At 39.3% G+C, this 288,358-nt stretch overlaps 6 protein-coding genes across 11 annotated transcripts; all 6 read right to left on the bottom strand.

The window, feature by feature from the left end:
• Positions 1 to 71,463: 71,463 nt before the first annotated feature.
• uacab (uveal autoantigen with coiled-coil domains and ankyrin repeats b) lies at positions 71,464 to 120,658 on the bottom strand. The gene is made up of 19 exons (XM_056373884.1): positions 120,460 to 120,658; positions 95,483 to 95,613; positions 90,334 to 90,422; positions 87,942 to 88,006; positions 86,484 to 86,541; positions 85,994 to 86,064; positions 85,522 to 85,628; positions 84,801 to 84,982; positions 83,913 to 83,950; positions 83,327 to 83,383; positions 82,507 to 82,614; positions 81,491 to 81,523; positions 80,469 to 80,561; positions 79,891 to 79,921; positions 79,735 to 79,784; positions 76,767 to 79,481; positions 76,303 to 76,455; positions 75,118 to 75,183; positions 71,464 to 74,145 (listed from the first exon to the last, which is right to left on the bottom strand). The coding sequence occupies exons 1-19, from the start codon at positions 120,505 to 120,507 to the stop codon at positions 74,074 to 74,076; spliced, it is 4,167 nt and encodes a 1,388-aa protein (XP_056229859.1). The 5' UTR covers positions 120,508 to 120,658; the 3' UTR covers positions 71,464 to 74,073.
• A 2,854-nt stretch (positions 120,659 to 123,512) lies between these two features.
• Positions 123,513 to 132,036, bottom strand: LOC130173381 (mortality factor 4-like protein 1). 3 transcript variants are annotated; one of them, XM_056382615.1, is made up of 12 exons: positions 131,854 to 132,036; positions 131,495 to 131,541; positions 131,326 to 131,393; positions 131,042 to 131,128; positions 130,709 to 130,789; positions 130,251 to 130,276; positions 129,817 to 129,905; positions 128,058 to 128,159; positions 127,522 to 127,610; positions 126,389 to 126,561; positions 125,258 to 125,358; positions 123,513 to 124,091 (listed from the first exon to the last, which is right to left on the bottom strand). In XM_056382615.1, exons 1-12 carry the CDS (start codon positions 131,891 to 131,893, stop codon positions 124,050 to 124,052), a joined length of 945 nt encoding a protein of 314 aa, XP_056238590.1. In that variant the 5' UTR covers positions 131,894 to 132,036; the 3' UTR covers positions 123,513 to 124,049. The 3 variants fall into 3 exon arrangements, with proteins under 3 accessions (XP_056238590.1, XP_056238580.1, XP_056238600.1); XM_056382605.1 differs by having other exon boundaries at positions 125,258 to 125,342; positions 131,854 to 132,033; XM_056382625.1 differs by having other exon boundaries at positions 125,258 to 125,342; positions 131,326 to 131,418; positions 131,854 to 131,992.
• Positions 132,037 to 135,379: 3,343 nt separating this feature from the next.
• rxfp3.3a1 (relaxin family peptide receptor 3.3a1) lies at positions 135,380 to 138,522 on the bottom strand. The gene has a single exon (XM_056375531.1). The coding sequence runs from the start codon at positions 137,989 to 137,991 to the stop codon at positions 137,005 to 137,007; it is 987 nt and encodes a 328-aa protein (XP_056231506.1). The 5' UTR covers positions 137,992 to 138,522; the 3' UTR covers positions 135,380 to 137,004.
• An 87-nt stretch (positions 138,523 to 138,609) lies between these two features.
• On the bottom strand, positions 138,610 to 193,935 carry LOC130169710 (E3 SUMO-protein ligase PIAS1-like). Its single transcript, XM_056376662.1, has 13 exons — positions 193,912 to 193,935; positions 165,953 to 166,448; positions 151,545 to 151,629; positions 151,299 to 151,437; positions 151,060 to 151,194; positions 150,239 to 150,344; positions 149,294 to 149,367; positions 148,841 to 149,001; positions 147,265 to 147,401; positions 146,701 to 146,932; positions 145,947 to 146,086; positions 145,282 to 145,322; positions 138,610 to 143,447 (listed from the first exon to the last, which is right to left on the bottom strand). The coding sequence occupies exons 1-13, from the start codon at positions 193,933 to 193,935 to the stop codon at positions 143,082 to 143,084; spliced, it is 2,136 nt and encodes a 711-aa protein (XP_056232637.1). The 3' UTR covers positions 138,610 to 143,081.
• A 6,517-nt stretch (positions 193,936 to 200,452) lies between these two features.
• On the bottom strand, positions 200,453 to 209,795 carry skor1a (SKI family transcriptional corepressor 1a). 4 transcript variants are annotated; one of them, XM_056391244.1, is made up of 9 exons: positions 209,601 to 209,795; positions 206,765 to 208,532; positions 206,070 to 206,145; positions 205,896 to 205,967; positions 205,667 to 205,729; positions 204,585 to 204,659; positions 204,368 to 204,442; positions 203,678 to 203,743; positions 200,453 to 201,730 (listed from the first exon to the last, which is right to left on the bottom strand). In XM_056391244.1, the coding sequence occupies exons 2-9, from the start codon at positions 208,520 to 208,522 to the stop codon at positions 201,633 to 201,635; spliced, it is 2,283 nt and encodes a 760-aa protein (XP_056247219.1). In that variant the 5' UTR covers positions 208,523 to 208,532; positions 209,601 to 209,795; the 3' UTR covers positions 200,453 to 201,632. The 4 variants fall into 4 exon arrangements, with proteins under 4 accessions (XP_056247219.1, XP_056247302.1, XP_056247392.1 ...); XM_056391327.1 differs by having other exon boundaries at positions 200,453 to 201,727; XM_056391417.1 differs by lacking the exon at positions 203,678 to 203,743.
• A 14,116-nt stretch (positions 209,796 to 223,911) lies between these two features.
• map2k5 (mitogen-activated protein kinase kinase 5) lies at positions 223,912 to 276,366 on the bottom strand. The gene is made up of 22 exons (XM_056378855.1): positions 275,913 to 276,366; positions 275,515 to 275,563; positions 274,445 to 274,512; positions 270,212 to 270,281; positions 269,362 to 269,402; positions 267,829 to 267,896; positions 267,650 to 267,698; positions 266,084 to 266,148; positions 258,336 to 258,375; positions 258,140 to 258,208; positions 257,589 to 257,670; positions 256,351 to 256,412; positions 254,105 to 254,153; positions 253,917 to 253,990; positions 252,765 to 252,815; positions 252,591 to 252,662; positions 250,992 to 251,021; positions 246,197 to 246,223; positions 245,821 to 245,853; positions 238,775 to 238,836; positions 237,576 to 237,621; positions 223,912 to 224,643 (listed from the first exon to the last, which is right to left on the bottom strand). The coding sequence occupies exons 1-22, from the start codon at positions 276,042 to 276,044 to the stop codon at positions 224,533 to 224,535; spliced, it is 1,350 nt and encodes a 449-aa protein (XP_056234830.1). The 5' UTR covers positions 276,045 to 276,366; the 3' UTR covers positions 223,912 to 224,532.
• Between the last annotated feature and the right edge of the window lie 11,992 nt (positions 276,367 to 288,358).

Below are 288,358 nucleotides of genomic sequence, written 5' to 3'. Positions count from 1 at the left end.
AAGCTGTTATAAGCTAATGAGAAAAGGGTGCAAAGTGCAGACTCCTCCTTGAAATTATTCCGGTAGGTCTGTCTTTGAAGCGTAAATGATTTTAGTGCAGCAGAAGCAACAGCAGCAGCAGCAGAAGTAGGAGAAGAAGGAGGAGGAGGAGGAGGAGGAGGAGGAGGAGGAGAGCTCTGGGTTTAGAAAAGCTGCTACTTGTGGCTTTTGGGTTTGCGGGCTTTTGTATAAGATATAACGGTTCAGTTTCCCTGTCAGCATATTTAGGCCATGTAAGCCACTCCTGGGGTTGTGAGACAACAGACATGAGAACAAAAAAAAATTGGGCCTTAAAAATAGTCACATGGTGTTCTGCTTTGCATTTTACTGAAGTTGCATGAATAAGACAAGGTTGATAAGATTTTAACTTGTCAGTTCAAGTGAGATGAGCAGCAAACAGTTATGGCACATTATTCAAGATATTCATTATGCAAAAAAAAAACAGAAACATGGGGTTACAAATATGCATGCATTTAAAAGCCAAAAGTGTTAAGATATGAGATTATAACCTAGCCAGAAATGTATCCAGTTAAAGCTATAATTATGGCAATACGTTGAATCATATCACCCTTTGACTTCTGTATTAATAAACACCAAGGAAGTGTTGGTTTAAAAAGCAATGCTCAACAAATGTATTAAAGTTCCTCTCTAGACATATTTTAAACTATGTAAAAAAATACTCTGCTATGATTAATATTTTGTTGGTTTCTTGGTTTTCCCACATAAGAAGTAAAAAAAAAAAAGGGAAAACTGGGGCTGGAAGCACATCTACACTTTTACTTCCTCATTGAGAAATTCTGGATTAGGCTTTCCGCCCCACCCACCACCGCTGCCTGCGCGAGGTTGACAGGTGAAAGAGCATCAAGAGTATCAAGATGGTTAGCAGGGGAAACATCAAAGAGACTCGGCCACATGTTTGAGTCTCAGTCAGACCCAGACTCAGATTAGGAATCTGTTGTGACAAAATTGGCAACGAGCAGATGTATCACAATGGTTGGAGTAGTTAGCATCTTTTATTTGTTCACGTTGATTGTCAGCTTGTAACTGGCAGTGGCTGACGCAGTGTTAGTTGTGTTAATGCAAACTCTCGCTCTTTGTATTGACAAGGTTTCGGGTTTATTTTGCCCGCCCACCATCCCCGCAAATTGGTGGGATTGGTTCCTTAGGTTATATGACGTATAAAACCCTGGCTGACTAAATCTGTTTTTATGCGACTGTCACTGAATCACTGCAGTTCCTAGATGGAAATACTGAGTCATGGTGTCGCGTGCTTATCTAAAAAACACTGTAGTCATATACAGAGACAGTACCACAGCACTTAAATTTAAAAAGAAAAAAATCCAGATCAGATGAATGAGTTCATGCTGTTCAGTCTGTTCGCAGTGCCTCTGTTGACTCAGGTGAGTGACAAGCAAATAGTTCAGCCTGGATCCAAATGTCTGAGTCACGAGAAATGACAGCTCAGTCTTATTATCAGGCTGCTAACAGGTGACTTCTTATTTGTTGTCATAGTAATGTTACAGTTACAAAGGTAAAAGGCAGCAAGCACCCTTTATTAATAGTTTAATGTTTACTCATTAGATGGTTTGTTGTCATGATTATCCATTCAGCATTGCTCATTAGTACCCTCCATTTTGCATTTGTAAGAAGAACAACAATCTGTCAGTATACCTAGCAGTTTACTTACAGGAACATATACTATACATTAAATAACTGACCTGACATCAGTCTGTGACCTGGTTTTGAACTAAACAACTGCATAGCAGGATGGCGTGAGCTTAAACTTTGAGCAGACTTGCTAACGAGCCCATTCTACACAGTGGACATACTGTAGAGCTCTTATCTCCTCCAGGAAGTCAACAACCACCAGTATAACCTCATTTCCTGGGGCGCCCCATAACCAGAACTTTTAACAACTTTATGAGGGTTACAAGGCTCTTCAATGTGTTTCAAGTGTACTTACAAACTGGGATATTTTGTCCATAAAAACCTACAGCAGGACCAACTTTTGCATGGGTGAATGAGGAAGGTCAGTACGGATGCAATGATAAACAATGCAATGATGAAATGTTGTGTTTGTGGTCATCAACGGCGTGATCAACAGCTCCCCTGAAAGTACCTTGAATCTGCATTTAGAAACACCTCCTGAGCAGTGCTTAAATGGAGTTCAAGGAACTCGTACTCAAAGCAAGGGAGCAACAGTGGATATACCAGTAGAGGCCATGACAATGCCTACATGTTACATTTGGTTAAATTGTCATAAATACATTATATCGTCATATAGATAGGCATTCACCAAGCGTAGCATTATTTGGCACAGGAAAGTACAGTATGGGTAAATTAGTACACATTTTGTGTTTGATGAAGCAAGTACATGTGGACAAATAGCACAAACCATAGTGTGTTGGGACAATGTGTAACATGTGGTTTCACATTAACTTAATTGCTGTCCCTATGACTGGTACCAAACTGGAGCCGTCGGTCATTAGTTCCGCTCAGTTCAGCTCAGCTCTTGTGACTGGCGTACCACATATCTTTAACAATGCAGTGCTTTCACACTCAACCCACTCCAAATTGGCCAACTGAGAGAATTACACTGCAGAGCACAGCACAAGAAAGGCACTCACCACTTTAAGTCACATATGACAACTCACTCTGAAGATGAAAACAGCTCTTCTGTGGTCGTTTCATAGAAGACTCCTCCCCAGTGGATGGACATTAAAAGATTTGACTCATATTGGGATTACACACTTTATTATAAATACTATAAATACTCGTCCTTGTCTATGAATTGAGACATTACTACATGTAATAAGAAGTTATTATTTAATGAATGTTGACATAAAATCTGTGTCTCGTGATTCTTTTGGTACATGATCTCTTCTGACTATTCTGGTTACTTCACACTGTATTGGTACTCGGGTCACATCCTGTTCTCAACATGTACAACTTGCAGTCACGGGAGATTAAGTTGCTTTGCACATAAATGTTGCAAAACAAGGACTATTTGCAAAACAGTAGACAATAAGTTGACAGAAGTACAAAGTGTGGCCCAGAATCATATTCCCACTGATTAGAAATGCACTAGCAGTAGACGACATACTGTATACAGCCCCCAGTAAGGACTAAAATTGCCAGCAAAATCCGCAAATTAAAATGTAAAGCTGGTCTAAGCACCACCTTGATGAAATCCCATATCAAGCCGAGCAGGGAGTCAATGTGCACTGGAGGGAATGAGAGTGAAGCCAAGCCAACAGGGAGTTCTGCCTCCTATCTCGTCCCTGTTCCCCTCTTTTTCTCCACTATCATTACCTTGCCTGTCACTCCCCATGCAATTTCCTCCCATTTCTCTCCCTCATCTTCTTTTTTCTCCCTCCCTTTTAACTGGCTATCTTTTTAACCTTTCCCCACTCACTAACTGTTTCCCTCTTTCCTCCCCTTTTTCCCCCCTCTTTACCTCTCCTGCTCCCCTAGTTTGTCTTTCTCCCCCCATTCTCTCCCCCTCCCTTCTTCCCTCAGGTTGTTTCCTCCTCTCTCTCTCTATCTGTAGGTGCCACATCTGGCAGCTTTCAGCTCCAAACTAGGCCTGCCTGGCTGGGAGAGAGAGAGTGAGATAATCGGGCTAATCCCTTCGTCCTCCCAGAGGCTATCACGCTACTCTATAACCCCCTAATCCCTCTAATTCCCTCACACTCTGCAGTCAGCCTCGCTGTCAGACACATCGGGATCCTTATCGCCAGGCAAGAGCTGCAGGCACTCCGTTTGTGTATGTGCTGTCGTTCGTGTGTGTGTGTGTGTGTGTGTGTGTGTTTTGTGTGTGTGTTTTGTGTGTGTGTGTGCGTGTGTGTATGTGTCTCAGTTGCTTCCTTTTAATCAGTGAGGGATGTCTGTGGCCTTGCAGTCAGACTGACCTGACCCAGACTTTAAAGAAACTTTGCCAAATGGATAAACAAACCATCTCCATGCAAAATGAGCAATACACCCAGAAGATAAACACTCCTGCTCTCTCTTTGTGCTTTTGATGCTTCCAATTAAAGTGCTGTATCACAATGTTAAACCCACCCTCCGCCCACTCTCCATCCCCTCCTCTTCCATCTCCTCTCTCTCTCTTGTCTTTCTTAGCGAGGGCTAGTGCAAGTGTGAAGGAGCGTAGTAACAAAGAGCCAAATATCTGAAAGCACACCATGATCAATAAAAACACATTTTACACGCAGATTTGATGGAGGTGGAAGGAGGATTTTGGAAGGCGATAACAGCTCCAAAACTGCATCTCAGATTGCCAACAGTTGATCGCATCATCACAGATATATTGATCGATGTGGCAAAGGAGCCAGGGCAAAAGGGGAGGTAGCACTTCATCTGAGCAGAGTTGGGATAAGTCAACTCTTGTTATCTGGTGTGAGGAAGAAGCTGAACAGGCGGGACAACCACAAGACGCTCCAGTCGTGTTTGTCATCTGCATCACTGACTGTGCCCTTTGAACTCTGGGAAAAGTAGTCCCACAAGTAAGGGCTGCAGGGTGGGCGAGGGGTTAGCAGGTTATTTTCTCCTGGATGCTCTCACCAGGGGCCTGTAGGTGTGTGTGTGTGCGTGTTATTGATCGGTGCTCCAGTTTAACAGCATGTTGTTTATCATGCTTGCTGCTCTGTGGGCGCCAGCGGATTGCATTATTGGAATTTGGCCATGTGTCTATGAATATCTATCTTTCTGTCTGCCTGTCTATCCATTACGTCTGTGCAATATGTCAAAATATGTTATCACTGTAATTTTTTTTCATACTATTTGATATTGATATATATTGATATAAATTAAGCTACTATTCCTGTTGAGCCCAAAGACTCCCTTAAGCCTAAAATTCCCTTTTACTAGATTCAGAACCTAAAAAAGGACCAAAAATTGTATAAGCTGCAACAGAAAATGTATCCTGAGTGCTTTGGTGCTTGATGGGATGGGAACATGGAAATGTTTGGCATTTTTACTTAAAATAATTATTTTTAACAATTAATTGATTAGAGCTGCAGATTATTTTTCATTCAATCGATTAATGGGTTCATTGACTGATCATTTCAACTGGGGCTTTGACAGCTCCAGTTTCAACTCTAACAGTACTGCTGAACCACCAATGTCTTATTATCTTGTCTATCCACAAAATCTCAGTATGTTTAAGATTTGTTGTGTTTGAAGAACTTTCTGTTTCTCTGCTGAAATGAAAAGGCAAAAATGAGTCCCAAAACTGAGAAGTTATTTTGCATTTTAGCATTTCCAGTTTGCTTTTCCCAAAGTCTTTGGGTTTTTTTGAATGAGTTCTTGGTTAGATGTCTGAAATAAGGTCTGCAGTTAACACAAGCTCAAGACACTTTCACATATGAATCTACAACATGAAATACATCAGTAAATACCCCAGTCATGATTACTTTAAGCTTTTATGTTGCTAAGAAGTGGTTAAATGAGACTACAAAGGTTGTCGGGGACGTTAAATGTTATCACGCTGAACGTGAAACACGATCTACTCACCGCTCCGTTGTTACAGCCTTACAGTCTTTATAGTTATATATAAATTATTTATACTTATACACTATTACTAAGCTCGTAAGAAGGACAGCTTTCCTAGAAGAAGTAGGCGCTAAATCAAACCACCAGCTGGAAGTTTAGCTGTGGTGCTTTTGAAGTCATGCGACTGTGGTGTAGTTCGTTTATAGCCTAACATTAGCTTTTTATTCCTGGCAATTGTATAGGCTTCAAAAATCATAAAAGTGGTGTTCATTTGTGAAGATTATTGTGCTGAAAAAAAAAGTAGATCCATGAACTTTTGTTTGTCGCAGATATTCATTTCTGCCGTAATCCAAGAGCCCATGTAAAAATCCCATTGTCTTTTTGTCGAGGGAAGCAGAGTGATGCTAACATCCAGGCTGGCCTACAAAAATACAACATACTATAGAGTGCTGCAGGAATGACGTGTGTTCAGCTAACTCAGTCAACCCTTCGATGCCCATTTTGGGTTTTCCACACCCAAAAGACTGCCATATCATTACTAAGGAATAGCTTTGTTTCATTGATGTGATTGGTTGTTAGTCTGTCCTCAAGCGATGCAATGTACTGACTGGAAATGTTTCTATCGTGATCAGTGATTATATCACCCAGCCCTACTATCTATTCTGTCTATCTTTTTATCGATCGATGTGCGTATGCATTTATCCATCTATCCATTCATCTATCAATTCACCCATCTATCGTCCTCTAGTCATAAAAAGGATGAGAATATGAATAGCTCACAAGTTGTATCCCTGCCTCTTACATCCTCCTTTTTATTCAGTGTCACCAGTGAAATGTGGCATCTGATGACACTTCCACCCACTCCCTGATGACTCTGTGGGGCTGTGGCAGTGATGAGTGCTGGCATTGTGGCTAATGCTAGAGATTGAGCAGAGCTCCTGCAAGAGAGACAGCTCATCAAGCTGGGGAGCCAGCCAAGTGGAGTGTGACAAATCTCCATTTACCATCGGCGCACGGGGGCAAGGGTAAAATTAGAAACTCCGCCGCTTCTAACTCCCTGCTGCTAATTCCATTTCGTGCAAATTAATAAGTGTTTTTGTCCTCCTCCCCTCGCTCCACCCCCGCCCCTCGTTCTCTCACACTCTCACTCCCTCCCTCATCTGCTCTCCTTGACGAATTGCATTATCTCAACGGAAAAAAAAGAAGCTCATACACTAGTAATGAGACATTGTTAGGCAAATCCCAAGTCAGTTCCAGCATTGTTTATGGAATAAATGCCTGATTATCAGCTTGGGAAGTGTGTCTGTGTGTATGAGAGAGAAAAAACTGCACTGCTGTTGGCTGCAGGGCAAGATACAACTTGTTTTATGCTGCTGTTGTTCTTTTGTCATCATCATTACCATTTCCTATTTGACAAGAAAACACTCCTGATAATTTGGCAATTCATTATGAGAAATGACCCATTGTGAACTCAAGCAAGGCGTGGAATGCAGCAGTATGTTAATGGTCCTCTGTGAAGTGTTGTCTTGTAAATGGATGTATTTTCCTGTGAAATTTATACTACTTTCCATATTTTGTTCACTGAGAATAAAATTCTTTGATGGTGATAGTTTCTTAAATATGGCAACCTGGAGATTAGTTTAAAAAAGTAAAATCGACATTAATTATTTTCAACTGTCTGATTCATTATTAGATGAGAAAATGACTTAACTGAAGCTCCCTCCACCATTTTCTGTCTGTTGTCAGTCGTGGTTCAGATAAACAATAGAGACAAAATGAAACGGGGACACTCAAGTTCTGTTCCAGGAGTAAGAAAACCTTGACATGGCATCCTGCAGACCTAATGGTAAAGACGCATACTATACCATATGTTGCATGTCATACCGCCCTCTTACTCCTCTTACTGTTTCCTGTCTGTAACTATACTGTCACTATGTAAAACAGTGACAGTGTGTGGAGACAAAATGCAAATATAAAACATTTCAATTTGTCTGGTCTACACAGTCATGGTAATGACCATAGCAACATGACAGAGAAGGTTGGTCTATTGAAGTGATTGGCCGTGGTTTGTTCAGACATGACTGTAATTAGATCAGGACAGATATGAACTATATAAACTTTATCAGGGTTATCAGGGGTGGCAGCAAAGTTAGGATGACACTTTCTCTTGTCTAACTTCTTCTGTAATCATGTGTCATCACTTTAAACATTGATAAAGTCGATGATGCAGCACAGCTATTGACATTAAACTGTATTTATAATGATTTCCAGACAATGAAATAATGATTTGGTCAGCTGGGTTGACTGTCCCACTCCTTACCAGACGTTGGCTGTGATGCAGTTTTGTTGTTTGCAGAGTGAAAAGGGGGCAAAGAAGATGAGATTTAGCTGTTGTTCTGTTGTCCAGGCATTTCACTGCGGACAGAGTTCTCTACAAAAACGACCGGAAATTGTTAATGTGCATTGCAAATTGTTTTCACGTATCCAGTGAGTCCACTGGAGCTTTAGTTTCATTGATGCTAACAACTTCATTATTTATTGAGATCATGAGAGTTTCAGCTTCTAATAGCAGATGCTGTTGATCCAGATGCTCATTAATTTTAGTATAAGGACACTAAATCACTGTGTTTCACAATTTCAGAAAGACCCTTGAAAGAAATGCTCAATGACAGATTGCATTGATTTACAGCAGCAAGTAGGACTGCAGCTAGCCAAGAGCTGACATCAGGACTTTGGCTCTCTATATAATGTTACAGCACAAATAACTGTTACAGCATCAACCAAGAAGTGCACAACACACTACTAGTCTGAATGACCTTCAACCTGCAATGAAATGAAGCAAAAGTGATAGTTTTTTCTACTCCCCTTTTTTTACATACAAGCTTGTCAATATCACACTAATACTGACTGCTCAACACAGAAAGTAAAGATTTAGGATTAAGCAGTAAAACCTTCAGAAATCGGTAATGATCCCCTATCACAGCCTGAACACCCACTCATATCCTGACAGTGCCCAGAGATTTACAGTAGTGCCTGAACCCATCTCCCTAATAGGCGGGCGATTAGCTGGCTGCAGTGGAAGGGAAACATACTGGATCAATAGAGCACCAGAGAGAATCAATGGGCTGCTCCATAGTAGGTCTCTTTGGTTGCTGCCTCCCACCAGGCTCCTTTATAGCTTTGTTAGTCTACCATCAACTATTATCATGAAACATGTATTTCTGTTCTGACACAGTGATATGTTATTGTTATGTTGGGTTGCTAATGAATTTGAATCAGCCGGCCATGAATCTGGTTGTGTGTGTCTCCCTGCACTGTTTTATACATCAAGTTAAGAAAAGGTTAGTCCTGATTAAATGTAAATAGGCAGGGAGGAAGACTTAGAGCACTGTTGCTTAACTGAAACTGACTGCTGACACCGAAAAAGGGGGAAATGGAGTTAAAAATGGAAATGATCTGAATATGCAGTTTGATTTAATGTTTTTCCACTAGCCTGCCACTGGTCTGTATAATAGGATAATGTCATGGTGTGCGGCTCTAGAAATGTTGAAATAAGCACACCATTTCTATTAGAGTGTTCCCATTTTGGTATTGTCAAAATGAAATGTGTCATAAAGTTCAACTGTTGCTACTGATATCAATAATTCCCTCAACATTTCACACTTAATTCATTAAATACTATTTGTTATTCCTGACCTTTTGCAGGCTTATTCAATGATGTGTCACAGACAGTTTCTACAGCATGCTACCATAGGCCCTACTTTGAAAACAAAAATCTACAATAACTTACTCATTTGACATTTCACAGTGGGATAAGATTTTATTGATTTTAAGAAACCACTACGCAACGGTAGGAGGTAGAAAAGATGAGACATGCATGAGAGGTCACTGCACCGTCACCACAAAACAAGCACACTATGATTTCCATTGATAAGCAGCACAGCGGCGCTTCCTGTGAAAAGACACTCAAGCATCTATCTGAGAACAATTGCCTTCATATTGCTTGCATAGAGAAGGGCGTATATCTTTTCATTCAGCTCATACAGTTCCGTTCTGAAGTTGCTCAGAGTAGTGTGACAAATTATAATAACTGCATAAGAAGCTGTTAATTCTGAGCTGATCATTGGGGAGATGTTATAATGACATTTCTAGCCACAAACTACAGAAATTACTCACACAGATTTATAATAACGTAGATGACTCACAGAGCACCAAGACAGACCCAAATACTGCATCAGTCACTACAGGAAAAGGTAGATTTTTTTTATGTCAGGTCTTTCTGACAAAAACAAAATGTTCCCTGGAAAAAAATATACATATACGCTCGCATACCCTGATCATTCCTGATAATGAATATGCTACAGATGCAACACTGCATGTAATATGACATATTTTTAATTTGACACATCTATTCCAGGTTGATAATGTGCAAGTCATATTAAATGATTAAACTTAAATGATTGTTTAAAGCTGCACTGACAGCCAAGAGTGGAGTGATGAAAGCAAATGAAGGGAGAGAGAGATGGGAATGACGTATTATTTTCATTAACAATTAAATTTTATTTATTTTTCTAAGATGGATCGTTTAGCCAATGAAATGTCATAAAATAGTTTGGTTTTTTTTTTTTTTAAAATCATCTCATTTTCAGTCGAGTTCAGTATGGCATCAGTCCAAAACACAAAGATGTGTACACCAATGAGATAAAACATTGTGACCACTCAATAGATGAAACTAATAATTTTGATTATCTCATAAAAACGGGTGAGCGACTTTGAAAAGGGGCAAACTGTTATGGTAAGACGGCTGAGTTGGCACTTCTGACACAGCAAGGCGAGTCGGGGATGTTTTGTCGGCAGGCAAAAATTTGGGAAGTGAGGTAATGGTCAATTTTGCTTGAAAAACATATAAGTGATAATAAAAAAGTTTTGCTTGTCTGTACCCATGTGCACTACTCAAAATTAACTTACAACTCAGTGTCACTCGTTTTTTCTTTGTAAATGAATTTGTTGTAGTTGAACCTTGTTGCTTGTCATTTCCCTGGGCTGAAAAAAACATTATGGGATTCAAATTTAAGCCAGGTTCCAAAACAGGTGTCAGTGGACAGCAGAGCCGATCACCTGACTAGAGAGATATCTGTCTGCAGGTGCCTTAATAATTCAATAGGAGTTTTATTCGCAATCACAATGTCAGTGCTCGCTGAGCCGTTTGTAGACTATCCCTCAGGCCTCAATAGTTATTAAAGACAGAAATTATATATTCATAACATAGGATATTGCTGCTTGTTTATTTATAGCTTGCTTCCATTTTCAGTGGTATTTTGTCAGTCGACTTCCAAGCTATCTACCTTGCTTTGCCATGGGCAATGTATACCTCTCCCTCCCCAACACCCCCCCCCACCCCCCCCCCCCCCAAAAAAGGGGAAAAAACCTTAGGAATGGCTAAATTGAAAGTGCGTTTTTTCCATTATTTTCAGGTTCAACCACAGCCAAGCTATTTCCTTGTTTGCTTGTGCCCAGACTTTGCAATGAGGATGTCTCTTTCTTTCACGGCCTTACACAGGCGCGTGTGGGGTTCAGCTGCTGTCAAGGGACTGCAGAGGATGCTGGAGAGAGCACAGGTCTAACATTGTTCGTTGTAGTCAGGGGCTCCCAAGGACAAGATGATATTATCACTCTCAGAGAGATGCATGTGCGTGCGTGCGTGTGTGTGTGTGTGTATGTGTGTGTGTGTGTGTTCATCTTTTATTTTATGTTTCCTATTATGCTTTTTAAATGAAAATATGTAAAATATTTTCTTTGAAGCAGCAAAAAAATTGGCAAACAATACATGAAAAATGAATACAAATAAAGAAAAACAATCATGTGGTTTCCAAAAACTTGTCCAATTTTGTTTCAATTGGTGATAAAATTTACAATGCATCTTGCTACTTCATCCTTTGATGTGCCTTTGTTTACCCCAGTGCAACACAGGCATCCTGCTGGACACACAGTCAGTCTATCATCCCAAAATGTTGGCACAAATGAGCTGTGGCAATAAGCTTTATGCAAGCCATCAACCAGAATCCCCAAAGAGCCAAAAAGCGACTTTCACACATTTAACAGAACCCCCCACATGAGAGATATTCTATCCCATTTCCCTTTCCAAAAAGCTGTTGTCACAGCACATTTGCTCCCACTTAGCACTCAACATTCACATAGAGACAGTGAAATCCTTGTTGTTGAGAGTGATTAGCAGGAATGGAAAGGAAAAACACATTTCCTAAAAAGTGGCTGCCTTCCAAAAGACATTTGTCTTCATTTGTCAAAGGTGAGCCACTCTGTTCTGCTGTGCAGAGTACTTTGACTTCGAAAGCAGCAAGTTGGCTCAGTATTGACGAGTCAATCAGCAAAGGTCAGCGGGTTTAGGGGAAGTGGGACACCTGAGCGCGACTTAATCTCCTTCGTCCTTTAAGTGAAGGATTTTGGATGAATAAGCAGGTGCTGCAAAGCCATTACCCACCCACCTCCCTGGGTTTGTCATCAGCCAAGAGCAGAAGGGCTTGGAGAAATGCCAACTGCCTCTCCGAACACACACACTTACATTTGCAGGAGAGCCAGAAGTTGGCACCTGCCATTTTGACTCTCTGATAGGCATCTAATGTAGCTTCCCTCTGTTCCTTTACCTCTCCTCTCCTACTCAATCCCTCTCCTCAGAGACATAAACAAATCAAAGTAATGGGTGTACAGCTGTAGCCTGTGTCCTCTGCTGGATAACTGACATAACTGCCCCCTCTCTCCTGCTTAATGGAGACAATGTGCACATCTGACATCCATGTAAGTGCACCAATTCCTTAAGTGACATGACAGTGTTTATGACTCCACAGGCCTCTAGAGTGTTGGAAGTTTTTTAATTTGTAGTCAAATGAACAGTAGTTTACAGATGACTGCATTGTGTCCAGTAACATCAATGAGATGTATAAATTTATGAGGCCAGGAAAAAGGCTTGCATGTTTTAAAGAGGCTTAAAAGTAAGGCAGTAAGACACTCCACATGGTAGAGAATTGTGGACTTTATGAATTGGTATAATCAATTACAGAGACGTTGAATGTGAAATCATAGAACTGGCCAAGCTTCAAAAACATCCAAAACGGGGAAAGTGGAGGAAGAAAAAAGAATGACGAGTGTTTGTTTAAGTGAAAATGTTCCAAGTGAAACACGACAGCAGGAGGGATCTCATCAAGTGTCTCCATCATGGCCACCAGTGGCAAAAAGTTAATAAAAAACATGGGCTCAGCTCTGTATGACTGACGCTGCTCACTTGAACTGCTAGACAAACAGGATCCACACACACATCTTCTTGGCTGTCAGACATATGGAGGTCAGGGGAGCCAGGGTCAAAATGACTCTGGAGAGGGTTTGTTTTCCACTTGTCAGTCTAACCTTGGTGATGTCATTGGATATTTCAGAATAAACCTACACTTTAACTATGAAAAGTCCCAAGAAAAATAGAAGGGAAAACATCAGGACAATGAAGCATTTCATAATCCTGGCAATTAACCTTTAAAAATATTTTCTTTTTCCTGAGTTTGTTTTAATGCCCTATAACACCCCCAATCTTCAAGTTTCCTAATAGCTACATTGCATGGAAGTTATCATCCTCTTTAGAAAGCCACCCACTTTCCACTATATAGCTCAACTTCAAACTTGATGTACAGACATTTCTTGGTGTAACAAGACTAAGAGCATGCCAGAGGCTCTGTGAAGCTGTACTTAAACAGATCGGGTAATGGTAATGTTACCATGTTCACCTTCTCACTTAAGCATGTTAGCTTGCCAACATTTGCTAATTCTCTAATTAGCACAAATCCAAAATCTTTACAGATAAGGCTGATGGTAATATCTTTAGTTTTGCAGGTAATTGACCAGAAAGTATTGGAGAAATTTCAATTTTTACCTCATGAATGCGCTAGGTAAAAAAGTCAAGAGAACACCAACATCTCACAAGTCCTTCTAAAGGCAACATGAATGTCTGAGCCTGTATTCATGGTAATTCAGCTCTGGTTCAGATTTCTTAAACTGGATAAACAGCGGAGTGATATCTGTTGCAAAAAATGCAGGCACACTGTGCCAATGAAGATGGGAAACACCACAAAAAACCAAAGTTTGCTCTCCCAAACTGCTAGCACTAGCACTAGCATGCAAGTTTGCAAACAAGCCTCTTGTGGTGACGTTAGTTCAACCCCAGCATCAGTCGCTCCAATCTGTCATTACCCAATTTGATAAGGGCTCAAAAAGAAAGTGGGGACAGAGCAAGTGTGATTTTATAATCCACAGAGAAAGACAGGATGCCATTTAGAACGGTAGAAAAAAATGGTTTCAAAAGCTAATGAAAGTGGTCGACTCTGAATATTAAGTCGCAGGATGGAAACACTTTTCAAAACAGGTCTGTCTCAGTATTATGCAGAACGCAGGAGAAGAGCAGCTTTACACACTTTGCCATCACTGCTGACATGTCGTCTAGCTGCACAGCGGAGCCTTATATGAGCCTCATAAGCATAAATGTTACATCATGTTGTTGGGTTGTGTATAACCATAACAGACCTTGTGATTTATGCAGGATTCAATCCTAAACTGAATATACTGCTTGAAATTCAAATTAAAAGGTACCCTCTGAACAAACAATGTTTAAATTCTGTGGTATGGTATTAAATGTATATATTGATAATTATCAAGGTAGTTCAATATGAAAAAAAAAATCGCAATGATATTTTTGGCCATCAGTCCTACTGTGAATATTCCTTTGGTGCAATTACTTTTGTTGTGCATTAGTAATGCATTTACAAACAGGCTTTGTACCTGTGGAACAAAAGTAATCTCTATGGCGGTTCTTTTATCCCAGTGACAAAATCAAACACATTAAGACTTCCAAGTTTTTGCAGGTGCTATCTTTTTCTACTTCTTATTTCTTGAGAACTGTAAAAAATAAAAAAAAATTGACTAGAACACAGCAATAGACCTCCTGACACTTAATACCTGAAAGCACACAAAACGCTCCCATTAGCTTCCTACGGCACAAGCGCTCATCGGATAAGAGAAAGAAAATGCTGAGTGAATTAGCAATGTTGCCAAAGCAATATCTATAATTAGGACACAGTGCCAATGGAGAATGAACCCTGAGCTTGGCTCCTTCCCGCAAGCAATTAAGATTGAGGCAGACAAATCACTGTGTCAGAGGTTTGATTGAAGACGGGCCCAAATGCACAGCTGACGATGTTATGGCTTTCAAGCTGAGCACGTTTTACTGCGCTGACAAAATAGTTGTCAGCCACTTTTGTTTGTTTTACTGATTTAGTCGTTCACTTAGCATACTCCAATGTCAGAAGTTTGTGATTAGGAGGCAAATTTATCTGTGCTGTCTTAAGCAAACATCAACATGAGCCAGGAAATTAGGTGTAGAAAATGGATGTTAAAAAGAGATATTCTCTACAAGTTACAGCTTTCTTTCTATAAACTGTGCTTCTGGTCAATTCAACTGTCCTTTCTATATACATCATATATGTGTGTGTGTGTGTGTGTGTGTATATATATATGTGTATATATATATATACACACACACACACACACACACACATATACATATACATATGTGTGTGTGTATATATATATATATATATATATATACACACACATATACACACACATATATATATATATATATATATATACATATATACATACATACATATATATATATACATACACACACATACACACACACACACACACATACATACATACATACATATAGTGTTGTAACAGAGGAACTGATGCTTTTTCATTTTAAGTTGATAATAGCAAAGGAGTTTGTGATGTATAAAGGAAGATTTTTGTCAGATTTTGAGATGCCTAAAGAAGGGTGTTATATTAAAGTGTCAATGCCATCAGCAGTTCAAGCCAAGACTATAAGACGGTGTTTTCACTTGGCTGATTAGACCTTTTCTCAGGACACTGTGTTCATGTGCAGATTGACTCTCCTCCTAGCTTTGTTGCATCTGGTACAGCAGCACAAGTGACACCTTCGCTGTATTTGTAGAACTTTTTCATAGCAGACAGTTTGACTTGTAGCAGGAAAAGCAAACTAATAATAACACAAATGATTGTTGCAGTCCATTTAGGCACCCTACTTCTTCAGTCCTGCTATCTGGCAACTTCACCCTGCTCAAATCAAATGGCTTACCCTGGGACTGAAATGGAGAGAGGCAACCACTAGTGCTATCAGTTACACCTGTGCTTTACCTGTTATCACAACAATATATCTGCCATGAAAACAGCACAATGCATTCAAGCACAATGAATTCAGTGAACCAGCATAACTCCACCCAACTTCAACCTGATACAACTGAAAATACCTGCAGAGAGCAGGGCCTTTAAATGAGTGTGCGCTACAGCTGCAACGAATTGTCGATTAATCAATCAGCAGCTATTTTTACAATGAAATAATAGTTTGGAGTCATTTTTTAAACAAAGATGCCAACTATTTGCAAGTTCCAGCCTCTCAAATATGAATATTTTAAATATTATTTTATTGTACACGATAGTAAGTGAATATTTTTGGATTTGGGACTGTTGGTGACAAAACAAGGGGCTATAAGGCATTTCTTTGATAAAAAAGTGATTAATTCATAATGAAAATAATTGTTGCAGCCCTAGTTTGTACCATGGGTACAGATCTAAACCAGTGTTCCACAAGTTAAAATACCTTTTTACCTACATTATAGTTTGACTGTCTATTAATCTTTAGCAGGTTCTATTCACAGATATATGAGAAGTAAAAGTCTAAGTAACAATAGAAAGATGATAATGGGTTTACTTAACCTAAAGTCATAGGTTGAACTACAGACTCATCTTATTTTAAACCACCTATTCACACACAATTGAACTTCAGTGTCCTTCTCCTTCCTTGCAAATACACACTGGATAAGATCAAACAGGACTTAATATATCGCTAGCATTCAGTCTGTTTGCTGGACACAAACCATGTTGAGCACAGCACTTACTGTAATCAAGCACCAAATCCTTTGCAACATCATTTAAAGAACAGAATTACAAACTTCCTCAATTACATTTAGATCTGCTCAGTGAAACAGTAATCATACTTGAGTTTTTTGTTTTTTTTGTTTTGTTTTTTAGAATAACTGCACAGATGAATAGGCAGTTGCTTGAATAAATAAATGAATAATGCACAAGTTAAAAAGCACACACAGACAAATACATACAGCATGTGCTCGCACAGGCGAAGATACACGTCTAAGGATCAGCTCAGTGGGAGACTGTATGTGTGCATATGTGCGTGTTAATATTATATGCATAGCTAGTGACATTAAATTTAATAAGGAATTTACATTTCAAATAGAGGGCACATCTTCAGTAAAATGTGTTGATCTACAAACTGCAATTTCCTCTGCGTTAAACATGTAAGAAAATGTAAACCTCAGTGCAGATTTCCACTGAAAGGAATAAACTGTAAGAATCTTCAGGCGCACTGCCTAATTGGTCCCTCTATGATATTTTCTTACAGATCCCTTGAAGATTTGTTGATATTAATATTTTATGAGCAAGATTTTGCAGACTCTGGCCAACTTTTGGAAATTAATGAGCTGAGATGAGGTTCCACAAGATCCCCTGCCAGCATTCGTAGCTAATCTACTGCAGTATTTATCACTAGTATGGCCTTTATATTGTGTGTGTGTGTGTGTGTGTGTGTGTGTGTGTGTGTGTGTGTGTGTGTGTGTGTGTGTGTGTGGTTTGGGTTGGATGAGCATGACCTCAGATTTCCTGTGTGTCTATTTTCATTATTTTTCAAGTTTTTTTTTCCAAGCAGCCCTTGAATAAACTCACTCAGATGTTCTCTTAACTGCACTTTGCAGAGGGAGGAAAAGATTTAAACTCAGATAGTTTTACAAGATCAATGAAAGGCAAGTTCACGCTCCCCTGGTGACAGAAATAGGGGATTAATATTATGTATGCACAGCCTGTCCTCTCCTAAAACTCTTATGGTGGAAAAGAACAGCTTCACTGGCTTGAAGAGGGAAATAGGCAGCCGTATGGACGCGAGAGACTAGAAACCAGTTTAATCTTTACAGAGTAGATCCCTCAAATCATGAAACATTAAAAGAGAAAGGCCTTGTCTTATATTCGTATTTTTTATTGTCAGAAGTAGATTCTTTCTCTGTGTATCCACTAAAACATTAATATGACTTTGGAAGGCTGATTTTGTCTGAAGTGAGTGTGCCAAGATTTTCCACAACCTCAGTGTAAAATCCCACCCAAAATAGACAAGTGTCTTCTATTATTATTATTATTATTATATTCAGGCTCCATGGTGATTTAGTTTTCCTCAATCCAAGGCACCCTTCTAGTAGTTTTCACCACTTTGCAGTGATCAATAGCAGTTTAGAGTTTAAGGCATTGTTATTTTTTTCTGTAAAGATTTTCTTCAGACACACAATGTGAGGCAAGCCACTGTTCCAGGTTATTCACCATCTGCATGGCTATTTCAGATTTCTTTGATCAATAATTTGCAAGAATCAAAAGGTGAAGGTGTGCCAGCACACTGAGCTGTCGTCAGACATGTGGGGAGCTCAACTCAAGGCACCTCTGGAAACAATAAAGCCATTCAGAGCTGCTTTTAAAATTACCAACATCATGAGGCAATTATCAGTTTCCTGGCGACCTCAAATGAAACACATGTCATCCAGAGAGGGCTTATGACTGTAGATAAACATCTTCAGTTAGATTACATTCAGTGATTCTTTCCTGACAATCTAAGGGGGTTTTATTTTCTGCCACAGACATGATGTGTCAACTTTATGCAAACAAGCTGCATTAAAAACCCTACAGAGCAACCGATATAAAATCTAAACATTTGTTTTTAATTTAGCCCGACTTTCCAGCAATGTAGAAAGTACTGAATGGTGACACAGAGCAGCAACCTCTTGGGCTGAAAAATAAAGCCAACACAGAAGTGACAAAAACTGCAGTTCCTCGAATGGCCACTTGAGGCTGGCTCCAAAAGTGAGTCAATCCCCATAGAATGCCATTGTTAAAATGCTCAACTTTACAGCAGAAATAAACATGTTGGCAGCCTGGTACAAAACTGTCTTTCTTCTGCATAATTAAGGGGCGTGGCCACTTTGAGTGACAGGCAGATGAGCGTATGCTTGCCACAAACCGGCAGATACCTTGGTGTCTTGGCGCCATACACATCCCACCACTTTGGGACTAGCCGGGACTTAGATGGAGTCAAGCACTGCCAAGATGGTGACTGCAGAACAGCTTACTCTAAGCTTCAAAACTGCTCTTCAGATACCTGTGGGTGATGTCACATAGGCTACATCTATCTTTATATACAGTCTATGGGTGACACAGAGTTTTGTAAGTTAAAACACAATGTATGGAGCACTGTGTTGTTCTGCTTCTCTAAAGCTCTTAACCCCTTCTACATTTTTCAAGGTCAACTGTCACAGGTGCCAGAAGCTCCCTCGGCCACTACTTTTACAGCTGTAATGTGAAGGGGGGAGTCAAAATGACAATGATGCAATAAGAAAGGCCTCATTTACATTTGGTATTAAAGGAAAAATATGTTTTATTATAGCTGGAGTTCGTAGCTTTGGCAATTGGTTTGGTTATGATAGCAGTGTACTCTCCAAAGTAATTAAAAGTAAATCCACTGAAATCCATTAGTTCAGACGATCAATCAGGTTATAAACAAACTCTCAGGTTAGTCAAATTTCGAGAAACCAAAGTCAAATGAATTACAACCCAAACTGTCTGTTGTGAACATCCATTACAGTTTACAGCCCAATTTCCTGGTTCAACATTGATCTACTGTACTTTTCCAATTGTGCACACTCACAGTCTTCCTGTGCAATGACAAATCAATAGCCACAATTGCACACTCACACTTTTAGTTTTACTTCAGAATAACGAGGATGCTGATCAGGCTAAACTGTTGGCTTGTCTTATCGTATGACCACCCTTGTTTGTTGTCCCATTGAACCCATTTTAAGCTGTTACTTTGCTGGGTACAGTGTTATCATAAATGATAAAAGGTCATTTGTTATCAAGATAACAGACAAGTCAATCATGATCCCACAGTTACACCTGGTATTTCTTGTAGTCTGCCGTCTTCCCACATCAGTATTGCGACTCGTTTGTCAGCGGAAGAGTAAAGTTGCAAATTTCTCTTTTATCAAGAAAATCAGCATGTAGGTGATATTACTAAGTGACGTTCAAAGGTTACAAAGTCCAGAGGTAACTGTACAATGTGTACTTTTCCTTTACTGCACAAGGTTCACAGTTACATATGGTTCACATAGTTTTAGTCAGGCTGGAAGTTGCTGATCCAGATTCAATAACTAGCTGCATGGGGTCAAATGTCTCTTAACTAGGCCTACATTACATTACATTCACTAATTTGGCAGACGCTTTCATCCAAAGCAACTTACAAGTGAGGGACATCACTAAAGTTTCAACTAAACTCTTCTGCTTTTTTTCAATAACAACGCTTACAAAAGTTTCTTTGTTTTTATATTATGTGACCAACTCAAGAATGTTGTTATGGTAAATAACAAAACATATTTTGGAAAAATATATTCAAATGTTTCAGTAATGATTACAAGTGATCATCGAGGTAAAAGGGAGAAATGTGGGAGATGGAGGAGAGAAATCTGCATTCGAAATGGAGGAAAGCCAGGAGGGAAAAAATAGCAACTCAGGGGGCAAAGAAAGCATAAACACAGGAAATTATTCATAGACTGAAAGTTGTGTTATTCGCAGGCTTGGCACAAACACTGAACGAACACAACTGAACAAGCGCGCATACAGAACACACTTGCTCAGCTTTGTGAAGCATGTTTGGGAGACACATCTCTGGAGTGCGGTGCAGTCTTCCACTCTGCTCAATATTGCATGAGCCTCCACTAAAGTTGAACCTTGCCTTTTGTTTTAGTTAAGCAGCAAAATAAATAGAGCATAGCCTCGGCATCATAGGGACAATTAAATAAACAGCAGCACAGGGTTTTAAGAGACGTTGTCGTGCTAATCACTCGCTGCACTGAGAGCAGTGTGCTGTGGTACAATTAAATCACAGCCATTTATTAAACTGTAAACTAAAGCCGGGAAAAAAAGAGATGGGGATTAGGGGTATATTTTCTTTCTAAATGTGTAACATGGGCACTGAGCATGCTTCACTGTAAAATTGCAAAGAGATTGTGTAGGTGTGTGTGTGTGTGTGTGTGTGTGTGTGTGTGTGTGATGGGGTGCTTCTAAAGCTCAAGCCTTTAAAACAGTACAAGGGATATTTGAAATAATAACTGATGCAAAACAGCGGATTTGAAAAGGGATTTATTCGGTTCTGCATCACAACCGGTGAGTCAGCCTTTATTCCATAAACCAAAGCTTATCTGTCTGTTAGGATGGGTATGATAATACTGTACCGAAGAATAGACAAGCATTGGAGAGAGGGTGAATTCACACATACATTTATGTGGGTGTGTCACTTTTGCACGTTATTCTGCAGGCATACACACACACTGCATGTAGCAAACTAGGAGCTAAAACGATAAAATACAACACATATTATCATTTGTGATATGTTTAAAGCTAGATGACCTCTTTTGAATGGAGCACAATGTAAACAGCGCTTCCAAATTACATTATACAGCAGAGAAAATGGATGAAAGAGACCACCAGCCATTAGCTACTAGCCGACTCATTTGGCAATCAGCTATGTACTGTAATGTGATGGAATACCATGGTGTTAAATGTTGAAAGGGTTGCATGGTTACAGGATGTGGGATGAAAAAATCCACATGCCTTAAAAAGCAGCTCCTTTTAGATCAACATATGTTTGTAAAATGATCAAGGAGGAATTTAATAAATTGCAGTTACAAGTCACAATAGTAGTTTTTCCAGCGGATAATATTAAAAAAAAAGCAATGGAGAAAATGTGACTCCTAATATATAAATGTGACTGGATTCCCACGTAAATAAAATTTTAAGAAAAAAAAAAATCTCAACCATGTTACATGTAGCAGCTCATGCTAATGTGAAGCAGGTATAATCTTTGGTAAGAAAAACACAAATTATTGGTGACAGATTTATTAAGAGGTGAAGTTGAGTTCTCGCTCTGTTTGTATACAGAAAACAATACTGTGTTGATCTGCATTAATATTCCTGGTCTTTAGAAAGAGTCCTCAATTAAAGTGATGTCAGGGAACGTGTCCTTGGTTTATTACTCAAGTGACAACACTCCATGACAATTAGCCATCTATTCACTCAGATATATATCGTTTCCATTATTTGATTGTATTTGCTTCAAAACAGATGCAACAAGTACATAATTATGGCTGTAATTAAGCTGCAAAAAAAAACACAAGCCCTGCCACATGAGCACCTTTGAAACAATGAGTGCTCGATTCATTAGCATCTGCTGTAAGCTTATTAATCATCTAACAGGCAATTAGCAAGCTGTTACCATTGGCGGCTCGTATGTAAATATATTCCTGGGTTAATTTCTTCCTCAGATAATAAAGGAAACATTATGAAAATGAGCTCTGCCACTATGTAAATGATCTATGCCGTTAATTGCAATGCACTGTTTCAACTTGGATCAGCAAATGGCAGTGTGATGGGCTGGCACTGAGGTTATATGCCAGGCTGCCGGGGGAATGAAACTGGTAGGCATCACACTGCAGCCTGCATGACAATTTATGGGGTGTTCAAATGCCTTCCACCAGCCCTTCTGTCAAATAGATAATAAACCTTGGCTTGCAGAGGTGGGCCCAGAGGGACTGGCTATGTGTGACAGAGTGGGGGAGTAAAGGCAATATATATTATAAAAAATAAAAAAAAAAGGCTGTGTATGTTTCTAGTCCTCATACGAACTGAACGGTCCACTCTACATACTCACTACACCAGTGTACATTACATCAAAGATAGTTACTGGGAAAATGACAAAAACAGCTAAAAAATACCAAACCATGGTAACTCAACCAAATATGCCCTATTTTCCATTAGCAAATTAGTCTTCACTGCACATGTGCACATGTCCCAAGCCATGGCCACGCTAACAGGATATCAAGCCATGCTGAGAGGATTTTCTGGCAATCTACTGCTGAATTCACAGCACAACAGCACTAATGACACTCGGGCCCGACATCCATCATGGCAATGTTCATAAAGCCTGTGCCAACATGTAGCTTCCCTTCGGCCCTTGGTGCTAATCAATGCAGTGCAGGCGCGGAGAAGCCATTACAGCTCTGAATACATGATGAGGCTCACAGCTAATGCTCCTCTCCACACCGGGGGGAGGTTGGAGGACGAGAGGCAATATAATTGAGGCCAGGAGGCAGATTGTGATCTATTGACATTAAGCTAGTGCTCTTAATCTGACAGTCGTTCCCTCAGAGATGTTGACAGACAGCTGGGTGGGCAGCCAGAGCCTTTTACATGGATGCACGCCACATAGTCACGACTGTAATATTCATGCCACCCCCACCCTGGTGTCAGTGGTCTTTTATGTACAACATGAATGCATCAGGAGACAGTTATATGTGCATCTAAAACACAAAGGACAAACTGATGAGCACCGTGCTGAAGCTTTTGGTGAGTATTAAGTAAAGCTCCAACATTTTTTACAACGTTTTATTTTATTCATATTTTTAGGCCTTCAATGATAGCCAGCAGGAGAAAGGGAACAACATGCAACAACAGTCCCTTACAGGGGTATTTCAAGGTAATTACATTCAGTCCATAATTACCCAGACAGCATTTGGTGTTTCATTTGGAAGGGGTTATTCAGTTATTAAACTGCAAGCTATTCTAATAACTGATCAACTGTTTAAGTCATTTCATAAATTTCAAAAATTAATTGATGAAGACTCTCAAATGTGATTATTTGCTAGTTTTAAGTAAGTATCTTTGAGGTTCTGCAACTATATCAGACAGATATTGATTCCAGCTGTCATTTGAGTCGCTTTTCAAGCAAAAACGCCAATGCAACAAGGTTCCAGCTTCTCAAATGTCAATATTTGAAGCCTATCTTTCTCTTATACAATATTTATCCATACATGTTTGTGTTTTGATCTGTTGGATACACAAATAAGACATCTGAACACCTCACCTGTGGCTCTCAACAAATTAATTGAGAAAATAATCAATATGATAACGAAAGTAGCCTGACATGAATAAAGACTGCTACGCTGTAATGAAATGGCTGTATCATACTCAAAACGCACACTGACTACTGATCAGTGGTACTTTGAGTGTGGATGCACGGACACACATACACGCACGCACGCACGCACACACCCCCCCCCCCCCCCCACACACACACACACACACACACACACACACACACACACACACACACACAACTACTGTGTGCCAACAGTGTGAAATTCTTTCATTCCTAAATTTCACACACTCTGCTCTGTGAACGAAAAAAAACACACATATACTCTCTCACACAAACTGCTCTTCCGTCTGTGGTGTGCAGCCAATTAGATTACGTCGGTGAGTCACATGCTAAATGGCTTCACCACTTAAGTGTTCCCAAACGGCAGCCATTTTTTCCACTGTCTTGAGTGCACCAGGCTGTGATGTGTGGCCCAATCAGCAACAGAGCCCTTGTATATTTAAATATGCGTGACTGCAGGGCATGTTATTCTCCCCACATGTTCCCTGGTCTGCCAGTAGAGCGTACTGATTTATTGACGCTCAGTGACATGGGGAGGAGATAGCAGATAGCGTAGTGGGAATCCAATGCACCACAAATGATGTGAAAAGCAGCCCAGCGTCTGAAATCATTTGCAGTTGCACTCCCAAGGCCCCAGTGATTTAAAGAGACATACTTCAGAGGGGCCACGGTGCCTGGCAGGGAAATGTAGTCACATCACATTAGAACCAAAGGCATGCAAATAAATGCTGGGCCAGTGGAATCAATCCAGACACATCACTGTTTCAAGGTTTCATTTCAAGTCCAAGATACTTCATAGTGGACTATTGAGTTTCATTTTGCACAGCCCTCACGCCTACATTGCAGCGTGTTTGAATATCATTTAATGGCACAAGTACCTTGAACTGTCAAGCTGAACCAGTCCACAGGAAAAATTCCCGCGGATCTAAAAACAGGCTCATTTGTGACAGCCACATTGACGGAAACTTCGACCACTCCTTTTAAAACCCTCTACTGTGCAATCAATGTGGAGTCTGAGTAATGCCAGGCCCATTAGAACCAACCAAATTGCTCCGGGAGGCAGAGAAAGAGTGTCATCTATTGTGGGAAATGATTGCTTAATATAGCAGCAGGGGCTTGAAGGAGTGCTTACCAGAGCACAATCCACTAAAATCAATAGCAACAGTCAGGCTATATTGTTTCAAACGAGGAAAAAGTGCGGCTACGATAAAAAGCACTCAATATTGGTGTCTGGGCTGGTGAGACGCTGAGTCAGGAGTCAGGAGTAAGTAATGCAGTGCTGGAGGGAAGGATAGAGGGAGTGAGGGAGGAAAGGAGGGGAGGGATGAAGGGATAAAGGGGTGAGAAACAAGCTTCATCCATCCTCATGGTCAGTAAACTTTCAGGTTACAGATACATTTCATCAATCCCAGCAATCCCATCACATTTGTATTATGAAATTACTGAGCTCATGTTTTAAATTACTTTTGTATATCTTCAGTTTAGATGAGCAGGTTGACATGAAATACTGTATCATTAGAGGAATAGTTTTTCTCTCGATGACAGGAATAGAGTATTACATGATCAATTTCTTTCCCTCCTGTACCCAGCACTTGTTTAGTCCCACAAAGAATCTAAACAGGTTCAAACAAGTCTTCATATTTACATGACAATAGGTTGTTTTCAGTGCTTTTCTCCACAACCCATGTGACTGTTTGATAGCTTTATCAAATCTGAATCCTTTTAATTCCCTTATTAATTTTTTTCTAAATAGTTTGTTTGGTGGGGAATGAACACATGTGTCAGTTTAAAAATATGTAGCCTACTGTTTTTGTTTCACTCAGCCCAACAAAACAAACTTCAACTGTTTTTGATAATAATTTAGCTTCTTCTAATCATGTTGAGAACACAATTGGTCATTTTAAATGTGGTTTAAGAACCAATTACCAGAAAAGGACGACACTGATACTAATAGAAATAAGGGTAAATTAACAAACAAACCTAAACCATGGATATTCTGCTGTGTTGAATGGTTGGAGGGCTTTCACCACGTTTTATCGCTGCTCTGTGACATTCATTAACCTTGTCCTCACCTTTTGCTATATTTGCCCCTCATTGGGGCCGGGTCTGTGCTACAGCTGCAGACGCTAAAGTAAAAAACAATATTAATTATTATTATTATTATTAATAATAATAATAATAATAACAATAATAATAATAATATTAATTGTACTTCATGATCCAGTGAATATCAACTAAATATGCACAACGCACTTTACCTGAAGGCAAAGTCGTTGCTGCTCTGCTTCAGGTCACACAATCTGAAGAGTCACAGAATATTGCGTAACACTGATGGTAGGCTGAGGCCGAGCACCGGTTCTTCTCAAGTTACCAAAAAGAACACAAGACAAATATTTAAAGGGGCTATTTGTAAGTTTTCTCTGCTGGGAAACATGGCTTCTTGCCGGGTGGTGATTGTCGGTTGACAAGAGCTTGACAATAAACCTACGTTAGGCTATGTAGCAATAGCAAAAATTACAAATAGCTCCTTTAAACAAAGTACATGTAGTCCCCCCTTTTTTGTGAGTACCTTTACACAAATATTGCATTTTCCAGTTGTTGTGTTGCCTTTGGAACATTAAGCTACACAATATTCATTGTTCACAACAGTGTCACTGAGTTATCACACATCTGTTACATCATCCGTCTTTTCTTTGTTTTCCCAAAACCTGTAACGTCAGAGAGAGAGTCAAAAGACACTAAACAGAAGCTGTAAATGAAAGATTTGATGAGTGATTCAATGGCTGTGGAGCTGAACAAACCCATTTATTTTACAAACTTAGAACCGGATCCAAAATGGAACCGGCCATTGGAACCCATCCCTCGTCACTTCTGTGGTTAAAAAATGTTAAAACCTGCATCAACAGATTTTTTTTCCAGCCACTTGTGGGCAGCACAACAAATTGTAAATACTGAGATATCACCTCATAAAGTTGTTATGGCAAACTAAGAGGTCCTTCACCCGCTATTAAAAGAGAACTATTATTGCTAACATGGCCTCAAGTGGTTGCTTGTAAGAAAAACTTAAACATAGATCGTTTACAGTCTATACAGCTGTTTTTCTGTTGAAGATCTGTTGCTCCAGAGGGATTATAGCCAGGACTTTTATTTAGTCGAACTTATCTATGTATTATTCAAATTTTTCTTCAGGTATGTTCCCATCTGACTCTCTCTCCCATTTCTTTTAGATATTCTGTATAGACATGTTTCTTAAGAAAACTTCAGTAAATTTCCCGGGTAAAAAAGAAATAGCATTCTACCCACAAACCGCAGCTTCATTGTGATTCCACCATCCTGGATTCAGTCAGCCTGGTTTGTGTGTTTTGACTGAAGGAGAATGTCTCTTTGAGCTCCAGCCTCGAGTCCAGCTCACCTCATCAGTATGTATGTGCCCTCTTCATCCCCCCCCACAACAACAGAGGCAGCAGGATGAAAAAGCGAATGGGATCCCTTAATAAAACAGGGCTGGATGGAGCCTTCTGAAGCCACATTCCCTTCATTCTGGACCTGATATTTGTTGAGCACAGACAGCAGACTCTTCAAAGGCAGGGAACATTCCTGCAGGCCTCCTCAGATCTGAGACTGGGCTGCCCTCACTGCACCCACCACACACACACGCATGCACACACACACACACACACACACACACTTTCTATTCCTAACTTCTGCTGACCAGTCAGAGCAGATCAGGAGAAAGCTCATTATAGTAAAATGGTTGTGTGTCTTTGTTTATCAATAAGTTAATCATGACGACAGTGGCCACCATCTGCGCTTTTGTTAGTAACACATCATTAAACTGTATGTTCCTGGTTTATTCAGGCGTGCAGAGTAAAGATCAGGTTTATTGTTGCTCGTCACAGTATTAAAGTTATGATAGTTATCTGCAAGCAGAAAACAGACTCCCTCTGGACACTCGTGGAGACACAATCTGCATTACAGAAGACTGAATACAAAAGTGATGTCACTTTGTTTTCGAGCTGTTGATGAAACAATTAGTTGAAAATAACTTGTTTTGATAATCCATTGTAATAATTTTTCAAGCAAAAATGGCAACAACAACAAAAAATACATTGTTTACAATTTTTTAGGCAAGGTTCATGATCAGATACAGTATGTAAGTAAAACAAAAAATACATGAGTATATCATGAATCAGTCAAAGTTCATGTTGAAAGCGATTTCACATCATTCCAAATTATGACGTAGTACAGAAGTTTTTCTACAGTAATGGAATAGGTAAAGTCTTGGAAGGCAGCTCATACAGGGATCTAGACTGTTGTTGATTGCTTACTAAGAGTCACTGTTGGAACAGACTGTATTACTGCACCCTCTGATGCATAACAAGGACAATAGAGTACTGCATGTAGTAGGATTGTATATTGCTATCACAGTGGCAAGAAAAAGTTGGTCAGCGGTTCATACAATGACCTAAAACATTCCTGCAGGATATGTCAGATCTACCTGAGAAGAACAGAACAAACAATAGGCTTCAAATGATGGAGGAGCAGCCACAGTCTCCAGACATAAACCCCACTGAGATTGTCTGGGATGAACTGTGAAAGCAAAAGCAACTTGCAAGTTCAACACCTTTGTGGGAACTTCTGCAACAGTAGTCGGACAAACTTTCCGAATAATATTAGGTTTCCATTAATAACACTGTGTGTGTTTAGCTGTTGGATGAGTCAAACATTTAGATTACATTTTATTCCAAAGAAAGATTTTATTTAAAAAATGCTCAATTGTTTATTTCTTCTATGCTTTAATTTTAGAGGGCATTGAGACATGAACATGTGTAAATTCAAATAAAAATTAGAAAAATTGAGGCATTGTAAAACTTTTGATAGTGTACATATGAATTGTAAGTAAACTCAAACTATATCTTTGAGTGAACTCTGAGTGTGATGGGGCAAAGTTGAATATTGAGAGTCAGAGGAGCTGGAGGACAACCACAGACTAGACTAGCAACAAATACACTAAAAAACAAGGTGACCTATAAGTCAATACAGTTTGCACCAGGAAACCTGGTTTTAAGGAGAGATTTTCCTTACAGCTGGGGATGGCAGCCTGTGTCTCCCAAAGGCATAAAGTGACATCAGCTTCGCAATGACTTACTCATCCCACACATTCAAGAATGTGATCTTAGTAATTTTCCACTTTTTTTTTTAATCACTGCATACACTTAGAAGTCAAATTAGCACTGAATAATTAAAATTAAACACGATACGTCAGCTCTAAAGCAACAGTGACAGATATACATTCATTCTATGAGGAAAAAAATATGAGGCAGGGCCTGAAGGTTGATGACTACGTGCTGCTGGCTGTAAGCAGATTAGCAGTAGTTCTACCGGCACATGGAGATGGCACTAACAACATATGAGCCCTGTTGCTTTGTTTACCTCAGGGCACAGCTTTCCTAGAGGCTACTAAATTAGCATTAGCCAGCACAGCAATATGCAATTAAGCCCAGTCTGCTCCATGTCAAAGGCAGATCAACACCATGCAAAGTCATGCTAATTGGCTTAGCACTAAGCCTGTCTGAAGTGTGCTCGGTAGTGGCACTGGCTTATGACTGATACACAATACTGGCCTCATCAATGGGATGCCCAGACAGGCAAACCTTCACGTTGGTCCTACATCACTGATTCATTCAGAACCTTCTCTACAGTTGATTATTGAGATTTCTCATTGTGGGTGCATGACTGTGGTGCATTCACTGCTGGTTCAGAATCACATGTGAAAAAATCTGTGAGAGGGAAGTGAATGAGAAACGCCGTTCTCTCACTGAACAACTGCCAATGTATCTTTAAGCAAGGCCCAAAACCTCCGATCAAACTGGTGTATCTACCAACAGTGAGCACTGACAGAAAACAGGTAATAGTGAGAGGTGCACTGCAGCAATATGAAGCAGAAATGAAATGATCAGCCACTCAGTAATTTCATTTTGTTGGCATACATTCCAGCAAACCACTGGAGATAATGCAGCATGAAATAAACACAGCGCATTGTTCAAATTCAAGCAGCTTACGGGGCATTTCTCACCTTTTTTTTCCCTCATCCTGTTAAAATATGTCAGGACTCTCAAGGACATGAATTTGGATCTGCTTCTGTATGACTGCCTCTCTGCAGTCTCTTCACCTGCCAAATTTGGATATTACATTCAGTATTTTTCAGGGACAGCAATAAATCTGAATTTATTTGAGAGGGATGATGCGTACAGGTGTGAATATGGAGAGAAGAAAGTCTTGCTTGATCTCCTCTTGTCTGCCAACAGGCTGACAGCGTCTCCCTTTCCAGGAACATATTAGCATTCCTGCAGCGCACACCAATCCAAATACTCCTTGTTGGGTCAGAGAAATCAAAGCAGTGCACATCTGAAGAATAACAGAGAGGGGACGCATAGATTAGTGCCCACGGGTTGTATCGCTAATTAAAGAATAAGAGGGAAAATGGTGCTTGGCTGCTCTCCGAGGATATGCTGCTGTGAAGTGATTGGCTTCAGGTAATCAATAAGCTCCCTGGGTTGGAGAAACTGCAGGATGGGACCTCACTTTTGAATTCTGAATAAAAACAAATTTGCCTTCCAGTGAAGGAATCGAATTACTAATCTTAGTTCTGTTTTTTTCTTTTTGGTTGAAATGGAAAAAACATGCATGAAATCTTAAACGATAAGAGAAATTGAACCATGTGTTTCCAAAAACAATGATGGGGATTCTTCTTTATGCTCACAGTCATGGAGAATCCTTGTCCATCAGTGATAAGTAAGGATTTGCACCTACTTTTAAGGATGCATATATCTATCCTTCTGGCAAAATCCGTGTTTAAATTTTTTTGCAAATTCAAATTATTACCTATCAATGGATTCCACTGTACACTTGCACCCAAAAACGAATGAAACTAATCTCAAAGCAAAAGATAAGTGATGGGCAGCAGCAGAAATCACACACAAAGCTAAATTCATCACCACAAATACAGACCATTCTCCATTTAAAGAATTTGATAACCTGCTCTCCAGTCAGATACAAATTTGGTGGAAAGAGGAAAATTTGGTGCTACAGGTTCAAGTTTTTATTTGTCCCGTGTGCAATAAGCTCTCTTAATTCTAATACACCAAAAACTGCCTCTTGGTCCCCGCACAGCAAAGCACTTTATCTTATCCCTATTCTTATTGTTGCTGCTTTTCTTGGTTTTATCACATGGACATTTCTGTATTGTGTGCATAGTACTGGCTCTTTTCATGTCAGTTGTCTTTATTGTGTCTTAATTGGGTTTATGTTTTATGTTTTATGCTTTTGTCTCCTGCGGGACAATAAAAGTGTGCTGATGTTCTTATTAATTTTAATATCATTAAGTAACAAAAGCTTTATCACAGCTTCTTAGTTTTGTATTACAATGATCTGAATAAATAAGCCAATTTATTACTTTGTGAACATGAAAGCTGACAAACCCACAGACAATTGTCATCCAACTCCAACTCAAGGAGTTGGTAGAGACCAAAAACAGAACTAAAAGGAGATCAAAACTGGACTTATATTTGCCATGTGGGCACGGACACAACTCTAAATTAATGCTAATGTTGCTCTGTAACTGCTGAGTGTATAAATAGGCAACCATCTGCTATATCAATTTTATAAAGAGATAAAATGTAAATGTTGTGTTTTCAGTTTGTTCTACCGCCTCCAAGTGACCAGAGATTTGTACTGTAAAAACAAATCTAAATATTCAGTATGAAAGTTAAGTAAGGTCGCATTTTACTTTATTTACTATCTCCAGCAGGCTGTGTAGTTCACCAAAACAAACTAATTATAATGGCTATGCTCCTCAAAATTAAGTACCACAAACACAACAGTTCTATCATTTGATGTATTTCCTCCAACTTTTCATCAACCTAAAAAGCCAACAGGCAGACAGTCTAATAACTGTGAAATGGAAGTAGACAGTTGTGGCAGCCAAACCTGCGGATGATGGCAGGATTGTTTTGTTTACAGGCCACCTACTGCAACATTCCCATGTAAGAAATGTCTGAATCCTGTCTGCAGGCATAACAAAGCCCTTCAGACACACAAGCCGGTGCCGAGGTAATACGACTGGAGCAGAAAAAGGACTCCTCATAACCTCTCTCCTTTCCTATTTATCCCACAAACCCCTGCTGTGATCAGTGAACCTGTCCTCAGGGATGCCTGCAACAACAGAGCAGGTAATTCTCCCTCACCCCCTCCTGAGTCCATCATGTCCACAGTGCAAAACAAGCCAGTGTCCCAGCAGAATTGACCCTGATTTAAACCCAACACTTCAACCTTTACTATCCTCTGAAGAAACGCATTGTTTATTACCTAACGTGAACTGATGGCTCTGCATGAGGGAGGAAACGCTATGCAAGGCTAGACAGGAGACGAGAGTAAAAGGATTAGAGCATAGGCAAGGATCGAATACAGCCTTATTTACAACTGACAATGTTTCGGTGGAGAAGCCACCCTTAATTTGCTGCTTAATAACTGACTTCCACCACCATGTTCAAATCCCCCTGAGAGGCTTTTGTGGTTTGTTCGCAAGATGTCTCCGCTGCCTGCACTGCAAATTAGCCTTTCAGAAAGGCGCCTCACCTTCCGGCCACAGCTTGCAACACACAAGGATTTACCCTGTGCCTTTCTACTTCTATCTGCCACTAATAACCTTCAACTAACCTTTAAACCACTGTGAATAATTTAAATCCTATTTTCATATCAATGGAGGAGTCAAGCCAGGCAATTATCTTTTATCTGTGTACTTTGCTGTCGGAGCAAAGCATAATAAAGTCTTCCCAGGAGAGAGAGAGAAAGAGAGCGAGAGAGAGAGAAAGAGAAAGAGAGAGACAGACAGAGAGAGAGAGAGAGAGACGGACAGAGAGAGAGAGAGCGAGACAGAGAAGGCATAGATAGTGTGGAAAAGCCATAGGCCATAAGGGCTTAGTGAAGGAGGAAAGAAAGTTGATGAGAGAGAAAGACAGCAAGAGAAAAACACAAAGAACAGAAATAGAAAGGATGGATGCTTGTGATGCTATCTGGAAGACTCTAATGAAAAGAATGAATAATTCACTAATGAGCAGCAGATCTGTCATGGAAAGAAACACTGCTTACATCTGCACTGGTTTCAGAGAGGGGGTTGCGGTGGGTGCCGCATGTGTGGTTTGGTGGCTGGTGGGAGACAGTAAAGATAAACATGACAAATTGGCAGTTCAATTAGGACTTTTGGAGCAGTTTTCTTGGTGCGTAGCCGATGGCTCCATTTAGTGACACGCTGCTGTCCAGGCCAAAGCCAGACTGTGTTAAAAGCTCATTTGTGTGACAGTGATTTAGAGCCACGTAGTAGATGGGTGCATCCCCGGAAAAAAAAAAAAAATGGAAAGGGAGCAAGGAAAAAAATTGTGAAGAAGAAATTCCCCCTGGTACTCATTAAAATTCAGCAGTACAGCAACACCCCCCTCGCTTTGCTCTTCTTTCCCCTCCCTCTCTCTTCTTCTCTTCCCTCCGTCTGTTCCAACAGCCTTCGTCTCGCCTTGTTGCCTCCCTGCATGCCTCCCTGGACTGTCCATGATCATTTTGATGAATTCATAAAACTTGCTGCATTCTTGATTGAGATGGAACAGTGGAGAAAACAAGAGTCACGGGCAGAAGAAAAGCAATATCCACAACCAGAGGGGGGGATAACAAGATGCAGAGATAACAAGAGAAAGAGGGGAGAGGCTGAGGGTAACAGCTATAGGCTTTGCAATATTAATCTATGGTGCAGAGATGAAAAGAACAGGTGAGCACTGCAAGTGAAAGCAGGATTTCCTTTAGCTGCGAGTGAAAGCAGGGCACGATTTTGAAAGGGCTTCCATCTTTGAACCTAGACCAAACTTTTTCTTGACTTCCATGTGCCTGCTTTGGGAAAATCTCTGAAGAGCAGGCCAGAGCCAGAGCTCATAACACCCAGGATCAGATCACACAAGGGTCTTCTTTCAGCTGTTCACTGAAGCCACATGGTGAAAAGATTTAATATCAAACAGCCTAGTATCATTTGAAGTTATTCACTGTGTTTACATGCTCGGTAACAATTTGATTATAACCAGATTAAAGCAGTATTCCTTTTATAAAACAACCGACTGAGTTACCCTGGGCAATTTAAGATATAATTTTAAACATAACACAAATAATGATAATTTCCGTGAGCAAGAAGAGATGTAGTCAAATGTCTTGTTTTATTCGACCAATAGTCCATAACCCAAACCTTAACCCAGACTTTACTAACTTACTATCTAAATTCACTATATGTGAGAAATAAAAACATCAAATCATCAAACATGAAAATGTGGAACCAGCAAATGTATGGCTTTTTTTCTTCTTTTCTTTTTAAATCGTTGATTAGTTTAGTTATGTGACTAATCAATGAATCCCCCAATCACCTAAAACTTACAGTTATAGTAAATATATGTAGATACAGTATACAGTATATATGAATAAATGAACTGTGAACTGAACCTATAATGGTTGGTAAATTCTTGCCATGGTAACGAATCACACCCGACATCTGTCATAACTGTAGGAAATTATTGTAATTTGCATCTCATCATTTCTCTCCTAAAATATCAGCAAAGTTTCCTGCAGCGTGTCATGTAGGAGCTGCACCAACTCTCCTAAAACAAAAACCATCTACTTAAATAAGAACATGTTATTATACTTTTATGAATTGTAATGTTAAACCTCAAAGAAAATTAGTAACCGCATATCTAATGAGCTTGTGATTGTTTTAACTGTCATCTAGTAATTACAACGATAATGAGACGAGATGTGTCGCAATCATTCTAATGCAGCTCAGGTGACAGTGATTTTTCAAGCACATTATACATTGGCTTTTAGGAAACTACTGATATTAGTATGCCATAATCTCAGAAAATAAAAAGTTGTGAAAAGTCGAGGAAAACAGCTCAATCAGTCACAGTCAGGTGGGGATGTGTCAGGTCAGACTGTGTTTTTGCTTCAATAAATGTGGTCAGACATTATTTGAAGGAGGATATAAAGTACTTTTTTTCCCAACAGCATTTGGATTGACATTGTGATGGATCCACCCACAGGCAGCCAAGTGGGGGAGGTGTCAGTTGTTCCTGGCAGTTTAGCCATGTTCTGTTTATTCCTACTCTCATTTAATGACATTTACATGTTTCGCGTGAGCACACATCTCGATAGACTTTCGAACCACTCATTAAACGAATAAAAATTGTAATTACTGGATAAATCTGGTTTGTATAAACCACATAAACACTTTAATCATTCTATTACATTAAGCTTGTTGTTTACAATAACCTATATATAAACATACTGAGTGACAGAAATGCTCAGAGCCATATCTGATTTGTCCAGCTCATTTACTCTCTGCTACATCAAGCAGCTGCCATGAGCCCACAGCAATGGCAAGCAGTTGCTGTCAAGCTTATTTTGCAAGAGAATTTGTGCGTGCACAGTACAAGTGAGCTCTATCCCATCCATCTGTTTGCATCGTCTCTGATTGTAGGTGCAGAATCAGTTCATGTGTGTTACATGCTACACTGTGTGATATAACTGCTTATGTATTCACAGGTCCTGTAGAGTGATCCTACAGGAGATGTAGTCTTCTACGGCTGACAGCATTTAACTGCAAAGCTTAACTGTGGCTCCCTGTGTAACATAAATGAGAATTACAGTGAGCCAGAGGTAAGATAAGGCATTTGACCCCAGCCATTAAGCAAGTGTATGCCAGCTTGATTTGATAGGACCAGACACTGACTAAGGGATAAAAACAATAAGTAGATCCACAATATTAAATGTTGAGCACTGTTACAACAAGTCTATGACCCAATAAACAGAGTAACACAAATGTTGAGAACATGAGCTCTCTGCTTTCATAGCAAACAGTTAGAATTTAAATTCCCTGGGATTAGTCAGAGATTAAAAACTATTAATCCAAATACAAGAAGTTACATCAACAGGGTTTCCGACCAAATTTAAACCAAATTTTAAGAAATTGTGCAGAAGTGCGAACTGATAATTATTTCCACCTACTACCATTAATTATGCAAAGGAGGTGGTTCGTCAACTTTTCCCAATATACAATATGAAGCATTCAATCTATAACACTGAATTTAAAATGGTCAAGGAAGCAAGATGAGAAACAGCATTCTCACATTTTGCTAAAGCAGCAGTGACTTAGTTTACACAGAAAATAACTTCTTCATTAGTAGTGGCACATGCAGTAGGATTGTTTATTTAACTTTGTAGATCTCTAGACTAAGTAGACGTAGCAGGATGAAAAGATTCCACACTTGGTTGAAAATTCACATTATAAATACACAGTAGTCGAGAAGCACAATTTAAAAAAAAAAGAAATTATTAACTTATACATTATGTTTACAAACTGCAGAAAGACAAAAGCATCATCCATCAGTGTCTCATGCACATATGAAGTAATTTTTATTACATAAATGAAAAGTATATTCTCTAACGGATACACAGTGGATTGCACTGGTCATCTGGTTTTATTGATGTGATCTTATGTATTTTATAAGGTCACTGATGTGTACACATTGCTTAGAGCTTCACTTAATCATTCTGTCACTTGCAAATCAACTGCAACACAAACATGTTGATATATGGCAGTCTGAGATTTTACAGATTTCCAGAGGCCAGATTAATTACCTATAGGTCAAGCATCCATTAAACCCCATCTCTTTTTTTTTGCCCCTTTAACACCACCACCCTCACTCATACAAACATATAAACAGAGCAGAAAACACATACTCTCCATTTCCCCCTGGTCGTTTCTCAGCCATTGAATTACACACACTGACTAATTGACCAACAGCCTGGTGTAGAATCTATCCCCAGAGAGAAAGCAGTGAGAAGGAGAGAGGAGGCTGGTTAAGCACAATCACAATGGGAGCAAAAAAAAAAAAATCCTAAATAAGCTGAGAAATTCTCTCCATATTTCCACTTGCAAATAGCTTGTCTTCTAAAACATACTGTATATGTTTCTTTAGAGCAGCACAATTAGACACATACACTAAAAAGTATAAATATCATTAAGACATATTCAGAGCTAATTAATTTAGAGGATGTAGCATCCTCATGTGGGGAAGGAAATGGGAAATACAGAAATAATAGAGGCGGAGAATGTTGCATTCAATTTTCTTTTTGTTAATTTGCAGACTTCCCGCTGGGAGAGGTAAAATAACCCCCAGCCAGACTTTTTTCTTTTGCTGTTAATAATAATAGAGTTGCTTTTTCAAGCTAGGCAAATACAGAGTCTGATTTACATAGCTTAGACTGTGCATCACTGCAGAAAAAGGGCCAAAATGTCCTTAAAAGCTGCAGCAGCTTCGGTATGTTTTTGTTTTGGTTTTGCTGCCTCTTTTTTTTTCCACTTTAATGTGCTAATACCTTGTCAGAGGCAGCTCTCTGGGTTTTGGCACAGGCACATACACACAATTTCTCATTATTCCTTTATCAGCACCACCTTTTCACTACTCCTCTCTCAGTGCCATTCTTACCTCTCTCTCACCCACAGTCCCCCTCGTCTCCCCCCATGTCTCCCAGGGGAGAGATGCCCAGGCTTCTCTCATGACAGATCTGGTCCCTGCAGATTTAAACTGCACATCCTCCATGCCTCTCTTCAAGGTGACAGACTGTTGTATGCCGCGCTTTACCCCAAAGCTCGCCCCAATATCTTACTCATATTTTCTTTAGCACAAAGCACACACATTTTACACAGATCAAACACCATCTTGTCCCTATAAACTTTATCAAAGAGTAGCTGGGAACAAATACGGAGAAAAACATCTTGATGAGCTGCCACAGGGAACTACAGAAATTACCATGTAAACATGCAGATGCAGGGGTGTACTCTATTTGTATTGTCAGAGATGAACAGATTTTTTTTTTGAGAAAATAGGGATATATAAGGTTAATTTTGGATTGATTTCAAAAGTAGTCGGGGATATAAGCATTTAATAGGCTAGATGTGAAAACAGTGTTTATTCAAGTCTCATCTACAGCCACACTAGCAGCTCTGACACAGATGTGCTTTAGGTTAACATTAGCATGCTAACATGCTCACCATGACAATGCTAACATGCTGATCATGTTAGTTTAGTGTGTGCATTCTAAGTGTTGTAAAAGCTACAGCTGAGGTTGACGGAAATGACATTAGGATTAATTAAGTATTTTGTCATAAACCAAGATATTAAACAAATCAAGTCTGGCCTAATGATGGCACTGTACGAAAAGTACAAGGATCACCGACGTTATTATAAATCCTCTGAAGGGGAACATGATCCATAATCCAATAGTTAATGAGATATTTCACTCAAAATTTAAACGTAAATGTGTCATGGTAGCGCTAGAAGAAAAGTCAGGGTTTCAACAAAGTCATTCAGTAACATCCTCTTAGGAAAATGAATGACATAATTGAGATATATATCAATCAGTCAGGACCAAACTGGTGGACAGACGGACAACTGGCCAGCGCACCACATTAGTTTTTTTACCCACTGTTCTGTTAAGATAAAATACTGTATTTTGTAAAGAGTATTTTGAGCGATTGTGGTAAATTTGTTCTGTATATTTTGGATCTATGGTGACTTAAAAGTCATGTGGCTGATCAATGGACTGTATGAATGCAAACCAGAAACACCTTGGGTAAGAAAAAAAACATTTGGTGAATAATGCTCAGAGCAAGACGTTAGAACAATAACAAAGACCAAAATATGAAAGAGGAAAGAGCGGAAAGGAGTTGCCTGATGTCCATCATTTCCACTTGCATGCATGTAAAAGTACACACCTCCAGCAGAATGTCAGAAGAAAAAAGGTCCAATTCACCTGCAAATCAGACACATTTATGTGCTAAATGAGGCGTTCTGACAACAGCACGTTCAGACAGCAGCGCTACCAACCTTCAGGTTTCAAAGGGTTTCAACAAGACACCTAAAAGTATCCGAGATGACCACTCTTCCTCTCATCAATCGCATCCAATAAAGGTGAAACAGGAAAGGCTCAGGATTAGACTTTTTTTCCTGCCTTTTACTCCATTTTCACTTCAAGCTAGTCAGGGCGAGTTAGCATCTCACCCCGATGTGTTCATAATTCAAATGGCTGAGCTGTCTGTTGTGGTGATGTGCCATGCATTATTCAGCACAATGCTTTCCTCTCGCAAACAGACAAATAGAGCACTATTATGGCGGCACTAAGGCACACAGCAAACAATCAAAAAGGCAGACATTAATTGCTTAATTAAGAGAGAAAACAAATGGAAGTTATCAATGAGGAAGCAGTCATTTTATATTGGCAGCTGCACATAATTTGAAACTGCCTCAGGTTATCTTACAGGGTCAACAGGTGCGTGTCAAGGTTTAACAAATGATCACAGGTTTCTGCTGTGTATCGATATATATGACATTATAAATTATTTCTGACAGTTTTGCCTTAAAATATCAAAAAAGTGCAAGAAATTTGTGATCTCACATATTGAAAATAAACAGTAGTTGCTGCACTATCAATTAATCTGACAATTATTTTCTAAATATTTCGAGGAGTCATGTGGTTCTGGGTTCTGAGTCCCATTTTATGACAAACACCCCTATGTGGAGGCTGCTGTATTAACATATAATGAATGATAACGCAGTAAAACTCAGCTGTAGTAATACAAAATAGGTCTTCAAAGAAGATGTTATAAATGTTGGCAGATACTGTACAATACCAAACACTTAAAATGTCCTTATAGCTCCATTATGTGTGAGTGTTGTATGTAGTAAATGTTTATATGCTAATAAATGCAAAATAAGGGATCCTTAAAGTTAAGTATAACCAAAATCTCCAATGTGTTTGCTTCCTTGCTGTAACACTGATTTTACTGTTGAAAGGCAAAGAAGCAGAAAATATTGTGATATCTGTGGCAAATGTTTGATTTTTGAGGGGAAAAAATGAAATTAAACATTGTTACCTTTACTTGTAAACATGGCTATTGGGAATCCCAAAGATGATGAATGAGAACAAATAAATAATTTGCTATGGTCATTCTAGTCTGATTAGATAAATATCTTACACAGCACTGGGTTATTTTAGTGTTAACTCAATTCATTGATTAAATCGGACTTACTGCTTAGAGGTCCAGCACAGATCAAATAATGTAATGGCCTAGGTGTATGTATAGACCTTTTGTTTGATGATCTGGATCAATACTGTCGATGCAATCATGGGTAAGGAGTGTGAGGTGTGGTAGCTGGACGTGGCCTCTGCTCCAAGTTGATTAAAGGCTGACTATAATCCCAGAAAGACTCTGAGAGTCTCAGTGGACAAACACAAGAGAATAACTACTAATCACTACTTCTATCAGCTGCCCACTGCACAGTGATCAATCAAGTAACCATCAAAGTGTGTTGGTAGGAGATACTATTCACCTCTCAGTAAACAGGATACTTTTTCAGTCAAACCCGTCTCCTAAGAATTATGTTTATATATTAATTACATTGTTTTTAGGTCTGGGTATTGCCACTGATTTCCCAAATAAATAAAGGTTCTGATTTAAAGAGATTTCCGATTCGATATCGATTTAGTTACAATATCAATTTTGCTTCAATATGAATGAGATTCTCAGAAAACTAATGCCGTAAATTTCATCTCTTATCTGGTGCATTATTGAAAATTTTAATGTTTACATTAAGGATGGACCCAAAGCAGTTACATGAATGCACTTTTTATTTAACTCGACCAACAGACATACATGTCAAGAAATAATAGGTAGGCAAGTAATGTGCACTGCTAACGTACCAGGTGCACCATCTACAGTGTGAACCAACAGGTACACATACTGTAGCTTCTTCTTGCACATCTTATATATGGCTATTACAGCTTCATACATGCACAGGAAAAGGCCATAGATTGTAAAAGGCACATATTAAAAGGGATTTGTTATCGGATAATTCGAATGAAGATCAAGGTGGCAAATGTAATCACTATATAGATTTTGTTTCAGTTTTTTTTTTATTTTATTGAATGAAGGCTACATTTAAGAACTGTCTCAAAGTCACAAGGAAGTGTCAGGCGTGGATGGCAGGTGTACAAAATGCAGGACGCCGGAGACCAGGCTTTGCATCCATAGTCCTGCCTGTGGTCAAGTTTAGACAATGAAAGCACTTTAGTCAAGGTTAGGGAAAGATTGCGATTTTGGTTAAATGTAAACAAACTTGTTGTGTCTCAAGTCACCAAGGATTTTTTCTATATTGAACCAGAACACGATCTTTCCCTTAAGGCTAACTACGTTCTGTGAGTCTTAACATAACCATAAAACAGTTAAATAATGCTGTAGCCACTACAAGTGAATACTGTCAGTGAATACATAAATTAACATTTCCTCATTACGTTAATAGAAAACGTAATCTGCTCATAATTATGTTTCCTTCAAAACGTATTTGTTGTTGCATATTACTTGTATATAAAAATAATTTCTAGGAGACGAGGTTGTTTTCAGTGGAAGTATAATCTAATTCCCAAACTGTTGATCAGCCACAAGCTGTCAAAGTCTCCCACTGTTCAAAGCAGCCCCTGAAATGACAACACATTACCTTAAAACTCACACAGCGTAAACCAAAGCAGTTGAACAAGAGCTTCCAGCCTGATAAACTGGTAGCATGTCAGTTCATACCTAGTGGTGTGTGTGAAAGCCAGTCGAAGGGAGGGGATGTTGTTCCACCTAACACAACTTCTCCGCCTCCCTGACAAAGCACTAATTTGTGGGAGCAGTTGTTCCTTTGTTTCTCAGAGGAACAGAGCCACCAGGTGGCCGCTGAACCTGTCTGCTGATGTCTCGTCACACAAAACATAACACAGCATGGACACATTAGAGCATCTGCAGAAAACACATACACACACCTATCCATGCACTTAATGCTTCTGCCATCACAGAAACGTTGTTGGACATACAAGCATGAGCAAAAAAAGAATAAACACACGCACACACACCTGCCACACATGAGGTGCAAAAAGCAAAAAGGAGGAGACACTTGTTCTAAAAAGACACTGATTTATATTCCAAAGTGCTCGTGTCAGATCCCGCCATGTAAAAAGGGTTCTATTACTAATAAATGAACATACGATAAAAAAGAAAATATTCCCTTCAAATCTGCCCGTGTTACGTGAATCTTTTATGCAAATGGAATTTCAAATGAGGTGGAGCTATCTTCAGAGACCTTGACTGTTTTTCCACAGCCCTCTATTAAAATTTATGCTACCGCTGATTTATAAATTTTATTAATAGCCCGCTGCTGAGGAAAGAGAAGCGAAAGTGATGAAACAGCTTCACTTCTGTCTTTCTTCTCCACGGCCCCTCTTTCCAGTTGATGGTCCAGCAGGTCCCTTGTCACTCACTCTCTCACTCTTTCATGCTCCCTCCCTCCCTGTGTTCCTCACGCTCACTCTCTCTTACTCCTCTGTGGTGTCTCACTGATTTTATAATTGGGCTCTGCTCATTGTTATTCAAAACCCTGTAGAACCAATTAGTGACAGACCTCCCGACCTTCAGTTGCTATGTAATGGTGGTAACTAAAGACACTAAGTAAGGCAGCTGAGAGCAAAGGTCTGAATTTTCTTTAGTTCCTGATTAATAATTCTGTCAACCCTATCACATGCAGGCATTAAACAGAATTGCAAGTTTAAGGCCTCCTTCTTTTTTTAGAGCTTTCTTTTCTCTATTTTAGTGCCTTTTATTAATCTTTAAAGATAACCTGGATGCTCCCTCCCTGCTCTCTTGTCAGATAAATGTCGAGATAAAAGGATAATGAGACTTTGCAGGGAACCTGGTGCAGTCAGGGAGGGGTGGAAAGTGACCTCTGCCAACAAGTGGACAGTCAGAAACCGATCTAATTTCCAGCGAGAATGCCGAGGATACAAGGTTTTTATTATTGCTGCCGTTGTGAAGAAGCTCCACTTTCCACCACATCCCAGTATTTCATCACTGATGTTGACTTTTATTAAAACCTATAACATCATGCAGTTCTTGGCAGCAACAGATCTTTCCGCTTTTATTATGCAGCTGCATGACCAGGAAAATGTGACGAGATTCAGAGTCACAGACTGCTGAAAGACCAGGGATTATGATACAACGTTGTGACAAAAAATACATCTGAAGCTGTCAAATTTTATATTATTACAGCAAATGCTAAAAAAATGCCACTTGCTTTAGCAGTTATCAAGTGTAACTTTTACCGTCAAATTAATAATTTCACATGTAGAAAATGTCCTCAAATCAATCAAATCATGCTAATAAATGATTCTAGTTATAGGAAGTGAATTGGGTTTGTAAAGCTGGCTAGTTAGAGAGGAGCACACTGGGGACGGGTACCAGATGTACGTGAGGTTTTAGTGTAAAGGTACCATGAAATTGCTAAATTCATTAAATCATACTGTAAATTTACTGTGTTGCTCTTCCTGAGATTTCTTTGACTTTTTTCCCCCGTTAAAAGGTTCTTTTTGGAAGAGGGCTTTTTTCTTATCCAATTTGAGGATCTAAGGACAGAGAATGCTGTATGCTGCACAGACCGTAAGGCCCCTGAAGCAATTTTGTGATATTGGGCTGTATAAATAAAATTGACTTGACTTGACTTTAAAGTGCTGTTTGACAATTATGTTGGCCAGTTTGGGCCTCTAAGTGTTCACCTGCTGCTTTGTAATAAAGTACAAAATAAATGGTGGACATACTTCAAGTTTGGGTTGTTAAAGCTGCAGCAATCAATACTTTTAAATTAAAAATAGATTAAATGACTGTGCACAGTGTGAAAGATGTCTTAACCCACAGACAACTATCACGTGACTCTGCAGTTCCTTTTTTATTTTTTTTTCCGCCCAGCAACTTCTTCAGTCCCACGGCTCTCGTTGCGTCATCTCCAGCCAGAGCAGGTAGCTGTCTTCAACAGGAATTCTCTTAGAAACATAATGTACACTGCCTGCGCTGTGCCAAACATGAGATTAACAAAGTTAGCGACTAGCAGGTGAACAGAGTGGAGCACAGAGCGGCAAAAGAACCTGATATTTCCCTCAAGAGTTTGTGAGAAGCAAAATAGAGCTAAAAGGAGAGTGAATATGGGACTTATATTCACCACATGACCAGAAACACGACTCCAAAAAAAAAAGCTGTTGTGTTTACAACTTGTTGCACTGCCACCAAGAGGCAGAAAAAATCAATTAAGGCAAATTTAATAAGATTAAACCTGTACTTCAGCATACTCTTGGCAAGGACACGAGGTATGACAGAACTGGGGTCTGCCATTACTTAGTTACAATCTTTGTACGTGTTGACAATACAAACTGTGTTATGGCTGAGCTGCTATGTATCTACCCGTTTTACAAAAACTTCATGTCTTAAGCTTAGATTAAATCTCCTCTGCTAAAATAAACTTTTAATTCTTCTAAGTTTTTACTTCCACACTTTCTAAACAGATAAGAAAGTGTTTTAGAGTTAGGCTTTGCTGACAAAGTTCCCTGATTCTTATCTCTGTGAGGAACTTCCTCAAGTCAAATCCACTAAACTGTTATTAATGTCTGATATTGTACATTAGCAGAAAAAGAAAGCAGGGGCATTAAAGAGGAGGAAATAAGAAAGACAGAGAGGGAGAACAAAAAAATTCAACTTCACCTGAACACGTGTGGGAAGTTGTCCCTTGACATCCACAGGGAAATGTCTCCATCAGCCCAGCCTAAACAAAGACAACCTGCCACAGTCTATACATGTCTGGCTGGGCCGTGGTCATGCTCCCAACAAACAGAAGATGAACTTTCTGCGACCTTGTCAACATTGAGTCACAGACAGGAAGAGAAGAGAAGTCTTTGTTTACCTACAACAGTAAATACTGACAAATGTCATCAGACAGTCCACAGTCACGACAGATAACTCAGATATAACATTTGGCTTAGTCAGATGTCACCCAGTAACACTTAGGCATCACCTGACAGCACCCGGCATCATAAGGAAACATCTAACATGCAGAAAGAAAGCCCCAGGAAATTCCTATAAATATATCAGCAGATAGACCGACAAACACACAGATGTAATGTTGACTTATTGATGGACATGCAGACAGATAGAGGCAGACAGACTCAGAAGTATTACACAGAAAGAAGGTGTACACAGGCCCCTTCTTTTTCCTTTTTTTTTTTCAAATTTAAAAGATTCTTGAGATCAGCCTATAATCTTACATGTCAGTTTTGAATTTATGCTTGTCAGGAATGAAAAACATATTTACAAATATGGGCCATGTGCCCTCATTTTACAACAGCCACATTAACACCACACAATGATTCATCCTGTAGAAAAACCGTTATTGCCCAGCATGGCTCCAGTTTTGCAAACCTGTACCTGCCCCACACCTGAAAAGTTAATCAGCAGAATCAACCTGTTGGTATATGACTTACGACCTGAACTGACCTAGAGTCAGATATGCTCCACACTGGCTGGTGCACAGTACAGGAAAAGCCTGTAGTAGCGTAAATGCACAGCTGACACGGCATAAAAATCTTCATTAATTATTTATATCATCTGACAGAGCACCAAGATTTAATGACGACTGATCTCGCCCTGATCTTTTCCTCACACCAGAGAGCTGATCTACAAGATTAAAAGTTAATACTGTCACATCATTTGCAGGAGAGTTTATTTCTAAATTTAATGGCTGTTTTAAGAACTTTTTCCATTGGATAAATACAGACCTATATTTCACATTTGGAGTGCAGAACCACAGAGTTTTAGCCTAGTTTGAAGGACTATAACCAGCGTCTGTATGCATGCCAGGAGCAGTGGCATCAGTACAGGCTTTCATTAGCAGCTGCTGCTCATCACTTTTCAGCATTTCTACAAATGAACTTCACATTATCAACAAAATTACAAAATTGAATATAATCAGCTTAATGCTTCAGAGACCTCAAAATTCAGTTTTTGACATTTTCAGAGGGTCCTGGGTGTTAATTAGGGGTTTCGAGGTGGATACAGAAACACAAACAGGGATAAGTGAGTGCATCTTTGGAGAAATGCATATGCTGTCAGGAGCAGAGGGTATCCAAAAGTAGTGGCCTAATCAGTCTGAGATACCTGTCAAACTCATGCAAGTCCTAATTGACACCTCATATTAAATTCTGATTGACAGCCAAACATGTTGCTGACCAGATCGGTTTGAGAACCTGAATTTTACCGACCTGCGCACAGTAAACTGCAGGAGTAATTGGACTCCAAGCCAGATGGAAAATAAATGCTTTTATCGCAATTGGCATAATGTGTGGTGATTGACATCGAAAAGCAGCGACTGCCATTTCAATAATCTTACTTTAATAAGAATTTATGAGGGCGGTTTGCCTGATTTTCCCCTCTACGGTTGTGTGTGTGTGTGTGTGTGTGTGTGTGTGTGTGTGTGTGTGTGTGTGTGTGTGTGTGTGTGTGTGTGTGTGTGTGTGTATGCATGCTTCAGAGAGGAAGACTGTGTGGGTGCACATTTGTATATATGCATGATTGAGATACCGCACAGTGTGAAAAAGCTGATGGAGGAGTGGGTGCAGGAAAGACAGACAGCAAAACAACATCAAATATCTTATTTTCACTCGTGGGCTGCCAGAGGGAGGAAAAAACTAATGAAAAGCAGAAAGGCCTATTTTCAGTGCTCCTGTGTACAGACACCAACCGCTCGTGCAAGAGGAACTAATGACACAGATGAGAAAACAGGCCTCTAGTTAGTCCCATTAGCTTCACAAATAATGAACTTTGAGACCTTTCACACAGCAGCCTAAAATCCCTTTAGCTCAGGGTGCTAAGGGCCATTTTGCTGTGCATAATGCTAATCCATTAAGGGTCTACAGTTACCCCTAATCAGTACTGGTCTCCTCTCTTGTGTAATAAATACTGGATTATTTAAAACTGATGCTTCCTCTTAGCAAACCAATCCAACCACAAATTCAAGTGGATTATTCGACTTGACACATGAACGTGTGCATGCATGAGTGCAAACACAAACACAAACACAAAGATGCTCCCACACATGTGCTCACTTCTCCTGCATAATATCAAGCCTGGAACTAATGAGTGCCAGATCAACGCCACTAGCCGAGGCATGAGTCAGACACGACTCTTCTTCATAGCTCCAGTATGAAAGGACGCATTGATAATTGGCGGAGGATATTATCTGAACAGTCTAACAACAATGGAGACAACGTCTCCATCTAGAGACCAAAATATATGTCAAGGCATCCATATTTGAGATGCTGAAAATTCTCTCTCGGCAACCAATGTCTGCAGCAGCTCATGCCTGTCGCATTCCTAAATTGTTTACTTATATCTTTGCTGATATCAAACAGCCCCATCTCCTCTGGCCCTGCTTTTATTGTAACCCCATCTGTCACAGAGAGATAGACATCAACAATTCCCCTTTTATATATTGCAAAAATGCAGCTGGATCCCTCATATGGCAGCCTTGTTTACTCTCTTGTAACATCAGCCTTGTTTCACCGTCTTCTTTTATTTAAATCTGAGTGCTTGTGAAGATAGGGGAGGACGGATGAACAATTTTTTGGCAGGATATTAAATGAAGCTTCCTGCTTTTTATTGGGATGCTGGTGGGATCACAGGACATTGCCGAGGATGTGTGGCTTGAGGGAAAAAGAAGTAAACCCTGGTGGCTTCTTCAGATGGTTTTTGTCTCAGTAATACCTGTTAACTGTATGTAAACACAAGGGCTGTTGTCTTTTAACTAAAGTAATTCATTCAAATTTATTTAAATGCAGCCCACATAGCCTGTCCTAAAACACCTTCTAGAATTAACATAGTTTTGTTCATTTGCTGAGCCTCCTCTGCCTGTAAGGAGTTGCATTTTACAAGGTTGACAAACAGGCTTGCCTTTATCCACAAGTTTTCCATCTATGGCGTCACACTCACTACTTGTCAGATGGTTTTGGCGTCAGCTCCTCAAACATTTTGATTTGCTACTTTTCTGTGAACAATTATTCGGGCGCTTATCCATATCGCCTGCTTAGCTTTTGAATGAGCGCAGACCAACAGTAGAACATTTGACGGGGAGGAGGCATGTAACTGAACACAAAGTAGTATTTCTTTTTCAAGGGGAAAGTTCATGAATGCAAATTTGGGCAAAGTATTAACCAACATGAGTGAGATTAAGTAGCTGAGAGGTTCTAAATGTCGGTTTTGATACTTTTTCAGTTAATTGTCCAGCCCTAGTACACATGTAGACATAGAATTAGTTAACATTAATACACATGCAGAGAGAAAACTTGCAGTACCTACAGCCTCAGGGAAGTGGCTCAGATAGGACTAATCTTGTCTGCTGAGAGGCAGGCTGACAAACCAGCTCATTAAAAGTTACCTTCAGTGTCTTAAAAAGAGTTATTTTTCTATCACTCGTACTACACATTGTAACACCAGAATTGCCAGGTAGCATTCTGTATTCAGCCACTGTTAAAAAAAAAAAAAAAAAAAAAAAAAAAAAAAAAGAAAAGAAAAAGGCTTCAGATCCATCAGAGTAGAGAAAATGTTTTTGGAGAGTAGTGTCACCGTGACCTTCACTTTGACACTGCTATCATCTTGGTGTGGTGTGGTGTGGTGTGGTGTGGAGACACCAATGACTCAAAGTTTTTGTAGGGAAATGGTGCTGTCGCAATGAAGCTTGGTTCTGTGGCCTAGAATGGTAGTGCAATGACACAGCAGCAGGCGAGGGGGAAAAAGGGAAAAAGAGGGAAACTGAGGCTGCACAGAGACTTCTGGTAATTCAGCTTAAGAGAAAGAGAAATTTTGTGTTAAGAACAGAGAGAGTGGGGGAGAGATGATGGATCTAAACCATTCTGATGAGAGGGAAAAGCTGAAGGAGACAAAAGGAGAAATGAGAAAGAGGAAGTACAAAGATGAGAAAAAAAGTAAGTGTGAAATGCAAGATGAAGTAGTCATGTTGGGTATTGGTTTAAGCATCATGTGGTTGTGGTGAGTGCACACAGGCATCCGTCCAGCGGAGTGGAGAAGCAGGTTGTGAAAGACAAACATGCTGACCCAAACCCATGATGTTCTGCAAAAGTTAAAAGCGGTTTCATGTTCACACAATAAAACACACACAAACGAGGTGAAAATTCAAGTTGACTAACTCAGGCATTTCATGTTCCTCTTTTTTTCCCCCACGCAAAAGATACAATGTGTACTGTAGTCTTTACACATATTCTATAGTCGAATAGTTTTAAAATATGTATTTCTTTCAAACTCTACTCAGCTACAAAAGATTTAACTTCACAGGAGCTTGGAGTTTTTGATGTTGCATAGTTGTTAGTGAGCACATGTTATACCACGAAGCCCAAATGCACCAATATTGTTAAATTGACAGACAAGACAACCTATTGTCCTGGGGTTTTCCTCCAAACCCCTTAAACCACTACACAGATGGCAATCCAAAAAATAGTTTTCCTCACAAGAGAGAAGGCAATGTAGCACAGTGAAACTGGCCAACTCAATGACGCAACAACTCGACAGGAATATTAAACCCTCCAAACGACACCAAACATAATTACTTTCACACTGGTGGGGTGTGATGTTTGCATCAGTTAATCTTATTAACTTATTTCCTTTTCTCAACACCAGCACAAGAAGTCTACAGCGCGACCGCCACCCCCACCCCATGACCGCCTCTGCAGCCCACCATAAATCCTTAACGACAAACTCTATAAACTTCTCTGGGCTTGAATATTTATGGATGCCTGTGGTTCCCCAGAGTGCCGTTTTCTGTCTGGGGCTCAACACATGACAGAAACTTCTCTGGAGCAACTCTGGCCTGTTACAGCTCTCATGGTAAAAAGAGCTTGTGAATACAGACGTGGTGGTCTACTCGGTTTGGGCCATAAACAAAATGGCCCCCTGTGGTATAAGAGGAGAAACATATCAGAGTTTATACAAATCCCTAACATGAGCATAAACCAACCTCTCCAGCTGCCTGGAGCTCAGACTCCCATGGCTCATGCTACTCAAGCTACATCCACACTAATACCTTTTCATATTAAAACAGCAAAAAAGATCTCCATTTCAGACAACCGTTGTAGCTCAGTTTCAGAAATAATCTCCGTTCATACCAACACAATTGAATTCACATATATTACCATTTACGTACAGTGGGCATGTGCATGCTGGTGTAAACAGGAAGCAAATAAACACTAAAGTCTTTTAATCAGACGGAGTTGATTGGTAGTAAAAATCACTTGAGACTGTATTTTCTCATGATCAGATCTTATTCTGAAATGTAAACGCTGCTCAGCATTACATGTAATGTGTTTCTAATTGTATAAATACTGTTCGGTTTGAACCTCTTTGCAATACATGACCTTAAAGTTTAATAAACAAAGGAAAAGCTTGAATGGTGAAATTTTAAGTTGCACATACTGTTGCCAATACTTAATGCTAACTTTGTTGCTGCAACATCAGCCATGATGAAAGAAGTAACTCTACCTCTTGTTGTTGAGGCTGTTGTTGTTCATGTCTCGAGTCTTTGCAGTCAATGACTGCCTGAAGTCTTTGTACCACAGACATCACCTTGTATCTCTCCTGCAGCCACCTTTAGCTCTTGATTGTTGTGGGGTCTCTCTGACTTTGGTCTGGTCATCAGAAGGTGGAATGCGGATCACTCTGATTGAAATCAGGCGACTGGCTCGGCCACTTGAGGATATTCCACCTCTTCACACTGAAAACTCTTTGGTTGATTTGTCAGTATGTTTCGGATCATTGTCCTGCTGAATGATAAAATATTCTCCAATTAAGTTTTGATACATTTGGCAGAATCTGAGCACAGAATGCTCCCGTAGACATCTGCATTCAGCCTATTGCTTCTATCTGCAGTGAAATCATCAATAAACACCAATGTGCCAGTTCCATTGCCAGCCATATCTGCCCAAGCCATAACAGCACCACTGCCATGTTTGACAGATGAGGTGGTGGCTTTGGGTCATGAACAGTTCTTCTTTTCTCCACAATCTTCTCTTCCCATAAATTTGATAGAGGCGGATTCAAACATTGTTCCAGAACTCTAGGTTCATTTTGTATGTTTTTATTCTGAGGTTTTCCCTCTGAGGTCGTGGTCATAAAGTCTTCTCTTGATCGCTGATGAGGAAACATGTCCGCCTACATCCTGGAGAGCATTCTTGACTTGCTCTACAGTCCCAAAGGGGTTGTTCTTCATGATGCAAATGATTTTCTGTTCATCCACAAGACTTGTGCTCCTCAGTCTCCCAGGTTTATGCCATTTTCTACTTTTACTTTGCAACTGCTTTTTTAGAATGATTCCTGCAAACCAAAAACCTTTGATATCTCTGTGATATATTTTTTCTTTTTTTAGGATCATTATTGCCTTCTTCACCTGCATGGTCACCTTTTCCTCCTCATACTGACAGACAACTCCACCTCAATCTAAAGGGCAACTCTCAGTCAACTCTGAGCCACATGGGAGCCGTTTTGTACATGAAGCTACATGAAGCTGCCGAAGAAACATTGAGTAGCCAAGTGACCCATTACTTTGGCACCCTTGTAATTTGGGCACTCAAATATGATGATTTTGCTTGACTTCATGCGTACAGTATATGTTCAATTACTTTTGAACCCCTAAATGTTGGGCATTATGTGTTAGAAGGGCTATATCTCCCACACAGTTAATTCACTATTGATGTAAACCCTCAAATTAATGCTGAGACTTGGCACTTTAGTATCCATATTGAACGTGCTGAAGCTCAGAGCCGAAAGAACAAAAATGTGTAACTGTCCAAATACTCATGGTCTGAACTGTATGAACAGTGCAATTACATTTTGCACATGGGGAATTCCTGACTTCTGACTTTAAATATTATACATGCAATATACATAATGCAAAGCAGCATTTTTGGTCAATTTTGGGTGTTAACATTTGTTCTATTTTGAAAAGTTTCCCATGGATTTAAAATTAAAAGGTAAACCATTGTATGAATTGGAGTGTACCAGACAATAGTCATGTTTGAATCCCTAAAGTCCTAAAGAGACCAAAGTTTGCAGTGAGGTTATTAGAAAATACTTTGTTATTCAGAACTGTTGTAGCCTCCAGAATCTGTTTATAGGCAATAAATTACTGCTACATTGCTACAGAATATTCCTTCATAATTTGGAGGATGTGCTCAGAAAAAAACAACTACTCCATGTCTCATATTTTAACCTGTTTTTTCCAGTCATTTTTTTCCATCTGTAAATTACTTTTGGGTCACGTCAGGGGTCAGGGCCTCCCAGGCTTTACTTGGCATGCAAATTCACTCCAGACACAAGCACAGAGACAGAGAGAGAGATTTAACACTATATGTCATAAAGACAGTTGCAAACAAGCAAGATAGGATGTTTTATTAGTATTGGCGCAAATAATTTTCATAATTTCTCATTTGTTTTTCTAATAAAATCGCTTAGATACTTGGTCTATAAAATATCAAAAATAGAGAACCACAACTGTGTCCAAGCTGACATCTTCAAATGTCTTGTTTTGTCCAACCAACAGTAAATCCCCCTTTGGCCTGTTGGTTGGAAAAAACATTTGGTCTGTGGAAATATATGGGGCATTTTTTCACAATTTTCTGACCTTTTATGGACAAAACAATAAATCAACTAATGGAGAAAATAATCAACCGACTTTGTGTTGTTTTTGTGGCTTTAATTGTTCCACTTTAATTTACGTAACCGGACACAAGAAAAGTTTCTTTCCACAAGCCATCACTCTGGCAAACACTTAAATCGATCATACAGGAACAATAACCTCTTTTCCTGTATGATGATAACATCAAACATTGCACACTGTAATATAGCACACAATGTACATATACTCATCCTCTGCCCGCATGTTTATCTATTATTTAGTTTTGCACTACTTTCATTGCTCTTTTGTACTGTCTGACACATCCAACAATCTTGTCTTGTATGTATACTTGGCCAATAAAGCAGATTATGAGATTCTGATAGTTTGTGGATGGACAGAAAAATGGGTAAAAATGAAAAAGATTGGGGTGATGATAACCTTGAGAACTGTTTCATAAATATAATCCAGGACTATTTCTTTTATACCATTGTTCATGTACTTTTCAGGAATTACTACTCACTACTACAATAACCACTACCTGTAGTAATGTTCTTGGGGGGCCTCAGGGGATAATTGTTAGCACAGGAAGCAGAAACCTTGCCTCACCTCCTGAGACTCTGACACAAGACAGACCCTACACAGAACTTTTATTGTGCTCAGTCCTTTGTTTGCTGAGGTGTTAACATGTAAGGTGGAGGTAGCGGAGCCTGTGCTACTGTCCAAGTTCTGCTGTTAAAAACCTCTGACCTTGGTGAAAAAGCTGAATAGTTTTAATGAGTCTCTTAGCACTCCTTCTCAGCAGTAATGTTTCGCTTTTGCTGATAAATTTCATTCTTTTCTACTAACAGTAATTTCCCTCCCCCCCTCTGATTCATAAGTAATATGTCTTTAAGGGGAAAACACTATTCATGGAGGTCTGCCAATACCCCGCTGAGGAAAAATAACTTACAAGTAATTTCCCCATGGAGTTGGTGGATGTATTAAGCCAATCTGACTGGGCTGGATGTTAATGTTTGTTAGATTTTGAAAGGAGGGTGGAGGATGCAGGTGGTGGGATTGCATATGTATGTGTGGGGTTGTTAATGATTACAATAACAATCAACCAGATGCCGACAATACTTAGCATTCTCTCCCAATACAATGCTGTTTTTTCCCCCAATTACATGATTAGGTGTTAAGTGACTGAGCTAAACTGGATCTATTTAAATTTTTTTCCTACTTACCATTCAAAATTTAGTGATAAGCAGAGAAGAGTTCATCAACAGGCCATGTGTCAGTGTTGGCGGGCAATTATGAAGACCTGCTTCACTAAGCATGTGATGTCCACTGATGAATCATACACAGCAAGCAACGACCTGCTATATTTGAACTCTGGCCCACAGTGACATTACCTTTTAATACTAACACCAAAGTTCACAGAGTGTGAAAGCTTTGATTGGCCATTATAATCTCCTATGGCAGAGTTTTCCAGGTTTTGAGTGACAGCACTGACGAGCACAGAAGGAAATAATTTCAAGAGTGAGTGGTATAATGTTATTGCAAACTTAGAAAAACATCTCACTGAAATATATACAGTAAATTTCAGTCAGCCAACTCACATCATATGTGAATTCAGAATATGTAGGGTTGATGTTGGATGTCTAGGCTCTGACCTCGCCGCTCACCGCAAGCAAACGCCACGCTCAGCACAGCAGAGTTTGGGAGGTGAAAATTACAACTTCCCCCCAAAAAAAGACACATTAGATCCAGAGCCCAGTGTGAACCATTAAGTGGAATCCACTGTGTGTTGCAAACAAAGGTGTCACAAAAAGTGAAGGAAACTGCCCTTTCCAATGCCCAAACCATGATCTCTGGATGCAAACCCCCGTCTCTGGTGTGACAGACATGCAGTTAGCTTGCCCGCCATCCACCCCAAATTCATAAATGTTGCACCTCATTCATTAAAAAAACACTGCCTCTGAATTTATTCCAGCCAGTTATTACATCGCCACCACAACATTATTTGGGAAATAGTTTAGTAGTATAGGAACATAATTGCTTTACCTCATGGACAAAGGCGTCTGTCAATATATGTAATGTCTTTTCCAGTGCTGTGAAAAACTTGTAGGCACTTCAGATATTTAGATTCTTATCCATCACACAATAACATCAGGGAGGAATAAAATTCATTCAAGCATGACAACAAGCCCAAACATAAAGAACTATCAACAGTGATGAGAAGAACAAGAGGCAAGTACCTTGAAAAACTATGTGCAAATATACCGAAGAGAAGTGTGGTCACACCAAATATTTCTGTTCACTCCACCTGATAAATAAACACTAATCGTGCTTTATTTTTGAAAGTGTCCTCACTTTACTTTTAGTGCTGTATATCTCCTTAACATTTAACATTTACTGCATATGTTAAATGTTAAGGACATATACAGTACATATTGCAAAGCTTAATACCTACTCAGTTAAAGCACAGCTCCATGGAAAAATATGAAAATATGACATGTATCAAATACATGACTTACACTCCTCACTTATCTGTGGTATATAAAAATAGTCTACAGTGTTCCACATCATCTTACAAAGCTAATTAACATAGTCATTAGACAGAGCAGATTAAAGGTGAAAATAAAAATCCAACAAGCACCAACTGGAAATCAGTGACAAATCGCATACAAGCCCAGTTTGTGACTCTACTACCAAGAAGTTGCACAATCGGAGAAAGTCATCATCATCAAATCATGATGCCGAATTTAGCTTTAAGTTCGGTAGTTAAGTGGGAATTCATGTTTTCCCGACCAGACTAATTGTACATCAAAAACCACTATGGGTGAAACAATACTGAAACTGAGACAAACTGTAATACAAATATCCACAAGCTCCTGTTGTGATATCTGAGGACAGAACCTCAGTTACCCCCCCCCCCAAAAAAAACAAAACCAAAATAAAACCATGGATTTGGAGATTCATTATGCACCCAAAAATCACTCTAACTAGATGTCACATTTGTGAAAACAAAAAGAAGGGCAATTTCCATTTGTCCTCCAGCTAGACCACATTAGACCAGGTCTAGATCAAAAACCACTAGCATATATCTAGACCTTTCAAATACAGACTAATTAACAGGGAGAGTGCGAATCCTGTTTAATCTAGTTTGGAAGTTGTGAAACCTTAACTGCACTTGTGAAAACACACAAAAAGTAATTTCACTACTTTTTTCTTATCCAGATCACATTGGACCAGGTCTTGATCAAAAACCCCTAGACCTAGACTTGGGAAGAAAAATTGTGAAATCGACAATTTTTGTGGGCTATTGTCATCAATACAATTAAAGTTTCACAATTCTTAAACTGTGTCTTAAACAGGGTTTGCACTCACACTTATGCAGATTTGACAAGTTTGTGTAAAGTGGTATTTATGTACATCTGGTCTGGTATGGTCTGAAAAAACATTTTCACAGGTTGTGAAAAATATTGGGGAAAATATCGCTCAATATTGTCATTTTAAGTTTTCCTAACCTTATTTCAAGTCTGTAAATACACAGATAAAACGGACCTACCGGTATTTGAAGGTGAAGACCGTCGTCCTTCATGGTGGCAATGTGCTCAGGACCCTTATCTGGATGTCGACGTCTTGACTTCTGTTCACCTGAGCTCCCCATCAACCGTCACAGGTGGATGTTTCAGGTGCTGCTTCCACCATCTTCACCGTTTATCAGTGCTAGCTAAATCCGGGGAAGCTAGCTAACCTCCCCGGCTGCTTTCTGTGAGGCCTTGGTGCGACTGTCTTCTCTTCAGTTTTCTGACACAGTCCTGAATATTAGCTAACATGTGGCCGGTTGATAATTACCGTTTTTTCTAATTCAAGGATGCAAACTTACTTCCCTTACATTCAAAAGACTTGACGGAAGTAATTATCTTCGACGTGTTTACAGAGTTGACTGACAAAACGTTGCCCAATCAGAGGCGAGGTCCCGCCCACTCCTCGTAAAAGTAGCCATATTTAAAAAGAAAAGGTTTTGGCCGGGTAAACTGTTTCACATGTTTGATTGGAGAAATCAAGCTGTGGTGGTTTGGGTCCAGGGCAGACTGTTGGATTAGAGTTGATAAATTAGACACTTCGGCTGCTGACCGATGTGCTGATCAAAGGCTAGTTTGCAGGACTGGACGTGCATGGTGAGCATCTCCATGCATGGTGACATAGCAATTGTCTACAGTGGTTGTGTGTGTCCATGCGTGTGTGTGCGCACAAAAAAAAATATGCACACCGGGGCCAATCACAATTACGTTCTGCTACAGGCCTGGCTCAATCAATATCCCGCCCAATTAAAAAGAAAAAGATGCCCAGTTAGGTGGAAAACCGCCTGGTGCGATACTCCTATTCACCACAGAAGATAATTTACATGGAGGAATAATTGCAGTCCAGTGTGGTGCTGTTTCACCTATTTAAAGGGAACTCCATAAACATGGGTTTGAGGTGGCTGTGACAAGGGAAATGAAGAAACTGTTATGTGTCATATAAAATAATGAAATCTTTATTAAAATAACAAAATTAGCTTGACAGGGGAAGTGTGGCTTCCTAGAGAAAAATGCCACTGCAGCTGAACTCAAATGTTATAGACCAAGATGGAGAGAGACAGAGAGATTGAGTTTGATGATGATTAATTTTAGAATTAAATAGGGAAATCATTAACATGCATGAGGGATCATAGCAATAAACAGCATACACAGGATAATATACATGCGCATGCACTAAGCAAAGGGAATAGCAGATGCATTAAAAGAGGAAAGAATTGAAAAATCAAGATCATGCACTTTTGTTTTGCACGACTATATATATATATATATATATATATATATATATATATATATATATATATATATATATATATATGATATAGATATATGGATATATAGATTGAATTGATCAGCTTTCATGATAAATGTGATAAATATGTGTACATGAGGCCAACTCCAATGACTGGCTGAAATATAAACTGTCATTTGATTTTACTGCAAAAAAGTTTTTGTATATCTTTCCTTTTGTTATTGCAATTTATTCTGGTGCCTCTGCTCTCGCCCTGCTAGAACTGATACAGTAAGAAGGAAGATCTAATGCATGTGTGGTAATGCCAATAATGTAATACACATAAATATTTATGCAGCATTAATAAAAAAGATTCCTTGACAGTCCTAAAGTCAATAACTGTTTTAAACTTCATTCATTCCTTCAAAAACATGAATAAATAAAAAATACACACACACATCCGTACTTTTAGTAATGACTAAGACTTATGTAAGCTGCTGCAGGGCCAGACAACATGCAGTTCAGAACCGATAGATAAAATAGATAAAATCGCCACTACAAGTTGTCAAATCCATATATATTTACTATATAATATCATAAAGCTTTGTTCACAGCTTATATCTGAAGGTTTTATTAACTCTACTTTCCAAAAAACCCAAACATGCACCAGTTGCCTATTACACATCAAATAAATAGACAGCAAATAAAGGAGCTCTTTTGAAATACAGCTCAGTCACAATCAACTATTTTCACCACGAAGGTACTGAGGAGATCAAACATTGTGGGAGTTTATTAGCATCCAGAGTATCTCTGCTAACAACCAATGGATAAATAATTTATAGCTTTTACCCAGCTGCTGTCTCGCAAAGAACAAGAATGCAAAACAAGTTGGCTGGTCTCTGCAAGGCTTGGGAACAGAGAGCTTTTTACACACTACAAGAGAAAGAAATCTAATTTGTAAGAGCACAGAGGCAATTTTAAGCATGGTGAGGGAAAGACTGTGCATCATCTTGTAAAATCATGGCCATTTCAGGAACTTCCACGGGCAGCGTCCTCTCACAGACAGTGTTTACTTCCATCTTGGTCAACATATGGATGCTCTAATCCACAAGGCACTGTGCTGAGTATCTTTCACAATCATTTGAGCAGATGTTGTGGGACAGGAAGCTGAGGCATTGTGGACTGACTTGATGAACACGATTCCTTCTTTTGCCAAGACTGATGCAGTTTTGTGCTGGTGAATCATCAGCAACCAAAAGCCTAAAACGATTAGTATGCAACACAAAATTCTGCAAATATTTAATTCCGAACAACCATGTGGAGATAAGGTGTATCTTAACTTAAGGAACAGTCGCTGGTAAATTCTTCAGGATTTTATGCATGATCTAAAGTTTTCTTCAGAGTACAATATTGTCACAGATGGAAATGGTCACTTTCTAATTTCTTACTGTTATTTTACATTAAAATTACTCAAATAACTTTTGACACTTGGGGGCAGTGGAAACAAGTTGCTAACACAACAGTGATCACTTTTTGATTGATTAACTTGCTCACAAACTATTGCTGGATTTCACACCAGATACGGAGCATCATTTTCAGTCATGTCTTGTTTCTTTCCACCTGTTTAATTTTATAACATTATATTAAGTATTATATTAAGTCCAGTATTCACTCTTATTTTTGGTTCTGGTTTGGTCTCCACCAACTCCCGAGTCAAACACTTAAACGCTCCACTATGTTGAGGTTTATCAGAGCTTTTTTACAGTTTGGAAAGGGTTAAGAGCAGTAAAGCTGAACCAAAATAGTAAAGTTGTGGCCCAGAAAACCATAATATTCAGGTGAAAATGCTGAGATGCTTCATGATGCTGACGGGACTATGAGTGGCCCCTTTCATTTAACGCTGTGTGATGCATTGTTAATATAAAAAATATTGATTATTCAATTCAATTTTCAATTCAATTTTATTTGTGTAGCTCCAAATCATTAACTCAAGGCATTTTACAGGGTAAATTATAGCTGCTTGAATAAGAATGGAAAAAGTCAAATGTGTAAAGTGCATGGTTTAAATGGTACAAAAGTAGAAGTAAAAGCCAGACAATTAAAACTACAAGAAAAAGCAGCACTGGTCACAAGACTCAGTCCAGTAACTGCAGAGGTTTTGCAGTAATTAGCTGTGTTCCTGTTCTGCATAGAAGACTTTAGACACAGAGGTATAACTTTAACAGTTAAGAGTTTTAATACAAATGAGGGATTAAAGAGGCTGAGAGACAATGGAGGTGAAAAAAAGGAGAGCTAATCTAATTAAGATCTCAATCACTCAATTAGTCTTGAGCAGGAGAAACAAATGGCAAATAAATTCTTTCATCATAACAACTGGTTTAATTGCTCCAAGACGGAGCACTGACATCTGGCATGTCTCCTCCAGACTGCCGAGTGAGTATGTGTGTGAGCGTGTATATGAAATGCACAAACACTCACAGAGCAAGAGAGAATTTGGTACAACAACATGAAGGGATTGGGAGGGCGGGAGTTCACCGATGAGTGTGCTTTCACTGAGCCCTGACTGCGTTTATGAGCGTGAAACTGCCGGAGTGCAAAGGAGCAGCAGCCTGTTTTATCCATCCGCACTTCACCCACATGGTCAGTGGAGAGTGGCTGAATTAAGGGGATCGGGGGCCGTTTTTCTTATGAGAGCGTGGTGTTCAGACAGAGAATGAGGTCACCCACTCTTACGGAGAGAGGAGACGTGGTTTAGGTCGACATACAAACACGCAGCCTGATCATCGATAGACTGTCTGAGAGAGTTTGCAAAGCACAAAAACCACGGTGGTGGCCTGAGGTGCCGTGCCAAAACAAAGACAAACTGAGAGGGAACATGCACTTCTCTCCCCTCAGCCTCGGTTTCTCTTTCTCTTGTTATGAGTCTGTCTAACCACTTCCTCATGCTGCTGGCAGAGAGGTCAGGGTTCAGTCAGGTCCTCTGACAGCCAGAACAGGCTGCAATAACAAGGGTGGTGGAAACGAGAAGTCTCTTTTCACTTACTCTGCTCAGCTACTACCTTTTTTCTTCTACACACGACCCTATTCCTCTCCTTCCTGTATCCAGAAATCATATTTTATTTTTGAGTGAATGTGTCTCAGCTGCAGCCTTGTTGTTTACAGCCTCCATGCAAGGCAGTATCATCCCCATCGTCTCGACTGAAAAAGCGTCCAAACAGTTGTTCTCTGGAAGTATTTTGAAATGCCCCAACCAGTCACAGATTTTGAAACAGCATTCATGCAAGATGCAGGATATGATGCACTATAATGGGGAAATGCATGAAAAACATAATTAATAAATTGTGGGAAAAAAAAGGGTTGAGCAACTACAGCAGAACCCATGGATGGTGGTTCCCTGCTCTTTACATATCCCACATCAAAACACTGTCTTCTCTCTGAGAGACAGGGGGCCGTTAGTGAAGTCAATTCACTCATGTTGTTGCATTAAGAAGGGATCTCTCGCCTAAATCCAGCACTCGACAGATGGGGATATGCTGTCCTCTGCTGGCTGGGACTGATGCTGCAGTTATAACAGAGTACTCACTGAAAGTTTTTATAACCACATGTACATAAACTCACCAAAATATAACACAAAGCCTGCATATGTAGAGAAAACTGAATTTGCAGTTGCAACATTTAGTTTTAATGATGCTGATTGGTTCTTGCATCTGTAAGTGTTAAGTTATATCCTGTGGGTATGATTTAAAATTAACGGGCTAATTTTACTCGAGTACAAAACTGTCCTTATACTTAAAACATTTTTATAGTGTCAATTTCTGTTGTTTTCACCATCAACATAATTTCCGACAAATAAATACATCTTCTTATAACAAATCTCTCCATGAAATAATACTGAAAGTGTTAGATATGTATAATATATTTTTGCACGTACAGTATATTGCACCAGTTTTGAGTAGTTCAACAAACTGTTGAACCAGGAGCTTTTTCTTAAACAGTGTTAAACATATTTTCACACTATCAGATGTATCCAGACTTGTAATCCTTACATATATACATTTTTTTATGGTTGCACTATATATTATACTTGAGAAGTCAATTTTACACTTTTGCTCCATAATTCAACCCAACATGATTAGTATTACCCAGAATTTTGGATTTATAGAGAAGATTTAAAATATTAATAATAATAATATGTATATTTTTATGCATTAAATATTTATAAGACCTTTGTTTAGCACTTTAAAAAAGCCTGTGGCACATTTATGAGTCCTTTGGTAGTTGGTGTAATGTTTGTACACCAGTTGGTTTTAACAGACAATAGTCCTCGAGCTAGAAAATGTGTTAAGACACCTTGCAGGAACTGCAGTTTGCCATGTTTTTGCACCATGTTGTTTGTTCATCCTTCTCTCTGAACATGAACTGGTTGCAGGGTTGAACCATACTTTCTATGTTGACCCACATAGTATTCTCTTGAGTGTAATCAGAAAAGATTTACTCCACTACTTCAGTGTTGTTTCCCTGAGTGCATGCAAATTACCACTAAAACAGGTCAAAGATACACATACACAGCCATACGCCCACAAGTACATAACAATTACTCCCACATGACTGTGTCATGCTGCAAATACACTGGTATCCAGGGCATTAGAGTCACATCACCAGCATGTTGTATCTTAAGGAGTAATGATGTATTGCACAAAGAGGAATACTAGAACACCAGGCTTTGTTCACCTCCCAGAAACGTTTTATCTTGAAGACGTCTCAAGTTCCTTTGTGTCTGTCAATCGCTAATGTAAACTATAGCTCACCATAGTTACCAATCATACAAAACAACATTCTCATCTTTTTTAAATAATACTTCTTACAAATACCTCACTTATAAGAAATATAAATGACCATAAATACAAATCATATAATATTACAATCATCTTTTAAAATGTGTTGGATGGTGGTTTTGGATCTTGACCTACTTTAGAGACTGTAAGTCTGGATATCTCATCCTCTGCAGTCACGATGTTTTGATCATACTTTCTGTCCGTCTCTTGCAAGTCCGACAACTTTATGGAAGTGCAATACAAAACCACTGGAGATGATGGATAAAGTTTTTCATCTGAACCCATCACTGGATAAAAAAGTAAAATATCAATTTTTCAAACTAATTTCCCAAATATTCAAATATTTATGTTTAACTGATTTCTAAATTTATCTGACTTCTACTTGAATACATCTATCTTTTGACTAAATTTCCTCAGAGTACAAATGCAATTCAATGGATAGAAATGGCTTCAAGTTTTGTTCGTCACTTAAAAGATAGCTAAAAATGCAGAATGAATATGACAATATCTTCACCAACTTGGCAAAAAATACCATCTCTATTGCAATGCATTTAGATAAAATGAAAAAAGGAAGAAATTACTGCTTAAGCTTCCATAACACAACAGATTTAGTGGAATATAAGTAATTACTAGTGTGTGTGAATGATTTCATTCCCATCTGAAATAGTGGAATTTAGTAGTAGAATGTAGTGACAGACAAATTAAAGGTGTCTGACAGTAACAAGAAAAACAACAAAAAGCAGATGCAGTATGGTGAAGAGAGGCTGCTGAGATTGGATGCTGGAAGTTGTTTTCATTGCTGAAGTGCCAGATGTTTACATTTGATCTTCCAGCAAACAGCAGCTCACAATCCCTGAGGGAGCATGTTGGTATTAATAGGTTGAAATGGTGTGTATGATTTATATAAGTCAGCTAAGTGGGTCAGAGACGTGGTTCCAGGGACGCTCTGGTGGGTCAGCAGGCAGACTTGGAGGTGTATTTGCACTTTTCTGGCGAGAGTGTCCATCGAATGGCTTTGACCTTGTGGATTGGCTTCAATATTTGTTGTGTGGATGACTTATAAATATTTCCCTTTGGTCTCCCCAAGGGCAAGATATCTTGCCAAGGGAAAGCTCTCTCTGAAGTGAGGCCATGAAAGTCACGTCTGTGAGATGCCTGCATACTTACACACACACCTCACACACACAATCGACTGTGAAACTCTCTCTCACACACACACACAACACACACACACACACACACAACACACACACACACACACACACACACACACACACACACACACACACACACACACACACACACACACACACACACACACACAACACACACACACACACACACACACACACACACACACACACACACACACACACACACACACACACACACACACACCTCTCTACAGTTCGTCAAAGCCAAATAAGCCCTGATCAGGTTAACAGGAGCACTTCCCACAAGATTACAAACTGGAATATACTGGAAACCTCAAATCACTCTGAATTTGAATCAAAGACACAAAGAGGCAGTCATAAACCGACCTGGCTGGGATCACAGAAATGCAAATTTTCAATATCCAATTTGAAGACAACACTCTGTATTTACACCCTCTTCATGTCCCTAATGAGGAAAAAAGGGCAGCAATTAAATAAGGATACTGCTCAGTGGGGGTAGACGTTATGAGGGTGAAGTGACGACCTGTGTCTTTTTCTCCCTGAACATCAAAAGGTCAGAGTCAGTGATTAAAAGAGGATGCCATTCACAGTGTGGAAACATCACCAAATCCAATTAGGATGTCATCATTTATTTATTTTTGAAGTTTTTCTTCTTTTCCAGGTTAGTCTAAACAGGAAAGTAGAAAAGCTGTTGGATTGGTGGAATTTTTCAATCAAGCCAAGAATAGTTCATTCACCTAGGACATATTTGGTTAACTAGGCAAATAATCTACAATGAGACTTTTAAACAAGCTTGTAAACAAAGACAATGATGCCGATGCACATTATAAAAATATATTTGACTCTTAATCTTGTCTGTGATGGTCTGTTCCTGCCACTTTGAGAAATCCATCAACATTAACTTGACTTCTAAATTGTTTGATCAAAGTATATGTCAACTAGGAAGCACAATTCAAATGTAATGGCACTCTGCAAAGTAAACTGTTTTCAGTGTCTGTCAGCAGACCTTTGAGGAAGTAGCTCGTTCAAAGTTTTAAGAAACTATGACCCATCCAGCGGTGGAGAATGCACTCGGATCGTAAGTACTGTAGCTGTAACAAAGTGTAGTAGTAAAGTAATCCATTACAAGTAAAAGTATTCCAGTATTATCAACAACATGTACTTCAAGTATAAAAAGTAAAAATACGCATGAGGCAGAATGGCTTCTTCAAAGGCGGAAAAACTGCAGCCAAATCGATTTTTTTTTTACCACCTGGCAATGCTTAACTTGTCACTAATAATGAACTGTGATGGCTCTACAAAGCATTAATGAATAACTTCATTAATATAAAGCCATTAGTTACGAAGAATGTTGAAAGTGCACTTAGTGGAAAGGGTTACATATAATTATAATGTTTTTGACCCTGAGTGAATTTTAACTATTTTTATACATTAAAAAGTAGCATCGAAATACATTAATTAAAGTACAAGTTTCTTAAATTTGAACAAAAGTAAATGTATTTAGTGACATTACAACTTGATCAAACAACATCTTGGCTAAAAATAATTCCTTAATTTTTACTTTTTCCTCAGATAATCCAAACGTTTATTTGGAAAAATTTACCTTTACGAGTTCTTGATCCCGGGATGTGCCGTCTGAAGATTGCCAAATGTGGAAGAAAGGAAAAAATGAATACAGATGTCTTTATTTTACAGCCTGTTTACATCTTGTGAACTCCAGACCAAGGAAACCCGTTTCCTTTTATGTGTCTAATTAGATGGTGTGTGACAATATAGCCTTGTATAACTCTTTTAGCTCTCAACCACCAACCGCTCTATCCAATAAAGTTGATTTGAAGTCAGACTGAGTTAATATCTACGAACCAACATGACAATAACTCAGCAACTGAAACCACGGCTTAGACTAGAGAGAGATTTTGTGTGTTTGACCTTTCGACCTCCTTGCTACTGAAGTCCCTGCTCTGTTGAGGAAATGAACCCCCTGAACCAACCACTACATCATCATCAACCCAAAGCAGTTAATTCATGTTGGGCAAGAGGCAGCAAATGAGGTGAAGACTTGAACAATTTAAGTTAGTCTCAGTATGATCTCTACTAAATCGATCAAAATGAATCAGTGACTGCTGTTTGGTCATCTTTCTAATCCAGTGATACAAGGGCAAATAGTTTGTTGTTATGGTATTTCTTCAAGTGACCATAAACAATTTTTTTATAAAAACAATGTACCAAATGTGTGACAGCTTTACGGATCTTTAAAGCAAGTTTCAGCTCAGTGTTTAGCGGCCTGGTTTGTAAATGTACAGTTTTGGTTCAGAAAACAGTATTAAAAGACAGAGCTCAAAGTCTGTGATTTAGCTTGGTTTGGGTGGGACTTCTGTTTGCCGGGGGAACAAGAAACATGACTCCAAGTGAACGATAATGTTGCTGTGTAACTGCCGGATGTGTATCTAAGCAAGTTGGTAGCAAGGTCTCCATATCAACGTAAAGGATGATGTTAATGCAGTGTTTGCAGCTTTACAGGGGCTATTTGTAAGTTTTCTCTGCCACCAAATATAGTGTCTTTTGTGGGAGTGGGTGGTGGTGATTGTCGCTTGACATGAGCTTTAGCCAACATTAGTTTCACAAGACAAGAGGTAATAACACGCCCTCTGAGCAGTCCAACATTTTCAGGGCAGATTGGATTACTACCTGCTAACTTCAGTATGGGAAAAGAGATGATAGAGACAAGAGTTAACTGGCGTTGCTTTCCACCGATGGAGACGGCTCTTGGTGAGTAAAAGAATGAATTCTGATGCAATGTTGTTGTTCCATTAAGCACCTAGCCCTGGTGTTATGTGACATGGCACTCATTACACCCACTGTGCTCTTTTTGCTAAAATGGTCAAGTACTAGTTTGACACTTAAAAATATGATTGATTTCTTCGCCAAAATTAGATGGTAGTCTGTGTATTTTTTAACTTTGGACAGAGCCAGGCTAGCTGTGTCACCCTGTTTCCACAATCCGTATGCTAGGCTAAGTTAATCACCTCCTTGGTCCAGCTCTGTGTAACACACAGACATGGTATCAATTTTATCAACTCTAAAGCTCACTAAATAACATGTTGTATCTCATTTATTTGATTCATACACTAACAGACAAGTGATTTTACAGTGAGTTACCGCTGCAGTAGAGCCTGGGCTTCCTACTGGTTCCAGTGAAAAGGGTAGCGTTGCAGAAAGTCAAAGCCTAAATATCCACAACACTCAATTTGCGATCTGTATCTTAAATCTGAGTTATATGTAACAGTTATCCTATTTACATGTAATAGGTCTTCACTGTAGCGCTGAGGCACTCTTTGCGTCAGCGGTCTGTTTCGGCTGAGCTGGCTACCCAACCAGCATGCCTACCCAAGATACCACAACTGAAAATGGAGCGGCTCCCAAACGCCAACATCAAATCAGTGTCAGTCCGCCAGAGTCACAGCTTTTCATCCAGTCCTCATCATGGAATCAAACACAGCCTTTTCCAACCGCGCTAACAAGCTCAAGCTAACACCCTCAGGCCTAACCCAAAGTCTTAAAGATGATTGAAGCAACCAGAGGTGGCCTCTGCCATGTTTCCAAGCACCAAGCAACCCCAAAGCCTTATCCTATTAAACCACATACACTGTCTCATATGTTGCGCCACGAACAGACATGCAAAACTGGGGCGATTTTCCGTTAGAGAGCGAGAGATTATTGTAAAAGAAGTGGTGGGAAGAATGACAGTCAGACGGCAGAGGGAGAGATGTGGCGGTTTGGGACCATCTGTTTCTTGCTAAGTCAATGAAGGGAGGAAGAAAAGCTGAGCAGATACACTAAGCATTAGTGGTTAACCAACTACTAATGAGGGAAAAAGAAAAACATTGAACTCAGATGAAACCGTTTAGCATACAGTGGTGTACAATGTCCTTACTGGGTTTCGGGGAAAGATGGCCAACACTTACGTAAGCCACATGTGTAATAACCAAGGAGATAAAAAAGAAGCGGAGGCGTGTGTGTTTTAACCCATCCTCAGAGTGTAGAGTGTGTTTTAACGTATGTTTCCCATACATGTACTTCTACGTCTGATATGGTCAATGTCCGGGGCACTCGGCTCTGGTGTAGTCTTGGCATGTAAAGCTTGACCTTCCGCCAGGGTTTCAGGCTACAGGGTTTTCATTCCTCTGATCGCCTCTCTTTCCTCATCTACCCCCACCACCTTCCCCCTCAGAGCTCTGGAATAAATCCTGGGAAATGAGAGGGCCCCCTGCCCCCTTGCTGCTACTCATTCCCAGGTGTGCAAATCCCAGGTCAACCCAGGATCAGACAGTTACACTGCCAGAGTGTTAGAAAGAAGAATAATAAATGACAGCAGATAAAGAGTACAGGGGGATGTGAGGTGAGGAGCAGGAGAAAGGTGAGAAGTGGAGAAAGATAAAGAAACAAGATGAAATAAAAGACAGAGATGGAGAACAGGCAGTCAGACAAGGGAGCTGGTTTTGGGAATGTGAGCCATGCTGAAACCATTCAACTCAAATCAGCACCATGTGTCCTCCAGAGCCTTATTATCCCATAAATGAACTTTATTGAGGCAACAAAGTGCTTTGGAGCTCTGCAAAAACATTAAAGGGGCCTTGCCTGTCTCGGCCTGGAGCCAAGAGTAGTCCAGTTCCTCAAGGGACTAATGAAAAAAGAGGGGCCCCTGGCCTCGTGTTTGCTGCCCTCAGTGTAGCCTCACAAGCTGGCTGGCCGGTACTGCCTGAGTAATGGCCTATTAGTGACAGAGAAATAGTTAGCAATTACACCAGGGAGACAAATATGGCACAGACCTCTTGACTGACCTGACCTGTGGAATTAACCAGGAAGGAAGGATGAGAGACAAAAGGTAAAACAGCAGGAAGGAAGGAAGGAGTGGGGAGAGAGAGGAAAAGAAAATAGATGATACGACTGCAAGACTGGATGACCAGGCAAAGTGGGCAACTACTCCAGGGGCCCAAAATGCCCCAGTTTCACTGTGTCCTGTTTTGGTCATTTTGATTACTTCCAAATTTTTTGCCTCTCATTTATCACACTCAAACACTGATGGCAGCAATCTAACCTAATCTAAGGTGCAGGTCTGCAATTTGTGGGGGGGTTAAGTGTTTTGTCCAATGACACTTCGACATGTGGACAAGAGGAGCCGGGGAAACGAACCACCACCTCTGTGGCTAGTCGTCCTACCTTGACCTGCTGAGCCACAGTGACCCCTGTGGGTCCTGCATTACAACAAAATCTCATGGACCTGTCTTGTACAGGGGCCTTGTTCTCATAAAGTGCAGTTTGTGATGTAAATTACCACAAATTATCTGATATACAGAAACTCTGCGCCAGGTAGTTTTCCAGTGGAAGAGTACTGGTTAATTTCTCCTATAGTGTGCTGTGAACACTGTACTTGAAGTACCAACTCTACTGATTTTACACATCAAAGTCTGTTTACAGGTCTAAGGGAATCTGACTACATGTGTGGGGAAAAAGTTGAAGTCTTGAAGTCTTTTGTGGCTCCAGAGGGAGCTGCACAAAATCTGATAAATGCCCTCAAGTGGTGTGACTTGAGCATCAGTCAGGTCTGAAGACTAAAACTTTGAAAATGAAATAAATCTGGGGTGTGGAGTTAGAAAGAACTGAGCTTAAGTTACCTCTGTAGCCCTGCTCCTCATCTCTGCTCAAGGCTTGTGGTTCCAGGTTATATTAGCCGCTACTAGCATAACACACCTATCCTCTGAAGTGGTCGAGGTGCCAGGTTTTGACAAAGAAGAAGAATGCGTGGGATAAAAAAAAAAAAAAAAAACAATAAAATGGAATAAAAACATAACTCTGTTTCTGCTGCATTGATTGTGATTCTTTTTTTGGTCCATTGAGAGTCCAACAATGTTAAAGGAGTGGAGTGCTCAAGCACTTTTAATGGGAACTTGAAGACGTCAGGGGCCCAGCAGTTAATTTTAGGTCCAGGGGCCCCCAAACAGCTTAATGTTTTCATGCAGGACAGGAAGAATGGAGATAAAAAAAAAACACAGGTGATGAAAGTGAGGGCAGAGAAGAAAAGAGGTTGAGAAAACAATTTCACATGTGGGGTAGTCACAACAAAAAGTTATAACAATTACTGTAAGGCATGACGAGAGGCCTCCGAGTCTCTGTGTGGCTAACAAAGCACAGCAGCTCCTCCAGGGAACGAGTGTTGGGAAGAGAGAAGAGCAGCTGCAGAGGTGGAAGACTGCTGCGTGAGATAACAAACGTTCGTGACAGCTCAGAGGACTGGAAGCAAAGATGTGGGCGTGTATCTGATGTGTATATAACCACCCGCCTGCTTCCTCAGCCAGTTTACCACTCATGAGGCATGCGGTGGATGGCCGGGGCTTATTCCAACATAAATAACGTCTCTGATCCTTCTTGGGATGACGAATTTTATAAAGATGGGATTCTTCGCGGCCGGGGAGGGGGTTACAATGGTTAACCGAATGGCCGCAAGTGGATGTATGGAACCGATTAGGACCCTGGAAATGAGATTAAAGAGAGATCTACCAACAGATTGAATTGTATTTGCCATAATTGCTGAGAACAGCTTATTCAGTGCAGACCGCAAAAAAGAGAATCATAAAACCAAGGACGGAGGAGGAGTGTAGAGGAGGGAGGGCTGCCACTTGAAACCAGCAAGCTTTTCTCAAAGAAATCAAACCCAGGACAAGTCTTGTATCAATTAGAGGGTGTGTGCATGATGTGTGTTTGTGTGTGTGTGAACAGAGGATGGGATAACGGCTGGATTAGCTCTTAATCATAAACTGAGTTCTGCTTGAAGGTTGTATTAATGATTTTTTTTTTGTAGTATTAGTAATCTTGATTATTTTCAAAAGTAAAGCCCAATTCACCCACACTGTACTTTTTAAAAAGGAAAATTCCCCTGTGCTCAGTGACTGTGCATGCCATGAATTTATCTGAAATGAGACAACTGAAAGAGCCCTGACCTCTGTTCTCAGCATCCTGTTGAAAAGAGCTTTAATGAAAAATAAATCTGGTGAAGAGAAAAAGAGCAACAGACAAATCAATAGAGGCACGGGTTCAAAGATAAAAGTGAACGCTGTGTGCCAAAGAGCTACTCGCTCTCATTCCTGGGTTGATTGTACTTAAAGTGAAACCACATGAACTGAGCTGTTCTCACAAGGGAGGTAAGAATGTGTGGAACTAAGAGCGCACATATACTGTACAACTTACAGCTCCTGAAAACTTGGTGTTTCTCTGTAATGTTGAATATTTGTGACTAAAGGTTGTATTTGTGATTTTGTGGGCGTCATTTGATCACATTTGATTGACCGTCGTCTGACAACATCAGAGAAATACCCCACGACTGCTATCCAATAAATCCTTAAGGGCCTGGTTGATGCAAAGATGTTTGTGACAAAACCCACACCTCTACAAAACCACAAATACAGAAATCTCTCATGTAAAATAACCTAAACTTTTCAGACTTTGGCTGAAGTGTGTGTTTAACAACATTGCTCACAGTAAAAAGCTGATTGAGAAAATACGTTTTCAGGCCCCTTTGGTTTGACAAGTCTATAACCGTACCAGCAGCTCTGTGTGTGTACGCACAGTGGTGCTTTGAGCTAAATGCTAATGTCAGCATGCTAACATACTCTGAAGCAGATATATATGTACCACGAGCTCAGGCTGATGGGAATGACATTAGTTTTGTAGGTATTTGGTCATAATTTCAGTCATTTACGTAATATTATTTTTTATGAAACTAAAACTCATTGCCTGTGTTTTCTGTCTCCTGGATTTACATTTACTGGATCACCTCCTCTCATTAGACTGTATAATAGAAATTTGCAATGTCAACTCCACTTGCTTCCTTGATAATATGAATATATAGATATTGATATGATTTTCAGATATAAACTTTCCATTATAATTATAATGGGAAGTTTGACCAGATGTTGGTACTATATGAAATGTCAAAGGATCACTAAAGTCATCTTGGGATGCCTATCCATCAAAGAAATATCTCACAGTGTAAGTGAAAACTTTGATCGGCTGATGGCACTAAAGCAAAAAGGTCATCAAAGGCAGCAGGATTCATCCTCTGGGAGCCATGAATGTGTGTACAAAAAAAAAAGACAACTAAAAATAACAAGGTTCTTCACTGCGGTGATGACAAAATACTCTCAACAAAAATGTAGTTTTCTATGTTAGGCACTTTTTATTTATTTTGTATTATTGATTCACAAACACAAATATTATTGCCAAAGAAAACAACCAATTTAAACAGATTGGTATCAGTATATGTATTTAGAGATTTTTTGGATTCAATTTATAATCTATGTTAACAGAAGAGGGAACATAGTAAGAAATACCTAAAGAATTAGTGTTAATTCCTAACATCTGCATAATAAAATGCAAGAGGTGTGGTTTTCATTAACTATCTGTTGGTGTAAACAGAGTTTTTGGCCAAAGTATAAAAACAGAGCAAGAAATTCTACTTGGTGAAGTGTGTTAGTTGAAAGGTAAAGACAGGAGTGCTTCAAATAACTACTTGTTAAGAGGGTTGTCTATCCACATAAGGAGAGATTCGTTCTATTCCTATCAAGTGGCATCCTACAGTAAATGTTACCCTGAACGTGTTCTGTGCCGTTCTACTTCCAGACCTGCTGAATATCACAATTGTCACACAGTAGTACAGTAATTAAAGTAGTACAAAGCTATGAAAAATATATCAGTGTAAAGGCACAAGAGACTCGCTCAACCATCACAACACCACTACACTACACCATTAAGAGTCACAAAGAGCTGCTCAGGGGTACGCAACCTTTGCTCCAGGAGAGCTGCAAAGTCCACTGCTGCATACATTAGATTTTTTATAAAGTCAACCTTTAGCTGCTGTCTTTAAAAAGGAGTTTGGTTTAAATGTGGTAATAGAAAGCAACAGATATGAGTAGTAAACCTCTGTCAGTTTAGTTTTACATTCAGATTTAATATTCTGTTTCATTTCATTTCATATTTATAATCAATTTCCCTAATGTTGAGTACAAGCTTCCTAAAACAACAACTGCCTACCCCTGGGCCACACTGATTATTACAATTTCTATCAACTTGGCCTGCCAAGTCTCACCACTAGAGGACACTCTGGTTTCAACAAAAGGACGACGTGCCACTGCAAACTGTAGGACACAGCAAGAGATCTCCACTCCACACCTCCATGACTCAAATCCAGCATAACCAATGCACAGACTAATGTAGCCAGACTGCGTGAGAGACATAACTGACAGCTCTCCCAAATCTACCACAAACTGCCTCCCATCTACCAGAATGGCAAGCAGCTTTTAGATTTGGATGAACTTCAGGTCTTTGGTATTTGGCTTATACTGAAAACATGTTAGTTTGGACCTCCGGAGGACGTTAACTGTGCCGTAAAATGAGTTTGACTCAAACCTGTCAAGAAAGTAGCTGAACTGCTACAACTGACATGAACAAGGTTAAAGGATAGGTTCACATTTTTTTGCTGTAATCATTGCTCCTGTCTATACCAGCTTTGGAGAGATTCCTTCTTAGTGCTAAACCAATGTAAGAGATGGAAAATCAACAGTCAAAAATTTATTCCAAGGTTAAAATATGCTAATAAGAGGCTTCAGCAAATCTGAGTTAGTTTAAGGGTCTTCCAAAGTGAAGTTATTTCAGAAGAGAATTTTCAAATGAGCCTTTTTCACAATGAAAACTGACAAAAACTAAACTAACCTCCTTTAGAGCACATCAGAATATCAATGTTTTATTCCTCTGATTGAAAGTTTTTTTTTCTTTATTATTTACTTGCTGGTTTACATCCCTTCAAAAAGGACAAGAACTGATTGCAAGGTGATGTTACACTCAACTAAAAAAAGATGAAGGACCCTACACATGTCCTCTACGACTACTTTAAGCCAATGCCAGCAGAAATGTGTTCATAGACAAACATGATAAAATAAACAGAAGTTTGCTTTTTATTCCAGAAGCCACTGTGTATAGATTGATTAATCCACTTAAATGTTTGACATATACTTGACATGTATCTTTTTGATGTTAGATGTGATTCATCCGTATGTATTTCAACTCTTTCTAACATTTCTCTGACCTCCTCACTGCCAGTATAAACAGGAGGAATGATTACAACATACAGTAACTCATCCAAAGTACACACTGCACAGGCATGCGTACCGCATTAAGGTCGACTTGAGAAGAATGTGAACCTATCCCTTACAATTCAAGAAAAAAAAAAAAAAAGTTGTTAAATACAAAAACACTGTATGAGAGCTGACTGTCAGGTGGGAATGTGAAAAGTGGTCTTTTGTGTTCATGTCCATTTAACATTTCAGCTGTGCATTTCCAGTCATCTATGAAAGGGACCCACATTTCAAATAAGTTCCAAATTACTGAAGATAATGGGTTAATTCATCATTTTTAAGAGATTTGACAGAAAAAACATTTTCACACACTGAAAACCGTTTCTGCATAACCGTTTCTAGCAATTTAAATAAACTGAGTTTTCATTGGCTGTGTTTCTACTGAAGTTGAAGTTTCACATTTGTACCAAGCAAACCTACAGTTATTCACCTGTAACCACAACAAAGTACGGCCATGCTACAACATAATGGATTTCAGAACAGCCTGCTTGGAGAAATATTTGCCAAAAGACAAACACACAAACACACACTGAGCACCCACAGGGGCCACAGCAAGGACACTTTGCAGCAAGGGGTTTGTGAAAATGGTGAATCCGAGTCAGCAGGTAGCATTGTGTTTTGTTGGAGGAAGCTTTAACACACAAACTCCTGTCTCATGCGGATGATCTGTAGCAAGGCGGCTTGGACGTCTTCATCCATGTGGCCCTAACAGACAAACAATCAGGAATGGGCTTCTGTTAATCAATTCATCATATTTATCACTACACACAACAGATCATTATGCGCTTCAGCTCCGGGCAGCTACTTTGCACTTACACCATCATGTTTTTAAATAATTTGGGCTGAAGTTTTATTTTGTTTTTTTTCCCCTGTTTCCTGTTTTGAAATAATCAGCAGACTTTCACAAAAGATTTTACAACACACTTCACTGCAGTGACAAAATATGATTTGCCCCTTGTTATGGACAGTGACTAAGTGCTGAAAGTCGTTTTAGCTGATCTCGACAAAAGCGCAACCATGATGTGATAAAACAGGCGTGATTTCATAAACATCTTTTTCTTGGTGTCTATACATCATACGGTTGCAAGATGTTCGCAATGGTTTGACCATTTATTATTTTAATGTGCACTGCCAGTGCGCCACACAACCCGTCAGCGATCTGTTTTGCCTCTCAGAAATGTTGACTGCGAGCCAACTACAGGCGTGCTGCAGCTGCTGTGACAGACCCAGTATGTGTTGGAGCAGTTTTCAGCTCCTGTTTGCACCTCACCACCAAGTTGGACTTGTCGTATTTCTATCAGTTGCTTTCTATTGACAGGTTTTTTAGAACAAGTTGTTGTTGGGAATGGCCACAGACCGACACAGTACAGTACATGATTTCAAATGCATTCAAATGCTGAATGATAAATACCACATACAGCTGGATTCAACAAAATCTATAATTTTGACTCAAGTCTGCTTTTATGAAATAAGGGCTTTGGCTTCTATGGAATCAAATGTGTTTTAATGAAATCATTCATCTCTTTGAGCACTTTTCTTTCATGGACCATATTATTACAATCAACTCCATTCATGGGAATGAGACAAACTCCCTCAGTAGTCAATGGGCAGTTTAAGAGTTACAGAAAGAAATCAAGCATCTATAACTTCAATAGGGATTAATGAGAGGAAACTTACCTGCGCTGCACTGAGAAGATGAGTTCGATAAATCGAAACCACCTCCCTGTGTTGCCTCTCAGCATCCTTATTGGGCAGATGGGAAGGAGAAAGACATGAAGACGACACGGTTATTGCCAAGATGTCTTCACCAGCTTGTAAATACTGCTGCGGTTCAGTCACTGATTTATAGTTCCACATTATTATAAATCTTCTTGCTATACCTCATTGTTACAATGAGAACTTCACCTAATTTCTTCCTTAATTTAATCATAGGTTACATGAAAGGAGCAGAGGGTTTTTATACATGAGTTAGTGTACTGTGACTGATGTGAGGAGATTGAGGATTGTGAGGTTAAAGTGTTGCTGCATTAACCCATTAATCATGTATCATCATGCAAAACATAAAAATGAAAAACTTATTATTGGTTCTCCAGTCAGTCACCAGCAGAAGACAGTTACTGTGCAGTAAATCTAACTAAATATAAAGCAGAATATGCTGGGTGCCAGGAGCCCCCCCCCCCCCCCCCCGGCTATATATCCCTGCCTCTGCTGAATTATTTTTATCCACAGTGGGGATATCTAAGTAAAGCACTGCAACGTGAGAACAGTCTATAGTGCAAACAACAATAAAATGAAAAATGGATTTTCACTGTCTGCACTCGTGTGACTGCAGCCTATTTATTTTCATGTTGACAGCACATTGTGTTATTGCATTTATAAATGTTTTGGCATGCCTGGCCGAGTGGCGCTATCCATGGTACTGAAAGAGGGATTTAATTCTGAAATGTTAAATTAGCATTTAACCTTTTGTTTTGCTGTGTATGTTCACATCTCCCATGTGTCTGCACGAGGAAAGGACAAAGGAAGAGTAACAATACTGCGCTAGCTACTTCATGAATTAAATTTTTTACAATTGGATTAAAATATTCCTGCAAATGCAGTGGTTAAGTTCAAGGTCTGAAATTGCTTTATTAAAGTTCATAATTATTATATAAATATTACTTTAACAGCTGCAAAAATAGCCTGCAGCCTTCATGGTCTATATAAGCCCACTGTGCTTTGTGATTTATTTCATGAATGAAAACGTTTCAACCGCCCCCCTTCCCCCTGATTTTTTCACACACTGCACCCTGAGAATATGCATGTGTTTATATCATTTTCTGAAATACATATTTTAATCAAATGTGATGTGTGTCCACTCACAGCCAGCTGTTGCTGTAGGTTCTTGATCTGGGCTTGGAGAGTGTCAATGTGCTGTGTCTGTCTCTTATTGGGTGCGTTGCTGGTGTATGCCAGCTGGGAGAGACCATTCAGTGCCTGCTTCAACCGCTCAACGTCTGTCAGCAACTCTGTGATCTGACAAACACACAAAGACACACAGAAATATTAATGTTATTGTAGATACATTTTTCATTAATTGAGAATGAAAGAAGAAGAATTTCATCCATAAAAATAGAAACGAATGTCTGAAAATTTTGATTTTCTTTCTAAACAATCCAGGCTTTGTTTCCTTACAGGAGAGACACAAACACTTCTCAATGGTGGATCATCACATTTTGAATCTATAGTAGTTACATTTAGCTATAGTCAGTGTAGCTAGTTTAAATAATAAAGCCATGACTTTGCACTTTTAATAACAGGATTATAATTTATAAATTTTTTCCCACCTTCTTGTCTTTGGCTTCAGTCTGCTGAGCTGATGTCTGGATCCTCCTCTGAAGATCACAGATGGTACTGAGCGACTCGTCGTATCTCTCTTTCAGGTCTCTAATTTCTCTTTCAATGGCATGTCCCTTTTCCTGAACAGCCTCCATCTCTGTCCTGGCATTGCTCTCACCCTCCCTTGCTTGTGTAGCCTCCTGACGGGCCTCTCCACACTCTTCTGCTAAGCTCAGTAGCTTGTTGTTCAGGTTGGCAGCCACCTCCTCCAGCTGTTGCTTCTCCTTCTTCAGCTGGTTCATTTGGTTTTCCTTATCGCGAACCTCCTCAAGAGCCTGTGTGGCTTGAAGTAGCTCAGATTGCAGGGCAGACACATCTTCAGCCCTCTGGGCGTTGTTCTCCTCCTCTTCTCTGAGAGCCAATTGAAGCTTAGTGACTTCGGCCTCTAGGGCTTCCTTTGCCTTGATGTGTTGTTGCAGCAGAGAAGCCTGATCCCCTTGGTGTTCCTGCAGTTCTTTCTGTAAGGCACAAACCCTCTGGGCCTCCTCCTGCTGGGCCTCTCTTGCTTTCTTGCAATCGGCCTGGGCTTGCTGCATGGCATCATGGAGGGCTTTAAGCTCCGTGTCATATGTTGCTATTCGAGTCAACTCTGATTTCAGACGCTCCTGGAGATTTTGGATCTGAGTGTTGCAAAGGCCATTCTGGTCTTCAAGATCAGCTTTCTGAAGTGTAACCTCCTCGTGCTGCTGCTCTAAACTGACCAACTTCTGAGTCAATCCCTCAAATCTACCCATGAACTCTTCCTCACCTTCCTTGTGTTTTTCACTGGTAACTAAAGCGGTCTCTAGTCTTTGTTGAACAGATTCAACCTCAAGTTTTAGTTTCTCTTTCTCCTGTTTGTCGCTCTCCCAAGCAGACCTTTCTTTGTTATACTTCTCCTCCATTTCCAACAGCTTGACTGTCAACTCCTCCACCTGGGCACTGTAAGAGTGTTCTTTCTCCTCAGCCGCCGTCAGTGGGATAAACTTGGACTGAATAGCCTCCTGTATGGTATCAAGTTCTTTCCTCTGCTCTTCTAATTCTTGAGTAAGCTTTACCGATTCCTCCTGGGCCAACACATGCATTGCTGACACTTCTTTTGCTCTATTCTCTGCCTCAACCACAGTAGCATTCAGTGTGTCTGTGATAGCTTTGTGGTCTTTTATGCTTATATAGTATTTCTTCATCTCCAACAGAACTTTTTCCAATTCTTCTTTCAACTTATCATTTCCTTCTTTCACATTCTTCAATTCTTCCCCACTTTCTTTTTCCTTGGTCTCCAACTTCAACATCTCTGCTTTAACACTCTCTAAGGTGGAACTTAACTCCATCTTCACTTGCTCATGCTGTTGTCTGGGAACATACTCTCCCTCCAAGCTCTGTTTCAGAGTTTGGCTCTGTGTGGTCAGCTGTACACACTCTTTATCTCTGTCTTCACATCTCTTCTGCAACACTTCAAGTTTCTTCATCAGATCGGCATTGTGACAGGTCAGAGCGTCTGTTTCACTCCGGTGTCTGTCGCTGGCACTTTGGAGACTCTTAATATTCTCCTGCAGCGTGACCCTCTCGGTTTGAAGCTGCTGGACTTGTCCCTCTGCTTTGCCGTAACGTTCACTGGCCTCCACCAGTTTATCCTCCAGTTCCTCCAAAGCTGTTACCATGTTCCCCCGAGCTTCCTCATGGTCCTTCATGGGTATGAAGTCATTCTCAATCCTGCTGTTGAGCTCATCCAGTTGGTCTCGTAGTATATCTCTTTCCTCCTCGCTCTCCTCAACCTCATGAATTAGAGCCTGGCTTTTGGCAGTCACATCCACCAGCCTCTTTTTCAGTGAGGCGTTCTGCTCTTCGAGAGCAGCCCGTATCCTCTGTTGCTCCTCAGCAGACTTCGCCCCTGAGCCTCCCTGGGATGACGGACTGTCCAGCTTTCTGTGCAGCTCTGCCACCTCCTCCAGCACACGATCGTAGTCTTCCCTCAGCTCAGCGATCTGTCGCTCCTTCTCATCAACTGCATTGGTCAGCAGGTTTTTCATGTTGTCAAATTTCTCAGATGGTACCACATTGCCATGTTTAGTTTGGGTCTCCTTCAGTTGGGTTTCCATTTCCAAAAGGGTTTCTGCAAGTTCATCTCGTTCTGCAGTCACAGCTCCCACCTCTTGGGTGAGCCTATCTGCCTCGGCTGCTAGCTGGTTTTCACTGGATTTGTACTCCTCTAAGGCCTTCTCGCTCTGTTTGAGGCGGTTACGAACACGACACACTTCAGCTGAAGCACCTTCATACTTGGCCTTGACGTCCAGGAGCTGGGCACGCAGTTCTTCTGTTGCCTGGCCTCCTAAGTGTTCCTTAACAGCGACTACATGGGCTTGCAGCTGTTTGACTTTACACTCTGAGTCCAGCATCCTTTTCTGGACATCTCCCAAGGCATCTTCGAGCTCCTGAACCTGCTGGTCAGCCTGTTTCTGGATGATGTCTCGGCTTTGAATCAGTTCTTGGCACTCTCGGTTTTTACGGTTCAGGGCAGATTGAAGCCGTGCCGTCTCTTCCTCTGCTGCCTGTTGTCTTCTCTTGACTGCCTCAAGTTCATTTCGAAGTGCATCTAGTTCACTAGAGAGGTCCCAGCCAACAGCTCCCGCACTCTTCTCTAAAGGTCTGGACAAGGAACGCGACATGGCAGGATTCTGGACCATCTGCAGACAAAGAGAAAAAACATATTGGTACCAATACACACCAAATAGAGAAGAGGTGTTGATTGCTTGAATGAATGAATGTACATTCACAAAATTAATTACAGACTGATTAGTTCTTAGAGATGATGGAACAAATAAGCTGAAAGAAAGAACAACTTCAGGATCTGAATACTGTACAGCTTCAATGTAAACTTATGACACTGTATTATAGACAGTTGCAAGTCACTTGTAACTTCCACACATAAAAATTTACCTGATCAGAATCTAGGCTGTGAGGTTGTTTGACCAAAATGTTTTCTTTGCCTGAAAGACAACAGTGTACAAACACAACATTCAAACCAAGTCACATTTTGCTGGTGAAATTTGAAATAATGGCATTAAATGGTTGAAGAAATGGTGGGAAGCCAACCTTTGATAACAGACTGCCCACAGTAGTCCCCCTGTGAAGATGTAGAATACATACATACTCATTACAAACGGCTGAACTGGGACGGTTTAGACTTGTAAAAAACTTACTATAATGTTCACTACATTTATTATGCATTTTCTGAAAACAGATACATGCCACTTCATTAGATATATGTAGCTAAAACTAATGCAGTTCAATACAACGATTTACAAGAAATTCTACTTTCATGAGGGTTGTAATGTTCAGCTTTTTGTAGTGATGTTGAAATGTACTACATTATGCATGGAGGTTTTTCTGTTATTCTGCCTTTGTGGCGGACAAAATAAGAGGAACGCCTGTCAGTATAGTGCTTTACACTTCAACAGCAACACAAATTACATCCTCAAAAATTACTATGAAGTTGAATCAACACCTTTTTGAAACAGTTTCAGCATAAACTCAACATTTTAAACTTCAGAAATATAGGATTTATTGCATAATTATTTTATCAGACAGATCAGTTTTAGCTATACTAACATAGAACTTTACTTCAGACTTTCAGAGTTAAGTAGAAATCAGATAGATATAAAGTCACTGACCAAAGTGCTCCGGAGCTGGACCTTGACAGTCTCCAGCCCTCGAGCCCCTTCCTCTCTCTCCTTGGCACTGAGTATCACCTTCAACTGCTCCTTCTGATCCAGTAAAAAGAAAAGTAAAGGGATGAGTGAGTCAAGCAGGAGTACCTAGACAAGTTAAAATATCTGATAAATAAATGACAAATGATACACAAATACACACACACACACATACATATATATATATATATATATATATATATATATATATATATATATATTTAATTTGTCAGAAGGATTACAAACACCTTAATTGAACTGATACTATTAAGAAATACATTTAACTCTTATACAAACCAATATTTTAACATCTCAGTGAAATCATATATTAGACATAGTGTGAACTGTTTTTTTTTTTTTTTTTTTAAAACTTTATATACCCGTTATATATACCAGTTATTCAGCACTCTTCAGCACAGAATTACCGGCTTATGGTCGTACGCCTCTGCCAACCAGTCATATTTTAGTGTACATCCCTGTCTGTCCAGACTCAGAACATATGAAGGAATTTAATACAGAGGAATTATGTGTATTTTATCACAAATAGATGGATGTTTGTACCAAATTTGGCAAAATTCCCCCAAGGCGTTCCTGAGATCTCTGGCCACGGCTGTCGCCGGTGTAGAGGCATATAAAGATGTAACAATTTCAAAGAGACTTAGTGACGTTGTTTATAATAAAGTTGTCCTCCAAAGTGCTGCACATATAGCTAGCAGCAAATTGCAGCTAATGTCAAAGCTTTTAAGGCAGCAGAAAAGGGGATGTGGGAAGATTTTCACTAACCAGAGGACCCATATGGTCTGTAGGACAGTATATCTTTATGAGACAGAACAGCATCCGTGTTCAAGATCCATAACCATTTGGACAAAGACTGATCCATTCAAGATGACTGCTGCCCTGATGTGGCTTTACTTGGGTTGATATAAAAATCACAAATTGATTATAGTATAAGATACTTACAAACTAATTTAAGGAAGAAAACATACCTCTTTCTGAGTGTCTTCCACAGCCATTTTTTCCTGCAGATCAAAGAAAGAAATATATATGCACTCAGTTCAGGGATTAATAATTGACAATACGCCATTAAACTTAATTTTAGAGAATTTCCTTGCTCTCCTGTGTATGAAAATCATTCTGGCAGCTACTATTGAGGAGTTTATTGTGCTCACTGAATGTCATTCATTCATTCAACCTTAAGAATCATTGAGGGCATGCCCTCATTTTCAATGATGTTGAGTTTACACTTAAAACAGAATAAACACACACAAACTATAACCATACAATTAACAAGAAAACAAGAGAAGAGTAGTAGCAGGAGTAGTAGTAATAATTAATAGAGACCAGTGTCTGTCCCATCTTACTGTTAGAAATACCACCCAACCTTTTCATGTGTATATATATATATATATATATATATATATATATATAAAATACAAGTTGCAGTGATGGGTAAAATAACTGTCATTAGTAATGAATCTCAGGGCGGAGTGATAAACCGAATCGAGGGGTTTGAGTGCATAGGCAGAGATAACATCACCATATTCAAGGACAGACAAGAAGACAGCCTTAATTACCCGCTTCCTGCTGAGTGTAGGAAAATTTGCTCAGTTTCTTTACAAATATCAAATTTTTTTTGTCGTAGCTTGTAATTAATTTAATTCAATTTTACATAAGCAATCAATTTTAAAAGCCTGCTCTGAAAGAAAAACCTGTGGTTAGAAAATTGTTACACTTTTCCTAAATCAAGCATTACCTTCATTATCTTGGCAGAACCTGGCACTATGGTATTAATCTAAGAGAGCATGACTCATCTCAGCTCTTATTATTATATTCCTTTATATTTGACACCCAAACATCACCCACAGAAAACCTTACGCAATGAAAAAAAACAAAACAAAACAAAAAACAAGCCAGTAGAACAGGAGAAGCGTGCTAGGACGGTTTTACTGTACTGTATTGTTTTGTCGAGCTCAGTAGCTCCTGGTCTGGATGTATTGTTTACCTGCGTGAGCTGTTGCTGTAGCATGTTGACTTTATCTAACAGGGTTCTCTGCTCCTGGTGGTACTTCTTGAGACTTTCCTGCAGGGCCTCGTTCTGCCTCTCCAGGTCCTGGAACACATCCACACAGAAAAGGTTAAAAGCTTACAAACATAATCATTCAATAACTCTTTTCTGTTTTTTGGCCATTTGGGGGCAGCTAAACAAGCTGTAAACACTGCACTGACATATCATCATCTCTGAAGCCGATGCAGCAAACCTATTAGCAAACAATTATGTATTTATACATCCAGCAGTTATGGAGAAACAATGACTTTTTTTTTTAGTTGCGCTTCTGTGTCTTATGTGCTCTCCATCAACTTCTAACTCTAACTAATGCAACTGTGTCTGTCTGCTGTTTGCTTCAGAGCAGGTAGTATAGTACAGTGTACAGCTACTGAAAACAGCCGTCTTGTGTGTTTGATAATGACACTATGAGAGTTGTGAGACTGAACCAAAACAGTAGATTTATGGACCAGGCAGCCAAACAATGAGCTGAAACTTGCTTTAAAACTCTTTAAAGCTGAGTGGATTGGTATATTTGGGTCTTTTGTAGATTCATCATCATGTTGGGTTTTTTTTTTTCCAGGTATAGCCTCAAAATCCAACGACTGATACGAAAAAAAACTAATGAGTCAGCACTGCTTCATGGTTTGATTCCTTGATTGGTCTTAAATTTGGATGCAGTGAATTCAAGCAAACACTTTAAAATTGTATGTATGAGTAAAGCAGAGTCAGTGTGTCTTTGTGTGAAATTTGGAGGCTGAAATTAAACAGCACTTACATGTATGATCTGATCCCTTCTGTTAGCCTCAGTTGCCTCTGATCTCTCCACAGAATGCTGAAGATGAGACAGGATCTTTTTTACAACTGTGTTTTCAGGTTATAACGTCAACATGGGCTTGGAAAGCATACGGAATAACTCTCACTTATAATCACTAGATGGCAGTCATGTACAACTGAGCAGCAGTAAGTACCTTATAGGTTCTGAAATATGAAAAGGTTGGACAACACAACACCAAGTCAAATAAAAAATGCAAAACAGCGAGAAAAAAATGCTAATTATTCAGGGTGTTTTTACAGCACAGCCTTCAAAGAGTTTTTGCATTTGAATGATGGGCAGATAGGTATTATTAATGTCAACAATGGCATTTACGTATAAGAAACCTTGATCTTTGTAATCTTTAACAAAAGGGATTGTGGAAACAAAATGGCTACACAAATGTAATTTCATTACTATTCCCATCATGCCACATATATACATTAAAGTCCTTTAAAATATAAAGGGCAGTGTGGAGAACAGCTTCTCCTCACTATAGGTGAGGTTTAATGGATGATGTGGCCCAGTAAACAGAATGCTGCAGGATTACCTGTCGCTTCCACTGTTCCATCTTGGCAGCCTCTTTATCTGCAACAAAACCAGAAAAAAGCAAATTCAGATCTCACTTTTCCTTCCATATGTTATCAAGATTTGACAAAAATGGCTGGTTTTACAGAGCAGTGCCCCTTGAAAACATGTTGAAGGAAAGGAATGCACAAAAGAAACACAGAAACAAATGAATATATATCAGAGAAATATGCAATCAAGAAGTAATTGGGAAAGTCAAGACTATGGCTAAAGATATTATGAGATATTAAAACTGAGAAGTATTGAAAAAGACTTACAGAAATAAAGATTAGAAAATAAAAAATCCATGCAAAATGGGGCCAGAATTTACATTCTGCAATGATAATAATTCTCGGTTCCACAGTAAGTCTAAAACAGTGTAAAATATGTTAATAACCCAATGGAATGAAAAGAAAACAGCAGCAGGGCATTGGGGAATTAGCAATTTTGCCTGCATGTATTATGGTTTTGACAAAATACACGTGTAACCAAATGTGCCATACTTTGCTGCTGCATATCAGCGACTCATTTAATTATTACTTGTTTATTTAATTGTTACTAAATAATCTTGTAGCTTAAACAGAGCAGGCAAAAGTCGACAAAACTTGTTGCCCTTCATTTGAATCACATTTCACCTTGTAAAATGGTATTTATTTGATCTTTACAAAATAAATGGGGAGATTCTCAGCTTTAAGTGGATTTTTTTCACACTACTTCCTGTGCATCATTTGGCAATCATCAGCACTACCCACTACAGTCACATGTCAGGGAGCAGTTTAAATTTCAGACGCTATCGTTCCTTCTGTATTCGTCTGATCAGTCACTGATTCTTTGTTTCACCTTCTGTTGCTGGCGATGTTTTGCCACCTACCTCTGGTGGCTTTGTCGAGGTAACTTTTGACCATCGCAACAAGCTCCGGGTTCTTGCTGAGGCGAGCGTAGTGAAATGCATCATGACCCAAGCCGTCGATAGCTTTCACATCAGCGCCACTTTTCAGCAACACCTCCACTGCATCCTTACAGCCGTACTCGCAGCCCAGAATCAGCGCTGTCCTTGGGTGGTCAATGAAGACAAGAATATACACAAACTACATCATTGATATGATTGATGTGAAGCACTCAATTCACAACATTGAAAAAACAACTATTCACCATTAATTTTGTTTAACTATTGCCGAATAATCCCTAACAATCAGAAACAGAAAATAACATACTTTACAGGACTTAAATAAGGATTCAATATTTTCTATTTCACATCATATATGCAAGTGTACTGTACAAATGTACAATGGCATCTTGTTTCTGTTGTAATTTTCAAAGTCTCCCTTTTCAAAATGAGTTTGTTTTCTTTCATTTTCTGCTCTTACTTATTTCATCATCTGCTTAACCCAGGTTTGTTCTGAAAGGTAAATGGCCTTTCAGAAATACTTTTTCCTACAAGTGTCTGAGATATCTTATAGCGTTCTCTGTAATTTGATGTTAATATCAGAAAGGCTGTCGCTACAAGGAAATCAAAAGAAATGCATGAGAAATTAAAAATGATATTTGCCAACCCTAACAAAGACGAACACATGAGGGGTGACGTCTCTTACTTGTTTTGCTTGTCCCGCATGGTGATATCAGCCCCCCGCTCCAACAGCAGCTGACAGATGCGTGAATGACACATTTGGGTTGCAAGCACCAGAGGTGTCCTGCCATCCTGGAGAAAAAACAAAGACATACAAATAAATACACACATGTGTACAAAATCACACTATTATAAACAGAATACAGTCCTATACAGGCCAATCCAAAGAGTCAATTTGTCGCTCACCTCAAAGCAAAAAGAAAAAAGAAAAAACCCAGAATGTACAGAGCGCTCATTCAAGCGGACCAAGTTAAGATTTAGTGAAGAACATTTTGTGTTGCTCTAACTGACCTTACATGCAGGTAACAACCTTTAAGGAGCAAGCAGATTGATATGCTGTTCTACAATGACAACTTAACACCAGGAAAATGAAAACATATCTTAGAAGAGACCATTACAACACACTGTGTGAAATCAAGTGCAATATTAATTCTCACAAAATCACTGGCATTCACAGAAGCCCCGCTGTCACAGAGAAGTTTCACGCTGGATGAGCAGCCTGCCATGACTGAGGAGAAAAAGAGTGGAAACAGCTGCAATCATTTCATCCCATTTAACACTGAGAAACACACTTACATCAACTTAGCTTAGTGTACCTGGGTTTGTTTGTTTGTAAGTGCAGTAAAGCTAAACAACTGCTGTGTTTAAACCAAAAACAGCACCTTTTTCATTATCATAGCTAGAATTATTATTATTATTAGTATTGATAAGTAATATTATTATTACTAGAGTAGAGTTGAGTAAAGTCCTTATGAAGGTAAAATAAAGTAGAGTTAGGACTACAGTAAAGTCACTCGTAGAGTAGTGGAGTGGAGTAGAGTCAGTGCTACAGTAGAGTAGAAACAGCACTGAAGTAGAGTCAGGAGTCAGAACTGGAATAGAGTCCGTCAGTACTACAGTAGAGTCAGTGGCAGAGTAGCGTCTCACCAGCATCATGTAGAGCTGTTCTTCCTTGAAGGTCCACATTTCCAACTGGACAGTTGTGCTGTAAAATAACGTAAACACAGGTTGGCACAAAAGAAACAAATTATTCTACTGGCGTTGAAATATCAATTCTTATAAACATCGAATCCAATCTAGAACAATGATTTATCACCAGCATTGCCAACCTTCAGTAATCTTGTAAACAACGATTATGAAAATAATTAGAAAAATATTCAGCAGTGGCTGATTTGTGAAACAATATTGAGTATAGTTGAGTATTTGACATGAGCCTGCATTTTCAGTTGTGCAAAGCTAAAAGAACTAAAAAGAACATGAATTAACAGACAGGTCAAGCTGTTGATGGGGAGCAGTTGTCTTATTTTACAAGGACACTAAAATTATTCCAACAGAGGAAATACCACTGGTTGTCTTAAAATCTACTCGTAAAAAGAGATAATTCTTTTATAAATAATAATTTAATGATGTTTCATTGTTGCAGCTGTAGGAGAAAAAGTCTTAAAATCATTTATTTCCACTTGTTGGCAGTGAAACCTGAGAGGCAAGAGCAGGCAGGTCATATTAGGCTAAGTGGTGCTGTGCTGATATGCTTGTGACACATCTACATAGTCTTTCAGCTGGTTGGACACCAATGACTGTACCTCTGTGTTGTTGAGGGCCTGCTATGAAAGCCTTGAAGACTTAATGCTAACAGGGGCCTGATGTTGCTGGGTAAGCTTGGCAGTGAGCTCAGGCCCCCCACTATAATAACCCAACTCTCTCTAGCAACAAGGGCCAAAAATTAGCTGAACGCTCAAATGACAAAGCTTAGGGGGGGTGGAGGCAGTAGAGCGGCAATGGGAGCTGACGGGAGAGCATGGAGGGGGGGATACCCTATACCTTGAGGGTTTGGGCTGATGGAGGGAGGTAGTGGAGGTGGTGGGGGTGGTGGGTGTTGGCGTCCAGCTGCTATGTCTGGTGTGATGACGGCACCAAGAATGGACGGCAGGTTTGCAGGAGGGAAGGCTTGTCAACACCACTGACAACCGCCTGCCAACAGCCTCGGCCTCCGTAAGATCACTGCCATGTGAGAGACGGGGGCAGGGGGAAGGGCTACAACGCTATGAGAGCACAATATTGCAGAGGTAGCCCCCTCATTGTAAACACATAAATCCTCAAGTGGAGCACGGTGACTCAACAGGGCCTACTGTTGACCGATACAGAGTAGGCTATAATTATTTAAAGGAGCTGAAAGGGAAACTGACTGGCCAGTGACTGAGAAGCTGCTCCGTGGATCAACACACAGCAGAGTGTGTAGATACACAACACACCAACATGAGCAACAGAAAACTGAATGAAAAAAAAAGCCCCTAAAATGCTAAGAACAGCCTAATATGAGTTATCTTGTAATGTGTCACGTTTTCTCACAACAGTGAATATCAATGAAGGACAGCTGCTCTTTACCTGCAAGAGTTTCTGCACACACAGAGAATGTCCATTTCTTGAAGCCAGATGAAGAGCATTTTTACCTGAAAACAATGGATAAGAAAATTAATATAGTGTTTGCATCCATGTGTTTTTTATTTACCATTATTTACCACTACACTGAACGTATGACTGTATCTCTTAAAGTGGAGGTATTTCTTATAATTTTTGCTTGTTTACAGGAAAACGCCACAGAGTGCCAGAGTAATCATGACAATCAAAGACCACAAGTTTAGATCCTAATTAGTTTTGAGTCAATCGGGAGTGAATTAGTGTGGCAAAGCTTGATATAATTATTCTGTGTTATCTGAATAGATCACATGTACAGAATGTGATTTCATAAATTATCATGGATCACCATGGAAAGTTATTTCATAATACTGGCAATACTATAGTAGTGGTTGCTTTTCATTTACTGTTAAAAAGCAGCTCGCTTCACAAATCATTTGACCAATATTGGATTATGCTGACGTTATAGGTCAGTGTGCATCCAAAACTAATCTTCCTCCTCTCAATATAGTTGATAATGGACAATGCAGATTTGTTCTTGCCCTTTGAGTCTCTCAACCTTTCAGTCACTCATTTATTGACTTTAAGTCCACTATGAGGGAAGCACATTCAAATCTAAACTGCTCTATTCTTCTATCAGAAGAATAAACCTACAAAAAAAAGGATATAAAAATAAACAGGCTTTTTTCAGGGATTAAGAGGTTAATTTACAGCTTTCCTGTAGCAATGGAGTTAAATGAAGCCTTCAAAGTTAATACGAAAAATTTCTACAGTTGCCCAAACTTTAGTTTGTTATTTACAAACCCTCTGTCTGTACAAAGGCAGGGTTGGAACAAACTGTGTTACTACACCTTCCTTTGCAATATTAGCATAAGTGGAGAGGAAAAACTCCCTTTTAACAGGAAGAATCCTCCAACAGAACCAGACTCGGGGTGTATATAGCAGTATATGCTGTTGTATTCAAGCATCAGACTGGTTATTATGAGTGATTCTTATAGGTGTAATAATGTTATTGATAATAACAGTAGCACCAACTAATAATAATAACGATATTAATAACAAAATTGATGAGTTTTCATACAATAGCTTTGCTTACTATAGCTTTTTCAGTCAAATTAGTTAGGAAGCAACTTCATTACTGAAACAAGCGTGAGTGTAATTTGTTGCTTCCATCTTAAATTGTTTCTGAAAGTAGGGATTGATCAATCAATCTGTTTTGCTCACCATTCAGCCTAATTCTACATTCTAATTTATGCTGTCATAATGAAGAAAATGAGCACATTTGCTGCTGAGCAGCACTCTGTGAAGTACAGTAATATAAACAGACCACTAATAAAACCAATTTTCTGACTAACACATCCTCATCTCTTTCCTTGTGCTCTTGTGCAACGTGCTCTGACACAAAGGTCCTTAACCTGCTTTAACTGATAATGTGAACATGTGGAAATGACTGTATGCAAGACCAAGATACGTAGTGAGGTTTATTTTTTATCATAGCAAAAGCAATACACAAACTCCATGTCTAAATGAAATACTGACAAAAGAAATTGTGCTTATCTGATTGTTTACCAATTAAACTGTTCACTGTTAATCTTTTATGGTCTTGTTGAATTGTATTATGTTACACTGCAAGATGTTTTTAGTATGAAGTCTACCGTCACTGAAATAACACATAAAACAGTATATAAATACAGCTCCAAGGGCCGTACAATATCAACTTCCCACCTTAAATCTTAAGAGTAGAAGAATAGAGGAATTTTCCCAAACTAATGTTAAAGAAGCAAATGCTAACTAAGTTTAGGAATCCTATCTTATCTTACTTCAGTATATCCTATCTCAGGCTTGGAAATCCCAGATACTCAATCCAACTTTAATGTCTGTTGCCTAGCAAATGATGCTATTCTTCTCATCTGATCTCATAGATGTATTTTTGTGATCCCTTAGATTTCTCATTGAAACATACAAAAAACGGAGCAAAAAAATAAGTTAGAGAAAAACGAGTTAGAAGTGTTGTTCTCTTTACGAAAACGCTAAGATAAAAGAAAGAGAGAGTGGGCTAAGACAGCCTGTATCTTCTAAACCACAACACATGAATAAGTTCCGCCTGTTGGTATTTCGTTGGTTGTAATGGTTATCTTAAAGTTAGGAGTGTTTATTGAAGATTTTGGGAAATCATGAAGCTTGCGTAAGACACTTTTCCTATCTTAACTAAGAATTGGAACATTAACTTGGGAACTATTCATCTGCACCAGCTTTCTGATAACCCTAATTACCATGGTTACCAAATAGTAAAGGACCTGCAAGTTTGGAGGTTTCTTGTTATATGGCCCCAGGTTATTGCTTTGATCCAGCCTGAACTCACCTGTAGCGTCAGTTGCAGTGATATCAACATTGTGTCCTAGGATGAGATTGAGACAGTCTAGGTGTCCTCGTGTTGCAGCCAAATGAAACCTGGAAAAGAAGATGACAGATGGAGAAAATTAAAGAAATATGGACCAGGGAGATGGCAAAGAGTAGTCAGCAGAGTAGTGAAGGGCAAGTGAAAAAGTGATAGGGTGTAAAGAGAAGGGGGTGAGGGTGAAACTGGAGGACAAGAGGAAGACTGCAAATGGACCCCTGGCTCCTTGCTATCAGCAAGATCAGCATTCTCAAAGTACATAACAAGAAACCTCAGGGCATGCAATGACTCCGAGGCAACCAAGAGGTATACACATGGCATTTTCCTGCTGTTTCAGCTTCCTACGGTATCCTACTGTTTTACATGTGAGCACTATCAAATGATAAAAATAATTGATAGACTACCTGCAAAGAAAGTGCACAAATGAAAAAATGCACAAATTTGTCCGTGAGGGCACCACCTTTGGGACTGTTCAAACTGAGGGATAATTATGTTAACACCGATAACAGTTAAGAATATTCTTAGTATTATACATTGACAATATTCATGAGAGCTTTTCCTCTGTGTTCACTGTCTAGTTTGTATAATGTGGTAAAACTAAGTGGCCTGCATGGGAACAAACAATATTTGCTAATGATCCCTTCATTGATCTAAATATGTTTTATTCATGAGTTTTAAAGTTCATTCTTGGACTTGGAAACAGTAGTTAAAACTTTCAAACTCACCTTTAAGCCAACATGGATGTAGAAATCCTTAAAATAAAATTTCCATAACAATTAGGGAAACTCCATCTGCTAATGATGACCGTGTGATTTGATTAAAAACCCCAGAACAGCTACTAAATTAACCTTGAAATGTGTTTGTTTTGTCAAATTTGTATTCATGTTTAATTGCCACACAGTCTGCATATTCCCTTGTTAATTGCTGGCTCAATTAAGCAGTTTCCCCCTGCACGTGTTTGCCAACAAGTCTTTAATCGTCACTTTTGAATGGAAACATTCCTGTTCCTCTTCTCTGATTTAACCCGCAGCAGTACTGCCGCCACCAGCCATGAGGGTCTGTAAAGCACTTGTGTGTAAACCTATCTCAGTCTGTCGCCCATCAGGCCACATGAACCTGTTTATACACTAACCCTGAGGTATCTGCCAAGGAGACGGCTAGGCTGTCACCTCAACACTGGTGCGGGTATTAAAAGCCGTGTTGATGGCCAGGAGATGCTGGTTCTCTGGGGAGCAGAGGAGGGTCCTGACCTCTCAAGGCAAACAGCAGACAGGAAGTAGACAACAGCTATTCAAGTTAGGGGGACATTAGTGATGAGAATTGTCAACTTCATGAGCCACAGCACTCAGAAAACTGAGGGAATGCTTCTGAAAGGAGCCAAAAATACAGCGTGAGAAAGATACTTTCCCAAAGTGGTCTCAGACATTTTTACCCCAATGTCTATAACTTTGATGAATAAGGAATGACAAATGTTTTGTACTAAAATCATGTGTTTGCAATCACATTATGAGTATATACAACAGATCAAACCGTTATTAACTGTGGTCGACACATTAAGACTGACAAAAACTGAGAATCCAACAAAAAGCTAAAATGTCTGACACTGCCAAAGATACAAAGATCACAAAGAATTAACTCTGTGACATAAACTGCTTACCCGTGAATTTGGGGAGACTAATGCTTCTGGTTTTAAGAGAGCACATTTAGCTATGTCATTTCATCTTCACACCTGCTCCTTGGGCAGCTTTCAGGTTGACAGTCCACAGGATATGGTTGCTATTTTCAGAAGAGTGGCCGGAGACTATATGCTGGTAGCTGAACCATACATATACCATGCAGCCAGTTTTGCAATGACAGACTGTGAAGGTTGCTGTACCTAAACACAGTCATACTCATCATTTACTGTTCCCCTGCAGGGCAGACCAACCAGAACCAGTTAACTATAAAATCAACACATCACCTTAACTGGATATTTATGGAAAGTGGTCATGCTTTTGCCAAGTCTGCCCAAAACAAAAGTGAACCACAATCGCAACTCAGCAAATCTGCTTATAGTGCAGTGGGCCACACACAGACCAACATGTGTCTATGGCATTCTGGCCTCTGCAAACGCCAGCAAAGGAATGTTGAATGGCGATCCCTTGTAATCATGGACCTCTGTGGGGAAACTAATTACAAACTGTGGCCCTGATATATAATTTGGGGTGCCCTGGATTAACCTCACTGTGTTCAGATAATGAATTCAGCTCCAACTGTTCTATCGTGGCTTCCAACTGAGTAAACAGTTTACATCTCCACTGTGGCATTAGCTGGCTCCCAGTGAGATAAGCCCACCCATCACACCTGCTCATTCTGTGCAGTTGAGATAGCTAACTGACAAGGGCTTAGCAGCGAAAGAAGTCAACATGACAGCACTCCACTCGAGACAGTCACTCACTTGGCCCTGCAGTCTGGAACTGGCAATGACCAAAGATACTGCGTGCCTATTGTTTGTCAGGATTAGCAGCAATGAATTTTGTGATCAAGTGTCTTAAGAATAACAATGGCAAGCTGTGAGTTTCACAGTCTGATCTGTGCCATGTTCAGACTGATCTTTAGACAGATTGAAAACAGACTGAGGATATGAGCCTTTATCTTTATGGACTTGTATGTCTTGAACATGTATTTCCTAAATACTAGACAATCCTTGATATTAACATTATTATCGTAAAAAATGTAGCTGACAGACTTAAATCTTACCCGAGTAGTAATCCATCCCAGTCGACACGATGATTAAACTTATCATTATCAAAGTGGTGGTATATTGGTGCATTTCTGTGCTAATGGGAAACTCTGACATCAGAGAATTTCAACTTAACACACTAATGCATTCACATACTGTAGAAAAACATCAAAGACAAAAACCAAACAGGGACTTGAATGAAAAGGATTATTGGGGATTAATATGCTTTCCATAACGCTGCCACATACATTTTTGTGCTCTAGGGGTCAAAAGAGGTTCAAAACAAGACACACACACACACACACATACACACACACACACACACACAACACACACACACACACACACACACACACACACACACACACACACACACACAATACTTCACATTCAGTATGTGGACAATCCTGTTTCTGACCACCTGACAAATTTATGTCCATTATTCACTCTCCTATTAGCTGCGTTTTGTTTGATAGCAGCTCCAAGAAACTCCAACTCAAGACAAATATGGTTCTTGAAATTGCTAAATGTTTAGCTTTCTTCACCAACTAGTTGTTGACCTTTGTTTGCTGTTTGGGGCTGACGTAGGAGACAGTGGATTAATCAAAGCCTATTTTCTGTAAACAGCATGGAAATCAATGAGGTGCGGGTTCACTGTGAGTGACAACTTTCATGATACACATATAATCAATGTTGTGGCATCTCACTGAACAGAAATAATTAAGGAAGAATGTATACATTTTTCAATTTGTAGGTAGCTATAGATAAAATGATGCTTGTAGTGTAGCACACAGCTAAAACATTTATTATGAATAAAAACTGAAATTGTTCTTTCAGGTTGAGATATAACCCAATTAAATCTAAAGAACATGCTTTAGTCAGGATGACAGGCAGCATGAATAGTTATCAGTGTTAAAACAAGGAAGAATTTGACTCTGCAGCAGCCACAGTATTTTGACTGTTGAGCTTTTAGAGACTCACATTATCATATACACCCATTAGCCACAACATTAAAACCTGTTACCGGTTGGTGTCTAAAATCATTGGTCTTTGCAATGTTGCCACAAGAGAATTTCACACACTGCTGAAAATACTCAGCATGTTTGCTTCTGGGATCTGGTGCTCCATAGTTATATGCTTTAACAAAGCTTTTTTCAAAATAAACCTGCAGCACAGGCCAGACACCAGTGACTTCTTCATATATCTGGAATTAAGCTGAGGGCGCCTGGACTCCCAAAATGCTGGTGCTAGAATCTGTTTAAATTTAGGAAGAAAACAAAGTACCTGCTTTTTTAAACAGCTCAATGCATTGATTTCAAGGCCAGGCCATTAGTATTATTCATTATATTATATCATTAATAGGACCAAAATAAAGGACTCTATGAGATATCTGAAATATAGGTGGTCTTGGGTGGTCAAGATGCAACATCCACAAACTCCTTGTACATGTTTCAGTAAGGTTGAGCCCCCCCCCCCCCCACACACACACACACACACACACACACACACACCTTTAATGTCTTCTATTCTATCCTTCTGTTCACCCTCTTCTTCTAATGAAACCCTATGAAAGGTGTAAATCCATAAATCCAGCTCTTTGCAAAGCAAAAAAAAAAAACAACAACAAACAAAAACAAACCCTAATCCTGAGGTCCCCACTGAAAAATCCTACCCTATAAGATATGGTCCTTCAAGATGTCAACTGATCCTGATAATGGTCTGCAGCTGGGCCTAAATGTATTACTTGGTTTTGCAAGCACCACAGTGGATCTGATCTGAATTTGCAGGGAGTCATTTCCTGTGAGGACTATATAAACAGCCTTTGGCCTATGTGGTCAAGCCTTCAGTGGCCACAAACATTCTTTACACCAACTCCCACTCTGACCTCCAGTCAGATGGACACTAAAAAGGGAAATTTCGGGATATAAAAATGGACACATAATAATATGCAACTGCAATGCCTTTCATATGCAGTACAGATGGATGAAGGTTTCATGTAGAAATGTGCAACAGGGTCACCATAGCCATGGGAAATTTAGAGAGGGCAGGGTTGCCTTTTGGACCTAGAGACTTGGCACTGATGTTATAAAAGGAGGTGAGAGGTAAAACTATTTTGAGTAACAGTGACCTAATTGTGAAGGAATTCATATCTACATATGCTTTCTCTGAGAAAAAGGGTCAGGAATGTGTGGTGGGGAGGCCACTATAATGTTTGCTATTTGTGATGCGCAGCATTTTCAGATTTGCAAATATTCAAAAATGCAGGATAGATGGTATCAGCTCTTCACATCTCTTTGACCAAGTATGTCAACATACTGAACATGAATGTGTGTTTGTCTGTATATAGGTGTGTGTGTGTGTTTGTGTCTGTGCGCGCATGTGTTTACTCACGCAGAGCGTCCTTCCACATCGAGCTTGGTGGGGATGATGCCCTTCTTGCCGAGAACAGCAGCCACCTTGTCCACCTCGCCACGTTCCACCGCCTTCATCAGCCGGTCATCATACTTGTTCCAGTCTGTGTTCTGACAGTGACAATAAACTATCAGACATACAGTATGTTTGACAGTGTTTCCCAAACCAAATAGTTAAACAATGAACATTACAGAGCAATACCTATCTTTTTTTTTTTTTAGCCAACTACTTAATGCAACAGTGACAAGCCCAAAGTCCATTTCTGACACAAAAACAACAACAGGCATAAGGCAATGCAAGTTTTCTTTTTGTAGTTTCACTAAATCCCCCATGGGTGATGGCTACAAAGCATGGGAACAGAGTAACTCTATAGGCTTCTGGGCAGCAAATTTACAAGAGGAGTTAAAAACTGAAATTAAATAATAAAAACCTAAGCCAAAAATCTATTAATGAGTCACCAAACTGATCCACCAATTCACAGCAGAGATAATTGCCTCATCTGCCTCAAGAAGAATTTCTTCACCGCATTATCACTTTGTTAAAGTACACCTTTCAGGTAGTTCAATTTGTGTTGAAAGCATAAGAACAGAAGAAACAGTCATGAAGAAAAAAGCTTTTGGTGAAAAACTGACAATGAATACCTACAAAGTGCATAGAGGTGCATTTCAGCCAGCGGCTCATCTTGGGTGAGTGGAGCTGGTCCTTGCACCGTGCTACTGAAAAGGTTGCCACGGTTCCGGTTTTACAAAAGCACAAATTGAGAAAAACAAAGTGTATAAAAAAATCCTCTCAGTTTCTCTGTGCACTCAACCAGTGAGTGCAACAAAAAGGGATGAGAAGACAAAATGATGACAGTCTATACTGCAGTGGAGGTCCTCTTATGAAAGGCTCAGCCTCTGGAGTTTCCCTCATTTGAAGCGAAGAAGTTCAGTTGGCAGGATTTTCTAAGCATTCCTGTGTTGCTCATAGGCTCTGCCTGTAAGTTCATCACTGCACAGCAGTTTGGTTGATGGTTAAAGGGAGGAGAAGGAGGAATAAGAGAGGAGGAAGGAATGGAGGTGGAGAAGCAGAAGGGCCAGCCCTGCCAGCCCTGGGACCTGCCCTGGCCGGCAACTGCAACTCCTCCTCTGGGTAAAAGTCAGCTCAGCCTGGCTACCTCTCACCTCCCCCAAGTGTCTTCCCCTCTATTCTCGCCTTTATCCTCAAACCTTCTGTTTAACTCAGTCTTCTTTTGTTTTGATAATCTTCTTCTCTGGACTGTTTTCAATCTGCAAAAGCTGCACGCTGCTTGCTTATCAAGTAGTAACTGAAGAGCCTCTTTCTTTGCCTCCTCTCTCCGCTGTCAGTGGTCTCCAGCGTCTTCACCCCACCAAATGGCAAGGTCAGTCAGGCTCAGTGGGGTAAATATGTGAGCTCTCCCAGGTTTAAAATATCACCCCCTCCCTGGTAAACAGCGGTGGTGCAGACAGCCCTGTAGACTGGTTACCTCTTTATTTTTTGACCCCCCAACCTTTCTGTAGTGACTGATAGGAAGACAGGGGCTAAGAATACATTCTGCACATGCCTGCACCATGAGTAATGACGATAGTGTCCATCACCACTGCCAGCATGAAACACGGCCAGCCAAAAAGACCTTGCTTACATTGCCACCCCCCACCATGCTCCCTGCTTGCCTCCATCTGAAAATATTAATGTCAGAGGGGGATTATGGTTTGCACATTTGAAGTGATCTTGGCACTGACCCTCACGGGACACTACTGGGGCAAAAGCTGCTGTTAACTCATCCATCTAAAGAGAGTGGTGTGGCTCCAAAGCCCCCCTGATCCTGGCTGCACAGTGGCAAGGTTAGATGTCAGCCTTTTTACAACCAGCTGTCTGAGACTGTAGCCCCACAACTACAACTACACACTGACTCTTCACTGACACTAATGCCCACATAGTAAACAACACAAAAAAATGTTCACTTTCATTGGGTAAAACATCACAGAAAAACAGGTACAGAGACAGCACTGCAAGATGACAGGGACTCGGTTAATTTACACACTGCATCAGCTCCTTGTGGGCTTGTGTTACTGTCCGCTGCCAGACTGGCGTTAACAGAGCGGCACTGATATCCATAAACATGCAAAGAGACCTCCTCCACATGACATGTCATATGAAGAGGTAGGTGTCAACTTACGAAAGCTGCTCACCCTAGCATGGAGACAAAGGCGCCAAAATGGCACCTAGCCATGCAGCATACTGTACATCGGTCACGTAAATATCTCACATGGGTGTGCTGGTGTGTGTGCGTGTATTTGTTTGGGAATCTGTTTATGTACTAGTTAATAATAGGGCTGTTAGCAAGCTAAAGCTGCCACTGCAGTAGTCACTCACTTTCAAGGAGAGCTGGTTGATACTGACAAAATCAAATATCATAATAGTGATATTAAGTATTTGTGCCCTCATAAAATATGGGTGATATGGTCACTGAGAAGACCATTTCTTATTAATTTATTTTCTACTCAGAGCACTCAAATGATCAAAACATGACTCACTTGACTGTCGTACAGCCTTTCAGACTGGGAAAGAGGATGATGATAACACATGATGATATCTTGTTTCATATCATGACATCAACATGATGTCAATGTATCTCCCTGCTTTCACATGCTCGAACAAGACCCTGTCAAAAATAATTACAAAAACATTCAAGCAGATGAATATGTGTTAAATGTATTTTAAATGACTGATCTAAACAATATTTAATTTGAGGTCTGTGTAGGACTAAAACATCCTGGGAAATACATTTTAGTTTCTTTTGAAAACTTTCACCAAATATTTACAGCTTTTACTTTTTGTAGTTTTTGCTATTTAGAAAAAGATCAAAGTTTTTGTTCCATGTCATGTTTTTTTAAAACCAATATATCCTGCTAGTTGGATGCAAAAATCTACATTGTGATTTATAGTAGGGCTGCTCGATTACGGCAAAAATCATAATCACGATAATTTTGTTCAATATTGGGATCATTATTATTCAACACAATTTCTCATTGACTTTGGAAAAAAGATTAAAAAAAAAATAAAAAAAAGATTTCAAAACAAAAAGCGTTGTGTCTATGTAGTTATTCCCGTTATACACGATATAAGTTAAAGAAATCTGAGCAAGGAGTTGAGAATGTGCAATAGAACTTTTATGTTGCAATAACAAATATAAAATCTATCTTCCTAATTTCTTCAGCACCAAGAGCAGAACCAGTAACGTCAGATGGTTTTTGTGAAACAGAATGTGGCACTACAATCGTTTTCACTCGACTGTCTTGTTTTTATAATTGTTGGAGGCCAAAATTGTAATCGAAAATTAAATTTGATTAATTGCCCAGAGCTACTTTGTAGTATATCTTTATTTAATTGTGCCCTGAACAAATCGCGCACTGTGCTTGGTCACTTGTGAATCTGAATCCCAACAGGATCAGTGGAAAAGTAGGAATCCCTAACATACTTTACAGAAAGACTGCAAGTCTGCAGCTGAGCAAAACACTCACATCTGCATTATAACATGGTCACCATGACAACGTTACGTACTGATGTAAGAACAGCTGAGGCTGACAGGAATGTCATTGATTTTGTAAGTATTCTATCATAAAAGTATTGATTATGATGCCCAAGTTATTGGAATTCATCCTGAATGGGACATGAATGGTTGTATGTACTTTCATGGCAATCCATTCAATATTTGGAAGATAATTCAAAACAACGCAACTTGTAATGCAAAACATTTTTGTGTTCAGGAAAATCCAATAAACAAATTTAGGAAAAAAAAGAAGATAATTCATTGAAAATAAAAAAATGTCAACGTCATCATTCTAGTCAGAATTCATCTGACTATTCATTCAAAAATTTATATCTAGACCAAATTTTTAAATTGTTATGTTTCAGGCTCCACCAAAGTATTGGACCTTCTGACTGACCTTGGCATCCCTAAAGCCACATCTCTAGTGTGGCTACCGATGGGGGAGGAGCCACTCAATGCTGAGAAGTAAAAACATATTTGTAAAATGCTCATTTTGTGCACAAATGAAACCATTAAGATGTAAAAGGAACACAACCTTCCTTGGACTAGCAGCTTCTCCTAATTAGATTGCACTCTCTGCAACGCGATTATTTACATTCTGATGCAACTGAGACAAAAACATTACCTCAAGTTTCTATTTTAACACAATGACCTTTGGCACAAAACATCAGCTGACATTGAATGAGCCAGGTTAGGCCTCTACCTGTCCACACAGATTATTCTGGGTGTCCGGTAATACGTAAGTTACAGACTCTTGTCAGCTTCACTTCAGGTTTTCCATCGCTTTTCTACAGGCTGTAACTCTTTCCAACACCTTAGTTTCCTGCCCCTCTAAGCCCCTGGCCAGACTAATGGGTCTCCAATGTCCTCACAGATGAAATCATCAGCAGAAAATATCTAACTGGTCATCTGATAACAGACTGAAGCCAAGACCAAAACATTAAGCTATACACCAACATGTTAAGTGATAGTCGTGTCTAATGCCAAACTCCAGTTACTGATGTGGTTTAATAAGATGATGGCTACGATCATAGGAGACATCTGTGCAGAGGCATTTTGTCATGATATGTAAACCAATGACATTTGGTGGGAGAAGTAGGGATGCGGAAGTACTGACCTTCTGCAGTACTTATTGTTTTTTTTATCAGTGCTTTATATGTGGGATGGAAAGCTGAAAAGGACACTTTCACATTCAAGATGTCTGAAGGACTGGTTCAGATTCAGTGTTATTAGTTCAAAAAGAATTGGTTAGTTCTTTTTTATTTTTACTTTTTTCAAATTTATATTTCTGAATCCTAATACTAGCCTCAGGAAAAATTTGAGAGAATTGATTTTTGCACAGAACCAGGACTGGGGATTTTTTACATTGAAGTAGTAATTGAAGTAGATTTTCATTTTATGGCCAGTATGGACCAGAGGGATGATACAGAAACCAATAACTCTTAGATTGCGCATATGAGTATAAGATTTAATATTAAAACAGGCTTGAAAAATATGAAACCATCATTTAATTCTAGAGATGACAAAACACATTGTTCAGTTTGGATTCTCAGACCTACAAATGACAAAGCATGCTATTACTATCTAATTTAAGATTTGTCCTGCCATTTTTATTCTCATACTTTCCTATACAACATCAAGTACAGAATGAGGTTGAGCATTTTCCTAGTATGTGTAGTAATCTGTTAATGTCTGAACACAGCACATCAGGTGCTCACAGTGTGATATAGTGATAGAGGCAGTAAAAATATTACTTCCTGTTTAACAAGACACAACTAAGAGTGTGCAGTGACGCTCATTGAGGCCGCACTTGGGTATAGTAGTGCTTTAAGCTAAATTCACCATTCTTAAAAAGATTTACCATATCCACCAGCTTTGTTCTGTGTGGTATCATGCTAAAATTAGCTAAAAAAAAAAGAACTAAATACAAAGTACATCTGAAGCTGATGGGAAAGTAATTGGTTTTGCAGGTCATAAACCGAAGTATTGGATAAATAAAAAATGCAACCTGATTGTCGAGCTAGATGAAAAGTGAAGGTATCACATAAGTTATGAATGTGAATGAATGTCAATTCAATATCTGTTGAGACATTTAACTAAAAACCCAACTTCATGGTGGCATGAGAGGTAAAGTCGGTAGTATTCATCCTCTGAGCATAATGAATGTCTGTACAAAATCTCATGGTAATCCATTCAGTAGTTGTTGAGATACTTTAGTTTGGATCAATGTGGTGGACGAACTGACAGAACGTCACTGCTGCTGCTAGCATAGCTACTTAGAATAATCATAACATTTATGCAAAAAGACTATGTCAAATACACTAGTGTTCTCAACAAGTAGTGGTACTGTGTTACTATAGGTCAAGCAGGATCAACATAAAAACAAAAAAAATATCTGCTTCAGTTAAAAACAAACTAAGAGAGACTAAGATGATGGCTATGCAAGGGCACCATTTAACTGATTAGTCACTATGATACAAACAGCAACAGTAAACCTAATCACTTTTGTAACACACACTACAATGCTCGTCTTTACAACACAATTTATAAAATTCTGCTTTTACAGCTTCTTGCACAAATTATGCTTAGCCTAATTCACAATTTACCAAAATAACTATGTTTACTTATGACGTTGGTTTATTTGATAACTGGTATGAGGTAATACGACACACAAACCAGTTAAAAAAAACTACAGGTGTGAAAATGTCATCAGAGATCAGATGTTATGATGACCTATATCACTTTAACACAAAGCACAAAATCTTTACTTCTAGTTTATGAAGAGGCCTAAACTTGACACCAATCATCTGTATTATATTTTTATCTTTTATCCTCAGAGATACCTGTTTGTGACATTAAAATAGCTGCATGCTATGTGAATAGCTCAGTGACAAGTTGATTTACTGGTGCAATATACCCTTGCAGTGCCTGGCAGTGAAAAGCCAAAACTCTAGCTGCATCAGAGTTAATGAGAACCTAAAAGTAGTTACCAGAAACTGTGGCACAGAAATCTCTAGAAATTATGTGAGTCGCAGCTGTTACCCAAGAAGGAGAATTAAATAATGCAGGAACAAACCGTGTTGGTCAGAATGGTTATCCATTAAGAAACAAGTCAACGTGAAAGAAATGGGGGCTGAGTGATTGCCTATAATATCAAATATTTTATTTTTTGAGGTGTGGATGGCAGCCATTATTAATTTTTTGCCAGGAAGAAGTTGTTGATAAATACATGGAACTCCTTATTCTACTGCTGCATTCTTACAATTAGGAGGGTTTTCGAGAGACTGCAGTAGCAGTTTTACACCCATACCCACCCCAATATGCACTCCCCTCTAATGTGTGACCATAGACCTGTGTATGAAGTGGTGAACTGTGCAACTGTCTGGGTATGTAGACTGTAAGTGAAACCCCTCAGGACAAAAAGGGTGTAGGAGGGGAGAAAGAGAGAGAATGTGTGAGATGAACAAATGTGTAAAAGAACAAGTGGAGAGGTGAGAAAGTGAAAGACAGAGCGTGCTTGCAGTCAATCTGTCGTTATGGGACAGGTCGATGCCCAAGAATGAAAGTCTGTCTACAAACAGGCCAAGCCCCCCCCCCACTGATGGTTCAGGCCAGGTGTCCAGAGGAAAGAGGCACTCTGTTTTTGGTATGTACATGAGGCACTGGCTGCATATCTGGGTAGCTGCTAAACACAGGACTACTCTTGCTGGGCAGAGTGTGGATTAGATGAGGAAAGACAGACAGACAGACCTGCCCTCTGGTGGTAAACAGAAAAATGTCTATTTGTAACATGGGAACCAGAGGAAACGATGACCAATGGTCGTTTTCAGCATTGATACTTTCCATGCAGGAGAATCCCTGGTCTCGTTGCATTATCTATACTTTAGTAGTCTTACTTTATGCTGTCTAGAGGGCTTCAAGGTTTTCAGGGGGGCCATGGTGGCTCAACTGGCATAGCCCGAACCACTTAGGCTCAGTCCTTACCGCAGTGGCTATGGGTTCGAGTCTGACCCATGGCCCTTTGCTGCGTGTCATCCCTTCTCTCTCCCCAACTTTCCTGTCACTCTCTCACTGTCCGTATCCGAATAAAGGCAAAAACTGCAACAAAAAATAACTTATAGAAAATATTTAAAAAAGGAAATCAGGTTTCTCTAGCTTTACATGTCCGACCAGCAACAATTATTGAGTAAATACTTGCAAGTGTTGCATACTCATTGGAGAGACATAATTTCTCTATGGCACTGTAGTAACTTAATTATCAATTTTAATTTCATTAAAATTGCCCCCTGGGGACAAAATATAGTTTCTTGAATTGAATGTACCATTATGTGATTAGCGACGAGTGCCTATAAAAAGCATTAGAGTCTGGGTCTTTTTCATGTTTTACTCTTCTTACAACAATAAATCTCAGTAAATGTGCATTATTTCCTTTATGAGCGACCTCTCTCTTTCAAAAGTTCCAGTTTGATTTTCTACTTCATCATAGAACAGAAACAGAGCTTCTAAAAATATGAGCACATTCTGTTATTATGGCCTCATTGCACAGTTTACCTGCAGTGTTCAGAATTGACTTTAAAATATTACTGCTCGTTTTTGAATCACTGAACGGCTTTGCACACCTTACATCATTCACCTTCTCACCCCTTACACTCCTGTTTATATTCTCAGATCTGTAAACCAAGCTGTCAGGGCTCCTCAACTGTGGAATAACCTTGCCTACTTCAGTGTCCTCTTTTAAGGCTCATCTAAAAACTGATTTTTCTGAAATGACTTAATAAGTTTCTCTTTTGTTTTATGCTTATAATTTATTTATTAAGATTTTTCAGGGTCTCGCATTTTTGTTTCTATTTCTTGGTTGCATTCAACCTATTTGATATATGTAACAGCACTGTGTATTTTCTGTTTTTATCTCTATGACACACTATGTACACTTCTTTTTCAAAAGTTCTACATAAATAAAGTTTATTATTATTATTATTATTATTATTATTTTTATTATTATTGTTATTGTTATGATTATTGATTGGGCTTCTATGACCATGACTAATGACAGCAAATCTCTACAAGAATGCATATTCTATACTATGGCACACCTAAATTAGTGCAATTGTTTCAGAAGGAGTACACAAGAACATTTCTAAGGCACTGAATATCACTCAGAGCACAGTGAGGTTGATTTCTAAGAAAATGGTAAAAAAAAATGCAGTGTATATCTGCCTAGAGCAGCCTGCCCTTAAAAACGGATAAAAAACTGATAACATAGGTCAGTGCTGATAGCTGGGCTAAGCCTGAGCCTGTTGAAAACACAATAAAATGTGTTAAAGTGGATTACAAGGAGTTTCCAGTTGACCCTCTCAAGATATCCTCACTTGTGCTGCCCATTGATCCAAAAGAGAGACTAGTCAGTCCAGCAGCTGGGTCACACCATTTTAGATGAGTTATGACCCAGAGGGCAAAGCTTGCCCTTGCTATTTTCTTCTACTTCCGACACCCGCTGCCAGGGCAGGATATCAGTCTTCCAGTTGCCAAAACACTTTGACCTTTGCCCCTGCCAACTCCCCAGTAAACACTCTCCACAGGATGATGAAAAACAGGAATATAGTTTCTGAAAGTTCTAGAAAGACTATGATGTCATTTATGAAACATATGTCAAACCAGTCCACTACAGTCATTGATATCTGCAAAAACTAATGTCTATTGTTGAATCTTTCTGACTGCAATTCTTCCTTTCTTTACTGCCTTTGTCCCACATGGATTTGCAGGATCATAATGTATCCCTAATGTGTTTATCAGACCTTTAAAGGTTATTTGGGAATTGTGTGAAATTGCTAAAAAGAATAGTTTTATCTCAAAAGAGAAAAAAAACAATGTGTCTTCAAAGGGGGCTCAAAGGGAAACACTGCAATTATTCTATAAGCACGGTTAGTAAGTGCACGCGTATTTCTGAAGACAGAATCATTAAGTTAAAAATTATTAGAAGGAATTCATTGAGAGGACATGAAAATACAACTCACAAGAAGAATTTCAGAACATTAACATTAGCATCCATTTAAATGATGAGAGCCTGTAATCTATTGCTCTATGTAGTGGAAACAAGTAGAGCCGATTTATCGGTCGATATTGGCCTATCACAGATATGTCGGTATGGGCGCATATATTCTTCGATATGTGCTGTTATGAATACTTTTATTAAGAAACAATAATACGAGAGGACACTGATGGAAAGAAAAAGTCAGTAAGATGCTTCTTAAATTAAGAAACCAAAATAAACTCTGTCCTTCCATGTTTAGCCATGTCGTTGCACGGCTCTGGAGATGTCGGTCTTTGTAAGGACTAAAATATCTCAACATCTACTTGATGATTTGGCACAAAATTTGGATCCCAGACGATGAAAACTAATGACTTTGGTGACCACTGACCTTTCCTCTAGGGCCGTCATAAGGTTGACATTTTTGTTTTTAGTAGAATATCTATTGGATACTGGTTTGTTTGTTTGATAACTAGTGTCCAGAGAATGAAGGGTGGCAACTCTGGTGATTCACTGACTTTTCCTCTAGTGCCATCATCAGGTCAAAGTGCAGCCACAACTGCACTTTGTGTTTAGTGATAGTTAGCAAATGTAAGCAAGCTAACACAAAGAACTAAGATGGTGAACATCACAAAAATTAGACCCGTTACTGTGAGCATGTTAACAGCATTTACCTCAAAGCACTGCTACTACTGAATGCGCATTCAAGCTGCGTTTTTTTTTTTTATTCAAACAAAAAACGACTGAATATTTCACATAATCTTTCACATGTACTAATAACAGAAATGCTGGTACCATTTAGAAGAAATAAATCAATTTCAAAACAATTTTGAGCAAAAGATCTTGGAATTATTATTATGAAAGCTCCAGTTCTGTAACTTTTGTGTGAAGTTGAAATATAACTTTCCAGTCAGTGGCTTAGCTGCCACATTTTAATAGCCATTACTGAAATAACAATGTCCTCCAGCAGGACAATTAAAAACAAGCAGGGTTATGGTTTTGTCTGTGGATGACTGCTGGTATGGCTGATATTATTTCAGCTGGTCTGATGATGTGGAGATAAAAGAAAAAGGGTAGACAAAGAGCTGTGGGGCTATGAAATAATTTCCAATCACAAGGAACTATTTAAGTCTCAAATGCAAAAACATCACAGTAAATTAACAAGGTACTGATTTTCTTATCACATTTTAGGAAATACACCATTAACAAAGAAAGAAATAATGAAAAAATAATGTAATACGTGCTAGAGGAGGGGAAGCAAAGGCACAGACAGAAAAACTGTTGTTTCTGCCGACTGAGGTTATACATGTGACAGTGAAACTTGAATGAAATGTGGCTCGGGGGAAGAATGAAGGCTGTTGTTTCAGTCTCACCTCAGGAAAATGACGAGGCAATATTAGGGAAAACACCACGGGAGTGTTTTGTCTTTCATGCCCATATTTGGTTAAGTGAGGAACTCTTGGGGCATGCTGCTACTTGGGCACAAATACTGGTGATGATGCTTACTTGGCCAGAACTTACAAGTCATCACACACACAGGCAGGGCAAGGAATGCCACTGGGGGGTTGGTCAAATGGACTAGACTTCATAAAAACATGCTATTTTTTTTGTCTTATGGAATGTATTAAAGAATGTTTGCTCAATTTTTATTTGCTCTGTGGTAACAAAGCACTTTAGTCAGAGGTTATACAATTTCCATAGCCACTATAATAAAGTTTGCAACCAGTTGTGCAACACACTGAAATATCAACATTCAATATATAAATATAAAATAAATAATAATTAAATATAAATCACCTCTGATGAGCAAATTAAAACTATATGAAGAAATAAATGTATGTAATGTAAACAGAAAAAAGGAATTTAAGTGTAGAAAATGACATTTGAGCTGCTCTAGACATTTTAGGAAAGCAATCCAATTTCTTAAAACATTTGACTCCCATGGTGTAAGATAGAGTGCTGATAACTAGAGCAGGTAGTAACTTGCCCCCTCAAATGCTGCACCTATTCTTAAAAGCCTTGTTGGAGGAAAAAAGGTCCGGGCCAGAGACTAAGTCTAGACCTCTTCACCGACACTTAACTTTCTACAAAACTATACTATTACTGGAGTCAAAAAGATTCAAAAAGAAGTCACTGGAGATGATCAGAGTCCAATGCAACAGAATTTACTCTTTCACAAAAATAAAAGTGAGATCAGATCCGGATCCGAACTGAAGACAGAGAGCCTGTGCACAATCATATATAGTTCTTTCTTAGGTGGGTTCTCCAGCTATTTTCTAAAGTGAACCTATCACCGCCTTGGGAGCAATGATGTCCAGCCCCTGTGCCAAGGCGTGTAGTAGGACCAGGCATCCAAGAGCCCCCCCACCACCCTAAACCTAAGGCCCTCGTCTATCCTCAATCTGGGCCTCGCTACGGCTGCTACTCCAACACCATTGCTCCCAGGGCCTTCAGACCATTTCTTTTTAAAACTTTATTCCCTCCGGATTCCATTCTGTAACAATCTTACTTCAGTAAAAGCTGGTTCACATACAAATCTAACCTCAGTTGTGAGTATAGCTATTCCATTGGATTATATAAGTTTAACATTCAGTATATTTATAATGCATAGTATATTTTAGTTAAAATTTACTACAACAGCCTCCTTCCACATCTCAAAATGCCTTCAACATACAGTTTGCAGACCTTTAGAAAAAACAGCAGGCTGACAGTCACATCTCCCACTTTCTAATCAGCAACAAGAACACAGTCAACCCACACACTACACAAAGCCAAGGCAGCCATGATGAGACACCTACTTCCATATACAGTATTTGCAATACAACATTCATAAATGAAAACAAAAGATGGCTTAATGAAAACTAGGGGTGTAATTCTGAATGTATTTTTTAGTCTGGCATGAGGAAGCACAAAATGCACACAGGAGTAGGGTTCATCTTTTGCACAACACTTTGACACAAGCAAACACTTTTTTAGTCGACAATGCTGAGTAATGAGTAACCCACTATCCAGTAGCCAGTATTTTGCTTTCCTTTTATTATACTTGTATTGTGCAGGTCTATGCATGAGATAAACCAAAAGTCACTCTCCCACCTCCAACTACTTGTGCAATGCAGCAGCTACGATTCATCCCATCATCCCATCATTCCAATCCTTTCTTCTCTTCATTGGCTTTTTACTGATCACTTTGAATGTAACAGAAATGTTAACCCCACATGAGCTAGCTTGCAGCCTTAGATCCTTGGGTGTGGCTGTTCTGGCCGTTCCAAAGTTGAGGTTTAAATTTAAAAGGTGCCCCTCAGCTTTGGAATGACCTGCTGGAGGAGATAGGGCTGGCAGAATAAGTGACTTCTTTTAAAACACATCTTTATAGACTTGCTTTAATGTGATGTCATCTTTTTATTGTTTTTATTGTATCTACTCTCTACTGAAGTATATGGTATGTCTTTTGTCTTTAACTTCGTCCTCATTTCTGTCCTGCTCTTGTCTGACCTTACTGTCCAGGTTTCTGTTGTTAAATTGTTGTTATATTGCCTCGTGAGCGTTGACTGTTATTGCTTTTGCTTTGTTGGCAAAGCACTTTGTAGTGCAATATAAATGAAGTTATTATCATTATGATTAACTTGTATTTTGCAAATGGGAACTCAGTAGAGAGAAATGTGGGTTATACAACTCTAAAAAACTCACAGCACAAATTTTCAAGCAATGTCATCATAAAGTCTTAAAATAATAAAAAGACTGAGAAACGCCAAATAACATTTGTTTGGTAATAACCTTTAGCCTGCTGACTACACCAAAATCAGCAGTGGTGCTGAAAACAAGGCGCTAATTGGCTCCACCACTTTCTTTCTCACCAAGTCTTTTTTGTACACAGAAGGGCACCGTGACTTTTGCAAAAACTATGAAAATTGTCCTGGTTCACTTTTCTGGTAAAGAAGAGACACTTGTCTAATCTGCAGAAAGACAGACACATACAAACCCACACAGAGCACAGCTTGATGAGGCTTAGTCTGAGCCATTTCACAGCAGTTTGTCCCTCATCAGCAGAATCTTTGTGCTCCTGTTGCTCAGCATGCCTGACATATGTGTGTGAGTGTGCGAGAGTGTGTGCCAGCTGCAGCCCACCCAAAGTAAGTCAAAGTAAGCTCAGCCCCCCCTCACATGCCAACCTCCCCCAACACTGGTAATCTCTCGATCACTAACCCAACACACAGTTCACATTACACATTGTCCGGCCAAACGCACGACTCCCCTAACTCACACATGACAAACGAACACGATACAAACAAAAAGACTTATGCACATTGCCACGACACACACTTATGCACCCTGTTGGTTATTAAACAGAGTGAGCAGTGTTACCCGTCTGTGCTGGAGCAGCATGGGAACACAGACGGGTAACACTGCTGAGATGACCTCATGGCTGCCCCCATGGAGCCAGACGATAATCCTAAAAACACAGACCGTCACGCTACCACCTACTATACAGCCAACACAACATCCAGCCTAAAACAAACTTCTGCTGATCCTGTCTGATGGTTTGCCTCCTACAGTGAATAAAAATAAATTGTCTATGTGAACAAATCTGTAAAAACTACTGTTTAAGCAATAAATAAATAAATAAATAAATAAATACTGCAGATAAAATAAACAAAAATGCAAATGAGAATGGAAATCTTGGTTGATCATTTGGTCAAAGAAAAATATTGAAAATATCGACACGTACTGGACAGGCTGCCATGAAATCTGATATAGGTGTTCATGATATCCTAATGACTTTGCAGACTCACCATCTGGCAAATTCCCACTTGTTCTAAAGACTGCCAGAAAATAATCAGTAACTATTTTCATTATCAAATAATTGCTTTAGTCATTTTTTAATTCTTAATGTGTTCGTTTTGATATTTTTTGTTTCATATATTAGAAAACGTGAATATCTTTATCTTCCTAATTGCAGAGCATACCATTTACTATTTGAGCAGTTACAGGACAGTAGTTTGGTTTCCATTTACCTCAAGTGTTTTGTTTATTAGTTTACTTAAGTTGACAGCTGTCATTTCTGTCATACAATTCAAAAGCTCATCTGAAGTCAAAGATTAAACCTTTATTTCTACAGATGCACAGATACGCAGAGATAGAAATTATGGCAATTATTCTGTTGTGTCACTTAAGAAATGAACTTTTTAGCGTCTGTGCCGTGAGGTAAGAAACAATCCTCTATCTGTACAGTTCCCTGTTTGGATGAATGGTTAAATGTTTTGAATGAGATCCCTTGTATTTGTGTGACAGCAGTCTTTGCTCCATTGTACAGCATGAACATCTTCCTGACAGAGCAGCAAATAGACCAGTAATTTAGTCTGACAGTTGCTTGTCAGAGGAGATGTGAACAGCCTCGTAGTCTGACCTAGGTTTAACTCAAATGAAACATTCAGTCCATACCAACTCAAACCCCAAAAAACAAACAAAACGCATACTTTGAAAATGAGGGAGGAGAGGAGGAAGGAAAAGAGGATTTTTCAAATCCCAAACATTCTCACCCCCACCAGCAGAGGGGTAAGAACGCCTGCTGGGTGTCTCCAAGTTGAAGCCAAAAACCTGCTGGAGTAGGTTTCTACTTGATAACGTTCAGTAGGTACTCATGGCCTTAAAGGCTGCTCAGCAGCTTGAGAACAATCCCTCTGGGGGTTCAGGCGGCTTCAAAACATACAAGTTCCCACACCAGGCTTATGTTTATTATTATAAATCAACAAACTTCTCATCTTTCTGTAACATAGCAGTTTTGAAAACGGTGATTCTGCTTATGCAGATATTTAGTTTAGATGCCATTTCTCTGATTATGTGAAAGGAATCTTAGATGTAGCACAAAGCAATCACTTCTATTGTTGCCACTGGCAAAGTAACAATATCCATGTTTAGAAAGTAATTCTAAATTTAAAAACATCGCACACAACAACTGGATCTACTTGCTGATACCATATACTGGATATCCTTTACTTTACTTACTACTGAACTTGCAGCTTAACAGGATTTAAAGTATAGTAAAACTGCAACCCAGTCATGTACACTCCTCGATTTGAATACACAGCACTAGACCATTACACAACTCTCCAAAGAGCTGCAGTGGTGCACAAGTTTGAAAAGCCTCAGTGTGATAGCAGGCAGGTGGGAAATGAAACTAAATCATTTGTTTTCATAATGGTTTGTGGTAGTTGGCTGTCCGTTACGTTTGATTTCAGATTTGGCTAGGTCTCCCGGCATCCTGGTTTGGATTCTTGGTACAAACAACTGAAGAAACAAAGCCAAAATTGTATTCATTACCAGCAGCTCCTGGCTGGCAAAGAAAAAATATGCAGATTCTGGAGCGATATGGGGCGGCATGGTGGGGCAGTGGTTAGCACTGTTGCATCACAGCAAAAATATTCTGGGTTCGAACTCCGGGCCTTGCAACATGCTGCTGGAAATATTTTGTCATGTTAGAAGCACTCCATCTCTCTTGCATGAAATGTTTTCATCATGAAAACTGTAAGCTCTATGTTTGTAGCTTTCTTAAATACATAGTTTAAACTCTGTTTTATTAATATTGCAAGTGTAGCTACAAAGGACACATTAAAACAGACTTTTCAACTTGCTGTATTAGAACATCCACTTGGTTGATGGGTTTGATTTAAGGTTTGTGGCTTGTTAGGGTTTATAAGATGAGAGCAGGCTAATAGTTGTGATAGTAGTATGCATCTACAGGCAAAATAAATAACATCGCCACTCATTCTGTAAGTGTGCAAAGCAAATAAGATTATTAAATAATGTAAAACCAAGCATTGCACATGGAAGCACAGTAAGTCTAAATGTCACCTCATAAAGAATCGGTCAGTCAAATACAAAAGCATGTTTTCTAATGAATTCCCAGCTTTATAAAATTGGAATCAGGATCAATTAAGAGACAGTTTTTGACAGAGAAAGCTTTTGGTGGCATCTAAAAGAAGGTAACTTTGAACAAAACACAAATTTCTCTTTGACAACATGACATTAATGTCATTATTCTTCTACGCTGAGAGAACAAATTTTTGTTAAACTCCTATAGAGTATTTCATCAACTTCATAATCTTATCTCTAAATACAGAGGCACAACTAAAACAGCAGATAGTGATCATGGCCAAAGGCTTGGGGCTCATGCTCTCTTCTCCCTTCACCCATCCCGACCCTCCTTTTGTTAAAAAACAACCTTGAAATCAGAGTCGATTCAACTTCCCAACAATACATTCCAACTGCATCTGGCTCCCCTATCCTCCTATGCCATCATCAACATCACCCAGCCCTGCTCTCTATTTTGTAAAATAACACCACTATGATGGGAGGGAGGCTCTCACATTTTATCCTTAAGGCGCATGCCTATTAGGGGAGACAACAGAAGAAAGACTGGGTGTGATCAGGAGGACAAAGAAGCAGAAAAATATGCAGCCAAACGGTAAACTCCCCTCAAAAATGAAAGGAAACTACAAACCCAAAATCTTTAGTGCTAAAAACATTCCAGTGAAGGACAAAACAGCCTTTAGAGAGGTGATAATGCACCATGTGGAGGTAGAAATAATGACACAAGCCTGACACAAATAGACTGATATTAATGTGAGGCCTAATGACCCCTGAGCAGAAGCAAAATAAACTGTAATTTCTGATACAGAATCCTGTTGTCATTGAGGCTGTGAGTCACATGTATTGCTAATAGCTGTAATATAATAAGCCAAAAACCTGCTGGAGTAGGCTTCTACTTGATAATGTTCAGTAGGTACTCATGGCCTTAAAGGCTGCTCAGCAGCTTGAGAACAATCCCTCTGGGGGTTCAGGCGGCTTCAAAACATACAAGTTCCCACATCAGGCTTATGTTTATTATTATAAACTTCATAATCTTATCTCTAAATACAGAGGCACAACTGAAACAGCAGATAGTAATCATGGCCAAAGGCTTGGGGCCATCATGCTCTCTTCTCCCTTCACCCATCCCGACCCTCCTTTCCTCCTTTTGTTATAGTAAGTAATATAATAAGCAGGTGAAAGCAAGGCTGGCTGTACTGGTGAGGCAGCAAATACCTGAATAAATGCTTTATCCTTGATTGACCCCTTTCATTACGCTACGCTGTACCTCTGCGTAAGGGCTGCGTCTCATTAGTTGAGTGTTCAAACCGCCACTGCTGAATGCCTTCCAAACCAAACAACTTGCGTTAATAATCAGCCTTTGTGTTGGTGTTCAATATGGTAACATGGTATATGGATATGGATTGTCACTTTGATTTGAATTAGGTGTCAGTTTGATTTTGTCAAAAACAAACATGGAGCTACAGCAATTTCTTGAATAAAGCATCGCTCAGCACCATGAAATATACAGGTGGCACAACCTGAGCACTAATTTACCAACGGTAGTGTGGACATGGACACTTTACAGATGCAGGTAGAAGAAGTCAACCCGTGGAAAGTAATATCCAAAACTCTTGGGAGAAGCTACTTCTTGAAGGCAGTACACTATGCACAATATGTCTTATTGTATTATTGTGTGTTATTAGTAACATTAGTTTTATGGTTGTGAATCTAATTAGGGCTGCAACTGATGATGGTTTTCATCGTTAATTAATCTGCCAGTTATTGTTTTTGATTAATCAATAAATTCTTCTTATTCTAGTCTTTAAAATGCCAGAAAACGATCAGAAATGTCCTTAATCTTCAAATGTTTGTTTTGTAGGCTCAGCACTACAAAACCCAAAGATATTTAGTCTCTAAAATGAGGGAAGGAATGAAGTGACAAAGCTCGACAAGAGTGACAAACTCCATTGTAGTTTGTGATGATAAAGTTCATGATTTTCGAGCATTTAACCTATAGATAAGGTCGACCACTAAATACAAATATGCAATTCAATACAACAAACACACACTACAATACAGAAGCCATCCGATGTGCCACAGGGATTGCTGCACAGATGAAAGATGAAACAATACCGGCAACGCTGTTGCAGGTGGTAAAAACAGATGGTAGACAGATTTATACAGTCTCACAGTATATATTGTCAGATTTCACCCCTATTTGCCAATATGACAAACAAATATCACTACGTGTTATGGGAAAAAGGACTTACTCTTTGGGGTTTTTCTAAACAGACAAAGCTCTATTTACAATCATGGTTTCGCACAACACACTACAGACAAATGTGTTGACTGCATTTAGTGTCTCAAAGTCTTTGCAAAGGCTTGAAGGCTTCTTAACTGCCTTACGGGCGCATTGCAATGTTTCTTTGCACGTTACTGCCAACAACTGTCAATCAGCAGTTGGAACAGCAGGAAACTGGCGGGAAGGTGTATAACGCATGGCCTGTGCAGGGTTGGGCAAGTTGCTTGAAAACTGTATTCAATTACTCACACATTACTCAATGGATTGGCTCCAGCGCCCCCGGCGCTCCTCAAAGGATAAGTGGTACAGCTAATGGATGGATGGATGGAAAATACTAATTGAAAAAGTTATAACATTACCTTACTAATTATGAGCAGCTGAAGTAAGGAAATGCATTACTTTCCTTTCCCAGCTGTCAACTCTATCCAAGATGCTTTTAAACAACTTTAAATCCCCCACATCCAGATGTCATATCCTTTGTGTTCAACACGTAGACACAGAAAACAAGCAGGCAGCAGGCAGCCATACAGTCTAGTGGGATTTACCGACCATCCAGCAGATTGCTTATCCTGGGTGACTGCACACAGCTCTCCAGATGTCTCAGTCTCCGAAGCTGTTTCACATCCTCCATATCTAAAAACAGACTCCTGAATGTACTTGTACCTGTAGCTAACATTTGCCACAGCAGCCTGCCAAGACCAAACAAAGTTTAAAAAGGACAATCTGGAATTACCTGGAATCCACCCCACACATCAACCATAACCCAGACCAGTCTGCCCACTGAGCACAGACCAAACCCTGCATGAAACTTTCACTAAGACCACAAACAAGCCGAGCCCCAAATGTCAAGTCAAGTAAATTTTATTTATGTAGCTCAATATCACAAATCACAAAGTTGCCTCAAGGGGCTTAAAAATCTGTCCAACAATCAACTTTCAACACTCTCTGCCCTTTGAGCCTCTAAATCAGACAAGAACAGATAGTAGTGGTGTGTTGCTTACAACACTTTGCAGCATATGAGAAGAGAGTATCACAGCTAAGCAGACAATGCTTAAGAGTGTGTTATCCTGAACATCCACTGAGCACAGCTGTGTTATGGCCTGGCAGCATTACATGTGTCAGAGACAGTCACAGCTTATCTATAATGTGTCAATGTCCAACAGAAGCATGAGCACCGCTCTTTTCATACATACAGCCACACTATGTTTATATTTTTGGTTTTCTTTATCTTATTCAAGTAGGCCACTATCTTGCAATGTTGAGAAATCCTTTCAAACGTTTATGGAGCCTCAAACACTCAAAGAATGCATCACGTGTTCCTTGACTATGGCCTAACTTCATGTACATCAGTGTTATATAACTAAAAAAATGGCCACCACCACAATATACACAAACACAAAAAATCAATACACCACAAGGAACCCATACATAACATTTAATGACAGATTGGCCTGTTCATGTTCCAGTGAGCATAATGTAATCAAAGGCTCTTGGGAGTTGGATCTTGAGAATGACAAAAGAACTGTGAAATGTCCTTACTGACAGTTTTCCTTTTCTCACTGTGGTCTTACAAGGACATGGATGAATCTGCCACAGAAATACCTAATTTCACGTAGGCTGCAAAATCAATGATGACAGATACACGTTAGACACGTAAGACTTTTTTCTCCGTCATCTCCCTCGTTGAGACAATATGAACCAGCTCATCTGTGCAACAGCAGTTTTAGCGTCAGCCCAGTTCCACAACTGACAGTACAGAAGTTTAACAAGCAGTGATTAGGGCTGAACAATTCATTGAAATAATATCAAAATTGAAATATGGTCAAGTGCAATATCCAATTCGCACAATGTCGAAATAATCAATATGTACAATATGATTTTCCAGCCCTACCAGTGACTGTGTGTCACAGCTGAGACTAATCTCAGAATTAATCAGGAAATCCAGTCTTTCTCTCTGCTCCTCTCTATGTAGATACATTTCTGAATATCTTCCCATTTTTGCTGAGGCTGAAACATTTAAAATATGTTTACTTTGGAAATGGAAATGACACTTTCTTTCACTTTATTTTCTATTTGTTTTTATGTTGATAAGAATGAACTTGTCATAATCCAATTTTATTTTCAGCAATAGAATGATTAGGTTATTTTAATTTACTGCCAAAATCTGTGACAAAAATGATCAAAAACTAAGAATGATTTGTGCATTTTACAGCTAAGGAAGAATGAATAAATAATCTTCTGCTGTCACATTAGCAGCTACAATGATTAATCGATCGACAGAAAAATTAATTGGCAACTATTTCTATGTTTGATTGATCACTGTGAGTCATTTTAAGAGAATTGCAAACATTCTCCGGTGGCAGCTTCTCTAATGTGAGATATTGCTGCCATTCTCCATTTTATTTCATTATAAACTGACTATCTTTGGAGCGTTGGTCGGACAAAACAAGACATCCGAAGATGGACATTTGAAGTGATTGATTGATTGATCAAGAAAATAATAATTGGGTTACATGATGATTAAAACAATCATTAGTTGCAGCCCTAGACATACTTTTTTTCTCCGTCAAACCTAAAAATATCATGACTCCCTGTCTTTTTTGCAGTGCGAGATTATGGCAATTATACATGACAATACTTGTCAAGAGAAGCCTTGTAATTAATCACACAACAGAAAAGGTCTCCTACACTAAAGAGCAAAGGAAACTGGAGCCTTGCCTGGTACAAACCTGCAGACCTCATCCTGCCTTGAATCTACAGCTGGTATTAAAGGAATGTGTTGGCATTTTGAATCCTGGTCAATAACTTGAGCTTTGCTTTCCAGCTACTTTAAGTGGTTGGCACCATAGTTAGAATTCCTTGGCTGAAACCAGTTCTTGTAAATACTTGATAGGCATAACTTGCTTGGAGAATAATGAGATATTACAACAAAACTAAAGCAAGCATACCTTGAAAACAACAACAACAGTCTGAAGTGGAAGTTTATGGCCCTTTTGTTGAAAAACACACTAAAAGCAGATTCCAGAACAGTTGTAATTTACACTGTGCGAGGAGTGGAAGAAGATACTGTTTCCTCAACTGATTTGTCTTTTCTGGCCCGAATTCAGTCACTCTTTGTTATTCACACACTAAAAGCAAGTTCCCTTTGAATTTCCCCTTGCCTCTCCCACTCTGAGAATGTTGAAGTGCTTTTCTTAATTATTAGTCACCACACTAGGAAAGAGTGAGTGAGTTCACCTCCCGAGCATTGTGTAGCAATGAGGGAAGCATGCACCTAAAACATTAAATTAAATTAAGGCTTGATGCTGTCCATCTAATGCCTTGTTGACAGATATGATTTATTTATGTTTTATGAACTTCAAAGGTTTCAGGATTAAAGTGGCTCTGGCAGTGATGGTCTGATATGATATGATATGAATGATAACTATGCTTTTACCTTTGGCAGCACACAAATCAGAACAAAGGTTCAGTATGTCTTTAAATACATTTTCAGGGAGCTTATACTTATAGTGATGTCTGTAAGGGTATTGCTATCTCTCAATTTTTGCTTTGCACAGAGGAATGCAGTGGACAGTTTCTGAAATAATCACTCAGACCTGTGTAAATGTCAGGCCTGTTTCCTCAAAACAGCTTACCCGGAGCTTTTCGAGAGGTGTTTTTAAACAAATGGTACAGAAAATGCTGCAGGCCAAAACAAGCTTTTCTGACTGAATTTTAAATGGCTGCCTCTGTCTGAAAGAGTGAGACAGTTATCAGTGTGGATATAATACAATTTCACTCCTGAAAGGCTTTTTTCCCCCCCTTCTGTAAAAAGGGCCAGATAGTTTAACACACAGAGCTCCTCTGGCTTTGTGTCTTTCTCATGGCAACTCCTAGGAGCTGAACACAGAGTGCATTGCCAAACACCCACTGCATGTTGAACTGTGAAGAATTGTAATGACTGTCTATCAAGAAAAGTTCACAGGTCACAGCTGGATTCTGAAGAATTAATACCACACTACAGCCTCAGATGATGATAAAGTTAGCTGAAAAGCATAGAACTAATAGATATTCTATGCACAACTAATTATGCAGTGTTATTCATTGTGTTCATTCTTGACTGTATCACATGCAGACTCAACCCGAGAAGAGAATCGCTGCAACATTCCTGGAAGGACTTGCGGTGTATCCATGGTGCTATGGAGCCTCGGTGGCTAATTGCAACAAATTCTGCGTAAACAGGAGGTTTCACTGTAATATTTTTACATAAGCCTTCTGTATTTTGCTTTAGAATTACCACATTTCTTTTTGATAAGGATAGACACTCAGTTATCAGTTTATGAGGTACACCTAGCTAAAACTATTGACCCTGCAGTAAATCTGACTTTCATGGTAGGTTATAATGTCCAGTTATTGTTAAAAGAGAGGTGTTGAGGTGTTTGTGGTCATTTTTGAAGCTGCAGTTTGGGGAAGAGCTGAAATGATTACTTTAATCTGATGATTAGTGGAGCAGCAGAAACTCAATCAGCAAATGAGAGAATTTGCTGGTTTTCTTTGTAATATATGATCATAAACCTCAGGTTTTGCACTGATGGTCGGATAAAACAACAAATATGAAGAAACCATCTTGAGGCTACTGTTGTGTTTTATTAAGAAATGTTTCTCATATTTTATCAACCCATACTGATATAAATGGGGTTGACATAATATTAGAAACACTTCTCAGTATAACACAGCACAATTCAACAGCCTCAAAAGTGATCAGAAAGTTGATTAAACAACTTTCAGTTTCACAGTTTCACCATTAACAGAACATTTTAAAGTTCATTCATTGCAAAACTGTTGTATGAAGACTGTTTTAAGTTTTTGCTAGGTGTACCTAATAAACTGGTTATTGAGTGTATTTGGACTAAGCCATCCTACATGCAGAGAGAAGTATTTGGAGCCTTTACTGATGTAAAAGTACTAATACCACACTAAAAATACTTAATTAAAAGTATAAATCCTTAATTAAAAGTATGATAATATAATAATACTTAAACTATTAAAAGCAAAAGTACTCATTAAGAAGAAGAAGTCCCCTGTGGGTGTTATTCTACTATATGTTATAGCCTATAATTTCATTATCGCTCATGGATGTATGCATAAACTGCATTTTACCACTGTATTTGGTTGAGGTCATTCTTGTTTGCAAGAATATATAACATAGTGAGAAATGCTGTCACAGTTACCAGGAGTCTAAAGTGACACTTTCATTGTCCAATTGCCTCAGAACATAAATTGTGTAGATAAAAAGAAAGATAGGAAACAAATCACATTTCAAAATATGAAACCATTACATGATTGGTATTTTTGCATGAAAAGGGGCTAGTTTCCAATTAATTTTCTGTCATTCAACTAATTAGTTTACCAATTAATTATTGCAGCTCTACTTGTATATACTGTTCGGTAGTTTCCCTTTCAGCAAAGCATTATACATTCTGAGCACTTCATATGTTTGATACGCAAAAATCTTAAATTTGCAATGTGACTAATTACTAAAGCTGTAGTGCAGTGAAGTACAATAGTTCCCTCTCAAATGTAGGGGAGTAAAAGTATAAAATAGCAAAAAATGGAAATACTTAGAATAAGTAAGTCAAATTGGTACTTCAGCAAATGTACTTAGTTACATGCCATCGCTGCCTGTAGGAGACAGAACATCTCATATCTGTTGGTGTCAAACTTTGAAACTGAAGCAGCTTTTAAGTGTCGTGAGGTTATTCCCAGAGTCTTGGCAGGACACAAAAGAAACCTCGATCGAAAAAGCCCCACAGCGTTTTCAGAGACCATGAGTGCCCCTCGCTGATAACCACCGAAACAAACTGCACTGATTTGCGGAGCTGTGTTCCCCCGCCGCGCTTTGTGAATAACAACAACACAGTCAGCTGCTACAGATTTAGGCCAGGTCATAAAACCTGAATAGTGAAAGAAAACTGCCAGGCCACATCCACCAGAGGTGCAGGTGCCTAAACTTGCTGGCGGTGTATTTTCCAACAAGACCGGAGCCACCGTGGGAACATGCCCGCGGTTAATGTGGTTGTTGAGGACGGGGGGGGTCAGGTTACAAACAATAACCCCCCCGCGGTGTTAAAACACAACGTCTGGCATTAGCAACGTTTGTCAATTCACAGCTAATTCAACGGTAGGAGACGGAGATATTAGCAAAACTAAGCGCATACAGGAGAAAACAACAGTATTCAACTTACTGTGATGGTAACTTCGTGTTTTTTCAATCGATACTTTAGGCTCTTCATCTTGTAACGTGATGGTTCCTGATGTCAAAGGTTTCCTTAGGTGAATACGTTTATAAATAGTGCAAAAAACTTTCCAGAAAGTTCAAACGAAGAAACTTTCATCTGTCCCCTTTTCCTCACGGAGCGAGTTTCACCTGACGTCTAACCGCAAACTCTGATCGCGGTTTGATTGACAACCTATTGAGCCAATCAAGCTCGAATATGCGCGCTGTGCTTTTCCTATAATCCAATTAGGAACGCTGGGGGCGGGACTTCCTAGTAAAGCGTCGTAGAGCAAAGTTTGAGACATCCTGGGACAGAGCAGGAAAACCTGGCATGACGTCAGTCTTACCTGAAGACTGAAACACCTGGAAAAAGTGAATGTAAATCTACAACCTGGAGAAAGAACACCCACTACCTGTTATTTACAGTAAATATTTCAATACGAACTATTTATCCACCTTACATGGAATTAACACCTGTAATGAAATTATCTTGATATCTACCTAAATTGCCACTAAATTCCACTACATTTTTTCAGCTTAATAATATAAAATATAATCAACAAAAATGTATGACGTATAATTGTAGGTAAAGATAAAACTTTTTTGATCCCTGAGATATCCAGCAGTATATCAAGTAGGTAAAATCATTAATGCATCAATGGTAATAATCCAACAATATACGTTATTCTAAAATGGGTCATTCTGAATAACGAGCACTTAAACTTTTGGTAAGTAAAAGATCTGAGTACTTATTCTACCACTGTTTAACAGGGACATTCAAAGGAGCAAACCAAATCCTAATAGGTCAGAGTTTAAAGTTTCTAATCGACTCAGTATTATACTGACTTTCTGTTCAACACAAAAACATTAAGTCAAGGTATGTAATACCATGCTAGGAAAAAATATTCTGCTACTGGTAATATCCTGACCTACATGGGAAACCCACGCTGTACCTTGTTCTTATTTTACTAATATTTGTTTTATGCTTTGAGTCCTTCTGCAATGTTAATATAAATATATGAGTTAAACTTTTCACCAATAGGGCGTACAATGGCAAAAACTTCAAATACAAATCAACAGGAAAGTAGCTTAAAACAGGTGGATGTCGTTTTTTTTGGGGGGGGGAAGCTGCCCTCTTGTGGTCTGATGAACTTTCTCCTCACATAACACCATTAGTGGAAAGTTACTTAATTATATATACCTAATTTTAAAGGTACCTTTACTTTACTTGATTATTTTCATTCTCTGCCACTTTATACTTCTACTTCACTACATTTCAGAAGGAAACATTTTTACTCTACTACACACAACCTTTAACAGTTACATCATTAAAGTTACATACACAATAATGGACCAATAATTATAAGCCAATAATATAATCTATATTATTCTGAAATGGTTCATACTCCATATATTTTGACTTTTGGTGTATGTTTTGATGCCAATACTTTTGTACTAGTAACAGAGTATTTCTATATTGCTACTTTAACTTCAATTAAAACCACTGCATAAAGCAAACTGTTAATCACTCAAAAATTACATAAGTACATAAACTGACATAATGGATACAATAAACGTGTTGAATTTAACATGGGTTGGAATATAAGTTTACTATAGTAAACTATAGTAAGTTTGTATACAAACTCACTATTGACTGACTGTTAGTTAACAGACATTTAACTTGATTAAATCACTATCAAATGTCTGGGTCTATCAATAAACTGGATATTGTTTTTGTTTCTGACCCTCAGTCTCCTACTGTCTTCTATTGTGTGACACTGTTTATTTTGAGGAAATATTTAACCAAATGGTACTGGCCGTTAAATGTGTCTCTGTCTTTGTCTATGACTCCATGGCAACAGTGTTACTATGGAGTTACCATGGAGTTACCATGGAGCTGCCACTGCTGCTCGGTCCGTCCAGGCTGGAGGCTCGAACACACACTGACATTGTGACACTAATGGGACTGTAATTCAGAGAGCACACATTTGAGACATAAATAATCTAATAATTTAAGTTTATATCTTGTCTGAGTTAATGTCATTACATTCACATGGACTTTTTACATGTGGAGCTTTTTACTGCTCTACTCATTATTTTAGATCACAAATTTACATACGAAACATGTGATCATCTTATGTAAAACATAAACAGTAGGCCTAGTTAAAAGTAGCACCTTGACCAGCAACAGTAAATTTTACTTACACACGAAAGCACCACTAGTTATCCAATAATATAATGTATAATAATATAACATTAACACATGCTGATTTAAGTACATTCTACCCATACCTGTACTTTTACTTCAGTAATTTATCAAATGTATTAAATTATGAATCCAAGGCCTGTCATTGTAATGAAATAACATCAGTGTGGTATTATTACTTTTACTTATGTAAAGGATCTGGAAGCCTGAATCATGCCAGTTGATATTGTGCTTTAGTGTTACATATTCTTATACACATTTTCAAATGACTGCTGAATGACTGGTCTGGAGAATGTCACTGGAGAATTTAAGAGAATCTCTATGTTAGGATATGGATTTCATAATTATAAACATTCATACATATATTAATATATGTTATTTGTAGCCTGCTACTTTATACTAACTATACTAGATGCCAGTAATGCCTGCATTGGGCTCAGGAGTGCCCTGTGACTTTTTGCTCTTGCTTAATAAAGGGTTAAAGACATGGTTGTGGGCATGTTGTATCATTTGCATATTAATCTGGCGAACTGTCTTGATTACTGCTCCTTCACGTGGCACTTGCACAATTTTTTATTTTTCATGAACTGAACACGTGCATGAAAGATGGATGTTTTTGCTCACTGTCTTTTCAGATAAATATTAAATCATATTCTACGGGGTAAGTCTTTGATGTCTTATGTGTTCAATGAGAATAGGTGAGTAACAAAATGCAAATTGCGAATTTTGCAATTGCAAAATGTATCTTGAAAGAACAGTGATGACACTAAATAATTTAGAAGATACCACCAAGAGACCACAGTAAACAATGTAGAGACCGTGTATAAACTTTTTTTTTTTTTTTTTTTTACAAATTGATACAAATACACAAGATACAGATACAAAAACATTAACTGCTGAGTGCTGACCATGTGGTCCAGCATTAAATTGCACCTCATGTGGCAGAAGGAACACTAATAAATACAGACATGCAACAGTAACAAATATCTATCAGATGGAATGCACAAAAACACCAAAGAGCTGCTTGTGGAAACAGTCACTGTTCAACAGAAACTTTTTTTCTTCTGTCTTTTCAAAGAAGTGAGAGAAAAAAGGCAAAGGGAGAGAAAAGTGAGCTACAAAAGGTTTCCTCAAATTTTTGACTACTCAACTCTGCCAAGCTCCTGAGACCACTGTGGTAGAAGCGCATCAGTTCAAGTGAAAAATCTCATCGAAGTCTGCACTCAGAAGGGTAGTAATGGTTATTTTACATGTGGGCTGGGAGAGGGGGATGACGTGCCTTGATAGGAGCACGGTGTACTGAGAGCTCTTACACAGCCTTGCGGTGATACTCTGGGGGTGCAACCTCGTAGTCACTGGCACTGAAGAGGGTGGATGAATTTTTTACCAGGTACCTAGAAGACATGTAAAATTGTTTGTCAGTGTGAAGCCAGACAGAAATGGTTACTGATTTTTATACTAGGATAAGATAGCAGAGGCTGTCTGCCTGCCTCTCCCCCAGAGGAGATTCGCACAGCATCAGACTTTCAAAGAGTGGGAGATTATCACTCAGCCCTCAATCATCTCAAATCAGCATCCCAACATGAGTCTCATCCAGTTGGGTTTTAAATATGTTTTTTCTGAATAAACATTAGATGTGAGAAGAAATTCAGAAACAGTTTGCAGGACTCACACAAAATAATCCACTGGGGAGTGGACAGTTGGAAAACAGACAGATAAAGCCGGTTTAAAACAATATATTTTTTTTTAAATATGGAATAACCAACCTGTAGAAAATGAGGGAAATGACTATAGTGAGGCTAGGTAAAGGAGGGGCAATGTTTTTATATGGTATATTGAGGCCCAAGGCTACTTAAATAAATGTACAACTTTTAAAAGAAATTAATTTTTTCATCAAGAGAAATGTGGTTATGGTGTCTAACTCAGTAGAAGAATGTATTAAAAAAAAAAAAAGGAATAAATCATTTATCGTGTTTTTCAATGTATTTCATCAGTAGCGTGTCCACAGATGTTTTAACCAGACAGCCTTCACCAGTATTTTGCAAACAATGAATAAAGCTACAGAAAAATGTCTGTGACAGGATTAGTCACAGCTTTTGTAGTCCGATAATCAGGCCAAACTCTTTTCTACATGTGGTGTTTCTGGTTCATTAACAGTATAAAATAGCAGTGTAATTCCTGAGGAAAAGAAATGTGTGTGTGTGTGTGTGTGTGTGCTCTTTGAAGATTTACAAGCCTGTCTGCACCAATATGAATGTGGATGTAGCGTGACATTTGAGAATAAACCATTGTTTACACTCTATTGTATTGCTGCTAAATGTAAGCTGCTGCTAATTTTTTATTTTTTATTTATTTTATTGTTTAATAGCACACCAGACTTCACCCAGAGTAATGCTGTTTTTGACTTTTTAATTTTGGTTAATTGTTTTCAATACTGTTTTGAACTCAGGAAGTACCATTGTAATTTCATTGTGTGGTTGTCTTACACAGCAGAACAATGACAATAAAGTTGAATGTGTCTTATGGAGTCTGTGGTTGTGTGGTGGGAGTTAAACCTTACTTGAGGAAATCTTGGAGGTAACTGAGCAGCAAAGCCAGACTCTTCTCGTCCAGTGGAGTGTAGGCCAGCATGGCTCCAATACGAACTGTTGGGGGAACAATCTATGTGAGGAACAATGCAGAAGGAGACTGTAGGCTGCAGGAGATTCAGAACTGAATTTCTGTAATACTGTGTAAATGTACAAAGTGTGTGAGACAATTTATTTGGAAACACAAATTATAGTAAATAACATGTCATATGCATATCTATCTATCCATCTATTTATCTATCTATCTATTTATCTATCTATCTATCTATCTGACTTCAAAATAATCTTTAACATGCATTATGTTGCAGATAGTAAGCATCTCAGACAAGCATCATTCTCACATAACTGTCCTATCACTACTGGGAGATACCGGAAATTAGCTATACAATATTTCATTATATGACACCGTAAAATGTTTCTGCTCAAATAATAACCACTCTTTCTTTTGTCCTATTGCTGCGTTATGCTTGAGAATTGTTAAGACTCTTATGTATTTACGAAGTCAGACGTGTTCATTAAGATCATTAGTCAAATAAGATGAGTTGTCTTAGCGTGTGATATTCAATTTCACCTCAGCAACTATCAATAACCTGAATGATAATGTTAGAGAAATGTATCATAGTAAATGATACAACAACTAGCTGACCTGATTATTACTATGAGGTTTATTTATGCATGGAAAAGAGCAAATAGCTGTGCACATGTATTATTTATGCTGGCTACTGTGGAGTGTAGCCATAAAACTAAGTTAGTTTCATTATCAATAATCTTCCAATTATTTTCTTAAGCTTATTTAACAATGGGCAAAATGGTGGACATTCTGTACCTCCAGGCTTCTGTGCTTCAAGCCTCTAGAAAGTGGTTCAACTTAGAGGGGGGCTTGAAGTACAGAGCCTCTTGTAAAAGTTATTTCAGTGAATGTTTGGAACATTTGGTATTGTACCTGTATTAGAAGAATTGTTTAAGAATCAATTTAATGTGACTCTTAAAAGAATTTTCTAAGAATCACACTGAATTGTTTGAAAGCACAAACAATCCATTCAGTCACTCCGGTCACACCTGTGTCTCCTGTGCCTGTTGCAGTATATATATATGTTCCCTACCAAATAGGCGCAGCAAGTGCGGGGCTCCATAAACTTGAGACATCGGCATGTCTGGGTGTTCAGCCAGGACCTCAGCATACTGCGGCCTCTCGAACTTGTAAAGCAGCTGCGTACCCAGCATGACGTTGAAGTACTCCCGAATCCCTGCCACCACTTCGTTTACTGCATACTCCCTAAGTGAACGAAGACGAGAAAAGTCACGTATTACTCTGGAGAAAGCTTTCATCACTAGAAACATGCAGCTTTTAAGAGCCATTGATCGTCAAGATTTGAAAACTGGCTTGAGATGGAAATCAAGTAAAGATAACATCATGTTTGGGTTTATTTATGTCAAAGTTACATTTTCATTTCAGGAGGTTTTAAAGATAAAGAATTTCATTGTACTGTGTGTCTGTTTCCTGTACATATGATAATAAAGTTTGAACTGAATTGTTGCACTGTGATAAAGATTAAACAGTTGAAATCAGCCAGTCTGGTGTGTTCACCTGCTAGGAAAGAAATTTGGATATTTTAGACTGTGGTGCTGAAAAGCAATGATCATAGATATACTAACAAAATATATTCATTTAATTTCTTTTTTTCCCCATAAAACCACACAAAATGAGTCCTGCTAACCTCCAAGAAAGAAAATTGCTTATCTGATTCGTAGACGAGCACATCTCGCAAACACTTTCAGATCTGGTTGTTTTCGACTGCACAAAAACACAACTCAGATTAAACTAAGTATGCTTTTCATTGCATGCCTATCCAATCTCAGCAAGTTGATTTTCATTATCTACTGAAATGAATAAAATCAAATGGTATTCAAGACGACACATCTGCAAAAATGTGGCATGCCACCAGAAAATGCCCAGCAGTAGAGTGTATATGATTTTCAGTGTAGAGTAAGATGTGGAAAATACATTAGTTGTGGTAGGTTAGATCTCAAATTATAGCTGAAGAAATGGTACGCAAGTGTCATCATGCTGGGTAAACTGCACAGTTTTGTGTTTAAACTGCTTGTAATTCATGCCACAAAGCGGAGATGAATGCATGAACATACTGTGACAGTTGGGCACAGTGAGATGGACGCTGAGCAGATTATCACAGGATATCATTGTTTCACATCAGCTGAAGGAAGTGTTTATTCTTACTTATTGTCCGAGTTTCCTTTTGATTTCTTATAGTTTGCATAGTCCTCCAGGACAGTCTCTATATTCTTCTTAGCAGGCAGGTGAAACAACTGCAAGCAACAGAAAATTCTTGTTTTTAGCCAAACCTTTTCATTTATAAAACATCACTGTTTCCTTTTCAAGCTTAATTGTCCACTTCAATATGGTATGATTTCAAAGTACATTGTACCATATGCAGGCAACTTTCAGGAGCATAACAAATTAGTTTCTAAAGAAATATGAGATAAGGAATAAATCTGCATTTCAAGGAGATTTAAGTATTTCCTGACAAGAGTTGAGAATCAATATTGGTTCTGACACAGTGATTCACTCCTGGTTCACTCCATGACCATTACGTATAAAAACTGTTGTCAATTAGGTATTTCTAAAAGCAGGACATCCATATGAACTCTAAAGATTTGTACAGTTTCTTTACTGTCATGAGGTGACCTTAGCTGATGTAAAAATACAGCCAACATATGGACTTGTTATGGTTTGTGTGTGCTATTATTTTTCACCTGTTTCTGTCGGGTGATGAGGTCCCAGTCGTCTACCAGCCAGGGCTTCAGCTCCTCGGGGATCTTCACCTTCACCTCCACACGGTTGGTGAACATCTCCTCCTGAACAAACAAACAAACACACACACACACACACACACACACACACACACACACAAATAACTATAGTTTCTTTTTTTCTTTTTCCCTGTTTAGGAGCAGCAATGTCTGTCCGTCACACAAACACACAAGTACAGTACAAACAGTATGACTGCAAAGCTTTGCTCCCACAACCATGGTACCTGTATAGTATAACAGGAAAAATGAGAAGTGCAGAGAACAAAGACTAGTACAGGTGCTTTACCTCACTGTTCAAGGTTAAAATTCCCTGTTCCAGTTTCTATTGCTATTTATCAAATGCCAGTAAATGTAAACACTTTAATTATATTGACATTTTCTCTTTTCTCATATATTTTCTCTTATATATTTACACTTCTTTTAATACAACTGAATTATATCAAGATACTAGTATCAGAAATGCCTCCGATTCTGCCTAAAATACTGTATCGGGTATCGCCAAGTATACAAGTGCACCGATCTGATACTACGTAATTTATTGGAAAACTTTGTAATCTCACACCCAGATTTCCTGGAAATTAATTCTTCTTCGCTGCTCTAAAACAGTAGGATACACAGGAAGTTGTGCTGTGTGGCAACTGGTGTACAGTGAAGTTTGTGAAGAAGAATTGATTTCCAGTAAATAGTGTTATCGTAAAAAAAAAAAAATCCAATAGTAAAATGTCAGCAATTTGGCAATATGTTAAATTGGAAAGTGCCACCAGAAAGAAAGGCAACATGTACGGTATTGCAAGGCTTTCATTTCATGGGGGGGCACTTGTGTTAGGACATCCAGTGTAGGAATTGTTATTTATTCCTACATGCATGCAAGTCAGATTCTATGGCATTCATGCATTTGTTCATGTTTTACAAAGGGTTTAACCTGATCCATACCATACAACACCTAGAGCAATCATATCACATCCATACAGGATTAGTACTATACTAAAAAAGTTTTCGACACATCAGATTGGTACTTGGTATTGGCCAGTAAACAAGTTTGGCTATCAGAATTGGTATTGGTAAAAATGGTATTGTAATATCTCTATACATTAAGTGCTGCTATCTTTTGTAGACACCCTGGGTTGTATCATTTCTTCTACTTCTGGCTGCATGGTGCCAACATTTTATGCTGTTTCTAGCTTTCTGAGACAAACAAAGTCATTCTTCTCCCCTAGGCAACAATATGAGCACACAGGAAGAAGTGGTGAAAGAGCAATCAACAGTCACCTTCTGTGGCTCACAAGGGACTGGTGTCACATTCATACATGAATAACTGACTACTCATCAAACTTTATGAGCCAGACAAAATGAGAGAGTACATGGACGAACAGCCCATCATTTTAAATTTCACAGTCATTTGGAACCTTCAAGGGCATTTTTATCCTGACATCTCAATATTTCCCCACTCTTCTCACTCCTCAGGAAGTTTAGTCTGCAGTTGTATGAAAGGATCTCTTGAGTCAAATAATCAGTTGTGATTTCAATATCTAACGCTACAGAAGCACAGTTGTTAAATGGCTACTTAAAACAAAGTCATTACATTCCTTCCAGCTTTAGAAAGCCACAAACTGCTATGCTATGAAATGTTTAAGCTATATAATTAGGTAGGTAAGTTTCCATGTGTGGGTCCACAGGGTTACCCGTTACTGATAGTACATACACTCTCCACAGTGGGATCGACCCGAGCCCTCTTCTTCCGTGGTCCCTGTGGCGTTTCCCCACTGCTGGTACCCTCACCCGGCCCTGGGGCTAAACATGACACACATTACAGTTTATAAATCATGTAGAAATTAAGGTTAGTGGGTTTAATAAAAAAGTCTGTCAGATCATTCCAGCAGTTTGTCAAAGTAAAGAGTGTCTTCTTTTACTGAATAGATCCATTATGAAAAATTTTGCATATGATAGGAAATATTGTGCCGTTCGATTTTATTATCAAACAGTGCCTGAATGTCCAGAATGGCAAGAACAAACATTGCTGTGTAATTGTAGTGACTAAACAAACTGTCTTTTGAGCAAATGTGTGATTTTGGGTTGCACAAACAAAATGTGACTAAAATTTACTTTTAACATTTCATGTAGAAACATTTTACTTACTCTTCTGTTTTGCCTTTTTCACTTTCCTAAGAGCCAAAAAAAAGACATTGTGAGTGATATTACAATACTTAACATTTGCACAGTGACTACATTCAGTACATATAGATGGGTGACAAATTAAAGTGAAAACCTGAATAAATGAGTGGAGAAACATAATTAATGCAGATGCTTCATGGTAGAATTAAGTAATTAACATTCAATCCAATCATGCTCTGTGGCATATATAAAAATGAATGATTTCATGGCATATTCAGATGACAAGAGGAAAAGATCTAAGTGACTTTGAAAGAGGTTTCATCGTTGGGACACAGATGACCGGAGCTTCAATCACTGAGATTGCTCGGCTGGCTAATGTTTCAATAGGAACTGTGACTAAAGTGACATCTGCATTTTAATCTATGGGAGACATCAGTGTTTATAATATGTTGAATTATTAGGTGGGAAAGTTGGACACTTACAGATCAACATTTTTCTGCTGCACAGCAGCAATCTTCTTGCTTGGTGCTAAACCCCTCATCTTTCCCTCAACATAATGGTCCCTGTGGAGGAAAAAATTAGTGAAGATCATTACATAAAAAACTTAACTGGCATTTGTCCACATACTGTGCTGTCAAGAGTGATGTGTTTCAACTAATAGAGCAAACAATAATACATTTATAGTCAACATTTAATTGACAAAGTACAAATTACATTGTTTTTAAAAGAAATTCTAGCTATCAGGGATTAATTTTACCTGGTAACAGAGGTCTCATCATCATCTCTACCCTCTGTGTACAACAAGGCAAACTTACTGATTAGCCTTTTGAAGCTCTTTTTGTTTTGCAAGGTTGCTGTCCACATATTTGAGAACTCTGCTTTCAGGAACCCATTCATCCCAGCTGCAAAAGAAACACACCTCAAAACCTTGAAACTCCATCACAATGAAAATAATCGTAGTTTTTTCACTCACTCACACACGCACGCGCGTACATATACACACACACATACACACACACACACACACACAATGAGCAGGGTATCTGGGGGGAGCACAAAAGGACAGAAAATCAAATTGTATCCAAACCAAGCTGCTCACTTTTTGTTCCATCCGCTGTAATGAATGAAGTATTTAATCTGCTTATCCTTTATGCTGATCTTTACACACTGTAAAACAAGAAAACACACAGGCCTGCGTCAATCGTTGGCTGACGTTTGTTTTACAGTTAATATTTCACTCAAAACACGCATGCAGCACTGAAACACACCTTTGCCTCATACAGCAATGGCCCATGAAAGCACAGGACTCTTTCACCTGCGAGGAGGGAAAAACAAAAGTGAGGGCTTGGATGAAAAACACACCACGATACAATGCATAGCATAAATGACAGGCTAGCTAACCGTTAGCCTAGCGTTAACGTCTGATTTACACATTTAGCTTTACTTTAAGGTGCTACGCCTTTACATGTGTCAGTTTTGGGTGTGTTTAAATTAATGTTCCATGTTTATGTGCAGTTATAAAGGCTCTGCCCCCTCCCTGGAGACCACTATTATCAAGCTACAGCAGCAGCAACAACAACAACAAACCCGCCCCCTTCCAGGGATTCAACCGTTTTTCTGTACCGACCTTCTTGAAATTTAGGTTTAGGGTCCTGTTTTGGCGCCATTCACAGACTCAACTGGTCGGATGTCTGAATGATCAAATTCGTGCATTGCCAGAGCCCATTTCTTCCAGGCACAAACACCTCCGACATCGGAGCCAAAGCGAAGGAGAAGCAGAGACTGGCCTGCCTGCTGCTGCTGGGTCACCTGACCACGAAGCCTCCGAGGTGTGCTGCATTCAGGGGTTCCTCCTAAAACTCGTAAAAACAAACACTTCTTTTGTTTTATATATATATATATATATATATATATATATATATATATATATATATATATACACAAAAGAATTGTTTGTACAAAAGAAGTGTTTGTGTGTTTGTTTGTTTATATATTGAGAACTCTGCTTTCAGGAACGGCCAAACTGCAGTGCTCCAAATGGCTTGATAGGTAAATTCATTTGAATGCACGGCCCTCTTGGCTGTGGTATGAGAAACCTTTCCATACATGAATCATGACACTTGACCTGTTTTAGGAAAGAAAAAAGTGGGTTCATTATGTTGTGGGTCAGTGTAAGATTACATCATTCGAAAGGTTTCCAAAATTCTCAATAGCCTTTCAGTTTAGTAAACTTAGCTGTGTTGTTGAGCCGCAGACTGAAAAAAGATGACATTTTTGTGGCTTCTCTACACCATGGTTTCTCAGCCTTGTCTGGCCTGAGACCATGTTTTTTAGGTCAGCAATTTCTCATGAACTCTGAACTTATTGAGTTGTCACATTGTCATGTGAATTGGATCTCAGCATACATTTGTGTTGTGTTTTTAATAGCACTGACAGATCTGATTGATCAGTTTTTCACATGTAGTGTCACACCAATGATTGAGAGTCTCTGCACTGCAGAATGACAGGCGCTAATGTCATTTTCTCTTTTTTGCTCCATGTTTTGCCATCATGAGGAAAATTAAGTAGAGACTAACAGGAATGACATGGAATACGAAGATGTGACGTCAGAACGAGGACCACTGTTTCAACTAGGAGATATAGTGCTTGTTGGAAGACACAGAAAACGCTACTGAGTCCTTACCAGCTGCAACTGCCCAATAAGGTCCCCAGAGGAACAGACAGACTACCGCATCATAATGAATTACCCATCAAAGACCAATAAACATCTTTTCAACATCTCAAATAATGTTTATCTGTTGCTGGGGAGGCAAAGTCAAGTTAAAATGGAAAATTTTTGGAACTATGCTGTAACGATTATTGATGAGGGCAGAAGGCAAAGAATCATTACAGCCTACAATATCAAGAAAAATATCTTCAAGGCATTTATTGAACTGGTTCCACTTTCAGATAAAATCATATGAGAAACCCATGACCCTTTGTTGATGACTTGCTAACATTTTGCTCATAAATACCTGTTTTACTGCATCACATCTCAATAAATAACTTTTTTCAGCCTTCTTTTTTTTTTTACATTAAATAAACTATAGACTTTATTCATTGTAGCAATTGGAACTAATTGAATAATGACTGAATTGAATAATATCATCAGAGCAGTACACAACCAAGAGATAGACAAGATTGAAACATTTTAAAAATCAAAGTGTCTCCTGAGTAAGGTCAATGAGGCAGTCAGAGAAAACTTCAGTGTTAGTGAGTTCTAGTAAGTTGAACACATTTCACAATTAATACCGCCTAATACAGTGCAGATACATTGTATTTTCTTTCCCTTCCTGTTTATTCAGATCCTCTGAGTCTGAAACAGGTGAATAATATCATGTAAATGTTGTCAGTGAGTCACCTTATGAGTGTCGCTGTATATTCTTTATTTGATCGTTTCACTCTGATGTCAATAGGATGCAATCAGTTTTGTGCCTTTGTATATCTTGTCCTTGGTCATGTTGGCCATTTACCCAGCAGAGCCAAAACATTGCCTTTTTTAGTCTTTTTCTGGGTTTTGTGATGATACTCTTCCTTTTTTCTGTTCCTCAGAAAAACTTATTGTCTGCATGACGACAAAAGCATTGCTGGAAAATAAATTAGTACATCATGTACTGCGGTTAAGTACAATTTCAGTGTGCTTGTACTTTACTTGCATATTTCCATTTTCTGTCACTTTATGCTTTATGCTCCACAACATTTCAGAGGGAAATATTCCACAATTTACTCAACTAGCTATGTATCTGGTTGGGTGAGCCATAGTTACGTTTCAGATTAATACATTATATTAAAAAACATAGGATAATCTAAAATAGAATATATTGCTAAAGATTAAACCAGCGGTTTAATGGTGTCTGGATGGAATAGGATTTTCAGTAATGCTTTATATCAAGGCCAGGTAATAGATTAATTAGATATACAGTATATTCAGGAATTTCAATAATATTTAACTTTTAGATAAAGGATAGATAGTTACTTATTATGTAACGGTTAAATAGCAGCAAATTTTTATCTCATAAATATCAAATAAAGATACTGTTGTAAATTAAAAAAGGAACAAACTGAAAATATTTTAACGCTGCTAGCATGACCAGGGAAACAAGTGCAGTCACATTCCTTTTTTTTATTATAGCAATAACAGTGCAAAATGGCAATAAACACTGAAAACATGCCATGCAAGATCAGTTCTATTTATGGAGTAACTGGTGGGAATGACCGGGGTTGATTAGAGGACTGTTTTTACAGTAATGGTCTGAGTCCTTATTTTCTTGCAAGTTTTTTTCTCCTAGTTTTCCACCTTCATTTTCTCGAGAACAGAGTGAACACAATTTCAGTGTTCTGAGAGGAGGCCTGATTGGTGCTTTTAACAACTGCGTTTCCTCCAAAATGTCAACAGGAACTGACCTTTACAAGGTCTACACAGCATCATCCTCATGATTAAAGTAGCAGCAGAGATCAGAGGCACTAAGGCATTTTTTCTTTCTTTTTTCAAATCCTGGTGTAAAATTAAACTATAAGACTTCATACACAGCTTCTGGACAATATCCAGCATCCTATTGACGTCCTCTGGTAAATAGACAACATCACACTGGTGCTTCTCTTGCCTTATAATCCCAACTTTATTACCTCGAGGTGTTGAGACTTACCTAAGATACACATTGTCCAGTCCTGCTGCCATTGGTGGAAGAAGGACCAAGTACTGGCACACCAATACAACAACCTTAAAATACTCAATTACAAGTGAAAAAGTTATGTGCTAATAGAAGTAACAATATACTATATATTATCAACAAAATGGAGACTTCAATATGTGTTAATGTATCAGAACTACATGTACTCTTTCTCCTGAAACTTTCTGACCCTTCTGACTGACATATTGTTATATATGACATTTTAGATTGTTTATTGAGTTTGTATTTGCTTATTATTATTGATGCATCAATGTGTCAGCAGAATTTTTACTGTTGTAGTTGGTCCAGGTGGAGCTAGATACAATCAGGGCCCTTCTCTAAAGGATCACAAGATGTTTAATGGGAAAAGAAAGAAGAACTACGAACCAGATAAAGGTAAAAAGAAACACACACACATTCATACAATTGTATGAATTATCCATTTCTTGTGTGAAATATGACCACAACAACATTTATTCACAGGAGAGTCTCTTTTTTTTTGTGTCAGTTCAAGTGTCCTGAATAAGTCCAGAACAAAAACCGGATATTTACAGTTCCAAACGGCATGTTTAGTTTGGAAGGGGCATCTTTGGGAAAATAAGACTTTGGGCTGTTTTCAGTTAACACATTTAAACCTCTTTGTCTTACCATTTCAAAAGTGATGAGTTATTTTGTTCTGTTTTGTATTTTATTTCATTTTATTGGATTTCTTTAATGGATCTGATCCACATAATTCAGACAACAAAATCTTTACAACACACTTGACTAATAAATAATAATAAAATAACAAATACATACATAAAAATCCACGTCAATACATCTGAATACAACAAAAACAGTTTGATAGTTCCTTTAAATACTAATGTAAATAAAACAGGAATCGTTCATCTCGTATTCTGTTCAGTTCAACATTTTACATTCGCGTCCGCTTAATTCAATCCGCAGCAGCAGCCAGCGTCCATCCTGCCAGACAGAAATAGAGCCTAGTTTGTGATATGAATGTGCACATATGACACCCAGCTGTGAGTTCACGTGCGCTGCAGCTCGCAAACCTATTCAGTAAGGCCTTTGTGCACGTGAGGCTCATGCCGTGCTCGGGCTTGCAACCGGTTCTTTTTCTGATGAGTGATCGTGGAGAGTTTTTGGTGTTGAGCTAAAAATCCATCATGAAGTCTATTTCATCCGCCCGCTTTGCATGACTGAGCCTGTGAGCTGCAGTTCTCAGCTTCTGAATGAACAGTGAAACCTGCAGGACGCAAACACCTCTGTAGTGTGTTCACTGTTATCAAGACCAGCCCCCTGTAACTCGTTGACACCTTCTAATCAAATCTGTTTCATCACCATCAGTTATGGTTTACAAGCAAAACTGACCTGTGTGAAAGCGTGAGTACATTTGTTATTGTCACACACAGTGCATACAGTTTTTTTTTTGGCGTATTTACAACAATCATATTTCATATATTTGTTCTACTGTTTTGGGCACGCTAACGTATTTAGGTTTTTCGCCCCTTTGCCTCCGCAGGTGATGAGGTGATGTTTATAGCCATGATTGTGTTATGAACACGCACGGTTACATTATTCACTAAGACATTCCTAATGGATGCAGAAAACGCTCAGCCACGTTTCACCTGCTGAATTATACCAGCACACTAAGACATGTGATTGTCATGCGCAATTACGCACGCAGTCACTTTGACTGTGGACTACTAGAGATACATCACTCCTACTGGGTATTTAACAAGCATTGCCACAGTGATCATACGTGTAATATTCTTACACAAAATGAGCAACTTATGTGCATAAAGCCCTGAAGCAGCTTCAATTGTTTCTCTGTAGAAATTAGACACATTACGCAAGCCCGTGAAGACAAGAAGCGCCAATGAAAGGAACAGTCTCAATGAACAGAATCTAGCAAATAGTCTCGAAATGACTTTGTTAGTCCTGATTGTACTTTCTGACCGGTCTCCTCTCTCGTTCGCGTTCTATGTCGTGCGCTCCCGGTGCGTCTTGGTTACTGTTGTCCGACACATTTCGCGCTGTGTCCAATCATTCAAACCGCTCCAAAAACTCTATCCTCTGTGAATCAGACCTCTCAGTTTGTTCCTGAACTCCTTCCTCATGAGGCAGTAAATAATCGGATTCAGGCAGCTGTTGGTGTGCGCCAGACAGACGGTCAGTGGGAACACATATGTGTGGACGATGTAATACGCTCTGTCCCAGTTTGCAAAGTTGAGCTTGACCAGCACACTCCAAAAGGTGATGGCATGGTTTGGCATCCAGCACAGGAAGAAGGACAACACGACGATGGTGACAGATTTTGTGACTTGGGATCTCCGTTTGGGGTTGCTCGTTTTCATACTCCGATTGCGGATGAAACGCAGCAGCATGATGTAGCTGATGGACACGATGGACATAGGCAAAACAAAACCTACAAGAATTTTTTGTATGTGATAAACTGCTAACCAGTACTGTCCACCTGGGAACCTCAGCAAACACAGTTTTTCCCCAGTTACGTTGCTAACAGTTGAGAAGATAGACGTCGGCGCAGTGGCCAGAGTCGCCAGTGTCCAAATAATTGCGCAGATCCATTTGGCTGAACATGACTCCCGCGCGGTTCTGTTCTTCAGGGCAGAGGCGAGTGACCAGTAGCGGGTCACACTCATGGCAGTGAGGAAAAACACGCTTGCATACATGTTCATCACGGTGATGGAGAGGATGATTTTGCACATGGCGTCTCCAAACGGCCAACTGAAGTCCAGCGCGGTGTCCACGGCCCAGAAGGGAAGGGTGAGAACAAACTGCAGATCCGTCACTGCCAAGTTGAGAACGAACAAGTTCACTCTGGACTTCTTCCTCTCTTTCTTCACCCTGATGAAGAAGAGGACCAGGAGGTTGCCCACGAGACCCGCAGCGCAGACCACCGAGTAGACGAGGCAGATGAGGAATCTCAGAACCGGGCTCCCGTCAGCTGTAACGTCGATGTCCTCCAGGTTGCTGAAGCGGTCCATCTCTGTCAGCGACCTGTTTAGACACACGCTTGCGTTTTCTTCATTCATAATGTCAGCAGCTCATATACACTTCAGGATAATCTAGACTCCAGACTGTAGTTCACATTAAATTTAGACACAGACATTTAGATGCAGCTGGATCTGGGATTGCCACATTAGTGTTAAGTACATGATGCCATCCCAAGTCCTCTATCTGTATCCACCCCACCCTCCTGTCCTGTCATCTCCCCCTCCTCTATCCCCCCCAAGACGCATAAACATCCAACATCACTTCTCCGACAGTATGAAAGGAATGCTTCAACCCCCGCCCTTCATTCACTCAGTCCGGGGGTGGGGTTGAGGTGTTGATTGTTGAACATTAGATTTGATGCGTCCATCAGTCTTGTGCGTAACGGCGGCTCCTCGAAGCGTGAGGCCTCCCCATCACTTTTAAATCCAAGAATAAACATCTAATCCATAACTTAAGATGTTCGCGTTAAGTGAAGCTGGCGTCGCAGCCAGGGAAGCACCGGTTGCAGTTGACAAAGCGTGCGTAATTGGTTTTTGTACCATAACAGCAAGGGAAAAGTTGATCACAGCGACTCTCTGCTGCCACCTGGTGTTCAGTTCTAAGTGTAACAGGCTGGTAAAATGTATCAGAGAGAGACCCACACCAACACAGAGAAATAACAGAATGCATTTTATTACATCTAAACTTTTCTACATAAACAGGTAACATTCAATAAGTAAACAATTTCTTCCAATGCAGGTAATAAATATTTTTTTTTTTTACTTGGTATATTTGTACAAACTGACGAGGGTCTACTGTACACTGTCTTCTCCTTTCCCTCCTTGAAAAGCCTTTTTATGATTTTTCTCGGATTGGAGCTGTGAAACAGAACCTGTGAATGTTTTAAGGCAGTGAGTGCAGATGTCGACTCGAGTCTGACTTTGAGATTATTTCAGTTGTGTGAGACTCTTTATTGGCCACAGTCCTTTTTTTTTTTAATAATAATAATACAGCTTTCATTTTCTAAAAAATATATAAATTAATTTATTCTCTCGCTCTGAATTGACACACAACAAGCATACGAACGGACATCAAACACCCATGTTTGGATCTGAACTTTCAGTTTTCACGTTTCCATACAGACATAATATACACATTGTTGACTTTTCCCTTTTATCTAAGGTGAGACGTCATGCCAACCTAAGAGTTGAGCTGCTTTTCAAGGTTGCCTGTGGAGCTCTTGATAACACCATTAAGAGTAACTACTGATAAAAGTGGCCTTTTTCCATTCACTTCACTCTGTGCAGACGCTGGTTTTGTCCCAGTATCCTCACACAGAATTCAAACCAGCAAATACATAAGATGCTGCAAAAAATGCTGTATACATACTACACACTTGTTTACACCTGTGTGTGACTGAAGTTGGAGAAGGACCGAAACGGCAACAGCCCTGTGCTTATCCATCCCTGCATGCAACCTGACCTTTTCTCACAAAAAAGGCCCATTTGTTAAAAGAAACGAAACCCAGCTTCATGATGACTGCTTCTACCTGAAACTAACAACTGGGAACCACAGGAGGGAGCTGTGGACACTTAATGAAACAATTTGTAGAGGGCAGAGCATCTGACTTTTTGGTAATCCCACATGGACCCCAGTAGAGCGCTTCAACGGAAACACATTCAGAACGGTCTGTTCTCTCATTCCAGGTGCGTAACTGTAATCTGCTGCAGTGAGGACGTCTAAATAAATTAACTGTGGCCACTTCATCAAGTATCCAAATACTGGATTAATATTTAAACTAACATGATGGAAACTAAAGGATCAATGTCTTCATCAGTATAGCAAGTCGTGGTAACAGTTCATAATAAAGGCACAAACACACATCTTCATGTCATTAGTTAAGACTGAATAAATTATCATTTCATGAATGTTAACTCAAAGTTACGTCATACATATTTCATTTGCCACCAAATTAGATGGAATCTGTAACCTTGCATTTTTAGCTAATCATCATCATCATCATCATCATCATCATAGTCAGGTACAAGCATCTACGTTGCTGTGTGACCCAGTTGTCCTTGCTTACACATTTACAACCTAGCAAGTGATTATTTTATAGTTCTGTTGTTGTTGTTGAAAGAAGCTGAATGTAGTAAGGAAGAGAGAGGTGTTTACATCGTGATGAACTGAGTCGTGCTAGCAGGTCACAGTCAATGGGATTCATCCCCAGGGGACCATGAATGTCTGTACAAAATTTCATGGCAATCCAACTTTTAACTAGAGGTTTACTCTGTTGATGTTAATGTTTGCATCCGACTACCAGTTTGATAAAAAACTGCTTTTTCCATGTAACTGGATTCCAGATAATTTAGTGGCATTTAAATTAATGTTTGAAGTGCGACTTAATCATTAATTTATGATCCATTACGAGTTTAGTAATCACATAAACAGTGACTCCATCACGCCTTAATGGTGAGCTGCAGGAATTCATAATATATCCTGAGTTAATTAATACATTATATCATCAGGAGTCATGCATGTATTAATTAAGCATGTGTTTTGTGCCCTTATTATAAAGTGCTTCTCGAGTCAGCCCCAAAGAAAATACAATAAGATATTTCCATGACGAATAACTAAACAATATCTTTTTGATATTGCACGGCTGGCAAAGAATAATAAAATGGATATTAAATAAACTCATAAAACAGCTGACTCACTCTCTCACCCATGGAAAGCAAACAATTTGTAAAAATATAATATATAGAAATAAGAATAAAAAATAAATAAAATACTGCACAACACAGGAAATACACAAGACTTGTTCCGGCAAATGAGTCATTGAGTCAGAGCAGGGGTTTGATTCCCGTGAGAAGAACAGGGAATAAAAGTTAAAAATGCCAAAAGCGAGGGAAGGATGGAGGGAGAGCTGGGGGTCATTTTAGGTCGTCTAGAGTCTCCCAGTTAGTTGCTGAGGGACAGGACAGGGGATGTTAGGTGATGGGGGTTGCTGTCTGAGGGGGTTATGTTTTTGTGGTGGGGATAATTATGCTTTAAAATGAGCTGCCTAACTCAGACATCCGGAGGTGAGAGATTGAGGAGAGACTGATAAGAGGGGACTCTGGGAAAGTTTCAAGGACACACAGGCTGGAGGAGAGGAGGGGTGGGGCTGACGGGACTGGAGGTGTGCCAAATCTACTGCACGTCACTGCTAATGTGACCAGACTTCATTGGATCTCCACAGCTTCTGTTCTGTTTAGTAACTGTAATAGAAGCAAAGAACAAAAGTGAGTCCGCTCTTAAAATTGTACAATACATTCATGAGCAAACCCTGCATTTTCAGCTGAATGGCAACAACATCGAGGTATCCTGAAACCTTCGCCTCACTTTAACACTTCCACATCTTACACTGACCATCTCTTAGGGTTTGTAAGTTCCAGACAGGTTGTGTATTTTTAAACCAGCTGGCTCTGCGCCCAGTCTAAGTTGGCATGCTCGGATCACCCCCTTCCACTGTGGCACTAAATAGCCTGCTTACACTATTCTATGCTTTTCCACAAGCGCTTTTCCCAAATGTAACTCCCTACACAGTTAAAAATATCAGTCGCAGGTCAAATCTTCACAAACTGCTTAGACAGAGATGGGGCAGAGGTTGTGGCTGACCATTTAAGACATTCTTTCGAGTCTAAAAACTCAAAACCCAAACACGCTGTGAAGCATGAACACAAACAGGCACTAGTTTAAACTCGGTCACTCGCCCCAGTGGAGCTGTGGCACATGTCACAGACGCCTGTCTCTTTAAAAGGCCTGACGCTGCCATAACAGTTTGACCTCCATCGTAATTACTTTCAGTTAAGCAAAAAAAAAAAAAAAAAAAGATGAAACTGAGAAGACAAGAGACAAAAGGACACAGCTGACTGAAAACACTGTGGCAACAGGCTTATGCAACTGCACTCTGATTATTGTGATCATTTTCATAGGTACCGTACTTTTTTTTTTTTTTGGCATTGTGCAAAAAAATGAAAAAAAAAAATAAAAGAAAATAAAAGAAACTCTTCTAGCTCAAAACCCTAAACTGGCAAGAATAAATATTCTAAAAGTCTCCATTTCTAAATGCTCTATGCTGCCAGAGTCTTTGTAGGGAGCTTGAAATCAAGGAGTGAAAAATTAAAAACCAGAAATGGCTAATTTCCGCTTACACACTCCCAACAGCATTAACCTGAAGGTCAAAGGGAATGCATATATATATATATATATATATATATATATATATATATATATATATATATATATATGTATATATATATATATTTTTTTTTATAATTGTTTAAATATCATACATAACTTAAAAGCATAATAAAATTATTAGTACATGAATAAACTGTAAATTCAGCATCTGAAAAGTTCTTGTCATTGGATAGAGAAATAATACACCATAAATTTAAAAATGAGCTCGAGCAGGAGAGAAAGAGAAAGGGGACAGAGAATTGAAGTTTATATCGGAGAAATGCAAATGGAAAATTTAAAGAAGATAGAGCTAAAAGAGAGGAAAAAAAGAAAACCTTGTGGCAACAAGCATATGTATAAGCTTTTTTGAAAAAAAAAAAAGAAACAAAAAAAACAAAAAACCTCAGTCCTCCACTTTAAAACAGCGATAGAAGCAGCTCACTAGACTGAAACTGTCCCGATTTAACATACAAAAGTAAAAGAGGAAAATATATTTTGTTCTCTGTACACGGTGCCACTCCTTGTTTTTGTAAAAAAGAGCCATCCTCCTTCGTGTTTTTGCTCAGGTAGCGTCTTTGCTGTTTGTGCCAGGTTGCTACCACTACAGCAGTAACGTGGGTTCACATGCTGGACAGGTTTCTGATCCGAAGTCAGTATACCAGCACAACGCCCACAGCTGACCCCTTTAAGTGATGACTTAGTACTGCTCTCAGGTCAGCCTAGTGAAGGGAACCCTCAGGCCTGTTACCCACTCATTATATTAGTGCTCTTCTTGAGTCTTGTCATTACGACTCCACAAACGTTCAATGACTCGGCTCCAGTTTAGTTTCTGGATCAAAAATTTACCCTGCAGTCAAATAGTTTGCAATCGGGCTCGTTACTGGATCGCAGCTGAACCCACAGTGAAGTCTTGACTCTTCTTGAGTCAGTCCAATGATATAACATCCGGTATCCCGCCGTAAATAGCTGCCACTGCTGCTTCAGTGCTGCTCCGGCTGGCCACCACTCCGGGGTGTGTGTGTGAGGAGTGTGAGCCCGAGTGTGAAGACGAGTGTGTGGAGTGAGTGTCACGGAGGCTGCTGGACGACACCAGGCTGCTGCTGCTGCCCGAGCTGCTCGCCCCGTTGGTCGGCGCAGTCAGCGACGTAGCCGACGAGGCTCCCGACTGGTCGAGGAAGAGCTGGGAGGCGGAGGACGAGGTGGTGCTGTACGGCAGGAAGCGGTTGAGAAGCAGCTCGTGGTCGTCCGAGGCTGAAGCGGCGGCCGCAGCTGCCATCACCATGTTGTAATGCTGAACCGTGGGGGACACATGACAAAGGAGGAAGTGTTAGTGGCATGGGAGTTGTATTTCAGTCGTGTTGAGAAACTCCTGAAATCAAGCGGGTGCCAGTTTTTAGGCCTAGAGGCTTTACACTGTGAGATTTTGGGTTGTATGAGATGTCAGTTGACAACATTGATCTAAGATGATACTGTGAGGGATGTTCACCGACGGCTGATTCAGAGTTTTGGTGACCAAAGACAGTAATTTAGGGCCAAATTCTCACAATGTGACTGCTGCTACAACCCATGTCTGCAAACCAACCAATCAGAGTACAACATGAAATGATGCAGAATTCACTGGGTAATTTTGTGATTGCAGTTTTGGAATATTATTATTAGTATTAGTATTGTACTTTGTTACAGTAACACATTTGTCAGTGTTTTTCAAACAGATTTTTAATGTTGAATTTGTTCTTCCTGTTCCTGTGTATTGATGAATATTTTATTTCACATTCATTCACACGGACAGGTCATCTGTCAAGCCATCACTGTGGAGATAATGAGTCGTGAAAGTGATGTCATCCATGGCAACAGGGACAACCCCACCCGTTTCTTATCTCACTTCCTCAGTGAAAGTTCTTCTCAGCAGCTTTGTGAACAGGTCGAAAGAGGAAACTCTGAGCTGAGAACATTTTGTGCAATTTAGCATCAAAGATAAGATACTTTGTGAATGTGGCTCCGGTTTTCCAAACACAAGAATGAAGACTGGACATGAGAAGCTCAGCAGCAGCAGCTCAGGCTATTAATTCCTGACTGTACCCAATGAATGAAAACATCAAACATGCAAGCAGAGGACAATTTTAACATTTCGAGATAATGTATTCATATTACAAAAAACATATACTTAATAACCTCCAGTGATATTACTTTTGCTTTTATTTGTCTGGGTTTTGAGATATCCACATCTGAATTCTCCCTCTGCTCTTTAGAGCTGCTCTGCTTGTGGCATTAAAAAACATGACATTTAAAAAATTAAACAGCAGCTTCTTTCCAGAGGCACTGCGACTGTAAAACAACAGAAAATGCTGCCTCCTGTCTTCATCAGGGCTCTTTCTATAGGAGAAAGTAATTCCAACGATAGCTGTTCACTGTGAAGTCTGTGGACGAACCAGAGTAACAGGGGTTTCGATTCTAGACACGTAGTTGCTGTTGATTTGTTCTCTGTAATTTTTCAGTACCGTGGGAACAGTGAGCGCGAATGAAATCCCCTTCACCCTCACTGTATTCAGGTGGCAGCAGAAATCTCAGAGGCAGATACCTCAAAAACCAACAATATGAACAGCTGGATATTGCACCACTCAAGCGAGAAAATGTTTTCTTTTCTTCTGTAATTTGGGAGAACCAACCCTTTAAAAAATAAGAGCAGAGTGAAAGATGAAGATATCAGAAATCAAGAGGCGTCTGCATTCATATTTGACTCCCTCAGTGAATTCAACCCACCAGTAACTGTGGGGGGACAACTGTCATTTGTCAAATGTCTCGCTCTCGTGTTTCCTTAAATAGCCCGTACAGACTACAGCCTGTGCCTCATAGATGCTGAAACAAGTACACTGTGTACTGTGTAACATTTTATACGGGTAATTCCACCAAATACCTGGATTTTTTTTTTATCTTAGGTGTTTTGACTTGGTATTTTCCATTCCCTATTCCATCACTATTCTGTTTGCTGCACAGAGGAAGTTTTTTTTAATGCTTTATGCTACGCTGTGTGGCTTTTCCCAGCTCCTGTGTTATTTTAAAACTAGCGGTGAAAACAAAAGGTAAATTCAGCATCTCCACATAACACGATGCGCTGTCGTACGTACCTGATGATTGTCGCCTTGAAGAAAAGAGAAGAAGTTCAACTCTGAAAATCAAGTACAGGAAGTGGTAACAATTCAATGACAATGAATACCAATAATTCAATTTAAGACATTACACAGATTCTACTTTAAATTAAAAATTACAAAATCTATCCGGATGTGAGAGATGCCAATGTGCAGAAGCAACATTAAGCCACAGCTTTGCGAAGTGTCCTAAACTTCACCCCTTCCTGTCTGCTATTATTGATATTGTCCCACAATCCATTACTTCTAATCTAGAACCAGACACTACTTAACATCAACAGCGAGTCTTACTTCATCTCAGAAACTCCTCCCTTCCTACCCCCTCATTAACTAGCGAGTGGGATTTGGGTGTGTTAAATTGATGGGGAAGGATTATCTAGACTCCTTGCTGCCTTTCTTCCTCTTTCCTTGTTCCTTTTCTTTTCCATCCTTGTTTATTTTGTTATTTTTTTGTCATTAATGTAAAGATGAATGTGCTTGGTAAAGGATGAATTCAGAAGTAAATACATTACATATAATACAGTTGTAAATACATGTATTATGTATTTGAATGCAATGTTACTTCTAATTTGTTGTTTGGAGCAATGAACTCACTCCAGTGAATACTCCCAAATCATCTTGAGTCTGCACGTGTTTGTTATTACCTGACAGGTCGTTGGGGGTGTGGTAGTAGGGTCTATAGTCTTGGATAAGTGGGGGGACAGGAGGGATGTAGCTGGTGTCCATCGCTGGCATGCTGGGAGTACGGCTCACTGGAGAGGCCTGGTGGTGCAGGTTCAACACTCTGAGGGCAGATACAGAGGAGCAGGAGGTAAAGAGGCCACTTTTATTTCATGTCAAATTTATCGGGTAAGTGTCAGGAAGTTCTGTGTCCTGCACTGAGATCGAAACGCAAACCTCTGGACATTAACAGTCAGGACTCATTCAAGTCAAATGAAGCAGCAGCAGTTTCTACACAGATGCACATACTGAATTTCAATTTGACCAAAAATACAGCTGTTAAAGTTTCAAATCCTGAATAAGGTATGTTTCTTTAGCTCAAAGTTTGAGGGGTGAGAGGTCAAGAGTTAAATTTTTACAGTTTACATACATGTGAAATTACAACTGGGCAAACATTAATCCTCTCAATGAAAACGAACAGTTTTAGTGTTGTTGTTTTGGAAAGTCGCTCACTTTGAGATCTATCAATTTCAAATAAAGGAGTTAAGTCACACATGTTTCTCAGTCAGCACTCTTGGCTGCCTTCTGTGAGCACTGTTGATGTGGAATAATAAAAGATACTTGTATGTGTTCGAGTGCAAAACTCATGAATCATTCAACATCCAGATGCAAGCAGCTAAAATGAGCCTCATTTCCACATTTAATGAAACCCAAACAGTCTCGGGTTATGTGTCTGACCCTTTGTTGATGATGGGCGGCGAGGTCGGGGACATAGATGGACATGCCCTTTTGGGCGGAGGAGGCAGCGGCGCCGGCTGCGGAGGCGGGGAATCCTGCCCTTCGTCGTCTGAGGAGCTGTCCAGTGTCAAGTCGATCACCTCCACTTTCTTGCTGTTGCTGCTGTCGCCGCCGCCGTGGCTGGACGATGACGAGCTCCGCTGGTCTGAGCCTGCAGACGTTCGACATGAACCTCGAGAGCAGCAATGACAGACCAGTTTGCGCTTGTACGAATTTATTTTAGAAACACATCTCCCCTGCTCTCATATGAGATACAGTATGTTTGTTACTATGGAGACATGCAGTTTACTCAAAGGAATTATGACTGATGCCTCACCAAATTAAATCTGACAATGCATAAACAAATAAGGAGGGGATGTAAATACACCCTCCCTCTCTTCTAACCATGTCTCTTTAATCCTAATTTAATCCCTTCCAGCCTCTTGGCACTGCCTTAATGTAAAAGCAACCTCTCTGTTTCTTAACCGCACCCTGTCCCCTTTCATCCCTTATGCCTCGTCTTACCATCCAGCCCGTTGTTATAAGAAGCAGAGGACACCTCCTGCACTTCTTTCTTAGACCTCATGGGGGCCCAGGTGCCATCTTCCTTAAACTGGATCTCATCACAGTCCATGCAGCTGTTGAGGATCTCCACAAAAAGCCTGAGAACAAACAAACACACACACACACACACACACACACACACACACACACACACACACACACACACACACACACACACACACACATCATACACAAACCCATCCACAATGTACACAAACACACACACAAATTGGTATTTTTTTAAACGAAGGCTGAGCGAAGTGGAAAAGAGGCTACAATTTAAATTCTGAAAAACATGAAACCCACTCTAAACAGGGTAACATCAATGCTGTGCTGTAGTGGTGTCTCTGCATGAAACACTTGATGGACCACTCCACTGAAACATCAGTCTTTTGATATCAAATTTTCTCCCACTGCAGACTTCAAATGTGGCTGAGTGAGTGATGTGAGTCTTTGAAACATACTGAAAACATGTTGCAAGAGTGGTCTGAAAAGTTTTTACCAACCTTTTTGATGCATTTTCTACGTGACCCAGAGTTTCTGTTGTGAATGCAATACAAACCTTTCAGAACCAGATTTTTCTTTAAATGTCTACACATATTGAAATTTTAACAAGTCGTCTAAGTGTTTCTGTGGAGCTCTATATTTTTGAGATTGTACATGTGGTACATTGGTTATAGACAGGTGCAGCTATTTCCTCTCAAAACACAGAATATGAACTCTGTGGGGACAGGCATGAGGAAATGTGCAAGCAGCAATCATTATAAATAACCATTGTAAAGATTATCTTAATCAGTGTTAAAAGTGAAAGACAGAAGTCAGTTTAGATCAGCGAGTATAAGAGCTGACAAAAATAAATAAATAAATAAATAAAAAATAAAATAAAATAAAATAAAATCATTACTCAAGGTTCACTTACTGCACTGAGACTGCACACAACTAAGCCCAAAAGACAAATCTGAAAGCTCCAGCAAAAAGCTAGAGAGACGACCCTGAGCTGAGATTAGTTTCCTTAAATTACTTTTTCCAAGGTCAAGAATAAACTTACATGGCCAACTGCTAATTTCACTGATTGGAGGACTTGGTTTCTCAATCAGTTTAAAGGAATAGTTCAACATTTTGGGAAGTAAACTACTTTGCTTTTTCAGCGTTGGATGAGAAGATTGAAATCACTCCCATGTCTGTGAATATAAAGCTACAGCCAGCAGTTGGTTATCTTAGCTTAGCTTAGCATAAAGCCTGGGTGGGAGGGAAACAGTTTGCCTGTCCAAAGGTAAGAAAATCCACTTAACAGCCCCTCTAAAGCTCACTGATGAATGCATTATATCCCATTTGTTTGATTGGTACAAAAACCTAGATGTAAAAATGACATGTTATGGTTTTATAGAGGGTTATCTGCGTAGATTATCTGCTAACTATGTGCAGTGACTTCCTGGAGTAATGTTGTCACAGTGACTGTCAACAACAAAGTGAAAAAGAATATTTCCCAAATGTCAAACTACTCCTTTAACCGGAAGCTGGGGGCTGGGTGACTTACCCGTCGATGATGAGGTGTTCATAGGGGGCCTTCTTGTCACAGACAGGACACACCCAGGTGGGTTTCTTCTCATTCATCTGGATGTAGAGTGTGGCATCAAAGCACTGCAGGTGTGAGCATGTCAGTGCCCGGCATGGGATCATCAGCCGCATCTTCCCCAGCTGCACACACAAGTAGTCAGGGCATGAAGATGACGCACACAGCAGCGATGGAGAGCATGCAGGATGCATAAATGGCATAAACATGCCAAACCCACATGGAAAAGATACATGATACGGGTTGAGAAGATGATTTGACTTGAGGATCATGCATTCAACTAGGAGTTACGTGCATGAAGGCATGTTGAGTCACATACAGATGTGGAAAAAAGGAAAACAATGGACGGACATGTTTGGGCATGACTGAATCTCTAAACAGTGCCTTAAATTCATGAAGAGCAGGGAGCATGTTTACCGGGCAGAGCAGCGACACTCGAAGGCTGGTCGTGGCTATTTCACTGTCTGGGTCTGCTGTTAGCTTCTCTTTGACTGCAGAACAGAGGCAGAACACACAGACGTCTTAGAAACGTGCTTAGTTTATCATTTCAGACTGTAACTCCTTTACTACTTGTTTCAGACCAAGGTCAAAAATAAAGCTCCTCATGCTGAATCCCCTCCGCACCTGAATCCTGACATCACTTCCCATGCGGTATAAAACATGTATAGATAGATATATAAAATGTCATTCATATTACAGTGCTCCCTCAACAGAAATGGGAAGCAATTTGGCAATCTGACTGGATGAAAAGCTTATCAAGATAGACTCCTTAGCTCAGAACACAGTCTCATACATTGGAAGTATTATTGATTTCTACCAAAGATAAAAAGTTATGGTGCAAGAAACACATTTCACTACCAGCTTCTTTTGCTCAAACAGACACGATGTTACGAGCATTCGATATGGAGTTATCAAAAAAAAAAAAAAAAAGAAGTAAAACTTACACTCCAGCTAATATCTGAACTGATTCTAAGACCATTGACACACAAGCAGGTTGTTTTTATATTGCTGGGATGCAACAATTTGACTTTTTCTCCCAATACCAATTCCAATAACTCAGGGCATCTACTGATATTGATTCAGGATCTTTAAGACATGTATACATCACAGTGTGAAAGTCACTGGGGTCATGGGGTCAACGTTATATACTGAAGTTTTTTTTTTTTTCATATACAAAAGTGTTGCATTTAGTCTTGTTGTCTATTGGAAAAGTTAATAGAAAATCTGAAAGTTATAGTGGAACAACTGAATTTTGTAATGAAACTGTATTGAATGTCAATCAGTTTGAGTATTGGCCCTGATACTGATCTAAAAACCTCGGATAAGTACATCTGGAAAAAAGAAAAGGTTGACGGTCCTTACTGAGTGCCCTGGAGTGGTCTGGGTTCCTGATGCCTTTTGCCCGTAGTCTCTGTAACAACACTGTAGACGACTGCTGCTTCACCAAGTACACTGCCATGGAGTAACTCTGTGGACAATTCATACAATAATGTAATAATGTGCAAACTGACACACTAAATCGCACATTGAGACATTTTTGCTCGCCAGTGTCTGAGTTCTGGGCGAGTTACAGAGACTGTCCTTGAACAGTATTACTCAAGGTAACTTTCTAATGTAAAGTCAGTCCTCTGAGCCCTGAGACAAACGTATGTATGTGTAAGGAAGAAAAGAGGGAAATAAAACTTGTGCATTGTAAACTGACATTTGAGGCCAGTATGAACTTCAGCTGTGAGACTTTTCCTTTACTGCCCTCTACTGCCTGTCTGCAGATGGTGGGTCAAGCTCCTCAATATAAGTCAGTATATGAGAGAACAGACTAGTTTCAGTTAAATTAACTGATTTATTTGATCTAAAATGTTTCATCAAAGGCTGATTTAATCAATAAGCGTGCACTCATCCTCGACTCACCCTGCATTTGGACCACACAAGGTCATAGGGGTGATTAATTGATATATTAATAACTTGTGAAATTAGTACATTTGGTTGGATCGAAGAAGATTAAAAAATATGCTCAATTAAAGACACTAGAGTGACCGAAGTAATGTTAGACATTGAACATAGAGAAAAGCGAGCAACTCTTCATATTTGAAGCAAATATTTACATATTTATACTACTATACAATTTATAAAGTATTAAAACTGTCGCCATTCATTTAGAAGTTACATGAGGCTTTGGTTCTTACCCTCCCAATCTCAGCGGTCCACGACACCACAATGGTATTGGGGACAGTGGTGGACAATCTGACCAGTGAAGTAATGTTGATGGGCCGGCTGGGCCGCTTGGGCTCTACACCGTTTTTGGTTGGAGGAAGATAACCCTGGGTAACAGAAAAGAGTATTAGAAACATTACGATTCTCATCAGGGTTTAAAGCTCTCACGTGCAGTGTCACTCGATTATGTGGTTAATTCATTGCTCCTCACCGGCAGGTTACACGGCTTCCCGTTGACTTTCACACACAGATTGGGTGGGAAATGGTCTTCCTGAGGACAGCTCGTCTCCGACAGGCAAAACCGCAACTGAACTTGAACAGAGAAGTCACATTTGGTCCCCGAGATGTCCCTTTGAGGACGGACACAAGTTTGTTACAACAAATCTGCAGGAACCATGTACATTCATGAATTATTCATTAAGCCATTCAGCATCCTGCGTTGAGAGGGCGGCCTTACATTGAGCTGCTGATCTGCTGGACTTGCTGTGGTGTTAATGCAAAGGCAAAACACGTCTCCTGAAACCGCTGGCTGTTGTCTGAAGCTACAGAGGGAGAGAGAGAGAGAGAGGGAGAGAGAGAGATAGATAGATAGAGAGGAAGAGAGACAGAGAAAGAAAGGGGATGGAGATTTTTAAGAAACTTTAAATACCTGAGAAAATGACATATAAAAACAAGAAGGAATTATGTTTTTCTTTCCAACTGGCCAGTTATAAAAAACAAAACAGTGATCCGCAGTCATTAATATCAGGAAAACCAAGCCTCTGCAAATAAACACTGTTTCAATGCACAGATAAGCATGAAAAATGCAGAGAGTGACGCAGTGTGTGCACAGCAGCGTATAAGTGGGTGTTTCTTGCAGCTTGTGTGCATAAAATTTTCAAAAGCTCAAGAACACCTGGACGTCAAAACCACACCACCCCACACAGAGGTGAAGACGAAGAAGAAATGTGGAAATGTGTGTGTGTGTGTGTGTCTGTGTGTGCGTGCGCTCTATTTATAGGCCAACCCACAGGTGCTGGAAATAACTGGTGCAACTAACCCAGCCCCCATTAAAGAGACAGCAGGTTCACAAAGGCAAAGAAAGTTTGTGTGTGTATGTAGCAGAAGGTTAGCACGAAACAAGGAGCTATGAGGGCTCAAATCTGTTTTGCATCTGTATTTAAGGAACACTTGAACATTTTGGGAAATATGCTTCTCAACGTTCTTTTCATTTGCTGGATGAAAAGATCCAGACCACTCTCGAGTCAGTGCGTTCAGCATGAAGCTAGAGGTGGGGGGCGATCGACTTAGCATAACATAAAAACTGAACTAAAGGGCTCTCTAACTCACTTATTAACGTATTAAATCTTGTTGGTTTCATCCATATTCCAACAGAACCCAAATCTGTCATTATAGTACAAGTTATGTGCTGGAAAATAAAATCGTAGCAATGTTAATAATGAACCTCTAAATTATGTCTAAACAGTACTGTATACTATTTATGACTCTCCACCAAGATCCATCATGTAAGAAGACAATGTTCTGTTGTGTAGGTAAGTATAATGAAAACAAAGCTGATAGTGTAATAATCTTTCATTTAATAGTGTTTTGAAATGTATAATGTGTGTGTGGGTGGTCTTTTGAAAGTCGGTGGAGTGTTACAGAAAAAACAAACCATGTCGACAGGTTAATCTGTTAAGGCCAAAACCGGTTTAACATATAATGCACATAAATGCAAACACACTTGGCCACACCACATTCATTCATGCCACATCATTTTATTGTCAAATTTGCAACTAATCATAGGCTTAGCTTTCAGGAGCGGTGATGTGTCTGACAAACAAACAGGGCCGACTAACGTCCGTCTCTGCAGGAAACTGTTTTGTTTCGAAGGTGAAACCAGCTAAAATCTTCTCCACTGAGCAAAAGCTTTCAGCCTTCACCACAAGATTGCTTCTTACACTGGTGAGTAAGCATTACAGAGTATAGCTGCTGTTGAAACAGTGTAGTATTTTATAGCCTTTGTAACATTTTGTGTCTGAGTAGAAATCTTTTGGCCTGAAGGCTGTGTAAATGAGAGGGGGAGATGAGTCAAAGAATTACCTGTTATGAATCATGATTGTTGCTGTTCGTAAGTGACAGCTGTGCATGCATGATGGTGCAGATAACACACACACACACTAACTAACACACACACTAACACCACACACACTAACTAACACACACACACATACACATACACACACACACACACACACACACACACACACACACACACACACACACACACACACACACACACACACACACACACACACACACACACACACACACACACTGCATCAAGTACATAGAGGTAATTTCTTTCCATGTAAGGTGTTGAGGGGGACAAAGTCTACAGTTCCTGTGGATAATTATTGGACCAATCATTTTCCTCCTCTCATCAGCCTTTCAAACAGCCATTCATTTTCCCAGTAATGACCCATTTCACCACCCACATGGTATATAATTTGTATGGCTTGTATTTATCATATGTTTCTGTCCCTGCATCTTTTGAGTGGCAGCGTGTGTACTGCAGAACAAAATCATGAGCATCGAGTGTGCTTTCGAACAACAGTCTTCCTCCTCTCCGGGCACTCTGGCTATAAATAGAAAGTGCTCTCTCTTTCTCTCTCTCTCTCTCACTCTGTCCTCGCTTGCTCTCTCTCTTTCTCTCTCTATAACTCTGTCCTTGCTTGTCCCCCCCCCCCCCTCTAACTCACTCTCTCTCTGTGGCAGTGGATTTGTTTCTGGTGTTTCAATGTGTGTGGTGAGGAGAGATATGAGAAGGGCTGAAATGAGCTTTGATTGATGTCTTCCTCTCTCTCTCTCTCTCTCTCCATCTCTCTCACACTCACATAAACACATACTCGCACGTACATGCACACCCTAACTTACTTTTACCCTAATGCACATGCAAACTCCCAAAGTCGTATCTTTGTGATAATAAAACTAAGGCTTGACATGAGTCTATTTCCGTAGCAGAAGTCTAGAGTATTGAAAACTGTCAAGTGCTGAACCCTGGAGTTAAACGCTCAGATTCAGGGTCTGATTTAAATCATAATGTTGTCAAATGTATACTGTATTTTATTTAGACAAAGTTATAATGAGGCTGCTTATAATTAAAAAAAAACCCCATATATGAATAGTTCCCTTTCACTTAGCAGAGAATTAGATGAGGAGGTCAAAAACATTCTCGTAATTTGTCGGTTAAATATGAAGCTCCAGCCAGCAGATGGTTAGCATGAGGAGTGGAAACAGGGGGAGACAGCTAGGCTGGCTCTGTCGTACGGTAACAAAATCTGTCTGCCAGCTTCTCTAAAGCTCATTAATTAACATGTTAGATCTAATTTGTTAAATCCACACAAAAACCAAAGTGTAAAAAAAGACAAGTAGTGATTTTACAGGAGGGTAATGAGCCAGACTTTTTTGGGGAAGTTGGTTCCCCTTTTATTGTATTTATGCTAAACAAAGCTAACTGGCTGCTGGTTCCAGCGTCATATTGAGCGGTGAGAAAGCTTAAATATAGAGGTATTGTAACGTATCCTACAGTATGAAGTATGAGCCTTCAGCGCCTGACATCGAGAAATATCCGAAAACAGTAATAAGTGTTAGACCACCACACGCCCCAGAACAGTGTCAGTGCTCCTTGGTACAGATTCCACAAGTGTCTGAACTCTGCTGGAGAAACGGACACTGTTCTTCTGACAGATATTCCCTCATTTGGTGTTTCACGACGGTAGTGGAGAGTGCCATCTATCACACTGGTCCAAAATATCCCATAGGTGTTTAACTTGAGATCTGGTGACTTTGAAGGCCAAAGCATATGATTCACATTATTTTCATACTCATCAAACCATTCAGTGACCCCTCGTGTCCTATGGACAGAGGCATTGTCACCCTCTTTCTCTACTAATTTTTCAGTTTTTTTTTCCTTTAATTTACTGATGGAAATAATTTTTTGTGAGATTTAGGATTTAAGCTGGTGCTACATTATGGGACTAGAGCTTTTCGAGCCGTGTGCTGTATGTCACTGGATGAATATTGGTGTGATTGCCGGACCATACAGTGGTTGTGTAATCATTTTCTGAGGTAAAGGAATGACTCTGACAGACCTACAAGTTTGTCGAATGTGATATTGTAAATTAGTCGGCAAATACTGACAAGATTATGGTGATTTTGGACTTTTTCACTGTATATGTACAGTCTGTACTATATGTGTGTGCTCAGAAACAACGACTATGTAACGTACCCTTCCATATACATTTATATATATATATATATATATATATATATATATATATATATATATATATATATATATATATATATATATATACACACACACACACCTATGTATCCTTATATAAATCTAAACACTCACATATAGAACATCGGTCTCATTTACTTTACAATCCATTCACTGACAAAATATCACAAAATATACTGTTGGTATTGTATTGGTGCCAAAACATTTTTGTATTTTATTTCATTTATAAAAAAATTCTAAACCATACCCAAACAGACAAAAATAGAAATACTGTCACACAGGAAAAACACATGGGCGAACAGAGAACTGGTAACAGAGACAGATAGTAAATCATCATTTCAACCAATCAGCAAATCTATCATCTGCTAAATTTGGGTAACTAATATAGAGGAGTGCAGGCTAAAGGTTGGGTAAGCAAAAACAGGTTTGAAATATCAAGTATCTTATTTTGATGATCATTGTTTAAGTCTTTTCTCTTCAATTTTAAAAGTGTTGCACAAATATTTTTGCTTTTTATTTGAGTCATTATAAAGCATAAGGTTTACTACACAACATACAGAATAATTACAATAAATGAAGTCTCTACTTCAGTGAAAGAAGACTCAAAATTAATGACACTGTGAGCAGGATTGTAATTACTATTATTAAGCACATTTCTGCCACTGCATGTAATCGTATTTCTGCTTAGTGGTGCTTATTAGAGTATGAACATTAATAAATCACTGGGACATTAATTTTGAGGCACAAGCCTAATTACAACAAAGAAATAAGAGCGTCTATCAGCACAAATCTCCAACCGAGCATCAAGGAAGTACTAAGAGTTTGTTCTGACTTAACTTCAGTGCTGATGAGGTGCAGTCATCACAGGACAGAAGGGCAGCTGAGGTGACATTTCACAAGGGTGTGAAGTGGATATTACAGAGTTTATGGGGGAAAAAAGTGCTTTCCAAGCTGTCTTGAAGAGAATGGACTTCTTGAATGGACGATTCTTTTCAGTTTGTGATGGACTGTCTGTGTTAAATAGTGCATACTGAGGAAGCGTCTTGCTGCAGTGACTGTATAGCATGAAGACCTGCAGACTCTCTGTGCTTCGTGGGATGTGGTCTGAGGGCTTGAGACCCCTGCTGTGCTGGACACTATGCTGCATTCACATTGTTTTATACTATTTTATACTGAAAGACAGATGGGGGGAAGGGTAACAGATGGGTTGATACCTCTAATGGGTTGATGTTTACACTGAAGAGGAAATAATCTAAGGACAACCCAGAACATACAGTCAGTTGCCACTTAATTAGGTATCATATAAACAGCTGTACTGAGAGGTATTTCTAATATTTTTTCCACCCCAATTAGAGAAAATAATCGTCAGGTTAATTGATAATGAAAATAATGGCTTGTTGCAGCCCTAGTTTGTAGTGCTGTTGAATTGTATTTGGTTATACTAAGTAGTGTTTCTAATATTTATATCATCCCTATTGATATAAATGAATAATAAATAATTGAAACACGTGTCAATAAAAGAGTTTCACCTAGATGAAACTTCTAAACTGCAAACTGAGTGTGACACCTTTAAACATTTCTCAAATTTGAATAAATATTCAAATGAAAAAAGCCACGATCACTTCAAACATACTATTTTGAAGTTGTATAATTTTGTCAATCTCATTGAATACAGGAGACACTGGGGGAAAATTGTAATACTCATGTGGTGAAGGAAATAAACCACATGATCACTGGTCACATGGGGATGAAGGTGACAAAATGCTTGTCATCTTCATTTTAAGGTCCAACATAAATTCTCTGCACACAGAGGAAAAACTCTAATCTGAGAGATGAAACAAGCCTTTGCACCCTGCACATTCACGTTTGCACATAACTAGATTCATGAGCCAGTTTGGTCACATCTGGTCTCAAGGCACTCGTTACATTACAGTGAAGTTTTTCTACATTTTCTGCTGCAGCTACACTGAAACTCAGCTGTGATATAGTATTTCATAGTTGAAATATGGGGGGGCTACCAAAGAGCTCATTTGCCTGCTAGTATGGAAAGTATGAATATTCTTACTATGCTGATTTTGAACCGACAGCACGTGAAAACCTAGAAAACCCTTGGTTCTGGGCTGAGTTCTGGTTTGAAGAGAAGATGTGTGAGCTAAGCTACAGAGAATGTGCTCAGCTCTACAGCCTGTCTCCAGCACAACAAAGCCCAGCTGGAGTTTATTAACTTGTTAGTGGTGTTGCTACTTTTTCTCTGTTTGGTACACCGCAGACACACACACACACACACACACACACACACACACACACACACACACACACACACACACACACACACACACACACACACACACACACACACACACACACACACACACACACACACACACACACACACACACACACACACACACACACACACACACACACACACACACACACACACAATGACAGACACACATACATGCGCAACATTCACAGGCCGAACAAAGACAAAAATCCTTTCAGCGTCACTCAAATTCAAAACTACAGTGCTGGAAGGATCCGCAACAAAAGGTCAGATCTGGATGTTACACCCACACTGACAACTGAAAACTTTCCAGAAGTGTTATTTCCTCTCCCCCCTAACTGCAGTGATTACCCTTTATTATCTGCATAAGGCTGTTGTGCAGTTATATATTATATATATTATAGGGCTCATTAAGGCATTCCAATGTGCTTACAGGACTAAGGCTGGCATTACATTTTCTCAGTCTTGCAGCTGGCCCTGCTACCCATATCAATGTATAGACTGTAGGAGGCATTTCACAATATCTCCTGAGCTGCCCTCATGCAATGTACGCCACGCCCAAGTGAGTATACCATTAAACACACTGAGAGTTAACATTAAATGTCTGACAACAGTGGAAAGAACAGAGTTGCTTATGTTTGAGGTCGGCTAATGTTGAGAGTTTCAATCAGGATTGGGGTTTGTCTAATCAGGCAGCTGGTGGGGATGATGATGATGATGATGACAATGACGACAACGCATCAACCCGGGCTTCGAAGAAAATAATGCTGGTTTAATAGGCTCTGAGAGATGGAAGCCATTTTGTGCAGCGTGTTTATAGTTCAGCGCAGCCAGGGCTCCTTTGTTGATGTTCATTTGTTGTGAGAAGCCTGAGATGTTTACAGCCAGAAAAAAGGTTTTGCTCGGGAGCACGCAGGGGTCAGAGTGTGTGCTGGTAAATGTCAGGTGGTGGTCTGATGTGGAGTGAAGAGGTGCTCTGTTGGTTTCTGTGCTGTAGATGTTTAGGAACAACACCACAATAACCTGTTGTATGTAGCTGATAGTGTATGTGATATACTATCTTTACTGATTCACTGAGGACAAGGGCAAAACAAGATGTACGGAAACACTGGTCTGCACTGATTAAGCGTGGTTGCTCAAGGACACTCCAGCATGGTGCTTGACTGCCATCCTGAGGACTTGAACCCAGAGTTTATGGATTAATTCATTCAAGATTGATTCTACTTTACGATGTTTTGTTGATATTAGGCAGCTGGTAGTTAATATCAGCACTTCCTACAGGTGTTTCACAATAAAAGCCTTTATGGGAAGTAAAGAAGTTACAGCTGCTTCTGAACCAGTTTTCAGTGTAAAACACTGGCACCTGCCAATCAAAGCAGATCCGGAAATAGAAAATATGATAGAATATATTTCTAATGACAACCTATCTTAAATATAGACCTGATTCTATTCTCCTGTTTTTCTTTTTGGTCTAGTTTATCGACAACATAATAATATATTTAAAATACAACATATCAGACTATTTCGGGGACAGAATGATTAAATCCTGTAATTATTTCATCATCAAGATGAAGACCATAAAGAAAAAATAGAAAGATCTACGTTACATAAAGGCCACAGCCATTATATAACACTTTATGGTTGTACCCTACACAGTTTACAGGCTTGAACAAACACTCTTGTGGTGAGTGCAACACTACACATGTAAATAGTTTGGGGAGGAAAAGTGAACATGTGCCAAGACTCGGCATATATTGAAAATGTGAGAAGAAGTTTAGGATTTAGGCTGGTGCTACATTATGGGACTAGTGCTTAGTGTTGTGCTGTATGTTACTGGATGAATGTCGATGTGGCTGCTGGAACATTCGGTGATTGTATAATCATTTTCTGAGGTGAAGGAATGACTGTGGCAGGACGACAGGTTTGTGGAATGTTGCATTGTAAATGAGTCTGCAGATGTTGGTAACATTGTGGTGATATACATATGTATGCAAGTGTGTGTGTTCAGAAACAACAACTATGTAACTTACCCTTCCCATACTTTATATAAATGTATCCATATATGAATATCTAAAGACATAGAACATCTGTCACACACACTTTACAATTCATTCACATCACAAAATATAAAACAGATGGCTACAAACACAGAACAAATAAACTTTTCTGCGGTTGTGCTTTACGTTATGTTACTGCTGGTTACATATGAAGATTATGAAGGGACACTTTAATTCAACAGTTAAAAACAATGAATATCAAATGTATTCAAATCAATTCATTTAATCAATTTGTGGCAGTCTGAGAGGCACTTGAGCATGTGCAGCTATAATCAATATGGTATACAGTATATATGCAAATAACACCATTAACTAAATAATTAATATTTTCATGAGCTTTATATGTAAGAATTGTGGAACTTGATTAAGTTTCAAGAATGACAAGAAGATTTGTTGCTTGTCTTCAATATATATGTAGTAAATTGAATATTTCTTTCATATATTTTACACTATAAGTTGGAGGGGAAACATGTTTTATAAGCATAATATTTGCATCCGTTATCAATAGTTAATAAGTTATTATGTTCACAGTGCAACTGAAGCAGCAGGCAGATGGCACCATGCTGACGTGATTCATGTCCTGGCACCACAGTAAACTGTATGTATTGCTGAAGATATTTTTTTCGTTTTCATTTTCTGAGCCTTTGAAAAAACACAGAGTGCAAATATGACTGTGACCTACTGTCTAAATGGGAATGAAAAAAATTCATAACAATGAAACCCTGATGTGTAGTTTTCCAAAAGATTCAGTATACAAAAATGAAACTGAGTGACTCATCTTTGAAGGAAACAATGTTCGAAACATTTTTTTTTTTTTTACCACATTATTTTACTCCATTGTATGAATATCACAGCATCTTCCCATGAAAGAAGCCATTATGCATGAAACACTCATCAAACGCAAAATGGACTTGCATCTTTTTCCCAGAGATATGGTGATTAAATCATGTATAATGCATGTGCACCACAGTGATATCCAATAATGAGTAGAGACGCATAGTTCTCTATTGAGGACGGATAATGATGGAGATGAGACTGGAGTTCAACCAGTGAGATTGCCGTGGTAATAAAAGAACAGCCAGACTGCTGACCAGTTTATACTGGCAGGGCTAAACTGTGACCTAACTAACCTTTATCCCACAGACTGATAAGACTCAGCAGAGAGCAGGAGGGAGAGAAAGGGAGGGATAATGACAGGGAGGGAGTGAGTGAGAAGGGGGGTGGGTGTCGTGTGAGTGATAATAACTACATTTCCATGCACACAATGCACAATCAGGTTAAGACAGGAAATCAAAGAAGATGTTCACAAGGACTGTAATTCCTCATTCCACATAACCATATTTCTTTCCAGCTCCTCTACCGAATTTATGAACCACAGCTGTCATATCTTGAGTTTATCTGTGATACAAACTGCTGCAGGTTGAACAGTTTCTAACATTTGGACCGATGTCACAGTAACAGGACCCGGCCTGCAGTGACAGAGAACATAGTTTTCATCTTACTGTGCATGTAAAACTTTCTTAGATCAAGCTACATTATACATCATGAATTGTTCACTTACAGTATACTTCAACATTACTTCCTGTATGAAGTGTTGGGAAATGCATATTAAACAAATCAAGTCCAGTTTTTGAAAAGACAGCAGAATTGCAGACAAAACTACTTCTCGTCTTAAATTAGTACATTGTGTACAAAGTCAAAAGACATTACTGCCTGAAAAAGATAGATAAGATAATTAAACCTTTACTGTCCCAGTGAAGATCTGTTTTCACAGACTGTACACGTCCAATATAGAAACACACAGATATACACACAACATGGACACCCAGCATTTGAATCCCAACCATATACATTTATACACACACACACACACACACACACACACACACACACACACACACACACGAATGAATCTGGATCTGTACAGCAGTGTCAGTGATGCAGTTTGTTTAGGGTTGCTGTGGCAGAAGGGACAAAACTTCTGCCAAAACAAGCTTTTCTCCATTTTAAAGCCCCGTATCTGCGACCAGACGGCAATAAAAAGCATCCAAAGCTTTTTGAATGAAATGATCCAAAAGTTGTTTAAAATGAGGGGAAAGCTAACATGAGAGGAATATGCAAGAGGTCATTACTGTAGTAAACAAATCTCTGTATTTCAGTTTAAGTGCTGAATTTATAGGACAGTTGTAGTGAGGAATTGACATTGTGCAGAACTTGTATGGTAGAGACAGCATACAATCTTATCTGAGGCTACATCTGGATGTCAGATAGCGTTTGTTCATTCTTTGCACAGCTATTTATACGAACAAATGCGAAACAAACTGTGAATGTTATCTAATTTTAGCCCCATATTTAAGAACGTACTGCATCTTGCTGCTCTTTAAGACAGGTGGCATAAACCTTCCACTATCCTATGTTGTGCTGTTTTCTGCTGAGCTGTTTTGTAGTTATTTGCATTTTTTATGTGTTTTTTTTGCCAAATTGTTTGAGTAATTGCAAACAGACCAATTCAATTTTAAATTTCACATGGGTCATACATGACCTCCAGTTCAGCTGTGGAAACAGACTTATTTATTCCAATTTTAGATGCAAGGACGCAACAAACAAGTGATAATCTGTCCTTTCACTGCACTGTCTGTCATGCATATGTGCTCTTGTAAAACCCTGTTAGAATCCTGGTTAAGCACATACATAGCCAACAAATCAGCTTTCTACAGAAAAAAAACCCACAGCAAACCAGGACAGTAAGCAAGTGGGGGGAAGGGAGTCAGGAAAAAAATGAGAGAGTTAGGGAGAGAGAAACGGGAGGCGAACAGAAGAGGCACCAACAATGGAGAGAGAGAGAGAGAGAGAGAGAGAGAGAGAGAGAGAGAGAGAGAGAGAGAGAGAGAGAGAGAGAGAGAGAGGGACTGAACTGTAATCAGAAGATCAGAGAGACGTAAACAAGCAGAGGAGACCACGGCTGCCTTAAAGCAAAAAAAAAATCTCCCAGTCCGCACACGAGTGAGGAATCACAGTTAATCAAGTGGTTTCATTACTGCGCTGCATTATTATTAGGATGAAGAGGGTCGCCACCTCCAAAGCCACAGCTGAGCTTCACTTTTTGAAGCAAATTCGGTGTCGTCTAATGATGTGCACCATCTTCCTCTGGGTTTTAGCTCCTCTTACTTATCCTCTCACTCTCTCTGCTTCTCTGAGAACAATGCGATAAACATGCATTATTTATTGGAAAGTACGTTTGTGTTTTCAAAGTGCTGTGCAGACGCGCATGTATCAGTTAGTGTGCGAGCAGTGCGATTCAAATGAGGGGTGGGTGTGTTCTGCGGGCACAGGTGTATGCCTGTATGATTTCATCACTTTGCATGCAAATTTTAATCGAGGATGGCCACGGAGACAGAGTGAGGACGGAGGACAGAGGGGAGAGAGAGAGAGAGAGAGAGGGAGAGAGAAAGAGAGAGAGAGAGGAGCCAGAGGAGGAAGGGAAATGTGCAGGAAATGGATAGAGTGAGAAAGGGAGAGGGAAGAGGAGAAACATAGTGTGATGACAGAGCTGCAGGCACTGTGTTTGTACATGCATCTGCAGGCAAATTAATCATGAGATGGTCTCTTACTCCATTAAAATGCTAATGTAGGAAAATCTAGACATTTCCATATATTTGCAATATATCCCAGAGCCCAAAGAATGTTGTCAAGCTAAATGCCGGCTGGGTGCTGGATGCACAGCTAATATAAAGACAAATCTGACCAAGATAAAGCCAAGATTAAAAGTCTCTTAAGCAGCGATTTAAAAGGCAGACTGCATACAAGACATGATGCTTAAACGCTGGGCCTTCATGAAATCAGACAAGACAAGATACCAGATATTTGGATTATTAAGTCAGCGTCTTACTCTCAGTGAGGTCTTACATGAACACACTATTTTCCAACAAAGTTGGAACAGTGTTAGCTATTTTACATGAAAGAGTTGCATATTTGCATTTTTGCCTGGGTTCCTCTCATGGGTTTGAAGTGGGTGGGGCACAGCTGGAAAGATGGTGATGTCACATACATCTGTGCAACAACCAGTATTTCGTAGTATTTCAATCAAACCACTATGAAAACTGAGTTTTGTTAAGGAAGTTAAGACATGATGGTGTTATGTGGAGCCAGTGCACAAATATTTTCTCAGGAGTGCTACTGAGTGAAACTCAACTACTGTGCTTGAAGAGTTTCCTTCAAACATTATAAATGCCTGGCCTCTGATTGCTCACTTAATGTAGTATCCTAGGAGACACAAGCCTTTATAGGTAAATATTAGAATTACTGCCTCACAGTTGTCAAGTTGCAGTTTACATTTATGTCTGATCAGACTCATAATAAAAGGTATTAAGTGTATTATGCAATAATCAGATTAGGAATTCTTGAGTTAAGGCCAAACACGTGTTTTGCAAGGTCACATTGACCTTTACCTTTGACCTTTAATCACCAAATTCAAATCAGTTTGTCCTTGGGTCCAAGTGAACGTTTGTGCCAAATTTAAAGAAATTCCCTCCAGGTGTTCCTAGAGATATCGTGTTCACATGACAAACATATCCACAGATGGACAGACGGACAAACAGAAAACATAACGCCTCTGGCCACAGCTGTTTCCAGGGCAGTAACAATACTGTCAGCTATGTTGTTGATAGTCTACATGCAGTGATCCATTTATATTCAGTGGTTCCACGCTGATGAAAAATTGGTCTCATAGTTACAAACATATACATACAATGAAAATATATCATATGGCAGCACTGCTCAACCCACCAAAAACAAATTACAGCACAGCAGTCCACATATAGCATTACAAATATCCAAATAAGCAGCATTATTCACCTGTCGTGCATACTGAAACCTTATCCAGTGACTGAATGCCCCCCTCAAAATTACTTTCAGATCCACAAAAAAAGAAAACTATGTGTACTGTATTTCCTTAAATGGTACCTAAAGGCCTTTACTTACCTCAGCTACAGAAGGTAACAGGCCATTATTTCTAATTCCTTCTGGTTGATATATATAATTGGTCATATTTTGGTAAGAAACCTCGTTTTGATCCGTTCTTGTTTGTCTTCTAAAAGTTCCTGCATTATGCTGTTAATACAAACTAATACAAAACCATTTCTAATTAAAAGCCCTCTAGCGTTTCACTGGACCAAAACCCTTTAGTTCTTAAAAGGGCTTTTATTGTGAAACATTTGCAGGCTCAAATAAAACAACACCCGAAAAGTGGATCAGAATGACTGAATCAAATACTTTCGATGAGTAATCCAGATCAACAAAGTGTTGAAAATAGCACGATTGTATTGAATTCATTAAATTAGAGCAGTAGAGATGTACATTATGCTTCATTGCCATCCACATTATATGACAGGCACCAGGAGTTTATCCATCCTTGTCTCTCCCCCGGCCTGTATTTGGGGGCCAGTCTTTATTTGCCCCCAGCTTTTAATTGACTCTCGGTTTTTAATGAGAGGAAATATGGTATAATTAATATTCATATATTGTTTTCAAGCTTGTGACTAACTGCAGGCTTTCTTGATCATTAATGGAGATAAACACCTGAACGAGAACAAACACTCTTAGGTAAAGTATTTGAACTAGTACAAGAGAATCTGAGAAGACAAATTCTCCAGCTTTTACTTTGTTGGATGAATGACGGATAAGGCACCCGATTAATATTTTCACAAACACCTCTTGGGAACCAACTGTGGCCCCTGTCGACTCTGAACTCTCCGGAGAAATGTGAAAATGATATTTTTGCATTAACTTCTCTGTGGCCTGTCAACACATTAGCAGGCAGCACAACACCAAGACTGGCAGGAAACCTTTTTACACAACAGAGGAAATACAAATGTCAATGTTTTCTGTGACTGCTGCCATGATTAACATGGGAATAATATACTAACTAATAATAACCTTGCAGATTATTTTTTTGGTAGCTTCACATTTATTAGACGGTCTGACAAGATAGAGAGAGAGAGCGAGAAAGAGAGACTGAGATGTAAGTAGGTTCCCTGGCTGGAATCATAATGTACATTGCAGTTATATGGTATTTACTTTAACCACAAGGCCAAATCTGATACTTATATTTACTGAACACATTGAAATAATAACAACCAACCTTATTTTTGACAGGCCACTTGATCCAAACACTGAAGGTCCTGATTCAAAACTATAAAGCTGATAAGTAAAACCACACTCGCGCGCTTCCTTACCTAGACTGGTGGGCTTGATGAGTTCGTCCAGCATGTCATAGAAGGGGAGCCTCTGGAGCTTGACATCTGGATGGACCGGATGCAGCGTGGCTGAGGTGGGCAGGTGGTGCGTCAGCCCGGTCAGCTCATGTTTCCCAGGGCCGAGCAGTGAGAGGGGCAGTAAGGCAGCAGGCGACGGGGCTCCACCGTGACCGGCGTGACCCTCGTACGCCAGCTGTGTCAGACCAGCGGGCAGTGCTGCGCCCCCTCCTCCAACCACTCCAGCTGTGGCAGGGTGGTGCGGTCCAGGCAGGGCAAGCTCTGAGTGGGATACCATTTTGGCAGGAAAGCGTCGTCGGTAGAGCTCTTTGATCTTCATGTGCACAGCGGGGCTGCAGCCGGCTTTAAGCAGATGCAACGCCTTGGTCAGCAGCTCATGTTTGCGTCCGTGCTTGTTTCGCCCAGCGTAGCCCAGCAGCACCTGCAGCTCCGACACCCGCAGGCTCATCACCATTTGCTGTGATGGGAGAGAGGATAAGAAAGAGGATTAGGAATCAACTCTGGTCCACTCTGGCATCGTTTTCATATTAAAACACTTTCCACAAAACACACTGTGTTTAGAAAGACAGGAAACAAAGCTACTCTGTACTCTGGGAAACAACTGCATAACAGGAAATTAAAAAGTTCCTTGTGCGTAGGACAGTGGCCAAAGACTTTGTAAATTATGTGCTTGACGCAACACACTGACAGAGCTGGAGATTTATGAGAGGCCAGAAACCATCTACGACTTTGTGTGAACACAGATTTACTCTCAGCTCGTCTCGGGGGAAGCAGGGGGACGTTACTGAGAAAGAAGACATTTGGCTGCTCTGCAAGTCCTTCTGCTACTGTCAACCTGAACAGGTATGAATATAAATGGATGGATTGAAATTTAAATGCATATTTGGATATAGTTTCAGCAATATTCTGTGTACTCTCTTTATTAGGCTTGATGCTGGTGTGTTGCCTTTCAACAAAGCCAAAGGCAGAGCTGAGTCTCTCCATACATTAAGATACCTTAGCTCTGCACAGCTTGCAGTTTGCCTCACAGATGTTTATACAAAACCACACACACACACACACACACACACACACACACACACACACACACACACACACACACACACACACAGGAGCTTTCCTCCTGGCAGAAATGCGTTTCATTGCACTGCAGTGCATACGATAAAAGACTCAGTACAGGAACAGCCTCATTTTCTGATCTGTGCATGAGAACCTGTCAGATAGATCAGCACCTGTCCTAATACTACAGGCACCACTGACATTGGGAAGCAGTGCACTTGATGCAGCAAGATTTCATCAGTGTTGGAATGAGAAAAAAAAACTTTAACCAACAAAGGATTTTCCCTGGCTCAACACAAGGCTCAACATGAGGCCGAGGCGGTACCTCCCAGGAGGCAGTGGGATGGAGTAGCTGCAGTAAAAGCATGGGAAAAAGCACTGACTTTAGGTTCAGCTTAGGGTTGGCCAAAACTACAGCCAGTGCTAGCAGCTCTTCATTTAAACAGACCAACTGTCCACATATACCTATATGTAAGATTTGACAAAGAGAAGCTAAGTTACACCCTTAGCAACAGTAACTTGGGAAAAATAACAAAAAATAACAACAAATTTAGATTTACATAGAGAAACAAACTGCACTTATTGTTACTGCATATACAGTAACTAAAATCCCAGATGTGAATTTAAGTGCTTTAAGTTTTAAATGCATTCAAAACATCACTTCAAAAACCACTGAAAGCATTTTCACACTCAAAAGTTTTATTTTTTCTCAAATTTCACCAGTTTTTATCCATTGTTCCACACACACACACACACACACACACACACACACACACACACGCACACACGCACACACAGAACAGAACAAAATAGTAATGCACTAGCTTGGTTATCTAAAGGTTGATGTTGGTAAGAAATAGAGTTCAAATGAAACCTCAGCCCATTAACTACTAGCATCCATCACTAGCATCTATTAACCATGTGGACAATTTATGGAAAATTATAGCTATGAGACAGGCCGTAAAGACAGACAATCTTAACAGCATTACACGAGCCATAAACATGGACACATACTGTATATACACATTAGAACCAGCTCTGCCTTTCTTGTAGCTAAAAAAAACACACACACACACACACACGCACGCACGCACACACGCACATACACACCTACTGGGCAGACCTCTAAGCATGTCTTATATAAACCACCTGCCTTCATCTCCTTTAATTACAGAGCAGGGATGAAAAAAAATCACAGACACACACAAACACACACCCCTTAAATGACAAAGCACAGAGGACTGTTAGTGTCAGTTTCCGTGAGGCTAATCAATTATGTACACACATGATAGTTATTAGTTATGTACAGAATATGTCTGGTGTAGCGTCCATAAAAAGAATCAAACCTTTAAGGCTTGATTACATTTCTTATAATGAGGCACATTCTTTTTGGGTTACTCTGGAGAGCTGCATTCAATTGACATTTAAAATGACTGCTGTATGCATCTTTTTTTTGTGACCTAGCCTTACAGGCAGTTGAAAAATGAAAACACTAACATGCACAATACAAAGAGTAAAGTTCATGCATAATTATCTGAAACTGCATATCACATCCACATATCAAAATTAGCATACATCATTTGGGACTGAAATAGTCCTTACCTCACTCATTAGCTTTAGTTTTACTTCTTTCAAGCACAACTTTATGATCCTTTTTGCAGGAGTACTGTCAGGTCACTGAAGACAGAACTGAGGCTTATTCGACTGCTGCCCTACTTTGCTCTGAGTATCATCTAAATGTTAAAAATAACCAAAACAATACCAAAACTACATTCTTTTTTAGTGTGTGTGCGAGTGCCACAGGTGTGACAGAAACCTCTTGATCTGGTCCGACCACAGAACAGTGTTGCATTATTAAAAATGACAGTAGATGGGAAAGGAAGTGAAACCCCTGTGTGTTGCAGTTTACTGTAAAACTTTTGCACTTCTAGCTTTCAGTGGCCACAAGTGTAGCAAAGCAATAGGTGCTTCAAATAACAGCACGACAGTTGAACCATCTTAAGTCATCCAAAAACATGTCATGGTAATGATGAGCAAAACAAACCATGGTTCTGTTCTGTAATATGTTCATGTAGATGAGATGATTTTTATTATTATTATTTTATTATTTTGTTTATGAGAATAAAAGAGAAGTACACATTTATTATTTCACATAAATTAATTTGTGAAATTAGAGATTTCTTGACAAGAGAAAAACACACACACACACACACACACACACACACACACAGGGTCGATTAATCTGTAGATTCTTGATTAATCTCTTAACTGTTTTGTCAATAAAATGCGAAAAAATTGTCAACAAAGCCTGTTACAATATGGCAGACATCAAGGTGACATCTTCAAATGTCTTATTTTGTCCAACCAACACAGTCAAACACCAAATATATTCATTTTTCTGCCATGTATGACAAAGAAAAGCATAAAATCCTCACAGTTTATAAACTGGAATTAGGAAATTGACTAAATTATTATTTTATTATCAAAATAGTTGCATATTCGTTTTTGTGTCTATTGACTGATCGTTGAATTTTTGCAGCTGTACACACACAGTTATGCAATGGCGTAGTTTATGGGGTTGTTCGGTTCCTGCTCCTGCATGGAGAGGACTATTTTAGACAATCTGGGCTCCAACCAAGCTTCACACTGCCCAGTGTGACAGAGCAGAGGCTGCTGTTTACAGACCAAACACTGCATCTTGTGTACAGCTGCCACATATGCATAGCCCTGCGCGCGCACACACACACACACACACACACACACACACACACACATACAGTTGTGTTTCCGTCACTTCAGGGGACATAAACATTGGCTTACATTTCCTGGAGACTTGCGCTGTATTCACACAGACATTTTCCCTTTGTTAAAACAATGCACGGGGCCGTGTTGGCGGGGACGTGTTTGTTCATTCACCTACCGAGGGGGTGAGACAAAGAAATATGATCCTGTAGAATGGATTTATGTCTTTAAAAGCTTGTTAGACGCCAGAACACAGCACAGTGGTTTGAAATACTCAGAAACATGATTTTACAACTCTGGATAGTTAACACAACTGTTGTGACAATTTTGAGGTGAGCAGCAGAAATACAGCATTTACCAACAAACATACACTTGCATGTACGGGATTGGCCAACGCAGCACCTTGCAGAATGGGGAAGATGTTACGTTGCATCAGTTTAGACAACCCGACTTTGATATCACCCCAGCTGCATCAGCACACGTCCCCTATTCAAATGAAGGAGAGGGTCTGCGTTATCTCATAGTCACTGTTTGAGCTCGGGGCGCCTCGGTCGCTCACCTGGTAGAGCGCGTACCACACAGGCTCAGTCCTAACCGCAGCAACCATGGGTTCGAATCCGACCCACGGTCCTTTGCTGCATGTCATTCCCTCTCTCTCTCCAACCTCCCCGTCTCTCTCTCACTATCTAACTTTAAACAAAAAAAAAACGTCACTGTTTGAGCTCGGCCTTACCCAAACCCTAACCACTACTTGCCTAACATTTGCACTAGCCTTAAACCTTCTTCCCCTTCCCCAACCCCCACAATGTGACTGTGTAGACAGATTTATGCCCCCCCCCCAACTTGAGCAACACGAGTACGTACACACACACACACACACACACACAGGTATTAACAAGTGTATAAAATCCAGACGAAATTGTCTGTCCTTGTCCTTTGTCACTGCAGAAATACGGTAAAGGCAGACTCAGGGGGGGAAAAAAAATAATCAGAAGGCGGACACCCATATGTGAATGTAATTCTGATGCCTCCAGTCTGAACTACACTGCAGTTATAAAAACACATCAGTCAAACATAGACGGCTCCTACAGCAGGACAATCACGCTCAATCATGCAGCGCGCAGACAGCAGCTGTCTGTCTATGGATTTTCAACAGTAAGAGATGTTTTTTAACAGAATAATAATTTAGATAATTCAATATTTTTCCATTTAATATCCCTAGAGTTGGACAGCACAAAGTACACAATGACACACACACACATCCGTGCACACACGCACACACACACACAAACACATACAGAGTAGTATTGGTTTGGCGAAGGAACTCTACGGTTGGCGACATAAATGACCTGTTCCATGAAATATGCATGTGGAAGAGAAGGGGGGGGGGTGAAAAAATGATGACACCGGCTGCCCACCATTTCTCACACACACACACACACACACACACACACACACATGCATACACCTTAACACAAACACACACGCCAAGCCCCCGCCCCCACCCACTCTCTCTCTGCAAAGCAAACACTCACAAAAGAGAGACAAACGCACACAAGCACAAACACTGGCTCACATAAACCTGACACACACAGAAAACACACACACTCCTCCACCATACTGCGGATGTGTAACATTCCTCTGGCTTCACAAAAAAAAAGAAAAGAAAAAAAAGAGGGAAAACAAATAGAAGAGAGAAAACAGTGGAGCGGGTGGTGTTGGAGGAGAGACAGATGAAGCTCACTGCTCTCACCGTCTCCTCTCTCTCTTCTCTCCTCTGTCCATCTCTCCATCAGTCAATCAATCTCCTCCCCAGGACAGGTGGCCCCCAAACTCCTCCATCTCCCCGGTCAACAATCACTGAATGAATTGGTGTTCCCAGCTTTGTTTACAGTGTGATTCATTTGACGGCACTTTTTTTTTTTTCTGTCCCTAAAATTTACTGTCTGCCACCAGATTTACTGCGGCAGTTCATGGCTTTAAAGAGCCAGGAGGGCGCCGTTCTTCAAACACGGAGAGAACTAAACCTGTTAGAGTTTCTCGCAGTGGAAGACGATGAACAAGTCAAAGATGAAAGAAAAAGAAAAATTTGTTTGCTGTCTTCAGTAAGTTGAAAGACTATGAACCGTATGAGAAATGAAAAAGGTCAAACCCATCTTAATTTCTGACATCTGAAGCGCTGTTCACTCACGGTGTGGATGCCGTATAGTCAGAAATGGTTGGACACAAACCCCTCTAATCAGAGTGGTGGTGGTGATGGTGGTGGCGGCAGCGTACGGATTTATTGACTAATTGCTTGAGCTCCACCTCATATAACGAAAAACTATGAAATTAAAAGCAGCTATAAACAAGACATTATTTGCTTCAGTCAGTGAGAATTTTCTGCTTTTCTGTTTTATATCGTTGTAAATTGAATATATTTGGACTTTGGTCGGACAAAACAAGGAATTTAAAAGGTGTGACCTTGGATTCTTAATCAATTAATCGAAATAATAACAGATGGAGCCCTTATTTGGATACGATATGTAGTTGTGCTGCTGCAAATCCTCCTGCACTTCATAATGAAGCAGTGACCTGATGGAACAACTAACCTGTGCCTGAATTACTAGTTGGTTTAGTCATGACACTGAACAGAGCTGCTGAAAAACAGCAAGTAGATGCTTTAAAGTAACATCAAAGAGGCATTTTGACGTTATAATGTCACAACATTATTTCTAATGTGGTAAACAGTACTTACTGATCTCCTGAAGACACCAGACTGAAGATAATTTTAATGTTATAACACTTTTGCATAACTCTGAAACAAAAAAATCAGACCATCACAGCTCAGACTGCGCTGAAAGGCCAGGTTTCAACAAAGCACATCTGTGTGAGAATCTGCTCTATTGTACTGCTTCACTGAAACAACTTGACATGTAGGTGCAAAGGGAAGCTGCAACAAAAGAAGGAGGGTGAAAGAGAGAGAGAGAATACAACACAAAGAGAATAGCTAGTGGTAACAGAGGAGTTTTTACACACAAACACGCACAGCATGCAGACCAGTGTGGGTTTCTGAAAGCCCAAGCAGAGACTTCAGCCTTAAATTTACCAGCCTGGTAAATATACTCTGCAATATATGTGGAGTATATTTAAATATAACAGTTTTTGTCCCAGAGAGCGGAAGAGGATTCACTGTTTCCACAGAATGGAAAGACCCCTAAAACAAAATTTTGATCAACGCATGGCACTAAAGCTGAAACCCACAAAACCCCCGAATGATGAAATCGTTTCATACAGTAAACCACGGCACCACAACTCATTTAGAAAAAACCCCACTATCAAAACAGTACAAAGAAAGGTCACTGAAGAACAGTAACCTTTTTATTTTGCATATATTATTTAACTTAACTTTGACATGAAACAGCTAGCATTTAAACCGTCCATGGAAAAACGGAGTTCAATTTATTTCAATGAATTCAATTAAAGCCGAGAAAGAAACAGACAGAGAGAAACAATTATTACTCCTGCCATCTCTGGCCCTCTTTGACCTTCAGTAATGCCCTTTTTTTCAATGCAGGAATTTTTCAGGTAAACTTTTGAGGAAGTCTGGAATGTTATCTTCTTCTCAATCGCAGGAGTCAAGTTCCAGTTTTGGCAGTTTTTAGTTTCTCCCCTCAAAAATTCCCTGCTGATGTAGTACTTCCTGGTGCCCCGGGCACTATCCAGGTGGGGTTTGCAGGGCTGAATTTTGCTGATTAGTCAAACAAAAGTTGCTGTAATGTAACTGAACTTTAAAAAAAAAAAAGTTTTATAATTGTTACCCCTAGACAAATTACCTTTAAGGGATTCTCGCTCTACTAAGTTTATTGGGCCTGAATTCTGATTTTTAAAACCACTTTTTCATTTTCCTCAGTGCTCAATTTTAGTCTTATGGATTATTCTATCTCGTGTTGAATTTATGAAAATATCTAAGCTGAGTATATGAGTAACAAAGGTATACTGGAATTAATTTTTGTAACCGTGCTCCCTGCAGAGCAAATGACATGGCACTCAGTGGAGCAGGTGGCCCCATCAACTCTCTGCAGCTGTGAAGGTATGACAGCTCCAAATGTTCGATTTTCAACAAAAGTCAACACAGCTAATCTTTCCAAAATGTTTTTGAACAAGAACAGATGGAACAGGATCAAAATAAAAACCCCTCCTCATCTCCGCTGGCAGAGCAATAAACATTAAAACATACAGTTATGCTCTCAGTAAAGCATCGCTTCGCACAAAGGCAAGAAACATACATGAAAAACAAACTGACACGATCTCTAAATGCATCTTTGTGTCTCTGGTCAGCACTCTGCTGACATCTGATTAATCAGTTATAAAAGTCCAATAGAAACTGCTCTGCTCTAGATTTTAGCCTGACTATATCTGTTCTCAACTTCTCCCTTACAGTACTGGTGATTGTGGAGACATGTTCCTTCTTCTTTCCGAAACATTCGCAGCTGACTCTGTCCAAACATGCTGGTCCACTGGACACGTTGGCTTGTGATCATGTACAAACCCTGATAGCAAAAAGGTGTAACAGATAGATTTCTATTTCATCGAAGGGTTCACCCTCAAAGCTGAGTCGATGCTGTGATTTTTTAATCTGCCTTGCTGCACAGCCAGAACCTGCCACTTCTCTGCTCACACTGTGCGGGGTCAACTGACCTGTGGAGCTAATACTGAGCGTAAGCACGAAGCCCCCAGTTGGTTTTGTCCATTGACAATTCAAACAAGATGGCTGTTTTCAAGGTAGACAAAAAGAGAGAAGGATTAACTAAGATTATTTATTTTTTCCTCATTGACAACATGCCAGCGTTTGGTTATTGTAACTGCTATAGTAAGGGCAATGCTGCACATCATCAACAAAATTACCATTTTCAAAATAAATGACTGAAATGTTATTTCATGCATATTATATTTATGTACCTGCAACCCCAAAATCTAGGTGCAAACTAATCTGTCAATTTTGTCTGCTGTTAACTAATAACCAATATATCAGCTTTCTGACAGTCTGGTCCTGAAATACATCCATTTTTGGAAAATTGGATATCCATGTTTCCAAGACCACATCCACATGACGCCAGCTAAAAATTAAGATGCATGTTTTTCTCTGTTTTGTAGCCTTCTGTCTCTCATTAATTCAACACAGAGCTTTTCAGAAAAGACGACTGTGCTGTAAGACTGTGTGGCAGTAAAGTTAGGGAACCTCTCTGTTTTAAATGTCAACAAAGCTGATCCCAGGTTGCACTTCTGCAGCGTGATCCAGTCACTATTTTATGCCTGTGCAGTTGTCTAACATTAGAAAAACAGTACAGATCGCAGAGAGTAGGTGGGGAGAGAATGGAGGTTTAACAAGCTGAGACCCAGCAGAGAAGCCGGGCTGCGTCTATCCCACCCCACAGCTGATGTTGTCTGTGATGCACAGTTTCATTGCTTTCTGACCAAAAGAGAAAGTGGAAGGAGAAATTTAGCAGCATCCTGTTGTCTTTGTGTTTCAGTGTGGACAAAGATCTTTACAAAAATAACCAAACACATATGGAAGCACTGCTGAATGGCTTCCATATAATTAACCGGTATACTGCGGACACTGTTCACTCTGAGCTTGACTTAAATGACGCTAGCTACAATCTCATTCGTCCCAAAATGTTTGGAAGATTTGGGTGTCTGCAGGGTTCACGAGAGATAAAATTTAACTTTTTTTTGACCTTCTGAGGGATTTTTTCAGGAAGCTGAATTCAATGTTTTTAAGACTTTTCAGGACCTGCAGAAACCCTTTAGATTCTTGTCGGTCTGGAGAGTGTGCAGGGTAATAATTTGCTATGTCCAGAGCTGGGGAGAATGACGGATGGAGGAATGAGATGATGGGGGATGGGGGATGGGGGATGGGCAGAGAGAGAGAGAGAGAGAGAGAGAGACAGAGAGAGAGAGAGAGAGAGAAAGAGAGAGAAAGAGAGCAGCTGAGCCTCCAAACCAAATGAAATTCTCCACAGCTCCAGTGAAAACACAGGAGGGAGGGGGAGGGAGGGGGAGGGAGGATGAGAGAGGATGGGAGCAGGGGGGCGAGGCTGGAGGGGGCAGCTTAGATGGACACGTTATCAGAGAAATAAAAAGATCCACATTTCTGTACTGGTGAGGCTGGTGAGGCTGCTAACGCTGCGCTGCTGGAATTGTATTCAAACTTTTTTGATTATTAAAAAATAACTGGTGTTAGGAAGATAAACAAGTCATGATTATAATTTATAAAATATATTTTATAAGTAAGTAACAGCAAATCCAGGCGGATAAAGCATTTGATGGTGACAGACAAACACTTAAAAGTATAAAGAGTTGTTAAGTGGGAGAAGCAGCTGGAGGCTTATTGCTTTTTGGCTCTTTAAATTCCAATTTCACTATTCTTTAATAATTTAATATCCTGTTTCTGGATATTTAACAATCTTTCTTTATGTCATGGCCAATTATGGAGTTTCAGAGAACGGTGTGTGTCAGAAAATTGCCATTTTTGCCGATCAATCTACACACAACAACCTGTAATGACCAAGTGAAAATGTTTTTTGAAATTTTTGCAAATTTATTAGAAATCTAAAAGTGAAATCTCTTAATTACATAAGTATTCAGACCCTTTGGCAGCAATTACATCCACGGTAAGCCTCATGTTTAACTCCCTGCTGACTGGAGCTGCAGCCGATAAATTCCCATGAGTACTTCAGGGTCATTTGATGTGAGAGTGAATGACGATTGTACCCTTTCACATTTCCGACAAAAGCCAAGTGTTGGCAGATGTTAGCGGGTGACTCTCTACAAGCTTTGCACACCTGGATCTGGGCAGTTTATCCCATAAGTGATCGGGTCTTAATACTTTCTGAAGCCACTGTAAAGCTGAAGAAAAGCTGCAGATTCTCACATTTGAAGCCTCGACCAGAGAATGTTTTTATTTCCTGTCAATTAACTGTTAACTTCTGCAGCTCTAGTTTATAGTAAAAAGTGCTTTCTTTAGCCTCATGTGCACAAATGCACCTTGGGAGTTGTAGTTAAGTCCCTGCTTTTACTTTTTAAATCAATGAACCATATTTATATTCTAACACAGTTCCTCTTTGCACTGATGATTCAACTGGGAGAGTTGCATGTCCGGTAGTGCTCCAAATGTCAGTAACCTAACACCGTCTATGCAGAAAATTCACAGAACTTTTACTCCAGGACGCCTGAAATAACACCTCCCACTTCTCAACTCTATTACAGTAATATTTAAAAAACAGAGCACTAAGCTAAATATAGCTTGTTTCCATTCCTATGTGTTATCAGGCACAGGGAGACAGAGACAGAGGGAGATTCAGATTGACACTGTTGCATCGGTCAGAGGCTTAGATGTTATCAAAACACCCATATACACACAAAGATTACTGAAAGACGCAAACCGACTCCTGCATGCCTGGTCTCTCTCTTTCTCACAAACACTCGCACTCACTCCAAAAAAACCCCCCCAAAAAACAAACCCGTACTTTTTACCGTGAGTACACACCTGTTAGCAGCACTGTGCTGCAGCTCACAGCAGTCGACTGCAGTGGAGCCATAATGAAAGGAAACAGGCAGCACGGAGGCCTGTTTGATGGGGAGGGACAGGTTGGAACTGGCCAGTGGCCGAGCCGCCCTCAATGGGCTGTTTTATCTGTCAGGAGAAACGCTGGCCTCCAAAACTGCAGAGTGGCTCTGGTTTCTGAGAAAGTCCTGATCAGTACAGGTTACCGCTCTCGCAGCTGCTATGATTTACTTTCCAGTACTCGTCTTTTATTTCCCTTGTTATTTTAGGGACAGTCAAGATGTTTGATTATTTTTCTGCTGTCATTTCTTTTCTGTTCTTTTTTATGCTTTTTTAAGCTGAGAAGTTTATTGGCTTTTTGACTTTTCTACATCACCTGAAAAGATTACTGGCCAGAGCCCAAACAATACACTGGCTCAGCAAATACAGCTCAACACATACACTCACTGAGTACTTCAATAGGAACACCTGCTTATTATCAAATCAGCCAATCATGTGGCAGCCGTGAAAATGCATAGAATCATACAGATACGGCTGAGGAGCTTCAGTTAAAGGCTACAGTAACACGGATAACCACTCTTTACAACTGTGGTGAGCACAAAAGCTTCTTAGAATGAACAACACATTGAGCCTTGAGGTGGCAACAGCAGAAGACCACGTCAGGTTCCTCTCATGTCAGCCAAGAACAGAAATCTGAGGCTGCAGTGGGCACAGGCTCACCAACACTGGACAGCTAAAGACTGGAAAAACTCAGCCTGGGCTGATGAATCTGGATTTCTAATGAGGCACGCAGATGGTCGGGTCAGAATTTGGAGTCAACAGCATGAATCCTTGGACCCAACCTGCTTTGTGTGGATAGTCCAGGCTGCTGGTGTTGGTCTAATGGTGTGGGGAATATTTTCTTGGAACATTTTGGGCCCCTTATTCCAAATAAATCATAAATTGAATGCCATGGTCTGTCTGAGTATTGTTGCTGAGCATGTGCATCACTTTATGGTCACAATTTACCATCTTCTAACGGCTACTTCCAGTGTTAATGCACCATGTCACAAAGCAAAAGTTATCTCAAACTGGTTTCATGAACATGACAATGAGTTCAGTGTACTTCTAATGGCCTCAAATCAATTCAACATCTTTGGGATGTGGTAGAATGGGAGAGTCACTGCATTAATGTGCAGCTGACAAATCTGCACGCAATCATGTCATGTCAAAAATGGGGAAAATGCTCTTCACAATTTCCCAAAGCCCAAGCTGACGTACTCAAATGTTGCGGTTTGTGCAACCAACAATGCAAAACTTAAAGATATTAAGTTTTCTAACACAGAAGACTCAGAAAAGGACAAAATATTTACACCTGAGGAGAAATTTTGTATTTTTTATGAAATAATTACTCAAAACAATTACTGTTATTGTTTATCAAAGTTGATGCTGATGAATTTTATTGTTCGACTGAGGCTACGTCCACGCTACTACGTTTTCATTTTAAAATACATCTCTATTGCTACGTTTTCGCCTCTCATCCACACTACTCTGGAGACTTTTGGAAACGCTGCTGGCTCCGATTTAGTTTGACAACTAGAGCGTTGCGTTGTAGTCTAGATGGGTGAAAACGGAGACCTTTGGAAACGATGACCTAGACACCCACAGTCGCTCCCTGATTGGGTCTCATCTGCATCAACTACAAGTGGTGAAAGCAACATGGATAATGAATTACAAGCATTACTGACCGTGTTGTCTTTGCTAGCAGCTTTTGTGCTTTTAAATTGTGCATTTTAACACTGCAGCTCTTTGCTGTTCCTCGTTCGTAGTATTTTCTGCAACTAATCAACAGCAGAGAAGACAATCTGCTTCCTGTTTAACACCAGCTCGCGCATGTCCAGTGTACATGATTGCTGATGTATGAATGCGGAGCTAAAACGCTTGTCTGGACAGAGATCCTTTTCGTTTTAAAACACTGTTTTCAAATGAAAACACAGTAGTGTGGATGTAGACAAAATCAATTCATTTGGTAATCATTGCAGTTCTAATCAGTGCTGCATATGTCGATAAGAAATAACAGTACAGAAATTGCAAATATATGAACTGAAAACAACATTTTTGATTTGAGTTTAGTCTGTTGACATGTATAGTTTATTACGGTTCAGACTTATATTATATATTTTATAATATTATAATATTATAATTATAATATTATTTTTCTTATCTCTAATTCAATAAATGTTTGTGAAACTATCTACTGAAAACTGATGTTTTGTGTTGCTGCTTACAGTTGTTTATTAAGCCAGCATGTATAATTCTAGGATCCTGCAACTGAAGGAGCTAAATGCAAATCAGCCATTATTTATTTTATTTACACCTGTGCTTCTCGGGTGTGAAATGTCTTCAGTGAAAAAGGACTACTATTGAACTGTGTTTTTTCTTTTTCTTAAATGTCATCACACACAATCAGCTTCCAAATTTTCAAAGAGGAAATGACCACAAACAAGTGAAAACTACAAATTTAGATATGTGCAATACACACACACACACACACACGTACATCACTATGATCATGCCAGGTTCAGTTCAACTGAGCACACGTGCAAAGGGCAGTCACAAAGACAAAGTGCATGCATGCCACAGATCTGGCACACAAAGAGTTAGCACGCCAGCAAGAAAAGATTCACACACACACAGCGCATCAGGACCCGCGCACAACACAAGAGTGTGCGTGTGTGTTTGTGTGTGTGTGTGTGTGTGCGTGTGTGTGTGCAGCAAAACCTCAAATGTACCATTCAGTCCCATGACCATCAAATGACATGCACACAATGACACTTTATCCATGTGAATAAACCTGTAAACAAGCTGAAAACAACCACAACCTCCCATTTCAAAGGGCTAAAGAGAAACCAAAGACGAAAGGAGTTTGTGGTGATGAAGATGATGAACTCCGCTTAAAAATCCTTCGATGCAAGATTGAAATGGCCTGGTACTAATTTAGCCCACGTAGGAAGACAAATTTAGGCTAGCTTTTTTTACACTGCCTGAGGTGACACAGTACACCATAAATATTTTCTCGCGCTGATGACGACACTAAGAGGTAATGTGGTGAAACAGGAGTCTCTACACCACACCTTGATTCTGACTCCAACTTGCAGCCTTCAGTGGTATCATGATTTTTACACTTAAACAGATTAGTCAGAAAACGTTGGCAGTCATGTGAAGGTGTACTGAAACCTCCGTGTTTCCATCATCGCGTTGCCTTAATTTAGTGACTGAGGAGGCTGATGGTTGTTAGGGCACAAATTTCGATCAATCGTTTACAGGAACCACTCCAGCTGTACCTCCACGAGTCTCTGGGGATTAAGAACTACCAGCTGATGTAAATGTCAGTCAACGTATCTGTAGATACTGTTGGCACAAGTTCCTATTGTGAGAAAATGTAAGCGGAACTCAATGAGGCACAATCAATCGAATGCAGACGATGACAAAACTCTGCAGTGGATTCAGGATCTCTGGAGCTCAGACGAGTGACCATCAGGCTCTTGGTCAGCTCTCTTTCCAAGGCCCTTGTACCCCGATTACTCAGAAGTCTAGCAAGAGTCCTGGTTGTTCCACACTTCTTCCATGAAAGAAGTATGGAGGCCACTGTGCTCTTGGGACCCTTAAATGCAGCAGAGGTTTTTTTTTGTAGCCTCCCCTAGATTTGCACCTCAACACACCTGGTCTCGCTGTGCAGGCGGTACCTTTGACTTCATGGCTTGGTTTTTACTATCATATGCATTGTCAGCTGTAAGACCTCATATCGACAGGTATGTGCCGTTCCAAATCAAGTCCAACCAGCTGAATTTACCACAGGTGGACTCCAGTCAAGGTGCAGAAACATCTAGAAGATGATCAAGAGAAATGGGAGGAACTTGGGCTAAATTTCAAGTGTCATATCAAAGCGTCTAGTGTAAGTGGGTTAGGGTTGATCAGGGGAAATTTTTTTTTCATTTTTATTTTAGCATAAGGATGCAACATAACAAAATGTGAAACACTTTCCAAATGCACTGTATGTTGTGGGTTCACAGATAGGGATGGGTATCACATGACATTTTTTTTAGGCCGGTGCACGATGAGTTAAGCAACTAATAGCAAAGCAATTTGTAGAATTAAAACATGTTTTATACAAAAAACATTTCTTCATTTATAAAAGAAAGAGGCCAAACTCTCAAATATTAAGCGTCAAGTGTCTGATTTTTTATCAGGCCTTTGTCTCATTGGTCTCCATCAGAAGCAAGTAACTGCCATGGATGCATACGAGAAAATCAGTGAACAATGGCGCATAAACTCCACCGATCACATGGGCGCACTCAGTGTCTCTCTTCCTCTTCCTCTGTATGTATTTGTGTAAATGACATTTAAATGTCAATAGGATTAAATTAAACTTCCATCCCCAACAGAGTTGCCGTGAGTTTTAACTGTGTCGCAGCGTCAGACTGATTGGGGTATAGTAAAATTCTAAAACGTCCGCTGTTGTCCCGTAGAGATAATGCTGGCCATTACACCTGACTTGACCAAAGTAGCGGCTTTAAGAAACCAACATCTTTTCCTTTTGAGCTCCACACGTTGGCTAGTAGAGCTAAAAAAAAAAATCTATTGCACTTTACTTGGTTTTGAGGAGGTGAACAGTAATGCAGTTCTTCTGAGTCCCAGGAGACTGGGAGATGGTGAGGCTAATAATGTTGTGCCAAGCAGTTTCTGCAAAGGTTCTGCAGGATGTGTGCGTTTGTGTGTGGGTGTGTGGAGGTTGTGTAGGCGGATAGGGGGGGGAGCGTGCACACTACCTGGCCATTATATAAAGCTCCCACTCTCGGCTAGAGGGCTGTGTACTCAGTGCCAGCTCCCTCCCCATCCTCCACCCCTCTCTGTCCTCCCATCCCCCCCTCCTCTTAGCCTTCCAGCTTCTCTGACTCAGGCTTAACTCTGAAATACCTCCGCCTGTTGTTTTCTCTCCCTTCTGCCTCTGTGGTATCAGAACCAGTGCACACTATGGATCAAAACAAAAGACAGAGTTTGGGACAAAAATATGGATTAGGCCATCCCTCCCCCAAAGCAGGATCGGTTCATGCAGCCTAGCTGGACTGAGTTCAGAATGATTTCTCTTTTAATCATTAGTATGTTAAATGCAGTGCCACCACACCTGAGCATACAGAACTCTAGTCCCTTGCCACAGTCAGATAGTGTATTTAAAACCCACCTTTCAAGGCTGAATGGCACAAAGTTGTGATAACACGGGGGTTTGTAATCTGGTTCCAAAACGGTGCAGGTACATGCTGCTGGTAGTTTTGGTGCCGTGTACGAGGACAAACACAGATGGCAGGAAAAAAACAAGGCAAAGAAGTGCAATAGCAAACTGGCACTAACAATAGAGTGAGGGCAAAACGCCACATCACCGACCCCGGTGTTGAAGAAAGGACGGAACAGAAGCTAAAATGCTGAGAATGAAGACATTACATGCTTCAATCCCGCTGCACTGGTCTGGCGAGAAAATGAAGAAGAGTAGGAAGACACTAGTGAGCTGCACTCGCCCTCCGCACCCTTCAATTCCCGCCGACTCGGTGGAGGTCAGCAGGCAGCGATATGAAGGGGAACGGTAACCTGTGACTGCAGGCTGTGTAGCAAACATGTTGCTGGCAGAGAGCACGGATAACTTTTTTATCATTAGAGAGGCCGCTCTGATGTTGGGCTACATCTCAGGACCGCCTGGGACCTGCAGTTGCATTACTGTGGTCTCGTTCTGAGCTTCATTCAAAGAAAGAAGGCAGCTGGCCTGTGCTGAATGAAGTCTCCCAAATCAATTCCTACTCTGCTTCACATATCTCACTGCAGCTGCATGACAGGAAAAATGTGCTGCAATTTGTTTTTGCTGAAACTATGATACATAGTGCAGAGAAACCCATTCCAATATAATTTCTTTTTTCTAAATTTAAACCAAAAATGTTTAAGAGTTTAGCAGATGTTCATGATACGTCACACCTCAACACTTTGTTTAGCAGCTTCCCCCATGATGTTAAATTAAAATTACTGCCTTTGGCAAGAAACCTGTCCTGTTGTGGAACAATACCTATTGTCAGTTTACTGAGGATGGCTAATAACATCAAATCTGATACTTGGTTAGGTGTTTTAATCCCAAATAACCTGTAGTGTCATGGTTTGTATTCTTGAATTAGCAGCTTTAATGTATTATTTACTCATGTTGTTACTGTCACCATAACAGGCATATGTTATTAAAAGAAATGTACTCCGTTTATTGACATTTGGTTGATAGGTATGTCACAAAAAGCCAATACCCACCTAACACATTTTTTTAACATTACACTGCTGGTTTTCTGAGAAACCAGGCAGACGTCAGGCTGCTGCAGAGCCTGTGACAAACTGGAAAAGTCATGTCTGAAACTATTTTGCCTCTGACACAATACTGCCTGAGAGAAATAGTGTTTGCACTCTACCCCTTTTTGCATGACCACCACTTGCAGATTGCCTTTGTGCATTCATGTACATTTCCTGTTCAAATGGTTAATCACTAGTGTACCATATCATTTTATATCACTATCTACATCCAGTGGCAATTTGGGGTTTTTTTGTAATATATTCTTATTGAGCATCAATGATACAAGGTATGTCCACAAGACCTTCTCTAACTGTATGAACTGCGTCAAGTCACTCAGCCACAAGGACACATTAGGAGAATTTTTAGATTTCCAATGTAGTAATATTCTTCTGCGTGCAAGCAGTGTTGTGAAAGCGATGATGCTGTTATGTCTTTTCCTTATTGCAGAATGTCTTCTATCTGTGATGCCGATGCTGCATTGGGTTGGAGATCAATATTAAGTACCTCTGATAGTGTTTTAAAGATCACAGACCAGTAAGTTGTCAGGGCTGGGCCTGACAACTGACCAAAACATATGGGTTAAGTTGGCAGGAATGTTTCGACACCTGTCGCAGCTTGCATCTGTGTTAGGGTATTTTTTAGCCAGTCTTGTTTTGGAATAGTGAGTATGATGTAAAACCTTGAATTGTATTATACTTAGTTTCGCACAGGAAGTAATGTCATTCACTCTTTGTAGAGCACTGTTCCAAGTGTCCTCCTCCAATTCCTCCCCCAGCTCTTCCACCCAATCCGCCCTGATCTTTGCAAGGGTTGTGGTTTTAAAAGAAGTTATACAGTCACTGATTCTTGAAAGCATCTAAACCAGAGAGTGAAGACATGTGTGGAAAGCTGGGGTCATGACACTGAATAAAGTGATAAGTCATCAAAGCTTCCAAAAATACAGTTTATGTACATATCTTTAAATTTATAAATGCCATGTCTTTGCCAAAGAGTAAATTCAGAGTCTAATCTAGCCAAGGGGAAAAGGTGATTATTATGTATAGGACTTGCATGGAGAAACTTCTTAAACCCAAAGTTCCGCCTAAGTTGAAACCATATCTTGAGGGTATTTATGACGATTGGATTGTCAGTAAATTGTGAGATAGAGAGGGAAGGCTGGAGGTGACCAGGACTCTGAGAGACGTTGAGATGCAAGATGTGGCTTCAAAGTGGCAGCAGTCTGTATCAGGAGTGTGGAGCCAATATAAGATTTGTGGCCCAATAGTAATGACAGAGATTTGGAAGAGCTAGGCCACCCTGTATCCAGTGGCAATTTCAAACAGGTAGGCCTACACCTGTACAATAATGCAATATAATGCAATCCAATACAACTGCTCTGCCATTAAGTCTATTTTTATTTTAACTGTAATGTTCAGCTTTTGTTGATCCTGTCAAAGAGCTGATAATTGAATTATATGTTTTGGCACTGAGGTCATACTGTTGTTACTGATGGTGTTGTACTGGACTGCATTATATTCTGGGGTGTTTCTAGTATTCATGTTATGTGTCATTTCATATCATTATAATGTAGTCAGTACAACAGCACCTTGAACTATGACTGAAAAATATTTCCGACAATGTCAAAAAACAAAAAGGAACATTATGAGCTAAAGACAAACACTACATCAGAGCATTTATATTGGATTGCATTAGATATAGATGTAGGTGTCTAAAACATTTAAAACATCTATGATGTTTTGATACAATGTACAGTAGCTCTGTGTGTATCAGTTAGTGTTGTTCATAATTAAACATTAACCAACAATTAGAATTTTGACTAATTACTACAAATCAATTTAACAGTTCAAATATCCTGGGACATCAGCACCATCTGAGCGGGTCTCACAGTAAACAGCCTGCGCAGCAGACTAACCACACAGCACGTCGACACGCTGCTATTTCTGAATAAGAACCAGCAGACAAGCTGTTCGCTCTGCTCAGGACCCGGACCCTTTATTTTATTTTAAGGTCTGAAAAATACGTCTGCAAGTTCCCCTTTTGTTACCTGTTGTTTCTAATCATTAATCAGCTGAGAACAGGGGAGGAGGAGGAGGAGGAGGAGGAAGTTTTCATTACAGTGTTTTCATTTTGTTAATCTGATAATACATTAGAAAGTCTGGCTACTATTTGCTGTTTAGTTTAATAAGTTATTCAACATGTTCCTACACAGGAGAGGTGATTACGCTGGTTATACACAGCGCACTTGGCGCCGGAGGATTCATTATGTGTTTTGTTTACAGAGACTCATCTATTCTAAACATTACATTTTAACCGTCATCGATTAACGGTTCATGGTCGGTTAATGAGCCAACTGTCGGTCAGAAAAAATGAGCAATGACAGTGAATGTGCATGCAGATGCTTAGCCATGAGAGTATATGCGTAACTAGTTGTTTGCTTATTGTCTGGACAGTGTATCCTTACGTACAAATTCAAATAAGGGTTAATGTCTTGTGTGATAAGATCTGGCTTCAGTCTGTACCATTTCTGTCAATACTTTCCTCTGTTATCATCTGTTTTTTGTTTTTTTGCATTTCTTTGTCAGTTTGAAGCTGCTTCAGCACCTGGGTGCACTGTTGTTGTCAGTTTTAACTATGTGTGAATGTATATGTACTTTTGCAGTATGTGAACGTAAATATATGCTGTGCATGCATATGTGTCCTGTGTCTGTTAACTAATTATTACTATTTTCTTATTGTTAATTTTTATCTTTTTTTTCTAACTTTAAGATCAAAATTGATCAATTAACTTGTTATTTTAGTCTTCTGTCTCTATTAGTAATTCTTTATTCTTCATTTGATTGTTATTAGTTTGCCTTAGTTTTTATTACTTAAGTTGTTTGGTTTGCACTGAATAAACTACTGGATGCCCTAATTCCTTTTGGAAGTAAAATATCTATCTTTTACCTCTGTGGCCATTAATCCACAGGTAAGAGGTGACCCAGTGGATCATCACAACATTTTCATTTAATTTTGTCCTTCAAGCAAAGCATACAAAGTTGTTTTCTTAAAAATGCTGAGGGATTTTCTGCTCAGAGTGAGTCACTTCCTGAAGAATGAAGAGCGTTTGGTGAATCAGTGTCTTAAGCTGCAGTCCCTCAGGTTACAGGTCACTGGAGAGGCTATGGCATGCGCTCTCTTCTATTATTAGCAATTAACCCTTCAGCTCGCCGTTCAGGACTCAACAGAAACATCTTTACCAGCTGGATTCATTCTCCCACACACTCACATAATCACTTCTGCTGAGACAAAGGGCTGTGGGGCAGCAGGTGTCATGATATGACATTAAACAGACATAACAGAGGAAACTATCCGTCAAGTCAAACACCTGGGCATGTACAGAGTACAAATGTCTTTCTCTTCATTTGGTGGCATTGCCTGACATTCAATTCAATTTTCAATTATCTTTAAAAGTAGAAAAAATAAAACCTGGGACATCTAAATGATTTTTTGTGCGTGTTTGTCAAAATAAAACAGCACTTTCTTTTCATCCTTGCTGCTTCCTTGTTCCTTTTACCTGGAAGAGACAGTTGCATCTGGACAAACCCCCAAAAATACACATCTCTACATAATCTTAAATCACTGCTTTTGTATTTACTCAAGAGCCAAGTCAAGAGCTATTTGAATCGATGACTGTCCAGTCACACTCACCATGACATTAACCCTCAACAGTTCATAAAATAAAGTTAAAAACAGGAAATTGGAAAATGTTTTCTTACATTAACATACTATACAGAGCCTATAAATATGAAGTCTGTATTTCTAAGCAGATGTTTCACATTTTATTTCCTCATTAACTTGCAAATTTATGCAGCAAGATGCAACAAATTCTTTCCAAATGATTGTTTCTATTTGTGTGACCTGTGGTGTAGGTGCGATCAGGTGTTACTGGCAGCATGACGTCAAACACACAGCACAGTGGCAGTGAAACGTAAAACTTAAGCTGGAGATTTATTGGAAAACAGCAGGCAATCTTGAAGTGTGTCATGTGCAAAACCGCATGCAACACCGCTGCAAATCATGAGTGAATTATGAGTCAGAAATTACAAAGGTGAAAATTTAACTAAACTCACAACACTATAGTTGCACAATGCTGCACGTCTTGAGTGGAGAGATTTATGAACTTCAAGGGGGAGGGTTTGACAAACAGACCACACTCTTAAATCCTGGAGCAAGATAAAGAAATATTTTATGGCGATAGGCTTTTCGCAAGACATTTTTTAATCATTTATCCTTCTTGATTCACACCAAAATCTCTCTGATATTCCAAAATTTAAAAACCTTATAAATCTGCCAAGAGGGAGGCCAGTGTAGCCTGTCTTTCTCTTCCAGTTGGAAACACACAATTGAGTTTAAAAAAAAAAAACAAAGCTGCTACCTAGCCATGTGCATCTCAAATGTGACACGTTTCCACGGCAACAGGACTGCGTAACAAAATCACCACAGGAGTTCAGAAAAGCTTAGCTTAAAAGTCGATGCCTGCAGACAACATGTGCTCTCAGGACAAAACAACAGTAGAGCTCGGATGTACCATACAGAACATAAATCATAGAGACTGAGGAGACAAAACATGTTTGTTGTCTTCGTCCGCCGCAGAAATGATAAACTTCACTAAATACCAAGAATAAGGAAAAGGGTAATAAACCCTCCAACAGTTTGTTCCAGCGTCAGCGCTGACATCTCTGCACCAGACGAGCTCGTGCTTCACATTGTGAGCTTCATACACTCTGCCGTTCACTGCCATAAATCATTAATCTGCCTATCATCAATCTGATTTTTACATTTCTGTCCTTTCCTGTCTGGGATGGTGATGTGAGATGCCTCTCTTCATCACCTGGTATGAGCTTGAAAACACGCATGAACGTCTGCACATGGATGTAAGCTTTAAACACAACCAGCAGATGACAACAACAGTTATCATTCACACCACTAATTTCCACGCGGATGTCTAATGCTCTTTAAACCAAAAATTAACTTCAGCGATAATGACAATGACAATAAGGGAAATAGGCAGGTGCTGAAAGGATGTAGGGGAGCAGAGATGAGGGCCTGTATCATTAGGGATTAACCTAGCCACAGGCTCTACAAATAGACTGTCTCCACCTATAAGCCGCCAGCGCACAGACAGTTATTTGTATTGCCAGGTTGCTGCTGCAGCAGCTCCAGAGAAGAGAGAAGACAGTTCAAAGAAGCTGAGGCGGATCAGGACTCCTGTGAAACAAAATGCGATGCAACAGGACACATTTGGGGGCCTGGCAACATCAGAGTCTTTCACAAGCACAGATTTTGTCGGGGGCAGCTGCATTACACTTATGCACCAGTTCAGCTATAACAATATATAGCCTGGGGCAACCAAGAACAAAGCATGCAGTAATTCAAATCAATATACAGTATATTATAGTTGAAGTAAAGTAGTCAATGAATCAATCAATGACGTCACCTGAAGCTTTCCTAAAATATGATGGGGGGGGTTGTTCAGTTGTTATTGAATATGGGCGCCAAACTGTCACTCATTACTGAAATCAAAACAATAAAGCAGGTAGGGCCAAACCATCATGTTACTGACAGGAAATTAACCGGGAACTATTTTTGACATTTTCTGAGTCTCATGAATGAAAATTTGTTGCCTTTCTTTGCTTTTCATATATATTTTTAAACTGGATCTCTTTGGCTTTTCGGGCGGTTGGTTGGACAATACAAACTATTTGAAGTCTGATCTGGAAACATGTGAAGTACGTGTCACTACTTCCTGAAGATTTATAGAAAAATGATTCATCTACTGAACGAGAAAGTGATATCATAATCATAATGCATATAATCATTTGTTGCAGTCCTACATGTTCTACAGAGCAAATAGGGGTTATGTTTCTGCACAGTATACAGCGCTGCAATAATGTTCTTGGAAAGTTTCTGTTGTCTTGGTCTGCGCCTTCTCTTGTCATTAATATTCTCTGCATCCACAGCCTCTGAGCTCTCTCTTTGTGGTGGGCTGATGACTCCTGCCACACACTGTCACTGTTGTATGTTTGCTGTCAGCCCAGTGCTCAATAACACAGTTTAGTGCTCTCTAACCCTATGGCGCCCGACAAAAGCCCCAGATGCTTCATGTGGACAGAAGGTACAAATTCATTTATTACAATAAACACATTTTGATCTCAGGTGTGAAACAGCAGTAAATAGATCATGCACCACAGTTACTGGGGCTCATTTAATTATTTCATACTTTTAAGTCTTAATGAGTATATTCACATTACAAAGGAGAAAGGAAGGGGAATACTTCATTATGATTACTGTAACTTTACTGTTTTTATCAGCACTAATCCACTGTTGCTGTGTCAGTGTTAACCATGTATCATGGTATGCACCTGCAGTACACAGAGCTGACAAATGGATATTAACTAAATATGAGCAGTCATTATTCCCAAAAGCCATGAGTTTTGCTTGCACACATAAATGCAACAAAATGTAATTAACCACAGTCTATTAACACTGTCAACTGCAGAGGTCTCGACTGCTGCTTGAAGTTGTTGACAAGTCTTCAGATGTGTCCTTGTCCTACTCTACAAACCTAAAAATAGTTTGTGTGCAGGTTTAATCTGGGGTTTGTGGCAAACTGAATTCAACCAAGTTCAGACATTTTCTGTTTAACTGACAAAATGATTCATTCTTCAATGTTTTTAAGACGATTAAGTTTTTGCTGCAAGATTAAGTATTTAAAAAATGTCAAATATGAACACGTTTTTGCACATTAGCCTAAATGAGACAAAGTAAAGATAAAATAAGTCTGATTTTGGTCTTACTTTCTGTTGAGTTAAAAATATCCCGGGGTACCGTGGATCGTCTCCAATGATGAGTCAACTATAATTTTACACCCCATCCATCCACCCCTACATCAGTATCTTGTAATGTTGCTTTCTAGAGCTGCAACAATTAGCTGACTAACCGATAGACAAAAAATGAATCATCAACTATTTTGATGACTGAAAAATCATTTTAACTATCTTACAAACAAAAGTGTCAACCACTGGTCCCGGTTTCTCAAATGTGTTTTCATGTCTTATATCATTGTAAACTGAATATCTTTGGGTTTTGGACTAGAACTGAAACAATTAGCTGATTAATAAGAATATTAATCCGCAATGATCGATGAATCACTGAAGTGACTTTCCAAGCAAAAATACCAGAGAATCCCTAGTTTCAGCTTCCTAAGTTTGAGGATTTGCTCTTTTTCTTTTAATTTGTGTGATAGTAAATTTATTTTGGACTTTTTGGGATGTTTTTTTTTTTTTTTCTTCCTGTTTATTGGACAAAACAAAAATTTGGAGACATCAGCTTGGACTTCCTAGGGGGCATTTCTCACTATCTTCTGACATTTTATAAACCAAATGATTAATCGAGGATATAACTAACAGATTAATCGATAAGTTGCAGCCCTGCTGTTGTCCCAAATCTATGCCAGGTCTTTTAAGTGTGTGGTCCAGATCATGTCTCTATTAATTTGTGTGCCACCGTCATTTATTTCATTCACTTAGTCTATTTTATCCACAGGAATGCATAAGTGATTGGCCGCTGTAAAAACACATAAAGCGGGTTTGTTAGCAAGAGCCAACTCAGTCACCAGGAAATCACTGCGAAGCCAAACCTCGTTTGTTTGGATTCTAAACAAAGCCCTCAGGCCAGTTTGTCAGATCCTTCAGTGCCTTACAGTAGTTGTATGACGCTGTGAATATGATAGTGAAATTAACTATCCGTGCATCAATAAAAGCCTCCTCAATTTGCATGCTACTGCAAAGTCAAGGGTTGGAGTTTAATACTTATGCATGCAGTATAAAATCAGACGTCCATGTGTGCAGGCAAGAAATCTACTACAGTTTTCACTCTAATATCCCACAAAAATCACATCTATCCACTGTCAAATTAAGGCTGCAACTGTTGATTATTGTTTTTTATTATTCATTTAATATAGTAACCTATAAAAACATAACAAGACATGCCAGTCTTTGTTTGATATACAGTCCAAAAACTCAGAGTTGAAAGTAGGGCTGCAACTGATGATGATTTTCCTCATTGATTAATCTGCCAATTATCCTTTTCAATGATTGATTTGAATACAAATTGTGAGAGAACAGTGAAAGGTGCTATAAAATGGCGCTATAATTCCCCAAAGCCCACGACGATGTATTCAGACACCTTGCTTTATTCAACAAACAAGAGTCCAAAACGCAAAAAGCTATTTTAGTTTACAATATCAAAATAGTTACTGATTAGTTTTGTGTCAGTCACATAACAGAAAATCAACTGGCAACTATTTTGATAGTCAATTAATTGTTAAAGTCAAGCAGAAATGCCAATTATTCCTGGGTTACAGCCTCTCAATTATAAGGGTTTGCTGCTTTTCTTTTTCTTATATGATAAAAACTGAATGTGTCTGTGGGTTTCTGAATTCTGGTCAGACAAAACAAGGAATTTGTATTTGTCAATTTGGGTTTCAGTAAATTTCAATGTGCATTTCTCATTTTTTCCTGACATTGTGCGAATCTAGAAAATTATTGGCAGATTAATTGACAATGAAAGTAAATGTCAGTTTCAGCCCTACCCTTAGGTATTCAGCTATGGTAATGAGAAATAGCAAGCCCAGTTTGAGAAGCTGCAGCCATCTCCCCACAAAGAATGGCACATCGGAGAAAGCCCATAATATACAGACACTGGTGGGTTATATAGTAAGACCACATCTGGCTTTTCAAAAGAGGCAGAGGGTCTAGCTAAAAAAAACCCCAGCTCACCACAGTCTGTGTAGCTGAGCAGCAGCTGGCACAAAGGAGCATGTATAGATCCACAGCAACACACTGGGGAAAAGTCTAAAAATAGCCCAAGACTGTGATCAATAACTGCTAGATAGATTCCAACTGTGCTTCACAACGTTAAATTAAAACACGGTTTCAGTGTAGCTACCACACCAAACGCTGTGTTGGGATGTAAAGACAAGGGGCATCAAGGTGCACACTGACAGCCCCCCCACCCCCACCCCTCACCCACTCCTCACCCACTCCTCACCCACTGCTCTCTGAATATGAACCATGCTGCCTCCCTGTTCCCATCCAGTCCTGTGCAACAGACCTCCTCCTCTGACATGACACTGTCTTAGTTTGTGGCGATTTGACTGAACAGTTTTATTGAGTAAGTTTCCTACATGTGTGGATAATATAACCGAAGCCTTTAAACTGAGTCTGGAAACACAGGGGTCAGACATGTGGCTAATATGCAAGTGCAGCCTTAGGTGATATTGTACCTTTGTGGTGTTAATAACGTAACACATTTGTGACTTATCAAACTGCTGAAACAAGTGAAGATAGATGAATGTGTGGCCCTCGGGGTATGGAGCAGTTGCCCGGTCGGTAATCCAGCCTTGTGCTTCAGAGGGGCAAATTTCTTACCGATTTGCAAATAATTAATTAATAATGTGGCGTAAACGTGGGGGTCTGGGGTTGATGATCCAGGCCTGACCCCCTGAACACTTTGCTGATTTAACCTTTATATGAAGCGGCGTGTTTTTATTATTGCGAGTATCAACAGGTAACGTGACTTCAGCTGCAGACGGACTCTGCCTCTGCTGGGACTCGGTTTGTGGGATCGATATTTACTTCATAGTCATTAATGTGCGACAATAATAGTAAAACAAAAAAACAACAATAATAATGATGACGCCAGGTCGCGTGTTTTCGAACATGAACCAACACACATGAAGCTGCTGTCACATTCAAACCGACTGACAGCCCGGAGCCCGACGGCGCGACAAACGCCCCGAAGCTAGCGGTATTCCTCCTGAAAATATCACTCAGCAACGCGAACAGAGGCGGTGACCACGAAGCCATGAGGTGACCCGCTGCCATCAACTTAAAGCAAGACACAGAGGATGGTTTTTAAGTGAATCCCGCCCCGCCAGCGCCGGGTGTGCTGAAGAAAACGGTCCGTTCACACAAACCAACATCAACATAAACATGCTCCTGCAAGCGCTGGCGCTCGCGGGTTCAATAAAGTTCCTGCTGTGTTTGAGCGATAAACACCAAATCCGACACCATCTCAGCCCGCGAGGACTTAAATCACTGAGGCGCTGTGTGACTTCACAATCAAACGCTCGGCAACCGAGTAAATTTAAAATGATTTCAGGCTGCGCCTTACCTTCAGTTCCGCACTCTCCGCCATCTTGTATTTCTATGCGCAGGCGTGGTGAAGTGTTGTCACATGACTGGGACGCGCAGAGCGTAGCGTGAACGCGCACACAGCGGTAGCGGTGCGTTCAGGGACACAAATGATGAGAGGGAAAAAACAGCTGCGCAATGATGTAAAATATTAATTTTTAGAATGTAAGTACACAATAATCTTAACTTAATCTTCAGTTGAGGTCCACTCTGGCTTTTTATGGACCTTTCAACTATTTACCGTATTTATCAAACGACTAAAATTAGATTTTAGACTTAAGTGAAAGATAACAAATAGACCTACTACTACTAACAAACTCAAATGTGTTAAGTAGGTGAAAAAAAATGAAAAAATCTGTTTATCAAACTTCTACTGACTTTTAAATTTTACAGAGGTCTAGAGGTAGAGTAGATCTTTAATGACTGCAGTACAGAACCTGTGGAGCGAGACTGTTTTCTGTAATAATAATAATAATGTGTTAGCCAAGCAGTTCAGCTCAGTCTGCTATGTGAGTTAAGTCATTCTTCAAAAATAACTGTTTAAATCTATTCTCCCATCCAGCCTGTAACCTAACCACTGGTGGTCTAAAATCCATACTGTCTGAAAGATTAGAATAGGTTGGACCCATTGCAGTAGATCCACTCTTTGTTGTAATGGAAAAGCTACCATATAAATAATGTACTTAACTTTACACTTTGCTTATATTAGATGTAAACACTGACCTGCAGCTTTGATCCATACTGTACAAGCCCCCCAGCAGCATCTCATCACTGAAACAGTGTCCAGGTTGGTTGCTTGAGTAAACCAAAGATCTCTGTGAACAGTCATGAGTGGAACTATTTTCTACTGGGGAAATAGTTTATATAAAAACTTCTGACGCTGTCCTCTGTGGATTATCTAAAACAAACAGTATATGTCCAGCACATAGTTAACACAGTTAAACAGAGATATTGTTCTTGGAAAGAGAGGCTTGTCTAAAACATACAGATTGTATATTCATATATGCTGCACAAATCAAGGAATATGATAATAAACATGTTTTTCAGTTTTCTAGATACAATTGAAACACTTACTCTCAAGTAGTCATAATAACTGCTGCTTTTAACCTTAAACATGTCTTAGAAACAATCTATCAAAGGGAGACAAGCAGCACTCCAGTTTATACCGTCATAGTATCAAATACTGGAAGTTAGATCCATGTAACTCTCCACAAGGCTTAATCTTACGTACTGTTTCCCCTGGGCCTATATTTATCAAACTGCTAAAAGTACATTTTTACATATTTATATGTGATAATGATTAGATATATTAGATTGTTATTCACATGTCAATTATTCCTGTAGATTTAAAGAAATTACAAATCTGTTCTTGAAGAATGACATAGCCCTGAATAAACTGTATGGATTTTTTTTTAAAGAATGTTCAATGTGGCAGATGTATCTATGATTGCCGGTTCCTTCTCTGAGTGTACAGGGGCTCAGCCATTTGAAAACTTTAGATTTGCTTTTAAAATAAGAGTAAGAAGAGTTTTCTCAAAGCTGCGTTCAGGGGGGATTTGTGCTTCTCATTAAACCTTTGAGAGCAAGATAATCAAAAGCATCACATCGACCTACACACAGTGGGTCAGTGCTCTGAGGGGTACTCAGTACATTTTCATTGGCTCCACAGAGGTGCTTCTTTCTTTTTCTATGGTAACTCACTTTTTCGCTCATCATGGTTAGTTTGCTTGAGACGGAAAGTGCCCTCTGGAGGGAGCCACAGAAGACAAAATAACCCTCAGTTTGAGACTGGAGACTACACTTTTTAAAACAGAAAAACATGTCAGACACTCGGAGCTTGACGTGATTGGTAGGGTCGAACTAAAGGACTAAAAGATGTCTCACCCTCTGCTGGCTGATTTTACCTAATCTTTGTTATTCTCTTTCTCACAAGTTTATTACTGAAAAGTCTAGATTTGCTCTGTACATGTTAAAGCAGACTTTACAGCAATAAAACCAAGTACCATCCAGGTTCATTGTTATGTGCCCTTTTGTCAAGACATTAATGCTTTTATATACCAGTGAGAAAACTTTTTTGTGAAGCATGCAATTCTGCAAACCTGCAGAAAACAAAATCAGGGTTGTAGCTTCGACTGAGGATAACAGGTTGTGTCCTGTATAGTAATTTCATGCCACTACTTTCCCTATTCAACCAGCTATTCAATCAGTAGTAAAGTCAGACAAGAGGTCTAAATCAGACACAAGAGAGCTGCTCAGAAGTCTTTGTCAGGGGAAACAGGCAGGTAAAAGATTTAATGCTGGATGAGCCAGCAGGTGGCGCCCTATCATTTCAAATGAAGAAGAATCTAAAATAACATGAATATTCAGCTCCTGACCCTCCTCAGTGTTACAGCCTGTAAAGCTTGTTTGGTCCTATCAAAGACATCTTTGCTCAATGCAGTGGCTCTCAAACTTTTTCTGACACGCCCCTCTTCAGAAGCCAAAGAAGTTCGCTGATAGGGGAAGTGACTAATGAAAAATGATCCATGTTGAATTTGAGTCAAATAAAGGTCAACAGAATGTCATCAGCAAACTCTTGTTTGTTAATTTTACCTACATAAATCATATTCATTCAACTTTCACTACATATTGTTCCCCTGGTCATCCAGGCCGCTCCCCCCTTGCAGTAGCTGTATGTCTACAAACCTCCGCCCCCCAGTTTGAGAACCAGTCGCTTAGTGTAATGGTTTTATACTTCCATCCTGAACAAAAATTCGCTATTATAACAAACACATTAGGCTTTATGCCCAAATCCATTATCAGAAAATGCTCGTTCCCTCAAGGTGCAGACAAAGAATCTATTGACAAACTAGTTCTGCTGCTCGTTTCATACACAGAGAATCACAGAGGTTTTATTATATCATTATGTATTCCTGCCATCTGTTGTATTGTTGATGGCCAGTGATGGGACAGGTGTCTGCTGACCGCACATGTTTATACAAGCGAATGATTAATCATTAATCTGGACTGCAAATACTGTGAGACAATATGCCCAACAGCAAGATAAAACATTATTCTTCTTTTAAAATGTTTGATATTACAGTGCATGGCTTTAATGTTTGCTTGCCTGTGTAAAAGCACTTCATGTACTAACTCCAACAGCATGTAAAACACAATCTTGTATTGTGATATCAATATATAATTATACAGCGGCTTCAGGACATATTCACACCCTTGTAGATTAAATTTTAAATGAGCAAAACTGCCATTTTTGTTCTTAGAAAACTGAGATCTCTCATTTACAATGTATTCAGACCCTTAATTTAGTGCTTTGTAGAAGCCCCTTTGGCTGCAGTTACAGCTTCAAGTCTTCTTCGGAAAGTGTCTACAGGCTGTGCACACTTGGATTTGGGCAGTTTATCTCATTCGTCCTGACAGATCCTCTCAAGCTCAGACTGGCTGGGACGTGTCTGTGAACCGCCACCTTCAGGTGTCTCCACAGATGTTATAGGGTTTAGGTCTTTTGTTTTGGCTCGGCCACTCAAGGACAGTGCACAGAAGAACCTGGTGCCACCATCAAGCTGGGTCAGAGTTCTTTAAATGCTGTTTAGCAAACTCCAAACAGGCTGTCATGTGCCATTTACTCAAAGTGGCTTCTGTCCAGCCACTCTACCTGAAAGACCTGAGTGCTGCTGAGAGATGGTTGTCCTTCCAGCAGGTTCCCCTTAACTGTGCAGAGGACTTCTAAAGCTCTGTTAGTGATTGTTGGGTTCTGGGTCGCCTCCCTGAACAAGGCCTTTCTTGCTAGGCTACTCAGTCAGGCCGGGGAGTCAGGTGTTTCCAAACTTCTTTCATTTCACAGCTACTGAGGTCACTGTTCTCCTGGGAACACTCGAAGCTTTAAAAATGGTTTTATACCTTTGCCCTGATCTATGCCTGACTACAATTTTATCACGGAGGTCTACAGAGAGCTCCTAGGTTTTTGTCCTGACATGCAGTGGGAATTGTGGGAGCTTATATACACAGGTATGTGCCTTTTTAAACTACACCCAGTCAAGGATAATTAAAGCAAACAGGATGCAACTGACCACAATCTGGTGTGCTACAGCAAAGGGTCAGAATATATTTGTAAATGAGATATTTCAGTTGGATTTTTAATAAATTTGTACACACTTTTAAGAACATGTTTTCACTTTGTCATTATGAGTGATTGACAAAAATATCAATTTAAAATTAAATCTACAAAACAATAAACTGCAAAAACTGAAGGGGTCTGAATACTTTCTGAGTAGTACAGTATACCAATACATATAGTTTACGATATAGAAGATCCGCTGAGAAACTGTTTATGGATAAAATATATGGATAAAAAGTGGCTAATCCCAGTGATGGAAAATAGCAGAAAATACCGTTCATAAGTACAAGTTTGAAGAACTTGTACTTTATGTGCGTAATTTCCATTTCATGAAATGAAAGCTGTGTAATCAGATTGTGGTTCTCCATTTTAAAACACATGCTTACTTTAAATTACACAAACTATATGAGATCCAACTCCAACTCAACCAACTACAACATTAAAATGCAGCTTACATGTAAATGTATCAATAATAAAGATTCAACAATAATGATTAAATACCAGACACAGGAGCCATTAGGTAGATTTTGGTGCCAATACTTTGATGCTTTTACTTAAGCAAAATTTTGAATCCTTGACTTTTACTTGGACTTGCGTTTACTTCTTCCACCACTGGCTATTCCAGAAAATTAAAGGTACTTGAACATATTCATGCAAAAGTCATATAAACAACTTTTAACTTGCAAAACCACTTTACACACTGTGTATAAAACTTTTGAAAAAAGCTTGTTTTGAGATGTTATGTATGGGAGGGAATTGCACGCATCATATGAAATCACCCAAGGCTGTGTGATATATTTTGTTCATTGTTTTGTTTTTTACTTGTTTGAAATATTATTCTCCTCAGCATCTTTTCTTTAATTCATATTGCTTGTTATTTTCTAATTACTTATTCATTTTGTTAATTATCTTTGTTTTCCTATAGGTATGACATAAACAATAAGGTTCACCCTCTAAAACACTATATACATATATATATAAATATATAATAGTATAAGTTGTGGTGATGTATAGCCTAAATTGTGTATTTTCACAGGAGTGTATGTCGTTTATTACTAGTGTGTCATGACATGCGCCGTGGAGCACTGTGGGAACACAGGGCACATTTTCAATGAGCCCCTTAAGTCCTACTTTAAATTTTAAAATTTCATAATTATGGAATTATAATGAAATAATTTATCATGCCAGTAGTCAGCAGCTTTCAGGCCCTCTGTCCTTAAACTCACAACAGACTCAATTTGCAGTTTAACTTTGGAGGCTTTGAGAGAAGCCTAAGATTGCCATGTTAAGGAAATATTTTTCTTTCCACTTGTCACCATAGATGCATCACTGAAAAGACCTGCTGGGCAAACACCCAGGGGTTCAAAGGGTCAGGTAGCCACAAAACAATTACAAACAGGTCAAAAAACGACCACAAAGAGGAGAAGGATGACTACAAAAAGACACAAGACGACTGCAAAGAGATACAAAACCACCACAAGATGCAAAACGATACAAGACACAAAGAGGCCAAAAAAAACACCACACAGACACAGCAGCAAAAACAAAGAGACACAAAAACAACTACCAAGAGACACAAAATGATTAAAAAGAAGGTGCGAAACCATCACAAAGAGACACAAAATGACTGCAAATGCAAAATGACTAAAGAGGGTGCAAAACAAAAACATAGAGAAGCGAAACAACTACAAAGAGATATAAAATGACCACAAGGAGTAAGACTACAAAGAAAAACAAAGCTACTACAGAGAGATCAAAACCACCATAAATACTGGCACAATGACAACAGATGCAAAAATAACTACAAGAGGTGAAACATAGACCACAAAGACAAACATGGGCTTTTACATATCTATAGCCAGGGCAGCACTGTCACATAATCCATCCATGCTTGTCACAAACGAACCTAAATCAGGTTTTGTGTAATGTTAAATATCTAATAGAAACGCAGCCCAATCATTCCCACAGTGCTTCGGCTCATTTCAGCTTTGCTGGATTTGTTAGTATTCTAAGAGAACTGGCTTTGCCATGGAGGGCAATTACGTTCACAGAAAATTAACATTCATTGTGCGTCAGTGACATTATGCGAGTATCTGTCTCAGTATGAAGCATCCAGGGACCGAGAGCCATGTAATCAATATCTATTAGTCCTCCCATCAGAAGAATTAGATTTCACTATTAGATCAGCCTGCTCCCCTGACTCAGTGTCAAACATTATAAGTTGACTGGACATGTCATGCACTGATGTAGCCGCCTAATGAAAGAGATCATGTTGAACTCAGATACAATAAGAGGAAATATGATCCATCTCACGAAGAGTTATTCTGTATGGATGCCAGTAGGTGTCAGGATCACACCAGTGAAAGAAACAAAAAGAAAAGTAAGGCTATAAAGCAGAAAGTGGCTTTCACATTTTATTAATATTGACATGGATACATACAGAAATGGTAAAATTATGGTTAGACTGTGTCAGAAACCAGGATTCATTTCTTTTAGAACTGCTCTTTGTATTTTTTTTTAATTACAAACCAAATTCAAACAAATGGGAGAAAAATTAAATGCAGCTGTGTGAATGGCAGTTTACACATATCTCATACAGAGTCTTCCTCTTATAAAAAGACCATCAGATGATAGGAAAAAGTTTTGGTTTTGTCTGTTGCGACTCACAGATGCATGTGATGATAGAAAAAACCCTGAAACAGAGAGAATTATGGGATCAGATTTGTGTTAAAATACTCTAAACTGTACATGATATCTATAAATGGCTCAAGACTGTTTTTTTTTTGTTTTTTTTTAATGATCACTTCAAAGTTTGTATGACACACAACTCGGTGAAAGAAAGTGTTTTATTGTTTGATGTCAAACCTGATCGGCTGTTGTAGTAAGTGCTCACAATAATGTGCTCCATTTAAAACGAAAAGATCCTTCTACTGCGGATCACAGAATTTGGTTTAGGATGGCATGATCAAATTCAAAAATGTCGCCCATTTAAAGTGCTTAACAACATATGCAGTGTTACAAATAACCTAGACAATAAATTAAACCAAAGACAGATAAATAACAAATATATGTAAAAACTCAAGATATTCAAACAGTCAACAAAAGCTAAATAATGAGATACATTTTGAACTTAATATCACAATTATACAAGCCATTGCACATTGTCACGTGATATATATATATATATATATATGTATATGTATATAGTGTTGTTTTTTTTCTTTTCAGAATAGCTAAAGAGCAGACGGCTTTGATTCAGAGACACTCCTTGGTTTCAGCTTCGCAGGTTCAGATCAACAATCCTTTGTTTCACAACATAAAACGAACTCCATGTTTAAGTAAATCCTGATCTCTTTTACTCAAGAGTTGAGTCTTTCGAGGAGACGTCGCTGTCAAAATCTTCTCTGAGCCTCGACGTATTCACTCAAGTGCTAAAATCGGTGGTGTATCTATACAGCAGGTCGTTAATCCTTGGGTTACAGGTGGGAGGTGAACACATCAGAGCTCTCGAGGCGGACCTGTGTGTGTGTGTGGGGTTTTTTTTTTTTTGGCTGAACTGGGGTCAGGTGCAGGGTCGTGCCGGGGAACTAGGGAGGCAGCAGCGGGGGTTTGAAGGTGCAGGCTCCGGTACACTGACGAGGGGAGAGCATCTTACAGGAGAAATGGTGAAGGGCGTCATGAGCTTCTGGGGAGGAACAGGTCCATCAGTGAGCAGATGAACATACATAACACTCTCACAAATTATTGTTGAATAAATCAGCTGTGAGTTGGATGTTTTTTCCCTAAATGTTGTCAAAGGATAGGTTCCCATTTCTAAAGTCTGTCCATTTGCTCCTTATGGGCATGTTTGGACTGCGTTTGGTCTCTGTCATTGTTCCCATGGCTGGATTCACATCAACAACAACAACAACAACAACAACAACAACAACAACAACAACAACAACAACAACAACAACAACAACAACAACATGTCTGCCCAGAAACCAGCCAGTAGTTGATTCATTGATTGGTTGACAATAAGAAAAATGATAATTGTTCAAAAGTCATTTACCAAATTTGAATATGTACTAATTTCAATTTCAATTCAACATATTTGGATTTTTGACTGTTGGTCAGACAAAACAAATATTTGAGCTTCAGAGAATAATGATGGACCTTTATCTGACACTATTTACAATGTATACACTGAACAATCAATCAATTATTAGACAAAACAATCAGCATTTGTGAAAATAATAGTTGGTTGCAGCCTTAAAATTCTTCTATGATGGAATAATACGACCTTGCCCATCGAATTAATGTGTCTTGAGAAATTACAGCAATGTCATAAAATACTTTCTAACAAATGAGCTCGATATAAACTAAAAGGATTTAGGTCTTAAAACCAGATTTTGGCGCAGAGACGCTGTACAGGACCAGGGTATCAAGATGGAGGATGAGGACCATATCGCTGCAATTCTAATTTAGTGGTGCAAATTTCTGACAAAACTGTAGTTAATCAAAAGATGTAGACTTATATTAAATGGAGAAAACCTGGGCACCTGGGCAGATGTCCAGCCTTGATTGTTCCTTCTGTCCATACGAGGGACATCTGATGATTTCCATGACAAAATCCACAGTCCCTGCACTGGAGGCTTTCGCAGTCTAAGTCCCACATATCAAGTGGGTATCTTCCAAAGTTAAGAATGTTTTTAGTACAAAATGTCCTCTTCATGTTTTCATAAGCCAGGTTTCCATCCTAATGTAGTTTAACCAAATTGCCTTCCTCTGCCACTGTGCCAATTTTAGAAGGTGGTTAATCAATTAAATAAATGTTAATTCTCCCTTCAGTGCCATTAAACCACTGCAGAAGAAGAGGGTGCTACGAGACGACATACTTGTAGGAGTCAAACCTCAAACTGTGAAAACAATGTAGGAAACATGTTAAAAAATATGTTTGTTTCACGTATTAATTTGAGAATAGTTATGGCCTCCTCATCGCTCCACACACATTGATGTTTTCACCTGCTGCCATTTTTCATTGTTCATTCGCCTTGTCTGTTTCCTTGTGTTTCCTTTTCCTTTGTGTCACATTTTGCTTTTTTTGATACGCCAACTTTTCCACCTCAGCAAAGTGATTTTTTTCAATGTTTTCAAGCTCTTCAGGTTCTTTATGTGCAAACTGAAAATACACATAAAAAGCCGGTGGATGGAAACACACTTATTGTGGAGGGCTAGTACCGAAAAGAAGAACTTTAGTCATAAAAAGGCTGTGACTTTGTAAGACGGACAGTTGTTTGACTGGATTCAGATCCGCTAAAGCCTCGATTTAACTTTGGCTGTAGTTACAATTTAACAAGGAGTGTGATTTTTTTTCCGTCACTTACATGGAAATTGCTTCAATAAGGGATCTTTGTACAGCAGCATGAACTAAAGAGACCAATAGTGCTTCCAGTGTACATTTGGACATGTGAGTATTGATTTAAGACTGAGGTGAAAAAAATGTGAACCTATCCTTTAATGGTGTCTTACTGTAAATATTCATCACAAGAGATGTTTAATTAAAAAAAGTAGCACTTGCATATTTATGTTTGTAGGTTAAAAAAAAAAAAAGACATTTATCCATGTCCCTTTCTGGACCAGATAAAATTACCTTTTAGCTTCTGCTGTATTGCATAACGAGCCTTTCTCTCTTGGTCCAACTCGCTGCACAAAGTGTCTATCAAAAACATAAAATGAATTAAAAAAAAAAAAAGGTCAAAAAAGGAATAAAAAGAAAAAAAAAGAAAATGTGAGCTGCTGTGTAGCATCTGAAGTGAAGGAGTGTAATGTATGCCGTTTGCCCCTATGGTATTTAGAGTGACCCCTCTGTGTACTTGAACCCTGTATTTAAACTACTGTAACATTAAACCAATCCTTTAACGGGTGGCATTAGTTGCTGTCTACTGCATGTAACTGATACAGCACGACATAATGGTCTGTCTATTCAATTTTCCAGAGCATGATTTAGGAGAAAATAACCTTTGCACACAAAACAATGTGGTTTCAGTTTCACCTTTTGATATCTAATAATTTACTTCAACTGCAGGAGGAAAAAAATCTGGAGTTTACAGGAAAAAGGCTGGACACAAATCGCCAATATTTCAATATGCAAGTGTCACTTTTCCTTTCTGTTTTGGTTTACAGGCATGTTGGTTCGGATTGATTGAGACGACCTATGTTATTTAAACGTTTTTTGTGGTTCGATTTTTTTTTTTTTTTTCCCATAAACTTAAAGAGCATTGATCTACATCCGCTTTACAGTCAGAATCTATGAAGGCACAAAGTTTAGAAAGAAACCAACCTCGAACAATCTGCAGCTGCTGGACCATTTCCTCTCTGTAGGACAGCTCACGCTTCATTTGATCCTGAAAATTATCTGAAGAGCATAAAGGACAAAATAACTCACTCTGCTCCAAACATCTAGGCTGTAAGCAGAGGGGTTTAAGATCCAAAAAAAGATGCAAAATACATCTATGACTTTGACTCACAAAATACACCCAGACTCACTTCGGTCCTACCTTTTAAATGCTGAAATTCTCTCTCCAACTTTTTCCTCAGCTCCACTTGCTCCACGAGCTGCTTCTGCAGTTCCTCTGCAAAGGAAAAAATATGTTTATTTCCACACCAAATTATTTTCATCTGCATGGAAATCTCATTATTCACCCTAAAACACAGAAACGCTTCCCGTCTGACACCTACAGTGCTTCTGAGCAAACAGCAGGGATAAGAATTAAAACAGTATAATGCAAAAAATAGGAAAAAAAAGAGAAAATATCAACAAAAACATCTTTAAAAAAAAAACGAAAAAAAATCTTCTCTATCCTCATCTACCTCACATCAATTTGGTTCCACTTACTATGATATATTTTGAATTTCTGCACATAAAGATGATTTATGTCAGCCCAGTAAACCGACTTCAGGTGCGTTAACACCCTTGATAACAACCATTTCACTGCTTTCCTTTCGCTCGCTGCCACAGTAATTGCCATGCATTGCCTGGAGGTTGAGACGATAATAATGGAGTCCCAGGGTTTTTCCAAGCGTTGTAAAATAATTAGCTGCCGTGCCTCGGGGTTATGGCTCTGTTCCTTAAAATATTAATAGCCTCTAAACGATTTCCTCTTACAATAATAAGTCAAAACTCCCACATCTCGTGATTAAGTGGTTAACAACTATGGAAACACTTTAGGCCCACAAAAATGTAAATTCACATTCAGATTTTGGCACGTCATCTCCGGCCGTGGGCTTTTAGCTGCATTTCAAATGTGGCGGAAAACAAGGTTTAATATTTGTATAAAGCACATTTATTTTTAATTGTTTATCTATTTCAACAACTAAAAATGAAAATAAATCATAAAAACTAGAAATGTATTTGTATTTAATTAAATTTAGTATCTTACATTTGAAAATAAGAAATAAATATCTGTTATAATTAAATATGGTAACCAGGCCCTGACAGCTGCTGTATAAATCTGTTGCCTGTCGATACATCTTCCCAAATTACAATCTGCACAGGAATAATTTCCAATGATAATGAATCGCCTGCTTCACTTTTTTTCCTCTCTTTTATGTCCTTCTGATCCTGGAAACAGCCTCTTACCTTTAGCCATGTTCTCCAGGTCTCTTTCATGCACGCTGATGTCGATGCGCAAAGCTCCATCGGCTGCGCAAAAACAACAAGAACACATAATTAAAGCTACAATTGAGTCATCTTTGTGACTGTGGTGCTGTCAAAGAAGTGTGTGGAAACACAGGGAAGTAACTAAAACATGAAGAATGAGTAGTTTTTTTTAATTCGTGATAAAATGTGAAGCAGAATAATTAAAAACCTTGTCTGTCCCTCTGCTCCTGACAGGAAGCTGCAGAGCGCGGGTTCTGTACATCAGACACGTGATGAGCACCTGAACATCAACAAGAGCAAATAATTTTTCAGTTAAAAGAGACGAAAACGCCCAAATTTGCATTAATAACCAAGTCCTACCATAAACTGCTTAAATAATCACCGTTGGATCTGCGGGGGCTGCTCGATTGTTTGGACCCAAACGACGAGGGCTCCTTCTCCTTTTCATGCGCGTACACCTGCAAAATGAGGCAGACATTCGTGTTTAATAACGCGCACCAATTATATGTCATTTACTGCAGTTCTTCACGTAATTGGGGCGTCAGCTCTTCAAAAAGCAGGAACCCTGCAATTTGTTGTCAAGATGCTGATATGATTCCCTAAAGAAAGTTGAATGGTTTTGCACTGAAAAACACTAAAGTGGCGGTAAAACAGAAAATCATTTTCATAGAAATACATCAAAAAAATTAAATCAGGATTAATTAGGGTTGCACTTTAATTACCCTGACTGAAAATCGCAACATCTGCGCTACACTGGTACAAATTAAGGTGGATCCTAATTGATCTTTTGGAGGTAAAAGGCGGATGTGTTGCCTTGCTCAAGAGCACTTCGGCAGGACAGATGAATGACTGTTTCTAACACCACTAGCCCGCCCTACTAACCTTTGCTCTTATTAAGACTTATAAAATATGACAATCAAATATCTCCATCTTGATTTTCTTTTAATTCAGGGCCACTTGGTCTTGATTACATTTTTATCGGCCTCCTCTTTTCCACAAACTCTTATATTCTCCACCACTGCGACAATTCAACTTCCCCCACGGGGATCATTAAAGTTTCATTTAATCTAATCTTACTTCATGAAGAGGAGAGCCATTACGCATCTGTCTGTCCTCATCTGATGACCCAGTGTGCGCGGAGTCCTCCGGTGATGCTGCTGCTGCTCCGGGGCTGGAGGGATCAGGATGCTCCTGGCTCTCCTCAGCAGACGCGGGGACTCGGTCCGGCACGTGGGAGTCATGGTGGTCTCCTCCCGGTGAGATCTGGATCGTGTCCTCATCGTCTTGGCCCCGGTTGGATTCCACATCCACGTCTGGGTCATCGTCGTCGTCCACCACGCTGTCTCTGTCCGGTGATATCGATCTGTAACTAGAGCTCTCGCTGATAAAATCCGGGGACAGGTAGCCAGGGCGCACGCCGTAGCTGTCCCGGTTACCGTAGAGTTTGGCGATGGTCTCTGCGTCTTTGACCACGGGTCTGAAGGCCGAAATGTAGCTGATTTTCCTCTGGGAGGTCTCGTCCCCGGATTTGTCCTCGTCGTTCCTGGTGGAGGAGGACTGGGAGCTGGGACAGCGCTCTCCGCCGTCCAGCTGCTGGTGAGGGTGGAGGGTGTCTTTGGGTGTGTTTGCGCCCCGGTCGCTTTGGTCCGATAAGTCGAGCTCGCCCTGCCGGATGCCTGGCAGCTCAGGAGGAGGTTTTGGTGCAGACCCCGGGTAGGGCGGCAAGGGGAGGCCGCCGGGTGTAGGCCAAAACATGGGGAAAGTAGGGTAGAGTGTGTCCTTTGCGCCAGGCCAAAACACACCAGACACATTGGTTTTGTTCGCATCAGGCACACCGTCACTCTTTTTCTGACACAGCCCATAGCTGGGGAAGCCATAGGGGTGGTGGGGGAACAGAGGTGGGGGGATTTTCTGAAGCATGCCAAAGCTCTTGCTGGGCACTGGGATGACTGGATAGCTCCGTGCGCCGCCCGCCAAACTCAAGTTATTATTCCCCTGATCCTCGTCGCACCGTAAAGTTTTGTGAGGGATCTCAGGGGAACTGGTTTGGGCAAGGCTGGACGAGGCCTGTGATTTCATCGGTGAAGACATTCCCGACCCGCTCATGGGCAGAGTCCTCTTTCTACTCCCCCCGTTGAACATGGCCTTAACATCCTCCCATGCGTGGTTAATGTCATCAGATGGTTTTTTTTCTGTCAGTTTCAGGTGGCGTCTCCACGAATTAAAGTTGGCCGCGTCCGGCTGCAGATACTTGGACTCTGGGGTGCGATGCGAGTGGAAAATGAATTTATTTGGGGAGAAATACATGTTGCAAAAGCTGCATTTGATGCACTTTGCTCTGGAGCTGTTGTATCTGGCGGGTATGAAGCTGCCTCTGCAGCCCCAGGCGCATTCATGAGACACATCAAATGCGAAATTTTCTGGTAGCTTTGGGGGGCTATGCGCTCCCAGGAAGGACTTGCAGAGCCTCTCGGCCTCCCGTTTGGTGATCATGCCGCAGCGCCTGGAGGAGATTGGCATGGCCCCGGCTCGCCGCAGGAGCTCCAGCTGGACGGGGGTGCACTGCACACAGGTGATGCCCAAAGCGACCCGGCGGTTGTGTATCTCGTTGTAGCTGTAGTTTTTCAGCAGGGTGTTAGAAATCTGCGCCAGGCAGAGTCTCTCCTTACCGTCTATGACCAGAGACACGATGGGTACCCCGTACAGGGAGGTCTCACTCACTTGGTTTGGTTTGAGGGAGCTGGGGCTGGAGAAACTCTGTGCGTCCTGCTTTAAACCCGGGGAAGAGCTGGCGTCTCGTCCAGCGTCTCGAAGCTGTCCGGGCATCGACTCCATCCCTGGAAGTCTGTCAATTAGAGAGAAAACTGGAGTGAACCAGAGGCCAGCCATGTATGTCCACTGCCACGCCATTCAGTTTGTGAGAATTAAAATAAAAATAAAACACCTCAAATATGTTAAAGAATATAATAATAATAATAATAATAATAATGTAATTTCATGCAAGTGAAATACACATGAAGTCAGGAGAGTATTATCTGTCTTAAAAACAGGTACATGAGATAATATCCTATTGATGATAATAATAATAATTATTATTAAGTAGGAATATTTATAGAAGGCTATAAGTATGCCTATTAATGTTGATATTCATGGGGCTTAAAAATAATAATAATAATAATATTAATAATAATAATAAAATTAGATTGATAAATTATATTTTAGATGACCAAATAAAGTCTAACATCAGGCTGTTGCAGGAGGTTATATTATCGAGAAGTGAAATCAATCAGTCTTGTCGTTAATTATTTCTCGTATCGTTTCATTCCTCCTCTCTCAGGTTATCCGGGTTCCTGCGCGGAGGTGGATCTACTGCTCCTCTTATCTTCAAATCGGCTCAGCACTTATGGGGCAACTGCTTAAGAGCCACATAAGATCCTTATACGCGGATAAGGACAGAAGGAAAATGCAGCCTGAGCTGCGCCAATGCGCTTAGCAGGGAGGAAAAGAACAACTATAAGCTGCTTTCCTGGTAATTACACAGATCGAAGCGTGCTTCTTCACATTGTTAATAAAAGACTGGCCCTATATATAATTAAAGCTTCTGCGCAGATTAGCCTCAGACAGTTGCTCGAAATTAGGTTGAATCAGGCCTATCTCACGTTCACCTGCGCATACTTACTTTTTACCTCGAGTCACTGGCCACTAAAATACATGTAAGCAGCCCGCAGCCGCGCCAACGATTCAACCCAATAACTGATGTGAATAAGAACTATTTTTAGAGTGATTGATAGCGAGTATTTGACACGTTCCGATCACATTTTGCATGCGAAATAAAAGACAAAAATAAAACATTTAAAGCAAAACTAGCAAGACTTCTGGCAGAATTATATATATAAAAAAAGAAAATACATACCTTTCTCTCCTAAAAAGACGACACACTCCAGCGGGATTTAGGATGGAAAAATAATAAATAATATGAATATTAACAGATGTAAATGCAGGCCCGGTGAGTCCAGAGAGGGACGATCTTAAAAACCAAGCGGTGTGGCGGTAGAAACTCTGCGCTGGAGTCTTTATTTCAGTTTATTTCAGTGCAGGCAGCAGCAGACAGGACCTCCATCCTGTTGGAGCCCTGGGAGGTGAATGGCTTGTAGACAGGAAGCACATGGCATCTCTCTCTCTCTCTCTCTCTCTGCCCCCTCCCTCTCTCTCTCTCTCTCTCTCTCCCACACACACAGACGTGCAGAACTAGCACTACACACCAGTATTCATTTACAATTATGTCGTTTTGACGCACAAATATGATCAGAAACAAAAATATCACGCCCAATTAGGCCCCTGCTGACCCCAAATGGAGGACTACTTTGACCCATTTGTTACTGTATTACATATAGGCTAATTAAGAAAAGAACAATATAACATAATCATAGAAAAATCATAGAAGTGAAATTATAACAGTGATTATTGCGACCCCCTCCCCTGGACCTCGTCAAGGATGGACCCTCTAGGGGGCCCCTGGACCCCACACTGGGAACCACTACTGGCCTAACTGATCATGCACAGTGTGTATTAAGGAGTATTTCTACCGCAGCAGCAGCGAGCTGACAAACAGTGGCACTATGGAGGGCAACAAGAATGACAAAAGGCACGGGCTCATTTATCAAGTTACAGGACCATCTGTTAGGCTTCCACGCCGGCCACGCAAATCAATCTGAGGCCTCTGCGATGAAAGAGAAGTAAGAGGGAGACATGAGGAATAAATAATAAGAAGAAAGACGACTTCGATTCGGAGGCTTTTGTTCGTGCGTCAAATAATATGGAGGCGTTTGAACATGTTTTCTGCTCAGACGCTCTGCGATGAAAGTGAGTGAATCTGGGATGAGCTTCTGCTTCTGCTGCTGCTGCTGATGATGATGCCTCAGGCCAGACTGTCACACATACACGCACACAGGCAAAGAGGAAGCCCAATCTGTAAATGCAAAGGGGGGGGGGGGGGGGGGGGGGATCAGCAGTGTAAACGGAATAGTAAAGCCCATTGTTTGCCTTAAAGACACCAATTTATTATTAATAACCGGATCGATGACTTAAGAAAGCTCGATTGTCCCGACCAGAGAGAAGTGTCCATACCTGCAGCAGGTGGGAGGACATGGCTGCACTGACGTCCTGGACGCACCCCGGAGCCCAAGTTTGGTGTTGGGCGCCACTACACATGACAGTTTCATTATATCATACAATGAAACTGACACCCAGACACCAACCAGCTGAAATGATGAGTTGATTGATCAGTTGATGGACTGATGGAACAATTTTTTATAAGATTTGCCAAAAAAATCCCTGGGAATTCTTAAGTGTGAATATTTGCCAGTTGATAATAAACTCAGCATCTTTGTATTTTTGACTGTTCAGACAAAACAAGTCATAAGTCGGTCATAATGAGATATTTGAATATATTTGCTTGTGCTTCAGTGAGCAATAATGGGAATTTTTCATTATTTTCTAACATACACTTGTGATGGCATAATACTAGCACAAGGCTTTCTGTGTGTTCACTACATGACACTGAAAAAACATTTAATGAAACACTTTACAACCATAAACTAAAACAATTCAGGTCTTAAAATCCTACAAGATGTTAGGAACCTGTCACAGTTGAGGCTGAACTTTAGTGATGCTAATATCTCACAAATTCACCATTTATCAAATGATGTGGACCCAAAGGATAAGGAGTCAACATGGGGCTTTTGGGTCTGTTTTGCGTGGTTGGTAATCCAGCTTTGCTTCTCCTCCAACTTCTGATTGAGTATTATCTAGAGACCAATGACTCAGTCAGGCCGATATTAGCTTACCAACAAAAAAAAGGGACAAAAAACATTTGCTCTTATCATAATCTCTGCGCCCTCTAGCAGCCACATGACGGGAGCAAAGGAAGATGGTTGACGTTATAGAGCGACAAAGTCTGTGCAGGGGAGGAGGTCGGGTTGGATGAATGTGTTGGACAAAACATTGAACTTTAACACAGGAGGCCGCTGTTCATTTCCTATTTCAACCCAACAGTCAATGTGGTTTCTTTTAATCATGACGACGAACGTCCTCTGACCTTAACAAAGCATTCGTTTCAGCCCAAACCATCATCTTTCCCTGAACCTGACCAAACCTTTACGGCAGCACTGTCGCATCATAGACGGGTCGTATCAGAGGGTGGAGACAAATAGGTTGGAAGACTTGTTGAAAAAAAGACTATTAACTGAAATACATTATCCAATTTTTTCCCCCCTAATCTCAGTATCAATATCAATATCGACTTGAAGTAGTATTGATCGGGCCAGAGTGTCGTCTGTCCTTTAGCTACAACTATCTTGGTGAAGCACGTTTTCTTGTTTTCTTCCTGTCCTATATGAGCAGTTTCATGTGTGAATTGTGAAAGTTATGTTTCGGCCATAGACGTTCATCAGGCGTCCATCTCTTATTATGAAATAACAACATCTTCAAACTGAAGCAACAGGCCGAAGCAAACTATCAAAGGTGTAGTCAAATCACCAACCTCATCAGTGATGCCTGACGCCGGCTGAAGGTCTGTCTTTTGTATGACTCCATTCTTCTCTACTTCAGGTACAGTATCTAAAAAGGTGGGTGGTTACAGTAGTAGTATTTGTTGTGGGGTGGGGTGGGGTGGGGTGGGGTGGGGGGGATCAGAGGAGGCAGTGAACAAAACTTCAGCTTGGGCCCCAGAAGATCTCAGGGCGGCCCTGCCTTCAGACTGAGCCGGTGCACCTGTCAGAGAAAGAGCCAAGAGAAACCAGACAAATGGTTTTTAGACACTTTATCATAAATAAAGAGACATCACATGGCAGACAAATTCATCCATCAGGATACACTTCATACACCCGGGCTGATGCGAGTGTGTGTGAGAGGAGAGGAGAGTTTGGAGTGTGTGTGTGTGTGTGAAGAGTGTGAGATGAGTGTGTATGAAGCACCATCAACCTGTGTGCAGCCTGAGCTCGCCAGTTTTACCTCGCTGCAATATTGATGCTGAACCTGATCCTAAGCGCATCCTCTCCTCTTTCACCATCAAGAGGCTTCCCCTGCAGCCCCCGCCAATAATTACAATTTTATACTGTAATTATTCCTCTCTTTTTAATTATTTAGACCGCCGACTTGAATGCAGCCATTGTCGCTGCTTATTCCGGGGGAAACGTGAGCTGACGTGGCGGGATCAGCAGCGAGGAGTTTTTAATTAGACATTTCAGCGGTAATTTTAGGCGAGCTCGTTATTATTACTGTTGGATACAAATTACCCGGGCCTCATTGATATGCGCTCAATTGTTTAAACACACCTTTAACCTGAAATATTCATGCGCTTCAGGTTTAAGCCATGAGGAGTCCCACCTCACCAGGTGAACCCGGACCTGATGGGTTATTTAACGGGACGATGGATGCGACGGTAGTTTTGGAAAATAACGTTTATAAAGCGTTTGATTTCCATTTTAGACGTTTGGCGTTTCTCATTGTTGCCGCAGAGGACTGGAGACTGTGTGGACATCGGTTTAAATGTCTGGAGAGTTTAAAAAAAACAAAAAAAAAACACTTAAATGGAAGTCACAATAAAAAACGACTAAACCCATAAATTCAGTTTTACAAAACCTCACATGGGAAGTTCTCATGTAGCTGCTGCACCTAATGAAACAGTATTCTTAATTCTGGAGACTCTAGGTTACCTTTGCTCCATCAGTCCCCTTCTCCCCTCCTCTCCCTTTTTATATTCCCTTTTTTAAAAACTTTTATTTAATTGACTTTATTCTATTTATTCTTTTCTATTTTACGCTTCAAACTAACTTAAAATCATAATAAAGACTGTCCCTTTGTTCCTGCTGTGGACACTTGAACCACATTTCACTTCTTTAAGTAAAAATTTCACTGAATTACTTTCACTTGTATTTTTTATTTTTTTTGCAGTCAATGTCAGCGCCTTTCTGTTTTAATTATTTTTTTTTTATTGTTTTCAAGTGGTAGGCTACTCTAAAGAATTTCTGCCTCGTGTCAAGCACTGTTTGAAATGTGTTATACAAAAAAAACATTGCTTGCTTCACCAATTCTACAAGTCATATTGCTGTATTATAATTGTAAAAGCCAACAAACATGGCATATTGTGCTTTAAGGGAGAATTTATGCCTTATTTGTCTTTAAACTTGATTTTCTTATACCACAAACTGGAGATTAAGTCCAAACCTATTGTTTAACCATTGTCACATCATTTACTGTATCATTGTCCAATGGAAACATGCAGCCTATAAATAATGGAAAGACATAAACGTCTAAAGCAAGAAAAAAAACAACGAGGCTTTAAGAAGCGAACTCACACCTCCACGATTAAAACATCCAACGGGAGTGTGTGTGTGTGTGTGTGTGTGTGTGTGTGTGTGTGTTTGTGTGTGTTTTAATGCCACGGACCGTTGATTTGAGTCCAAAGCCCGCGTTGGGATTGGAGCTGAAGTATTATCATATTTTTCTGCAGGGCGTGTTTCATCTCATTGTTAAAGGTTTATTTCCCGAACATTTTTTGTCATATGATGTAAAAAGACAAATCAAGCCGGCTTCAATCAGGACAGGTTTAATATCGGCAGCAATTGAGGCCAAATGTTTTATAATTAACAGTTGTATCAGCACCCTATAAAACCATGACCCCTATAAATCCCATTTTAGAGACCAATCAATCCTCCTCTTGGACGAAAGGGCCTATTGATCCCTCGCTGCTCGGCTCACTTAAACGCTTTCTCCGGATCCTTTTTTTTTTGTTTCCAGTGAAAAGAGCATTTCGATTGCACTTTTTATTGGAGGAAAGATTCCGCCGAGAGGAAAGCGATGGCTCGAAAATGAAACGGTGACATTTTAATTACAGGACATTGATAAAGGGATCTGGGTAATGGCTGTGTACAAGGCGGCCACTCATTGTCCCGCCTGATGTGCTAATCAAGTCGGACTGCTGTGGAAAAAGGTCACCGGCCGATACAAAGCAGAGACGCAGCTCGGTGGGAATTTGGGAATATGAATGTCCCGGACTGCCTGAGATGAAGACGCATCTCCAAACAATGCGCGGTCAATATCCCGGGGAGAGGCCCGCCAGATGAGATCATGGGGCATCAAAATTTTCATTCCAGACATATTATCGCTATAGGTCACTGCAAGCACAACCATAGATCATCCGATGCTACAATTTACATGTGACAGAAAACATTTGTGGCTGTCACAGTGCTGGACTGACTCACTGCCTCTGCTCCTTGGAGGCTGCAGGTTAGTTAAATCAAGCCATCGGATCGGCAGGTGTGTTAACAGTCACGTTATCGTGTCAGCTGCATAATGAAATGCAGCATCCTGACTTATCATTATGAGCTGAATGACAATGATTTTTACTAACACTGACGCAAAGCACGCCCCGCCTAAACCCCCACCTGCAGAAAAAAAAAAAAAAACACTTAAATGGAAGTCACAATAAAAAACGACTAAACCCATAAATTCAGTTTTACAAAACCTCACATGGGAAGTTCTCATGTAGCTGCTGCACCTAATGAAACAGTATTCTTAATTCTGGAGACTCTAGGTTACCTTTGCTCCATCAGTCCCCTTCTCCCCTCCTCTCCCTTTTTATATTCCCTTTTTTAAAAACTTTTATTTAATTGACTTTATTCTATTTATTCTTTTCTATTTTACGCTTCAAACTAACTTAAAATCATAATAAAGACTGTCCCTTTGTTCCTGCTGTGGACACTTGAACCACATTTCACTTCTTTAAGTAAAAATTTCACTGAATTACTTTCACTTGTATTTTTTATTTTTTTTGCAGTCAATGTCAGCGCCTTTCTGTTTTAATTATTTTTTTTTTATTGTTTTCAAGTGGTAGGCTACTCTAAAGAATTTCTGCCTCGTGTCAAGCACTGTTTGAAATGTGTTATACAAAAAAAACATTGCTTGCTTCACCAATTCTACAAGTCATATTGCTGTATTATAATTGTAAAAGCCAACAAACATGGCATATTGTGCTTTAAGGGAGAATTTATGCCTTATTTGTCTTTAAACTTGATTTTCTTATACCACAAACTGGAGATTAAGTCCAAACCTATTGTTTAACCATTGTCACATCATTTACTGTATCATTGTCCAATGGAAACATGCAGCCTATAAATAATGGAAAGACATAAACGTCTAAAGCAAGAAAAAAAACAACGAGGCTTTAAGAAGCGAACTCACACCTCCACGATTAAAACATCCAACGGGAGTGTGTGTGTGTGTGTGTGTGTGTGTGTGTGTGTGTTTGTGTGTGTTTTAATGCCACGGACCGTTGATTTGAGTCCAAAGCCCGCGTTGGGATTGGAGCTGAAGTATTATCATATTTTTCTGCAGGGCGTGTTTCATCTCATTGTTAAAGGTTTATTTCCCGAACATTTTTTGTCATATGATGTAAAAAGACAAATCAAGCCGGCTTCAATCAGGACAGGTTTAATATCGGCAGCAATTGAGGCCAAATGTTTTATAATTAACAGTTGTATCAGCACCCTATAAAACCATGACCCCTATAAATCCCATTTTAGAGACCAATCAATCCTCCTCTTGGACGAAAGGGCCTATTGATCCCTCGCTGCTCGGCTCACTTAAACGCTTTCTCCGGATCCTTTTTTTTTTGTTTCCAGTGAAAAGAGCATTTCGATTGCACTTTTTATTGGAGGAAAGATTCCGCCGAGAGGAAAGCGATGGCTCGAAAATGAAACGGTGACATTTTAATTACAGGACATTGATAAAGGGATCTGGGTAATGGCTGTGTACAAGGCGGCCACTCATTGTCCCGCCTGATGTGCTAATCAAGTCGGACTGCTGTGGAAAAAGGTCACCGGCCGATACAAAGCAGAGACGCAGCTCGGTGGGAATTTGGGAATATGAATGTCCCGGACTGCCTGAGATGAAGACGCATCTCCAAACAATGCGCGGTCAATATCCCGGGGAGAGGCCCGCCAGATGAGATCATGGGGCATCAAAATTTTCATTCCAGACATATTATCGCTATAGGTCACTGCAAGCACAACCATAGATCATCCGATGCTACAATTTACATGTGACAGAAAACATTTGTGGCTGTCACAGTGCTGGACTGACTCACTGCCTCTGCTCCTTGGAGGCTGCAGGTTAGTTAAATCAAGCCATCGGATCGGCAGGTGTGTTAACAGTCACGTTATCGTGTCAGCTGCATAATGAAATGCAGCATCCTGACTTATCATTATGAGCTGAATGACAATGATTTTTACTAACACTGACGCAAAGCACGCCCCGCCTAAACCCCCACCTGCAGAAAAAAAAAAAAAACAGTTATGATTTTTTAATAATTTCATTTTGAATTGAAAATTTGAATTGTTCTAACTCATCCTTTTGCTTTTGAAAAACAAACTAAATCTAATTCTTTCATTTTCTAAAAATAAATATATTGGTGATCAGTTTTTGTTATAAATCGCGTCTAAAGTTTAGATATGAAATATAAACTCACATTAACCTGGTTGGGCCCCTGATTAAAGTTAGGTTCCTATTTTGTCAAGTCTAACTTAAAACAATGCTCACAAGGAGTTATTGGATACTGTAACTGGCTTAATGTTGTTCTCACTTCTAAATCCCTTTGGATAAAAGCATCTAACAAATGAGTAAATGTAAATGTAATTGTTGCTCATATTCACACTGCCTGTGAAAAAAACCCTGTTTAATGCTACTCCAGCGTAAGAGATGAGAGGTCTGTGGAAAAATGCATTTGAAAGTGAAAATATGAGTCTTCAGCAGTCCGAGTTAGTCAGATCATCAAATGAGGAGCTAAAGTTGCAGCCTATTCGGTACAAAGTCACCTCTTTGTGCCAGACAGTGTTTCCTTGCTGAGCTGCGATGGAGGGACAGGAGTCTCCAAAGAAAATGAATGTTTGAGACACTGAGACACTGTCAAAACATTTCACTCTGAACCTGCTGGTGGTGCTGAAGGAATCACCAACACAAGTAGGATTCATCTGCTGAGGACCATGATTGTGTGGACAAAATTTCATGGCAATCCATTCAACAGTTGTTGAGATATTTAAATTTTACTCAACTTGCCAGGCCAAGTGCAGTTTGTAATCTAACAGGTCAAACACTTGCTGCTTTGTATCTCCTTCACTGTTGTGTTGGAGCGGTGATGTCTAGTCCTTACAGACAACTATTGGGAGGATTGGCACAAATTTGAGTGCAGACATTCATCGTCACCACTGGGTGAATCCTATGACTTCGGTGATCCCCTGACTTTTCCTCTAGCGCCATGACGTCCACATTCGAGGCTTTGAGTGGAATATCTCAACAGCCATCGGGTGGATTAACATGACATTTGGTGCGGACATTCACGTCCTGCTCAAGATGGAATTCCACGACTTTTAATCAACAAGGACAAAATTTCAGTTTGTCTAATACCTCAGCTGTAATTTGTGTTACGTGCCTCTTCACAAACTTTAGCATGCTAAGATGGTAAACATGCTAAATACAGTATTATACCCTACAGACACCAGAATGTTAACAAAGTCAGTGTGAGTATGTTAACATATTGACAATGTTTGTTACCTTGGGAGCATCAGATTCAGAAAGGTACAAAATGTTCAGATGTTCTTTCTTGAACAGACCGTCATAATGAGTTTTGCAGTGCTATCCAAACTACTGAAGAGCCTATTGTTGGCGGCATGTAGTCGCCTTTAGGACAACTCTGTTACTGATCTGTCAGCAGGTGTCCAAGGTTTTATTTCATTTTTTAAAGATACTACAGTAAATGTGAGAAAAGCAAAAACGATTTCCTGCCTGGCTGAAGTCTCAGTCAAGGGTTTCGACAGACAGAACATTATCAATTTCTAATCAAATTTCTCAAACATGAAACACTTCATGCACCATAGAGGCGGTTCTCTTTCTCACTGGAGATTCTTGTTATGAAAATTAAAAGAAAAAAGAAGAAAAGAGAAATACAAGGACGAACAGTATTCTGGCTCATAGAGAGTGTTTGTTGTATTACGTCGTAGTGTAAATGGGTCACATAGCAAGTTAAATGTCTGTCATTGCAGGAGGATCAGTGAAGGTAACCTCAATCACAAGATCATTTCGCTAAAGCTGATTTTCATTTAAAGATCAAATAAAGCAAGGAATGAAGTTCTGCATAATCATATGATATCAAAGTATGGCCGAGATCTAAAGTCACACTGGTTGTCCTTCTGCTTTCTGAGACGCTTTTTAATAAGTTGATAATACATACAATACAAAACAGCACAGACTGACTACATGCTGCTTAGATGTGTGTCACGGTCCTGAAATGCCTTCATGTTACACACAGCTACATAATTATTAAATTGGGCTGCCTGTCAATAGATGTGAAGCTGCATTCATACAGAAACTTGTATAGATAACATCCTACAAGGTCTCTGACTGAAGAATACAGTACGACCAAAATTAAGTAACACAATAAAGCAGTGAAGGCTACAAGTCTGTATAGAAGCCGTGAGTGGACATTAATTTTAAGGTGATAAAAAGAAAACTATTTGGTGATCTTGACATTAGCTTGTTTTCTTGAGCTCACAACTACTTGAGGCCCAAAACAAAAAAATTGCACAAAAAAAACAGTAATTACAAAAAAAAGAAAAGAAAAGAAAAATGAATTAAATTAAAATTAAATTAAAAAAGACCTCTCTGGCACTGGATAAATGAATCATTGATTGTGTTTGATGAGCTGATGTGTTTTGTACCTGAATACATGAACTGTTTACCAAACCCTGTAAATTCATGACTGTTACTGAGCCGCTGTTTTAAGAACATCCTGCTAAAAAGCATTTTATGACTTTCTGCTATTAGCAACATGGCAGAATTACTGCAGATTTAAATTCAGTGACCTTGGTGAGCTTTTTACCGTCTTTGTGCTGCCGATTGCCGAACAAATGCCAACAAACATCCTTTCAAATAACTTCAAACCAGGGGTGGAAATATTCTGCTGGTTCCACAGGTTGTGGAAGATCGTCCTCTAGCATTAAAACTTCACTCGTTGGCTCTTTAATTCATTAGGGAAAACACCTTCAATGAAATTATTTCATTGAAGGTCATTGAAATTATTTAAATATTTTCAGACAAATTAAGATGTATCACATTCATCAATCTAAATTTCTAGACATTCTTAACATTAAAAGACTTAAATGGATGTATTTACCCTCAAACTATTGGCTGGCTCATGTTGGCAGTTGTGGAATTCATGAAAATATTGCATTATAAATAAATTATTTAGTGGTACGGCACCTTTGTATTACAATCATAGTCTAATCAGGAAATCCCCAGAATTAGTTTGTGAGGTCTAGTTCTGCATGTGAAGCTGCTGAGTGGATGAGTCGTGTTTTCCTTTCATCACCTCTAATACAAAAAAAACAAAAAAAACAAAAAAAGTCTTACTGGACTGTATTCGTGTACTTTGAACTACTTACCACAGGTTAATGCACAAATTAACAACCAAAATAAGGCAGTTAATTTAAGGTTGACAAAGATTAATTATGAAATGCAAATTGTAAATGAACTAACGATAGCAAGGTGTCTGTAGGTTTGGGTCATTCTATGCCAACACATAAAAATGTCAAACTATTAATAAAGTGGCCATCATTCTTCTACATACTTCTAGCCATGTTAAGAGTTGTGGCAGTGTCCAAAAAGTGTCCCAAGTCTTGTTATTAAAATTGTTCTGAGGTCATCAAGCTGCATGTATGTACTTTACTTTCAGTCGGCAGTTTATTAGGAACACCTGGGTAAAACTAACACAGTCTGATACACCAGCCCTGCAATAAACCCTACCGTCATGCTGGTATGTTAATATCTGTTTTTGTTGAAGCTGTTGCATGGAGGTGTTGATTCAATTATATGCAGTTTGATGCTGTTGAAATGTATTGATACAGATACTGGGCTTTATAGTGCATCCCATTTATATCACTGAGGGCAGACGAGATATTAGAAAAATCTATTTGTTGGCGTTTCCAGGGCTGTCTCACCACCACCAACACTGAATGTAATTATACATTATACTCAAAGGTGATTATTTTTAAATGCATTACGTACGTACTTAAAACCTACTTAGAATTGCATGGAACACTTTATTTCCTACATTTCCTAAATAGAGAACAGACCTCTCAGTATTGTACAATGCTATGTAACCGCAAAACAAAAATAAACTGAACATGAAAGTAGAATTTACTGCACTGCTGTCGTATTAGACTGCATTAGCTTCCGCTTGGTGTCCCTAATAAGCTGGCAACTGAGTGCAACTTAATGATCAGTTTATCGTTTCTCATCTGCAGTCAGACTTCATGAGAATTTGAAGGGACTGTCAAAAGCAAAAAAACTGTTCCCATGTTTCCAAAATTCAAGCGGATAAGCGAAGTGAGTGCTAGAAGAGAAGTCAGCCAGAAGTACAATGATATCCTGTTTCTTCTATATGTACAGAAGTGTGAATTATTCAAAACAGAGAGAAACATCTTGTACAAGAAGAGAAGCCTGAAGGTTATTAAGCTGAACACACGAGGAAATATATACATACAAATATACAACACATGATGAGTAATACAGGGTGACTGAAAAACAAAGGTTACAAATAAAATCATAACATCTAGACTGTGTAATACTTAAATATACTGAATAATGATTATAAGTGAACAACAAAATCTCAAACTTACCCAAGTTATGTTTAAATACATTTTATTTTATTTGTGCAGGTTGGAATATGTGCCAACACAGATAATTACAGAAAAGGCCATAATCAGCCAGTAACATCACAGCACTAATATTTCTGCTGAGTCCCATCACTGACTTAATGCTTTGTGGTTTAGGCAAACAGAGGTAAAATAACAGAGTCACAAGAGGTGAACTCTGTTGTAAGCAGGCTGAAAAGTAAAAAATAATAATAAATATTCCCACTGATAAGGCAGATTCATATCATATATCACAGTCAATGAGTACATAGCCAAACAAAAAAAGATGTGCATGAGCTTTTGGAGCTTCCAGTACATCTGTTCAGAAATATGAAATGTTTTTTTCTTCTTTTTGGTTTGGTTGCAAGACTACTTTAACATTTCACAGAGAGTTCATCAGCAGCCAGTTGCTGCGACACACTCTCCTTATTTCACACTGATTTAAAAGTTTTACCAGACTGCAAAGTATTTATAGCTTCAGTTACATTTAAGGCCAACTTAATATCAGGTTCCTGTCTCACAGACGTATCAACAGTATGACAGAATTTGAAATACCAAAAGTGACAGTTGAATACAGCTAACAATATGTATGTGGTAAAATGCAGAGTACATATTCTATTCATTGTGCAACTATTGGAAAATCCACACTGATGTATTTCAATAAGGGGAACATCTTCAAATGTCTACCAAGAGTTTCACAGAATATCAGAGTAAAATTAACATCAACATCTTGCACATACGTCCTTCCCAAATGAATATTTATGAACATAAAAGTAAAAAGGCTGTGCCTCATTTTCAGGCAAATAATGGTACTAAAGAAAATCTGGGAGGGATCATGACACATGGCGCCTCTACTGAGTGCTGGTAGCAAACACAAACAGTGTATCTGGAAAGACTGGCCGAACAAGCTGTATCCTAACTGCTGTTACAGAGAATGAACTTAACATTGAATAAGTATAATTTATTAAAAATAATGAACTGTTGGATGTGGGAAAGCACTCAATTAAAAAAAAATAAAATAATGTGGTGCTATGAGTGTCCAAAGAGACAGTCTGTAGTCTGTGAAAAATACTCCACTTACTATCTTTTACCAGAGCTTTCAACTGCTTCTCATGATCTTTTTCATTTTTGGGAAAAGCTAGCAAGTGGACTTTGAGTTTATATATATATATTTTTTTGTAAAATTACAGTTTTGTTTTCAAGACATTTGTAGAGCTTCCAAACCACCTTCAATTGCTCTACCACAAATTGCATTGAAGGACAACAGTGTCCGTCAATACCACACAAAAAACTGTGCAGAGTAAGGTCAGTTCAAAAGCAATGTAAATGTTCATTTACGTATCAAAATGCTAAATGAATACTCCATTCTGCAAAACGATGAAAAAAACTGACCCATGAGGAGTTCTCAAAGTATGAAGGACAAGATGGAGCATGTGTCTGAGCAACAGATGTGTTCTCACTTTGAAATGAGTTACAGTTTAAGGCCAGTGATTAAAATCTATCATCCATGTGTCTCCTCATCATAACAGAGGGTAAAACCTCATCTAACAGGATATTGAAACTACAGTTCACATGTATGGCGGAACGGCGCTTTCAGCTTTTTATGGTGCGCTGACGTACTGCTGTTCTTTTTCTTTGCCGGCCACTGTAGGCTGTGTTTACTTAGCCTTTGTGCAAGTAATGGCATTTAATTTAAGCGCCGAAGCACAAAACGTTTCGTCAGCTGCATGAAAACACCCTGTCAAAACAATTCATTTTAGTCACTTAACATGTTATGTTTGCCTCAGTCATGAGAAATCCATTTAATTCACTGTTTGGCTCATAAGTGGTCTTTGGTGTTATGTGCGCTTCATTAATGTTTTCCCTCTACATGATGTCAACTGATCTCATTGGGCAATCCAATAAAACAATAATTTCTGTATTGTACATAATATATATCTTGCTAAAGTGAAGGATTTTGGCAATGTGGATAAAACAATAACTTAAAAATGAAAAAAGTGTTGGTTTATAAGAAAAGGAAGAGTTACAGTTTGTAGTTTCTCTTACTCTTAATGGTTTCAAAAAATAAATCAAATAACTGCTGAATGAAAGTAGAGATCTGCTTCAGCACAATTTCCTCTCCAACAGTTCATTCAGTGGCACTCAATGTCAGGCATGACTGTGCAAATGGAAATAAAAGATATGCAACCGAGTTAAAAACCGGTTTAAAAAGAAATAAACCCTGGTTCCTCCTGATGAGTGTGAACAATAAATTGTTTGGTCAGTGAGCTTGAGAATCAAGAAAAGATGTGTCAATATTTCATTCCACTCTGTAATAATACTGCAGTGCTGCTTCAGACTCACAGGTACTGCAGGTTTGTTGCTGTCTATTCAATTAACCCACAACCTTGCAAGGTTTGGGATACAAAATGTTCAACTCCACGAGCTGAAAACAGCCATTTTTTTTTTGTTTTTGTTTTTATGTGGCGGGGGGGGGGGGGGGGGGGGGGGGGGGGGGGGTAAATCTTGCTATTAAGAGTGACAATGTAAGTTGCTGAGGTAATAAATTACACCAGTGGAAAAACAGGCACACACATGGGCAGTTACTCACAGGCAAAAACCTTAACATTCACTAGAGGGCTGTCAACAGTAAAGCACAAGATGGTTATTCGAGATGCCATCCTAGAGACAGATCACAACTCTGCCAGCGTATTGCAGTCTTATGCTTTGAAGTTGTTTGTTTGTCACCGGTCCTTTAAATCAGGACCATTTATCTCCATTCATCAGACCGTGATGCTCAATGCATTTCTGTATACACGTGGGGGACAAAGCTGCAGATGGAGACCTACTTTAGGAAGAAGCACAGACCTCTCTGCACTTTTTGGATGCTGACAGTAATATTCAGTTCAAAGGATGTGAGCTCCTCATTGTCACGGCGCAAGAGTGCTGTTAAATTAAGAATTACTCACATGAAGTATTTAACATCTAGTGATTTTTGTCCTTGTACATAAAGTCACTTGTACAATGCGTATGGACGTACTTGATCCTGAAGACTTTGACAAGTGTTCAAGGTTTGGGATCAAACGTCCAGGTCCATGATGGGCGGAGCGCAGGAGGACGTCAGATGTGTCCCTGAGCCACCTGAGCTCGTCTCTCCTCCAAGCAGCGACAAACCCACATCGACACCACCTCTGCATTACCATCATTATACTGTACGATGAAGGAATGATCCTAAAAAGTAAAGAGAAAGACACACATGAGAGATCATTTTGTATTTAGAAAACAACTGAGTGTAAATCTTTTTGGTGTAAAATAAATACATATCGTTGGGAAACAGTTAGTCCTCAAGGACTGTATTTGAATAGCAAAAATCTGTACTTCCATTACTGTCAATAAACAGCTGAATTTAAAAAGTAAATGAAAAAATGAATCACAAATTCTGATTTGTGTGACTAAATTTCAAATTAAATAAGGAATGAACTGGGACTATTTCATGATTTAACTACTATTTTAAGATTAATTTTTTCAGACTGAAATTCCAAAGGGAAATATTCAAACAAAAGAGACAGATTTCTTAAATTCATCCTTGACCAATTAAGACAATGGAATTTTAATTTGAAAACCTTATCCAAAAACATTAAGTTTAGTAATAATCAACCTTAACTTCCGGGTAACTGGATTAAATTTGTGCTGGAGAAATCACATTTTTGAATTTATTTAATCAGTTGTGTTTTTGAGTTTAGTGATTCATCATTCCATATTAAAACTGAAGTTTTTGGACAATTAATGCCATCTCTGTTGGCATTTATCTCTCCTTAACTCCACACATACAGTATGACCTTCAGAATAATTGTCATCTATGGTAAAAATGAACTGAAGTAGTTGTTAAACACAAGTAATGAGCTTTCTCATAAAAACAGAGAAATCTATATTCTAGCAGCTATTAAAAATGTTAATACCTATTCTGCAATCTTATTATTTTTTTTATTATCAAACAGATTGGAGCCACAAACATTATTACACAGTTACGTGAAGGGTGTTGTTTAGTTCTACTTGTATAATTATTCCACATCATGATTCAAGGAATAATAATAAAATACAAATAAACTAAACAGGAACTTCATTAAACCGTCTTAAATATTAATGCCCAACAGATTTGGTTTTAAATGGAAAACGTTTAAGTAATGGCTTGTCAGGGCATTTTAAAGGAATACATTTGGGGTTTAATGATCTACATGAGTCAAAACAGGTTGTAAAATGAGCTTTGTGATAAAAGATAGCAGCGGCAGTATCAAACCATCTTTGTCAATCATTGAAAAAAAAAAAAGAACTGGAGAAATGTTTTTCAGATCCTCAACAAAAAAGCAGAGACTTCATCTTGACTGATTTTCATCAATAGAGCCGATAAATGGGCTTCAAATCCCACAAACATGACAAGTCTGTTGATTGGTAGCTCATCAAGTTCGTTAAACGCTGGCAGTGTTCACTTGTTACTGCTGAAACAGAGATGTCACATGTGATATCTCATTGACAACAGTTCCAATCACCAGCCTCATCTGAGGGACTTTCCAGACCAGAGCCAGGGGTCACAGAGGGGAGTCAGAGGTGAGAGGGGAGGAGGCTGTAAATGAGACAAGTCAACTGAAGCTGACCATGAATTTTATTTGCGGTGTCTAGATGTCCAATTAGATGCAACAATCCTGCAGCTGGCCAGTTTAAATGAACTTGTCAACACTGATTTCAACGATATCTGTCCCTAACAACAAGAGACTGTCACTGTTCTACACTGTTAATAGGAGTTCAGTTCTGAGTAAGAAGGTCAGTCACAACAGAGGGATTTGTGGACAAAGACTTCTCCTTGTCTATTTATGGTCACAATTGGAGCTCGAGCAATAAATCGTCTGGGCTGTTGCAGTATATAGGCCAGTACCACATCATAGCAGATGTATCCATATTGTGACATATGTCAGCCAACAAGAAATTTCAGTACAGAAATGTGAAAGATATGTTTGAAGTAATTTAGAAACAGTGTCACTAATTAATAATTTGTCCAGCAGAGAACACTGAGTCTAATTTTAGCCATTCTAGTGGCATGTCTCTGTTGATGGCAATGTCGGTCGGTCAGTCCGCCACTTTGGTGGTTCAGACTGAAATATCTCTACAACTCTTAGATAGATTGCCATGAAATCTGGCACTGGCATTAGTGTCCCCCTCAGGATGAAGGTCTGTGACCGGTCATTTCTGTAACTTTCTGAAACTGATGATTTGACATTCACACTCACATATCATGCCGTGATTGGCCAGCTGTGTGGAGGTGAGAAAGGAGCCAAGGAGTGAAATACTCTCTCTAGCTCTATTTAAACATGAACACACACCTTTTACAATTATTTTTGCACAAGCAAATCTTATGAATATGAAAACCACATCTCACTACAACAGTGGCATTACTAGTTTGTCTCAAATTTGATGCAGGAGGTGACTCCAAGGTGAGCAGTGTTGTTGTCAGCTGTTTCTTCTTGGGTCAGATAACGTTAAATATCCCCAAGCAACAGCCAAACTGGTGCAGACAATGTAAGATTAGTAACAAAGTAGGACAGACTGGTAGTGACGGTCGACTTTTTCCCTCCTGAGATCATTCTTGTCTATTTGTGGTTACACAGGAAAATATGTTAAATTGTGTGTATAAAACAAAATCACAAGAAGGTTGAACAGTGAATACTGTTTGTAAGTTTTTGTTGTATTAAGTTTTTGTTGGCTTGACTTATGTTTGAGTTCTACTCTTTCTTTCCTCACTGCTACTGTTACTTTTGATTGTAAGCATTCAATCTCCACATGTAAAGTCTGGTGCAGTTGTATATTTCAAAGAAAAATGGCGACACATTCCACTGTGCTTTAATCCTCCACAAACTGTAAAGATTGTGAAGGACTGGGGGGAGCCCCATCAATCCTGTTGTCCTTCTAATGGGCAGCTGGGGTTAACACAGTCTGAGGTTAATTACTCTCATATCAGTGCGAGCATGTGTGTGCGTGTCAGTATGCGACGGGTGGAGTGGACGCTCCTGGGTGCCCCTATGTGCTGAATACCCATCTCATCAATCATTCTTCCTTGCCTCAGTAGAGAGGGAGTGATATAGACATAAAGAAGTTAGTCCTGAATGATGTTTTTAAAATTCAGCTCTCCACCTCTGCTCCAGAGATTAACCCTGGCAGGCCAGAGACATCCGCTGGAATTTGACCTGGATGAAGGTGCGTGTCTTGTCATCCCACACTCACACACTATAAATACATACATACATACAGTACATGCCAAGACACTGCAGTGGCACAACGGCTAATTTTTTGTCTGAAGCAATGTCCCATCTGCTGAATGTAAATTACAACTTCACACCGGAGTCTCTCTCTCTCTCTCTCTCTCCATTTGTCCTACCACCTAACATACACTGCTACATTATTGAGAATTAGGCTTCAAAATGAGTGAGATAAAAGAAAAAGAAATCATACAAGAAACCAGCGACCCCAAACACTGTCCAATTATTCGATTGTGTAGAAAGCCTCAGAGCAGTTACTAGATCGACTTTGTGGTGAGATTGTTTTGTTAACTACTGTTGCCATGGTCAAAAATGAGCTTTCAATCTAAACTTTGAAGCCGACATCGACAAGGACTTTGCTTTGGACTGAAAAAAGTCCTTACAATGCTCAGAAACATAGAAATATAATATATAATCTACGGTTGTCATGTACATTTCCATGACAACTGGGAAAACTCCATCCGCTTTTAATCATGTGATTCTATTGAATTTTCAAGAACAGCTACTAAATAGACCTTGTGTTGAGATTGCGTTGTCAAAAATAGCAACAGATAAAAGTCTTGGCAATAATGAGGAAGCCGCACTTTCATGTTTTATGTGTCACAATCGGAGACAGATCACAAATATCAAGCATGTTTGAGGGACTGGAGTCCCGACGACCCCACCACCCAAAATACAAGACCCCCCAGGAAGGGAAAAACTGCTTTAGACTGATCTGCAAACTCACCATTAGATTAGACATAAGCTGCCTCAAGAGTCATACTTTGATTTTTATCGCATGCAGGTGCACACACACACCCTGATATTGAATATATTAGGTATACATCCTCTATCTCTCACATGCATGCACTCACCTTCAGCTAATAATTACATTTCCTGCAACTTCAATTAAGTTTGAAACCTGTAAGGGAGGAGTAATAAATACAGAGTGAATAACTACTCTTTGTTAGGTCACTGAAGGTGTTCTGACTTTCTGCTGTAGCAGTGTGTGGACAGAGGTGAGACGGGGGAAGGATTCATTTAAAAGTTACATTAATCAACGTCTGGCCACATCAAAATGGGATAATCACCTGAAACTGCTCTGCTCAAATAGAAATGGCCTAAACCCAGGGGAAATTCTACCTAACTCTTTAATTGTTTGAAGCCTTTGACGGGTCCGTTTAATCTAAGATTAATTTATGCGATTTTAAATAACACCATGTATGATTAATACCCTCAGAAGAAATTAAAAGCAGTTTGAGGCAATTATAATAAGAGACTGGTCATCACCTCATTAGAATAATGTTGGAAGAAACATGGTGTGTGTGTGTGAGACCGAGAGAAGGGTGAAGAGGTAGATAGAATAACTAGGGCTTTACAGATTTGCATGCTAATCACCAGCTCCCTCTGGAAACTAGCTGGCATTGGTTGGTGTGTGTATGAGAATATACGTTGGTAGATGTTACTGCACAGGGATTGTAGGGAAACTTCTCTAAGGAGTATTAAAATGTTGTTTCGCCTCTAAACTTAAAGATCTGAGTATCAAAGTATCCAAATATCAAAGCTATCTGCTGCTTTCAAAACTGTGTGCATAGTGAAGCAGGGCTTTCTCTAAATATCCACGTATCAAAACCGACAACACTGAAACTCAATGTCAGCCACCACCATGGAAAGAATAGAAGAAAGGCCAGAAGACCAGAGAACAGGAATAAGTTAATTGGACTTTATACTCCATACTGGATGATCGAATAGCTTCGAACCCCAACAACACACCTTTCCAATGTCGGATGGGGCATCTGTGTCTGACTGTTTCTTTAGCTTTCTGAAACCAGTGATCTGACAGTCACACCCACTTCACTCCATGACTGGCCAGCTATAGGAGCCTTCTCTCTCTAGCTCTCTTTATTCATTTGCTTCAGAAACTATCTTAAACTGTGCACTGTTATACCCATATATGAACAATATTCACCTTAAAAGTGTTGCATGAACTAGTTCTGACAGACCATAAACCAGCCCTACCAAGTATACAAAAGACAAAATGTCCATTCCTGCAGTAGTTAGGATTCACTATAAAAGGTAAGGGACGTATGGCTTGGCTGTGTGCACCATCAAACACAACTGGCAGTTAAAAATGAAGAAAGCTAAACTAAAAAATCCTTCCGGCTGGTCATGGAGGGAAGCGGCGTCGTGGGCAGAACTGGACGAACATGTGCAGATGTTACACCGTTGGCAGTGTGTGTTTTAGGAGGGACATGTGGCAGCCCAGGCCAACAGAGCTAGTCAGCAGTGGCTACTGGTCATTGTAAACTGGAAGATAGTCTTATAGTCTTAAGAGTTACTTCCTGACATTCTAAGTGTCAAGGAACCTTATGGGAAACCAATTCATTGCCGTCTAATTATCATTTCACTGATAAATTCACTATTTCACTTTTCCAGAAAACAGGACAAGCTTGTCTAGGATACAATATTTATTTCTGTCTAATTTCTACTTGTGCTTGAACAAACAGAAACCTTATTTCGGTCATATCAAAGATTTTGGATCCACAAAAAAGGAACATTTCATCCAAGTGCCAAAATTTTAATTTAACAGGATCCATACATTTATTTATGTGCAATTTTGACTCCAGATACCATTCATAATGACGTGACTGAACAGTTATGCACAGTACTAAAGGGTAGTTTAAGTAAGTGTGAATGGGGTTTATGTCAATGAAGACCCATGGGTGAAGAAAACATTTGGCCGCAAAAGGTGTTGACAGAAGTTTAGGGAGGAGGAGGCACAAGTGAGTGGGCACAACTCTGAAAAGACACAAGAGGAATCCTAAAGCGGTGCAACACTACGCATGCATGTAAAAATCCTTTTTTCACCATGTAACCATGTTAACATTAAGACACCTATTTCTCAGACAGTAAAACTGCTTCCAAAGTTTGAGACACATGATAACTACAACTCAAGCAAGACACCATCCACATAAAGCAAACAAAAAAACAGAAGGGAAAAGAACTAGAAAAAAAATAAAATAAATAAACTTAGATGTGTAATATGACACCCTTTTCTGCTCAGGAATCCTTTAGTAAAATACCACAGCATAATCAAAAATGTGAAAAATATAAAGCCAAGAATGCAAAGGCACCTCCATCACTGTTGAAGAATTCAGGCAGCTCATAAATTGCACAGAACGCTAAATGAGTGTCTTATATATTGTGCTTAAGTATAAGCACAATGTGTGTTATCTTGTTGACTGCATGCCTCAGCTCATACAGGTCTGTCTCAACAAAATGGTTTCAGAAAGTCAGTGAATAGGGGACATTAGGATTTCTCTATTGGCTCAGCAGTATGGCAAAAACAAACCAACAAACAACAAAAAGAAAAGCATGGCGACACAGAAAAACACAAAAGCACAAAGAAAAAACTCCAAAACTGCAGTTTATAAAAGACAATTTTGTCTTAGTGGTAATTAGATAAATCCACATTGTCTGATATAACAAATGAATGGAAATGGATGGAATCATTAAATGAAAGAGTAACCTAAGAAGAAAGAGAAGGTGTGAAAGGTAAAGGTCCATAGTTACTGTGTTGAAATGGTTTATGAAAGACATTGTACAGATAAATGTTAACTAGTCAGACTTTGTTAATAACGGCCACATTTTTTTTTATAGCGCTGTAAGTGGTCATAACTCTATGTGCGTGTTTGTGTGTGTTTAAGTCGAAACTAGATTTGGGGACATTCAGAGACAGGAGGGGTTCTTTTGTGAAAAACCGAGGGGCTCATCTGGTGTCTCCAGGGTTGAAAAGGGGCAACGAAATTTGTGCGTGTGTGTATGTGTGCATATGAATAGAAAAGCAGAATAGGAGGGCTGCACTGACAAGGGTGCTAAAAGGCTGTTTGAAGGCTGCTGGCTGGGGAGCCAGGGATGATGAGGGAGAGGGGGGAGGGAGAAATGAAATGTCCATCAAATCACAATCAAAGAATATAAGGGTCTGGGGATCATTCATCTTCTTCTTCTCTCACACAAATTAACATCTGCAAAGACAGGTACACAAACAAAATAACGTTGCACCATTTGCATGTGATTCTACAAATGAACAGGCTAAATGTAATCAGTCACAAGAACTATATGTTCTGTTTTTCTTGCACTAAAGCTTAATAAACAAGCAAGTAGTACTGCAAACAGAACAGGCTTTGTATCGAAGGAGAATGGAGGAGAAAGACGGCCTGTTTAGAACCAAAAGCAAGAAACCTCAGACAGGACGGGTCATCACCAAATACCTTCAGCTAACGTCCTGGGAGCAGGCCAATGGAAAGTCTCCTCAACTGACCAACGTCATGAGCTTATGATGACAGGATAGGGTGTCCACAATGAAAGATGCATTAGTATGAGGAGAGAAAAACACCCTCACTTTCCTCTCTGATGGCTCATCATGTCATTCTTTACAAAAGAAGGGACAGAAGAAGTGGGAAGAAATATCTCTTACTGATACAAGAGGAGCATTGAGCTTGATCCAGCCAGACATGGCTCAGTTAGAGATTTCATCTTGATTAATTAGTGTCCAACAAACTGACAAACAGATTATGAGTCATTGTGTAAACCATCTGTGCTCGGATCAACTCAATGCTTCCACTGGTGTTAAGGCTCTTTGGTAAGGTATCAAATTACAAGCCACTGATTGCTACATACTGTGCATCACTATTGAGTCACTAGGAGAGCACAGTAATTGGCAATTCCTATAGCTTAAAACTTAATATCACAAATAATATGAAATGCCTAATTTATTTGTACAAGCTTAAATGATTGATTGACTAATGTGTCAATCAATAAAAAAAAATCAGCTATGGGATGCTTTTGAGGAATGGGCATTTGTTTTGCTTCAGTCTGACACTTAAAGTACCCAGTGGAGTTTTTGCCATGACCATTTACAATTTTGCTGGTATTGTGCAACACGCGTGTGAACACACACTTTCCTGCAGCTGGTTTCAAGCTATTCCGCTGTTTGACATGGAAGGAAAAGTGTGCCACCAAAGGCAATGAAGAAGAAGACTTCAAGGTAGGATAACCTGACTGTAGGAGACTAAAGAAGCTGTATACAAAATAAACTCTTTCATGGTAGCAAAGTGCAAATGAACATACTTTTGCATTAACATTTAAAACCTCCTGCTGTAAGGCAGCATAAAATCATTAATTGTCAATAAATCAAGCTTCTTCTGTTATCATTAAATTTGCTGTTTTGTTACCACTATTTTCCTTTGATCTGCTTGTTTTTCTTTGCACTGTGCCTGTTCTCTCCTTGAATTCAAGCTGGCGACATAGCATGAGCACAAGAAAAAGGTTTTCCTTTCCCTGTGTGCCTTAATCGGGTAAAATAATAACAAAGTTGAAGTGAATAGGATTGATGGTTTGAGCAAAGCATCCAGTATAAGTAGTTGTAACAGACTGCGTCAAGCTTCAGGGACAGAACCCATCGAGAGCAGGCACGCAATCAAACAGCAGCCCTTTAAAGAGCGTCTAATAGGATAAAATCCCAGTGACAATAATGACGTCAATAAAAACTATACCAGTGATTAGAGAAACCACATGCTGAAACCTGATGAGCAAACTCGCTACTAGGTGAGTTTGTATGGTCATAAAATAACATTATTTTCTCAGTGTCTACACTATTGTGTGGTTGCACAGATAAAAACTGAGAACAAATGGTAGCACTTTCTGTACAGCAGAGGGAGAGGAGAAAAGGGGGAGCTGTGGCTAGGTGCATTAACATACAGATAGAATAGGTAAAGAGTTTTAATGTACTCAGGAGGCTGGGGGAATGGGGAAGTGGAGAGAGAGGTGGGGAGGAAAGAGGGAAAGAGGGAATGAGGAGGAGGAGAGAGAAAGACAATCAGCAGGCTGGTGCCACAAAGGCAGGCATCCATGACCTTATATCTCAGTTCATCACGGGCAGAGGAAGAAATGAAAGGCCTACAGGAGGACAAAAATATAGGTAAGGGAAAGACGAGAGGGTTGAGAAAAAGAGGGAGTCGAAAAAAGACTGAACTGTGAAAATTTGAAAAACAGCACAGGAGAGATCACAATGAATATGAAAAAGTGGGGCAGAGCAGGAATGTGGAATAGAGTAAGCAATCACAGCCACCCATGTGAGCTATGATTACCCGAAGCATTTCAAAACCAGAAAGAAGGAAAAGCAGTGTGTGGTTGAAAAACAATGCTACGTATAGTGATGAAATAGCCAAATTATGGTAGCACTGATGCTTCCAAACAAATCCCAATCCCAAATCCTAAAGACGAAACAGCAAGAAACCCAGAGTTCACATGTTGAGACCTTGTGGGTGGAGAAATTTGTAAAGAAAAAACATCTTGTTCAATTAAGCAACAAATATGCCTTCTTGTCGTCAAAGGTGGATTGTTTACTGGATGTTGCACACACGCATCACTGAAGACAGAGCCATTCGCTTTACCAGCTGTTTCAGCTGCTCTGCACTGTGAAGTCTAGACAATCGATGTTAGACCTCGTTCTTGGGGGTTCTGATGTGCTTTGAGGCTCAAGTTTCAAATCTAACCTATGCTCAGTTGCCACATCAAGCTCATACTTTGTTTTTGATTGTTATTACCTGTATGCCATAAAAAGCCAGTAAACAATAAAGAGTTTTCTTGTAAACAGATTTTCAGTTTAGGTTCAGTCTTACTGCCGAAAATACACTGTTTGCATTGTTGAGATCTATATTTCCTTCTTTGAAAAACAATTACGAAGCAGATTTTTTAAAAGCATTTTAAACTCCTGTGTGTCCTCAGGGCAAGTTCTTTCAGGTGATACAGACCAGGAGCTAAGGTGGTTCTTACAGTCTTTTTTATTCACTCAGTCAACAGCTCCAGTCCACTAACACATCTTTATAAATTTGTGAATTCAAACAAGCTTTTGTTGTTACCCTACTGACACACTTATCCGTTTAAGAGGGTAACCAAATGGAGAGGTTGGAAATGTTTAAATCTTTTTTGTCTCAGTTTGAAGTCTATTCATGAAGACATGATATGTGTTGCACCACATTGTCGTTGCTTTGGGTTATAAATTGTCCTTTCTTTCTTGTCCATTCTTCTTGATAGTTCGTAATGTCAAACTGTGAAGGACATTTTGGTTTGTTTCACTGGCATTAAAGAAATTAATATATTTATGTTACAGAATTACAATATTGCAGTGTAGCCAAGAAGCAATGGATTACTGGGGTACCTGGGGCTCCTGGATTAATTGTATTCATATACTGGAGGATAAATTGACTATTCATTGGCGGAAGTCTAATATTGTTTGTGAAGTACTGGTAATGGATGCTTGGAGTAATCCTTGTCCTTGAATTATTTTGTGTTTGAATTAAGCTTCGGTTGTGAAACCAAGTATTGAAGGACACAAGAAACTACGAGAGCACACTGTGAAAAAGAGCTCACAATTCAGTCTCTTCAAGAGTGATTATATTCTTGTTCAAGATATGAGTACATAAGCAATTGTGAAATAAATTGGCCTTTCAGCCAGAGTAAGACAAAAGAGGATGACTGATTTTTCAGTCAAATTGAAAAAAACACCCATTCCACTACAAAAATGATATAGACAGACACACAAGCGTGACTGGAGACAAAGGTGTCACTCATCACAATCAACATCAACAATGGAAGTTGTGTTCAAATAAAGGTCAACAAGTCACAAAAAACTGAGCAGCATGCCGCAAAAACAAGCTCAACTTCCTCAAAAGTGGTAGTACAAGGTCTCCCCCTGAAGAGAGGCACTTTTGTCTGGGGGCAGGAATTTCCAATGAGTGTCTCCACAATATTTCCCTTTACTCCTCCTTTCTGGTGTGAGACTGAGAACATACAATCTGTTAGCAGCTCTGCATTTACACCCTCCAGCCCTCTACCCCCACAACACAAACCCTCAGCCCTCTTCTCTCTGTGGACCCAGCCGTCGCTGTCCTTGGTGCTGACACAGAAACCAGAGTGTGCTGCAACTCTTAAAAGGCAGTTTGTGCAAATTGCTGTGGCCTAGTGTGCTAACACCAGAACAAAAATGGTAAAAAAAATCATCATCAAGTCCACATTGGCAGGGAAGTCTGGCAAGTCCTGTCTGGAAAAGTGCACAAGTGTACTCCCTTATTTATGAAACTCATCTCTACCAGAGTCACAGAATCAAATTTGTATTTGACTATTAATCAATTTGCAGAGGCTGTTACAACCAAGAGAGCACCAAATCACAGCTGCTTTATTCTCTGTGAGCAATTCTTAACCTTTGAAAATCTAAAAACCGTTTCATTTTTTATTTTATTAACCATATCAGACAGCAATTCTAATTCATAGCAGAGTATTTTTTATAGGTTATAAACCATGTCTGACAACAAGCTTTAAAAAAGTGGTTGTATGCCTCTGCTAACCAGTGAAGTTGCAGTTTACATTTTGTAGTAAAGATTTTGAAGGAATTTAATAAAAGGTACTAACATCTCATTATTGTGAAATCCTAATGTTGCCAGTGTGGAGACAGCAGCCTAAAGCACACACACCTGTATTTACTATATTAAGTTAGAGATGGTATGATGGTATGGTAATTTAAAAGTTCAACTAGCGCACATTTTTAGTGTCATCTCTAATAAGGCCTATTTCTTAGGCCTACTGCACTAATGCTATTAATGAAAAAATAAAAACCTTAGACCTCCAGACACTCTTGACCTTATGCGTGAATAGATCTAATTTATTTGTGCTTCAGATCCATACATCTGATAGTTTGGACCTGAAAGAAATGTCTCTGAATGTTTTTCAGCTACTGTTAATATTGATTGACAGTATTATATTTACCTCTGCAAAGGAGATTATGTTTTCCCGCATGTCTTATTTGTTTGTTTGTTTGTTTGTTTTTAAGCAGGTTTGGGAAAAAAGTACTGAACTAATTTGCCCGAACTTGGTGGAGGGATAGGGCATGGGCCAGGGCAGAACCCATTTAATTTTGGTGCAGATCCAGTTAAAGGGGCAGATCTGGAATTTATTTTTTGGCACTTTCCGTAACATTGTGCGATAAGGGAGTTTTTTGGCAATTTCCCGGGAAATATTGTATGTAATGTAAAACAAATCAGACATATTCATGGTGTGGACATCTATGACTGCATGAAATTTGGTGCAGATCCAGATAATCTGGATCTGACAGACATGTGTGAGGTATGCACTCTACTGAGAGCCATTGTAGTTGTGCAAAGAGAACAAAAGAGCCATGATCAAACCCCAAACTCTAATTTGCAGATGAGACATGAGGTCATGACATACAAAACCTCAACAATTACACCTTAATTATGTTCTGTACAGTAACATGTTAAAATGATAAATCTAGATGGTGATGGGAACACTCTCTGATCATTACATGCACACACGCACACACATACATGCACGCACATACACGCTTAAAAATAATTTCCCTTTGTCCCTGGCTCAAATTTTCATTAGACTATAAAACTTAATTTTGTAAACTAGAATTATTTGACTCTTGAACAGCAGCTAGGCCTTATTCATTCAGTTTGGCTCCTGTGCAGTGAATTAAATGAATTATTGCTGAAGTAGGTCTTAAACCTACCTCAAGGTTTCTGGCTGACCTCTCTCTGACACCTTTCATTGGTACGAAGAAGTTCATTGCTTTTGTTTCCACACAGCAATGCCAACTTCGAGGGTCCTTGACCCACAACACCTCAATCATTGCGAAAAACACAACTGTATAATCCCAAAGCTAAAGAGATAATAAAATTATGTTTAATTGAATTTTTATTGGAATGCAGGGATATGATCACCTCCTGTACAGTTATTCAAAACTTATACTTTGTGGTCCTTGGAACTGTTTAATGGAGGCTTGGTTTAACTTACCATGAGGTTATTCGGGGCAGGCCTCTCTTTGGGTTGTCGTCGCATACTGAAAAAAGAGACACAAACAGTCTATATCCAGCCACTATTCAAACTGCGTTTGTAAGAGTGCAAGACATGTTTTTGTTCTAACTTTCATTTTAACAGGGTGACTATTCAAGAGGAGGCCTGACACAAAACCATTCATGCCACAAAAAAACGGAAAGTGGTTTCAAAGACAAAACTTTCATTAACACATATAAACATGTTTTAGAAACACATTAATATTTATAAGTTCAATTAATATTTTTTATTTCTCAGAACACTAAAACTGAAGCAGTTACAATATTGGTTAAGTGGATTTATGTGTGTGTTTCTGTGAGTTTCCTCCACAATGTGTACATGCACAGTCTGTCAAAACGACCTACATTGGGACTTTGAGGAATTAGTGTAAGGGCCTGTCTGCAGTAAGTCATGTAACTGTTTTATGTATTGCAATGAATCGGCCATGACCCTCTAAGAGTAGCCTGGGAGAACGCAGTGCTAGTTGTGCACCCTGGCAGGGCAGGGTTCCTGCACCTCAGTCTGTCCTGAGAGAGAGGTGCCCCGTTTGAATAAATAAAGCAGACACGGTGGTTAAACAACAGCTGGTATAGCCGGCTAGTGACATACACACAGACCTATTGCATGTGGTTTGGTTTGTGGAGTGTGTATGTAAATGTTTGTGCAACTGTAAAGGTTACAAGAGGCTAATGAAGCAGAGGCAGACCCAAGGTAAACATTGTCTTTGTCCTGTTGCATTAGATAACTCAATCATTCCTCATAAAAAAGAGCAGCTTTTTATTGAATATCAGCAGCACTGAATGTCCTTGCTAAAACCATTACATCCATAATGCATCAACACACAGGCAAATGCACTTTAATCCCATTGTATACCATTAAACCTTTGATTCATCTACAATAATTTGGCTCATGATTCTATGTTTCATGCATCTTGTGGTCTTTGTAATTGTTCAGTCTGGCTTTGTGGGTCCCAGATGGTCGACTGTGCCAAACATATTAAGCTAGTACAAACTAGAATCCCAAACAAATGCACTACACAGTCAAGAGCCACTGGACACAGACAAAATTCCACTTAAAATCGGAAGGTGTTAATTTAAATAATTTCAGCGTCTGTCTTTCGAGAATCAAAGTTTATTAAACAGTAAGAGCAACTGACTCACCACTGTGTGATGAAGTGAACAAACTTTTCACTGAACTGGTCGACGGGAAGAACTGGAGGATCCTGTGAAGGAGAACAAAACAGTAACATTTAAATCTGCGATAATGATAACCTGCTCAATCTTGACAAAAGAAATACATTAGGGTGGTTTACATCAACAGAGATTTACTTAAACTAGGATTTGGGATAGTCCAATCCAAGTCCAAGTAGACAGTTTTGCTAACTTTACGGAAGTTATCTCAAGGCGTTCTTGAGATGTCACGTTCAGAAGATTGGAATGGCACAAAGTCACAGTGACCTTGACTTTTTACCTTTGACAGCCAAAATCTGATCCATTCAAGTAAAGTTTGTGCCAAAAAGACAAGGAGACATAAAAAGGATCCAAAGGCGTGCTTGTTGAATAACATCAATTGCAACATTTAGTAATTCATATGTCTGCTGTACCTATTGATACAACATATGTTCAAAGAGTGTAAAAGGAGCCTAGATTCAGTGAGGTTCAGCTTTCTTGAATTAAGTGTTCAGTGTTTGACCTCAAGGCCACAATGCTGCACTCTTTATCCTCTTCATTCGTGGCAGCACTGAATAGTTATGGCAGTCAAGTTAAGTACAACACTTGCTGAGTGACACAACATTTGTCTCGTTGGATCAACCAAATGACATGATAAACATGAAATGGCAATTCGTAACAGCTATACAATCTGTAATTGTTGATAATGTTATTCTTAGACTCATTCTTAAAATAAACATGGCAAACTTAATTATATGAAAAAATTCTGAAAAGAGAAGAACAAGTTCTACTTTAGTAGTAAAAAGCTAGAATTATATATTAATTAGATTACACTGAATCACTGCAGTTACAAGAAACTAGGAATTATTAGGAATAATTGTTTGTTAGAAACTGAAACCTTTGACTAATAATTCCTGTCCATACATAAATGGCACTGAACCCTCATTTCATACAATATTTCATATATATTACAACTTGGTACATCTGTGGTGTTGTTATTATGGTTACCATAGCAGCCCTATGGTAATGGTAAGCTCACCATTTGAGAATAAAACTCATTTTATTTCAGAATGAAGACTAAATCTGAAAATTGCTGCCAAAATGAACAACAGTAAGAGGTGTGTGTGTGTGTGTGTGTGTGTCTGTGTTAAGCTTGCTACATGTCGTCAGTGGAGAGTCTATGAACCATGTCATGTCAAACAGCTGTGCCAGACTGACCCTCTATTAATGCCCCTCACCTCATTACTCCATATATTTCCCTTTTCTCACTCTTCTTTCACTACCTTTCACTCTCATCGGGATAATCTCTAAATATTTACATTTATTTGTACCCTTGATATTCTTGGATAAAAAATGTTGACCACTGCATAGCAATAACAGTATTAAATTAACATTGGTATTCTCTTTCTTTATCTCAGTGCCAGTAAATTCCAGCAGAGGCTGAAGAATGAAATTGTATGTGAAAAGGAACTGGATTCTGCATTCTCCTCTTTTTAGTGTTGAAATGTATGTTTCTTGTTCTCAAGAAAGTAAAATAGAAAAATAAAATAAGTTTCATAGAAAAAAGCTAGGGATTGTACAAATGAATTCAAAAGAATAAAATGATGGTACTAGGAAAGTATAATGCGGAACACTGTACTGCAACAACTATGGATTAACTACTATTACTACTGTTACATATTAAATATGTAACACTGTTTGCTGAAATGTAACATACTGCATCCCGACACACCAGCACGTGCACAAGGCAGGGATGTTTACCTCAAATGAAAGAGGTGCCATCTGTAAAGTGTAGTGGAAATTTTGAGTGTGATTGTTATTGTAACCTGTCTTATTATTGTAATGGGAAAGATTTAGATCATATGTGTGCCCTCATGTAACCTTGTTTTAACCCCTTTGTAGTTAATACTGACCTGATTGTTCCAGTTGGAGCTGAACTGCCCCTGACTGTGGTAAAGGAGTATTTCTGTATCTTTTTTTAAGATTTCCACAACAAAAAGATCAAAAGTAAGTTGACCAGTAAGTGGAAGTCCTATAAGATTGAAAATATACACAGCAGTGACATCCAATGATATATGTAACAAAGATATAAACAAAAATACAAGAACTACTCAAATATGCACAAAAATCATAAAGCCTGGGTCCACAACCAGGAATTTATTTAAATGCAGGGAATTAAACCTCTTTACATCAGAAGCCCTGCTGTGCCATTAAAAACACCTCTGGGCAGTGTTCGCCATTCCTTAATGCTCTGATCGGCAGGCTCCCGTAAAGCATGATGCATGAACCCATTTAAATTAACAAAGGAATGGGTTCCTTCTAATCTCACTACACTTCACAGTACTGCCGCCACTTGGATGAGCAATATATCATAGCACAAGCGCACACACACACACACACACACACACACACACACACACACACACACACACACACACACACACACACACACACACACACACACACACACACACACACACACACACACACACACACACACAAACACACAAACAAATGCCCTAGAGCTCTGCACACCACAAGCCTGAGTATACACTCCGTTTAGAGGGAGAGTACCAAATAATTTGCAACCACTGTACTATGCTGCACTTGTACACACACACACACACACACACACACACACACACACACACACACCCCCACACACACACCCCCACACACACCCCCCCCACACACACACACAAGATCAATTGGGCCCACAGTTTGTGCAAAGTGTTGACTACACAACTAATTTATGTGTCGTGTAGGCTAAATCTGATACAAAATCTCTGTCTGCACTTTCCACACATATTTGCATGCACATGCACCTTTTTGCAGACACAAACACACACATTTATGCATGTATTCATGTCTCCAGCTGAGAGGAACACCGCTGCAGCTTTGATGTGGCAGCAGGCAATGGCACAAAAGACAAGCAGGCTGATGAAAGTGGCTAGTCTGTGTGAATTATTCCTCTGGTTGTCAATGCGCTCCACTATGAGACAGAACACACACACTACAAGGGTACAAGGGTACAAGTAAATATACATGTCATTGCCATGAAGCAATTATTAGGCAAAATTAGATCAGTAATTACAGGCTTGAAAATAAAGTGGGAGTTCTTTATTAGTGGAGCCACTTGCTATTCAACAAACAGAGGAGCGAGGCACATTAATGGGAGTGGACAGCAGACAGATGGTAGGAACAACTACAGAGAACTTCTCGTTCAAGACCTTAGCCGAACAGGGCAAGTATGTTTCTATGTCTACACTAATACCAGCTAACATAAAACAAATGCACTGGACAATTTATTGTGGTGTAGGTGCACTTACATACATGCCATGGACTCGCCATGAGCAGTGTCCTTAATGTAGGTACTGAATAACTGAATGAAACATACACTTAAACGTGTACTAGTTAAATTAACTGAAATCAAACATACAAGGTAACTTACAAGCAGTGGCACTACTCATAGGCTTCAACATAACTTTAGACTCTGTGTTGGGTGTATCTGGTCCTACAATATGGTCTCATATTGCATGACCATTATGCAGCTCAAGGGTTATGGCATTCTTTGGTTTTCTTGAAATACTCATCCAAATTAACAAAAACTTACAAAGCTGACTACATTTTTTCCCCTCATCATTCAGGGCTTCACATTTTGTTCTCCTTAAACCAGATTCTCTGTCTTTGTGGGCTGGCCTTGTATAAAAGCAATTTCTACATAGGCAATAAATATTGCTTTTGTTAAGCCCACAATGTCATTTTTTCCTTTTGCGACTCCATCCCAGAGGTATGCATTCAACTGTTTTAATTCCTACTACTTTCTACCAAAGAAAAGGGCCATTTTGAAAACTGTAGACAGCTTGTTCTGTGGATAAAGTGGGACATATTTCTAGAATGAGAGATTTCTTTTGAATTTTTAAAATGTAATTTTTTATCAAAACTACATCCATCTCCATTGTGTTGGGATGCCGGCTGTATCTGCAAAACTAGATACCTTTAAGTAAGCAAGAACATTTTTGTAACTTGTGTGACCCAGCTCTTTAAGGGTCCATCTATTTGGTAGGATGTGACTTGCGACCACTGTTTCTCTTCTCTGTTAAATTTTATCTTTGTTGATGTCATGATTTTCAAGGCCACTCTCCTTCCCACATAAAATGATTTCAGAATCTTTGCCACCTTTGTTTTTAAGATACATTTGGGTTAAATCTGTCTACCTTCTAATTGTTAAACTTATTGTTCATCTTTATCTATATGGTCTTTATTGTGAGTCTCACAAGTCTTTCTCTGCCACTGTGTGTTTCTGTTTGATAGAAAAGGAAAAAGAGAGGTAACCTGTCACACTCCACCCCCCACCACACACATACAGTGGATTCAGAAAGTAGCCGGATCCCTTCAATTTTTTTCAACATTTCACATTACGTTGCAGCTGTATGCTAAAATCAAAACAATTCTTTAGAATTGAAATTAAAGCTCAGGTTCCTGTTTCATGTTTCTACACTTTGACTGGAGTCTAGCTTTAGAAAGGTACACACCTATTTATATAAGGTCTCAACGCTGACAATGCATATTGGAGCAAAAACCAAGCCAGGAGGTGGAAGGAACTGCCTGCAGAGCTCAGAGACAGGACAGTGTCAAGATCTGGGGAAGGCTTCAAAAACATCCTTGCTGCATTTAAGGGTCCCAAGAGAGCACACTGGCCTCTGTCGTGGAAGAAGCCTCTCCTCAGCAAAACTTTTGCAAAAAACTTAGCACCTAAAGGACTCTCAGGCTGTGAGAAACTAGATTCTCTGGTCTGATGAAAAAATTGAAGGGGTATGAATACTTTCCGGATGCACTGTACCTCTAGCTACAGTAAAATTAATGATCCACTCACAGGAGCCTATTACTCATTCAGCCATTACAGCAACTTTCAAATCCCCAGTGGATAAGTAACACAGACAATATCAAAGCATTACAATCAAAGTAAATAGAAAGTATTTGGATCAAATATACAATGGGAAATGCTTATTAGATGTCAGTGATCCAGTTATAATTTGCCATATCAGAGCTCCCACAGTGTTGAAGTCACGTGTGTCTTCCCCAATAAAAAATGAATCATTAAAATTATAAAAAATTATCAATTAAATTATCAAGTACATAAAAATAAAAATAAAAGAAGAGAATAAAAATGCAACTGTAATGCTTCCATGATACCTCAAAATTCTACAAGTTGTACTAAGTCATGAACTGGCAGCAAACTGGGAAGAAAGGTACAGCACTTTTCTGGGTCTTCTATTGTTCATTGGAGTATACACTCACCGAGCACTGTTAGGAACACCATACTAATACTAGGGCCTCCCTTTATTCTCAAAACAGGCTCAGGTCTTTGTGACATGGATTCCACATGATGTTGGAAAAACTCCTTTGAGATTCTGCTCCATATAGACATGATTACATCACATAATTTCTGCAGATTTGTCAGCTGCGCATTCATACTGTAAATCTCCATCCCAAAGGTCTTCACTGGATTCAGATCTGGTGACAAATGAAATCCAGATTCATCAGACCAGGCTACTTTCTTTTTTTACTGATGCTCTTCTGCTCAGCACAGTTGTAAAGAGTGGTTATCTGAGGTACCATAGCCTTTCTGTCAGTTGCAACCACTCTGGATATCCTCCTCTTACCTCTCACATCAACAAGGTGTTTCTGTCCACAGAACTGCCACTCGCTGGCTGTTTTTTTTTGTTTTTTGCATTACTCTGAGTAAACTCCAGAGACTGGTGTGTGCGAAAATCCCACAAACACTCAAATCAGCCAGTCGGTCACAAACAATTATGCTATGGTCAAAATCAATGAGATCGCATTTTTTCCCCAATTCTGAGGAAACATTGACTCTAGTTCCTGACCTCTGTCTGCATGATCTTATGCATTGCACTGCTGCCACGTGATTGCTGGAATAAGCAGATGTAAAGGTGTTCCTAATAAAGAGCTCTGTGAGTGTATACAACTCCTCACTCTAGTGCAGCCTCTTGTCTCTTCCTCCAAAGCACTACATTACCTAGGACAGTAAGGCGGTGCTGATCGCCAGGGACAACAGAGTGTTCTCTCGCCTCAAGGGGAGACGGCAAAGGGCACAGGAAAAATAGTTTGAGTGATGCCTCCGTCTAGCTGACTAATGAACAGGTCAGCCCGGGTCAATCCATTACAACCAAAAGCATTTAATTATTAATTACGGCCATTCTATAGGCAGTTAAGGACAAGTGACATTGTATATTTAATGTGCGATATGGCTGGGGATAGGCGTCTTGGGGGGAGCTGGTTTAGGATTGAGAGGTGTTGTGGCGTTTTTGCTATTAGTGTATGTCAGCAAAGAACTTGAGCAAAAAAAAAAAAAAGAGAGTGAAGGGGAAAGTAATGATGAAAATGTAGGGTGTGTAGCGTGGAGTGAGTGTGCTTACACATCCATGTACACAGACACAGGTAAAAAAAAAAAGACTCTTCAAGTTGGGTCAGGTTGGGCAGCACTGCGCAGTAGCCTGGTTTTATAAGTATTTCAAGTGATAAACTGTGTGTGTGTGTTAGGAAGAACAAGAGCATTTCATAATCAGATGTTACCTCAGCAAACTCAATATACGGGAGTGATAAATACACCAGATATCACATAAACCCAATTTCATCATATATTGCTGTAATGTGCCGCTGCTCTGTGTATGAATCATATACACCTGGTGCAGTCATGACAATAGTCTTGGTTTAACAATTTTTTTATCTGCTTTGGTACTGGCTCTTCAATATACAGAATTGTTTTGTGTTGTGTGTGTGTGTGTGTGTGTGTGTGTGTGTGTGTGTGTGTGTGTCACTCATGATGGGTCCAACCTCTACAGTAATGTGCGTGTGCATATGTGTATCGCCTGAGGCAGTTGCATAGGGTGAAGGGTTGAGTGAATGGGGAGCAAAGCCGCCTGAGTGGTTTGCTTCATTAGGAAACAAAATATAAGCTTTCCGGGCCATTAGGACTGACTTTAGATGCAAAAGCACATAAGACGACGACTCACCTCATCAACGATGCATTGCAGTAACTGGAGAGGCTGAAAGAGGAGAGACACAGGGAGATTAAAAAAACAAGCTAGCCTACATGGAATTTCTTGGCAATAGGGAAAATCAAGTGTGATAAAGAGTATCTACTTAGATTAATCAAATGCAGCGAGCTCAGACAAAGCCCTCCTTCTCCTCCTGAATGTTTTTATTATTCCATAATGGCACCTAATGTAATACCAACAGTTTAGGCATGATCTAATATTTCATTGCAGAAATGCAATTTGAGTGTTTTTTTTTTTTTTTTTTCAAATGAGAGAGCCACCCAAGAGTAACTGACTATAGTGTGGGAGACCTCTATTTTCTTTCCTCCTATTCTAATGCAGTAAAACTTACCATTAAAGATCCTTGGTTTTTCTGAATCTGCAGGGCAAGACAGAGAAAAAGAGATGAGGCAGTATGTAATTAGTGTTTCATAATCAAGACGATACACTTGGACACATTATGATCAGTAGGAGAAAATTATTGCTTTTGTGTTGGCAATTTGTGAGTATGCATTAACACCATTTACATAATGAAAACACACAAATGTTAATGGCCTTGCTCTCATTTGTGGAGAATGGGGGTAAAACACCCACTAATACTGATTTTCAGAGTAGTACTTTCCTGCCCTCCAGGTTATCTAGATGCGCAGGGATGTAGAATAACTGTTACAAACAATATGAGCAAGGTTTGTAATGAGAATGCTCAATGGGTCTATTTCACAGGTGCAACACTTATAATAAATAGGAAGATACCGTAACACATGATGACAACAGGGTTAATACTATCATTTTTTGGGGAAAATAGGAAAAATATGATCTGGTGCAAAAATACCCCACATCAATCAGGGGAAACAAAACATAGAAAATAAAATAAAAAAAATTCAGAACCCAATACTTATTTGACCTGCTTAAAGAATTTTCTATGCTGACAATTAAAACATATTAAAGGACTCACACCTTTAAAAATATGCGCTAGAATAGGAACTTCTTCCTGTAAAGATGTAGACACGGCCTCTGAGATTATGTCTTCAAATACATGACACTGCTGTGAAACTACAGTGAAACACCTCGGTCTGAATTCACCGGGACAATCAGTTTCATTTTCTAAAAACACAAATTTACAATGTCACCATTTAAACTAGATGATATAGGCCTGAAGCCTAGGCTCAGCTCAATGTCTTATAATGTTTGGTAAATAAATTGCTAATTTCTCCAGGTCTTTTGACAGTGCATTAGAGCACTTATTGATTCACTCAATTAAATACAGGTTTTCCCACTCTTTAAATACCAAGAGACTCCTAAACTGCCTCTATATCCAGTTTTGCCTGATTCAGACACATTAAATGCAACTATGGAAAACTAATTTGTTCAGAAATAATTACTAGGACAAAATTGCATGCTGCTACAGGGGTTGAAATTGGATAGTAGGAGACTAACTTATTCAGGCATAATTGAGCACTTATTCTTGTACTTTGTTGCTTGACCACACATCAAAAGAGATGTTTAATAATCCCTCCCTATCTTTCACTCTTAACAGTTTCTCACCACTGTGGGCTGATTATCTGGTAGACATTTCATTATCTGTTCATCCTGAGGGTAAACATGGTTTAAGATGACATTTAAACTAAAGACAAGACTTTCCAATTAGGCATTTCTTCAAATTTTCTTCTGATACATGATCTAAGAAGAACAAACAAATTGATGTTTGACAGGCAGGGGAGCTGTGTTTGCTGCATACGGTTTGTTTGTATTTAGTCTATAAAGGACTGTGTATGAGAGTGTAAATAACCATGTGTGTCTATCACCAAATGATGACTGTAGTTGTGTAGAACATCAACTTCTTGTTCCTCTGCCATGTGACAAGCCACTCCAGTGGCTCTGTGATGATTTGTGAGCCAAATCAGGCTTTTTTTTGTCATTTGAAAATATCACAGTGAGCTCAGCATGATAAATAAGAAGTCACAAAATCCATTTTTAGATGTCAAATGATTTCTTTTCCTTTCAAGAGGAACTCAAACACTTCTAAAAGATCAGATGGCCGTTTCCCTCCTCAAGGATTTAAAAGACATGTCTTCAAGGGTAAGGAATCAGACAACTCTTATAAAAGAGATTTTTTGATCAAAACCATCAGTTTCAACAAAGGTTGACAAGCTTGTTTTGGTTATAAGCAAAGGCAGTCCCAACATTAAGAAGAGGGTAAATGGTGAGGTTCTTTTCTCTGTTCTTTAGTATTAGGTCAACAACAGTTTACTCATAGGCCATTAAAAATCACCCAATGACTCTGATCTCAGCCAAACTTTAGCAAAAACTTCAATACTGCTCAACTTAGACAGGCATCACCTGTTCGATCTCAAAAATCTTATCCTTCATAGGCTGCATTAGGGAAGCCAACAAGGTTGTGCAGTCATGGTGCATTATTCTAATTTGGTTTGGTGACAATAATTAGCATGGTGATCAATAGTGACGGATGTGGTGCAGGTTAACATACTTAAGACGGAGAGTGGAGGGTCAATATTTGCTTCCCAACATTTGTTAAATAATCTAAAGCTAAAAAGGAAGTCTGATATACTGAAGTGAAATCTTAACCTATGTCTTAAAGGAAGCAAGCATGTGATCAAGAAAAGTGTGAAAAGAGACTTTGGAGTTGGCATATGGTGTTGAAAAATTACAGCAAACATTGTTTACAACATACATACAGTACTACAGTACCATTTCATCTCCATTTCATTTGAGAGGGAACAAACAAAGCAACAAAGGGAAAGCGTATATGGTGTTTGATGGATGCAGTGATGTGTAATGTAAGCTCCTGAAACATGCTCACAAAAAACTGACATAGTATTTCATCCAGAAATTCATTCAAATTTGAGAAAATATAACAAAATGCAGAGAAACAAAAACAACCACAGAGCAAACAAAAAGACAACAAATCAATCAGAAGCAATAGTGCTGGCGGCTGTATACACATCACATCAGGTCTGGTGTCTTCAAAGACTTTCAGAGCGAGCCGTGAAAAAACTCCATTAACTCCTGACAAAGAATACAAATGAATCCCGACATGTGGTGAAGTGGAATTAAAGAGACCATCTCTAATCTTGACAAACATGAGGTGATGACTCCACTGTGTGTACACACACAAAAGAATGAATGAGAGATGATGCATCAACTAAACAACATCCAGAAATTAAAGCCATTGGCAAGCACACACAGTTCCCCCGAACGTGGAGGGTGAACAGAAGACCTCAAACAATGCTAAAATTGGCTTTTCAAAAGTGCAACTCAAGAACACCCCAAAGCCAAATTCAACTTTAACAGTTCATCCCTTATCTTCCACAAGTCTACAGTGGAAACTCAGATGCCACTGATTCTCTTCCAATCTTTCTCTCTCTTTCATCTTCTCCAACTTCTCTCTCAGTCTGTACTAAAATGTTCTCTGTGAAGTGTAGCAGGGGGTTTTGCACAGACAGCTGTGCCAGCGTCTGCAAAAATGACAGCTTAGGCCCGAGGACTTTGGCTGGCTGCGCCTGACGAGCTGGATCCGAGCGCTCTCGCCACACCACTCAGCTACAGCCTGCAGGTGAACTGTCTGCAGTACCATATGGAGTTAGGGGAAAATTAACACTAAGATGAGTAAAGCTGCATGACAGTGGAGAGCCTAAACTAAACTGCTAATGTTTTGTCCACCCCATTTATATCAATAAGAGTGGACTAAACTACCATTCATTTGCAAAAATACACTAACAATTAACATGATAATGAAAAAATTAAATGAAGGAGGGACCACCAATGCCTAGGCTGCAAACACAAAGGTTTGCATTTGCTTTTTATCATAGCTTAAGAATTAATGATCAACACTTAAAATAAGTGAAGAACTACATCAGGGCTGTAATTTGTCTTACAAATGGTTGTTAACCATGGAAGTACCCAATCAGGTGCTGAATTAATTCTCAGCATGTGATAGCTCACATGAATAGGATAACATCTTCACAAGTAACTGACAATATCATTAAAAGAAAATGAAAAAAAAAACAAAAACATGCTGAGACATCCAATCAAACATTTAATAAATTAGTTCCCCCTTTCTCAGGAGGAATAATTGGCATCCTGAAAGGAAGCATTCACTTAGGGAATCCCTGAGCAGATAGTACATTGGTTACATCATACCGTGCTTCTTTAATCAACCACAATGATGTAGTTTCATTTGACTGACAGAGCAGTCCAAGTGTTGCATACATTATGCCTACAGGACAATTACACAAAATGATCATGTGTCAATAAGCAGAATACTCAAGATTTTAATCATTTTCCTTGTAAAGCAAACCATACAAAGTCAAAATTATAGCTAGTGTCCATGGCTGATGTACTAAAGTAGAAATTAAAAATCACAGCTTCTGTAAAATATAATTAAGGCTTTCAAATCATAATTGACACACAATTATAAGATAGTTTGAAGAACAAACTCTTCACTAGACAAAATCTTCCCCTTCAATTGTCGTGAAAGCGGATGGCCAGGAGGTAACCTGAGGTAACCAGATTCGGATTACTCATCTAGGGATTGGGGAGATAAACCCATCTTAAAAGGACTAATCAAGACTTGATGGGATTGGGAAGTCGCTTCTGTGGTCGGCAATTACATTTGAGGAGGATCTTACCTTTGTGTAATGAAGGAAAACATGAACCCAAACCCATTTATACAGTTAAAGTTCTATATCAACAATAAACAATTAATGTGGAAAATAGTATAGATATCAGAATATTTCGCAGTCAACATTTTAGACATTTTAGTTTCACTGAGGGCCGTGAAAGATGATTAGTGCCTCACGTAATAGTTACAGCAAAATTGATAAAAAGTATTTGAAGTTTGAAGTTTGGAATCATTAGAAAACCTCATCATATAAATTATTTACTGGGGAGACTGTAAAATATTAAATATTAAAAGAAACATATAATTAAAAAAAGAACAACACAAAATTTTGGAAAAAATTGGAAATTGCAGCACTATAGTTTAATCACTGAGGACATTGTTATAATAAACTAACAGTTTTTGCCAAAGCCAAAATCAGTTTAAACAAATCTGCTCCTTTTTAAAAGTCTACTTTTAGGGGAAGATAGACAAAAATGAAAACTACAAATAAATTAAAATAACTCACCTGTGGATAGGGGAACATACCTAGCGCCAACTGTGTAAAAGAAGAAAGTAGTAAGTGCTACAGTATATTCTAAGATTTATACTGAGACATTTGAAGGAATGAAAAAAAATGGAAAAGGCTGAGTCAGTACTAGGCATATGGCAACATCTGTAAAAAAAAAAAAAAAACCTGCGCAAACAAATGTAATCCAATCAAACAGTCATAATAATTACATTTGTACATCTTATAATGGCCAGTTTTAGTGTCTTTATATTTTAGGCTGTGCCTGTGCACTGTGTGTGTGTGTGTGTGTGGGCGCTATAAATCCCTGACAATATAATGCACTCCACGATAACACAAGAAATTATGGCCTTAAAAAGGGAAATTAGAGGTAAGTCAACACTTCTCTTACAAATTATATGCTTCACAAAGGTAGAATTTCTTGTATGGCTGCTGGATTGAACTCCACAAGACTACACAGGTGGTCCTGATAAAGTAACCACCCTGTGTATACAATATATGTGCACATACATTAATATATACATGTCCCTCCATTGCTAGTGTCTTAATGACATGGAATTCTCTTGTAGACACAGAAGGAAAATGCTGCTAAAGCCACTGGTGCGTGCAGAATGTGAGACTTTCAGTCTTTGAGGTAAGCTTAGTGCCCACATGCTGATAACACTACTTCATCAAACAACATCAGCTATTAGTTAATAACCCCCCCACGAATACCCCCTGCAGAGAACAAAATACGGGGATAAAGAGAAGGAGGACAGGATTGTGGGATGGTTGTATGTAATGTGTGTATCTCTCCCTGATATTTGGCAATTCACTGGGGGTGGACATTTTTCATCTTGGTCAAGGGCAGCTTATTGGCAACATTATGTTATTAAAATGTCAAAACACTCACAGTCTTTCCTTGAACATAAATAGACCAACTAGCAGGCTAAAGATCAATCCACATTGAGTGAGACTGCAAGCCATTTCATTTAGCTTAATGCACACATTCACAGCTAGAAATAAAGAGAACAGGGCCAGGGGGTCCACTGCTATAAAACTTTATCTTTATCACACAGAGATCATGTCAATAATTTTGACATGGCCTCTTTTGTGTGAACTCATCCATTATTGTTATAATTGTAATGATATAACATTATTGACAAACAAAGGCGGGGTAGAAGCCCACATCATCTGTTATACTGTAGAGGGGGGGGGGGGCTGTGGACAGAAACAGATGGAGAATCAATAGTGTCAGTGGGAGGACAAGAGACCAGGGAAGTCTAATAGTGAAATTAAAATGTTATTTGAAAACGCAGGGTGTCAGTCAAGCATTCGATCAACTCTATGGGGAGAAATGAGCAGAGATACTGATGCACACACACATGGACACACAAAAAACGCATATGTATTTTATGCTGCTCAGTCAATGAGCAACAGCCAGTCTCAAGACACAATATAATCTACTGGAATTTAAACTGTCTGATAATTAATTACAAAAGATTAAAAAAAAGATTGACCACTTTTACAAGAACTTAGTGTCCTCTGCATATATTTGCCACACTTCCCTCTGTGTACAAATACTAGGTACAGCATGAAGCCATTTATACATTGTCATACCTCCATGAAAGAGATCCCCACACTCCAGACATCTGCGTGAATACCATACTGTTCTCCTGATATCCTTTCTGGCTGTGGAGCAAAAAGAAACATCAAAGACTGCCAAGACTGATTTCTTCTCTCGTACAACTTTAAACTGATTTGACAAGGGACTCAAATCAAGGGGTCACTTACTGCCATGTATGCGTTGGTTCCCACGTACGTTTTGGCAATAGAATTCACCAACTGCAAGAGAAATTAATTAAGAGTGGATGAGCAAATAATTAAGCTGCATATCAATATAAATTCAAACTATTCAACCAACAGTAATAAGAAACCTCAACCCTCAGAAATAACTTTTTAGGCTCATTCCATTGTTGTATGCTGGGAAATAAAAAAAGATGGGACCTAACTTACATAACCTAAATCTACTGACATATCAGGTTTATATTTTGGGCTGTTCCCAACCCCTGCCCGACAGAACAGGAGTAAGACAAGGAGACGTTAGTGTGTCTGTGCGTGTGTGTGGATACAATGGCACATGCCATCAATGACAGGACTGTGATAATGAGTGTCTGTTCCCTTATGGCTGTGCCCTACAGAGTGTGAGAGAGGGAGGGAGAGTGTGTATGTGTGAAAGAGAGATAAATACAAACACAGAGTTAAAAAGACAGAGGACGAGCCAATGCTGCTAGTGTTACATATACAAGGTGTAAAATTCACCTTGGAGCTTCCATGGAAGTGGAGGTCAAAAATGAATAACAATTTGCTACAGAAAGGGTGTGTGTGTGTGTGTGTGTGTGTGTGTGTGTGTGTGTGTGTGTGTGTGTGTGTGTGTGTGTGTGTGTGTGTGTGTGTGTTGAAAAGGGAAACAGTCCCAAGGGTTGATGTTTTGGGGAATGCTGAAGGTCTGTCCCTGATGATTACATTACAAACACACAGTGCCACACACTGCCACACACACGCCCACACACACTGACTAGGCTATTGTCTGCTACCTACGCTTTCCCCACATCCACTGAATACATATCAATGAGGCTTTGCCGTTGTGTGTGTGGGTCATAATTATAACAAGTGATTTTTTTGGAGGCTGCAGAACAATGGAGGTGGGGGGGAGTTAATGTGAGAGGAAGACCCTTGGGATAGTGCTGATGTTTTGAGTTGAAAATGAATGCAGTGATTGACAGATTGACCATATGCACACAGATCTGTGCACACAAACACACGCACACAGACAGATTGCACAGGACTATGGCGATGCAGCTATAGACAATTGTTTTTCTTCTTCTCTCTTCCATTTTCCATTCTTTCTCTCTCACCAATGCTCACAAAAACAAATCAGTGTACCTGTGTGCTGACACCAAAGTCACAGAGCTTGACTTGTCCTCGGGTGTTCACCAGCATATTGGAAGGCTTGACATCTGCGGAGACAAACTGCTTGATAGAACTGCAACATCAGCACTCAGCAGCTTGTCTTTATCAAGTCTGCTCTTTTTTTTTTTTATTAACACAAGCCTACGTAATACCTTACTCACCTCTGTGAAGTATCTTCAGGCTCCACAGATATGTCAGGCCTTTGACTACCTAGAGACACAGGCGACAGAAAAAATATATTACAGTAATTTCGACAACAACCAGCACACTTGGCTTAATAATATAAACAGCCATGATCTTAATCTAGAATTTAGAAAAACAAGACTTTAGCCTGTACTGTCTTTTCTGCTGTCCTGAGAGAGTTTAAATTTGTCCAATACGTAGCGAGCAGATATGTGGTTCTAGTTGGTTCTAGTTACACCTCCCAACATGGCTGTCATGCACATGTCACTGAGGTGGTCGGTAAGCATCTAAGGGGCAAGGGGGTGGGGTTAGACAAGATTCATCTTGAAATGCTGAAAGCTTTGGATGCTGCTGTGCTGTCATGGTTCACACGTGCATCTAATGTATTGATGTTGCTTTCAGATTGGCAATCAGGAGTGATGCTGCTGGTTTCAGCCATAAGGGCCAATGGGTGAGTCCATACTCATTGCTAATCTGGTCTACATGGGCTTTTTAAATCTGTGTTGGCTAGCAAGTTCTGTAGTCTGTGCTAATGGGAGAATGGGCTAGGGAATGAGAGCTGTAGCTGCATTCTGGACAAAAAAGGTCAATTACAATCACGATGGGCACTGAATTCCCACAAAAGTGCAACTTGTCTGCACTTCAGTTCATGGTTTCACTGACAGGATATCCAGAAGGAGCCAAGGTCTAGAGTGTCTGTTTTGGTGACCATATGGTTGCATCTCCACCATTTATGCAGATGTTGTCTATAGACTGTGACCATGGATTCTACCTAAGTGAGATGCCCCTCCATTTTTGAAATGTTAATTCCATCTATATAGAATTACTCTACTTGGGACGTGTACTTCTAATCACTCAAACCGGGTGACAGGAAGAACCTGCCCCAAGTAATTGAACTTCTCTATCTTTGAAGTATGCTAACAGCAAAAAGGATTGTAAAATTGACGACAGTTTAGGCGTGTCAGCCACACTAGTGTAGACTGTGTATTGGATTGTGGTGACAAAAGGAGAGCTGAGTTGGTTCCAGTCCTGAGCTCTGGTCACTTTAGGTAGTCATTGATATAGTAAGACTGCATACACAAGCAAACAAGAAAATGTTTCCTCACAGGGCGATTTGTCTCTTTACAGGATCGAGAGAGGAGCCTGTTGGACCTTGGTACTGAGATATTGCTCCTGCGCAATGAAATGAATTCATTGAGTTTGTTGAGACACCCTGTAGGACGCTTCATTGCTACCTCGCCTTAAAGGAGTTACATGAACAACTGACTGGGAGGAGACACTAGGGTCAGAGACACACTGCGAGAGCAATATATTTTTTTTTTGTTAAGTTAGTAGAAGAGGAGAGAACTTTTTTTTCACCTTTGTGCAGACCTCACAAGTGGCATGTTGGTCATAGTCATATGACTCCACATGCCTGGAAAAATCATTAAATTTTTCTTTAAGTATTACTCATTTCCCAATTTTTAATACTGCTTTGTGGTGATTTTTTCATTAATGGGATGTTAGAACTGATTCCAGCTTCTAGTCTCCTGCATAACAGCCTCTAAGATAAAATTAAGAAAGCACAAAAGCTCTCTGAAGTCTTGCTGCCTCAAAAGGTGCAAGTGCAACAACTGGCGTGTGCAGCTTCACTCACACCCTCTTGGGTGCTTATCTTTCTGCGATAATTAACAACTGTGACAGTGGAAAGGAGGGAAAGCTGTGAATTAGAATTAACACTGATTAAATAGCTGTCATTGTTTGATTACGGACAAAGTTAAAGGGGCGAGACAGAAAAGAGGAGGTGGAGACAGGAGAAGGGTAATGAGTGTGGAAAAGAGACATGCATTTATCAACTTCAAGGCCATTTCTATCAAAATGCTAGTTTTAACTGAGAGTAGAAAAGGAGGGAGAAAGGAAGAGAGGTCAGGATAAAGGGAACACACTGACTTTGTCCGCACTTCACCCAATAGAGGCTAATTGAAAATTTCACACCTGTGGTTCTCTTTTCTTTCATTTCATTAATAAAACGAGTGTTTTTCCTCAGACCTGTTCTATATCCTACAAAAATGAATAACAGGTCACAGTCAAAACTGTCACGCATGCATAGACGACCACACTCTAATAAATTACACACCTAAATAAATATTTCTAACAAACTCCAGAAAACACCCCTTGTTTCAAAGGCTTTTCACTCAGTAATCAAAATACTGATTGGGAGATTTAGTATTTCATGAAAACTTACTGCCACTGCGATCCTCCCCAGCACATGCTCTGGAATTCGTTTGTACACGTCCAGAGAACCACCTGCAAAAGACACATTATTCATTAAGGAAGTGAAACATTTTCCCACAGTTTCTTAAATAATCTCCTAATAGCCTTCTTAGCACAACACAATCCCAAATTCATGTTGGCTATACAGGTTGCAATACTCCACACTTATCTAAACAACTGACAAAAAAAAAATGTTGCTTGCAATTCCATCTGGATCCAGCTCTACAGTAAGTAACTACCATTTCCCACAATGCTTTGTATCCCAAGCTGGCACACTCGCCAAGAAAGAACTGTCTATTCACTCACACTGGAAATCTACACAAAATGAATATTTAAATATATTTCTTTGATAGAGTTAAAGACAACCTCTCATGACGGTAGCAGGAGAACTGCTAGTCCTTTAAATATAGAAATATTTCACTGACAACTGTGTGACTGTCTAAGCCTCAATATATAAAAAATCTTTCAGAAACAGCCAAAAGAGAAGCCTGACATTTTCAACATTTTCCACATCAGTGTGGACATTCTCAGAAAAGCTGTTTACTGCTCTTAATATTTGACATAGTTTCAATGCAGAGGACAGATTCCAGGTATGTTTCAAAATAAACTTGAAGATTAAAGTGAGTCTACACAATCGTAGTCAATGTTTGTTATAAATTCCATTTGCTGACACTTGTATTTGTTTGACATTTCTTTGTCATATCAGTAAAAGAAGAACCAAACCGACAAATTCATTGATTTGTTTTCTGGTGCAGTCTAATTGTAATTTCCTGTTGGAAATAACCAAGCACAACTGAAAATGACACAGATCACAGAAAAGTTTCATAAAGTAAGAATGTGCTCAGAGGTTAGACAGACTTTGTTGACAAGCTAGCAAATGTGTGAAACAGGGGAATAACTGCATTAACACACACTTGGACAAGCACACACACCTAAAAACATAAACAGTCCCACATCTCACACCAATCCAGCACACACATATAAACGCACCTATAAATGCACTTAAGTCAAGGTTTATCACACCCTTGTAGCTTTTAGCACACAGGCATGCTAAGCAGCTCAGAGATAAGACATTCTCTTGATCTGCAGAAGTGAAAATGGATACACAGTAGAGAGACAGAGGACAGGTCCCCAAAGTATTTTCTACACAGCTGTGGCTGGCAAGACACAATCATGTGATCCACTGGTTTAAACTACAGAGAAACTCACCGTCCATAAATTCTGTGCATATGGATATCCTGTTCTCAACAAAAAAAGCACTGAAGAAAGTGATGATGTAGGGTGAATCACACTGCAATCAAGAGAAGAAATAATATGGTCAAAAATGAGCATGCCAAAATATTTATTTGTGATACAAAAGAATTTATGTGTTCATTGTGAATTTGAACTGAATGTAACAGTGGCACCTCATTGCACACAAAATTTTAAATTTCTCATAACCAAGTGATTGTTTAAGTGATGGCAGTAGGTGCTCAAAAGGATCACTCAACAGTAAAGTAAGTGTTCACTGTTTTTCATACGTTCAGTTTGAGAGAGACTCCGTGCTCGCAGTGTTTGGGACAGTATGTCTTAGGTGAAAGAGAAAAAAAATAGCCCATGTGCATTTTGCCTGCGTGTCCATGTATTGCTGATCCCTTGCTTACATTGTAAGCACTTCATTAGCTACACTCATGATTAATTAACAACATAGATGTGGTAGGACAGCAACACAGATAAGTTGTTTTGTTAAGCAGGAACAGATGAAATAAGTCAAAACCAACCTTGTAGAGAATTTCTAATTCTGACATGATCTGCTTCTGTAATTCCACCGTGATATCCAGTGGGATGACCTGTGATCAAACATGTAGGGGAGGGGTGGGGGGGAAGTACAGCCTTAACGAACAACACTAATAAGCTCTTATTATGATCTAATGAGGTCAGTGGTATCAATGGTATCAACAAGGAAGGAGTTCTCACCTTGACAGCTAAAACCCGCTTGCCGTGAACATGGTACGCTCTAAAGGGACATAAAAGGAGATGATATGAAACAAAACTATAGAAAGTGGTTGCTTTGAATTGAATTTATTTAGATGGAAACCTGGGTTTTTGTGATTTCATTTTCACTTGGTCTTTAAGCTTTCTTCTGAGCTCTGAGCATAACATACAGTTCTGTGCAAAAGTTTTAGACAGTTGTTGTTGGACTTGTTGAACAAACATATTGAACAAGGGTAAACACTGAACTGTAAATCTGTTGCAGCCAACAAAAGATCATAAATTCATATGTCATGTGGTATTCAACAGAAGTGACTTGAGAGTGTATATTCAAAGGAGGGAAGTGTGATGCAATTATACTTTCGGGAAAAAAAACAAAAATGGAAATTGAGTAAATGCAGTAAAACTTGACAAGAACTGGAATGAAAGAAACTGTTAACAAAGTTCAAGTGCAAGGTTCACTCCACAGGGCTGTGAGTTTGTGAGCAACAGTAGAGTCTGAAGTAGTATGACCAAATGTCAAAAGGTCATTTCCCTCAAAAGGTCAGAGGTCACTATCCAAAACCAGATCCAGTCCAGCTCTGTCACTAGCTGTTCCAGACAGAGTTTTGAATTGCAGGTAAAGCAGCAGCCACAGACCGTCCCTGTAATGATTTAATTATCAAAGTCCTTAATGCCCAACGTCGGCTTTAGTTACAGTCCTTGAAGGTTAGTTTACGATGCCTCTGGACCTTTCAACATACAATCCTCAAGGACGAATACTGTGCAACAGCTGTCAGGTGATGGAGATGAGGTGGGGGCAATGTACGTCACACAGGATGACTAGCTTGCAAGCAGGCTCAGTAAATGTGATACCTGGCTACTCACCTGTCAGTTGGCCTTGCAGAGAAAATGTGTATGGTGCAAAGTGTGATTAATGTGTCTTAGATTAGAAGTATCATGTTGCTCTTCGGCCAGACACCTCTGAACTGGCCCAGGCCTTTAATTAATGACACCTATTAGTGCCATGTCAGGTATTTATCCACAGTTAGAACTAACAGTGGTGTGTACCGATGCCATGCTGTATGTGAGCTGCAGCTTACACATCTGTTGAAGTCAAAAAGCAACTACAGACTTTTCAGAGATTATTAAGAGAAAATAACTATAAAAGTAGGACATTTATATTTCAAGTTGTCCAGATAATCCAGTGTAATACTACGTATTCAACTATTCATTCCTCAGGTTTCAGTTGGTTTCTTGTGTGTGTGCATAATGTTATTTTGTTCTACCCAAAGAGTATTAGTGTCTTTCTGATTTTTAAGTGTCATCTTTTGTGACAGCTCTTAGCACATTAAGGCTGATGGCCTTGTTTCCACTATGATGTTTCGGTCTTCCTTTAAGCTACAATCAATATCAGTTAAGCATGACTGCTGCCTTTTAATTAAGATGCAGATGTTAATTGAAGCAAGATCGTAGGGGTAGACATGTTAAATACTGACTGGGTAGGTAGTGTGTGTAAGGCAACCTGAAAAGAGATTAAACCAAGTCTTCACAACATTAAACAACCTGAAGTCGTCAAGAAGTAGTCTAGATGTGTTGACAAATATACCCAGCCCATGGCTGAATGCATCTAACTGCTACTTAAACACACGAGAAGTGCAGCTTAAAGAGATAATGCTTTCATGTGAGATACCATGTACACAAGTATCATCTGAGTGTTTGTGTCTGTTTAGTTTTTGTGTATGTACCTTAATGCAAAGTCTCACATCTGTATTTTTATTACTTTTCTGCAATTAAGTTTGGCCAGAATTGGATCAAAGTAAACAGCCATCTAGTACGTACAGTACTTTTTCCACATTTATTTATTTATTTATTTTTTTAAATATGCTTTAAAAAAGATTGTAGAATAATATTCCCATAATATAGCTTTAAGCACATTGGGGTCAGTATTATTGTTTAATATATACTGTTCACAAATAGCAGTTCATTTTTATATGATAATAATTAAATGATAAGAACACCATATGTCCAAGTTATATATACAAGGGTTAAGAAATACCAAAGTTTAAACAATGTGTTTTAAGGGCAGGCTCGTTTTATAGCTGGGATATAGTGTGACTACTGCTTGGTTAAAGCTTTATTCTCAGACTGTCCTTGACCACCTCAGGGCAGAGCATCCCTGTATGAGTTACAGTGACAGGCTTGTGACAGCGGGAGACATGGGGACAAGGTTACATAGCCACCCCCCACCACTTCCCCCTGATCTGACCCCAGTAAACGTGCCCCATTGCCTGGATCTTATTTACACTCCAGCTTGCTCTGTAATAAAAGCTCAATCATGCAGTATTCATAGGGCCCCTCTCTATGTCTCTGAAGTTGGAGAGACTGGCCTCCTGGATCAGGGCTAACGTGGTATGTTTACACTGCCACATGGATGATGGGCTGCCTCTCTCTTCCTGACTGTCTCACCTGACACAGCTATAATGGGTCTCCTAACTGACACAGACAGACAGAAACTTAAACACAGACAGTCACAGACATGCATGTACACAAAAGAGCTTGCTAAACATCCAACACATTTGAAGCGGCAATGCTGAAAAGATGAAATAACAAAGTTGAAAGGTTTTGTTTTGTTTATATTCTACCATGCTAAAAAAGTGAAAGTCAGTATTCCTCAACTCCATGAATCTGAAATCACTTTTGAAAGCAGGCCTCTTGTGACTGAGAAAGAAATTTCAACAACACAACTCTTGTTTATTTGGCGTTTTCAGAAACACACTCTAGTCTAAGTGAAGTCAAACAGACGCCTTTTTTTCTTGAGATGGTGTAGTAGCCAGCAGCTATGTAACATTATGTTTATTTTCATAAAGAGGTTCTATGGCACTTGTTCATTGTCACACCAGTTACTACAGGTACAGACAGTAAGAGCGGCACCTTCAGGGATCTGAAGTTTGTTTGAATACTTGTGGTTTTTAATGTGTGTTCTACGGGTTTCACATATCATATTATGTTCCATTAAAATAAAAAAGATTAATAAATTGGAGCACTACTGTGTCACTCTAACCTCCATCGAATACTAAATACTCCATTATTTCATACAACATTAATTTCATTATCATTTAGCCTGAAGCTGTGAATTACTAAAGGTTGTATTCTGAAGATTTTGAAAGTTAATGTATTTTTTAATTTTTTTTTTTTTTTTTTTTTTTTTTAAGTATTTTCTTCACCCAGGTTTCAGATTTAATTTCTTCAGGCTTAGATAATTTAGCCTACTTGTTAGTGTGTCCATAAACAAGAAATGTACAAATTACTTCCATAACTCACAAGTTTATTGTTCAAATATTCAACACCAAAGACAAAAGGCTTTTAAATTGTATTCATTTCTATCTACATTGCCCTTTGGGGTGTTAAAAGAAAAATAGTTGCAGTAAAAGTATATTTTTTATATTATGGAAAAGTGAGTGTGACTTTCCTGTATCAGGACATTGTTGCTAATTTAACAAACAAATTATCTCTGTGTAAACACTGAGTATCATTCTCTGTGAACTTTAATAATACCTGTGCACTAATAAACAACATCAGCAATGACTGAAAGTAATGTTAGAGCAGTTGAATACATCAGTAGCTCGGGATTGGCTAGGGAATCAACTGGACATTATAACCTTCAGGAAAGTAGGATTTACTGCAGAGATGTTGTATAAAGCTACATTTAAGGAGTAAGGAGTGTTTATAGTTTAGCATATATAGTACAAGTCATCTCCAAATCAAAGCTGATTTACCTATTCGAAAACCACAACAGCGGGTTTACCGAGCTGAAGTACCAAATGGTCACCACAATCCTGATCTGTTTTCTCTTTTCAGAAGTCAAAGTAAATCTACCAAAATAAAAAAACAAATGTGAAAGCGTCCGGCATGAGAAAACCAGTGAAGAGTTCACTCAAAATGCATCTGATATGTACTGTCACACCAGTTGTTGACTGCAATCCCTTGCAGCTAGTTTGTATGCATAATCTGAAAAAAAAAAATCAAAAAAATCTAGATTTAAGATGCTAGGTTACCACCAATTAACCAAAGATATTTAGTCCTTCAATATACAGTCTAATCAATGAGGTAAAGAAACTAAAATCAATGGAGAAAATGGGCTGAGGCAACTAAAAGGACAACCATGGGTGTCTAAGTGGATGTCACCACAGCCGGGCCAGTGTGCTTGTTTTAATTGCAATGCTAGATCCATGAGTCACAAAAATAGCCTTTGTGTCCTTGTTATTGTATTTATAAGCCATGGAGTCAGTTAGATTGGTGGACAAGATGGACCTCTGAGAGAGTGTGTAATAAAAAGCAAAGGCTGACAGTGATGGATGGCTAGGTCAACGTGTGGCTATGGAGAGCTGAGGTGTTGGTAACATCCAATTGAGTCTAAATGGCTCTGGGTCATAAATGGGCTAAGAGGTTAAAAGGTGGGGATCCTTTGGTAGTGCTTTTCAAACGTGATGAGCCTGATATAAGCTGGAGCAAAGAGTAGAAGCTGAAGAGAACTGAGAATTGATTTCTAAGCGAGCAAGAACCCTGTCCGGGCCCTTCAGTATTTTTAAACCAATGGTTAATTTCCTGCTCAATACAGCAACATTTGCTTGGTATAGCTGGCCTACCTAACAAAGGATACCAAAATACTAATTTTCAATGGTTTTTGACAAAAAGTATGCTGTACTTGCAGAAACACATGCACATGTGCATATGCAAGCATGATATTGAAAACATGGATTTGGCTAATTTACCATGAATATATTTGCCTATAGTATTTTGCTGCTGAAATAAACACTGTCACTGGCATATCATCATCATCAGCAGTTGCTGTTATTAAAAATTAATTCTTAAAGTTGGCCAAAAGACAAATTAGAGGGCAACGCATGTCAATGGAGCGTGACGCATCAAAACATCTGCACCCACCGTTTTCTAGGCAAGCTCACACACTGACAGTGGCTATCTATATGCCATGCTCATTGTGTGCTACATTAAATGGCTTCAACTGATACAACAGTATATGATGCACGGAGCTAGTGAGCAACAACTTCCATCCTTTATGACTGTGTCTGACTATTGGACGTTTTTTGTGATGCCTCTTTCATCCAAGATCTATGTACCATGTAAAAGGACCAATGGCCAGAGCTACAACAATATAATCCAATGTTGCTCTAATGCTAACTTTGTTAGCTGAGAAAAGTGACATCATAAAATCCCTGCGTTTCTTACAAAATAACAGGTACATCAGAGTAAAAGGGCAGTTTTTTTCATGTAGCATAAAGAACAAATGGTTTTATATTTTGCTATTTTATTAAAAGGAATTCCACTGTAAACACAGCTGACAAATACTGTTAACATTGTAAATAATGAAGAAATTAAAATATGTTGGAGTGAATTAGACTAATACATTATAATGTAATGCCATTTTCTTTCTCTCTCTGTACAGAAACAAAACACAAAGGTTGTGTGCAACAGTGACTGAGATGGAGAATGCATTATGATAATCCTTCCAACCAACCTAGACTGTCCACATTTTCATCACTTTACATACCTGAATGGACAATATCATTTTCCTGTGCAGACTCTAAAGAAAATCCCACAATAATAAAGCTTTTGTGAAGAGTCTTTTGATGTACTTATTGTACCACAGTTTTTGTCCTGTAAAGAGAGTGCGAAGAGTTGAGAGGATTATAATAAGTTGATTGGAATTCCTAGAATTGTTAAAGTAAAAAATCCAGCTAAACTCAATACAACACAGCAAAGACTTCAGCAAGTCACCATTCTTAAGTGGCCGACTAATAACCTGTCAATAACACATCAAAGTCAATGTCAAGGTAAGAGCCGTTTTTAATATTCGGATTTTCTGACAAAATAATTAAAATTAAAGAAACAGAAAGGCAATTAACAATGTCTTAAAGATGATGTCAAGGGCACCCACACAATTAGCAGCAATTTTGTTACAAATTCACAATTTTGAGTTTCCTCTTGCTTTAATGACCAGTTTACTTATCAAGACGCAGGGAGGCTGAGAGCACAAGCTTCTATTGTGCCTTTTCTGTTGTATTTGGTAGACTGGGAAGCAAAAGACCAGTTTTACGCTGTGAACCTGACATCAAAAGTCTATGATATTTTTAGCCATTTTAAGTAAATCTAAGAAAAGAAAAGCTTTTTTCACTTATGAAAATATAGAAAGATTTTGTTGTAGTTTATTTTAGGCACCTCTTTTTTGTCAACAATACTGTGTGGAGATTTAGTCGTTATTGTTTAATGATTTCATTTTTGTCTCATCATCGTCTTGTTTTCTTCATGGGAAAAAGATTATAATAATATTTTGTCACACTTCTCTCTAACAAAATTAACATTATATACTATATACTAATCTGCACAGTAAACTGCTTTGCACTTATATACACAATAGTATATAATAAATCAATATACTTAACCATTTTATACTAAATGATGCAATAAGGGCGCCACAGCATATCTAAGTGCCACCTTAGAATTAAAATGCCAATTAAACTTTACAGAATGACAGTAAAATGCTTTTTCAAAAATTCAGTGTGCTTACTGACTGTTTCAAGTATATTCTGTCACTTTAGCGTGAACACTACATACTTAAAAGCTGCTTAGAATTAGTGTGTAGTATGAATTTGGGACACAGCATGTGCTCAGGAAAATGCTCAAAGGGCTACATCTTCAAGCTGTTGAAAAGTAAGTCTGGGCTCCTCTGTTTGCCCTGATTATTCTGACCTGAAAAAGCACCTATGAATTGATTAACATTTTTTAAATCTTAATTAAAACCTAAATAAGTTATCCAAATTAAAATGGACACCACATAAAACAACGTGCAATAACCTGGCTGATTTTTTAACTGTATTTTTTATCTTCTCCTTTTAACCATAAAAATTTCAGCACCAAAGCATATGGATTTTATGCTGGGCTAAATTGACTGAGAAAATGTTGGCCCTGCAAAATCGAGCTCCCCCAGTGCTGTGTAACCATTTCTTGTACCAAACTGATCAGGAACCTTATTCTGCTACAACTATGAGAGATTGGCTCTTAATGAAACAGTAAAAATGTTGTTGGACAGACAGGGGCGAAAAAAAAAAAAAGAGTCTGCTGGATAGGAAATTTACTAGGTTTGCTGGTGAATGTGTGAGGCATACCACTCCGTCAAGTCAAGGTTAGTCTGAGCAGTGATCAATACTTCAATCTCAATAAAACAGCTCAATAGCTAAGGATTGATGGGAAGGAGGAAGCACAAGGTGCGGAAAAGAAAGATAAAAGGAGCAACACAAATGCCAACCTTGTCATAATGTTAGCAGGACAGTAATACATTTGTCTAGCCAGAGAGGACGGAGCTCTTCCATCCTGGTAGGTAATATGCTGTACTATAGACCGATGAAGTCAACTGCTGTCATACCTTACAGCCCCCAAATCAATACCATATATTTGCAACCTTCAAACCAGAATAAATAGATGAAGGTACAGACACAAAGCAGCCTGACAGATGTCACACCAAACACTGAGAGATAAATGGACAAATGAAGGAACAGAGGGAGGGTCGTGAAGAATAGAGAAGCCTTCACAGAATCCCACTGCAGAGGGATGTGCGCAAATATGTCATAAAAACTGAGCAGAAAAATTACGAAAACTCATACTCATTGGTCTCAAATTGGACCCTGACACACTGACCCTTCATATTTGCACTGTACATAGAGGTAAATACTTACTTGTAAACTGTGCCTCCGTTTCCATGGCCGAGCTGCTCTTGATAATGGATATCTTGGGCATTTATCTACGGAGCAGCAAACACACACAGGTATACAATAACATGAGACCATAACAATACCATAACATGGGAGACATGTAACTACAGAGAGAGAGGGAGTGAAAGAGAGATTGGGGGGGGCGCAACATTGTCACTGGAGGCTATAAACAAGACAAGCATTCAGGTCACTCCAAGTTCAGCTACACAAGGAGAGAAAACATGGAGACATAGGGAGGAGAAGAGGAGATCAATACAACATTTGCTGTCCAATTTATAAAAGGACATTGTATTTGGGTGAGTGGGACAGTGACTGATGCAGAGTTTAATGATGATTTGTTTGCTGTCGTCATTCCACTCTGCTTTCATAAAAAGTGTCAGTGGCAGGTGATATAATGCAGCACAAGCTAACATGACTGATCTGAGCAAAAGTTTCCTCCTCTTGACCATTACCAGTCAACATTTTCCTGTAGGCCAATGAAATTCCTCTGAACAGCGCACTCAAATAATCCTGTAGCTACAATTTGTCTGAAATTACATACTTTAAATTAAGTGTTAACAGAATAAAAAGACTAAATAAATAACTAAACTAAATTCCTTATCCTCACGTAAGTGTGGAATATTTATAATTAAACTTGATGGATGCTAAACATTTAATTAATGAATATATTTTCACAAAAAAAAATGTTGTGCGTATCCTGTTCTTCACTTTTAGATCGATAATTTCTAAGTTCTTTGAATCTCTGCTGTGAAAAAGTTGCTGAGTGCCACGTGTATATCTACATATTTTTGTTCCAAATTTTAAATACATATGTTAAGGACATGTCAAATCCTATCACCAAAAATATTTACATATTGACAACTATGACACAAAGACTTCATTGTAAAAATGAAAAGAATAAAACATTTGTGTGGTCTGATACCTATTTGTACTGATGTGATCAATGTGAGGCTGCTAAAACTAATTTGAACAGCCAGAAAATGGCAGACATTGAAACATACATGTAAGCATGACACATGCACATTTCCCACCCATTCACCTCAACTGATTTGATAACATGGCGAGAGGACAGAGGTAAAGAGAATGAGAAGAGATGGGTGAAGGGAGAAGGAGAAGGGAGGGAACAGCTCTATTAGTTCACTATGTTACAGAAGAAACCTGAGAGGCTGCTGGCTTAATTGTCTCCCTGACACACTAGCCACTGTGTGTTTGCGTGTGTGCGTGCGTGTGTGTGTGTGTGTGAGAGAGTCTGAGTGCGAGAGACAGAGAGTGTGTTTTTGTAAACGAGAGAGAGACATGACGGTAGCAGGCTTGATCCTAGCAACCCACAGACCCCTGCTCCCAGTGCAGAGTGAAGAGCCAATAACCAGATACACTCTGTATGACATGCCCACAGTTGGCATCAAAAGAAATCAATAGTGGAGCCAACCACCAGTGAGAATGTGCTCTAGTGAGTGGAAACTAGGTGTGAGAGCAGGCGCAGTGAGATAGCAGTGATCAAATTCTACTTAAACCAAAACACAGGCTCACCTGGCCATTTGTCAAGATCCTCTTCAGCTCAGCAGATGATTTTTTTAAGCTGCAGGAAGGAACACAGCACAGTTACACTGACGCAAGTATCACAGACATCTTTCTACTCTTCTATCAACCAATCAACTGAAGTTTATTTCAGGTAGCGTAACATGCTCCTCAAGCCCCAGCAAGCTCACCTGTTGTTGGCCATGGAATCTGGAACAGCATGAGTACAGTCATTGGCTGGGTTAGGTCTTGTATTAACCTGAAGGAGTGCAAACACATACACACAAATGTGAAAGGATACACACACTCACACACACACATACATACACAGAGACACACACTTAGCGGTCAAGGCCAAAAGACAGACAGGCAGACAGACAGACATATGGCCAGACCCCCTAATGTACAAAAAAAACACAGGCTCTCAGTTCAGCCATGAGGTTAATTGGCTTTCGTAGAGAGAGAAGTGAGGCAAGTAAAGAAGAAAGAAAGAGGTGTCCACATAGAGGAAAGGAAAGGATGACAGACAGCAGAAGGAAAATGAGAGGAGAGGAGAGAAGAGGAGAAGAGAAGATAGGATATATTTGCATGAAAGTACAGCAATATGTCTTAACATTAGAGGAAGTAAGACAGACAAAACAGATTTAGGCAAAGACGGGAGTAAAATAAAGTCTAGATATTAAAAATGTCATGCCTCACTAGGGACATTGTTCTTTGCATCTATTCATCTGCATCTATGTTTACGCCAAAGATCTCTGTACTAAACCCAGATATTGAACACAAAAGGAGAGACAAGACCCTGTAAAGGCGATACTAAAAATAATTCATTTAATTGAGGTCAAAAGGCCGGTGTGTTGGGTCTACTAAAGCACAGGGATTCTCTCTTTAATTAGTGCCCAGGAAGACCTAATTTAAACAGTGCACAAGACACTCTCCTTAGCCAATTACTTTTATATTAAAATGGGAGAAAAGAGGGGAAAGATTACCAAAGGACTAAAGGTTTTTGGAAAATATCATCTTCTCAAAACAGACCTCTGACCTTAAAAAATACACTGACACAGTTCAGTAGTTGTTACCAAAGCTCCTCAGAGGATACATTAAATAAAGCACTTTCCGTATTCTGGCAGGGGTGGGGTAATTTTATTACTGAAATGGAGATGGATATAATATGGATCATCTGGAGAGATGAAGGAGGTGTCAAGTCATTTAACCCATGATAATTAGCAATGAGTTTCAATAGCAACATATGCCCAGCATAAAATGGGAAGGTCTGTGGAAGGCCATTTGTAAATGGGAGAGGGGGGCTTGTAATGACAATTTCATGGTTGAACAATAACATCTTCTTACTGCCTGACTTAGGTTTTGTTCTAATCAAAACTGATGTTCATCCTCTCATACAGAATCAGAGAATCGTAATACTCTGGGGGGGTGGGGGGGTGCGGTCCAGCATAACACCTTGTTCTTAAATGACTATCCCAGCATAAGAAACAAGAATACAGGGAGAAAGAGGAAGAGAGAGATGAGCCTGCCACAGCCAGCCATCGCTATACATAAACATAGACAAGGGGAGCAAGAGAGTGAGTGAAAGAAAAGGAGAGCCTTGACTTCAATTGACATTTCAATAAGTGGAACACAGCGTTACCAATCCATTTGCCTCAACTTCCCTCCCTCCCCTTCCCTTGTTCTCTGTGTAAGGCAGCTGAAACAATTATTGAGATACGTACCTTCAGGCCATGTATGTTCCGGATCCCTGGAGTCTTGCCGGCTGAAACAGTAATTGACTAGATTGTAGAACACATCACTGGACCATTTACAAATGTGCTGAAAAGGAATCAGTCCTTTATAAAGAAAAAAAGATGAAATGAAATGAGGGTTACTCTGAAATTAGTTGCAGACAAGAGTGATTGAGATGTTGTGCTCTTGAGACAGCTGGTGGTAGGTAGGAAGGGAAAAACAGAATCACAGAGTTAGAGAAAAGAGAAGGAAATACAAAGACAGAGCGAGAGGGAAAAGAAAGACAGAATCAGACAAAAAGAGAGCGCCAGATATAGAGTAAAAGCGACAGAGACACTGAGATATTTCATCACTTTGCCCTTGGGGTCCGTTAGTGATTATGTATGACTGGTGAGAAAATTATATGAAGATATTGAAAAGGTATAGATATTGAAAAGAACTTATAGTGAAAACCAGCTTAAGAAGAAAGTGCACAATGCCAGAGATCTGGGCAAGGTTTAGACTGAATACAAGCTTGCGGTTTCAATGTCCTTGGAGCAAAATAAATGTAGATTTATAAATGACAGTCATCACAATAACAGAATGAGCCACTGAATTTTAATGTTGTCCAGAGGGTGCATTCTTATTTCTAGCCACCAAATGCTCCCCTTTCCTATTGTTTGAACACAGCACAAGTGATTTACCCAAATTTAACTATAATAGTTTCCGATTAGGAAAGTGTGAATATTTTTATATATTTAAATTGTGCTTGTGATTAATTGTCACCACATTCACTGCAAAGATGTATTGAGCCTTTCAGCATTTCCAATCCATGATAAACTGTAACATGTCACTCTGTACCTCTTGGAAAAATCTGGAGAGGGTCGGGCAGCAGTCCATTCATGCGTTGTTCGTTCATTGTGTTGCAGTACTAAAGGGGAAAAGAGAGTCATATAGTGTGTTGTTCTCAAACAGTTGAGAACAATGGTGGTTTGAAGTGATTATTACACACTGGAACTATGTTTAATAAATAAAGAATGACTTCAAATTTGAATAAAAATGTTAACAGAATATAAAAAAGCACAATCCAACTTAACAACGTAAAACAGATGAAACAAAGCCTTGGTAATTTTACTATTTGACTGTGCTCTGCACTCATACACAAAAATGTTTATTTAAATGACGTCAGAATTAATCCACAGTGCTCCCAAAAATGTGGGCATGCTGTGCTGAAGTCTGTTGCCGATGAGGACCAATGCCCTGTGGGCTTGTTCTGAAGGAGTGTAGCATTAACCCTTTTCTCCTCCAGGTCAACAGCTCACCAAACACTCATATCCTACAGGACTAACACGTGCACACACACTCTGGAGCCTCCCAGACGCTTGCCAAGGCAATGCAATAATTGATGTTTCAGTTAACCAAACCATCTGTTAAACTGTGAGCGTATGTGTGTGTGTGTGTGTGTGTGTGTGTGTGTGAGAGAGAGAGAGAGAGAGAAAGAAAGAGAGAGGGATTGTGTGTTTGTGTGAGTGTGTTTTTCTCCCCTCCTTTTTGAGACTTCAAACCAACAAAAATTAACACCAAGACCTCACCCAAGACATAGTTAGACACATTTAGAGATGCATGTCTTTATGTCGCCCACATGTATATTGGGTTTCATTTACAATCCAGTATGAACTACCAAGTCATCACGGTGATATGTAAATTTGCTCTCTCATGGTGGGGGAGGGAGGGAGGGAGGACGAAAGGACTGGCTTGGATGGGAACGGATCAGAATGACTCCCCAAGTGGCACAGCTGTTATTAAAAGGCCTATTTATCACTGTCAGATCCCTCCTCGCTCCAAGCCCTCTGCTCTCGCCCTCCAGCGTTCTTACTGGGCCACATCTGAACAATGGGCCTGATACCAAAAAGCGTGTTGTGTGTGTTGGGGGGCGGGCTTCATGTACCTTTAATTTTCCGCTCAGCTAGCTTATTGATTAAGGCTGCAATTACCACCTAATCTGTAGTAGGTGTGTTATTAAAAGACATTCTCCATTGTTGGCCAATAACTAAACAGTGTCCGATCCCAAATACCATCACTCAGCCTTAAGGGACAAGTGGGAGAGCGAGAGCAGAGAGCGGGCCTCATCATCATTAGCAGACTAAGGGGAAATGGGAGTAAGAATAGTAGAATTAGAGCCACTACCTCCAGGGGGAGCTGAGCGAGGAACGGATGAGGTCACGTTTTTTTTTAGCACCTGACACAGGCCAGTCTTTAACTTTGAACAGGGGCGTCTGTCTTTCAAGGTGTCGAACAATGATTAGAGATGCCTCGAAGACCAGTGGGTCTCACAGGAGCATGTAGCAATCAATGTTCTCAGTGAGGGGGGGATACTTTTCACAATAAATGCCCTCTGCAGACTGATGTTAATTAAGTGCTGAATTTGAGCATTAATTTTGCTCAGCAATAAGGCGCATACGTTTTTCGTTATGCAAAGTTAAAGCAGGGATCTTGAATACGAAAAAAAAAAAAACATTTTGTAGTGACAGTATATTTAAAAGTCTGGTTATACCTAACATTTTAACTAATTATCACAAATATACAAACACATGCACACATAAAGCAACCATGAGAGACTCTAATGAATTATCCCACCTTTCACCTGACATGCTGGTTTCCCTTAATTCCTATTAATTTCACATAATGGTTGTCTGCTCACCTGGAATTAATAACACTAAAGCAAAATCCACTGGGGTCTCTACGGAGGCCAAATGGCAAACGCAGCAAACAACCACAAAAATCCTCTGAATACAAATGCAAATGACTGCTGAAGTGCATAGCATAAGACATTTAAAGTACTCTGCTAGTGTAAATTATATTTTAGTGAGCCCAGTATTTTCCAGGTGATCAGCAGCTTTTCGTACACTTGGCCGTCCCGTGAGAAGTAGAAAACTTGGCTGTCCCATGAGAAGTAGAAAACCATTACAGGGCTTCTGGATTTGTTTGCCAAAAATTCATTGCAGAAATGGCTTTTGAAATTCTGTGGATGAAGCAGTGCAGTGTTGTGGATACTAAATATTTGTGCTGTGAGGTCAGGGTCATAAATTAGTATGCTGTTAAAACATGTCACATCATCTGAATAAAGAATGAGCAAGTGTTGGAACAATAAGCTGCTATTATGCATTAAAAAACTAAATAAAAATGTATATCTATTGAAGTCTGTTCTGCCAAATAAATACACAGGTATAGTGGTGACTACCGCTGATATTTGGTATGTATTAAATTAATATTACGATTAAAGTACCATTGTGTTTTTGTTTATTATGCTACCTTAAATTATGCATTTATATATTCCCTACATCTTTATAATTTACTGTAGCAGCATTTTACTCCCAAATTAGATTGTTAAATTAATATTATGATGAAATTTGAGCACGCAATACACAATAGTGGTATTACCAAAACATCCAGGATAGGAAATTCCTGAAACCTTATTGGTAGAACAGTGCTTTGATTTTCTCGACAGGACAGACAGCACATCATGGCAAATTGCTACAAAACCTAAAAAACATTTCAGCACGACTTGTGAATAATGAAGCTGGCTGAGGTCAATGCTTTTTCCATCCCTGTTTCACAATGCTCTTTGGCAAGACAGCTGTCTCTTTTTGCTTAATCACCCTGCTACCCTATGCTACTTAATGATTAAAAAGCAACCACAAGTGAATGCATGATAAAAATGGACAAAAAACAACGAGTGTAAATTGTGCCTATGGCTCTAGCAGCATCATTGTGAGCTGATGGGGGGTAAAAGACATCCACAGATGAAAGTAGATTTTGAACAATTCTGCAGCCCAGGGGGGCCGCTCTTTAATGAGGCAAAACTTTAAGTACTGAATAATAAATAATAAAAATTGACAGTTCATTTAGCTTTCAGTGTACCTCGTAGAGAAACCCATTACACGCCATTACTCTTACTGTCCGTGGCATGAACAGTAAGTATAGTGGAATATGAAAATGTACTGCACTAGGTTGGGGAGCTGAATGGGTAGTGGAAGTGTGTGTGCACATGATTGTGTGTAAGTTGCTGAAAACTACCAATACACTGGATTTACCTAAGGTTTAATACAAATAGATGAGATTTAATTGTTTCAAAAATACTTAATAAGTTGCTAAGTTACAGACCAACACAATGTCAGTGTAGAAGTGGAAGCAAGAAGTCCATATTTGTCAATCCTATCTAGCCATCTGATTAAGATTTTGCTCTACCAGACCGATGGCACCTCTTACAAGTTTTAGCAAGTGTAACTTTTGTTTAAAGTTTGACTTTTATGTGCCAAGGTTTTAAGATGTCTGTCTTTTATGATGTCTTTTTTTCCACTAAAGATGAGAGGCTCTTTAATTGTGCTGCACAAAGCAAAACACAAATACAGGATATTTAAAAGAATTTCTTGGTTACTTATTGATATGCCTTAAAACAATCTGTTTCAGAGAACTTTACAATCTGTAAAATATACAATACTCTATATTCTTAAACCCTTGATTTGGATTGGAGAAGCTGCACAAAACCTTTACGTGTTTGCTTCTCTCCTACTCTCTGTGCTCGCATATTCAGTATTTTAATACTGCTGAATTTGGATTGGTGACTGAAATGCAGTCCATGGAGACTACATGTTATCTTCCAAGCCATTTCCAAACTGCATCAATTCATTTTGAAAGAGCAACGGCCAATGGGCATACTCCAACTGAGTCACATGGCATTCTGATGACCAATGGTGGAACTATGATCACTCAACTCTATCACTCACTAACTCAATCAGTCAGTCAGGGACATTTTCGATTATAGGGCTGTCCCCTGCTGTTGTGGTCCAGCCAGAAATGAGAGAAAACTTAGAGTGGAGTGAATGCCGGATACACACTGTAGACAGAAATGGCAACAGTGAGGTCTGACCTTAATGTGAAAGGTTTTCATCAGAGCTACTTTCTAATGAAGAAATAGCCCCCATGAAATCTGTTGCAACATAAAAATACAACCAAAAATGCAATTTGTAGGATGAATGTCTGACATGATGAATTCAACAAACAAACAAAAAAACTTTTAATTTATATACTCACATATGACAACATGGCCTTGAGTTCTTCATCGCTTCTTACAGTGATTCTGTCTCCCACTTCATCCTCATCTAAAAACACAGAAGCATGTTAAAATTTGGATTTTACCAAGACAATACAACTTTTTTTATTTTGCTAATTAGCCATTAACACCATAGGCAAAACTCAAAGAGGAACATGTTTCTGTTATAAACTGTATGAGATAAGATTAGCTTACAGTACTTGTTGTATAGCCAATATGCAGATACCACAAAATGTAACTCAAAATGAAAGTTATTTCATATTTTATCAATGAGTGATAGGTAATACTAAATTATTTGTAAGTAAAAGTGTGATGTTAACAACATTTTTGATTCATTTTTCATGCATGTTATGAAAACCTTCAAAACAAAGTCAACCTAAGTCACTCATTTTGAATATGTACACATCAAATTGAGGAGCAAAATGAAAGAAAAGCTGCATTACAACTAAATAGGAAATTACTTTAATTTGTCAATAACTGTGAAGACGTGTATAACATCACATGCAACATAAGACAACTTACAAAGAAAGGCGCTAATACTTTTGCTATTAATAAGAAGTGTTTTTCTGCCTTCAAAAAATAAAAAAAATAGACTGTTACTTTTGTCAGGATATCATGAATTATCGTAAAACCAAGTATAAACTATTGTATCTTCACCATATTTTATCCACCAACTTGTTAACATAACAATTACTAAGACTGACTATAAGCATCACTATAAGCTATTTAGCATTAATGCTTAATGATTAAAAACTATTTTATGGTGGGAGTTATTCGTTATGAGAGATGTGAGAGTTATTTGAGAGGCAGACACCAGAGGTATTCTTACACTATTTCTACTTGAAAAATTATGAATGAGAATGAGACGATTAATGGATTACAAAAATAGTTGATTATTATTAATTGATTAATCAACTATTAATTCCAGCTCTATTCAGGACCTGAAAAGTACTATGATGTATAATAAGCTTTGTAATTCTCCAAGTTTAATGCTGTGTTTAAATAGCCTGATTCAGCAGTAAAACAATACAAACTTTAAACAGACACTTACATTCAAAGGCAGTGACAGTGGCTTCAGGCATGACATCTCTGATTGCGACCTGAAATGTTTGGTACAGTGATTTATAACAGTCAATGGCATAAGACATACGAGTTTTAAACTGTAGAAAGATGCAGAGAGCTTGTCACGATTAAAGAAGAGACACAGACCTAATTACATTCCCAAATATTAATATTTAAGCTGAGGTCACAGTGTTGTAAAACTAACTTCACTGTTTTACTGTACCTTGTTTGGGCTCAGACACGTTCAATTAGAAACCGAAACTCTCAAATTCAAACTGTATGTATGTATGTCATTTCACTGTACAGCTGTTTTTAAGTGAAAACTTTTAACATGAAGTGGAATAAAGGGGTATGGTTAGCTGGCTCTGTAGCATTTTGAAGACTCACCAGCAAGTCATTGAAGTTCAGAAGAGCTGGACAGTCGACGGACGAGTCCATGTCCCCTGACGGCGTCTTTATACGGATCACTATTGCCTCGGTGTCCATTTCGAAGAGGTTATTTAAATCGAGTATGAACATAAAGAGGCAAAATTAAGCCTCATAATAACAGTTGGCTGGCTGTCTAAGCTAGCTAAACGAACTACTTTCCTGCAGTGGTTTGCTAACGACACATGCTAGTATCCTGCTCAGTCCAAACACTTGTGTTAAGTGATGCGAAGATTTAAAAACGTTAACCGTTGAGCTCTGTCACTGCCGACACCGGAGTCACGACATAACTGCATGAGAGGTTTAGCTTTAACTGTAAATTTGTATTTGTCCGCTCTCCAAGGCAAAGTTTGACAATGTATTATCTGAGATATTTAGCCATGCAGCTAGTTTTGAGGAAGCCACAACTGCAGCGTTTCCGAATCAACATCCGCTCAGGGCATTTCAAAATAAAAGACCTCCATCCCTGAAGCAACTCTAAACATTGGTGCTTTTACTATCTAGTAAGAGGCCTGGCATACAGTAGTACTGCAAATGTTGTATTACTCACTATTTGGCAAAAAAATATGATGACATGTATAGTAAATGTAGGTTGATTTTCCACTTAACCAGCTGAACAGGTCTGCATTCAAATCTACTTTTAAAAAATCTCAGTGCTGCATATTTGCATTTTTTTTAATTGCTATGTAAAACCAATTATCTCAATTACAATCTGACCTTTTGATTCCCCTTTAAAAGGAGAAATGGCCCAGGTTTCCAATCAAGCCAGTTAGAATTTAAAAATGTTTTTTGTTATATGCTGTGTCACATTGTTTGACTGCCAACTACTAATATGCTGTAAAATTAAATAATAAATTCAAAAACACCTTTTGATGTTTTATTTAATTTATTGGAATGTGAACATATTCTGACTGTTGGATTGTGAATAATGTGATTTGTGTCATTGTCGTCATTATTCACTACTGACAAAACCAAAATGTCATCATAGGTATGAATGTGATTCGGACAAAAAAGTGTTAGATTGAAAAGCTTTGCAAAGAAAAGTGCACAAAGGCAACGCACTAGATGTGTCTGCAACTCAGCCTTTTATACTGAATTGGAATTATTGAACGCTCCATCAAAAGAGATTGTTGCCACATTGGACTGCTTTTGCTGACACTGATGTGACATCAAGTTTGATGAGAGAGTACAATATTGACCATACAATAGCTTTCTGAGGGTATAACGAGAGGGTAAATATTATTTATAAATTGACCTTAGATTACTATTCAGAATGTTCAATCAATATTTCATGTTTGTTACATAGCTATAGAGATGAAAAACTGACATGGCTCATCTTCTGTGTTCACCTAAGCAAAACTCTTTTTAAAATGTAGGAGGTGCACAGAGGAGTGTGTGCCCTCATGACCACAGCTTTTCAAGTATTCTAAGAGGTTGTTCCTCTTTCACTCTACATTAACACAACATTAGTATTTAAACGTTTCCACTCGGCACAAGTCATTCGTATATAATTGAATGTAAAACAAAGGGGCACTTAAAACCGTTGTTGATAAGGACCTTATGATTGAGGAGGCGCATCAGTCTGTCTGCCCACTCACAGAAGAGCTTGTAGTTCCAAGAACAAGACATTGATCACTGGGCAAAGTGAAGTCTCTTTTCTGTTAATTTAAACTGACTATCTACCTACCTACTTACCTACCTACCTACCTAGCTATCTTTCTATCTATCTATCTATCTATCTATCTATCTATCTATCTATCTATCTATCTATCTATCTATCTATCTATCTATCTATCTATCTATCTATCTATCTATCTATCTATCTATCTATCTATCTATATTATGCACACACCCACTGTTCACACACAGTTTACAAGTTCACTGCATCGACCTGCTCTGAACTGAACTCATCATTTACACCTGTACCAACAGCTGGGTTAAAGACCCATTGATTTGCATGTAATGTCTGAAATTATTACTTTGTCTAATTGTTACAGGAGAGTAAAGGGGAGAACAAAGCCAGGCTATCAAGTGCTCTGATTAATGCTTCCACCAGCACTGCCCTCTGATGAAAAACAGAGGATCTATATGGCACTTTGTCAAACATACTCTCCCAGGACTTGACGTTAGGTCCTTCTGCTTTAGGGGCAACTAGGATGAAGCCCAGTCAGCAATCCACATTATCAGAAATCAAACACCTGACTTAGCTGGGAGGAGAAAGTGGAAAAGGAGGGTCCAGCATTCACTGTCTGGTAATTAAAAGCCATTTTATCAGACCTCCTCTCTTGCCCCGTACCTCTTTTCTAGCTATTGACAAGCTGCTTAGCACAAAGTGAGCTCAGCTTGACTCTAAATATATGAGGCACACTTACTTAACTTTCTAAGCAAAGAAGGAAAAGCAAGTAAACAAGACAGCAATGTAATTGTCAGAGAAGATTGACCAATATTTACCATAGTTTTATTTTCATTTATGGCTGTTTTTTTGTGTGTAACTAAGTGTCCAAATGGTACCTGTATTTGCTTTGTCTCTTCCTCCTCTGATGATGATTATTATTATTTCATTACTCTAAGTCAAATGTATTGGTTGGCTTGTGTTTATTGATTAATGAGCCAAAGTCAGTACCGTCTTCCATCACTGTAATGCTGATATAGAAGCACTTGAAATACTGTTTGTCCGCTGGTTAAGCATTGATTGCTCTCGCAGATATCGACTGTTACTTGGTAGCTTTCTATTTACTATGCTTCTTAACATTAATGTAATTATTCAAAGTAAAGAGGTCTGAGCTTGTGGTTTAAGGCCTTATTTTGTCTCACAAAGGAGCTAAACCTGCTGTGTGTTCAGAAAAAAAAAAAAAAAAAAGGTCCCAACATATGTCCAGGGCCACGTCCCAACTCAGGTATCCACATGCGAACACTCGCTGCTGAAATAGAGATGTGTCTCCTCAGCCTTGAATCCTGAAGCCTGTTGTTTATTGATGCTGCCAGAGTCCCTTCTCAGATCGATACCATCTCCCTCAGATGGGCCTTCAACATGCAGACTCCAGATTGAGGTCAGGATATTTTGAGGGTTATTGCACTTCAGCAGATATGAATTGCCCGAGAGGCTGCGATCATTTGTTACATCTTCCTTTAAAGTTCATCTCTAAGTTGACCTGTGATGAAGCATGGGGAGTTTGTGAGTCACTGGTGTGAGAGTTATGAGGAAATGCACCAATATATGGACAAGCCGGTGGAAAGAAATGGATTGTGTGACTACCTCTCAGCTCTCTGAGCAGCATGCTTTCCCTGCCATTTCCACTCTTTCAGATTCACCTCTGAGGTCCCCTTTATGGCTGCATGTTGGTTCTGTTGTTTCTAATAAAGAGGAAATATTGGTGCCTTCCTGACCTGCTCATAGGGGCCATAGAAAAATTTATGGGGTGTGTCTCCTCCATAGAGGCTGCTTTCGAACTGAGCAGGACATAAATAACCCATCACCAGTTCACCGCAGCTCTATTGGCTCTTCTTTCATGCTGTGGTCAAGTGACTTTATTGAATACAAGATGTGACTACATGGTGTTGTTTTTCACATGATACCAAAATGAAAACTAAAAGCCATACAATAATCCACATTTGTGAAACTTTTTTTTTTTTGTCACACACATGGTTGTTTCAGCCCTGGAGCATGTTTGTTAAAAATGTTCCAACTGTAGATTTCAGCTGATGATTTCTATTAATTTGCACTTTGTTCCAGGCAAACTCATGTGGCAGCCTGCGCTCATTTGTGATCTCAGCGCTCCTTACGCTACTCTGTGATCCAGTCACAAACTAAAGCAGTGGGTGGCGTCTTCAAAGGTATTTTCTTGATCTCACAGATCAGCCATCGGCCAACTTTCAAAACTAATATTTTCAAAGGCAGTGCTGCAGTGCTGAGGCCCCACTTTCGTATTAGTAATACAATAAAAAGTATTTTTTTTAGCAAAATGGCCCCTGTTACAATGTATATATAATATTTAATTATGATTACTGATTTTTTAAATATTGTAGCTGGTTGAGGTGGAACTAATTTTAATCAATGCTGTTGGGCAGTTTTATCTAATTGATGATCTGATTTTTATTTTATAAGATCCTCAGATAAATGTAATGCAGTAACAAATACTCAATAGAGAAGTGTAAAGTAGCAGACAATACTCAAATTACAAATACGTTAAAATAGCACTACAGTACATGAACTGCATCAACTGCACATATAGTTGTTTGGGGGTTTTTTTGCATTTGAGACTCAGTTATTTTACCTGCTCTAAATGATGTATTACAGTATTACAGGTTAGTTGTTGCCAGACGCACAGTCCAGGGAAATTAATGTAAATAAACAGTAACTACAGAATTTAGAACAGCATAGTCACAACAACAACATTGTATATACATGTGCATGCATACGTGCATGACTGTGGCCAAGATGAGCGACCTCTCTAACCACACATAGCTTTGGTGCAGAGTGTCAGGTGGCCTGTTTGTCAGCTGAAATATTCATCAAACAGCTCAACGGAAAGTCTGGCCGGCTTTTCAACTGACAACTGCATGTCAATAATTGATAGGGAATGAGGTAAATGACTCAGTGAGTGTTTGGGGGGTCCTTCTCTTTCTGTAAGTGATGCCTCTGACCTTTGGTGTGTGAAAGAACCCATCATGGTCAGTGCTCACATGTCATATATAGCCCAAGACAATGAACTGAACAGTGAAAGTAATAAAAAAAGAAAAGAGAAGAAAAGAGAAATAATATGATGAAAGAAAGAAATGGCTTAATGGTTTCGTACTTCCATAAATTACCGTCTTTTTTGTGACCTTATTTTCTGTGAATCAGTGTTTTAAATTATGCTTTTCAGAAAACAGTTTTATGCTGCAGTTGTGATTTACAATGCCGTATTAAATTATTAGTTAAAAAACTGCAACAATGGGAGGCGTTCATGATGATGCTGAATTACTCAGTGGTTGGATATTTGCATTCACAAAAGCACAGTGGATTTTTTTATTTGCTCCTTAGTTCAATTTAGATATGACATTAAGTTTAACACACGACTGAGCACCTGTGTTAAACGATCAGTTAAAAAAAAAACCTTTTTATGATATAAATGTGCTTTATAAGTCATGTAAGACCTTTAATTTTTAATTACTTTTTAACTATCAACTATTACCAAGATATCATTGAATAATGTGATATTTTCAGCCAAGGTGATGATATATAAAGTGTTTATATCAGCACATTCCTTAAAACCTGAAAATATTTTATTTTATTTTATTTATAAGTGTCTTTAAAGTAATCAATTTTAATTAATTTGTTTCCCTAAACCCATATTATCTGCACATCCTTCTATATTTGCTTAATTTCCAGTTGAAAAAGCATCTGTCATTTCACAGTATCCTTCAAAAAGACACTTTAGCAGCTACAAGGAAACTACTGTGCTATCACTAACCTGACCTCTGACCTCTCTGGAGGGAAAAATGTTTATCAGAATCAGTAAAAGTTCATATTATTATGTTATTTCCATCAGTACGTGTGGTTAATAAAATTAGCCATTAGCACCTATATACACGCGTTAAGCCTAATTTATGGCAGACGATGGACCTGATTGTGCAGTGTGTCAGTGGAAAGTCGTGGTGGGGCTGGTGTGCGTTGGTCCATCCTGTCAGATGAGATTCTCCTGACTGCCAACTCACTCCAATCTTTATCCCTCTGCCTGTTGTCTGACCTTCTGTTCACAACAACCAATAGTGGCTGAACAGCGTTTTTATGATTCCAATTCCCTCTGTGGCATCTGCAGAACAGAGTGTATTTAAGCTTTACCGTCAGCATCAAGTTTTTCAATTTATCACAAACAACAGACTACAGCCCCAAATTATAGGCTAGAAGCAACACTGGTCATGTGTTATGTTATTAGAGAGGGAGAGACTGTGTATTAAGTATACTCTTTGAAGTGTTATTATTTGTCAAGCAGATTGGAACATGAAAAGCTACAAATAATATTACAAATAATATTACAATACAATACAAAATATAACATATAAACGATGACAAAGCAAACTTAAATTCTGCTCAGCACCAATACTGCTCACCTTTATAATACAGGTTAATTTTATACCTTTATACTAGAGCTGAAATTACCAATTGCTTAAATCATACTAATGACAATATTTGACCTACCAAGACAATAAACAATAATAAACATTGTAAATAATTAATAAACACTGTAAAATGCCACACTTGAGCACACGCTTTTTGTTTTCAATCCCAAGTTGGAAAAGCCAACAACGTTTTGTCTGTTTATGTAAGACTATGTGGAAGGAAGGATCAGATTATCTTGGGAAAAATGATCTCAGTGTAAGATAAAATCTTTTGGAACAAAATTTAGACTTTTTGGTTTCTGAACTGCTGAGTGGAATTTCGATGAGCCAGTCGTCCCTTTAGTGGACTTTTCATATTAAAAGGGACATCCAATTGTTGTTGTAGATAATTATATGAGGATATTATTATTGTTATTCATCTTACAGGAGTTTGTTAGCTGTAACACAATTTTAGTGTCTTAGCTGGCTGGGAAGTTTCCTGACTCCTGTGACTCATCAGCAGTTGGCAAAATTACTACTACTACTACAATTAGTATCATTATTATTTTATGGAGCTGAATGCCTCCCAAGCTGGCAGTGGGGAGGCATACAATCTTTGTGTTGTGATGAGATGCATGTTTGTGTGTCCAGCAGGGTAATGAAGAGCTGGTTGAAGATCAGAGCTGCTACATTTGCCTTTTCAAACTGTCAGGGTCAGTTGTCCAGTGAGCTATGGGTGGCACAGTAAAGTTTCTGAACTGCTGAGCAAACCATTTAAACCTGGGATGGTCAGCTGTCTTCTTTGGAAATCCCTGGGTGACATGTTATTGGCTAACAATAAGCCACAGTGCCCTGTGAAGAGTGAGGTGTGTAGTGCAGTGCACGAGAGGGTAACCAGCAAAAATTAGAGGAATAAAGATGTCCACTGGGTACCTTTAAAAATATATATATAAAGTAAAAGCCTACTTATATGTATTTTCTTTGGTTGTGTTGGACTCTTTCTTCCCTTCTTCCCTCTATTGGGATGATATAATGTTCAGAGGCACTGATGCAGCAGACTCAGGGACAGGGCTGCCTAAAGCCTCTGTTGGCTGAGTAAAGTTAATCATCATTTTTATTTGTATGTTTATGGCCGATACTCTTCTTATATGCCACTGCAGACTCCTGGGTTGCTTTTCTTTTCTTCTCCTTTTCTAAGCCCTGATGGCCAAATGCCTCAATGTATGCTATCATGTGCTGCTTCAAAGCAAATAAAAAATTGGTAACAAAAAATATTTGCAGCAAAAGCCTCACCCTGTGTGTGGTTAAATTGCTGTAAATTACTGCAACAAATTTGTCATATTTAATATGAAGTAACTGCGGTGTCAATAAAAAAGGTAACACCATTAAAAGGCAGGTTGATTCAACGTAGCTTTACAGCGGGAATGAAGAAAAATAACCCTGGGCAGTTTTAAGCGCCACTTCCTCATAGACATATTTTCGGGGATTCTGCTACACGTCCCTGCTCACCTTACACTTAAATACATCTAAATTGTTAGAAATGTGTGTTTATTTTGGGGTCGTTTTTTTAAAAGAAACAAAAATCAAATATGTTTTAGCCTACACATTAATAATAAAATCCAAAAATCCGTCATAAAATATAGCAGGATGTGAGGATAATCTGTTAATCACATCGCTACTGAAGGCTGGCATTTGTTGCTGATACAAATCTAGTTACTAACAAGAGGGGGAAAAGACTAGCAGTTTTCAGCTAAGAAAATTACAAAATTTTGAGGCATTTCAATTAATAGCAAGAAGACTGAACAAGTCTGGCCTTGAACACCACAATGGGCCGACAAATAACTACAGTATCTCTGGTTGCTTTATATTATTAGATTTCCAAAGTGGCATTGGGCGAGCATTTGATAAACTCAGATGTTTCCTCATGTACTTGATGAGAGTTTTGAGACGTGATATCTAATGCCTGTTCAAGATTCTTTCAGATTATCAAGGAGATGTCCAACATTTGCTTTTTACAGGGAAATACACGTGTGTACTGTCAGCCACTACTGCAGCTATCATTGTCAGGTTAAATCTGTGTGTGTGTGTGTGTGTGTGTGTGTGTGTGTGTTTGTGCGTGTGTGTGTGCGTGTGTGCGTGTGTGTGTGTATCCACGCTGCCTCATTGTGGGATATAACAAAGCCCTGGAAAAACAACCTCCAGGGGTCTTACCTGGATGTGGCGGCCCCCCATTTTTTCATTAAAAACTGCAATCCTGCAGCTGAGGCTCCGTTACACCACAATGTGGCAGAACTATACAAGGGCAAACATATGCGACCTGGACCCAACCTTCAATTATGCCCCAACAGATAGATCTTTTGCTCTTCTCTATTTTACAACAAGTTTGAATGCAAATTAATTCTGACTATTTTCAAAAAATATATATAATATATGTCTGGCATTGTTGCTGCCTTTGCTGTGCTGTTTTTCTCAAGCTTTCCTTGTTTAAGTTTTGAAATGGAAGAATTCATGAGCCTGTCTACGGGGATGCATGAGGGTTCAGGTTTTAATCTTTGCCCCCCAGAGTGTGCTAAGTGCACAAAGAGTATAATAACTCTCTCCAGAAAAAATATTCACTTTCATATATTTCGTAGTTTTCTTGTAACATTTTTTTTTGTGATGGCTTTTTGTTTTGCTGTGGCACATGTAGTAAAATCTGAATCAGCGCATTCCCTGGACTATCATTATGGTTTTGCTGGGCATGTGAGAGCAACAGAGGCATTGAAGTGAGGTAATTGAAGTATCTAAGACCAACCTGCTCCGGTGAGATGTGAGAGCAAAGTAGCAATGTAATTACAGGTCATAAGTTGACCACCTCAGGACCACAGCAGGCGCAGGGAGAGCTGAGCCTGACAAGCACTCTGACAAACACACACACACACACACACACACACACACACACACACACACACACACACACACACACACACACAGCCATAATTTCAGAATTTTTGCCATAAATCCACAGAATAAAGAGTCATTTCAAAGCTTAACATTGTATGACCATCCTTGGAGTTGTGAATGTATTTGCCAAAAACATATTTGGTCATAGCTGAGCAGCCCTTTGCCAGGAAGTCAGACTATCTCATTGAGAGCAATATTCAAGTCTGTCCATATAATACTACCCCCTAGTGGTAAAATAAGGTTCTACTAAGTCAGGGAGTGAAACTCAGTTCAATTGAAAGGGAAATGTCGATCAGTGGGAAGTGTAAAGAATAAAAAAAAAAACATTTATATAAAATAACATAATAATAAAATAATAATATAATATTCAGAGAAATTAAAGTTGCATTTAATAACCTGCAGATTTATAGAAATTAAAATTAATCTGGAATTCTGGTTCTAAGATAAACAATTGATTCCTAAAGTGTGAGCTTCTAGTAATTGGTTTGAAAACATCCGTTACCTGGTGAAGTGGTGAAACTGGTACAGAGTGAGTCCGACGTTGCAGACCCCCCCCACCCCACCCCCCTCAGCTGTGTCATTTGTTATCACCTCATGACTCCTCCGGTGCACTGTGCAATTGGCCGAGCTCCTCCAGGGTGAGGGGTCAAGCCTTTAAAAGGGAATTACTTCATTGACACAATAAGAGATGACAGTTTATTTGACGTCTTACCACCACTTCACTCCCCTCCTACATCCAGCCCCGCCTTGCATCCTAACTGCTCCCTAGGGTGCACTGGATCTTTGTGTGTTTGTGGGTGTATTAGGTAGGTGGGTGAATCCATGTGCTTGTGTGTATATGTGTATACTGTCTTCATGTGTTTATCTGTGTACCTGAGTACCTGTTTAGTTTTTTTTAAGAAAAGCATTTGTGCCTGAAGAAACTGTGACTTAATAAAATGATATACTGGTATAATCTGACCAGAGGAAAATCAAGATATCACAGTAGAATTTGCTGCAGTTGTAAAAAGATGAATTGAAATAAAATGGAAGTTTATTTATGTTTCTGGTGTTAAAATGTCAGTTAGTACTGGTGTATCCACTGCTCCCAATGTATTCTGTTCCATGTGTGTGTGTGCGTGTGTGTGTGCGCGTGTGTGTGCGTGTGTGTATTTATCACTGCATCTCTGTCAAGTGTATTTAGAATGAATAGACTGCAGATGTTACTTAGGATTCAAGCGCAGTCCCGGGGCTTCTGTTTGTGTGTGTGTGTGTGTGTGTGTGTGTGTGTGTATGCATGTGTTCGTCAGTGTGTGCGAAAGAGACAGACAGAGAGTGAGTGAGTGATTGACACCAGACATGTGTGTCACACCCAGGGGGACTGGGAGAGGCCATGCAGCCAGTCTGGCAGGTCATTATCAGTGTGTCACATAGTGGCGTGACGGCTACTTCCTCTGAGACAAAACGCGCGCACACACACACACACACACATACACGCGCGCACATACACGCGTGCACACACACACACACACACCAACTCCTTTCCTGAGTCATTGAGGAATGCCTATCCAAGCCAATCAATTGGGCAATCAATTGGGGACCAACTGGCAATCCCCTGCAATCAATACGCCCCTTGTTGCATGGCTCCAGAAGTGCCACAATGGCTGTGGCACTTAATTAAGTTGTTAATTGCTGTGTTAAGCTTTCTCAGGTACCCTCCCTAGACAGTAATTGAGAGTGGCTGGACAATTCGACTATCGGCAGCACTTTGCTAAATTTAATCACAAATCCAAGTAATGGCAAAGGCTGTAATACAACGAGCCAAACAACAGTGACAGTGTCAGTGTACATGGAGGGGAGACGGTGCAGACTGTTGCTGGCTGACTTCTGGAAAGTTCACATGATTGACAATGACAATTCTGTCTTATTTATTTTCATAATCTGAGTAAAGAAGTAGACACTCTCTACAGGACACTCACAAATTTTCCTCCTAGGTTACTGCCGATGTTTTGAAACTCAACTTTGAACTTTATTAAACAACAAAACAGCAGCAGTCGGTACTTCACTACTTGGGGGCAGGTACAGTACTGGTGCCACAGCAAAATATGGGCATTTATCTCTAAGCTACCCGCAGTTAAAATGAGTCGTCATTTAACTGATGGCAGTTTGTCGACAGTTGCTGCTGAGTTACAAAGTTTGTTTGATCTGGTTATAGTAAGACGGATGTTTTAATCACCTGTACTTAAGTTGCATTTGAAAACTACTGACAGCATCAAAAACAATTATATATAAAAATCCAGTACATAGTATTTGAATAAATATTTGTGATGAAATTAAGTTCCAGTTCACCTCATTAACTCTTAGTGGACAACTTTCCACATTTCCAAAAATGATGTTCTATTGCAGCGAGAGTAGAGTATTAGTAGTAGTATGTTGTGTACATTTTGTGAACAATAATGATAATCATGATGATAATCATAATTATAAGAATAAAAAATCTAACTAGAAATGCACAAGGCATTGCCAACAACTTGGACGTTCTGTGCTCGATAAAAACAAATCAATTTTTATTTCTGTCCGAATGAATGAATCCATCAAGTCAGATGAAACACAGCTGTCGATGCCTCATCCGGAGAAAGTTTGAAGAATGTAAAATCAGGATTAAGCACATGTCACTAGATGAAACCACTGATCAGTCGTAGTTTTCTGGGTTGTAGAGTTTTGTGATAAATAAATTCTCACGTATGGAGTCGCCCAAGATCATGGCAAACAACATGAATTGGTATTTCAGTGGACTTGTCCTTTATAGTCATTATATACTATCAGATGCAAGACGTACAGTATAGCGCTCTGCTCCACTGTCTGATTGCTGTTCTGTTAATATTTATGCAGTTTGAAATGAAATCAGCAGGTCCTTTACTTCAGGTATAGCTTTCCCTGTTGTGTGTGTTCATTACAAAATGGGTCTAATTTAAAGAAATATTCATGTTCTTGCCAGAGTTCTGTGATAAAATCAAACACTCAGCCTCCCATACAGCCATGGCTTTTTTCCTCACTCTTCAACGTGGTGCTTAGTCAGAGGGGGGTGATTACCAGAACTGCCTCCACTCAGGGTGGGGTTACAAAGGAGTCAGACCACTGCTGGCTGGCACATTTATGGTGTTATTAGCACACTTCCCAGCGTCTCGGTGTTAACACGCCTTTTGTAGCCTAATCTCATTACTTTCAACACTCAAATGGAATTCAGATGGAATCTCCATTTTAAGAAACGACTCCAAACACAGCAGGTGTCTCCATTCTTATTCCTGCTTTGCAGGGAAATTGGAACAGCACAGCCAAAAGCGTATCAAATCATCATTACAATATAGGAGCTTTTACCTCACACACACAGTGCAAACGTTTTC

The sequence above is a fragment of the Seriola aureovittata genome, chromosome 1 (genome assembly GCF_021018895.1).
Source record: "Seriola aureovittata isolate HTS-2021-v1 ecotype China chromosome 1, ASM2101889v1, whole genome shotgun sequence".
Classification (NCBI taxonomy): domain Eukaryota; kingdom Metazoa; phylum Chordata; class Actinopteri; order Carangiformes; family Carangidae; genus Seriola; species Seriola aureovittata.
This window is presented reverse-complemented; position numbering and strand designations above follow the sequence as displayed.

Coding starts and splice junctions, on each gene's coding strand:
- uacab (XM_056373884.1), bottom strand. CDS start 120,507: ATGAAGAGCCTAAAGTATCGATTGAAAAAACACGAAGTTACCATCACA. Junction 88,007..90,333: donor CACTGCAACTGACGCTACAG/GTGAGTTCAGGC, acceptor CATTGTTTTCAG/GTAAAAATGCTCTTCATCTG. Junction 76,456..76,766: donor CTGAAGCCAAAGACAAGAAG/GTGGGAAAAAAT, acceptor TGTGTTTGTCAG/ATCACAGAGTTGCTGACAGA.
- LOC130173381 (XM_056382605.1), bottom strand. CDS start 131,893: ATGGCGCCAAAACAGGACCCTAAACCTAAATTTCAAGAAG. Junction 130,277..130,708: donor CAGCAGAAAAATGTTGATCT/GTAAGTGTCCAA, acceptor TTTGGCTCTTAG/GAAAGTGAAAAAGGCAAAAC. Junction 129,906..130,250: donor GAAAAAGGCAAAACAGAAGA/GTAAGTAAAATG, acceptor TGTCATGTTTAG/CCCCAGGGCCGGGTGAGGGT.
- rxfp3.3a1 (XM_056375531.1), bottom strand. CDS start 137,991: ATGAATGAAGAAAACGCAAGCGTGTGTCTAAACAGGTCGCTGACAGAG.
- LOC130169710 (XM_056376662.1), bottom strand. CDS start 193,935: ATGGCGGAGAGTGCGGAACTGAAG. Junction 151,195..151,298: donor GGAAGCCGTGTAACCTGCCG/GTGAGGAGCAAT, acceptor TCTGTTACCCAG/GGTTATCTTCCTCCAACCAA. Junction 146,087..146,700: donor CCGCCCATCATCAACAAAGG/GTCAGACACATA, acceptor ATCTGCCCTCAG/AGTGTTGAACCTGCACCACC.
- skor1a (XM_056391244.1), bottom strand. CDS start 208,522: ATGGAGTCGATGCCCGGACAGCTTCGAGACGCTGGACGAGACGCCAGC. Junction 204,660..205,666: donor CCTGGAGAACATGGCTAAAG/GTAAGAGGCTGT, acceptor TTTCCTTTGCAG/AGGAACTGCAGAAGCAGCTC. Junction 204,443..204,584: donor AGAATTTCAGCATTTAAAAG/GTAGGACCGAAG, acceptor TATGCTCTTCAG/ATAATTTTCAGGATCAAATG.
- map2k5 (XM_056378855.1), bottom strand. CDS start 276,044: ATGTTCATACTCGATTTAAATAACCTCTTCGAAATGGACACCGAGGCA. Junction 270,282..274,444: donor TCAAGGCCATGTTGTCATAT/GTGAGTATATAA, acceptor TTTCCCCTTTAG/TACTGCAACACAATGAACGA. Junction 246,224..250,991: donor GTATGTTCCCCTATCCACAG/GTGAGTTATTTT, acceptor CTTGCCCTGCAG/ATTCAGAAAAACCAAGGATC.